This window comes from Bubalus kerabau, chromosome 11 (genome assembly GCF_029407905.1).
Source record: "Bubalus kerabau isolate K-KA32 ecotype Philippines breed swamp buffalo chromosome 11, PCC_UOA_SB_1v2, whole genome shotgun sequence".
Taxonomy (NCBI): domain Eukaryota; kingdom Metazoa; phylum Chordata; class Mammalia; order Artiodactyla; family Bovidae; genus Bubalus; species Bubalus kerabau.
The window spans coordinates 104,431,256-104,717,083 of NC_073634.1; the positions used below are offsets into that span (position 1 = coordinate 104,431,256).

At 51.2% G+C, this 285,828-nt stretch overlaps 2 protein-coding genes and 2 long non-coding RNA genes across 8 annotated transcripts; 1 reads left to right on the plus strand and 3 right to left on the minus strand.

The window, feature by feature from the left end:
* Positions 1–7,232: 7,232 nt before the first annotated feature.
* On the plus strand, positions 7,233–33,233 carry PRRT1B (proline rich transmembrane protein 1B). The gene is made up of 4 exons (XM_055541455.1): positions 7,233–7,381; positions 30,397–30,860; positions 31,537–31,680; positions 32,991–33,233. Exons 1-4 carry the CDS (start codon positions 7,267–7,269, stop codon positions 33,138–33,140), a joined length of 873 nt encoding a protein of 290 aa, XP_055397430.1. The 5' UTR covers positions 7,233–7,266; the 3' UTR covers positions 33,141–33,233.
* Positions 33,234–51,287: 18,054 nt separating this feature from the next.
* Positions 51,288–188,789, minus strand: RAPGEF1 (Rap guanine nucleotide exchange factor 1). Of its 5 annotated transcripts, XM_055541456.1 has the most exons (27): positions 188,511–188,789; positions 116,382–116,521; positions 115,719–115,832; positions 111,160–111,338; positions 106,219–106,375; positions 94,044–94,132; positions 93,223–93,375; positions 92,646–92,769; positions 92,054–92,237; positions 90,450–90,950; positions 86,466–86,668; positions 84,283–84,438; positions 72,594–72,866; positions 70,928–71,008; positions 69,217–69,305; positions 65,635–65,743; positions 64,036–64,111; positions 61,110–61,194; positions 59,099–59,191; positions 58,086–58,271; positions 57,440–57,524; positions 57,204–57,298; positions 55,874–55,952; positions 55,692–55,793; positions 54,786–54,883; positions 53,653–53,781; positions 51,288–53,490 (listed from the first exon to the last, which is right to left on the minus strand). In XM_055541456.1, the coding sequence occupies exons 1-27, from the start codon at positions 188,569–188,571 to the stop codon at positions 53,340–53,342; spliced, it is 3,792 nt and encodes a 1,263-aa protein (XP_055397431.1). In that variant the 5' UTR covers positions 188,572–188,789; the 3' UTR covers positions 51,288–53,339. The 5 variants fall into 5 exon arrangements, with proteins under 5 accessions (XP_055397431.1, XP_055397432.1, XP_055397434.1 ...); XM_055541457.1 differs by lacking the exon at positions 115,719–115,832 and having other exon boundaries at positions 84,283–84,441; XM_055541459.1 differs by lacking the exons at positions 70,928–71,008; positions 72,594–72,866; positions 84,283–84,438 and having other exon boundaries at positions 188,511–188,787.
* On the minus strand, positions 76,844–84,270 carry LOC129623675 (uncharacterized). The gene is made up of 3 exons (XR_008700618.1): positions 80,995–84,270; positions 78,613–78,635; positions 76,844–76,961 (listed from the first exon to the last, which is right to left on the minus strand). It is a non-coding gene; the product is annotated as an uncharacterized LOC129623675 (long non-coding RNA).
* A 3,962-nt stretch (positions 188,790–192,751) lies between the features above and the next one.
* On the minus strand, positions 192,752–204,785 carry LOC129623674 (uncharacterized). Its single transcript, XR_008700617.1, has 3 exons — positions 204,656–204,785; positions 197,186–197,255; positions 192,752–193,380 (listed from the first exon to the last, which is right to left on the minus strand). It is a non-coding gene; the product is annotated as an uncharacterized LOC129623674 (long non-coding RNA).
* Between the last annotated feature and the right edge of the window lie 81,043 nt (positions 204,786–285,828).

Genomic DNA, 285,828 nt, shown 5'->3' on the forward strand with positions numbered 1-285,828 from the left:
ACGTTATCAACCTCCTTCCTCGAGTTTCTTAACACAACCCTGAGCCTTCAGTGTCCCCCACTGCCTCTGGCCAGCAAGTTCCCGGCCTCCTCAACCTGCCCCTTACATGGTGGGCAGAAGTCCTGGGATGACTTTTTGACCGAGCCCTAGATAAGCTGGGAAGAAGGGACCCTGTCTGCTGGATTCCACCTGTGCCCCTGTGGAAGGCAGATACCGACCCATTCCTGTTGTACAATGTCCTCAAAGCATCAAGTCTCTCTGCAAGCCTAGCGCCTGCTGCACTGTGAGCCCTCCATGAATATTTGATGAAACTGAAATATGCAGGAGAGACTAACATGGAGACGTCAGGCGAAGTCACTGTTTATGTCACTTCGGAAGCATTAACCCATTTCAGCAAGGGTTACAGGATGGTTCTGATGCGGGGTGGAGGGGGGTGGTTGGGCCTCCTGAGTCCTGAGGACCTGGGCAGAGGGAAGCGGATGAAGGGCGGCTGGGTCAGCATGAAAGCCCGCCCCCCCAACTGAGAGGCACTTACAGGAAAGCTCAAAGTAGGGCATTCACACGTTCACAGACAAGGTTGGGGACCAAGCCCCAGGGCGAGAGTTAACAGTGACTGACCGCCGTGTTTTCTTACTCCCCAGCTGTTAGGGGGGATGTTGTGATTTTGTGAAATTAATGTATGTGAGTGAAGACAGGGCAACTGATGGCCGGCAGAGGTTCAACAACAGAAACGGAAACAGAGAAATGTATTACTCACAGGTTCTGGAGGAGGTACAGCGTATGCCTGGAGGGGTCACGCAGGAGGTCTATGCAGAGTGCAGAGAAGCAGAGAGAGGCAGGCCCTGGGGCATAGTCCTTTATCAGGATCCCTTGGTGGAGTGCTTTGGGGTTCCCAGACTAGGACTGGATTGGTTAATTCAAGCCAAAAGAGTAGGGTTTTGCTTGAAAGTTAGACTGTGAAGAAAGCTGAGTGCCGAAGAATTGATGCTTTTGAACCATGGTGTTGGAGAAGACTCCTGAAAGTCCCTTGGACTGCAAGGAGATCAGCCCTGGGTGTTCTTCGGAAGGAATGATGCTAAAGCTGAAACTCCAGTACTTTGGCCACCTCATGCGAAGAGTTGACTCATTGGAAAAGACTCTGATGCTGGGAGGGATTGGGAGCAGGAGGAGAAGGGGACAACAGAGGCTGAGATGGCTGGATGGCATCACCGAGTCTATGGACACGAGTTTGGGTAAACTCCGGGAGTTGGTGATGGATAGGGAGGCCTGGTGTGCTGCGATTCATGGGGTCGCAAAGAGTCAGACACAGCTGAGCGACTGAACTGAACTGGGGTCTTATCTCTAGGGCACTTAAGACATAGAGGCGCTAGAAGGCAGGGGGGAGACTCTTGATCACAAGAGCATGTGTTTGCTGGTGAACAGGCTGCTATCTAGGGTGTGTGGGTGTGTGAAGGGGCTCGAGTCAGTTTGAGGTCTCTGCAGGCAGTTGGCCAAACACAGTGGATACCAGGCAGCAGAATGATGGAGTATCTTAGTGAACCGTCAACAGGGAAATCCCACGGTGAGGCTGCCGTGCTCAAGGCACACAGAGGGCCTGGCATAAGGCCCCGCTCTGAGGAGGTGCCTGTTCTGTCTTCGTCTCTGCATTTGCCTATTTGGCATCTGTTCCTCACGGGGCCAGTTATATTAACTATATTTTTTATATGTGCATGTGTGCTCAGTCATGTCCGACTCTTTGTGACCCCATGGACTGTAGGCCACCAGGCTCCCCTGTCTGTGGAATTTTTCAGGCAAGAATACTGGAGTGGGTTGCCATTTCCTCCTGAAGGAGATCTTCCCCACCCAGGGATCAAACCCACGTCTCCTGCATTGGCAGGCGGATTTTTACTGCTAGTGCCACCTGGGAAGCCTATTTTTTTGTGTGTATATTTATATATATTTAATACTGACACTTTTTGGGGGAGAGGGGCATGATGTACAGGTTGTAGGATCTTAGTTCCCTGACCAGGGATTGAACCCTGGCCCTTGGCTGTGAAAGCGCAGAGTCTTAAGCACTGGCCTGCCAGGGAATTTCCGTTATTTTTTGTATTCTTCTTTTTAAAAAATTATTATTATTATCTTTTGGCCATGCTGCATGGCATGTGGGATCCTAGTTCCCCAACCAGGGATCAAAGCCGAAGCCCCTCTGTTGGCTGCTCAGAGTTGGAACCACTGGAAGTCCCTTCTTTTTTTTAATATTTATTTGGCTGTGCCAGTCTTAGTTGTGGCACTCAGGATCTTTGACCTTTTTTGTGGCATGTGGGATCTAGTTCCCTGACCAGGGATCAAACCTGGGCCCCCTGCATTGAGAACTCAAGAGTCTTAGCCACTGGACCACCAGGAAGTCCTCATTTTTGGTATTCTTGTTGCTCCAGCACAAGGCTAGCCAGTGGTGAGGGACAGCAAAGGAAGCCCATCTTTCACAAGCAAACCAGCCCACCCCCAACCAGCTCTCATCTAACCCTACATGCTCCCACCAAGCCCCAGGCCCGCACGCCGTTCCAGATCTCCCACCCCGCCCTCTGCCGGCTGACTCCTCCCAGCATGCCCTGGTCCTCTCCCACAGCTGGACCGGGCCAGCTCCTCAGTGTTCTCTGTGGAAAGCACGGACCGCAACTGCAAGTATGGAGCGGGTTTTGCAATCACCTGCTTGATGTTTGTCTCTGGAGCTGAGCCTTGAGCCCGGTGAGGGCAGGGCCGTGGCTGCTTGTTTGGCCGACTCTGCCATGTGCAGGAAGCATCTGTCGTTGCTGAATGAGTAGTGGGGTTGAGACTCAGCCTTGATTTTCTCAGAACCAGGTGAGGCAGAACTCTGGGATTCTTGCCCCCATCTTCACCATTGCCCCACCGGGTCAAGTTCACAGGAACACAGGAAACCTGGCTTTCCAACGTGGCCCTCCTCCGCCATCCCCTTAGCCAGCCCCACTGCCTGCAAAAATTGTCGGTTCATCCCCCTCAGGTCTTTAAGGTTTTGTTGAACACAAGTTGATGCTCCGCACTTGGGTTGACCAGGTGCCTGACATTTTAAGAGAATTGCTAGTTTCCCAATCCCAGGTGTAACTCATCCTCATTGCAGAAAATATATACAGACAAACATGCACACGAAACTAAAATCAACCCTAACCCCTCACCCGAGGAGAACCGTGGTGTTGTATTCTGGTATTTGCTCTTCTGGTCTGATACGGCTGTGGCTAGATAGTGCAAAGTTAAACAAGGTCTGGTTATATATCCTGAATAGGAGTAAAGCCTTACACAACCTGTCAAAACTGCAGAAATAGCAGGAATAAACCCACGAATCATTACAAGTGTGTGTGTGTGTGTGTGTGCACACGCTCGGTGTGTCCAACTCTTCACGACCCCATGGACTGTAGCCCTCCAGGCCCCTCTGTCCATGGGATTTCCCAGGCAAGACTGGAGTGGGCTGCCATTTCCTACTCCAGGGAATCTTCCTGACCAGGGATCAAACCTGTGTCTCTTGCATCTCCTGCATTGGCAGGTGGATTCTTTATCATTGCACCACCTGGGAGCCCGTGAATAGTTGAAGTGGTAACTGTTAATAGTAAAAGTTGATTGTGCAAAAGACAGTTTTTGAACAAAGAACTTGCAAAGCAAAACACAGAATAAGGCTCACAGTACGTTATTATCAAGCAGCTTGGACAGTGAAAGGCAGTTGACTGTATTCTTCTCTGTGATTGGCTATATTAATAATGCTGGGATTTTCTTAAGTGATAGGGAATTGGTTCCCTACACCAATTCTGGGAAACAGTTTCAGCTGTGCGTATGATTTCCCGAGGCAGAAGGAAGGAATGACCCCAGTCAAGTTACTCTTGCAGAATAAGCTACATTAAATTTTGTTTGTATGGCTGAACTGTCATGAAATCAAACATGAGTCTGTTTGTCTGAACGTAACAAAGCCAATCTACTCACACCAGGTTGTGGTGAAGGAAAATGGAGCGTTTATTGCAGGCACCAAGCAAGAAGTCCAGGACAAGCAGTGCTTAAAAGTCCTGAACTCCCCAAAGGCTTTCAGGGAAGGTTTTTAAAGACAGGGTGAGGGAGGTGGTCTTGCGATGCATGATCAGCACTCCGACGTTCTTCTGATTGGTTGGTAGTGAGGTAATCAGGAGTCAGCATCATCAACCTGCTAATTCTAACTGGCCTGGAGTCTGTGTGCCTATGGGCAGCAGACAGTTAACTTCTTCCACCTGGTAGGGATTTGGGTATGTGCAAAACAGCTCAAAGGACAAAGCTCAGAATATTAACTATAGCCCTGGAGGAGGAACTAAAGGTCCTTGGCTTTAATAGCTAAACTATTATTATTTTGTCTTGCTTGACTATTTTTGTTTCTGCATTTTCACACTTCTCTGATTTAATGCACTCTTTAGAACTTGGGCTTCCCTGGTGGCTCAGCTGGTAAAGAATCCGCCTGCAATTGGAAGACCTGGGTTTGCTCCCTGGGTTGGGAAGATCCCCTGGAAAAGGAAAAGGCTACCTACTCCAGTATTCTGGCCTGGAGAATTCCATGGGTTTTACAGTCCATGGGGTAGCAAAGAGTTGGACACAACTGAGTGACTTTCATTCACATAGGACTTGGGGAAGACCTAGGACACTCGTGGTTTTTCTACAGACAAGAGGCAGGTGGAGGATATGGCAGGGGTTGGGGTCTGTTCTGGGAAGGCCCCATAGGGTCCTGCTTGGTTACAAAACTGGTTTTGTCTACCCAGGGAACGTTCAAGGCTGGTCTTCGTTTGTTTTTTATTTTAACAAACCCATTTTCCTGATGGGGAAATTGAGAAGCAGAGCGATTACATGGTTCACCCAAGGCTTGTGGCTGCAAATGGACCTCCAGTCAAGAGCCAGGCCAGCACGCTCGCACACATACATGCTCCAGATGTGGAGGAGGGCATCGTCCGCCCAGGATAAGAAAGAGAAATACGGTATCCAGGCCTTGCAAGAAGGCTCTCGTTGCCAATGGTTGAAGCCCAGTTGCCCATGATGGGGCCAGAACCCGATTGTGCCTTGGGGGCTGGGAGTCAGAGTCACAGCCCCACGCACAGTAGCAGGTTCTAGAATTGGCCCTCTGCATATGGCTGGAGACTGAAAGGGACGGTGCTTTTGTGAGACTGAAGCAAGCCGCTACCGCAGTGGCTCTGGGCAGAGTCCTCCCGCAGAAGTGGAACGGGCCCTCCACGTGGTGCAGAAACCCCAAGTGGAGAAACAAGATGGTTCACCCGAGGAGCCACCCGACTCGTGTTGCAGGCGCACGTGTGGCTCACGCAGGGCACCTTTAGAAGTTTACTTCTGCTGACCGTGAACTCATGATGATGCCGAAGCCCGTGAGACCTGCCTCTTGTGCAACAGCAGGTGCAGCAAATGGGCCCATTCATATCTGAGAAACTAGACATATTACAGCAATTTGAAAAGAATTTAAAACCAGGTCTATACAAGTGTTTGCAAACATGGCAACCAAAGGCTACATGTAATTCTGGCCTAGATTCTGTCCTGGCCAAAAAACACACCAGAGAAGACAGGGAAGTCTGGTGTGCTGCAGTCCCTGGGGTCTCTTGAGTTTGAAATTACTTTCCAATAAAAAGTTTTTAAAACCATTTGAAGAGAAAGCACATGGACTAGAGTGTTGTTGTCCAGTCGCTCAGTCGTGTCCAACTTTGTGACCCCCTGGACGGCAGCACACCAGGCTTCTCTGTCCTTCACTATCTCCCAGAGTGTGCTCAAACTCATGTCCCTTGAGTCATGGACATGGTGATACTAGCTAAACATCTCATCTTTTGCTGACCCCTTCTTTTGCCTTCGATCTTTCCCTGCATCAGGGTCTTTCCCAGTGAGTCGACTCATCACATCAGGTGGCCAAAGTATTGGAGCTTCAGCATCAACCCTTCCAATGTATATTCAGGGTTGATTTCCTTTAGGATTGACTGGTTTAATCTTGCAGTCCAAGGGACTCTCAAGAGTCTTCTCTAGCACCACAATTCGAAAGCATCAGTTCTTCAGTGCTCAGCCTTCCTTATGGTCCAACTCTCACATCTGTATATGACTACTGGAAAAACCATAGCTTTGACTATACGGACCTTTGTCAGCAAAGTGATGTCTCTATTTTTTTTTTTTTGTATCACCACAGAAAAGACATTATGAAAAACATACAGATTTTAAAAGGACTAGATGAAAATTCTAACCGTGAAAAGTAAAGACTGACACGTTTTGCAGGGACTCTCCTGGTGATCCTGTGGTTAAGACTCCACACTGCCAACGCAGGGAGTGCACCTGTGTGTAAAACTCAAGCCCTAGACCACTTCCCTGCTGGTTCAGCTGGTAAAGAATCCACCTGCAATCCAGGAGACCCTGGTTCAATTCCTGGGTTGGGAAGATCCCCTGGAGAAGGGATAGGCTACCCACTCTAGTATTCTTGGGCTTCCCTTGTGGCTCAGCTGGTAAAGAATCTGCTTGCAATGCAGGAGACCTGGGTTCTAACCTGGGTTGGGAAGATACCCTGGAGAAGGGAATGACTACCCATTCCAGTAGTCTGGCCTGGAGAATTCCATGGACTGTATAGTCCATGGGGTCACAAAGAGTCATACACGACTGAGTGACTTTCACTAATAATGCTAGATCTCCACTGAGACCACTAGTCTACTACAGACAGAACCGTCCCCCACCCCCCAAACCCTGGTCCCCTCCTCCAGGGTTTGCCTCCTCTTCCTTGGTCCCAGGGATCTCTCTTCCCATCTTGGGAGCTCAGCTATGAATTGAAATTGCTGTCTGGCTTGTGGGTGTAGTTTATCTAGCATTTCTGGATGTTGGAGTAGACCTGCTTTGAGTTCTCCAATCTGGCAAGTCTCAGGGAACAGAAGTGTCACACACATTGTTTTAAACCCCAGAAGATTTCATATGAAAATCTGCACTGCTGGCTTCCCTTGCTGGGAGACACAGAAGGGGAGACTGGACACTCTTTGGATCCGCAAGGCCCTCGTTGGCCACCAATGCATCCAGCTGGGCTCTCCGGCCGGCCGGTCTCCCGCACTCCTTCACCGCCGCCCCGCTCCGCCCTTTCCTAGCTGGGCCTGGGCTGCGCCCCTCCGACTCGGCCCCCTTCCTCGGGGCCGGCCGGGCGCGGGTCTTGCGGAGGCGGCCAGGCCGCACGGGTTCGGGCCCCAGCGGCCCGGGCGCGCGAGGAGCCACCTGTTGACCCAGCCGCGAGCAGTCCTGCGGTCAATGATTAACCGGCCGCGCAGCGCGCACCAGGAAACCCGAGCTGTCCGCGAGAGCGGGAGCCGGGCCCGACGGCGGCGGGAGGCGTGCAGCCTGGCTGGTCGCACCATGGACGCAGGTAAGGGCCGTGGGCCCGGTGCGCGCCCCCACCCCAGCCCGGCTCCCGGGAAAGGCGTGGGCGACCCCCACCCCGGGCCCCGAGGCTGGCTCCGCGGGGTCCCAACCTGGCCCTGCCCTGGACGCCTCTCCCTGCTGCCCGGGACTGGGGGAACCGGCGGCTGCCAGCGGCAAGTTTCGGGGACTTTGGCTGTGCCCCTCTCTGCAGGACAGGCGCCCCTGCGGGAGAGCTGGCGGCGGGCAACCCTCAGCTCGGCCCCCGGGCGGGCAGCAGGTGCCCCTGCAGTGGCGATCGGGGGGGGGCCGTGTCCCCCGCACCCCACGCCCGGTACTTCCTCTAGTAACTTTCTTCGCCCCTCTGGTCAGGCTGAAGTCCTTGGAGCGGGGGAGGGGCGACCCTGGCGGGGTTGGGGGGCAGAGACGGGGAGAGATGGGGAGAGCCCCTGCAGACTGAAACAGGGACCGAGGGAAGTGGGACGGGGGCGCGAGATACAGAGATGGACGGACTGGGTAGGGGGAGCGGGAAGGCCCCGCAACTTTGGCGTCCGCGGGGCAGCCAGCACTGGGGGCGGGGCGCGCTGATCCGAGAATTCCCTGGCCCCGGCCCTAACCTCGGGCGGGCCAGGGGCTGCTGGTGACGGCGGGGGGACGGAGCCGCGGACGGTGCGGTCTGCCTAACAACCCCCGCCTCCACCACCAACCTGGGGCGGGGGCGCCCCTAGGTCTCTTCTGCAAGGGGCTCCCAGGGGGTTGCTGTTGCCAAGAGGGACCGGGCCCCGCCTGGCTTTATCTGCCTCCGCCGCCCCAGACCTCCAGGAAGCGCCCCCTCTTCCCCACCCTCGAGCACCTCCCACCCGGCTCCCGGCCCCCCTTTTCTGGCTGGAATGTCCCGGCGAGGCTCAGGTGTCAAGAACTCGAGAACCCGAGGCCGCGGCGCGGCAGCCCGGCCAGCAAATGTATTTACTCTGCGGCCCTATCTCCGCGCCATCGGGCCAGGTATTTGTCCAGGCCGCCCGGGACAGCTGCGGTTTTTGTTATGATAACTGGGGCAGGGGCTGGCGTCTCCGCGGGGCGCTCGGTGCCCGAACTGGGGGGAGGGTGGGGAGGTTCAGGTTACAGCTGTGAACCTCAGCGAATAAGGCCCACCTGGGGCTCCCCTGGGACACTCCTGTAGGAGGCTCTCAAAGCAGAGCCTGGCCATGTGTCCACTAGTGTTATCTTTAAAGGATCCTTTTCTTGTCCCCATTTACACGTGAGAGAAGGGAGGATGGGGAGTTTAAATCTCTCAAATTCGCACAGATGACAAAGCTGGCTCTGTTTTTTTTTTTTTAAGACAACTGAGACACTCAACTTTAAAATAATTTTTTTGGCTGCGCTGGGTCTTCCTCCTGCTGGGGCTTTTCCTTGCAGGTGCCTGGGAGCTCTCATTGTGGCTGGGGGAGGAGGGGGTGCTACGCCTTTCTAGTTGTGGGGTGCCAGCTCTCTCTAGCTCTGGTGGCAGGCTCAGTTAGTTGCCCCGAGGTGGCATGCGGGATCTAGTTCCCTGACCAGGGATTGAATGCACAAGCCCTGCATTGCAAGGCAGATTCTTAACCGCTGGATCACCCTGGCTCAGGGTCATTGCAGACATAATTATTCTCAGGGCCTGGCACCTGATAAATGCTTCAAAACAGTAGCTGCTCACTTGAACATCTTCGTGGCAAAGCTTCATCCACTTAGCAGCCGTACAGGCACCTAACCTTGCTGAAATGATGGTATTTTGGTAGGATTTGTGGTACAGAATTGTATTTTTTCTGAAATATGGTCGATTTCCCGTGTTGTGTTAGTTTCGGTGTGATTCAGGTATATATCCGCTCTTTTTCAGATTTGTTTCCATTACAGTTTATTACAAAATACTGACTCTAGTTCCCTGTGCTATAGGTCCTTGTTGTTTATCTGTTTTATATATTAGGAGTTCATATGTTAATCCCAAACTCCTAATTTATCCCTCCCCCCCAATTCCTCTTTGGTAACCATAAGTTTGTTTTCTACGTCTGTGAGTCCATTTGTTTGTTGTCTGTTTTTGTAAATAAGTCCATTTGTATCATTTCTTAGATTCCACATGTAACTGATATATGATATTCGTCTCTGTCTGACTTACCCACTGAGTGTGATCATCTCTCCATCCATCCCGAATTGTATTTCTGAGGCTAGAACACTAGTCCACTGGAGTTGCCCAATGACAATGTGTGGGACTGAATGTCTGGCTGGCTGGGTGCCTCCACCTGGTTGCGTATTCAGAGGGTGATCTGGGGGCTTTGTGTACCAGGGGAGGTGGATTTTGGCTGAGAGCTTCCTAACTCATCTGCCCCACAGTGGCCCTTTTGTTGTTGTTGCCTTGATTATTTAAAACCTGCAGCCCTGGGTGGCTGGGTGGGTGAGGTTGAGAGCTGCCCTGGTGCCTCCCCCAGGAATATTTAGGCTAGCCCAGCCCTCCAACAGATCAACAACCCTGAAGCGCCCCCCCGCCCCGCACCCTCAGATCCTTCTGGAAGAGCCCAGCTCTCTGGGTCAAGCTTAGAAGTCACAGGTCTTGCTGATGTTGTGTGACCTCATTTCTCAATGGTTTTCATTTCCCCTGCCTCTTGCAGATTCCTCAGACTGGCCAGAACACCCTTCCAGTTTCTTCCAGCCACTTCCTAACCTCAGATCACGGACCCCGTCTTAGCTGAGGGTCCAAGCACTGTACAGCCACACACTCATCTCATTCCCACGATGACCCCGAGAGGTGGTGGTGTCCCCATTTTAAGGATGAGGAAACCGAGGAGGTGCTGGGTGGGGAAGCAGCCCAGGCAGTCTGGCTGCTGAGCCCGAGCTCCTGGTTGTGACCCAGACCCTCATCCCAGGGACCTCCCTGGCGGTCCAGTGGTTAGGACTCAGCATTTTCATGGCTGGGGCCTGGGTTCAATCCCTGGCCGGGGAACTGAGATCCTGTAAGTTGAGTGGCACCGCTAGGGGGGAAAAAAAAGACCCTCATCCCATATCCACCAGTCCAGCTCTGCCCCGGGCACTGAGGGAGGAGGGAAAAGAGGCGTGCGTGATTCACCCTGCCGCTCTTGCCAGCTCATTTCCCCTCCTCCCCTCCGGATGGGGTTGGGCTGGGTGCACCCCACTGCACCCACCAGTCCCCCCGCTTGTCTGTATCCATCTGGCGCTCTGCCTCCCTTCTGGCCCGGCCACTGCGGCCTCTCCCTTTATTCAGCCTCTGCCTGCTCCCCACTCTACTGCCCCCATCCCAGTCCTTCCTGCTCCCAGAGGAAACCTTCTGTATCAGTGATCAGTTGGCTTTTGTTGCGGAACAAACCAGCTCAGAACTTAGTGGTCTAATACAGCAGGCATGTGTTGTCAGGATCGTGTGGGTCTGCAGCGTGGGGCCGACTCCCTGGGGCTGAGTGGTCTGGGGACTGGCAAGACATTGCCTGTGGGTGCCCCCATTCTCCTCCTTGAGGCCGGTCCAGTGGGTGGCAGAAGGATTCCCAGGGGTGAGAGAGAGCAAGCCCCAGTGTGCAAGTGTTCAAAAGCATGTCTTTTTCTTTAAAGAATGTCATCACTTTATTTGGGGTATAATTGAAGTATACCAAGCTGCCTCTATTTAAAATCTGCGTTTTGATCAGTTTTGACATATTGTGCATCTCTCTTCAGCAATCAGTACATCAAAATAACAATCTTTTTTTTTTTTTTAATATTTATTTAACTGTACCAGGTCTTCACTGTGGCATGTGGGGTCTAGTTCCCTGACCAGGGATCGAACCTGCACACTCTGCATTGGGAGTTCAGAGTCTTAACCACTAGACCATAAGTCCCAAAATAACAGTCTTTACCCCCAAAAGTTTCCTTGTGCCCCTGGTAATCCCTTCCTGCGGCTATGGGTGGCTTTCTGTCCATCTCAATGGTACATTATTCTAGGATTTTATATACATGGAATCATATAGCCTGGACACTCTTCAATTGGCTGCCTGTCCGTGGCTTAATGATTTAGCGATCCATCCATGTGGGCTTCTGTGCATATACAGAGTTCATTCCTTTTTACTGCTGAGGAGTTGTAACTGTTAAACAAATTACAGGTGGTCCCCAACTACAAATTACAGATGGTTCAGTGGTCTGGTTTCCAACTTGACAGTTGTGTGAAGGTGACATGCATTTGGTAGAAACCGGACTTTGCTTTTTGAGTTCCGGTCGCCGCCGCCCTGGCAGCCTGCAGTCTGCTTCTGTCACAACGCTGGGGGTGGCAGGGCCGTGGCGCCCCGTCACCCACTGAACCACAAAGGTACATTGTAGCCATTCTGTACCCACTCAGCCATTCTATTTTTCACTTTCATTCCAGTGTTCAGTGACAGGAGATACTCACGCGCTTGATTGTCAAGTAGGCTTTGTGTTGGACAGTTTTGCCCGACTGTTGGCTGTTGTAAGTGTTCTGAGCAGATTTAAAGCAGGCTGGTCTAAGACTATGATGTTCTGGAGGTCAGTGTATTAGATACATTTTTTTTCCCCAACTGCATGGCTCGTGGGATCTTAGTTCCTCAACCAGGGATAGAACCCATGTCCTTGGGAGTGAAAGTGCAGAATCCGAATCACTGGACCACCGGGGAATTTCCCTAAATGCATTTTTGACTTAACAATATTTTCAACTTTTGATGGGTTTATCAGGGTACAAACCCCATTGTGAGTCGAGGAAGATCTGTACTCTCAACACTTAGGTGTTTTTTTTTTTTTAATATAATTTTATTTTGTGTTTGTTTATTTTTTGGCTTCATGGGATCATCTTGCAGGAGGGCTTTTCCCTAGTTGCAGAGAGCAAGGGCTGCTCTTCACTGCGGTGGACAGGCTTCTCATTGCAGCGCCTTCCGTTGCCGAGCAGCGGCTCTAGGGTGTGTGGGCTTCAGGAGTGGTGGCTCCCGGGCTCTAGAGCACAGGCCGGCTCAGTAGTTTTGGTGCACGGGCGGCACGTGGCATCTTCCCAGACAAGGGATTGAACCTGTGTCCTCTGCATTGGCAGGTGGATTCCTATCCACTGTGCCACCAGGGAAGTGCCCAGCACTTAAAGAAGCCACATTTTAAAGAACCCATATTTATTACCGTGCAGTCTGGGGTGGCTGGGTGGGGTGCCTGTGTCTTGAGTGTCTCCTGAGGTTGTAGTCAAGTCATCAGCTAGGATACAGTAACCCCAAGACTCAGCAGAGGCTGAAGCACTGCCTGCAAACTCACTGACCTGGTTGTCCTCAAATTTTGGTGCCTCATGGGTGGTTGGCTGTTGGACGAGGGCCTCAGCATCCTGCCATGTCACGTGGGCCTCTCCTATCACGGCTCATTTCCTTCTGGAGTCACCAGAGACACACGGCAACTGAGAAGAAGGCAGGAGCTTTTTAAAACCTAATCTCAGAAGCAGCCGCACACCTGCTGCCTTAGTCTCTTCACTGGAAGTCATGCGGGGGCTTCCCAGGTGGCGCTAGTGGTAAAGAACCCACCTGCCCCTGCAGGAGACGGAAGAGAGGGTGGGTTCGATCCCTGGGTCAGGAAGAGCCCTTGGAGAAGGAAATGGCAACCCACTCCAGGATTCTTGCCTGGAGAATCCCCATGGACAGAGGAGCCTGGTGGGCTACAGTCCATGGGGTCGCAAAGAGTCGGACACGACCGAAGGGACTGAGCATGCATTCGGGAACTTCCGTGATGGTCCAGTGGTGAAGAGTCTGCCTTGCAATGTGGGAGACACGGGTTCGATCCCTGGTGGGGAAACTAAGCTCTCACACGCGACTCCCAAGCCTTCATGCTCTGGAGCCAGCGCACCGCAGAGCTGTGAGCCCCAACAGAAGAGCTCGCACGAGGCGACTGTGACCCAGTGCAGCAGATAAATACATCGGGGTGTGTGTGTGTGTGTGTGTGTGTGTGTATTTTAAGTCACTCAGTGTGGTGGACACTCAAGGGGAGAGAATTATGTGTTTGGGGTCAGTGCTCCTAGAGGGTGCCTCCTGCAGGTGTAGTCCAGCGTATGGACATGGCACAATTGCTTTATCCATTAATTGGTTGTGGGCTCTTGGTTGTTTCCAGTTTGGGTCTATTGCAAACAGAGTTTTCTGTAAGCATTTGTGTGGTCATGTGTTGTTTATATTTCTCCAGTAAATGCCTAGGAGTGGAATAGCTGAATCTTGATGGCGTATGTAAGTTCAACTTTTTAAGAAATTGTCAAACTATTTCCCAAACTGGTTGTTACTGTTTTATTTTCCTATTTGCAGTGTTTGAAAGTTTCCATTGCTCTACATATTTGCTACAGCTTGCTAAGGTCAAGTTGGTTGGTTCTGTTTTTTTAATTTTAGCTATCCTAATGGGTGGTGATAGCTCGTGGCTTTAATTGGCATTTCTAATTTTTAAAATAATTTTACTTATTTGGCTGTGCTGGGTCTTCATTGCTGCGGGGGCTTTCTCTAGTTGCGACGCGCGGAGGCTGCTCTCTAGTCATGGCGTGCAGGCTTCTCATTGTGGTGGCTTCTCGTCGCAGAGCACAGGCTCCAGGGTGCTCGGACTTCAGTATTTGTGGCTCGTGGGCTCAGCAGTTGCAGCTCCCAGGCTCTGAAGCACAGACTCAATAGTTGTAGCTTAGTTGCTCCATGGCATTTGGGATCTTCCCAGATCAGGGATTGAACCTTTGTCTCCTGCATTCTTAACCCGTGAGCCACCAGGGAAAGCTGGCGTTTCTAATTTTGATGGCATTTCTGATAAGTAAGGACATGGAGCATCTTTTACATGCTTATTGGGCATTTGAATGTCTGCTTGGAAGTGTTTGCAAGTATTTTGTCCACTTTCTTATCGGGATATTTGCCTTATTATTGAGTTTGAGTTCTTTATACAGTGTTGATAGAACCCTTTGTCTGATAGATGTGATAAATTTTCTTCCACTCAATGACTTGCCTTTGTAATTCTTCAGTTCAGTCGCTCAGTCGTGTCCGACTCTTTGTGACCCCATGGACTGCAGCATGCCAGGCATCCCTGTCCATCACCAGCTCCCAGAGTTTGTTCAAACTCATGTCCATTGAATCGGTAATGCCATCCAACCATCTCATCCTCTGTCGTCCCCTTCTCCTCCCGCCTTCAATCTTTCCCACCATCAGGGTCTTTTCAAATGAGTCAGCTCTTCGCATCAGGTGGCCAAAGTATTGGAGTTCTTAGTAATGTCTTTAAAAAAAATATTTATTTGGCTGCGTGTGGTCTTGGTTGGGGCCTGCGGGATCTTGCGCTGTGGCACCCAGACTTTCTAGCTGTCGTGCGTGGGCTTCGTTGCTCCGTGGCTCGTGGGATCTTAGTTCCCCCACCAGGGATGGAATCTGTATCCCCCGCGTTGCAGGGCAGATTCTTAACCATCGGACCCCCCAGGGACATCTCTACAGCTCACACCTTGATGGGTTCTTTCTTCATGGTCGCCCAGTTCAGAATCACTTTTCCGTTTACCTCGTGACTTTATTTTTGGTCCGTGAATTCTTTAAGGTGTATTATTTAATTTTCAGATAGTTGATGTTTTCCTAGATACATCATTAGTATTCGTTTCTAATTCTCCTGTGGTCAGTTGGGATGCAGTTGGGATGATTTCAGTTCCTTTAACGTTGATTTGCTTTATGGCCCAGTATGTCTGTCTGTATGTCTGGTCTGTCTTGGTAAATATACGTTGTGTTCTCGAGAAGAATGGTATTTGCAGTTGCTGGGTACAGTATTCTATAAACATCTGCTGGATCAAGATGCTTCATAGTATTGTTCAGATTGTCCATGTGCTTACTGATGGTTTGTCTGGTTCTGTCAACTGATGGATGCAGGTATTAACATCTTCTGTAACTGTACATCTTGCACGTTTCTCTCTAACTCTTCCAACTTCTGTTTCGTGTAAATTGAAGCTCTGCTATTAGGTACATGTGTATTTATAATTGTTAACGTCCTCCTGGTAAATTATTCTTTTTATTATTAGTGTTTCTCTTTATTGCTGGTAATATGTTTTTTGTTTGTTTTGGCCACACCTTGCAGCTTGTGAGATTTAACCAGGGATTGAACCCAGGCGCATGGCAGTGAAAACACCGAGTCCTAACCATGGGACCACCAGAGAGCTACCTGGTGGTGGTCTTAGTCTGTTTAATGTGATCAAAAGAGCCCATTCCAGCCTTTTTTGCTGAGTTTGTGTGGCCTATCGTTTCCTACCCATTTATCACTTCTGAGTATTTTAAGTGTTGTCTCTTGTCATTTGCTTTGTAGGTCTTGGTTTTTATTTGTTATGTCAATCTCCGATTTTTAATTGGAAAGTTGAGATCAGCATTTATTGTAATCATTGATATGTTTTTAAATTATTGATATGATGTGTGTTAGTTGCTCAGTTGTGCCCAACTCTTTGAGACCCCGTGGACTGTAGCCCCCCAGGCTCCTCTGTCCGTGGAATTCTCCAGGCCAAAATACTGGAGTGGGTTGCCATGCCCTTCTCCAGGGGATCTTCCTGACCCAGGGATCAAACTCAGGTCTCCTGCATTGCAGGTGGAGGCTTCCCCTCCTGAGCCAGCAGGGGAGCCCATTGATACGATATTTAAGCTACTTTTATTGTTTCCACTTTGTGGCCTCTACTTTGTTCCTCTGGTTTCTACCCCCTTCACTCCTGTGCTGTGCCCGCTTCCCAGCTTTGTGGGTATTAATTTGAATATTTTTCTAGTATTCCACTGTAATTTATCTCTTGGTGTTTTGCTGCATAGTTTCCGGTTATCTTTTTAGTGGTTGTGCTGCTCCAACCAGGGTTCTCGGCCTCCTTCATCAGTGAAGTTGATCAGAGGTCAGACACAAAATTCAGGCAAGGCTTTATTGAGGGCCCTGCGGCGGGGCTGGGGGAGTGAGAGCGAGTAACAGGTTCCCTTGCTTCCTCACTTGCTGAAGAGGTGGACCAAGCTGCTTCCTTATATGGGGTGAGGGTAGGGGTGTCCAGGGTCTGGCTGGAGGGATGGCTTACGTGGCTTGCCCACTTCTTGGGTGGTTGTGTGTGCAGACGGCATGCACAGAACCATGCATCTGCTCCCAACCCTGCTCCCCAGGCTCTTCGAAACTGGCAGTTGGGTTGTTTGTTTTTAATCTCTTTGTATCTTTTTGTCCAGAATTTGCCCTAACTGCACATGCATGCTGTTATTTTTAGTCCCATATGGACTCTCTGTATTTTGTGGTTGGAGGAGAGGTGTGTCCAGGTGCAAGCATTGAAGCAAAGGGTCCCAGGTTCCAGGCCTGTCTCAGGTCTAAGGATTAAAATACATACCCAACTTCTCACAGTCTCCTTAGAATTAGTATTGTATCACTTTCAGTAAGGTGTAGAATCTTGTAAATTTATAGATCTCTTTACCTTCATCCCCATCGTTAAGCTTTTATAACTTTAATAAGTGTTATAGTTTTCACGTGTACACGTTGCAAACTCATCATAATATGTTATAATTTTGGCTTTCAACAGTCATACATTAGAGGATTTAAGAGGAAAAAATTATCTTTTATATTCACCCCAATTATTATACGTCTATAGTTCTTCCTTTATTTCTCAAGTTCCAAGTTCACCTCTGGTATTATTTCTTTTCAACCCAAAGAACTTTTTTTAACCTCTCTTACGGAAAGGCTCTGGTAAGGAATCCTGAGTTTTCTTCCATCTGAGAATGCCTTACTTGCGTAGGCAGAACTCTAAAGATGGTGCCTGCGTTTCCCTTCCCTAGCTATTCTGCCAAACACCAGTACAGGTGCTGCTGTGAAGGGATTTTTGCAGACAGAATTCAAGTCCCAAGTCAGTTGATCTTAAAGTACAGATTTTTCTGGATGGGTCTGACCCAGTCAAATGAGTCCTTTAAATGCAGAGATCTCTCTCTACCCAGTAGCAGAAGGGAAGACAGGGAGTTTTGAAGCATGAGAAGGATCTGATGTGCATTCCTGGCTTTAAAGATCGAGATGGTCATCTGGGAAGGGTGGTGAGCAGCCTGCAGGAACAGAGCCTCAGAGCCACGGAGCTAGAATTTGCCAACAACCCGAATGAACTTGGAGGTAGATTCTTCCTTTGAGGCCCATTCCACTTTACACCTGGATGAAGACCCTGAGTTGAGTCAGCTGGCTCTTCTGACCTACGGAACTATGAGCCAGGACATGAGTGTTTGGTAGTCTTTCCCCATTTAAAAAAGCTGTAAAACGCACATATCATAAAATGTACCATCTTAACAATTTTTCAGTGTACAGTTCGTGGCACTAAACGCATTTGCATTGTCGTGTAACCATCACCACCGTCCACCCCTGTATTTTCTTTCATCTTTCCAAACTGAAACTCTGTCCCCAATAAATAACAACTCTCCTCCTCACCCCTCATCCCCGGTTCCTGGTAACCACCATCCCCCTTTCTGAGTCTGGTCAGAAAACGAAGATCATGGCATCTGGTCCCATCACTTCATGGGAAATAGATGGGGAAACAGTGGAAACAGTGTCAGACTTTATTTTTCTGGGCTCCAAAATCACTGCAGATGGTGACTGCAGCCATGAAATTAAAAGACGCTTACTCCTTGGAAGGAAAGTTATGACCAACCTAGATAGCATATTCAAAAGCAGAGACATTACTTTGCCAACAAAGGTCCATCTAGTCAAGGCTATGGTTTTTCCTGTGGTCATGTATGGATGTGAGAGTTGGACTGTGAAGAAAGCTGAGCGCCAAAGAATTGATGCTTTTGAACTGTGGTGTTGATGAAGACTCTTGAGAGTCCCTTGGACTGCAAGGAGATCCAATCAGTCCATTCTGAAGGAGATCAGTCCTGGGTGTTCTTTGGAAGGAATGATGCTAAAGCTGAAACTTCAGTACTTTGGCCACCTCATGCGAAGAGTTGACTCATTGGAAAAGACTCGGATGCTGGGAGGGATTGGGGGCAGGAGGAGAAGGGGACGACAGAGGATGAGATGGCTGGATGGCATCACTGACTCGATGGACATGAGTTTGGGTGAACTCCAGGAGTTGGTGATGGACAGGGAGGCCTGGTGTGCTGCGATTCATGAAGTCGCGAAGAGTCGGACACAACTGAGCGACTGAACCAAACTGAAGGACCTCAGACAGTGGAGTCTTTTTGTGACTGGCTTATTGTACTTAGAATAATGTCTTTAAGTCTCTTCTGTGTTGTCAGAATTTCCTTCCTTTTAAAGGCCGAGTGATACGCAGTTGTGGGGGTAAGCCCCACTTTGCCCATTCATCGGTCGGTAGACCCTTGGGCTCCGCCTTTCAGTCTCGTGACCGGCGCTGCTGTGAACGTGGGTGCATAAGCATCTCTCCCCTGCTCTCAGTTCTTCTGGATGTGTCCCCAGAAGTGGAATTATTGGCTCCTGTGGAAATTACTTATTTTCTTTTTGGTTGCATTGCATGGGTTGTGGGATCTTAGTTTCCCAACCAGGGATTGGACCAGGGTCACAGCAGTGAAAAGTGCCAAGTCCCAACAACTGGACCACCAGGGAATTCTTTGGAAATGTGTACTTTTTTGAGGAATTGGCTTGTTTTCCACAGTGTCTGCACCATTTTACCTTCCCACTAACCGTGCACAAGGGTTCCAATTTCTCTACATCCTCGCCTCTGGGCTTTTGCTTCTTACAAATGTAGTCATTTTCACAGCTGTGAGGTGGATGGGCGTTGTATGCCCCTGCGTTTACGATAATTTGTGTACAGCAATAGAAGAGGCACATGTGCCTCCATCCTGAAGGACTTTTCCTTTAGATGTTGATTTCTGAGTTGAAGGTTTTCTCCATCAGCTGTTTAAGATGCTGATCCTCAGCTGTCTCTTGACTGTCTATGGAATTCAAATTGCTGTTCCCCTGTGTGTGTATGTGTGTGTATATATATAATGGGTCATTTTTCGCCGCCAGTTTTCAAGGCTTTGATGTTAAATCTTTTGGTTTTGAGAGTTTGGTGGTGGTGTTTTGGCTGCGCTGTGTGGCATGCGGGGATCTTTAGTTCCCTGACCAGGGGTCAGACCCGCAGTGCCTGTAATGGAAGCTCAGAGTCCCACCGCTGGACCGCCAGGGAGGTCCCCGAGAAGTTCGATGATGCTGTGTCTAGGGGGCTTTCTCCCGCAGAGTACCTGTTGTGGATATTTAGAGTTTTATGAATTTGTCTTTTACCACATGTGTAGTTAGCTGTTATTACTGCAAATGTATTTTCCCCAAAATCTGTCCTGGGACTTGACATGGAGTTAAGACCTTTTCCTGTTACCATAGGCCCCTGAAGCTCTATTCTTTTTTTCCTTAATCTCTGTCTGTAGGATTGGTGCTTCTTCAAACTCACTATTTTTTTCCCTGTCACCTCCATTTTAATATTGACATCAGTGAATTAAAAAAAATTCAGATATTATGTGTTGAAAATTTCTTGTTTCTTTTTTTAAATCCATGTCAAACATTCTAATTCTTTATTGAGAATGTTTTTCAAGTCTGTTTATCTTTGCTCATGGAGTTTGTTATAACAGTTGCCTTTTCTGATAACTCCAACACCTCGGGTAGACATATGTTGATTCTCTTTTCCCTTGAGGACTGGCCACATTTGCCTCATTCTTGGTATGGCGAATGATTTTTGGATTGGGTCCTGCACGCTGCATATATTATGTTGTATAAATTCTCAGTCCTAAAGGAAATCAACCCTGAGTATTCATTGGAAGAACTGATGCTGAAGCTCCAATATTTTGGTCTCCTGATGGGAAGAGCCAACTCATTGGAAGAGACCCTTCAATCTGGGAAAGATTGACAACAGAGGATGAGATGGTTGGAGGGCGCCACCGACTCAGTGGACATGAGTTTGAGCAAACTCTGGGAGATGATGAAGGACAGGGAAGCCTGGAGTGCTGCAGTCCATGGGGTTGCAAAGAGTCAGACACGACTTAGCGACTGAACAACAACAAATCCTAAGTCCTGTTATAGTTCCCTGGAAAGTCTTGAATTATTTTATTTGATGAAGCAATCAACCTAGGTGGTTTCAGATCGCTAGTTGGTGTGCCTTCTATAAGTAGCATTTCCAATCTTGGTCCAGTTTTCTGGGTTTTTTATTTGAGGTGCAATTGGCATTACATTACTGTAGTATCAGGCGTACAATGTAATGATTCAATATCTGTATACAGTGTATAATGATCACCGTACGAAGAAAATTGTTTTCTTGTGATGAGAACTTTTAAGAATCAGTCCCCTAGCTACGTTCAAATATGTTGTTGGTTCAGTTGCTAAGTCATGTCTGACTCTGATCCCATGGACTGCAGTACCCCAGGCTTCCCTGTCCTTCACTGTCTCCTGGAGTTTGCTAAAACTTGGGTCCATTGAGTCCATGATGCCATTCAACTGTCTCATTCTCTGTCGCCCCTTTCTCCTGCCCTCAATCTTTTCGAGCATCAGGGTCTTTTCCAATGAAAGAGACAGCTCTTTGCATCAGGTGGCCAAAGTATTGGCGTTTCGGCTTGAGCATCAGTGCTTCCAATGAATATTCAGGGTTGATTTCCTTTAGGATTGACTGGTTTGATCTCCTTGCTGTCCAAGGGGTTCTCAAGTCTTCTCCAGCATCATATTTCAAAAGCATCAATTCTTTGGTGCTCTGCCTTCTTTATGGTCCAGCTCTCACATTCATACATGACTACTGGAAAAACCATGGCTTTGACTATCCAGACCTTTGTGGGCAAAGCAACATCTCTGCTTTTTAATACGCTAAGTTTGTCATAGCTTCTTTTCCAAGGATTGAGTGTCTTTTAATTTCATGGCTGCAGTCACCGTCCACCATGATTTTGAAGCCCAAGAAAATAAAGTCTGTCACTGTTTCAATTTTTTCCTCATCTATTTGCCATGAACTGACGGGACCAGATGGCATGATCTTAGTTTTTTGAATGTTGAGTTTTAAGCCAGCTTTTCCACTCTTTTCTTTCACCCTCCTTAAGAGGCTCTTTAGTTCTTCTTTGCTTTCAGCCATAAGGGTGGTATCATCTGCATATATGAAGTTGTTGATATTTCTCCCGGCAATCTTGATTCTAGCTTGTGCTTCATCCTGCCTGGCATTTCTCATGATGTACTCTGCATATATAAGTTAAATTAGCAGGGTGACAGTATATAGCCTTGAGATACACCTTTCCCAGTTTTGAACCAGTCTATTATTCCATGTCTGGTTCTAACTGTTGCTTCTTGACCTGCATACAGGTTTCTCAGGAAGCAGGTAAGGTGGTCTGGTATTCCCATCTCTTTCAGAATTTCCCCCAGTTTGTCATGATCCACACAGTCAAAGGCTTTAGCCTAGTCAATGAAGCAGAAGTAGATGTTTTTCTGGAATTCGCTTGCTTTCTCTATGATCCAGTGGATATTGACAATTTGATCTCTGGTTCCTCTGCCTTTTCTAAATCCCAGTTATACATCTGGAAGTTCTCGGTTCACGTACTGTTGAAGCCTAGCTTGAAGGATTTTGAGCATTACCTTGCTAGATGTGAAATGAGCTCAATTGTGCAGTACTTTGAATATTCTTTGGCATTTCCCTTCTTTGGGGTTGGAATGAAAACTGACTGTTTGCAGTCTTGTGGCCATTGCTGAGTTCCAAATTTGCTGGCATATTGAGTGCAGCACTTCAACAGCAGCATCTTTTATGATTTGAAATAGCTCAGCTGTAATCCCATCACCCTCACTAAAGCTTCTAAGGCCCACTTGACTTTGCATTCCAGGATGTCTGGCTGTAGGTGAGTGGCCACACCATGGTGGTTATCTGGGTCATGAAGATGTTTTTCGTATAGTTCTTCTGTGTATTCTTGCCACCTCTTCTTTATCTCTTCTGCTTCTGTTAGATCCTTGCCATTTCTGTCCTTTATTGAGCCAATCTTTGTATGAAATGTTCCCTTGGTATCTCCAATTTCCTTGCAAAGATCTCTAGTCTTTCCCATTCTATTGTTTTCTTCTATTTCTTTGCACTGTTCACTTAAGAAGGCTTTCTTATCTCTCCCGGCTGTTCTCTGGAACTCTGCATTCAGTTGGGTATATCTTTCCCTTTCTCCTTTATAGTATTATTAGAGATTCACCATGCTATACACTACATCTCCAGGACTTATTTGTTTTATAACTGAATTTATACCTTTTGACCCCCTCCGCTGATTTTGCTCACCCCCATCCCCATTTCAGACAACCACCGATCTGTTCTCTGTATCCATGAACTCGGCTTTGTTTTTTTCCGATTCCACATGTGAGTGAGATCGTGCACTATTTCTCTTTCTCTGTCTGACTTATTTCACTTGACATAATACTTTCAAGGTCCATCCACATTATTGCACATGGTAAGATTTCATTCTTTCTTAGTGGCTGAATAATATTGTAAGTGTGTATAACATATTTCAAGGCAAGATTTTTGTTAATATATTTACACACATACACACACACACATCATTTTCTTTATCTGTTCATCCATCAGTGGATACTTAGCTTGTCTTAACTACTGAAAATAATGCTGCAATGAACATGTTGAATGCATATAGCTTTTTGAGTTAGTGGATTTTTTTTTTTTTTTCCTTCAAAGACCCAGATCGGAATTTCTGAGTCATACAGTAGTTCTTGGCTTCCTTGGTGGCTCAGTTGCTAAAGAGTCTGCCTGCAGTGTGGGAGACCTGGGTTTGATCCCTGGGTTGTGAAGATCCCCTGGAGAAGAGAAAGGCTACCCACTCTAGTATTCTTGCTTGGAGAATCCCATGGACAGAGAAGCCCGGTGGGCTACAGTCCATGGGGTCACAAAGAGTCTGACATGACTGCGTGACTAACTTTTTTTTTTTTTTTTACAGTAGTTCTATTTTTAATTTTTTTCAGGACTCTCTATACTGTTTTCCCTAGTGGTCACACCAATTTACACTCCCACCAATAGTGCATGCACATGGGTTTTCTTTTTTCTACTTCTTCGCCAACACTTGTTATTTCTCTGCTTTTCGATGACAGCCATTCTGACAGGGGTGAGGTTTGATTTGCATTTCCCTGATCAAGCATCTTTTCAAGGTACCTTTCAGGCCCTCTGTATGTCTTTGGAAAATGTCTGCTCAGATCCTCTGCTCGATTTTTAATTGTAGGTTTATTTTTTGCTATTGAATTATATGTGTTTTTATAAATACACTTTGGATATCAACCCATATAAAACACATGATTTGCAAATATTTTCTCCTATTCAGCAGGTTGCCAGTTCATTTTGTTGCTGGTTTTCCTTGACCTGCAGAAACTTGTTAGTTTGATGTTGTTCCAGCTTGTGTGTTCTGGCTTTAGTTGCCTTTGCTTCTGGCTTCAAGGGGACTTCCCTGGTGGCTCAGATGGTAAAGCATCTGCCTACAATGTGGGAGACCCGGGTTCAATCCCTGGGCCAGGAAGGTCTCCTGGAGAAGGAAACGGCAACCCACTCCAGTATTCTTGCCTGGAAAATCCCATGGACAGAGGAGTCTGGTAGGCTATAGTCCGTGGGGTCACAAAGAGTCGGACATGACTGAGTGACTTCACTCACTTGGCTTCAAATGTAAAAAAAAAAAATGTCATTGTCAAGACTAATATCAAGAAGCTTACTGCCTGTGTTTTCTTTTGGGAATTTTATGGTTTCAGGTCTTACATTCAAGTCTTTAATCCATTTTGAGTTAAATTTGGGGTATTGTGTTGGTTTATGGGTATGGTGTGGTGTAGTAGGCAGAATGTACTGTTGAATCTTGTTTGTTAATATTTCCTTGTTGAGGATTTTTACATCGTATTTATCAGGGATACTGGTTTGTATTTTCCTTGTGGCATCCTTTTCTGATTTTGGTATCAAGGTAACGTTGGCTTCATAAAATGAGTTTGGAAGTGTTTTCTCCTCTCTTAGTTTTTCATATAGTTTGAGGATTGGTATTGATTCTTAGGGTGCTTGGTAGCCATCTGGTCTTAGAGTTCTATTTGTTGCAAGGGTCTTGATTACTGATTCTCCTTCGTTCAGTAAGCAGTCTGTTCAGGTTTTTTTCTTTATGATTCAGGGGGTTGAGCTGTGTGTCTAGGAATTTGCTTGTCCTCTGGGTTGTCGGATTTGTTGGCGTGTAATTGTTCGTGGTCTGCAGGAACCACTGGATTTCTGTGGTATTGGTGGTAAATGTGTCCTCTTTCGTTTTTAATTTTATTTGAATCTTTTTTTTCCTTAGTCTAGCTAAATATTTGTCCATTTTGTTTATCTTTTCAAAGAAGCAGCTTTTAGTTTTATTAATATTTTCTATTGTCTTTTTAGTCTCTATTTCTACTCTGGTCTTTGTTATTTCCTAACTTCTAGCTTTGGGCGTCATTGTTCTAGTTCCCTGAGGTGTAAATTTAGAATATTTATGAGACTTCTGATGTTGTATAGGCATTTATTTTTATGAGCTTTGCTGCAGCTCAAGTGTTGGTCTGTTCTATCCATTTTCATTTGTCTGAAGGTATTTTTGATTTCTACTTTGACCCATTGGTTGCTCAACAGCATGTTGTTTCATCTCTGTGAATCTTCCAGTTTTCTTCCTATAATTGATTTCTTGTTGGCAAAGATGCTTGGTGGGATTTCAATCTTCTGAAGTTTAGACAGGCTTACTTTGTAGCCTACTATGAACTATCCTGAAGGATGTTCCATATACACTTGATAAGAATATGTATTCTGTTTATTTGGATATACATTCTGGATATGTGTGTTTGAGTTTATCTGGTCTAACATGTCCTTTAAGGTTGCTGTTTCCTTATATATTTTTTTAATCTGGGTGATTTATCCATTGACGTAAGGTGGATATCAAGGTTCCCTATTATTGTATTGCTATCAATTTCTTTCTTTAGGTCTGTTATTATTTGCTTTTATACTTAGGCACTCCTATGTTGTGTTCAAGGCAAATTGGAAGTGGTCAAACAGGAGATGGCAAGAGTGAACATTGACATTCTAGGAATCAGTGAACTAAAATGGACTGGAATGGGTGAATTTAACTCAGATGGCCATTATGTCTACTAGTGAGGGCAGGAATCCCTTAGAAGAAATGGAGTAGCCATCATGGTCAACAAGAGTCCAAAATGCAGTACTTGGATGAGATCTCAAAAAACGACAGAATGATCTCTGTTCGTTTCCAAGGCAAACCATTCAATATCACAGTAATCCAAGTCTATGCCCCAACCAGTAACGCTGAAGAAGCTGAAGTTGAACGGTTCTATGAAGACCTACAAGACCTTTTAGAACTAACACCCAAAAAAGAAGTCCTTTTCATTATAGGGGACTGGAATGCAAAAGTAGGAAGTCAAGAAACACCTGGAGTAACAGGCAAATTTGGCCTTGGAATACGGAATGAAGCAGGGCAAAGACTAATAGAGTTTTGCCAAGAGAACGCACTGGTCATAGCAAACACCCTCTTCCAACAACACAAGAGAAGACTCTATACATGGACATCACCAGATGGTCAACACTGAAATCAGATTGATTCTATTCTTTGCAGCCAAAGATGGAGAAGCTCTATACAGTCAGCAAAAACAAGACCAGGAGCTGACTGTGGCTCAGACCATGAACTCCTTATTGCCAAATTCAGACTTAAATTGAAGAAAGTAGGGAAAACCACTAGACCATTCAGGTATGACCTAAATCAAATCCCTTATGATTATACAGTGGAAGTGAGAAATAGATTTAAGGGCCTAGATCTGATAGATAGAGTGCCTGATGAACTATGGAATGAGGTTCGTGACATTGTACAGAAGACAGGGATCAAGACCATCCCCATGGAAAAGAAATGCAAAAAAGCAAAATGGCTGTCTGGGGAGGCCTTACAAATAGCTGTGAAAAGAAGAGAAGCGAAAAGCAAAGGAGAAAAGGAAAGATATAAGCATCTGAATGCAGAGTTCCAAAGAATAGCAAGGAGAGATAAGAAAGCCTTCTTCAGCGATCAATGCAAAGAAATAGAGGAAAACAACAGAATGGGAAAGACTAGAGATCTCTTCAAGAATATTAGAGATACCAAGGGAACATTTCATGCAAAGATGGGCTCGATAAAGGACAGAAATGGTATGGACCTAACAGAAGCAGAAAATATTAAGAAGAGGTGGCAAGAATACACAGGAGAACTGTACAAAAAAGATCTTCAGGACCCAGATAATCACGATGGTGTGATCACTGACCTAGAGCAAGACATCCTGGAATGTGAAGTCAAGTGGGCCTTAGAAAGCATCACTATGAACAAAGCTAGTGGAGGTGATGGAATTCCAGTGGAGCTATTTCAAATCCTGAAAGATGATGCTGTGAAAGTGCTGCACTCAATATGCCAGCAAATCTGGAAAACTCAGCAGTGCCCACAGGAGTGGAAAAGGTCAGTTTTCATTCCAATCCCAACAAAAGGCAATGCCAAAGAATGCTCAAACTACCACACAACTGCACTCATTTCACACGCTAGTAAAGTAATGCTCAAAATTCTCCAAGCCAGGCTTCAGCAATACGTGAACCGTGAACTTCCAGATGTTCAAGCTGGTTTTAGAAAAGGCAGAGGAACCAGAGATCCAATTGCCAACATCTACTGGATCATCGAAAAAGCAAGAGAGTTCCAAAAAAACGCCTATTTCTGCTTTATTGACTATGCCAAAGCCTTTGACTGTGTGGATCACAATAAACTGTGGAAAATTCTGAAAGAGATGGGAATACCAGACCACCTGACCTGCCTCTTGAGAAACCTATATGCAGGTCAGAAAGCAACAGTTAAAATTGGACATGGAACAACAGACTGGTTCCAAATAGGAAAGGGAGTGCGTCAAGGCTGTATATTGTCACCCTGCTTATTTAACTTCTATGCAGAGTACATCATGAGAAACGCTGGGCTGGAAGAAGCACAAGCTGGAATCAAGATTGCCCGGAGAAATATCAATAACCTCAGATATGCAGATGACACCACCCTTATGGTAGAAAGTGAAGAGGAACTAAAAAGCCTCTTGATGAAAGTGAAAGTGGAGAGTGAAAAAGTTGGCTTGAAGCTCAACATTCAGAAAATGAAGATCATGGCATCCGGTCCCATCACTTCATGGGAAATAGATGGGGAAACGTGTCAGACTTTATTTTTTTGGGCTCCAAAATATCTGCAGATGGTGACTGCAGCCATGAAATTAAAAGACACTTACTCTTTGGAAGGAAAGTTATGACCAACCTAGATAGCATATTCAAAAGCAGAGACATTACTTTGCCAGCAAAGGTCCGTCTAGTCAAGGCTATGGTTTTTCCAGTGGTCATGTATGGATGTGAGAGTTGGACTGTGAAGAAGGCTGAGTGCCGAAGAATTGATGCTTTTGAACTGTGGTGTTGGAGAAGACTCTTGAGAGTCCTTGGACTGCAAGGAGATTCAACCAGTCCATTCTGAAGGAGATCAGCCCTGGGATTTCTTTGGAAGGAATGATGCTAAAGCTGAAACTCCAGTACTTTGGCCACCTCATGCGAAGAGTTGACTCATTGGAAAAGACTCTGATGCTGGGAGGGATTGAGGGCAGGAGGAGAAGGGGACGACAGAGGATGAGATAGCTGGATGGCATCACCGACTCGATAGACGTGAGTCTGAGTGAACTTTGGGAGTTGGTGATGGACAGGGAGGCCTGACGTGCTGCGATTCATGGGGTCGCAAAGAGTCGGACACGACTGAGCGACTGAACTGAACTGATGTTGTGTGATATAAATTCACAGATGTCATATCTTGTTGGATTTGAGCCCTTTGTCATTTTGTAATACCTTTTTTGTTTCTTATTACAGTTTTTATTTTATAGTCTCTTTTTGTTATATAAGTATAGCTACCTCAGGCTTTTAGGTTCCTATTCTTTTTTGGTCTGTGTGTGTGGTCTGCAGACTTAACATCTGCAGTGAGTCTCTTATAGACAGAATATCTTGTCTTTTTATCCATTCAGCCACTCCATGTCTTTTGGAAAATTTAAGTAGCAGCAGCAGCAAAGTAATTGCTAGGTATGCACCAATCTGTGATTTTGTTCATTGTTTTCTGGCTGTTTTTCTGGTCCAGTTTTTAAAGTCTTCCTTATGCAGGTCTAGGTCTGTACCCTACACATGCATCTTGAGGGTAAGTCTAGGACTGGTGTGGATCCATTCTAAGATGACTGACTTCCTGGATGTGAGATTTTCAGGAGTAAAGCCCAGGACGTCCTGGGCAAGCTGATATACATTGGTCACCCCAGTTCACACACAGAACTAGGGGACTCAGAACCCCTCTGAAGGTACTTCTCTAGGGTTTCCCTACCCTCTCCCTTCTGCAGGGGCCGTCTCCTGGTTCCTCTGGTCAGAATGACAGAGTTTATCGTGGAGTTTTAGCTGCCTGGTCATGTAGTTCTGGGGCTGGAGCTTTGAGCTTTGAAGGAAATGAGAGGGGAAAACAGGCAGTTCACCCCCTTTATAGTCACTTCTGTGTTTTGAATACACTCCATAGTCTGCCTACTTTTGTCCACTCTTCAGGGTCTCCTTTTATATTTTGTCTAGCATTTTTAGATCAGCAGGAGAGAGAGGCTTTTAAAAACTGGTAAAATGTGTAAGATTTACCATCTGAGCCATTTATAAGTTCAGGGGCATTTAGTGCGTTCACGTTATTGGGCAGCCATCATTATCACCTCCCTCCAGAAGGCGTTCATCCTCCCAGATGGAACTATCCCCACTGATACCCGAACTTCTCATCCCTCCCAGCCCCTGGTAATGTTGGAAGATGCAGGTTTTTAAAGCCGGTGTTCGCAAGATGTTTATTAATGTTTCGTTGGCCAAAGCAAGTCACATGGCCAAGTCCAGCCTGAAGGGGATAGAGAAACAGGAGGAGCGGCCCGGGTGGCCGTGTGGACTGGAAGCGCGAGCACCTGTGTGGGTCTCAGGAGAAGCTGTGAGTGAGACCCTGGCCGCTGGGAGGAGGTGGGTGGGAATTCTCAGGGGCTCAGTACTCCTGCTGTTGGGATCCCTCCCCTAGGGAATCCTGACCTCTGATTTCACCCACCTGCTGTATGGGCAGTGGGAGTGGGAGGGATGGGGGCGAGGCTGGGGGTGGGAGTGGGATTTCAGCAAGGCTCCCCCACCCTCAGCAGCGCTGTGCAGTTATGCCTGTTTTCTTTTTCTCTCTGCCTTCTATGACCCCTAAAGACACTCAGGAAATGAACTTCAAAGCCACACCCTGGGATGCCCACCCAGGTCCAGACCGGGGGTGGGGGGTGGGGTCCTGCCCCAGCCCCCTTCCAGCCTGTTCCTCCAGGACCGGAGGCCTGGAGGGGCTCAGCTGGTCAGGACGCTCTCAGGGGGTGCAGGGGGGCACCTTCAGGACTTGTTGGGACCGGCTGGGGCGCCCGCAGTTTATTGAGTGGATGCTGGAGGTCAGGGCCAGGCCTGGAAGGCAACTGAAAGCCCCTCTTCGGGCTCCTGGGTGGCCTTCTCTCCACCCAATGTTCCTTGGCTGCTCCGTTCCCCTCCCCGACCCCGTTCAGGTCTCTGTTCCTTCTCCGCCTCAGTAGGCTCTTGGCCCTTAATGACCTCCTGTCTCTCCCTGGTCCTTGGGTAGCCAGGTCCAGTGACTCCAGAGCGGAGAATCTGATTGGCTCAGCCCATCCTCTCAGACCAGCTCCCATTGGACGGTGTCTCAGCCTATGAGGGGGCTGCCCTGGGCTGAAGCATCTGCCTTGGTTCCATCCGCCAGGGCATCAGGGCCCTGGGGGCAGGACCACGACCCTGCAGGTGCAATCAAGGGGGGCACGGCCTGCCTTCCATCCCGCTGGCCATTTGTACTGGCTGTGTGGCCGCCAGGAAGGCGCGTCCCCTTTCTGAGCCCTGGTTATCGTGTCCCCTTGTTGCACTTTGGATAGAGCTTCAAGGGTGCAGGGTTGGGGAGGCCTGAGTGCGGGGTTCGGGGCAGTCAGGGTCGGCACGGTCACTGTGACTCTCTCCTTGGAGGGGCTGTGTTCTGGGGTCTGTGAGGAGGACTCCCTCCTAGCCCGGCAGCCTTTTGGAGGCTCACTGCCTCTGCCGTTTCTTCCCAGGAGCGGACGCGAAAGGGGGCGGCGGCCCCGTGGTCCCTGAGGACCCTGCGCGCCCCGGGCTCCCGCAGCTCCCGCGCCGCCCGCAGCTCCTGGAGGAGGACCAAGCGCCCAGCGAGGAAGCGGCCGCCGCGGATGGAGGGGACGCCACGGCACCAGAGGGACCCCCGGGCGACCCCCCGGCTGAGGCGTCCGCGGCGCCCCCAGCCCAGGCCCAGGCCGTGGCCGCGGGCGAGGCCCTGCAGATACCCAAGGCAGCGGCCGGTGGGGTCCCCAACATCGGCTTCGTGGGCGAGCCGCCGCCCTACGCGCCGCCAGACCCCAAGGCCGCGCACCTGCTCTACCCGCCGCCCTTCCCGCCGCCGGTGCTCTTCCCGCCTGCGCCGGCCGCCCCGGCCCTGTACCCGCCGCCCGCACCGCTCTTCCCTGCGCCTACTGCGCAGCCGCTCTTCGCGACCTTCCCGGTGGTGAGTCAGCCCGTGGGGACCCCGTCTCCCCCAGCCACCGTTACAGAGCACATGGCTGTGCCCCGGAGGCGCAACAGAAAGGGGCTTCCTCCGCCTAGGGAGTGGGCGAGCCTGGGCGGCCTTGCAGGAGCCGGGGGTCATTTGAGCTGGGTTCTGCGGGTTGAATAGGAATGTTCAGGGAGAGGCTAGGAGAGCCCAGCACAGGCATTGCAGGGTGGCCAAGGCTGGTGCATCCTGCGAGTGAGGGTGGTTGGTCCAACTTATTGAGGAGTAGATAGGAAGAGGTGGGGGTTCCATTGTGAGGGACCCCAGGGCCTTTGGTAGGGGATGAGTTGATATAGATTTTTAGAAAAACCCTGGCTGCCTGTGGAGGAGAGCTTTGAGGTCTCCCCACCCCCTTGGGAACAGTGGAGGACATGGAGACCCTGGTGGCTGCAGCCTGGACTGAGCAATCTGTAGAGGCAGAACCTGGAGGATTCCGGGGGCTGCGTGACAGGTGGGGGTGCTTAGTGGGCAGGAATGGGGCCTTGCTCCCCAGGCTGCCTGCAGCCTGGCTGGGTGAGGCTGGGAGGTGGCTGGAGTGACAGGTCCATGGCTGTCGCTGACCATGTCCTCATCATGGTGTCTGGAGGCTATGGCCCGCTCTCTTACCACGCCGTGGCCTCTTCCCCTGTAGTACAACAGCCCCGTGGCAGGCGTGCCAGCCCCGGCTCCGGCGGAACACAGGCCCCTGCCCAAGGACTACATGATGGAGTCTGTGCTGGTGACCCTCTTCTGCTGCCTGCTCACCGGGCTCATCGCCATTGTCTACTCCCATGAGGTAGGAGGGCGTGGGGGGTACCCTGGTGCAGCCTCTAGGCCTGCTGTGCCCAGGTCCCCAGTGTTCCCCCCACCCCCGAGAAGGCTGGCAGAATTGGGAGATCAGTGCCCAGTTCTCTGGGGTCCTGGCCCCCTCCTCTGCTGTCTCTTCCACTTACCACTCAAGATCTGCTCTAGAAACAGTTCACATTGGGGGTGTGAATGATTAAGGTCCAGGGGACTGCCCATCCCGTGGGGCTTGTGTTTCAACTTAGATTTTTTAAAACATAATTTTATTTAATTTGGGCTCTGGTGGGTCTTTGTTGTTGCAGGGGCTCCTCTCGTTATGGAGTGCCCAGGCTCTAGAGCACACGCCAGTAGTGTGGCACATGGGCCCACTTGCTCCATGGCATGTGGGATCTTCCCAGATCGGGATCGAACCCACGTCTTCTGCATTGGAAGGCGGATTCTATACCATGGAGCCACCAGGGAAGCAGCAGGGGCTTGTGTTTAATCTGTCCATCTGCTCGTTTATTCTACCCACCCACCTCTGTCTGTCCTTCCCAGCTACCCATCTCTCCGTTCACCCGCTACCCACCTTTCCATCCACCATCTGTCTAGTCTCCATCTATTCATCCACCCACCCCATTCATCTGTTAACCCGTCTGTCCACTCAGCCATCCGCCTGTCTGTCCATCCACCATCCGCCCACCTGCCTTCTTGATAACACCCTTTCTTCTTCCTCCCTTCCCACCATTCCTGACCTTGACTCGGCCCTGGGGACTCGACATGAGGCTGTCCTAATAGTAGGAAGGCCCTGGGGCTTCTGCTCAAGGCTGACCTGATAAGAGCCCTGATGTCCCCCGGAGGTCAGACTTCCCGGTTGTAAGCAAGATGGGACCGGGGCAGGGGGGCTGAGTGAGGACCGGGCCCCTCGGAGGTGCGATTCTAGAGGCTGCTGCCTGCTGGTCAGTTCTGGCTCCGCGACCAGCTGCGGGGCCCTGGGGTGGGTCACTTAACCTCTCTGAGCCTTTGTTTGCTCATCTTCAAAGAGGGGCCAACAATGATACTGAACTCTGGGTTGTTGTGCGGATGGTGAGGGATGGAGCCTGGAGTGCGGATGTGGGTCAGGCCTGCGGCCAGTGCCTGGGAGCTGGCCACTACCGCCTCGATTGCTGCTGCTCCCGCGTGAGCCATGGCCTGGACAAGCCCCCAACCGCCTCGCAGGGTCAGCTGTCCAGTCTGTGCGCTGGGGCCGGGTGGGCTCTGGGGTGTCGCCGGGAGGGACCACGGGGTCTGGGCCCACTGACTGCTCCTCTGGTCTCGTTGCAGACCCGCGCAGCCCTGGCCCGGGGGGACCTGGCCCAGGCTCAGGAGGCCTCTCGCAAGGCCCGCTCGCTGGTGCTCTTCAGCCTGCTCTTCGGGGTCTTCGTGTCCACCAGCTGGGTTATCTACGTGGTGGTCGCGCTCTACCTGCCTTGAGGGCTGCTGGCTCCCTCGGGGACTCTGGGTCCTCAGCCAGGCTCCTCCTGTGGACTTGAATTCCCGCCAGCGGCCACCTGTCACCTAGAGGGGACCCAGGTGGGGGGCTGGAAGACGGTGGGCTCTGCAGTCCATGGGACCCCTATGGCTGGGCCTCGGCGTCCTGGCCTGAGGGGGCCCCAGTGCCCCGGTGGCTCCAGCTGGGGGACAGGGGCCAGTGCCCCCATGCCCAGGCCTTCTCCTGACCCTGAGGGACCAGCGCCCTCCTCTCCTCAGAGCCACTGGCAAGGACGTTGCCACCTCTGGCCGCCCGTGCCTCCAGGGCCAAGCTGCCCGGCTCTCGCCCTCCCTGTGGGAGCTGAGAAGAGCAGCCTCCCCTCTCCTGGGTCGCTCCTGCCCGACCCGGGAAGCAGCCTCTCTCTCTCCTGCTGACCCCTCGCCCCAAAGCCCAGGCCACAGTGTCCAGTCAGTGAACTTACAGCAACACGCCGGGCGGGGCGTCTTGTGGCTGCTTTGGGGGTGTTGCTGGTCCTGGTCCCTTCGGGGGCTTTGGGGTTCCCCCCTCCTGTCCCTCCGGGATGCTGTTCTCTGCCCATGCTGCCGTGGTGTCTGACTCGTGCACATGGGCTGGAGCAGGGCGGGAATTTCTGTCGGGTCTTCCCTGGCCAAAGGTGACAGGAGAGCGGGGACGTCCACCCACATGGAGAAGAGGAGGGGACCTCGGCAGAGTCACGAAGGTGGACAGCTCCGGGGGGCTCTCTGAGCGCCCACTGGGTGCTAGTCACCTCCCTGGCACCCGCCAGGACCAGGAGCTGAAGCAGGAGCACATCCCGTCTCAATCCTTGGGATGCTTCCGGAGCCCGGGAGATGTGGATGCAGAAGAGAGGCAGGACACTGCATGGAGCTTGAGAGGTGGCCTCATGGTCCAGGCCGCGGGGCTGGCCCAGATTAAGGCTCTCAAACCCTAAAATGCATGATTGTCATGAAAGACGAGGAAACGGGATTTAGGGGTCCATGGACGCCGGACGGCCACAGTGACTCCTGTCACTAAACTCTTTTAAGTAAAATCAAAATAGAAATCATGCAGACCAGTGTGCCGCTAGCCTGGAAGCCTACAGGAAACACCTGGGAACCTTGTTAAACTGCGGATCCTCATTCCGTAAGCGGGGCCGAGATCCTGCAGTCCTCATTCCTGCTCCCAGGTGCCGCTGAAGCTGGTGACTGGACCAACTTGATGTGGGGAAAACCGTTAAACCAGGACCAAGCCAAGGGCGCCCCGTAGAGTCTGTGCTCAGCACTGTTGTGAGGTTCTAGCTAATGAAACAAACAGCAAAAAATGAAATGTGTAGTATGAAATCTAGAAGAGAAAAAATGACGCTCTGGCTAGAATATGCAAGAGCCCATGAAAAATTAGAATAAGAGGACTCAGAAAAGTGATTATAGTAATCAGTAGCAATATTCAGTTAAAAGTGGAAAAAATGTAAAATTCCTCTCTATAGTGATTGAAAAAACAGTAAAACTTAGGCATAAATTTAACAGGAAACAAAAGAACAATTTTTTTAGAAGTAAAGTACGTGTGTTATAAGGCGCCATACAAGGAGTCTGGGACAGCTAGTGTTTGGAGGAAAAAAAAAAAAAAAACCCAATGCCTCTAAAAAGAGCAAAGAACAAAATGCTATGCTATGCTATGCTATGCTAAGTCCTTCAGTCATGTCCGACTCTGTGTGACCCCATAGACAGCAGCCCACCAGGCTCCCCCGTCCCTGGGATTCTCCAGGCAAGAACACTGGAGTGGGTTGCCATTTCCTTCTCCAATACATGAAAGTGAAAAGTGAAAGTGAAGTCGCTCAGTCGTGTCCAACTCTTCATGACCCCATGGACTGCAGCCTACCAGGCTCCTCCGTCCATGGGATTTTCCAGGCAAGAGTACTGGAGTGGGGTGCCATTGCCTTCTCCAAAAGAACAAAATATCTGCATAGAAAGATGTAATATAAAATATCTAGCTTTCTTAAACAGACTTAATGAAATTCCAACAAGAAAGCCAAGCTTTTAAAACTGACAAAGATGTTTAAAAAATTAATATGGAAGGAAAATGTGCAAAAATTGCTAATTTTTTCAGTTTAATGAGGGAAAACTATCTTCACCAGATTTTGAAACTTACGATGAAGCTGAAGTAAACGCAGAGCGCAGCATGGCTTTGCCACAGAACTGGAATGGTAAAACACAGAAAGCCCCGAAAGCATTCCAAGTGTGTGTGTGACATTAATTTTTGGCCCAGATAGCATTTTAGTTGAGTCAGGGCAGACCGTAAGCAGAGTTGGGTAACTGGTTAGAAAAAAAAAAGATTCTCCTCCTGTTGTATAAATAAAGTCTAGATGGGTTACAGAGCTAAGTAGTATGAAATAAAGGTGTACTAATCTTATATGAAGCTTAGGGGAGTATTTTTATAACTTCAGGGTGTTAGGCAGCGTGGAAGGGGCAGCCTCCCAGAATCTGGAATACTGTCGAGGAAAAGACTGGTAGCTTTGAGTTCTGTGTGTTAAGGAAGAACTTACTTAAACCGTCGGATGATTTTTACTTATCAGATTGGAAAACATTAGATTGATTCCGGAGCTGGTGAAACCTTGACCCTCTCATTTGTCGCTAGGGCGGTGTGCATTGCTACCCTCTTTGTAGAAAACGGACTATGGTATCTATTAGTGATATGTGTACTGGGTATTAATGTGCATGTATGTGCAAAGACCAGAGTCTGGGAGGATGTGCTCCAAACTGCTGAGGGTGACTGCCTTTGGGGAGGGACTGGCACTTGTGCAACACATGGCTGAAGTTTAAAATGCGGGAGTATTCATGGGTTGTGCAATTAAAAAACAAGGAAAAAATGTGTGTGCCTTTTGACCCAGTCATTCCAGTTTTGGGATCCTCCAGGGTCGAAGAAGCCATCCGTCTGGACAGACGTTTGTCAGTGTTGTTACTGAAGGGCCCCGAAGGAGAGCTGGCTGGGGCAACTCTGGAATGAAAGCTCTGATGATGTTGGGGCGCGTCCTGATTTGGGGGATGTTAAAATACACGTCTTAGCGTCGCAGCGGGGTGGCGTCGAGGTGTTTGACTTGGAGAGTGGTAGAGAAAGGCCTTTCTGAGAAGGCTGAGTGTGGGTGCGGCCGTCCCCAGGTGGTTCCATCATTTTGCATTCCCACCAGCACCTGTTGGGGGTCCCAGTTGCTCCACAAACTCATCAGTCCCTGGTTTTTGTCAATCTTTTACATTTTAGGGCTTCTGGTTGTTAAAACTATGGTGATATTTCAGTGTGGCTTTAATTTGCATTTTGCTGACTAATGGATGATATTGGGCTTTTTATCATGCTCATAAGCTGTGATGATGATCTGATGATCTCTTTTAAAATTTTATTTATTTTTGGCTGCTCCGGGTCTTTGCTGCTCTTGAGGGGGTTTTCTCTAGTTGTGGCGAGTGGGGGCTCCTCCTCTGTGCTGCAGGGGCTCCTCACTGTGGTGGCGTCCCTGGTTGCAGGGCACAGGCTTTGGTAGTCGCAGCTTGTGGGCTCAGTTGCTGCAGTGCGTGGGGCTAGGTGCTCTGCGGCATGTGGGATATTCCCAGATCAGGGATGGAGCCGTGTTTCCTGAGTTGGCAGGCGGATTCTTCCCCACTCCACCACCAGGGAAGTCCTGGATCGCTTGTGCTTGTTCAAGTCTCATGCCTGTTTCTGGGCTGGATTGTCTTTCTCTTATCAGTTCAGAGGAGTTCTTGGGTGCTTTCTAGGTATGAGTCCGGTGTGAGATTCAGGGATTGCAAATACCTTCTACTTTTGTAGCTTCCCTCTTTACTCCCTTAATGGTGTTGTCGGATGAAAAGAAGTTCTCAACTGTAATTATGCAGATTTATCTTTTCCTTTATGGATTTTGTTCTTTTGGCTTTAGAAAAATTTCCCTGCTCCTGGGTCATGATCAGATATTCTCTTTTGTTGTTTTCGAGAGCTAGAAGCATTATTGGTCTCTTTTTATATTGTTTTCAGATTTCCACCCAGCTGGACTAGATCCTAGAGGTCCGTTTGTCTGTTTTGGTTACCACAGTCATACTTCATTTCTAAGACTTGATAGTAAGTCTTGCCATTGAGTGGGTCAGGTCCTGGCACCATCTTTGAGGGTCTGGATCATTTACAATCATTTGTATGCACAGTAAATTTTGGAATTAACAATTCACCTCCTAAAAGCACTGGGATGTTGGCTATGACCGCTTTAAATCTATAGATTCATATGGGGACAACAGACATCTTCATAACACTGTTTTCCCAACAAACGTGGAGAATCTCATGTTTAACAGGTTGTTTAAACAGTTCCCTTGATTTCTTGTGTGTGTGTGTGTGTGTGAAATTCCGCACATCTTTTGTTAGTATCCACAGGGTATTTGCTTTTTTTCATGCTATTATAAATGTGATCGCTTTTTTGCTACTTGCTAGTGCACAAAAATGCAATTGATTCTTGGCTTTGAATCCAGCACCTCTTTCTAAATTCACTTATTCTGGTAACTTATCTGGAGATTCTGTTGGATTTTCAATTTGCACGGTCTCTTCTATGTATAGTATTATAATCTATATATATAATGAGTTTTTGGTTTTCCTTTCCAGTCCTTACTCTCCTTACACTGTCTGGGACCCCAAGTACAATGCCAGGTAGCAGAGCTGACAAGGGCCACCTTCTTTTTCCTTGTTTCAAAAGGAAGGCTTCCACATACCCTGTTATCAAGGAAGTACTCTTCTGTTCCTGTTTTGCTAAGAGTTTGTGTGTTTGTGTTTAATTACACTTTTTAATCATGCACGGGGGAATTCTCTGTGGCCCTGTGGTTGGGACGTGAGCCTCCATTGCAGGCAGGATCCCTGGTCAGGAACTAAGTTCCTGTGAGCCACTCAGCTTGGTGCAAAAAAAAAAAAACAAAAAAAAAAACCCATGCACAGATACTGAATTTCATTACTTTTACGTGTCTGCTGAGAAGGTTATCTCACTTATTCTCTTAATATGGCAACTTCATGTTGATTTTCAAATGTTAAGGTAACTTTTCACTCCTGGAACAAGCCATCCTGATCATGACGTGTTATCCTTTTTAATACACGATGGACTGTTTCTGGATATTTTCTTTATGATTTTTGGTACCTGTGTTCATAAGTGAAGTTGATCTGTAATTTCATTCTTACTTGTGGCTTTGATAGCAGGGTTGTTACACGAGTTGGGGGGCACTTTCCTTTTGGAAGTGTTGTGTAACATCAGTCATTTCTTACTGTTCTTGAGAAGAGCATGTAAAGCTCCTCTCTAGCGTCACAGATTTGTTCATTTCTCCATGTCGGCTCTCGCCTTAGATATTTTGAGGCTATGTACTTAGATGCAATGCGAAGAGGCATATATATTTAGAAATAGTTAAATCTTTCTGTTGCGTGTACCTTACAGCTTTCCAGGGATCACTTTAACTCCAGTAGTGTCTTTTGCCTTTTTTTTTATATTAATATAGCTACATTAATTTTTGGGTGGCTGTATTTGAAAATAAAAGTATGGAAAAAGACATACTCTGCTTTCTGTCTGAACCTTTATATTTTAGGTAGATACATCTTGTTAACAGCACACAGATTTTGGTCTGACAGTCTGCCTTCCAATAGAGAATGTAGTCCATTTATTGTGGTTAAAAAAGACAAGGGTTTGAAGCCACCACCTCACTGTGTGCTTTTTCTACTGGTCCCACCGGTGCTATTCTTCTGTCTCCTTCCTCCCTTGCCTTTTATTTATTTATTTTTCAGTTCAGTTCAGTTTCTCTCAGTCGTGTCCGGCTCTTTGCAACCCCACAGACTGCAGCACACCACGCTCCTCTGTCCATCACCAACTCCCAGAGCTTGCTCAAACTCATGTCCATTGAGTTGGTGATGCCATCCAACCATCTCATCCTCTGTCGTCCCCTTCTCCACCTGCCTTCAATCTTTCCCAGCATCAGGGTCTTTTCCAGTGAGTCAGTTCTTTGCATCAAGTGGCCTAAGTATTGGAGTTTCAGCTTCAGCATCAGTCCTTCCAATGAATATTCAGGACTGATTTCCTTTAGGATGGACTGGTTGGCTCTCCTTGCAGTCCAAGGGACTCTCAAGAGTTCTGCAACACAGCTCTCACATCCATACATGACTACTGGAAAAACCATAGCTTTGACTAGACAGACCTTTGTTGGAAAAGTAATGTCTCTGCATTTTAATATGCTATCTAGGTTGGTTGTAACTTTTTTTCCAAGGATCAAGCGTCTTTTAATTTCATGGCTGCAGTCATCATCTGCAGTGATTTGGGCACCCCAAAATAGTCTGTCACTGTTTCCACTGTTTCCCCATCGATTTACCATGAAGTAATGGGACCAGATGCCATGATCTTGGTTTTCTGAATGTTGAGTTTTAAGCCAACTTTTTCACTCTCCTCTTTCACTTTCATCAAGAGGCTTAGTTCTTCGCTTTTTGCCATAACGGTGGTGTCATCTGCATATCTGAGGTTATTGATATTTCTCCCAGCAATCTTGATTCCAGGTTGTGCTTCATCCAGTCCAGCATTTCACATGATGTACTCTGCATATAAGTTAAATAAGCAGGGTGACAATATACAGCCTTGACGTACTCCTTTCCCAATTTGGAACTGGTCTGTTCCATGTCCAGTTCTAACTGTTGCTTCTTGACCTGCATACAGATTTCTCAGGAGGCAGTTCATGTGGTCAGGTATTCCCATCTCTTGAAGAATTTTCCACAGTTTGTTGTGATCCACACAGTCATAGGCTTTTTGGCATAGTCAATAAAGCAGAAGTAGATGTTTTTCTGGACTCTCTTGCTTTTTCTATGATCCAGCGGATGTTGGCAATTTGATCTCTGGTTCCTCTGCCTTTTCTAAAACCAGCTTGAACATCTGGAAGTTCACGGTTCACGTATTGCTTAAGCCTGGCTTGGAGAATTTTGAGCATTACTTTGCTAGCGTGTGAGATGAGTGCAATTGTGCGGTAGTTTGAGCATTCTTTGGCATTGCCTTTTGTTGGGATTGGAATGAAAATTGACCTTTTCCAGTCCTGTGGCCACTGCTGAGTTTTCCAGATTTGCTGGCATATTGAATGCAGCACTTTCACAGCATCATCTTTCAGGATTTGAAATAGCTCATCTGGAATTCCATCACCTCCACTAGCTTTGTTCGTAGTGATGCTTCTTAAGGCCCACTTGACTTCACATTCCAGGATGTCTTGCTCTAGGTCAGTGATCACACCATCGTGATTATCTGGGTCCTAAAGATCTTTTTTGTACAGTTCTCCTGTGTATTCTTGCCACCTCTTCTTAATATCTTCTGCTTCTGATAGGTCCACACCATTTCTGTCCTTTATTGTGCCCATCTTTAAGTTGCCATCTGAAAAGTTCCCTTGGTATCTCTAATTTTCTTGAAGAGATTTCTAGTCTTTTCCATTCTATTGTTTTCCTCTGTTTCTTTGCATTGATCACTAAGGAAGGCTTTATCTCTCCTTGCTATTCTTTGGAACTCTGCATTCAGGTGGGTATATCTTTCCTTTTCTCCTTTGCCTTTTGCTTCTCTTCTTTTCATAGCTATTTGTAAGGCCTCCTCAGACAACCATTTTGCCTCTTTGCATTTCTTTTTCTTGGGGATGGTCTTGATCACTGCCTCCTGTACAATGTCACGAACCTCCATCCATAGTTCTTTAGGCACTCCCTTGAATCTATTTGTCACTTCCACTGTATAGTCATAAGGGATTTGATTTAGGTCATACCTGAATGGTCTAGTGGTTTTCCCTACTTTCTTCAATTTAAGTCTGAATTTGGCAATCAGGAGTTCATGATCTGAGCCACAGTCAGCTCCTGGTCTTGTTTTTGCTGACGGTATAGAGCTTCTCCATCTTTGGCTGCAAAGAATATAATCAGTCTGATATTGGTGTTGACCATGTGGTGATGTCCATGTGTAGAGTCTTGAGTTGTTGGAGGGTGTTTGCTATGATCAGTGTGTTCTCTTGGCAAAACTCTATTAGCCTTTGCCCTGCTTCATTCTATGCTCCAAGGTCAAATTTACCCATTATTCCACGTATCTCTTGACTTCCTACTTTTGCATTCCAGTTCCCTATGATAAAAAGGACATGTTTTTTGGGTGTTAGCTCTAGAAAGTCTTGTAAGTCTTCCTAGAACCATTCAACTTCAGCTTCTTCAGCATTGCTGGTTGGGGCACAGACTTGGATTACTGTGATAATGAATGGTTTGCCTTGGAAATGAACAGAGATCATTCTGTCATTTTTGAAAATGCTTCCAAGTACTGCATTTCAGACTCTTTTGTTGATTATGGTGGCTACTCCATTTCTTCTAAGGGATTCTTGCCCACAGTAGTAGATATAATGGTCATCTGACGTAAATTCACCCATTCCTGTCTATTTTAGTTCACTGATTCCTAAAATGTCGGTGTTCACTCTTGCCATCTCCTGTTTGATCACTTCCAATTTACCTTGATTCATGGACCTAACTTTCCAGGTTCCTGTGCAGTATTGTTCTTTACAGCATCAGGCTTTACTTCCATCACCAGTCACATCCACAACTGAGTGTCGTTTTTGCTTTGACTCCATCTCTTCATTCTTTCTGGAGTTATTTTTAAACATTATTTATAACTATTTATTTTTACACTTTATTTTAAACATCACTTTTGGCTGTGCTGGCCTTGATCGCTGCGCAGGCTCTTCTCCAGTTGCAGTGAGCTGGGGCTCCTCTCTCGTCACGTGTGTGTCCTTCTCACTGTGGTGTCTTCTCGTTGTGGAGCATGCGCCCCAGGGAGAGCGGGCTCAGTTGCCGTGGCTCCTGGGCTCTACTGCACAGGCTCAGTAGTTGTGGAACACAGGCTTTATGGCTCTGGCACGTGGGATCTTCCTGGGGCAGGGATTGAACCCGTGTCTCCTGCGTTGCAGGCAGATTCTTCACCACTGAGCCACCAGGAGTGCCCCCTTGCCTTCTTTTAAATCAATTTTTTTTTCCTTAACTCCATTTCATCCTCTCTGCTGGCTTGGCAGTAATGCGTTCTTTCCCTCTATAGTGGTTCCCTAGGGAGAACACACTTGCATTCTTCCGAAAGCGTGGTACTTTTTTTCCTTTTCTAAACAATTGAAGAGTCAACTTGAGAATCCTCTGCTTGTGTCTTCTTCCTGTGTCACACGCTGTCGATATGGATTTTATTTTCCATATCTGAAACCCCATAAGACATGCTTATTGTTTGGTATAGTCCATGCTCATTTAGGTTTACTACATGTTGACTTTTTTTTACAGCTCTATCCCTCTCTCCTGCATGTCTGATTTTCCATTTGGGATGATTTCTGTTCGGCCTGAAAACACTGTTCCGTCTTGTCTTGATGTAGGTCTGCTGGCGATGAACTGGTTTTGTTCTTCTGACAGTATCTTGATTTTTTGCCTTCATCCTTGAAAGGGATTTAGAGTGAACACAGAAGTGTGACTGGTGATTTTCTTTTCAGTACTGAAGATACACCATTGACTTTCATCCCCAGGCACTTCTGTTGGGGAGTCTGATTCACTGTACCTTTGATGGTAATGTGGTTTTTTTTTCCCTCCCTTGTCTACCTAAAGATATTGTTTTCGTTTTTGTCTTTCAGAAGGTTAGGACCATGCCGTGCCTGGACGTGTACACTCGCTCTCCCTGTCCGTGGGTCCAGCAAGCCTCGGGTCACGTACTGTGTGTCAGATTTGGGGTCCTGACCCCCGGGGGCAGAGGGCTGACTCTGGGACTGGAGTTTGGTATCCACAGCGGGTCTTGAATCCAGTCCCCTGTAGGTACTAAGGGACCACTGTATTTCTTTTTAATTATCCCACTTGGCATTCATAAGGCTTCTTGAATTTAGGGCTTGATGTTTTCCAGTCAAGACCAATCAGAAGGCACAAACTATGGAGTAATTTGAACAGAGAAAGATTTTAATGGAAAGAATTATTAACTGTAAAGGGAATGCTAATAGGCCCTCAGGTAGGTGCTTAGGAGGGCCACGAACCCAGGGTCAGGATTCAGAGCTCGTCGTTGGAGAAGCTGTGGTCACAGCTCTCTGTGGGGCGGAGAAACACCGGCTCATGCCGGCCAGAGCTGGTTCAGTGCTGAGGCTGAGGGTGGGCACAAAGGGTGGCACCCGGCCTGGGGACCACAGCGAGGTGACCAGGTCGGGACCGCAGGCTTGCCGAGAGACGGCCAGGTTCGGGGGAGGGTATGGCTGGGGAAGAAGGTGCTGGACGTCTGCAGACACGTGCCTCTAGTTTCCCTGAGGTCACAGAAGGAGGAAGCGGTCTCCACTCCCGGGGCCGCCACCACCACAGTCTCCCTGCAGTGACAAGACCCTGTGCTTCTCTGCACACGAGAAGCGCTCACGGCCGCGCCGCAAGCGTGAGGAACAAGAAATTGGCCACCGGCACAATCGATTTTGGAAAACTTTTTAAAAAACAGCGTTATTGAGGTATGATCTGCATGTCCTTTGGAGTGTAACGGCGCATGCAGGACGTTTGCAGAGCTGTGTGAGCACTGCCGCTCAGCAGTTTTCAGACAGTCCATCATGCCGACGGGCCCTGTCGTCTGCTGCAGCCCGCGCCCACTCCCAGGCGCTGCAGCGTCGCCCTGTCTCAGGTTTGCTGTTTGTGCACATTTCGTTTAAACAGAAGCAGGAAGTGTTTTTGAGGCTCATGTGTGTTGCGGGTCAGTTCATTCCCTTTTTTTTTGAATCACTGAATGCCGTCCCGTTGTACGGAAGCACGCTGGCTCCTCCTTTTACCAGCTGATGGCCGTCTGCGTTCCTTCCACTTTGGTGCTGCTGTGAACATCGCTTCCGCTCTGCGGCTTTTCCTTTTGCCGCTGGTACTGCAGTTACACAGATGACCTCTCACCCCCACGTCTCTTCCCATCTTGGCTTTTGTCCTTGTGTCTCTTCACGCTTCATCCGGCCCGTAGCCCCTGAACTACCTCCGGCTCACTAATGCTGTCCAACATGTTCACTGAGTTCCTTGCATCAGCTGATGCGGAGTTTTTTGGTTTTAGAATTTCCATGTGTCCTCTGTTTCTGTTTTCCGACTAGTTGCCTCCACTCTCGATTCTGGCCTACACCGAGATCAGAGCAAGCATCGTGCTTTCGCGTCTGCGCCTGCTAACTGTGGAATCCCCGCCCCTGCAGGTATGACTCTGTCCATTGCTTCTGGCCTGGATTTGTCCGCGTCTCTTGCCCTCTGTGTTCCTGGTTATTGTTCTATCAGTTCAGTGCAGTCGCTCAGTCATGTCCGACTCTTTGCGACCCCACGGACTGCAGCACGCCAGGCCTCGCCTCCCTGTCCATCACCGACTCCGGAGCCTGCTGTATATGACGCGGGAAATACCTGGAGGCAGAGGATGGCGCCCGCCGCCTCCAGTGAGGCTCTGCATTTATCCCGGCAGGTGCGCAGGTGCTGGCGTTCCACTTCCAGGGACCGAGATGGTCTGAAGCCAGCTTGGCCCCGCGAGGGCTGGGTACTCATCGTCATGGTCATGCTTTTATGTCTGGACGGCTCCCTTGAGGGCTCTCAAGGTGTAGCCAGTTCTGGACTATCTTCTGTTGTTTTACATCTTCCTCTTGTCAGAAGCGCTGCTGAGCCTCTTGGACACCTCTTCTGGAATTGGCAGGAATGTGGCCCCAGTGTCAGCAGCATGGGTTTCTGCCCAGTGATTCTTCCTTCTCTTGCTAGCTCTCAGATGGATTCAGGCCTGGATTTAAAAATACTTGGTTCAGCTTTCTTAGCAGGGGAGCTGGTCTGAATTACCTAGCATGCCATTCCCAGAAGTGGGAATTCCTTCTTAAATATTTTTAGAATAAGTTTGTCAAGAACCATATAGAATTCTGGCAACTATTAAAGTCTTTATTATTTTTAAAAATAATTTGTCTCCTTACTTTTGGCTGTCCTGGGTTTCACTGCTGTGTGGGCTTTTTTCTCTAGTTGCAGCGAGCGGGGCCTACTCTCGAGTTGTGGTCCACGGGTTTCTCACTGCAGTGGCTTCTCTCGTTGTGGAATCATCCAGGACCAGGGATCGAACCCATGTCTCCTGCATTGGCAGGTGGATTCTTTACCAGTGAGCCACGAGGGAGGCCCCAACTATTAAGGTCTTCATTATTTTTATTTTTAAATCTTATAAAATATATAATTTTATTGAAGCCTAGTTGACATATAGCATTAGTTCCAGGTGTACAGTGTGATGCTTGATATTGGTATATATTGTAAAATGATCCAGTTAACATGTATCACCACACAGGTAAACTTTTTTTGTTTTTTCTTGTGATGACAACTTTTAAGATCTACCCTATTGGCAACTTTAAAATATGCAATATGGTATTACTAACCACAGTCACCAGGCTGTACAGGACACCCCCATGACTTACTATGTAACTGCAAATCTATTACCTTTTGACCCTCTTCACCCACTTCACTCACCTCTCCTGCCTCCAGTGACCACCAGTCTGTTCTACCTGTGAACTAGGTTGGTTTTCTAGTTTTTTTCCAAATCCTCACCTATAAGTGAGGTCCTATGATAATTGTCTTTCTTTGGCTTATTTCACTTAGCATAATGCCCTCAAGATCATCTATGTTGTTGCAGATGGCTAAATTTTTAAACATTTCTTTCTTTTTGGCTGCAGTGGGTGTTCACTGCTGCACACAGGCGCTCTCACTGTAGTAAGTGGGGGCTACTCTTTGTTGCCGCATGGAGGCTTTTCAGTACGGTGGCTTCCCTTGTTGCAGAGCACGGGCATGCGGGCTTCCGTGGTTGTGGCTCACAGGCTCAGCTGCCTGCGGCATCTGGAGTCTTCCTAGACCAAGGATCAAACCTGTGTCCCTGCGTTGGCAGACAGATTCTCAACCACTGGACCACCAGGGAATTCTAAAATCTCATTTTTTATGGCTGAATAATATTCCCCTGTGTGTATATACACCACATCTTCTTTATCCATTCATCCTTTGGCAGACACTTAGGTTGCTTCCCTGTCTTGATTGTGATAAATAATGCTGCAGTGAACACCGAGGGTGCTTACAGGTGTTTGTTTTTAACAGATAAAGGTTTATCCATTCTCATAACTCCTGCACCCACATACAGCTTTTGGAGTTTGTGTTTTTGTTTGCTTTGGATAAATACCTAGAAGTAGAATTGCTGGGTCATACAGTAGTTCTGTCTTTACTTTTTTCAGGAGTCTCCATACTGTGTGTCTTCCACAGTAGTCGCACCAATTTACATTCCCACCAACAGAGCCTTTGTTATGGTGGTTCAGTTGCTAAGTCGTGTCTGGTTCTGCGATCCCATGGACTGCAGCACTCCAAGCTTCCCTGTCCTTCATTGTCTCCTGGAGTTTGCTCAGATTCATGTCCTTTGAGGTGGTGATGCGATCCAACCATCTCATCCTCTGTGGCCCCCTTCTCCTCCTGCCTTCAATCTTTTCCCAGCATCAGGATCTTCCCCAGTGATGGATTTCCTTTTTTCCACCTCCTCACTGATGCTTGCTTTTTCTTTTCATTTTGATGATAGCCATTCTAATAGGTGTGGTGTGGTATCTCATTGTGGTTTTGATTTGTATTTCCCTGCTGGTAAGTGGTGTATCTTTTCACGTATTTGTTGGCCATCTGTATGTCTTCATTAGAAAAATGTTCAGGTCTTCTGCCCATTTTTTAAAAGTACTTTTTGCTGTTGAGTTGTATGAGTTCTCTCATATATTGTGGATATCAACCCCTCTTAGATATGACTTGTAGGTATTTTCTCCCATTCAACAGGTTACCAATTGGTTTTGTTGATGGTTTCCAGTGGAGAAAGAGTAATTTGATGTAGTCCCCCAATTTGTATGTTTTTTCTTTTGTTTTCTTTGCTTTTGGTTTCAGATTTACAAAATCATTGTCGTGATGTCAAGAGGCTTACTGCCAATGTTTTCTTTTGGGAATTCTGCAGTTTCAGGTCTTACAGTCTTTAACCCATTTTGAGTTAGTTTTTGGGTATGGTGTAACATGTTTCCCAATACCACTGGTTGAAGAGACTGTCCTTTCCTCGTTGTGTGTTTTGGCTCCTCTGTCATAAATTGACAGTATATGTGCTGGTCTGCTTCTGGGCTCTCTCCTGGTGATCTGTGTGTCTGTTTTTATGTCAGTTCCATACTGTTTTGATTACCATAGTTCTGTAATATAGTTTGAAGTTGGAGAGCATGATGCCTCCAGCTTTTTTCTTTCTCAAGGTTGCTTTGGCTGTTCAAGGTCTTTTATGATTCCACACAGACCTTAGGATTATTTCTCCTATTTCTATGAAAAATGCCATTGGAATTTTGATAGGAATTGCATTGAATCTGTACATTGGTTTGGGCAGTATGGATATTTTAACATTAATTCTTCTAATCCATAGGCACAGATTTTCTTTCCATTTATTTGTCTTCTTTGATTTCTTTCACTAATATCTTAGAGGTTTCAGTGTACAGGTCTTTCACCTCCTTGGTTAAATTTATCCCTAGATACTTTGTGTGGGTTTGTTTTTTTTTGTTTTTTTTTTTTGATGCAGTCATGAATCATATTGTACATGAGATTGTTTTCCTAATTTCTTTCTGATAATTCACTATCAGTCTATAGAAACAATACATTGATTTTGCATTCTGTAACTTTATTGAATTTATTAGTACTGAATTCATTTCTTAGTTCTAACAGTTTTTTGGTGGAGTTGGAGGTTGTCCATATATAATATCATTCATCTGCAAATAGTTTTCTATCTTCCTTTTCAGTTTGAATGCCTTTCTTTCTTGCCTAATTGCTCTGGCTGGAGCTTCTAATACTTACGTTGAATAAACATGGTGAGAGTGGGCACCCTTGTCCTGATCTTTTTTCTGGTTGTGCTGCACGACTTGAAGGATCTTAGTTCTTCAGGGATTGAACCGCCACCTTGGTGGTGAAAGCGCTGAGTCCTAACCACTGGATCTCCAGAGAATCTGCTTTCATGTATGAGTGTGTGTCTTGTCCTGATCTTTTATCTTTTCGCCACTATGATGTTAGCTATGGGCCTGTCACATGTGACATTTATGTTTAGGTATGTTCCCTCTATACCGTGTACCTTTTGTTGAGAGATTTAATCATAAATGATGTTGAATTTTGTCAAATACTTTTTCAATATCTGTTGAGATGGTCTTTTGGGTTTTATCCTTCATTTTGTTAATCTGGTGAATCATTGATTTACAGATGTTGAACCACCCTTGTGTCTCTGGAATAAATCCAACTTGATAATGATGTATGATCCTCTTCCTGCATTGTTGAATTTTGTTTCTAAAATTTTTTTTTGAGGATTTTTGCATTTATGCTCCTTAGGGATATTGGCCTGTAATTTTCTTGTGGCAGTCTCATCTGGTTTTCATATCAAGGTAATTGCTGGCTTTGTAAAAAAAAAAAAAAAAAAAACAAAACCCAAACAATTTGTGGAAAAGTTTGAGAACTCGTATTATTATTTCTTCTTTGAATGTTTGGTAGAATTCATCAACGAGGCCACCTGGTCTCAGGCTTTCATTGAAAAGTTATTGATTGTTGATTCAATTTCTTTACTAGTAATCAGTTCAGATTCTCTTCAATTCAGCATTGATAGGTTGTATGTGTCTAGGAATTTGTCTTCTAGGTGTCACATTTGTTAATTTGTTGGCATGTAATTGTTCACAGCCGTCTCTTTTGAGCCTTTGTACTTTCGTGGCATCAGCTGTAATAGCTCCTCTTTCATTTGGTTTTGTGTCCTCCGTTTTTTTTCTTGGTGAGTTTAGCTAAAGGTTTATCCATTTTATCTTTTCAAAGAGCCAGTTCTTAGTTTTATTAATCTTTTCCATTGTCTTTTTGTGTGCGTGTTAGGTTGGCTTCAACTAAAGTGTCCAACTCTTTGTGACCCTGTGGACCATATCCCACCAGGCTCTGTCTGTCCATGGGATTTTCCTGGCAAGAACACTGGAGTGGGTTGCCATGCCCTCTCCAGGGGATCTTCCTGACCCAGGGATCAAACCAGTGTCTCTTGCACATCCTGCATTGGCAGGCGAGTTCTTTACCATTAGTGCCACATTAATTTGTTATTTCCACTCTGATCTTTATTTCCTTCCCTCTACTAACTTTAGGTTTCATTCGTTCTAATTCCTTGAAATTTAGTGTTTGAGCTTTTTGTTTCTTAATTTAGGTGTTTATTATTATGGATTTTCCTTTTAAAACTGCTCTTGCTGCATCCGGTAAATTTTGATATGTTGTATTTTCATTCTCCTCAATGTTATCTTTTACTCTGACCTCGTAGTTGTTCAGCAGTATACTATTTAGTTTCCAAATATTTTTGGATTTTCCAATTTTCTTGTAATCTTTAGTTTCATACCCTTGCAACTGGCAAAAATGCTTGATATGATTTCCATCTTCGTTAAGAAGATTGTGGCCTAACGTGTTATTTACTCTGGAGAATGTCCCGTGTGCCCTTAGAAAAGTGTGTTCTGTTTTTGGGTGGAATGCTCTGTATGGATCTCTAAGTCCATCTGATTGAATATGTTTAAGGCTGGTGTTTTTCCTCATTGACTTTGTCTGGATGGTCTACCCACTGATATAAGTGTGGGTTGTTAAAGTTCCCCACCGTTATTGTTAACTCTCTTTAGGGCTATTAACATTTACTTTGTATATTTAGGTGTTATTTGGGTGAGTAAATACTTACAAATCTCTTTTCCCTATAAGGTCTTGCACATCTTTTATTGGGTTTATTCCTAGTATTTTAAGAAGTGTGATGTTAGTATAAATTGCATATTTTTAGGATGTTTTCTAGTGTGTGTGTGCATGCTCAGCTGCTGTAGTGGTGTCTGACTGCAACCTTATGCACTGTTGCCCACCAGGCTCCTTAGTCCATGCGGTTCACTATAGATAGGGACATGTTTAGTTTTTTGACTATAGTTAACTGCCTTGATTTTCTTAGTAATCTCTTAAATTAGCTAGGATATGCAGTATAAGGATGAAAGACAAGGTGATGGTGGGGTCCTTACCTTGGTCTACTTTAAAGGAACTTGTTTGAATATTTCATCATTAAGTATAATGTTTGCTTAGGATTTTCGAAAGTAACCTTTATCAGACTAAGGAAGTTTCTGATTTCTACTTAAAAATTATGAGTGGGTGTTTTTTTTTTTTTAAAACAGGTCTTTCTGAGTACTGAAGTGATTATGTGATGTTCCTTCAATCTGTTAATGTATTTATTCAGGAGAGGCTAGGCCATGTTGTGAAAATTTATAAACCCTAAAATCTCAGCAGCTTAATGATTAGCACAAGTTCATTTTTCGATTCATGTAAAGCCCGGTATGGAACAGTGGAAGTGGCTCCTGCCATCTCCACACTGGGAATCTTTAGGTATGCCATGGTAGAGAAAGTACACGTGGAGAAGGCATGCCTGGTCTTACTTCCCCAGAAGGAAAGGTGTCCCAGGTGGGACTGCCCGGGTAAGGGGTTAAGTGCATTGACCGATTTCCGATCACTCCATCCTTGCATCTGAGATGAGCCCGACAGGGAGTACTGATTCGCGCATCCTGCTGGTGTGGGTTGCTTCTGCATCAGCAACTGCACCTGCAGCTGTGCAGCCCTTGTCTGGTTTGATGTCCAGGTGGTGCTCCACTCATACCAGGCTGTTTCCCCTTCTTCTGTTCTCAAGGGCGTTTGCTTAAGATCGACGCTACCTGTTCAGTATAAATTACCTGTTAAGCCTGCCTGGACCTGATGTTTGTGAGTGGATTTCCTTACTGTCATGCACCTCTCTGTAGTGCTTCTCTGGGTTGTAGTGTTTTACTTGTATGATTTTCACATTGAGAGGCTCTATGAGGTAAAGCTGACTGCAGAGTGCTCGGTATGTGATACAGGCTAAGGAGTAACTGTTCCAGGTGTAACTTGCGGAGCATTCACAGACCTTGTAAGGTAGAGCTGTCCTTGCTGCCACTTCCAGGTGGAGAAACTGCAAACGCTGAGAAGGGAGCACAGCGACAGGGACAGAAGGCCCCTAACCCCTCCTGCCCTCAGGGTGATCAAAGAAAGGAGACAGCTCAGATGGTCGCTTTGACACGCGGCATGCGGTGCACACACAGGCGGCCGCGGCTTTCATCTGTGTTTATTTTCCTTTCATATAAAAGTTACAGGTTTGAAATGTCTGCGGGAAGATGCCACGATCAGCCGGTTAGTCTAGTCGGGGATATATTACAATGTAATAACACTGGGAGGTGGTGGGGGGAGGCGCTGCTCAGAATCGGGGTTTAATTCGGACCTGGCACATGCCTGCCTTTGCCCTGACCCACTCACACCCGCAGGTGTGAAGGGACCCCCATAGGGGACCGAATCCTCCCAAGGGCGTCCTTGTCACACAGGCTGGCTCGTACACCTGACTTGGCCCCTAAGCCAGACAAACCACACAGCCAGGCTGGCAGCACCTAGAGCCAGGGATGGGTCTCCAGGAGGTGGATGTGGGGAACCCTGAGCCCAATAAGTTAAAACACACACTGCACCTGCTGTCCTCACGCAGAGGGGTCACCTGGCCAGGCCGGCCCCTGGCCCACCTGCACGGTGTGCCCGGTCTGCTCTGAAGTGAGGGGTGGCAAAGCCCCCCCGCACCCCAGGTCACCGCTGTGGGAACCACAGTCCACATGGTCCTGGGCCCTGAGCCACGGAGGCCCGGCTCCGCACATGCAGCAGCATCAGCAGAGCCGGCCAGGCCGGGAGGGAGGTGGGAGGGAGGCTGAAATGAGAGGACTCAAAAAAGCGGGAACAAACTAAAACCCAACCCCACACACAGTACTGTTCATAAACAGCGACTCTACACACACACACACTCCTTAAATAATAAAGTGACGCGTTCCGCCCAAGGATCGCTGCTGAGGGGTTGTAGCTGACATTTCAGACTCCTCCCCTCTGTGTACAGGACAGATGGCTTCTCAGTAAAAACTGTTTAGAAGCCCATGAAGGACTCAGAGTGACAGGGTTGTTTCTTTAAATAGTCAACAGAGATTGCTTCCACTCTTTTCGTTCTGTTGAAACTGGGCTAAGCCTGGATCGAGCCTGCTGTTTGCCTGCCCGAGTCCCAAACCCAGTAACAGTGGGCACTCAGTGATGTGAAACTAATCAGGAGGGGGGTGGCCTGCCCGCACGCCTAGGCCTGGCTGGCATGGAGTCCGGTGGGCACTTCTGTGTGCGGAGCCCCCACTGACCTTGCCTCGGATTGTCAGCCTCAGCAGCGAGAATGGCTTAGGGGAAAGCGCAGGGTGAAAGAGCACCTGCCCCTGAAGACGCCATGGCGGGCGGGTCTCTGCAGCCGAGACCCTGTCCTCCCACGGGAGAGCCGGCAGAAAGGGCTGAAGAGCAGCCCGTCTGGCCCCAGCAGGCTGGGGACAAGGCGGGAGGGGAGCCCGCAGGAGCTGGAGTTTAAGGCACATGGCAAGCGACAGAGGCGGGGCCACTGGCCCACCCTCCCCTCTCTGAAGGGACTCACCAAGAGCGCCGGCCCCACTTAGCTGGAGTGATCCTTGGGGGGGGGTCACGGCCTGCCTGCCCAGCTCCCGCAGTGCCCGGGTCGGGGGGTGAGGGCGGGGGGAGACGAAAGGGCGAAACAGGACCAACACGGCTGCTGCTCAGGCCTGGCGAGGGCAGGCCGGTACCGTGAGCGGAGCCCCAGCTCCGGGCTGCTGAGGGGCCCCCTGTCGTACCTTTCCAGGCCAGGTGAGCAATGCCCCCCTCCTCCGCTGAAAAAGCAGTGCGTGGGAAGTGAGAGGAGTCTGCCCATTTCCCCGCCCACCTGCAGGTCCTGTCATCCATGGTCACCGGGCGGGCAGCCCCGGCCCGCGGGCCCCTGTCCCTCAGTCTGCTGACCACGTGCTCTGCGGCTCCCGGGCTCAGGGAGGGGACACAGGCAGAGCGGAAGACGGTGCGAAAGAAGAACCCCAACCAAACCCACACCGCCGGGTCATGGCTCGGCTGTGAGAGCTGCTTGTGGCTCCGCCATGGCTGGGGGTCTGTTCCTGTGCAGGATGGAGCTGGCCACGGGCTGCGGACGCCTGCCTGGCGGGCCACCGCCACCGCACAGGTCCAAAGTCCCTTCAGCCTCGGAGCAGCCCTGCGCCTCTCTTGGGCGTTCTCCTCACCCGCGGCAGCCACCCCTAGGTCTTCTCTTCTCTATCTGTCTTCCTCCTCGTTATATTCCTGGGTTTGATTTTCAGAGAGAGTTCCCATAGGGCCTCCTCGGCCAGGTGGTCACTGAAGTCGTTGAAGAAGTTAATGATGTCGTCGTTTCTCCGGATGTCGTAGTGCCTGGGGGAGGAGGGGGCGGCCATGAGGGCCACCAGCCCTGGGACCCCCACCACCCAAGCGAACGCAGGGGGCAAGCGTGCCCCCACTGGCCCTCAGAGCTAGGGGCTCCCCTCTGCTTGGGCCCCAGGGAGACCCGCCAGCCCCCAGGACGGCCACACTCACGCCTGCTGGAAGCACCGCATGCTGTCCAGGATGTTGAACTGCTGCCAGCGTTTGGAGAAGTTCACCTTCCCGTCAATGTAGTCTGGGTTCCCCAGGTGGACGAAGGTGAGGTCCTGCAGGATGAGCCCCCTGGGAGACAGACAAGCTGGTGAGCACCCTGGGGGCGGCTCAGAAGGCAGCGGGTTTACGGGCCGGTGCCCCAGCGCGTGTCTGGATGCTTGTGCTGCTGCTGGCGGGAACTCCTGGCTCCCAGGCTCTGGGGCTCCGGAAAGGCAGGCTCAGGCCTGCCTGCTATATAGGGAACCCCGCAACCCCTGTGCTGGCCTGGCAGAGCCACAGTCCACCACGTACAAGCAACAGGGACAGGAGAACAGAACCCCAAACTCGGTGGTGGTGGGGGTCAATCCCCTGGGTTATCGGGTGCAGTCACGTGCTTTCACACAGAGGGCATGAAACCACCTGACGAGGGGCGGGGCGGTTCCCCCAGCGGGGAAGACGCAGCTGCCATGGAGCCAGGGTGGGACGGAGGCAAGGAGGGGGCTGTGAGCTATAAAAGCCGTGTTTCTGAGGGTGCAGGCCTGAGGGACGTGCCCCCGGACACTCAGCCTCAGGTCACTGCGGAGTCTCCCGTCCCTCTCCTGGAAGTCCCCGCTGTCCACTACCATACTAAGGGATCTGACATGCACAAGAAACCCACTTAGCTCTGATTTTTCCTGCTGTTTCCCAAGCATACGTGCCATGGATTCTTTTTGGTGAAAACGCCTACCCTCATCCCGGCCCACAGGGGGACCCATCCAGAGCTGCCTCAGCCAGGTACTCCCAGGGTCCCTGGGGAGACTGGAGGGACCTTGGGCTGCTGTGAGGTGCGGCCAGGCCTGGGGCAGCTGAGCAGAGCACGGTGCCACAGGCCTGTCCACACGTGTGCCTGCACACGCTCAGGGACGGGACAGGGGGAGGAGCAGCGGGACGGGGAGGTGGGCAGACTGAGCCTTGTTGCTGGATCCTCGCTCGTCTCCGCCGTCTAACAAGGAGCATGTTTTAAGTACAAGCACAGCGTCCAGGTTGGACACCTTTCCCCACGGGTTTGTCCACGGGGCAGCGAGCGAGGGGACCCCGAGGGAGGCTGTACTCACAGGTACGGGATGCAGGGCGGCTCCACCTCCGAGAGGGCGGCCCGGTAGGCGCGGAAGGATGACGAGCTGTCGATCAGCGTGCAGTACTCGGCCAGGCCCTGGCGGGAGGACGCGTCGTCCGTGAGCGCGGCAACACCGAGCACCGACCCAGAGCCAGGGCCCCCTGCCCCGGGCGCAGGCAGGCCAGGCCTGCTGTGGACACAGGGCCGCTGCAGAACCATGTCTCCGAGCGGCCAGTGCCCATGTGAGAGCTGGGTCTGGAGCTCGGGCTGCTGCTTGGCTGTGCTCAGTGCCGCAGGCCGGGCTGTGCTGCTCCCTGCCCCCCAAGCCTGCCTTCCCGCCTCTCTACACTCAAGGCAGGAGGGCGGTGACATTGCCGCTCTGCACGCTGGCTGGGCTGTGCCCCCTCACCTGTCACGTGCCTCCTCCTCCAGGAAGCCTTCCCTGCCTTCTCAGGCCCTCTGATGTGTTCCTAGAGCAGCTGGGGGTAATGTCCCACTTTTCCAGACACCACTGTTTCATAACTGTCCCTTTATATTTCGGGAGACGACTCCCAGGGAGCCCGGCCAACACCCCAGCCCTGTGGGCTTTGCCTTGCTTCCCTAGGAACAGCTCCCACGCCAGGATGAAGGTGCCCCAGGACGCGCCTACTCAGATCTCAGGGTGACCCAGCACCTCCTCGGGCCTCCCGGATCCCAGACTGGGCCGGGCCACTCGGTCACATGTTTGCTCAGCACCCCGTCCTTCTCCCTGAAGCGCTCCACCCAACAACAGATCTGGCCTGGTCACAGGGCACCCCGTGCCTCACATGGCCCACCCGTAGCAGCCCCTGGGGAAGCTAGGCCTGGGCACTGCCTCCCACACCCACAGGGCCCAGTGACTGGAGACTAGGCGGCACCCGCCCACCTCTGAGGTCTGTTTCTGCCACTCCAGCCTGCGAATGGGGGCCGAGTCCAGCGCCGAGAGGATGGCCAAGTAGGAGTTGAAGTTGTTCAGCTTCCGTAAGTGCTGCAGGGAGGGGGAGGCAGCCGTGAGGGAGGGCGGGGACGGGTGGGGGGGTCGCCTCTGGGGAGGGGGCCCCAAGTTACCTTCATGATCTTGATGAACTTCAGGAGCAGCCGCTCCCTGTCTTGGGCCTTTTCCTGCAACATGATTATCGACCGGACCCTGCGTAGACCGAGGGGAGAAGGACAGCTGAGTGACTGGTCTCCCTCCAGGCCCCTGGCTGGCCCTAAGAGTTGGGCATTGGAGGTGGGTGCCTGCACCCACTGGCCACGAGCCCCTGCCCACCAAGGGGCCAGTGCTGAACTCCAGGATGGGGACCTCTGACCCCATGGATGTGGGTGTTCCTGGTGAGCGCTGACCCCGAGCACCAGGGCGGCTGGAAACACCCTGTGACCAGCCTCAGGATCAGCTCGGGAGAGGAGGGAGCGTGTGGGTTAAGAGGCCACCATGCAGGCCACGAGGGAGGCCACCTCTCAGAACCTCAGCCGCAGCCTAAGGCCAGGCTTGCATGAGGACCTCACGGTGGCCTCAACCCCGTGCTAGCCAGAGGAAGTGTCCCCCTCGTCTGACCCGTCGGGGCACTGGCACTGAGTCTGCCTTAAGAAGCGTGGCTCTGAAGGGTCCCACCTACCCTCCTAGGAAGGACCCAGGATGTGTCTGGAGCCCCCAGTGCCCAGCAAGGGGCAGCTGGTGGCGGCACTCAGGGCTGCGTGAACCGGAAACCTCCTGGGCCTCTGTGGGGCAGCTACACCAAGCACATGCTGAGGAGCGAGAGGCTTCTGGGGGAGCGGAGGGGAGCAGGCCAAGGGGGAGAGGCCCTGCTTTCCCCACACACTATCTTCAGAGTGCTTGAAAAGTCCCACACGCTCCCTGGTGCTGGCGATGGGCTGTGTGTGGGTCAGGACAAGCCTGCCTGGCCGCCACGCCCTGATATCCTTTTTCGGGGCCGAGAGGCTGTGGGCACCCCAAATCCACCGTGGAGCCAGTGGCTCTGCTGCGTTACATCGTAAACGCTCTGTGGGGTTTCACCCTGCTCTAAGAGGTTAAGGCTGAATAAAGTATTAACAGAGCCGCTCCTTCGCTGTTCTTCATGCAGGCAGTGTGCCGGCTCAGCCCTGGGGCTGTGGGGCCCTAAGCAGTGCAGGCTGGCAAAGCTGAGACCCTCCCCTGCCACCACGGACGGCAGACATTACTAATCAGTCCTGGCCGAGCCCGCCTCAACTGGTCCTCAGGGGGCCCTTCTCGACACGCAGAACACGCTCTGTCCTGCCCTGCCTCTGGGTCACAGTGAATGCTCACAGGTCTCCAGAAGGAGCAGGGAGGGGACAAAAGGGCAGCCCTTTCTCCCAGCCATGGGCACGCTGCGAAGGCACCACAGCCCGGCAGGAGGGTCCGCGCCGAGGCCCGTCTCACCAGTAGGACATGTTGTTGAAGTGCTCCGTGAACTGGGTCAGGTTCGGGCTCTTCTCCTCGTTCTGCTCTTTAGCCCAAAGCAAAACCTCAGGAATCTGGAAAAGCAGGGGGACCAGCTAGAACCCAGGCCCTCCGGCTCTGCTGGGAGCGGCGGCTCCTCTCACTCGGGAACGAGCAGCAGTGCTCACCCGGGCCAGGGACAGCCCCCACCCCGCCAGCCCCACGTATGGCTGTACCTCTATTTTATAAAAGAGCTCGGCGTCTAGCAGAGTCAGCTGCTCGGCTATTTCATGGCTGTGGAAGTCGTGCAAGGTCCCGGGCCTGGAAGACAGAGGCACTAGATGAGCGGTGGGTGGACGGTATGGTGGGGGCCTCCCTGCAGGCCTCAGGAACACGACTTGTTTCACGGCCACACAGAGACCGAGACGCCAACGAGGAGGTGATACACCAACGCACCCCCACAGCCATGGGAGAGGGGCAGGCGGCAGACTGGAACCTGTACACAGATTCTCAGAATGGCCAGGGTGGCACGGGGGCTTTTGAGAATTACCGATAACAGTTGCTGTATTAGCACCAGAAAGAACTCAGTGCTGCCCACAGCCTGAAAGGCACTCCTGCCCCTTGTCCTGGGACACCCACACATGCCCTGCCACCCCACTTCCTGTTAAAATGGGATGGCCCACACATCACCACCCTGGAAGACAGGCCCAGCCTGGGGGACCCCGGGGGCTGGCCCTGAGGCACCCCGTCACAGCCCGGTCAGAACTGGACATGGGGCCACGGGGCTGGGGAAGGGGTGCGCCGAGTGAAAAGGGAGCGGCGGCTGCTAGCACCTCTCTGCTGGGGGGGCCTGGAGCACCCGGGCGCACAGTCGGGGCTCACCTGGCTGCCACTCCCCGGGCCGCCAGGGGCTGGTCGGAGTTGGCGCACCGGAGCAGCTTCTTCTGGTCGACCTTGTCCAGAATGTTCTTGCGGAGCACGCGCGCCAGGCTGAGCTCCCCGCTGCGCACCAGGCGGAAGACCAGCTCCATTAGCAGCTTCAGGATCTCTTCCGTCAGCTCCACCAGGCTAGAGGCCCAAGGGCCACGCAGGGCGGCACAGGAGGCAAGCACAAGAAGAGGGCTGCTGGCACCAGTCCTGAAACCCCGAAGACCCTGAGGGCCATGGGACACCCCGCAGCAGAGCTGGGAAACCGCTGGTGGGAAGGTGGCAGAGGGGCTTGGGGTGGCTGCCTGTACCCTGCACCCTGCCGGCAGAGCCCCCATGGTGGCAGGTAACTGCTGTCCTCTCGGGGGATGCTCGGAGGCACTGGACAAGCACGAGGGGCCATGCTGGGCCTGGACTTGGAGACAAATGCTGCCCCAGAGGAGCTCCGGGCCCTGTCGGGGTGATGGGTCAGGAGCCGTCTGGGCTTTGCGGACCGGACCCCCAGGACCCCCCTGCACGTCCTCCTCACAGTGTGCCCCAGCCCCACCCCGCGGTCACTGAGGTCACTCCCCAGCAGAAGGTCACCTCCCTGAGGGCAAGGCTGGGGGTGCTCTCTGGACCCAGGAAAGGAACCTCGTGCTCTGTGTTTGTTAAACGAAGGGAAATGGCCAAGTGCCACTCAGTGGAGCAGGGACAGCTGCGGAGGGCGCAAGAAGGTCCCTCCCGACGCTGGTGGCTGAGGGCACTGCCCCCACGAGGAAGTCAGGGCCGACTAGGTCTGAGGGGCCAGGTCATCCTCCTGGGGCTCACGTTGAAGCTGGCAGGAGCGAGCCATCCAGGACCCCGGGTGGGGCAGTGGGCAGGTGACCCAGGAGACGCAGGTGGAAATGTGACGGGAGGCTCACGTCTCTGGGGAAGCCTGCACCCCGACACCTGCAGCCTGCCCTCCCGCGGGCAGAAGGACTCACCAGAGCTCGTCCACCACCCGCACCAGCACGAAGAATGTGTTCTTGCTCACACGCTTCTTGAATGTGTCGGCGAAAGGAGAGAACTTCTCGTACGTGGAGCCCGAGTTAAAGAAACAGCCATCCTCGCGGGCAGGGGTGGGGACGTGAAGGGAAGGCCGCCCTCCTCCTCCTCCCTTCCTGAGCGAACCCTGGGAACATGGGGAGGGCAGAGGCCTGTGCGGGGCGGCAGGGCTGGGAGGGGGGTCAGCCCGCACCTATTTGACCCTGAGGATTGCTCTTGACTGCCAGCCTCTCCTGCCGGCAGAGCCGTCCCCTGCATGCCCAGGCCTGCCTCTCTGCCAGGGTGGAGCCCAGGTCCCGTGACGCACTGGCACGACTGCCTCCTGAGCTCAGGCAGAGGAAAGCGGTTCCCTGGGGGAGGCGCACAGCCTGGCGGGGCAGGTCACGCACGTCATCCATCCCCAGGTCCTTCCCCAGCTCTGGAGACCCACCGCCCTGGGGTGTCATGGCTTCTCGCTGCCTTCCTGGGTTCGCCGTCTCCGGACCCTTCTCGGCTCCCTTCCACCCACTCTCTAGAAATGCACTCGGGAGGGAGTCACAGACCAGGGACCGCGCTGGTGCCTGCCGCACCAAGGCTCGCCAGCCAGCTGTGCCCAGGGTCTTGGTGCTGCGACTTGTCCACTGAAACGCCTGAAGTGGCCACACAGGGTATATGCTGAGAAGCCAGGTCTGGGAAGCCTGGGCGTGGGTGCATTTCCTCCACACTGCCGTACGGGCCCCATGACCCTCTCTGAAGCTCGCTTTCCCTAATTATACGTGGTGTGAAACAGTATCAGGGCACTGCCTTACAGTGACGATAAGTACATAAAACGCTATCGGAGCCGAGCGAGGCCACCCGTGCAGCGCTGCGCCACAGCCGACAGCAGGAGGGGCCCGGCAGGTGCGAGGCTGTCATCGCTGAGCCAGGACTGCGGCCACTGCAGGTGTGAGGCTGCAGGCCAGGAAGTCTCTGTGTGGGCCGTCCGGTTCTGAGGGCCCGGGGCCCCGAGGCGGGTCACAGAGGAGACGGAGACCGGGCGGGGGACGCCTGGGCACAGGGGAGGGCGGGGAGAGCTGAAGGACTCAGGCCTGCCCGCCTAGGGCTGGGCTGTCCAGCAGGTGGCAGCCACAGGCTGCGACACAGGACGAGGCTGGGAGGGGACCCACTTCTGGGACAGGAGCTGCAGGTCAGCCTTGGCAGGAGGGGCAAGACTGCATCTGAGAAAGAGGCGACAGAGCAGGTCCCTGCCGGCCTCGGGTCTTCCTTGGCCACTGCTGGGGGGCGTCGTCTCTGAAAGGGCGAGCCTGTGGGGCGGGCGCTGACTGCAGCACGGATGCCGAGCTTCGGTCCACTGCGGGGCCTGCCGGCAGGTGGACGGGCCGGGCCTGCCCTGGGGTTGTTCCCTGGAGTCCAAATGCCCTCACGTCCCGTGCACTTTGTACCTGTCACCCCTGGCACCCAAGGCTCAGCTCCCAGAGGCCGCACATGCCAGCGACCTGGATCCCCGGGACCCACACACTCCCTGCCTCAGGATGCATTGTTCTCGTCATGTCTGACTGTAAGGGCTGCAGCCCTCCAGGCTCCTCTGTCCATGGGATTCTCCAGGCCAGAACACTGGAGTGGGTTGCCATTCCCTTCTCCAGGGGATCTTCCGGACCCAGGGATAGAACCTGTGTCTCCTGCATTGGCAGGTGGGTTCTTTACCGCTAGCACCACCTGGGAAACCCCTCAGGGCATATCAGGTCCTTCCGTCTCAGAATCACCCAGTGATCACAATGGCCACCAGGCAGCACTCTCTGTTCCAAGCACATCACGTAATGTCACTTGGCCCTCTCAAGACAGAATGAGGCTCAAAGGAGCCTGGCCTGAGACCCCAAGCCGGGACATGCAGAGCTGGGCTGGGCACTGCCCCTCATCGCTGCCCCCATCCTGCAGAAGGCTCTGTGAAGGAGGGTGGGGCGGCAAGGATATCTGTACTGCAGCTTCTGGATGAGCTCCTCGGGAGTGATGAAGGTCCTGTAGGTGGTCAGGAAGGCCTCGCAGTACAACACCAGATCTGGAGGGAGGAGCAAGGAACGAATCAGCCAGCCTGCTGCTGGTGCGGGCATCGATGGGCAGCATGCCCGCTGCAGGCCACGCTCCCCACTCTGACCAGACGCTGAGGGCCTCTTGTTTGCCCAAAGACTTGATGATTCGAGTCTTAACCATCACGGGCAAAGAGAACACAATTCAGACCTGTCAGCAGGGCTCTGAAGCTAAGTGACAGGTAACGCTGAGGGGCAGCAGGGCCCAGGAACAACCGCCTTGGGAGTCCCCACACAGTGAGAGGCTGAGGGAAAGGCCTGGGGCTCTGCCTGGCACACCACTGGACACTCCCGGGTGCAGGCTCTGGTGCCAGGGGAGGGAGGGGCCCCCTAGGAGGAGCCTGGCCTGGAGGCCGGGTGGGACTCGGGCTGGCCGCTCCCACTCAACACCTCTCCTTCCCTTTAGGGAGCTTCTCGTCGGGGATTCCCAAACTTGCCAGATTCACAACGGTCCCTTTATTCACAGCTGTGACACACCCTCCTAACCAGGCAGTCTCTGACACTGAGGAAAAAATCGGGGAGTTTTAAATGAAGGTTCCTCCTGGAGACACAGGACCTGGTCAAGCTAGTGAACTTTAGGTTATCCTGTGCTGGAGCTAAGGTTTGAGTCTGGATTTGGCTCCCAAGCCTGTGATCATCCCCATGAGGCTGACCTGTAGTCCTCCCTGTGAGGCTGACCTGTGGCCCTCCCCATGAGGCTATAGCCCTCCCCATGAGGCTGACCTTCAGTCCTCCCTGTGAGGCTGACCTGTGGTCCTCCCCATGAGGCTATGGCCCTCCCCGTGAGGCTGACCTGCGATCCTCCCCAGGAGGCTGATCTGCAGTCCTCCCTGTGAGGCTAAGCGCACACTTGCTAGACACAGACCACTGTCTGTTGTCTTCTCTCATCCCTCCCCCAACTCGTTGGGGGGAGGCCCCGAGAACCCCTTCTCCAGCTGAGCAGCCCCACCTGGTTGAGCCCTGGCTCCTGTCCCCTGCCCTCCCTGATCACCCTCAGGACAACGAGGAGAGAAGCCCCCCCTGCACCCATGTCTGGGGCATGCTGGCGGGGCCCGGCCAGCAGAGTGGTGACCTGAGCGGGGCTCAGGGCCGGGGCCACAGTGGGGTCAGCGGCACTGGGCTCGGGCTCCCTCCTGGACTCCAAGCACTGCCCCCCGACACCACCCAACTCCTGTCAAGACTGGGCTTCTGTTCAAAGAGGGATGAGGAAGCAGAGATGGGTCGAGCACCAGCCAAGGCTTGCTTCTGAAAGAAGGGGTCTGGGGCTGCGCCCTGAGCCTGGGGCCTCCAGCCAGTGGTGTGGTCTCTGGTCTGCAGGCGGCCCCTGCCTGAGGAGTTTGCTATGGCCCAGGGCCTTTAACTCAACGTCCATCCCGGGGACAAATGCCTGGAGCCTCAAAACCCCTCCACGGAGAAGAGAGAGTGGAAGCTCCCAGGGGCAGCAGGGCCGCCTCCCCAGGCACAGTCAGTACTGGCTGGAAGGTCTCGGGGCCGCCCTGCCCGCCGGGCTCCCTCTGGCCTGGGCCACAGCCCGCGGCACCTGGCAGGTCAGCAGCTTCCTGCTAAAAGCCGAGGTCTGAAGCTGGCCCTCATTCAGCCTCTCTCTCTCCAGGTTGAGGGCGGAGCTCCGGCCGGTGCAGCAGGCGTGGGGGAGGGGGCACTGCAGGGGCTGTCCCAGGGATGCAGAGACCCCCGAGCACTTCCTATGTGCCAGGTGTGTTTCATCTCAGCTCATGCAACCTTCACACCCACAGGGCGCCTAACTGCTTCACAAAGCTGAGTCAGCTGAGGCTGGGCAGGGGCTAGAGGCCGCCTGCCAGGGTTCAAACCCAGGGTCTCAGGAACTGTGCAGTGCTCGGGTCAGAAGAAACCCGCAGGGCAACAGCGTGGCTGCGAAGAGTCTGCAGGAGCCATTTCTTTTTCTCTATTTTTCAAATTTTCAGCAATGCAAACAATTACTCTGGTACTGATTTCCTAATTTAAAATTTTCCATCTGGGCGACATACTTGGGGAAACCTGCTGTCAAGACGCGAGGACCAGGTCGAGTACAGACATGAAATTGGGGGGTTAGGGCTTCAAGACTGAGGTGTTTCAATTCCTCCACTCCCTACTTCAACACTGCTGTTCCGTCATCTGACAATTTAAAAAATGTAAAAAGGAAATGGATGTGGGGGGAGGTGGGCCCAGCTGTGGGCGTGTGTGCGTGGCCCCTCCCGCCTGACCAAGGTCACGGGCGCAGGCTTCACAGCTCCCCTCCCCCTCCCCCCAGAACACAACCTGGAAAGACTGCGCCTTCACCAGCAGACAGACAGGCCCTGCTTCTCCAGCCCTCCCGAAGGACCGGGGCGGGAATGCGGTGTCTCTGTGCCGAGGGCGGGGAGCCCCGCTCGGTGCTGGTACCGCTGCTATGGGACTGGACAGAGTGTCTGCCCACAAAGCTCCCAGAGGAAAAGAGATGCAGCCCAGTGTGGCCATCAGGGCCAAACATCAGGAAAAGTAGAAAACGCTCCCCGTACGTCAACATGACTTCACTGCCGTGGCAGGCGTGTTGTTGCTCAGGCCCTGTCTGTGCAGTGCCCGCAGGTGCTGAGCTCTGTCCCGGAAACTCACCCCGACAAGGCACACAAAGCACCCACGCAGAGAGAGAGCTGGGGCGTACAGGCGCTGGCTTTGCATGTGGGTCACCTATCCCCCAGTGGCGCTCACTGTAGGACCGCAGCTCCGACCCGCTCAGTGCTAGAGGGGAGGGGGGCAGAGCCAAGGCTTCAGCGGGACCCCCCGCCTCCGCCGAGCTCTGCACAGGGCAGCCGTACCTTTCCTGTCCGTCTCTGTGGCGTGGACGAGGAGGATGTCGCCTGACCCTCCACGGACGTCTGGCCCGTCATCGCCCTGCAGGAGCACAGCAGAGGAGGGCATGGGGCAGAGTACAGCCGTCAGAGTCGGTTTAGGGACGAGCTGACAGACCCCCCAGGTCCTCGCGGCACCCCCACGCTCCGGGAGCGGCCCGGCCCAGCTGCAGAGGCTGGGGTGCTCATCCGACCCGCACACTCCATAGACGGCACCGGGCAGCAAGGACACTGCCGGGTCGGGGACCTGGCTCCTAACAGTCCTCCAGCCCACGGGTCAGAGAGGGGAGGAGGGGACGGGGGAGCCCACGGGGAGGCAGGCAGGACCGGAGGGTGCAGGACAAGGGTGCAGACGGCAGGCTGCTTCCAGGAGAGCTGCAGCAAGCTGCCGAACCCACACCTGCTCTCTGGGGGAGGGACACACGTTCTTCCCAGGAGCCCTTAGAGGAGTGATATGTCACAAAGATGCAGAGTTATAGCCAGTGTGGCTTATACTGACCGCAGCCTGTCTATTAAGGGAAAAGTCTTATTTTCCTAGGAGCAAACGGAGGCGTTCACCCACAAACCTGGCCTGGAGCCAAGAAAGAGCTGTCACAGGACCAGAAGGCCCAGGCTACTCCCTGTAATCCTGAAGGAGACCGCCCAGCGCGCGCCTCCGCATGTCTCCAGCACTTGCTCTCAGAGACGCGGCTTCCTCTCTAGGGCAGGCTTTATCCCTGGAAACCCAGGGTCCTGGGAGCATCCTGGATTTCTAGCTAAGGCAGGGCAGTGATGCCCAGGACCTGCTTTTTCTGAAGAAACTTCTGGCAAGAGTCACATCATTCTCTCTGCAGAGGAGCCAGCCCCCGCCTTTTGGTTCCTCCAGGCCATGACAAGGCCATGTCTGTCACGTAGAACACGTGTGTAGAACACGTGTGTAGAACACGGCTACCTCCCCGGGGAGGGGTCAAGGCCGTCACTGGGAGCTGCTCCCCTGAGTCCCCAGGGTTGCTGGGCAGCAGGGAGCGGAAGGCCCTCTCAGCTTAGCTCCTCAGGTGGTGACGGGTTTGGGCGCCATGTTCACCAGTGAGGCTCTTCTGATAAGACACCGGCTGGAGGCAGCCGTGTGGCCAGGCCTGAAATCCCTTCATCGGCGTGTGCCTCCCCCGCAGAGCCACGTGGACGGTTCTGTCACTAACATGAAAACACCCTGCACTAAGGAGGGCCCAGCACACAGGGCTCCACGCTGAGCACCCACGTGGGCCTCGTTCTCACCACAGCCTCCAGAGTCCTATCGTCCGGGGCTTATGGAGGACAGGCCACTTGCCCAAGCTCACTCTCCAAGTGTTGGAGAAGGGACAGCACAGTTCCTCTGGGCAGTCGCCATGCGCCCAGGGTCCTGGAGCTCCTACAGTGGCCCAGGCACGGGGCCAGGACAAGAGGGTGCAGAGCCCACAGCCCAGGGCCACTGGGGGTCAGCACTTGGCTGCGGCCTTTGTGTGTGGGTCACTTCCAGGTTCCCTTCTCAACGCCCCTTCACCCTCTCTCTGGGCCAGACGCTGCATGTATGGCCTGTGAGGAACCCACCTCTTGCTTGAGGGTCAGCCTCGCCATGATCTCGTTGTGGTCAATGAGGGAGAGCTCGTCCACCTCCTCCTCTGACTGAGCCTCTGGAGCATCTGGCGACTTCCGGGCCCTGGAAAGAGATGTGGTTTGTGTTGTGTCAACAGGCCTGGGGCTTCATGCACCTGCGGCCAAGGCAGCATGACCCCGTGCGTGGGGTCTGGGTGGTACTGATGCTCCTCAAGCAAGTCTTCCCTGGACCGCAGCTCCATGAGAAGACCAGACCTGCTCCCACCCCTCCACAGGGGGTGGATGGATGCCGGGACGCAGACTGGGTTTCTAACTCTGCTCCTGATGAGCTGTGTGACCTCAGGACAGTCCCTGCTCTCTGCGTGCTCCATCGGTTAAGTGGAAGGGATTAAGCACACAGATCAAGAAGGTTCCACTGAGAGCTTTGATGAAGTAACGGTCTCAGTCATCTGCGTCAAGGCCCACCGCACGGACAGTCAGTACTCCAGGAGAGGACAGCACAGGGCCAGCGGGCTAGGGGACAGGCCAGCACCCATCTCAGTGCCATTCCAGGTCTTTGCCCGGGGCCACTTCTCTGGGGGACTGAAGAGCGGGAACCAGGCCCTTGTCCTTGGAGTGCTGGTGGGGACAAGGGCCAGGAGGGCCTGAGGGTAGGAGGAGCAAGCTGGGACTGAAGCACTGAGCAGGAGTGTGGGGAGGAGAGAACCCCCAGAGGAAGCACATGGGGAGTGGTGGGGGGACGCAGCAGGCAGACAGCCGTGGGATCTGTAGGCACCTTGCTTTCCCCCAGCGTTTTCTCCGTGATTCCCATCATTCTCATGAAGGACCCCGTGAGCCACTGACTGGCCTTGTGGTCAGAGGCCTCATTTTTAATACTCAGTATCTAAGACATAAGGTGTCTTGGCAAGACACCTCTGCCGCTGGGTGTTAGAGTAGAACACCCACCACCCCTTAACACTCGGGGAGACCTGAGGCGCCGCGTCACACAGATGGACCCCATGGGCACGACTCTGAGGAGCGGCCAGAGCAGGCTGGGTGGGCAGCCCTCGTCAACCGGCCCCTGGGGAAAGCTTTCCATTTTTTCCCCTATCTCTTGCTGTTTTCACCATATCTTTAACTATTTATGTTTAGGCTTGACAAAACAATGGGTATTGCTTAGCTCTGCACCCAGGACCCCCAGCCAAACCTTAGCCAAAAGAGTGAGGAAAAACTGAATGTGTGGAACATCTCACAAAGAAGGGGATGTCAGCATGAAGTCGCAGGTGGCAGAGCTGATAGGCGGGTCCTGCAATTACCCTTTCTACGTGCAGGTGGGAGAGTTACTACGTATTTCCACAGCTGGTCAGATTTGACTCAGGCCAACACTGAGAATGTTACCAAAGATTACAGAGACATATGGCTAAATGCAAACATGAATCCTGATTGACCTGGTTCCAAAAAAATTAGTCTTATGAGCTATATGCTGTCTAGGTTTCTCACAGCTTTTCTTTCAAGGAGCAAGTGTATTTTTAATTTCATGGCTGCATTCATTGTCTGCAGTGATTTGGAGCCTGGGAAGATAAAATTTGCCACTGCTTCTGCTTTTCTCCCATCTATTTGCCATGAAGTGATGGGACCGGATGCCACGATCTTAGTTTTTTTAGTGTTGAGTTTCAAGCCAGCTTTTTCACTCTCTTCTTTCACCCTCATCAGGAGGATCTTTACTTCCTCTTCACTTTCTATCATTTGCATATCAGAAGGAAGTTAATATTACTCTTCTTGGGTGTGATAATCATACTGTAATCAGGTTGGCACTTTTGAGGCATGCTGAAATATCTGGGGACTGAGGGTCATTTTCATAACAGTTTCGAATACACACGACATACAACATACACACTACCTCTAGAAACTCACAATAAAAAATTTGGGGGTAGGAATTTTTTATACTCCTTCATTACACTTGAACTCATAAGAGGTGGAGGAGAGGTTGGCTTAGGATTTGAAGAAGAAAACACTGTTATGGGTAGTTGTAAGGTGAACAGTGCGTGTGCAGATACTCAAGAAGCAGTGGCTGTCTGGGGCTGGCATGGAGGCCTGTGAGGGGTGGGATTATGTTACATCAGCAAGCACGGAAACAACGCTGATTTCATCGCCCATCGACATCACCATCAGAGCTCGCGGGTGACCGGGTCCATTTTCCACGGGCAGTGCTACTTTGAAAGGCATCTTTTCTTCTGAGCAGCGGGTCTCAACAGTGGGCTTAAAATATTCAGCGAACCATGCTGTGAACAGATGTTCTGTCGCCCAGGCTTTGCTATTTCACGTACAGAGCACAGGCAGAATAGAGTCAGCATCACTCTTAACGGGCCCTAGGATTTTCAGATGGTGAATGAGCACTGGCTTCAGCTTCAAGCCACCAGCTGTGTTAGCCCCCAAGAGAGTCAGCCTGTCCTTTGAAGTTTTGAAGCCAGGCACTGACTTCTCCTCTCTGGCTATGAAAGGCCTGGATGGCATCTTCTTCCAGTGGAGGTTGTTTCCTCTACACTGAGCATCTGCCGTCTAGTGTGGCCTCTCCCATGGATGATCTGAGCTAGGACTTCTCGATGACCTGCTGCAGCTCCTGCATCAGCATCTGCTGCTTCGCCTGCACTTGCGTGTTATGAGACGGCTTCTCTCCCGAACCCTCATGAGCCACTCCTGCCAGGTTCAGAATTTTCTTCTGCAGCCTCTTCACCTCACTCAGCCTTCACAGAATTGAAGAGATTAGGGTCTTTCTCTGGATGAGGCTTAAGGGAGTGTTGGGCTGGTTTGTTTGATCTTCTATCCAGACCACCCAAACATTCTCCGTACCAGCAGGAAGGCTGTTTCTCTGTCTTACCATTCGTGTGATCTCTGGAGCAGCCCTTTTAATTTCTTTCAAGGACTTTCTTTGCCTTCACAACATGCCTAACTGTTTGGTTGGTGCAAGAGGCCTAGCTCTAGGCCTGTCCTGGCTTTCAAAATGCCTTCCTCGCTGAACCCCATCATTTTTAGCTTTTGATTTAAACTGACACAGGAGCGATTCTTCTTTTCACTTGAACACTTAGGGGCCAATGTGGGGTTATTAACTAGCCTAACTTCAATACTGTGTATCTGGGGACAGGGAGGCCTGAGAGGGAGGGAGACGGGGGCGGCTGGGGGTGCGGGGGATAGCTATTCGGAGAGTGTGGAGCAGTCCGAACGCACACCGTGTTTATTGATTCAGTCTGCCATCTTACATGGACACAGTCTGTGATGCCCCAAAGCAATTACCATAGTAACCTCAAAGACCACAGATTGTCATAATGAATACAGTAATAGTGAAAAAGTTTGAACTCCTGGGAGAATTAGCAAACTGCGATGCAGAAACACTAAGCGAGCAGATGCTGTTGGAAAGACGGTGCCCACAGACTGGCTTGACGCACGGCTGCTACAAACTTTCTATTTGTAAAAAGCACAGCATCTGCGCAGCCCAGGTGTGAACACAAACCCCCGGAGGCCTTGCGGGCAGGGGCAGTGGTCACCGGATGGCAGACACGCTGTTCTCAGGGTGCCTGCCCCACGAGGGGCTTTTCCTACCTGTCCCCGCTGTCCCTGCCCTCCTTTCCGGGCACACAGCTGGCCGACGTGGCGTCTCTGGAGTGTCCGTCCTTCGCCGCGGGTGACTCCTGGAAAGAGAAGGCAGAGCTGGGTGTGTGACAGCTGCCCCTGTTGGGCCGCTCTCTGCAGAGCACCTGCCTGCGGCTTCGGAGCGCGAATTCCCAGGGAGTGGCCTGAGATATAAACGCGTCCACCGCGACCGGCACACAGGAAGCACGGCCTCTTCCGACTAGTACCCTGCCTTCAGGTAGAGTGAAGGCTCCGCTACCCAGAGCCCCCGTCAGCTGCCGGCCTAGACGGAGCCATCCCATCACCTCCCGGCAGAAGGGGCCGCCCCGGGGGCTACCTATCACACAGCCAAGCTCAGCCAGTGCATGCCCTTCCTCTGTGGCCCTGACCAACACCTTACCTGCTGGCGGGCATCCACGTGCCCGGGCACACAGAGAAACAGAGGCTGTGGGGAGGGACGGGGCCTGCCCTGACCCCAGAGCTGAAAGCTGCAGCCCTGCCCACTGTGCCCCGGGGTGTGCAGCACACCTCTGCTGATCTCCTAGTCACCGACGCCCTCAGCACCGCAGTGCTCACCTGGCCCCATCACGCTTCCCAAGGGCCTCGCTGCTCAGGAGCACAAGGCAGCCCTTCCCCTCCTCCAGCACCCTGGCTTCTTCCCAGGAACCTGGCCCACCCCTCTCAGTGACCACACGGCCCTGGCACCCCTGGTCTGCCGCCCGGGCCGCAACAGAGAAGGGGGGACCCGGGGGGCGGGACACAAAGATGCAGAAACGTCCTCATGGAGGGTCACAGGGGGAGGGGAGCCCTGGAAGGTCAGCCTGGGACGGGCTCCATGTACAGAGGCTGACCTGGAAGATGCAGGGGACACCTGGGGAAAAACAGCTCCTGGGGACCAGGCTGGATTCCACCAGAGTGGGAACTCCACCTCATTCTACAGCTTTGCTAATGCCTGAAGTGGGGCCTACTTGTGTAGATATCTGAGGTGCTATGGGGTCATCATAATGAGAGTGACCATGCTTTCAACGGCTGGGCCCTTTGAGCTGACCCCAGAGGAGGACGGAGTACCCTCAGGGTACCTCCTCTAGAGACTGGGCCTGGCTCAGGGTGGGAGAGTTATTCTGGAAGGTTCTGCACTTGCTCATGTTTTGCTGCAGCAAAACCTGGACAGCTGACTGCTCAGCTGAATCACAGACCCTTGACTGCCTGGCACTGGGACAGCAGAAGACCAGGGCGACCACGAGGGTGTGAGGCCTGGGACTCTCACCAGCTGCCCTGGGAGCAGGGGGCGTGGTCGTGGAGCATGCTGGGAGAGGGGTGTTGGTTTGGAGAGCTCAGTGCAGGAGAGAGAGAATTCCCCGTCTCAGAGGACGACAGGAGACAGGCCTCAACACCGGAAGATGGGGTGGGAAGAAATCCCTGAGAGTAGCCAACCAGGGCTGAGCCAGCTGCTCTGTGATTCCTAGCAGGCCAGCCGGCCAGGCTGCAGGGGACCCATACGCGGAAGCGAAAGCAAAGAAGGCTCCGCCGGAAGCCCCGTCCTCTCCTTGCAGAGCCAGGTCGGCCCCGGGCCAGGCAGCTCTTGAGTAGGAGGCTCAGGCCGATGGGAGCCTCAGGCCGATGGGAGCAGAGCCTAGCCGCAGGCCTGGCCGCATGCACTAGGCAGCCCGAGGTTACTTACTCCTCGAGGGCGGGCCAGCTCCTCGCTGCTCTGGCCAGAGCAATACAGACTGACGTAGTCCCCCTCACAGGCGTGCTCGCTCTGGGGGAGACAGGATGAGAGATACCCACCTGTGATGGCCCCGCCAGGCTGGCCCTGACTGGGACGCTCTTTCTCAAGGAGGGGAAAACGGTGCCCTCCATTCCCTGGGGATCTTCCCAGGGTCAGGGGACAAAGCTGTTTTGCCACTCCCTGCCTCTGTCAGACGGGACTCAGGTTTCCTGCTGGAGCTTCTCCAAAGATGTCAAGGGCACTTTAGCCCTCAAAGTGCCCTGGAGGAGGCGTACTCCTCCGTCTCTGCTGTAGCAGGGACAGCAGGGGCCGCAGCATGGCACAGGGGGCAGTCACAGAGGGCAGGAGAATGTGGGACGGGGGGCAGTCATGGAGGGCGGGAGACGGGGGGCAGTCACAGAGAACAGGGGGCAATCACGGAGGGCGGGGGATAGGGGACGGGGGGCAATCACGGAGGGCGGAGGATGGGTGCAATCATGGAGGGCGGGAGACGGGGGGCAGTCACAGAGGGCAGGAGAATGTGGGATGGTGCGCAGTCATGGAGGGCGGGAGACGGGGGGCAGTCACAGAGGGCAGGAGAATGTGGGACGGTGCGCAGTCATGGAGGGCGGGAGACGGGGGGCAGTCACAGAGGGCAGGAGAATGTGGGACGGTGGGCAGTCATGGAGGGCGGGAGACGGGGGGCAGTCACAGAGAATGGGGGGCAATCACGGAGGGCGGGGGATAGGGGACGGGGGGCAATCACAGGGAATGGGGGGGCAATCACGGAGGGTGGGGGATGGGTGCAATCATGGAGGACGGGGGACGGGGGGCAGTCACAGAGGACGGGGGGCAATCACGGAGGGCGGGGGATGGGGGACGGGGGCAATCATGGAGGATGGGGGGCAATCACAGAGGATGAGGGATGAGGGACGGGAGGCAATCATGGAGGGCAGGGGATAGGGGACGGGGGGCAATCATGGAGGTTGGGGGGCAGTCACAGAGGATGGGGCAATCACGGGGGACGGGGGGCAATCACAGGGGTGGGGGATAGGGTACAGGGGACAGTCATGGAGGACGGGGAGCAATCATGGGGGACAGGGCACGCAGGATGGGGGGCAGTCACGGAGGGAAGGAGACGCTGGAGGGCCGGCTGCAGGTGCCTGCACTTGTCCTGCCCCGTCCCCGTCCCCGGGCACAGCAGCCTTGCCCTGAGCCCTGAAGAGGCACTGCAGGCCGCCTGGCCACACGCAAGCAGGCCCCCAGCCCAGTGCCGCAGCAACTCTACACGCAGTTACCTCTGGGCTGTCAGAGGCCTCTTTGCCCTTCTCTAGAATCCCCCAACCGCACGGAAGACCAGCAGGATTTACACCTCACGATTAGGACAACAGATTGTCTCTAAGTAGCCACTGACCCATCTGTGGAAAATCAGATCCTAGTTTGCTGGGAATCCCCAGGGAATTCATTTCTGTTCTGGAAGCGGATGGGCTACCATCTCACCAGGGGGACCTGTGCACCCCTCAGCCCAGCCACACCGCGACGGGGCCCATGTCAGCAACAGCCTCGACGTGAGGGTGGGTGGAGGCTTTCTCGGAATGTGCAGCCCCGCGTGGAGATGTGTGTGTTGAGTTCTCACCGAAGGCGTCTGGGGCGAGTCAGTGAAAGAGGTTTCGGAAGGAAGGCAGACAGTGTTCCCGTGAAAGCTGCTCTCCTGAGAAGATGAGAGAGGCCCGTCCAGGGTGCTGGGAGGCAGACTGGCCACGGGCGGCACGGCTAAGTCAGAGCTCTGAGACTGGTGGACAGGTGGGAAGTGTGGAGAGGAAGAGGAGGTAGACGGAAGGAAAGGCTGGACGGAAGCTTGGCTGTGAGGCACGAAATCCTGCGAGTAGGACCTAAACACGGACTTGTACTACAGAGTCAGAGTGGAACACAGACACGAACACGAGAGGAGGGAAGAAGAAAACAGACAAGAGAAAAAGTTGTTAGATTAACTCGGCTGAGTCGTGACAGGCCGATCACGGTCTTTCGAACGAGGACACCACTCAGGCCAAACCACCCCTGCGGCCCTCTGGTTGGAGGTCCCCCAACCCTCGCTCGGCAGCCCCTTGAGAAGAGCCTGAAGACCACCCAGAGCCGTCCTCAGCGTCTACACGGCGGGACGCGGAGCCCCCCCAAGGAGAGCAAGCCCCCACCCCACACTGTGGAGTGGAGGGGTCCCATCCTCTGTCAGAAAATTGAACCTATGCAGCCCCGTTTATGCCGACTGTCCTTCCAGTAACCTCATGACTGAACCAAGCGTGTGCAGATACCTGGTCATATTTACTCATTTTGACTCTTTTTTTGATGAAGCTCTCTGATTTTAGTTCTTGAAAGTCAAATACTGCAAGCCTTTTCAATATTGTAGTCACTTCAAATCCTTTTGGAAGGGAAGTGATAAGCCTTAAACATGGCTGAAAGAATTGTGCTCCCAAAACACTAAAAATTTCTGAGTACATTTCCCTTTCTGCCCATCTTTTTTCTTTCTTTCTTTAACAGACGAAGTGCAATGCCTCTGACGCCCCATTTAGGACCGCAAGGCTCCATTCTCCGAGGGTCCCATCATGAAAGAAAAGCCTGAGGTCAGGCTGGGCAGAGAGCAGAGCCCGTGAGCACAGACTCGGGCCTGGGCTGTGATGTGGAAGGAGGGTCGGAGACCACCAGCTAACAGTCCTGGGGTGGCCAGGCCTGCCCGCCGTCCTGGAGAAACGGGGACGAATGTGCAGCAGGGGCTGAGTTTAGAGCCCCCGCCAGGCTCACTTCCCACCATGAGGGGCTGGAACTTGACAAAAGCCCGCCCCCAAAAACAAACAGGCACACCGCTCGCTCAGCTGTCCTCTCTACATGTTGGCATAGGATTTTTTTTGTGTGTGAGGCGTGTGGGATCTTAGTTCCCTGATCAGGGGTTAAACCTGGACCCCTGGCAGTGAAAGCAAGGAGTACTAACCACTGGACTGCCAGGGAATACCCGGCACAGGATTTTTGAAATCCATGAAGCAAGAGGAAATGAAGACTTAAACTAATGAGAGGCTCAAGCCATTCATCCCTTTAGCGTTTCTCTAAAGCTACACTTCAACCTGGGGGGGGAGCTGCTGTCACACGAGGGACAGTCACACTCCCCTCTGCCCCCCACCAGCCTCCTCAGGCTGTGGATCAGAGTTCAAAGCTCCCCCGCTCCTCGGTGAGGCCACGAGCCCCATGGCTGTTGATTTATATCCGACCCAGGGTACCTGCCTAGAAACTGACTGTCCCCACACATCTTACTCCCATCTAACTCAGAAGCTCAAGGCCAACCCAGACACACAGGGGAATGAGTGAAGAAGCACGGCACGACAATGAGGCCTGGGTTCCTGTCGGTCCCATCTGTCCACATGCCTTCTTTGGGGAGAAGCCCTCAGCGGCGGAGCCCTGGCTCAGCTGTCCTCCCCCCGGGGCCGTGAGGCCTGAGCGTCCACGGGGCACCCTCTCCAGGGCCGGCAGCCGACGCCTTCCATCTGACCTCTCAGAGCAGCCGTCCAAGCCAGGGCCTTGCTGTGGGTGGCGAGTCTGGCTTTGGGGGCTGTTTCACCTCTAGAGGATGCTCCCCCCACAGCCACAGGGAGGCGCTCTCACTAGCCGAGAAGGTGCCGGGAGGAGACCGCGAGTGAAGTGCATCAGCCGAGGGAGGGGACGGCCCGGCCAGTCCCGGGAGACTGTCTGAGGGACCCCTGCGCTGGCTGCACTGAGGCAGTGGCTGCAGACTCCCGCAGGAGTCCGGCCCCCAGGCCTGCCGGACACTCGTTCCCACACACAGGGGCCTTTCCCTTGGCCACGACTCTGCCTCACTCACAATTCACCTACAGTGCTTCTATGGTCGGAACATCGGTGCCCCTCCAAATTTGTATGTTGAAATCCTCACCCCCCCAGATGCTAGGGTCTGTGCTACAGAAAAGAGGCTCTACCCTCTGCCATGTGAGGACCAAGAAAAGTCCGTGACCAGGGAGAGGGCCTCGGCCAACCATGCTGGCCTCTGGAGCTGCGAGAAACACACTTGCTGTTATAAGCCACCCAGGCTGCAGTAATCTGTTACAGCGGCCACAACGAACCAGGCCAAATGCTGGCTCTGGGGTCCTGACGTGTGCTCACTGACACCCCCCATCCCTGAAGCATGAAAACGCATAGAGCACTGGAGTGGGCCCTGCAGTAACCAAGCCCTAACTTATACACGCACGCACACACACTCACACAGCGGGTGCCTTTTCTGGAAGCTGAGACAACTGCTGAGGGCACGTGCGCAAGTCATACAGACCTGCATTCGGGTCCTGAGCTCTACTTGTGTGACCTCAGGCAGGGGGTGTGAGTTCTGGAGCCTCAGTCTCCTCCTCTTTAAAGCGGGGATGGAAACAGCAGTTCTTCCCTCCCAGGGGCTCTGTGTGCGTTTACTGAGACGCCCTGTAAGTTTGACTGGGTGACAAGCAATCAGCGTCAGCTCTCCTCTCCTGCCTTCCAAAATACCCTCAGGAGCGCCTCGAAAAACAGAGCCAAGGCGTTTAATTAACTCAGTACATACTTACTGAATGAGGGAATGCTTAGGAATGGATCCTAACGCTGTTATTAACCAAGGTGCCCAGAACGTTGCCTGACTCAGCAGTGTCTCAACGGCAGGTGCGGGGGGTCGTGGACAAGCTGCCTGGGCTGTGCAGGTGCGGGTCCGCAGGGGAAGCCACCACGGGTGAGGACGGCAGAGGAGAGGGGCGGCCACCAGGGAGAAGGGAAGGAGGGTGCGTGTCTCTGGGACAGAGCGGCTGGCTGCCCTGCCCTCCTTCCCTCAGCAACAACCAGGCTGCCTGGGCTCAGCTCTGGTATTCTAGCTATGCGGTCCTATGGGACAGCAGCCAGGCTTGAACATCACCTTCAGGGGGCGGCGGTGGTGGTAGGGGGTGCGGGGGAGACACAGGGCTGCTCTCTAATCACCACCAGGCCGGCCCCTCCTTGGCCCTGCAGGCTCATGCCCGTACCGCAGTCAACAAATCCAGTATCCACCGCCTCCCCCGAGCAGTGTTTCCAGGCCCTTTAAGATCACATTTGTTTCACAAGGGCAGGGAGAACGCAGGGCTGGCCATGGAGCAGAAAACACGCCTTCACCACAGCCTGGAGTCTATTTTAGGATCTGGCTGGTGCCGGGCTTCGCTGCTGCGCTCCGCAGCAGGAATTTTTATTTATAGCTGGAGTAAGACTGTCTGGGCCCAGGAGTCTATAATGGGACGAGCCGCCTGTTGGGAGGTGGCATGTTTCTGCGGGAGATCTACAGGTGCTCGAGTGGCTTCTGGGGAGGAGAAGGGGCACCTGGCCCCTTGCGTCAGCCCTGATCTCACGGTCAAAAGTGCCAGCAAGAGCCATCTCGTGATGGTGGGGATGGCAGCTATTCTCACTGAAGGTGTCTTGCTGGGCAGATGAGGTGCTGAAGGTTTTATGTGAACCACCTCATTTACTCTGCACCAAATTATAATCCTCCTTACGAAGATGCAGAGACAGGCTGGAAGGGCAGCCATGGACCTAGAAAGCCACAGCTGGGCTCAGCTCGACAGAGATGCTGCTGGGACAGCCCCCTCACACTCAGGGAGCACTCTGGGCATGTGACAGGCCCTAAGCCTGCGATCCTGCAGCTCTGCAGGGTCCGGTCTGCTCACTTCGCTCAGAGACCTCCCGAGTGATGACCAGCCTGCAAGAGGCAGTGAGCCAAGGCCTGACATACACGTCAGATACGTAGAGCAAAGGTTTACCCTCGTGAGAGACACAGGAGCCACCAACCGACTCTTTGAACCACACACCTGAAAGAACCACCGAGAGTCTTCTGGGTGTAAAGGAGGAGGGAGACTGTCACGTGCTAGGTAGCAGAGCTTCCTGAAGCTGGCCAGGCACAAGTTTTCAGTGCCACTTCCTTTCCATTATATCCTGGCATGAAAGATGACTAGGGACAGGCCCTGCGCTGTTGGCAAGAAAGCAGGAAAGTAATCTTCATAAGAAAACCTCTGATTCCTCAACATGACAGACATTCCATCTAATCCCTGTGACTATCAGAAGGCCGGGGCCCAGAGAAGGCGGTCAGCGTGCCAACAGCCGAGGGCTGGAGCTGTAGGCCAGAGGACCTTGACTGTTACGGCTACTCCAGGGTGACTCGGGCAGGCCCCAAGCTCTGGAGAACATCCAGCCCTGCCAATCACAGCGACTCCATGGTGACTCAGGCTCCACGCTCTGGAGAACGTCCAGCCCTGCCAATCATGGGAAATGCGCTCATCTGAGTGAATGGACTGACTGTGGCCGCCAAGTGCTCGGGAAGTGAAGAAGTCGCCAGAGATCAGTCATTACTGTACACCCTTGGCTCCAGCAAGGCTCGTGACTTCAGGGTTTTTGAACACTACTTGGCGAAAACAGATAAGCTCTTGGACAGCTTGTTTGGGGGCTTAAAGTTTTATCCATCATTTGGGAGAAAACATATTCAAAGGAGCTGTAATTCGAGGGTGGTTTGGGCTTTCTTCTCCTATAGTGAGCCGGTGGGAACCATAGCCCAGGGCCAGTCCTGGGCTCAGCGGAAGTGTCCTTCAAACAGGGCCTGCGAGTATCCGCACAATATGGGCCTCAGTTATTTCTCTTGGAAGGAAGTAAAGCTTTTAGTCGACGCAAAACACACAGCCTCGATTTCCTGGGGAGGGATCTCCTGGAAACAACCACATCTTATTCAGTTCTCAGATGGGACATGACCCTTCTGAGGTCACCAGGAAGGACCCTTGATAACGGTTCTCACTCCATGGGGCAAATAGCCACAAGACTGCCTGTCTCCTCTCTCCTTCCTGGGCCCAGTTAACTACATGTTACAAAAGCTGTCTTAGGCCCAGAAAGAACTTCCCTCTTTGAGGTGCCTGTGTTAATTTATAACTATTACATGTTAGATAATGTCAGAAGCAGAGTTTCTGAAGCCAAGTGGCAGGGTCAGAGGCCGATGCTGAGAGCTCCTGTGCTCAAGGCGAGGAGAGACACTGCTGTGGGTCCCGTCATGGGAGCAAGGAGCCAGCGCTCAGCTCACCCAAGGAAGGCGACACTGATGTCACGTGTGTCCAAAACATGCCTTCTCTCTTTAAATTCATTTAAAATTCTAATTTGTAATTCTACAACAAAGGATGTAGTAGAACAAAAATGTTCTGCTCAGGAGAATTTTAGGACAAGTGAAAGCAGAAATTTACTACATTTCCTCTCATGTTTCATACTTTTGCATTTGAATCACAAGATATTCCTTGAAACACACTACGTTTTTGGCCAATGGTTTCATGGCTAATTACATTTTTGTGAGAACCTCCAATACATCTTGGGAGGCTCTATATATTCCTTAAATATTAGCCTTAGGGCTTCCCTGGTGGCTCAGTGATAAAGAATCTGCCTGCCAGTGCAGGAGACACAGGCTCTCTCCCTGCTCCAGGAAGATCCCACATGCTGCAGAGCAACTAAGCCCATGCTCTAGAGCCCGGGAACCACAACTACAGAGCCCACACGCCACCACTGCTGAAGCCCGTGCGTGCTGGAGCCCGCGCCATGCGACAAGCCACTGCAACAAGAAGCGTGAGCACAAGAGGGACCCCGCTCACCGCGCAGCCACGGAGACCCGGCACTGTCAAAAATAAATTAAAAAATCATTTTAAGAAATGCTTTTCTGCATTAAAGAAAGAAACATTAACCTCGATAACGTCAACTCTTCATAGGAAGATTTAGTACAGATTCCACAGAGATCTGAATTTAGTTCTAGAAATACAGGTCCACTATTTTTCACTCAGTGTGGCTTGACACAGCACAACAGGGACTCTAACTCACACCTACTCTTAGCGCTCTACAGAGAGCCTGCGGCTACACTCTGTCCTGCATCAGAACCCTGTCAGGACGAAGAAAGCGTGTCTCTTGATGTCCAGCCCGCGCACAGGCTTTTCTTTCTCCTGAACCTTCTCGGGTCTCAATGCTTACTGGCCATTGAACAATTCATAGACATCAACCTGACACTGTACTTTTCATGACGGGGATCTGATTCTAACCTGAGCTCTGACTTAAAACTCTTATCTAGTGGTTCAGCTCCTCTAGTCTGGTGTCTCCATCTCCAGAACATGGGTAAACATTCCATCACAGAACAGGAAGAAGAGCCCCTGACAAGTTGCCAAGCAGCCTGAAATCACAAGAGTAAAGGCAGCCGTCGGTGTGTAGCCAGCACCCCTTAGGGGTCACGTCACACAGGACCTTCCCAAGGACCCGGGGGCCTTGTGGTCCCTGACCAGTAGGACTGTCACGGACTACAGTAGGTCAGCCGTCATCAGTGAGGGGAGGCAGGGAAGTTCCTGTCTGAAGCTAGTCTGCAAGAGCTGTCCACAATGACATGAGGACCGACAAGAGTCAGGGAGTCTTTAGGAGGGACAGAAACAGCAGGGGCAGAGCAGCTGCTCTGGCGAGCCCCCAGGACAAGATCCCTAGGCCCCGGTCCTTGGCCCTTGGGTGTCCACCGCAGACAAGGCAGGCTCACCCTGGGCTCAGGGTGGGGGCCTGACACAGAGCCAGGCTTCTACCTCTACCTGAGAGGGTTAGGAACCCACAGGAGTGCTGGCCTGCCCATGCCTCCTTCTCACAAGGCCGTGTCTGGGCTCGGAGTGGCAGTGAACTCAGTCACACTTCAGGGATACGCTGGCTACCCGGGCACCTGGTTGTTGAGGAAGGGCAGAAAGGCACAGGGGGAACGTTTTGGAGGAGCCACATCGCATTTCAAGGGCCCAGCAGATTGGAAGAGCCTGCGAAGATCTCAGACCAGACTCAGAGGGGCCTGCAAAGACTCCCGTGCGGGTGGCAAAATAGCCCTGCTTTCCTCGCTGCTGACAGTGCTGGGGGCCGCTCTCTAGGAAACCCTGGGGGGTCGGGCAGGCCGACGGAACAAAGAGCCCAAGAGAGGTCAGCTCCGAGATGAACCTGCCTGCCCTGGGCCGCTGGTACTGCCCACGGACCCTCCCTCTTCTCTCAGAGTAAGTTTGCTCTGAGCAGGCGGGAAGCCAGTGAGGAAAAGATGTCAGGAAGACACAGGGGACGGCGGGGGCCTACTTAACCAGCAGGAGGGCACACCTGCTGTCGTCCACAATCTTCCTTCCTGTCTCCCTCTCCTTCTCTGTTTGGCCTTTCCACCTGTCAGATGCCTTTGTCTCAGTGATGGCTGGTGACAGGAGACGAGGAGGGGGCGGACAGAGTGAGCCTCTTCTGGGCAGGGTCCTAGAAGGGCCCGTGTGCTACAGCATGGAAGCCTGGCCCGGATCTTGGAGGATCACGGCCAGCAGCTCTACCCAGTGTCCCCATTTAAACTGAAGTCCTCAACAGGACACACACGACTTTCTTACCCGAGAGATTTTTAAAAACAGAAGACAGTCATTATGGGTATTTCTGAAGTTCTTCTTCTGGGTCTTCTAGAAGTTTTGATTCTCCAGAATCATTTTGGAAGCCAAGATAGTAAAGAAAATATTTCAACAGAGTCCTAGCATCCAGCTATATCTCTTGGTGACAGTTAATAGCAGTGAGCCAAGAAAGAATAGGCATAGAGGGAGGTGGCTTTTGTAACATCAGTGTTGTAATGTCCAGAGGACTGGAAACCCTAATGGTTATTAACAGGTTCCCAATAATATCTTGGTCAAGGGTAAAGTGAATATGGACCCAACTCAGAGCTTCCAAGATTTCGCACCACTAGGGTTCAGAATAGAGAAAATGTAAGCCCAAGAAGGGCCACAGTGGGAACAGCAGTGGGAATCCAGGGTGGTGGGGGAAGGACTGGGGCTGGAGGGACGGGAGTTCGGGGGGAGGTGGGAGTCAGGCAGTCAGCATGGGCAAGGCTGCAGCGAGGACAGGGCAGACGGCCAGGGGTACGAGTGATGGAGGAGAATCCAGGGGCGGGAGGAGGACACCAGCGCCACATCTGAGAGGTGTACTTCAGTGGGCCTCACTCAAACACTTACCCGTGCGCCAAGGGGCAGGCGTACTGCAAGGCCTGGCGGAATTGAAACAGGCACAAGGGGGCCGGCCGCCCATTCCCGGGGGTGGCTGCACCTAGCTCTCCACATCGTTCTGGCCTCACAGTAGCTCATCATTTCCCTGAACACCTTCTTCTACCAAACTGGTCTTAATGTTCCAGATGCCACATGTCTGAGCAGCTGTTCAAGTCTCCTAGAATCACAGCGCATGCTGGGAAGGAAAGGGGGTCTGTGGACCGGGGGCTAAGCAGACCCAGCCAAAGATTGTGAAGAGGAGGGTGGGCACCTCCCAGGAACGGGAGCAGGAACACGTCTGGGGACAAGCGGGGAAAGAGCGGTCAAGGCTGGACCCAAACCCAGAGGGCAGCATCCAGGAGAAAGCAGCAGGTTTCGACCAAGGGGCAGGGTGCGCGAAGGGCAGGCTGTTGTTACCCCTCCAGCCGCTCTCCCTGGACCTCAGTCCTGAGAGTTTATACTTGAGACAAGCTTCTACTCCCCATCTTCAGGCAGGTCCCTCACTGACCTTCATTTCCCTGAAAACTTAAGTGGCCATTAGACCACAACTCAGGCGCCCCCTCCTGACACCGTCCTGCCCCCATTGCCCACAGCCTTCCCCAGACGTCTGTGACTCTCACCCTGCTGCCCACGCCCTGCCTGAGCCGGAGTCTCCTCTCCGCTTGACTCACTCTGCCTACTCCCTTGCACGGGCTTCTCAAGGACGACGGGCCGTCCTGCTTGCACTGGATCCTTCTGGCTGCCTGACCCCCATCAGGAGTAGCTCCGTTCTTAGCAAATTAAATCTTCCATGGGATCCCGGAAAAGTGACTAGGAATGCTTCTGCAGCACCTCCTTCACATTAAGTCAACCAGTGCAGGCTCACTGCTCTGCAGTTCCCTTGGCAAGGTTTCCAAATTCCTGTTACAAGGCAGAAGCAATAGGCCACTGGGCAAAGAACTTCAGATTTGGCACCTGCTATTTGCCTATGAGGCAGCTCTTGGGAATTCCATGCTGGACTGATGACACAAGTCCAGGGATGAAGGAACAAAGACATTTGGCAATGAAGCGCTGCTCCAAGAGCACATCAAAGCCCTCTATCTGGGGCTCATCTCAAAATGTAAGCAGAGAATATACATGAAAAAAGTATGGTATTACAGCTAAATAATTTCTCTGGGGTTTCTGCATTTCAGATGTCAAGTATTCCATATATTTAGGCCATTACTAACATCTCTGGAGGCCTGGAGGGGCTTCGCTTCAAGTGAAATAAAGCACCCTTCTTAGCTCACTCCCCTCAGGCTCCTCTGTGGAGCTGGTGCTGAGATGCAGGACGCTGTAAGACTCCTCTGTGTGCTGAGGGGAAAACTATGACATACTCATACCCCAGCTTAAACTAAAATGTCCTCGAATTCTCCTTAATTCTATAGTATACAGTCCTGTTCATTCAGTCTTCTCCCCAAACTATTCAAAAGGGATGTTGTAGACATTCTCAGGAAAACTCACACTTACTTTCTGTTCGCAGAAGGGAGGGGGAAAAAAAAACATATCAAGACCTAGGATTGTCTCAAGGCCAAGTTTTGCAAGATTTGTGAAAAGAGCTGCCAGAGGTGGCTGCTGAGGAAACAGAGGGCGTCTGTGCACCACAGCCAGGGAGGGGTGGGGAGTGGTCCTGCCTTGCCCGGCGAGGTCTGGGAGCTGAAGGGAAGACTGCATCCCAAGGTCCCCTCAATGGGGAGGACCAGCTTCACCTGGGCGCTGGTGGCTCCCAAATATGGAGAATGGACAAAACCACACTGGGAACCCAAGCTTGGAGAGGGCTCTGATGTCACCAGGTCAACCCAGTCATTCAAGAGGGCAAAGGAAGTCCAAGCAAGTGAAGACATCTGCCCAGGCACTCATGCACAGGATCAGAACAAGCCAAGACTAGAACCCAGAACTCTAAGACAAGAGCAATAATGACAGATGTTCCAAGCTTACTACCTGCCTGGCAGTTTCTTGTGATTTTACTTAATCCTCCCATTCACAGAAGAGGAGGCAAGGAAAAGTGCCACCCCAGAGGACTGAACTTGAGGCCTGGGAGGATGTGAGTCACCTTGGGACAGGTCCACTGAGCTCCCTTGGAGAGTCCTTTCCTGAGCCCTGACACCCAGGGTGTCACTAGACAGAGTCAGCAGGAGGTGGGGGTGGTCAGGTTCTCGAACAGATGCAGATCCCAGAGGAAGACAGCAGACCTGCGCGGCCTCCGAGGTGTCAGCGCGTGTGTATCTGCAGACAGCAGGCCAGCCCTCCTCCTGCCGCCCCACCTCCACAGGGTGACCTGCGGAAGGGCCCGCCCAGTGGAGGTCGAGTCCACTCTCCTCCCCAGGCTGCGCCGTCTGGGGCCTGACCCAGAGGACGCATGCCAGCCCTACGATGAGGCCTTATGATGCCTGCAAGTATCCATCTGTCTTCCTGGAGCCCAGCCGACTGCCCTGTGAACAAGCCCAGGCTGGCTTGATGCGGCAGACAGGTCAGGAGGGCCACTGCCAGACCAGCCCCCGCTGGGGTGCCAGGGATGTGGGCAAGTCCAGCCCTTGGCAGCCAGGCCTGTCCCGATCAGCACAGCTGTGCTGCTAAACTGTGTCCTAGGCAAGGCTTCCCTGGTGGCTCACCTGGTAAAGAATCCACCTGCAAAGCGGGAGACCTGGGTTTGATCCCTGGGTTAGGAAGGTCCCCTGGAGAAGGGAAAGGCTACCCATTCCAGTATTCTGGCCTGAAGAATTCCATGGACTGTATAGTCCATGGGGTCACAAAGAGTCGGACACAACTGAGCGACTTTCACTTTCTGGCAAGGACAAACGGTTACTGCTCTTTAAGCCACAGGTTTTGGGGCGATTTGTTACATTAGCAGCAGGTAGTGAAAGCTAACTGACGCAGCTCTCTTGACTTCAGCTCCGTCATGCTGGGCGCAGCCTGCGCTGCTTCCTGCGTGAGCACTGTCCTTCTTAAACACAGGACACTGCAGGGCTGACCCAATGCCCAGTGGGAGAACAGGACAAAAAGGCCAAAACATCTCTGCCAGTTTACGTCTGAGTGATGATGCTCTGAGCGTGGCCGCTAAGAGTCCCACCCCAATCCGCCCCAGCCACTCACACCGACCTTCGGGCCACCTTTCCTGTCTGGGGTCTGTGGAGGGCTGGAGCCGGCGACGGGCAGCAGCATGCATGTCGGGAGGCATAGGCCATGAGGGAAAGGTCTCGCTCCCCAGGTTCCCGGTAGCGAGTGCAGGGAGCAACTCACCGAGGGCACAGGTAAGCTGCCGTGCCGGCTGAGAAAGGAGTTAGAGACGGACACACTGATGCCCTGAGCGGCACTGCCGTCCTCGGGGGTGAAGGCCACTTTAGTTTGCTGGACACAGTAGGAGACAGAGGAGAAGGAAGAAGCAGCACAGGAGGCCTGCTGGACAGAGGAGCAAGGGAGGAGACGGGGCAGGAGGGAGAGAAGCAGAGAGCAGTCAGGCATGTGCGCATGGACGGGGCAGGCTGCCACCCGACCTGCCGGGACCTTCTGGAGAGGGATGGCTTCTCGGCCCAGCCAGGGGTCAAGGACGCCCGTCGAAGGCGAGCTGGGGGGCGGGTGCCCTCTTCACTCCTGTGAAGAAGTGGCGGTAAGATGGAAGGAGCCACGCGGATTTGTGTGGGCACCCCAGCTCCTCCGCTTCCTTAGGGCCCCAGTGCTCCTCTGTGGGAGCGACCGCGCTTCAGGGTGCAGAGCAGGAGCCAGGCGGGCTGGGCCCTAACCTTGGCCTTGCCATGTGGGACAGGCTTGGCGTCGGGCGTCACATGACGCTCTCTGCACCTCAGGTTTCCGGCAGATGGCTGTGTGTGCGTGAAGTACCTAGAACCAGGCCGCCTTCAGAGCACGTGGGCCCACAGGTGTACCTGTCATGCTCACTTCTGTCTGGAAAACAGGGTCACACTTCTCACACTGGCACTGGAGAAGGGGTGCCCAGCAGTCACACACGGGGTGTCTCACGTGTCTGGGCTTCCACTTCTGCTGTGGGCTTTGAGCCCGTCTCTCCAGCTCTCTCAGCCTCACTTTACTTAAAGTGGGGGTGACAGGGGCCACGGGGAGGGGATGTTCACAGGATGTTTGCCCATCCTCCAGGGCTCCCTGGCAGCCTTTCCCCAGAGAGCCCTTTGGACCGCCGCCCCACCTCAAGGTGAGGTGATGTGACTCTCACGGGGCTGGGACTCAAGCGTGTCCCTCAGGGGCTCTCTCCCCAGGGCTCGGCTCCTGTGGGCACCACGGGACACAGAGGACACCCAGGGCTGGGCAATGGACACCTGTGTACCCAGCAGGAGGGGCTGAGAAAACCAGATCTCAATGAAACTGGCCTAGCTGTTTAACTAAACATTTTAGGTCAGGGGTCCCTGAGGCAGGCATCTACGTGTCTGTGGTGAACAACAGAGACTCACATTCGGGCATATTCAGCTGTCTGTGGGGAGAGCAGGGCAGGCGAAGAGCTGAGACCTGAGCACAGCTGGTCAGTGCAGGACTGGGACCCAGACCCCCGGCCTGAGCCTGGCCCACCTTCCATGAGACAGGCTGCCCCCACTCCAGAGCCCCCTGTGCAGGGGCAGGCTTGGGGACTCTGGGACCGGGCATGGGCTCAAGGCCCAGTCGCAGGACTGCTGAGGCCCAGGCAGCTTCCAGGAGTGACCTGAGGACCTTCACCGTCCGGCCATCTGCCTCCCAGAACAGCTGGGGCAGCGTCCCCTCGCAGAGGATGAAGGCGGCCCTCTCTGGTTAAGACGAGCAGACCGGCCAGCACGAGAGCAAGACAGCACGTGCAGCTCTGACGGACTGCCCTTCTGGGTGTACTCTTCCTAGAGAGCTCGGCCGGACGGGGCGCTTCGATTCTAGAGCCTGACCCCAGGCCCCAAGGTTAGTAAACTGGTGGCAGAGAGAAGAGGGTTGAGAGGTGCACCCGAGTGCCCCACACTGGTCCCAGCGTCTCTCCAGCCTGCCCACGGCCGGACGGCCCCTCTGTGCTGCCTACATGGCGTCCTGACACAGGAGGGGTTTTAAAGGAGGAAGGGTGTGCCGGCCTGAAACACAAAGCGGCTCTGTGTCAGCCACCCCGCTTCCACAGAGCTGGTCCTCACTGGGCCAGCCCCGGCAGAGGGGTGCAACTGGTTGGGCAGTGAGGCCCACTATGTAAATCGAGGCCACAGATGGCCCCACACAGACCCTGCCCTGTGCTCTGATTGACTCCCTCCTTTCGGGGAGGTCTATATTAGAGCCACAAAAGAGAGAGAGAAAAAAAAAAGACTGTCTACAAAGAAAGCAAACATTCTGAGTACAAGCCAGTCCCAGCTGCAGGGGCCTGCTCTGGAGGAGCAGCCACTCCTGCGGGGGGAGATGCGAGCAGGAGAGCAGGCCCAGCATCCCGGGCCACTCGTGGGGGGCCCCCCACTTACCAGCTGCCGCTGCTTGGGGGGCAGGGCGGGGGGCGGGGCGAGATCGTGTGCGGCCTCGCTGGCACTGAAGGAGTCGTTGAAGCCGTACACCTCCATGAGCAGCTTGTTCTTCTGCTGGTACACGTGTTCCTTCTGCGGCGTCTGGTAGAACATGGAGGGCTGTGGCTCCGAGTAGTCCTCGAGCAGCTGCATGTAGGCCAGCACTGCGCACACAGAGGGACCGGGCTGGGTGGGCCGCACACAGACCCCCGCCCGCCCCGCAGCGGCCAGGGAGAGGGCCCGGGGCAGTCTGCGTGACCACCACGTGGACCTGGGCACCGCCCGCGTGTCACACGGCCTCTGGAGGAGAGGGTGGCATGGGTGTGGGGCGGGGGGCAGGCTCTGCGGGAACTCCCTTCCTTTCCCCTCCTTCCCGTGAACCAGGAACCACGCTGGGAAACAGCCTGTGTTTAGAGAAGCGCAGGGGCGCACCCACTCCTGGCCGAGAAGCCCTTGGGGTTTTCCAGCCTCTAGAGGACAGGGCCGTGGCTGGGGTGCAGGCTGCTGGGCCCCCTGCCCATGCCTCCATTCTCAGCTCCTGGACCGTCCCTGGGGCTTTCCGCACGTCTGTTGCGGCCGCTCTTCCTGCAGCCCTGCGAGCCTGACGCTCCCTCCTGAGCGACTCAGGTCACCGAGGCCCCTCACCCGCATCCCCGGCCCAGGAGCCCCTCTCAGCCCCGCGCTCCGTCCCTTCTCGGCCCTTCTTGTGGCTCCTCACGAGCTATGGGTTTCTCCTTCACGAGGATGGGTTTCTCACATTCATCTGATGGTCACTGAGCACCTGCGACGCGTCAGGAGCTGACTGAGGTGCTGGCGCTCCGCAGGGGCCAGCAATGGCTCTTTCACCCGTGGGGGCTGACCCCCTCCCCAGGGAGAGAGAAAACAGGCCGAGGTGGGGGGGTCCCACAGAGGACGGTGAAACAGGGAGGCGAGGGGGCTTCTCCAGAACATGGTGAGGACACGTGGAAGAGTCTTCCAGGAGGCACAGAGCCCCGGACCGGGACCAGGGTCCGCAGGGCAGTGCTCCGCGGTGAGTGGGGGCCCACGCGGTGCGGGGCCGTGTGAACCGGGCAAGGAAGAGGCTTGAAGCACGGAAGGGCCCCCACCTCAGGAGCTGCCTGTCTCGAGAAGCCGGGAGAAGACAGTTTCAGTGGGCTGAGGCTGTTCAGGTGAAAGACCCCATGGGCGTGGGGACAGCCAGCGGTCTGACTCAGGAAGAATCGTCAAATCGGGGGCAAGAGGATTTACTGCTTCTCGCTTGAGGGCGGAAGCTGCTGCCTGAGGGCAGGGACCCTGTGCCTCCCGGCGGCTGCTCTATCACCGGAGTCTCGCACACCGGTTCACAGAACGAGTGAGCAGAACCCACGGCCCAGCATCTGCCCTGCCGTGCTGAAGCGGGCTGCAGCCCCCGCGGGTCTTGAGGAGGTCCTGCAGGTAGGCAAGCCGCTCCGGCCACCAAACGTCGCTCTCCCGTCCTGACAGAGGCTGTCGGGAAGCTCCTCCTCCAGAGGGCCGCACGCTGAGGGCAGAAGCGCTCAGGCGGGGCGAACAGACCCTCTCCTCTCTAGGAGCCCCTCAGGCAGCCGAGACCTGGCCCCTGAGCTCCGACTCGAAGCTGCAGCCTCGCCGTGGAGCAGCCGGCTCCTTCCTGCTGGGCCCACGTGGTGCCACCGGTGGAGCCCTCTCCTCACGCGGGATGTCTGAGTGGACCACACTTCTTCTCACGCGGGGCATCCGTGTGGACCGCACTCCCTCAGTCACAGGCGGGGCGTCCATGTGGACCGCACTCTCTCCTCATGCGGGGCGTCCGTGTGGACCCCACTCCCTCAGTCACACACGGGGCATCCGTGTGGACCGCACTCTCTCCTCATGTGGGGCATCCGTGTGGACCGCATTCCCTCAGTCTCACGCGGGGCGTCCGTGTGGACCACACTCCCTCTCCTCAAGCGGGGCGTCCATGTGGACCGCACTCCCTCAGTCACAGGCGGGGCGTCCATGTGGACCGCATTCTCTCCTCATGCGGGGCGTCCGTGTGGACCCCACTCCCTCAGTCACACATGGGACATCCGTGTGGACCGCACTCTCTCCTCACGTGGGGCGTCCGTGTGGACCGCATTCCCTCAGTCTCACGCAGGGTGTCTGTGTGGACCACACTCCCTCTCCTCACGCAGGGTGTCCGTGTGGACCCCACTCCCTCAGTCTCACACGGGGCGTCCTTATGGACCGCACTCTCTCCTCACGCGGGGGCGTCCATGTGGACCGCACTCCCTCACCCCACGTGGGGGCATCAGAATAGACTTTACTTCTCACTTCCAGTGGTGAGGGATCAGCCCCATCTTCAGAGCCAGACCTTCCTGAAGACCCTAGAGGGTTCTGATGAAGTGACTGCTGGAGCTGACTGAACCTGGGGGCCTTACGAAGCAGGGAGAGCTGGCCAGGAGAAGCCCTCTCAGTAACCCCGATCTACCCGTGTGGACCCACCCCACCCCGCCCTCCCCTCCTCCGGATGGTGGCGGGAGCTCTGGGGTGTCAGCGGCCTCTGTACACATGTGTGCTCGGTGGGTAAGGTGCTTTCGTCAGGAGTAAGTACTGGCCTACTCAGTGTGACTGTGCATGCCCCAGGAGGGAGCAAAGGGGTGATGGGGCCAGAGAGGAAAGGACACCGGCTCCGAGGCTGAGGAGCCCCGGGCCCTGGGGCGAGGGCGCAGGGTACACAGCCGTCAGTCTGGAGCGGGTGTGTCCCCCTTGGTCACAGCTCGGCGCCACAAGCACCCTGGGTTCCAACATTAAGACCATGGCAATGACAAGTTTGCAGGGCGGTCTTCTGTGCTTTCAAATGACCAGAAAGTTGCCTTAACTGGAGAGTTAAACCAGTCAGACTTTCAGGCCAGCTAGAGAGGCACAGAAGGAAATGCCCCTGGCGCCTCTGTCTGCAGGTCCCTCCACGCCCTGGCTTCCCATGAGGGAACTTCCATGACAGACGGGAATGATACCCTCAGCCCCGCGGAGCTAGCTCTGCATTCACACTGAGGCCACTACCCAAGCTGGGGGCATCCAGGGCGGTCACTAGGCAGGCACTCTTCTGGGCACGGGCAGAGCACACACACTTGTCTGGGGTTGGAGCGTGGGTTCCACATACAGGTCACAGCAGTCTCCTGCCAGACACTCCCACCAAGGCCAGGGCATCCTGGGTGGTGGGCTGACGTGGTCGCACACAGAGAGACAGTGGCAGCCAGTCTGCCCATGGAAAACAAGGCAGAACCCTGTAGGTGACGTGGGGAGAAGGTGGGCAGAGACCCGGGCCACGTGCAGCAGTCGGGGAGCGAGCAGAAAAGCAAATTCCACACAATGCTCCTTGGGAACTGGATGGCCAACTCACACTTGGGAAACACTCAGAATACAAAACCCCCTAAGTTTGGCTCTACCCCCAGGCCCTGATCACATGAGGTATCAGAGCCTCTGGTCCAAGCAGCAACCCCAGACTCGAGTCATCGCATGGTACTTCAGGGTCTGTGAGCAGAAGACAGAGTGGGACCAGGGGCTTCTCTCTAACAGCTCCCATGCACTGCCAGGAGCCTGAGAGAGGCCCTGGGGTGGGGTCTGCCCTGCTTTGCTCCGATGCTGCTCTGAGGCTGCGGTCCCTGTTTTTCTTGGTCACCACATGTTCAGGCCAGGTCAGCTGACTGCCATACGAGAAGCCAAACACTCTGTGAAGACCAGGCCTGAAGTTCTGCTGAGACCACGAGGAGAGGTCAGCTCACCAGGCTTTTAAGAACAACCCCCAGGACTGACAACACAAGGCTCCCTTAGTGTCCCTGTACGTGTGGGTCTGCCTTTCAGAAACGATGAGGCCACTGGTTTGACTCTGATCTACCGTTTCAATAAACGCAACACCACTTTAGGGCACAAAAGGCACGACCCCACAATAGCGTAACAAAAGCTTACTGTGTTTGTTTTTCTTCTCGGGGAGAGGTGGCGGTTTTTCTGGGTCACCCGTTGATTCAGAAACAGTGAAATCACCCATGAAGTCAACAGAGGCTGAGGAACCTCCTTGCTGAAAGGGAAGAATAGCAGCAAAGGGCGTGAAGGGGACGGACTGGACGGAGGCTGGGTTCTGCAGGTCGTCCTCGGAGATGTTGTCGTACTGTGAGGGGTGTCGCTCGTAGGACGCCCGGCAGCCAGAGCTGTCCAAGGTCTGGGAGGCCGCACTCCTGCGCTTCTTCTCGGGCAGGGCTGGCGGCACGTCCGTCTGCTGCCCGGGGGCTGAGGACCCATCTGGCTGGGGACAGCTGCCCAGGGGCAACTGGAGAGGATGGCCAAGAAAGGGAGACCCAGACTCCCCCAAGGACTCTGGCAGCGGGCTGAGGTTACAGGCCACTTGCTGAGGTATCTGGTCTGCGTTGGAGAGGTCTTGCTGAAGGAACTCGTAGTCAGGATCGTAATGATCTGCATCCACACAACAGGGGAAGCACACCGTGAGCCCCCGGTCCCCACAGGAAGGAAAGACCCCCTCCTCTTCCCTGACCTGTCCTGCTCAAGGGACACGTCCCCGTCTCATCCACAAAGACTCCTGCTTTACTTTACAGGATACGCTTTTCTACTGCTTATAAAAGTAAAACCGGATGGGAGTATGACTGGTACGTAGCCTATTCTTCACATTTTACCAGATTTTTAAAAGTTTTACCTAAAAGAGAAAAACATGCATGGCTACTGTAGAAAACATGGCCAAAAACACTATGCCTAAACCAAAAATCACCCACAGTCCCATAACCTAACTATAATCTCTGCTGACCACTAGATGTATTACCTGCAAAGTTTTTTCCCCCTGGATTCTGTTTTTTGAACTCTGAGAAAACACCATATAAGCAGTCTTGGCTTGGTCCACTGGTCGTTAACTCAGGACTGGTTTTTAGCACAGCTGCATACTATTCCTCCAAGGGGGCGTGTCACGAGTCTGCTGATTTCCTACACTGAGTGGTCAGGTTGTTCCCAGTCTACCAGGGCTCTTCATGATGCTGAGATTAAAGTCTCTACATGGAAATCCTCCTATAAACCTCTGACTGTGTTCCTAAGATAAAAACTCTCAGAAGTGAAATGTCTAGTTCACAGGACATGAACAGTTCAATGCCTTGTACGCCTTCTGCCAAGCTGCCGCAGACCCTCCTCCGGCCCCACCACCCGAGGTCAGCATGTGCTGCTCACTCGCCTTCGTCCTCTGTCAGAAGCTGCCTGGGGCCCTCCCCTCCATTTACAGTTCTTAGCACGTGGGCTCCCCTTGGGCAAAGGGAGTCTCGAGACACACTGGCGGACCAACTGTAATAACAGTGACCGTTGCCATGTCTCTGTGGTCTCACAGTGTTACTGCAATAAACTTTCAACCCCCTTCGGAGACAGACTCTAGTATCCTCATTCTGCAGAAGAGGACACCGTGGCTCAGATCCTGATGGACTTAAGGTCGACAGAGCCAGTGACTGGCCTCGCTGTTGACCTCACAGGAGCCACCGGGAGGCGCGAAGCTGGCGGTGGTGATGTGCATGCCTGTGGCTCACCTAGTGTTTCACAGCTTGTGTTCCGGGAGCACTGCCCGCTGTCCCTGTCCAGAGAGGACAGCTGCTCGTCCGACTTGCTGAGCTTGCCAATGCTGCTGCAGGGCGACAGGCGGGGAGACTCACCGCTGTACGAGTGGCTGCCTCCCGACAGCCGTCTCTGTGCGTAACAGTCCACGTCAAAGTCCTCGTGTGCAAAGTGAGAACAGGCCCAAGTCACTGCTGGGGGGTGGCGGCTGAGCCCAGGGGAGGGAGCAGGTGCGTGTACTTGGCGAAGGAAATACTGGGATGTGCAGAAACTGGCTGCAGGCAGTAAACACCACGCACGCGGCGCCTCTGAGAAAAGGCCTCTACAGGCGCTCAGAGTGCTCTGACCAAGGGAGGCCCTGGGCTGGGCCCCGTCTCCCCACCCTGGGAGGGAACCCCACCACGGCCTGCAGAGGGAAAGACCACTCAGGAACGGTGGCTGCCCAGGTAGAGAGCTCCTCCCTGTGACCAAAGACAGGGACTTAAGACCACTGGGCTTCTTTCAGTTTTAGGAACCAATGTACCAGACCTGAAGTCAACCTCTGCCTTTCTGGATGGGACTAATTACCTGCCTATTAATTCCAACAGGCAAACTGGAGCCACTGGTGGCTCGACTCATGGGGGCCACGACGGCCACACGGGTGGGGGATGGAGCCGACTGTCTCTTCTTCGGGGGCAGTGCTGGTGGAGGACTGAAACAGAGCAAGGAACCCCATCAAACCAGACAACCTGAACAAAAATCCTTTATACAGATGCTAGGGTGTGGGATGTGAGATTCTTACATTATTAGACACTGATCCTACTTTCCACCCTTTCAACTTCCACCCCACTCCCCTTCTGCCAAAAGCCTAGCATCTGAAAGTCCCTGCTTTTTCCTTTCATGACAAATGGTACCAGGTTCCGCTTGGCTAGGGCTAAAAGGCAGCAGCTAGGAGTTCTCAGGGCGAGGGGGCAGGGGAGGGCGAGGGGCCGGCACCGGGCCGGACTCTTGTCCTCTGGAGACAGTGTCTTGAGGAAGGTCAAACCACCAATGTGCCTGAAGAGCAAGTTCTTCCCCTAATGGCACCATCTTCTTTTTGGCTGGCACCATCCGTTTGTGAAATTACAACAGAAATAGATGAGAGAGCTAGGAAAATAGAAAGTACCTGTTATCAACCACCCTAATGCCAGGTAAGGGGGGCTTGGGGGGTGCAACCTCTTCGTCCATAGAGTCTTGGAGCCCCTCGGTTGACTGTGACAGGCTGGTCGTCTTGTTTAGTATCTCCATCTCTCGATCCGTCAGGGGGAGCTCAGACTGGCTGGAGGGTTGAGGAGAACTCGGGGTTACAGAAGGCCCCAGGGCAAGCGCAGACCCTGAGAGTGTCAGGATGTGACCGGGGCAGGGAAGTGTCCAAGGGGCCCAGGACACAGAGCTGACACTATGCCCTGGGCTCCATGGCAGAGATGGGGTTTCAAGTCCAGTTCGATCACCCACGGAAGCTTGGCCACGGCCCCTGAGTCTGCACCTTTGTCTCCTTATCTGTGAGAGGGATCTCTGGACTGCACGATGCTCGAAAATGCCCCCAAATGAAGGTGTTATTTTTTTCACTAGGGGCTGCGAGTAGAAATTATTGCAAGGCCTTCAACTGTCCACATCACCCTCAGTAATGCTCTCAAGCCAAACCCCTAAAAACCTAATCTGTCAAAGTTGTTTCTCATCATGGGAGGAAGCAGGTCAAGAAGAGTGTAGGTGGGGTCACTCTGCACATCACACGGTGTCCTGAGAGAAGACCATGTTGAGACCAGGCAATCATTCAAGATAGGTGTGAGCTACACACACTTCATGGTAATCTGGGCTCTTACCCAGAGGTCACTGAAAAGGGACCACGGGCCTCACAGGACACGGTCTGCCTGGCGGGGGCTCCCTTCTTTGTCAAGTGTCCACCGACCAAGACCGCAACCCCTGGAGGGCTTAGTCAGCACTCACCTGTCAGGTTTGCAAGCTGGGGAGCTGGGTTTCACAGGGCTTGTTGGAGACGGATGCCCCTGCTTCTCGATGGTGAGTCTGACCAGCTCCTACCCCCACACAAGAGAAACGAGGTGAGACACGAGGAGAGCTCCTCACGCTGAATGTCCTGACAAGGTGGGCCAGCTGTCTGCCCTCCACCGCCCGGAGTCCCCACTCACCCTATGGGTGAGTATTGTTTGACTCAGGTAATGTTCATGACTTCCCAAAACATGTCCTACCCGCCCAAAACACCTCCACAGCATGCAGAGAAGTTTTGCATGCATAAAGACACTTCCTCTTGGAAGGGGGAAATGACCAGCCCATTGTCTCAGAATGACTAAATTCATCACACAAACTCCTGGCAGTGACTCCCAGTTGGTTTGTGGAGAAGACCTGCTCTGAATTCTCTGAAGCCAGGATGCTGCCTACTAACAATCAAGCTTGTGGTCTGGGGTAAGGTGGTTTCCCAGAGTGAGCTATCTGTGGGTGCAGCATCTGTGGGTACCCAGAGATGATGAGTGGGGATCTTTGTCACTCGACAGAAAGTTCAGGGCTTATCACCTATCAGAGAAATGACTTCAGAAAATAAGTTTTTTTAATAGGAGAAAAAAAAAGGCAATTAGGGTTTACTTGGTTTTCTTTCAATGAGAATGCATTTCCCCTGACTTTGATGAGTTTTGATGGCTGCATATTCCATATAAGACCCACTCAAAAAATACAGAATGAGAGACTTCCCTGGTGGTCTAGTGGCTAAGACTCTGTGCTCCCAATGCAGGGGACCAGGGTCTGATCACTGGTCAGGGAACTGGATCCCACATGCCACAACTAAGACCCAGCACAGCCAAATAAATAATTAAAAACAAAAAAAAAAAAAACAAAAAAAACAAAACCCAAAATGTTTCCACCATTCTCTCTAGTCTATCTGCCCCACCTCAACTGACTACTTTCTCACTTCTGTTTCTTGGATCACTTCTGCCTAGAACTTGATGTAAGTGGAACCGCACAATATGTACTTTTGCGTCTACCTTCTTTTTCTGAACAGCTTTATGCCATAAAATCCAGCCATTGAAAGCGTGCAATCCAGCGGGTTTCAGTCTGTCCACAATGTTGGGCACCATCAGCACAATCAACCTCGGGGCTCATCATTACTTCCAAGAGAAACTCGGCACCTTTAGGGGGCCCCTCATAGCCACCAACCCACTCTCTGTCTCTATTCGCCCGTCCTCTTTTGCTCAGTGTAAATGGCCGTGTCTCTGTGTGATCCTTCTGTTGCTGAGTTATATTCCAGTGTATGGATAAACCAATTCCTTCATCCATTCTCCTGTTGATGCACTCCTGGGCAGGACCTTCTTGTGTCTCAGGAGAAGTTCAGGCTTTCATCATGAACAACTATTTCTAAAATTACAGAGGAGGCAGCAATGGAAGAAAGTGGGGGCAACATGGCAGTGTGCCCCTAGATCAGATTGCAAAGCTTCTCCAACTAAAAACGCCCTGCCCAGCAACCTCAACAAGTATGCGAAGGCCAAGAGTTAATACCCTTCATGCTATTAATTTCCTTCATGGAACAAGCATTCTTTGAAAAAACACAAAAACTAGAAAAAAGGTGAACACACCAAAAAAAATACCAAAGAAATTCACAAATGTAAAAACCAATGGTCAATAATCATTAGAAGTTCTCCAGTTCTGATGGTAATAAAAGCAGAAACTTCCAGACTTCCATGATAGAGGGAAGCAATGATTTGGGGAGTCTTTCTAAAAGATGACTACTTGTCAGTTCACATCAAAAGCCTTAAATATCTGCATATATTTTATAACAATTTAACCCAAGGAAAATAACATAGATATGTAAAACAATTAAGCCACAAAGAATGGTCACTGCAGCATTCTATGTCACAGATAAAATCAGACTAGTCAATATTCCAGAATTAAATATTCACTACTAGGTACTGATGCAGGTCAGGAAGCAACAGTTAGAACTGGACATGGAACAACAGACTGGTTCCAAATAGGAAAAGGAGTACATCAAGGCTGTATATTGTCACCCTGCTTATTTAACTTATATGCAGAGTACGTCATGAGAAACACTGGGCTGGAGGAAGCACAAGCTGGAATCAAGATTGCTGGGAGAAATATCAATAACCTCAGATATGCAGATGACACCATCCTTACGGCAGAAAGTAAAGAAGAACTAAAGAGCCTCTTGATGAAAGAGTGAAAGAAGAGAGTGAAAAAGTTGGCTTAAAGCTCAACATTCAGAAAACTAAGATCGTGGCATCCGGTCCCACCACTTCATGGCAAATAGATGGGGAAACAGTGGGTGACTTTATTTTTTTGGGCTCCCAAATCACTGCAGATGGTGATGGCAGCCATGAAATTAAAAGACGCTTACTCCTTGGAAGGAAAGTTATGACCAACCTAGACAACATATTAAAAAGCAGAGACATTACTTTGTCAACAAAGGTCCATCTAGTCAAGGCTATGGTTTTTCCAGTGGTCATGTATGGATGTGAGAGTTGGACTATAAAGAAAGCTGAGCGCAGAAGAATTGATGCTTTTGAACTGTGGTGTTGAAGACTCTTGAGAGTCCTTTGGACAGCAAGGAGATCCAACCAGTCCATCCTAAGGGAGATCAGATGTTGAAGCTGAAGCTCCAATACTTTGGCCACCTGATGCGAAGAGCTGACTCATTTGAAAAGACCCTGATGCTGGGGAAGATTGAGGGCAGGAGGAGAAGGGGACGACAGAGGATGAGATAGTTGGATGGCATCACCAACTCAATGGACATGAGTTTGGGTAAACTCCAGGAGTTGGTGACGGACAGGGAGGCCTGGGGGTCTGAAAGTCGGACACAACTGAGTGACTGAACTGGACTAGGTACTGATTACATAAATTATGATAGAATCAAACAATGGACCATTATACTACTATTAAGAAAACTCAGAACAAGAATGTATGATAGTGTGGAAAAACAATACAATGTTAAGTGGAAAAGAAGCCACCAGATGGTACACTGGTGGATACACAGTATGTTTTGGAAACAAAACACAACCAAGAACACATGTATGGAAAAAAAGATGGCTGTGAAACACCCCTTATTCTCTTGCTTTTGCCTGCTTTTTCTTAATTTGCTACAGTGAACATACAGTAATTCTGAAATACCAATTAAAAGAGAAAACAGGCATACTCCATGTAATTGGAGTCCGTGTCATCCAACTCTGCCACAGCCGATGCCTGTTCCTGGAGAGGTGGGGAGGGTGGCGGCTGCCCACAGCCAAGGACTGGGAGGAGAGAGGAGAAGGTCTGCCTTGGCCGTTTACCACCATCTACAAGTGAGACATGGCCCCCGCACGCTGAAGGAGCAGCTACCTGGCTGGTGGTTACAGACGAGGTGCAGAGCCAAGAGCTGACGCGATCAGAAGAGGGAGGCAGCCCCCCGCATCCCGTCGCCTGCAGAGGGATGGGGGAGGCAGTTTACCCTGGGGGTGCAGCATCAGGGGGAGTCCTTGGAAGCCCCACACTCACGCTCATGCTCTTTACGAGCAGGGCAAGGGAAGACAGAAGTGTGTACACTCGCATCTGCCGAGGCAGGAAAACATTCCACTAATTCTTGAGTGACTATAATTAGAAGGCCATCTTTCTGGAGAAGCAGCTGTGCGAAGCCAACTAATGAACGACGGCAACAGAATCACTGAAGACAGCACACGTGCGCAAGTGTGCACCCGCATTCCAGACCAAGGCAGAGCCTGGCGCCCCCGGCCCCCACCCCGCCAGGCCCAGGCCCAGAGCTGCAGGCGAGGGGCATGGTAACCATGCCCTCCAGCCCAGACAGGCTGGCCAGTAGGCCTTCACGCTCACAGGTAGTAAGAGTGCCCTTAGAATGGGTGTGTCCTCGGCGACCGTGCCAATACCCTCAACCCCACTGAAAGCCCTACGCCCTCCATTGAAGCCAGATTTCTGGGAGGACGTCAGACTTTCTGGTCCTCCTACGCACAGGTTAGAAGAGACTGAGAGACAACTGAGACTGGGTCCAGAGCTGGCGGCTGTGCATCAGACAACTGCCGGTTCTCGGAAAAGCAGTTTCCAAAAGCCAGAAGGTATTTGGAAAAGTTCCTTTCTAAATACATAATGCTTCATTTCTAGGTTCATTTTATTCATACTGAGTGATCACAGAGATGCTTCCATCTGAAATGACCCTCGGTTCAGGGCTCAGGTAAGACACACTCCTATCTGTTCTCACTTTCTTGGTCCCTGCCTGGCAGAGGGTACGTGGGCTGTGCGTGGGGAGGCCAAGTCCTCCGGGCTCACATGGGGAGAACACATGCTGTAGCTGGCAAGCGCCCTCCTCTGCAGCCGGGGGCCTGCTGCTCTGCTCAGGTCATGTCCCGACCTGTCAACGTCTATCCTCTGTCTCTGCCGGGCCCTGAGCTTACGGCCACAACACAGCCCCTCTACTGGCGAGCTGTCCACTGGACGCAGGCCACTGGGGAGCTTCCTGTAACTACAGAGGTATAACGCCATCACAGGGCACCCCAGACCCTGTGTGACTTTCATGGTGACAAAAAGGGACTTTCCTTGCCCCCAACCTAAGTGGGGGCGTGGCAGCAACAGAACAGAGGAAGCGTCTTCCTTCCCGTCCGTGCTCAGGACAAGGCAGGCTGCTGAGCAGGCAAGGTGCCCGCGGGCAGTGGGCTGGCAGGGGACTTCTGAAGGCTGCTTCTGGAGTTCATAGCAGCTTCAACACAAGGCAGGCAGCGGAGAGCTCAGATTCCATCAGCCCAGAGGCGGGGCCAGGCCGGCATGGGGAAGGGGTGTAACTGAGAAACTGAGCGCTTGTGTCTTCAATAAAGCTTTCAGGAGTCACCCCAAAAAGGCCCTGAACAAGCTTACTCTATCACTGAAAGCCCTTCCCCTGACTGTAACTAAGCAGAGCATATCACGGCCCCAAAGGAGCTGCTGCTGCTACAACTTCTAGCTGGATAGGAAGTCCTTCCACACCCAACACCCGTGAGAAGGAAAAAGCAGTAAATGTTCAGTGCAGTGCTTCATGTCAGCAGGTCTACTAGAGAAAATACTTGGTGAACTGCTCAGAAAGTGGACTGGGGAGGGCTTATCTTACTTTAAGATACCCTATAATTTAAAAAACATACCCACAAAACACCCCCAAACGCGGAGTGTATGAACCTGAAATGAACCTGAAATAGCAGCATGATGCCTTTTCTGACTTATGAAAGTACATCACACAGTTCCTACACAGCAGTTGCCTTCTATACATACCTTGTCGTCTTCCTCTTTCCCCTTCCCTCTCTTTCTCCGCTTCCGTAAAGCAATGAATACTAAGAATACTGCACACAGGAAGTACGCAAATAGAAGGTACATAGGACAGACCATGTAGCCATATGGCCACACAAAGAAGAACTATTTCAAATAACTGCAAAATGATGGATAACCTGAAGGTAAAAATAACTCTGACACATCTTTAATAATTTCTAATACTCATGCTGATGGAGGAGGTTGCTGTTATTCTGAGACTACTGTGTTTGCGTTCTGAAAAAGACAAATGAGTCATTACGTTGATATTTTTGAAAACTCGGATTTTTCAGAGTGGGAGGTAGGAAATTAAGATATAAGCTTGATGAGGCTAAGTTAAAACTCCAGTGGTCCTGGAAGTGAACTGGAACTACCAGAATAAACTCAGGACATGTTTTCTCTTAAAGAAACTAGCACGTGGTCAGTTAGGAGCAACGAGGAACTGTGGAATGAGGTCTCTGAACACCATTCCCTGAGAAAGGGGACCAGAGCTCCCTAAAGGAATCTGGCTGATGCCAGGTTGGCGGGAAGAAATGTACTAGGTGATTACAACTCAATAATAATGATAATAAAAAAAAGATAAATAACACAATTTAAAAATAAGCAAAAGATCTTAATAAACGTTTCTCTAAAGGCCAGTAAGCACAGGAAAACATGTTCATCACCATCAGCCATCAGGGAAATGAAAAGCAAAAGCACAGTGAGGTACTGCTGCAAGCCCACCAGGCAGTTGTGTCAAAGAAGCCCACGGTGACACATGCTGGTGAGGATGTGGAGAAACTGGAACCCTCGTATATCGCTGGTGGTGACGTACAATGGTAGATCTGCTTTAGAGATCAGTATGGTGGTCTGTTACGAGATCAAACACAGAGTTACGATATGGCCCAGCCCCTGCAGTCTTAGGCATATACCCAAGAGAGATGAAAACATATATCCAGACAGACAGTCAGACACGACTGAGCAACAACAACCCACACAAAAACTTATACCTGAGTGTTTGCCGCAGCAGCATTACCCCAAACTGCCAAAAGGTAGAAACAACTGAGATGTCCATATGTCCATGAATAAATAATATGTGGTATATCCATGCAATGGAGTACAGTTTGGCAATAAAGAGATCAAGTACTGATACACGCCACAGCATGGATGAACTTCAAAAGTATGATGCTGTGACAGGACCAACCACAAAAGGCCAAACGGTATAGTACATGAGTCTATTTATACGTGTAAAGTGTTCAGAAGAGGCAAATGAACAGAGACAGAAAGTAGACTAGCAGTTACCAAAGGCTGGGGGGATGGAGAGAACAAGGGCAGGGTCTGGGGACAGTATAAAGGGTATGAGGTTCCTTTCTGAAGCTATGAAAATGGTCTAAAATCAACTGTGGAGTTGGCTGCACGATGCAGAGAAGATCCTAAAAATCACTACATTGTCCGTTCGAAATGGGTGAAGTGTACGGTGGAGGCATTATGTCTCAATATAGTTATTACCATTCACACACAAGTCTACAAGATGAACCCAGAACATCTTTTCATACCCCAAAGTGAGAAAACTATCAAAGACTTCTGGGATCACGTCACAATGAACTCAGAAAACAATCTGAAGACGCTGTCACTGCTCAAAGACAGGACGGGAACACCACTACAGGTCCTATGTGCAGTGGACTGGACACAGTGTGCTTATACACCTGCGTTCAGAATGTTCCAATAAAAATCTCAATCCACGGGTCATGTTAGAGGAAGCTAAGAAACACTCTTTCTGATAACCTGTAAGTAAAGAAAGGAACTGAGCGTTGATTCTGCCTCTTCCCTGGGAATTATAACACAGGGTAACCATGACTGACAAGGAGAGGTCTCTCTCAAAGTATTCCCACTAAGGAATGAGGAAGGGAAGGCAGGAAGAATTAGAATGCTGCCATTTAGCAACCCCAAGGAATGAACCATTTAAGCAATAACCATCAACGGCTATTAGCATCAAAAGGGGAAAGATGCTTCTAGAAGGAACTGCAGGGCAGCACCCAAGAAACATTCTTCTAAATACACAAACTTGAATCTGATTCAGCCTAGTTTTCCAGGAAATTCAAGGGACAGAAAGAAAAGTGAAAGTGTTAGTCGCCCAATTGTGTCTGACTCTGCGACCCTATGGACTGTAGCTCTTCAGGCTCCCCTGTCCATGGGATTCTCCAGGCAAGAATACAGGAGTGGTTAGCCATTCCCTTCTCCAGGGGATCTGTCTGATCTAGGGATCGAACCCAAGTCTCCTGCACTGCAGGCAGATTCTTTACCATCTGAGCCACCAGGGAAGCCCTCGAGAGACAGAGGAACATGTTAAATAATACTGTAAAGATGCAATCAGCAAAGCCAGAGTATGGGACTCTCAGGAGAAACAACCCTTCCTTAAACACACACACACACACACACACACACACACACACACACACAAATAAGCTCCAAAAACAAACTGTTTAGAAACAGCAAGTTACTCCCTGCAGGCCAAATCCAGCCAAGGGCTTGCTTCTGTTAGGTAGTTAGCATAGGACAAAGGAGTCCAGAATGGCAGTGGCTAAAAGACAATGAAGGGAAAAGCCCGCGAAAATAGAACAAAGGGAGGTCCAACTGACGAGTGAGGACCTCAGGTAGAACAGCGCTCCTGGCTAGCCCAATTTACATAGGGCAGACCCGGGGGAGGGAAAAAACATATAAAAAGAGGAGCCAAAGGGTGTGTGGGGGGGTTGTCTTTCTCCTCTGCATGCACACTCTTTTTCTCTTCTCTTGGCGTCTTTTGGGTCCGCATGCCATCACGTCTCGAGGATGTATTTTCCTTTATTTTCTAAATAAAACTGCGCTGTAACGCAGAGCTGTAACACTGTCCGAGAGCTGTGACGTGCTGAGGGCTTTAACGTCTGTCGCGTCAAATTTTTGTTGTGATGAGACAGAACCGAGGAAATGACACACCCTGACACTTCTGTAAGGCTCTCAAGGTAAAAATGCTTTTTTTAAAAAAATGAAATTAAAACAAAAAACAAAGACTATGCAACAGGCCAATATGCAGCAGAGACCAAGCACAGCCCAGAGCCTGAAACATCCATTTGGCCCTTCGCAGAGAAGTGCCTTGCTTGGAAGCTATGTGCTAAGGTGTTTACAGAGGAACGGATGTTAGGATGTCTAAAATTTGCTTCCAAATAAACCAGAGGAGCAGGAAGAGGTCTGGAAGGAACAAGACTGGCCAACCATGGAAGCTCTGAGATCAGGCTTCATTACACTGTTCTCTTTTTGCAAATGTCTAAACTTTGTCATAATAAAAAATTTTAAAATAGGCTGAACAGGGAATAAAAGTAATGGCTGATCTTAAATGTCAGTGTGGCAGAGACAGCCAGGTGCCCCACAGTATCTGCTCTTCTTTGTTAACAGAATTTCACTCAGGCAGAACATGACTAAGTTCTGGCCAATAAAATGTGAGAGTTTGTGAGGCCTTGGCGTAAGTACCAGCAAATGGAGAAGGCACAACTTCCTATTCTCTTTTCCTCCTTGCCAGTAGTTGTAATTGATGGAGACTGAACAGCCGTTCTGCACCATGAAGTGGAATCTGTGTGTTACGACGATGAGAAAGCAGGACAGGAGACCACATCCTGGCCAGTCTGTGAAAACGCCACACTGGCCTTGGAGTGCCTATCGCTAGGCGTCTTACACATGACGGAGAAATAAAGTTCTACCTCTTGAAGGCAGGATTATTTTGGATTTACTTGTAGTCAAATCTACCCCTAGCTCATACAGTCAGGAAAATATTTCTTTCAAAATATTCACCTTACTCAAGGTGAGTCTGGTACAGAAGAACAGTTTTGGTTGGTGACTGTCAAAGGACAGAACTGTGGGTATTCCAAAGTTTTTCCCCCAGGTCAGTGCAAGAAGGTGGCTTTTTTCTTTCCCTCAATCAAAAAACTAAATGTGTGTGTGTGTGCTGTTGGAGAAGCTGGAGGACTCAGCAGGGAGATCCAAGAGGATCTGAAAAGAGGTAGAGCAGAGTCTAGAGAGACAGGTAAGAAGCTGTACACCTGAGAGGAGAAGGAGCGCTGGAAAGGCAAAACAAGGAAGAGGTGGGGTCTTGGTTTTGAAAGGACCAACTTGCATATCTGTTTGACCTCGAGAAACTCAGTCCTCCAACAGCCAAGTCCTGGGCTGGAGGTGGTTTCTACAGCAAATGGGAAGAGAGGGCCTTTGAGTTAAGTGGGGAGTCAATTTTCAGTGTTATGACGACTTAGACCTTAACAACAAATGCCAGCACCACAGGTTCCAGATTGTCCCTGCTGTCTTGACTTACTCCAACCACAGACATCCCTTGGTGTCGCAGGCCAGCTCCTGCTCATCCTATAGGCTTCAGCCTACCTGGGAGCATCCCTGGGGAAGCATCTCTGATCACCCTGAAAAATGAAGGTCCCCAAGACCCAAGACAGACCTCACGCCCGTTTTCCTCTATAGCCCCAGTCCTATTATAATTAATTATACAATTACGGGTCTTTGGCTGTTGCCCTTTCCACCTTTAGATTGTAAACTCCATCAGGTCAGGGACTCTGCCAGTTTTATCACTATCTTCCTAATTCCACCACACTGCCCAGCACACAGGAGATTCTCACTAATGGTTTCCTGAATAAAAGAAACAAATCTAAATTTCCCGAGCTCGTCACTGAGAGAATCTCTGTTCTGCTTAAAATATTTTAGGGACAATTGTGGAAAAGTTCAGACACTGACAGGTTCATAAACAACAGGTGTCTCCTTCTTGCTCCCTCTCCTCTCTCATCCTGATCAATCTGAAAAAACCCGATATATTTTCTTTTAGACAACTTTTCAACTGACAGTGGCGTGTTCATGATCCCATAAAGAAAATCCACTTGGGAATGTCACAAAGCTTCATGCCTGGAAACTCTTCTATTTGTGATGTTCTGACTTGTTTTAAACATCTTTATTATAATCATGCAGTAGAAGGAAACCTTAACAATGTCACCTGAGAAATAACACTTGTCAATAACAGCATTTCCAGAAGCCTGAACAGGAAGAGGCGAGGCGAGGCAGAGGTGCACACACCCCGATGGCGAATCGTGGCCCTGGTCACGTCTCACTTGTCCTGCTGACCTCAGAGAGTGACCAGGAGGCCTGCACGGGAGAATGTGTGACCAGGTGCCAAGTCTGGAAAGCGACACCAGGCCCTACACAGCAGCGACCGCGGTCTGCCTCTGTAGGTGTCATGGCCAAAGCTGGTGGTGTAGGGCCTAACTGTTCTGGGGATGAAGAGACTGGGAACTCTCAGAGGATGCTGTGATGGCGTCCAGTCCCGCCTGCCTCTGAGTAAGCTCCAGGAAGTCCCCGAAGACAGAGCAGCCCTGCTCATACAGAGCAGGGAGCCACCCAGATCACCCCAGTCCACATGGTTCATTCCAGCTGCTGCTGCTAAGTCGCTTCAGTCGTGTCCGACTCTGTGCGACCCCATAGACGGCAGCCCACCAGGCTCCCCCGTCCCTGGGATTCTCTAGGCAAGAACACTGGAGTGGGTTGCCATTTCCTTCTCCAATATTCATTCCAGAGCAGTGTGGAATGTTAAGCAACACTTTCTCAGCCTTCTGTTTGTAATTTCTACCCATCAGGGGGTCCTTACTCTACTCTCCAGAGCTTCTGGGGAATACCTGTCCAAGGAGGCAGCCTTTAGGAGTCTAGTAGCATGGCTGAATGGGGAAGGAAGTCTTTGGACCTAGGGTAAGTAGCCCGGCTGCCATTTTGGACAGGAGGGTCTAGAGAGGAGAACACCCCAGTTTTTCAAGCCAAGAGGTCTATTTGCAAAGAGCACCTCTAGCACCACATAATTAATGATAAACAGCAGCTAAGATCTGAGTGCTTCGTGTGCAGACGTAGTTCTAAAAGCTTCACATGCATTAAATAATTTAATCCTTCCTACAGCCCCACGATATAGGGTGCCATAACTACACGTGTTTTATAGATGAGTTAACTAAGGTTCAGAGCACTTGAGGAAATTGCTCCAGTTCACAGACTGGTAAGTTGAGGTGAACGCGGGTGTGAAATCTAACTGGGCTCCAGCCTAGCCCTCCTTCCACGATATCACACAGCCTCGTCTAACAGCAGGGTCCACACCTGCTCACCGCTCACAGCCTGCGTCCTGACCTGCAGGCTCCCACCTGTTTCCTGCCCTACATTCTGCCTTGCTCCTTATTCACTGAAACTTATTTTCTCAATTAGGGTTTGTCCCTTGGACCCCAATTCCAGAACCATAGAACCTTCCTTAGAAGGACTTTGCTTCCCACCTTAACAATGATTCATAATTTTCTATTATGCCATTTCTGACTTCCCTGGGTAGTAAATTCACAAACTACATCATAGATTTCAGTTTTACTTCTAAGTTGTCTCAATCCTGCTTTTCTACTAATCCTGCTTTCATATTCTAAGAAGTTCTTAGAATATGAAACGGTAGCAGTTGACATGCTGGGAGTTTTGCTAAGAGTCAACGCAAAAACAGTTTCCACCAGCCTTTGTCGAGCTGGCAGGTGTGCACAGCCAGAGCTGTAGTATAAAGACTCAGTGCAGATTTAACACAAGGCCCAGGACAGGCTGACTGCCTCTGGCAGCTTTTCTAACCATGGGCCCAGTCCACCAAAGGTGATACGGCCGTAAGAGCATGTGTACCAGAGAGACAGAAACAGCTGTGAGATAGAGTGGCACCCAACAGCAGACACCGGAAGACGTTCACTCCGACGTTCAGGAGTTTAGGAACGAGTTCTTGTGAGACCAACAGCCGGCAGTGAGGCAGCTGCAAGTCCCCGCTGAGGCCACCGGGGCCTGCACGTACCTTCACTCCATCCAGCACGGCCTTGATGACCCCCCTCACAGCTGTCAGCATCTCCTTATCTTCTGAGTTCACGCCTTCCAGCATCACCTGGTCAGACCAACGGATGAGGTTGGCGAGACTTTGGTACACTCGGCTGTAGCAGGAGGAGAGGGCTGAGCTGGAGGCAGGAGGAGATTTTCAAGAGAATATTAAAACTCCAAAGCACGGCCATCACTTTAAGTCTTCTGTTTAGCATAGACCTAGTTTCTCAGTGACTCGGGTTTCTCAGTCCTTTCTATAAAATCAGCACCTCTTTTTAATAAATACACTTTTCCTCCCTGAACCTATTTTCTTACATCAGATGAAGATTTTGTGGAGCTTTATATTCTGGTCTAAGTTTTTTTTTTTTATTTCTCAACTATAACGTATAAAAATTCCACCACGAGAGTTTATGTGCTTTTTCAAACTTCACATCCTCCACGAGATTCTGATAACGTCTCTCAAGGAATGGCCCACCTTCCTCTCCTCCGAGTAGGTCAGAGTGTTGTACACGTCTTATTCTGAATTAGATAAAAACTCACAGGCTGCTCTCACCTTCCGAGATGGCCCACACTCTATGGAGTGTGTTTCTCTCTAAATAAATCCACTTCTTACCTATCACTTGGGCTTCCCTGGTAGCTCAGATGGTCAAGTGTCTGCCTGCAATGAGGGAGACCTGGGTTGATCCCTGGGTCGGGAAGAATCCCTGGAGAAGGAAATGGCAACCCACTCCTGTACTCTTGCCGGGAAGATGGAGGAGCCTGGTAGCCTACAGTCCATGGGATCACAAAGAGTAGGACACGACTGAGCAACTTCACTTTTCACCTCTCACTTTGTCTCTCACTGAATTCTTTCTGTAATGACACACTGAGAACCTAAGCTTCAGCCAGGATGGGAGGGGGTTTGGGGAAGAATGCATACATGTATATGTATGGCTGAGTGCCTTCCTTGTTCACCTGAAACTATCACAAATAATTGGGTGCACTCCAATACAAAGCGTTTCTGGTGTTAAGAAAGTAAAAACCCATATGTGTCATGAAGAACCAACAGGTTTGTGGGCTTTTAGCAGGCAGGGTCTTTTAGAGAACAGCTTTTTTTTGTATCTTAGTTCCAAGACCAGGGATCAAACCTGTGCCCTCTGCAGTAGAAGACTGAAGTCTTAACCACTGGACCACCATTTCCAACAAGGGAAGTCTCAAGGAATAACCCTTAAATATGAGTTCAGAGAGACCTGAAATGTACTAGAATTCCTTCTAATATTGGCTGGGCTTTGTCATCCCCTGCAATAAACCATGGTTGAGAAGTCCGAGGAACGCACTAATGAAGGGTACTTTAAGAAGGATAAGTCAGAGGCGAGGTGACCTGTGGTGGTGGCAGAGGTATCAACTTCGCAACAACACAAAACAAGCCCCAAGTACTTTCGGAGGCCCTAACAATTGTAGAGTAGAGGCCAAAATGAAGATGTTTTATACCTTACACATATTTCTAAAATAACTAAAGATAATTATCCTGAGGATTTATGGAAGGAATTATTTTTCTATCTTTTAATATTATGTATTACAATAGAAGAAGACCAAAAGTGTAGAAAATTTGTGGACTGCTACCTCCCCCATTAAAAAAAAAAAAAAAAGAAGCTGATATTTAGCAGCCAAAAGTATGCTTTTTCTCCACAGATATAATTGTAAAAAAAATACATAATATTGTAAGATGATTAAAACAGCTTCTAAAAATAAAGCCATTAAAAAAAAAACACACCTGAACCAAACAAGGCTCAAACAAGAAGCTCTTCAGAATCAGATAAGGAGGAAGAGAATTTCCAGGAGACTGGTCTCCTACTCTCCTGTTCACTCTACCCCGTGCGTGTTCCAACAGGGAGAAAAGAAGAGTCAGAAAGACTGAAAGCAAACTCCTCAAGTCCCATTACAAAAAAGAAAAATGTGAAAAAGGAGCCGCAAGAAAGCCAGGGTTTGGCTGCTTTAGAGGATAATATAAATGCAGAGTATTCAATGTAACACCTATTCTCTTAGGAAGGACGACTAGGAGAATAAAACAAAACTTTTAGACTTTCCTGGGGGCTGGATCATAGGTGATGTGGTCTTGAAAGGGAAGGTGCTCCTAGCAGTTCTGCCTCTCCTCCCAGATGAGGCCTTTTTAAACAAAGACTGGCCTCCCACCCCGCCTGAGCCGATGCCACCAAAGCACCTGGCGATAATTAGATGAAAGAGCTGGGAGGGGTCACTTTTATGTGATGCTCAATTCCTACCTGCACTGGATGTTAACGTTTTCCTGAGAGCACCTAAAAATATTGGTAATTGTGTCCACCCTTCACATCGTTAGCTTGGAGGAAGAATAGTCCTGTGTCTAAATGTAACAGGAAGGACATTAAAAAAGGAAGGAGGTTCCTGTACCATAAAAATGTCCAGAGGACCAGTTCATCTGCTTCCAAAATGGAGCAAAGCCGTCTACATGGAGGGCGAGCAGGGATCCTGCTCTCACACTTCCGTTCATTGCCCACAAGCAGCAGCCAGCTGCTTGTTCACAGGCCTGTCACCACTGCCCTGGGAACAGGGGAGAAGGGGAGCCAACAGTCTGCCTGCTGGAACCCCACCCACAGAGCAGGCAGGATAACACCCTCCCAGCCAACAAACGGGCTTCCCGGGGGGCTCAGCAGTCAAGAATCCACCTGCCAATGCAGGAAAGGCAGGTTTGATCCCTGGGTCAGGAAGATCCCCTGGAGGAGGGCATGGCAACCCACTCCAGTATTCTTGCCTGGAGAATCCCATGGACAGAGGAGCCTGGTGGGCTACAGTCCACAGGGTTGCAAAGAATTGGACACGACTGAGCAACTAACACACATGTAACCAACAACTGTGCCAAGAGGAATGAGATGGTGGAAGGAAGCTGACAGAAACATTTGAGGGAGTATATTCGATCATGTCAGGGAAAGCAATAAAAATATCATAAATTGGCTTTTGAAAAATTTCAGGAGGAAAAATATCCCTTAAATGGTATTAACCGAAGGACTACCAGGAAAAAAAGAAAGGGAAAAAACCATTGTTTCTTGTGGCCACACCCAGGCATTTCTCTTTTCCCCTCAAGGAAATGGTTATAGATGTTAAGTAATTATAAAACCTCCCCACGGACAGAAACACACCCCAGACCACTGTCATATCACTTGATCAAGTCTCCCAGAGCTTGCATGTCTAGAAAGTAGCTTCCCCAGCAGAGCTGTTGGCTGACATTTGGGGGCGCGAGGCTGGGCAGCAGCACGGGGCCAGCGTGCTCACAGGACTCAGTGAAGGTGGCCATGCTGACTCTCCCAGGGAGAGGGGCACATGAGGTGGTGGGCGCGGGGCTCCAGCAGTCAGCACCCATGTGGTCACACTCGCTCACCTGACTGTGAGTCTCTTCCCTCCTGGGACACACCTGCCTGCTGCCCTGGCTCCTCTGGTTGTCTTCTCCTGCCCCCAGTGCCCATCCAGCACCCGCCTTACTTCAGGTCTGGCCCCAGCGTCTCCTCCCCCAGGAAGTTTAGTAAGTGTGACTCTCTTGCAACTCGCCCTCCATAAAATTGGCACCTGGTTAGACAGTGGGGGAGTTGGTGTTTTCAACCAGATCTGAACTCTCCCATGGTGGGCCCAGCCCATGAAAAGTCTATCAGAGCATTTCGTAGAAAGCTGTCTGTGCACCTGAAACCAGCTTACTGTTAGGCACATTCCCCCCAAGGAGAGCCGCACCGGGCCGTCCACAAGCCGGGCACTGGGGACCCACTGGGAAAGCACAGCACTTGTCTCACAGAGGCCTCCATGGGCCTCTGAACAAGGCACTGAAGCAACTGGCTGCCCCTGAGGCTTGGGTACATGACGGCAGCCTGCTGTGGAAAGTGAAGACAGAACCCGGCAAAGCCCTATCAACACTGTATCCTTCCCCACCAACTGGCTCCAGTGAGCTTCCAGCCAGAAGACCACCAGCAGAAGCCAGAAGACAGGGCTCAGCAGAATCTACAGGGCTCAGCAGAAACCCCAGGGCAGGTAGCTTCTTGGAAATGAAGATACTGCTTGCTTTATCTCCCAAAAGAAGAAAACTATGCCCTTCATTGCCAAGGTCCGAAAGCGGTTCATGAATGCTTAGCCCCGTGGGGCTACAAGGACACTAAACCATCCTGAGGAACTGAAACAGAGAGATGTTTATCCCCAACAGGCACCAGGGAAGGAAAACAGAGCCAGCAGGCATCTGACAGCCTCTCGTGAGAAAGCTCCTGCAAGGCTCTCACTGAAGATTACATTCAATACTGCTTTTCTTTCTGTGGTTAACAACAAACACAGAGGCAAGCCGCTGACTAACCTTTCAGAGGAAAATGAACTCTAGCAAAAAAAAGAAGCATGACCCAACAAAAGCTGACTCCATCCCCGTACCTGGCTTTCAATGAATCCAGCCGCCGTCTGGGAGGACCTGGCTTGATACAACTCAAGGTTTCACTAGTCCATGCTCTACTGGGATTCCTCTCTGCCTCTTTTGGCTTAATAATGTAAGCAGTCAAGATCTCTAAGCAGCTAAATACTGGTAGGATTTGGTGTCACAATAAACTATGGTTAACACAGGGAACTGGGGAAAATGTGTCCAAATCAATGGGATGATTGCCAGTGAGCCAGCCAGTATGAAAAAGGAACCACAGGCTTACCCAGAGGCCACCCCCAGCACTGGCGGTGCGCTTCCTCAGCGTCGAGGCTTCATGAGTAACAGTGACCTCGACCTTGGGAGAAAGCCAGGTGGCGACCACGGGGCAAGGCTGGGGGCAGGGGCAGGAGGGCTCCTTTTTCTCCCGGCACTCCTCGCTGTTCGCAGCAACGTCGGGTGTGAATGGCCCCCAAACCAAGGTGCCGCCATGCCTCCACAGCTGTAACACACCTCGGAGCGACTCACCTGTGCTGAATTCGAGGGTCGCTCTGCACCAGGGGTAAGATGGCCTCCAGCACCTTGCTGGCGGACCCCGGGAGCATCTCCAGGACCTTCTTATCAATAGCCATTTTGTCCACAATGGTCTTAAAGTAGCGCAAGGCACTGACAACTTCCTTCTCTTTCTCCTCCAGCCAGCTCAGGTTCTGAAAGGAAATGTTAAGCATAAGGAGGGAGGAGAGAGATTAAAGGGAGTGACTTTTAAAAGAAATAAATAAAATTTCCTGTAGACCACTTTGAGATTGATGCCACTGGAAAGGGCTTCTTGCTGCAGAAACTAAGTCAAATTGTTTCCCTAAGGACTGCAATCAGGATACAGAGGCCAGACTTGGGGCAGAAGAAGGGGCTGGATGGAGAAAAGCAGTTTAGGTATTCTTAAGTCCCTTCCTAGACAGAGACAGACTCGCCCGGGGTCTCCTCCTCCACTACACGGAACTATCACTGCTAATCTCAGCAAGTATAGTGAAGACTGATTTGCTGATGGCTGTAGGATGCTTGGGTACTGTGCACGTCTATCCAGGAAATCAAACTGAGAAACCCCAGGCCTTTCAAGGTCCTGGGGGCTGTGTGAGATTGGTCAGAGGCATTAGTGCTCAAAGCCCATTCTCCAGGACTCCTTGTTGGATTTCCACATTTGACCTGCAGACGCAGTGCCCTCTCAATGAGATGAGATGGCTCTCCCAAAGGACCTGGAAGCCCTGGCGTGAAAGGGTGAGGAACTGGACAGACGGCAGAAATTCAGGCACTGCTCCTGCCACAACCGCTAACAGCATCCAGAGTATCTCTGCTCCTGAGGAAAGCTCACCAAGGAAGAAAATAAAAGCACAGAGCCCTGGGCCTCCCAGCGTTCACATTCCCACACCCAAGTCTTTCCTCTTTGACTGGGGAGTCCCTTGAGTCCACGGTCAGTGGGTAAACACACTCCTTACACTGACCCTGAGGTCAATAACCCAGGTCCCAGCTGGCTGGCAGGGAGAGGGAAACCAAGAATAATCATTAAAATAGATAAATCCCAAAATGGATAATCCATTCAAGTAGAATCAATTGCTTGCCCAGGGCAAATAAAGGGTAGTATATGTGAGGAAAACTCCCACCTATGGGCTCTTTGCGCTCCAGGGACTATATAAACAAAATCCACCAAGAAGAAGAAGATAATTTCTTAAAAAAGGAGATTTAAAACTATACATTAAAAAGTGATACATAATAAAGTGATTATGATTCTGAACACTAGTTCTTTTAAAATAATGAGAAACGTCATTTTAAATTAAATTTTTAAATAGTGGATTTCATGGGACTATCAAAGAAAAACCATAAAGATGGAATTAAGAAGTCATTAGTCCCTTTAGTGGGACGACTTTCAGAGACTTGATTTAGCTCCTCTCAGTGGGTGCACTACCCCAAAGGTGCCCTGTAGAGCACCAGGATACCATGCTCCCATTCCCAGCATGGGGGTCTCTGCCCTCACTTTACTTTTCTCTTTTTACCAACTGACACCTTTATTTACTGTCCGTTTCCAAGAGCCAGGCACTTGCTTCTCTAGCTCAAGGCAAGAGCGTTCTGCTTTGCCTAGGCCTACACGGGGCTCAGAGGAACCTCAGTCTGAAGGAATCATGGCGCCGTGCAGACATCAAACGTGACTAAAACCACACTGGCTGGCTGGGCAAGAGGACGATGGCCGCAACACTGCCACCTCAGCACCTCAGGACTCCTCAGGCGCCAGCATGACGAAACGGGGAGGAGGCCGGCAATGTTTTAAGAAAATGTGTCCCCAGGTTTGCTAGGGAGAAAGGGGCTGACCTGAAGATGGGAGGCCTCCAAAGTAGCAGGTATTTCACAACAGATAATTCTCCTGTCATTTGCAGAGAGATCAAACCGGGCTGCCCTGGGCTCCTAACAGAGGCGTGACACCCCGCAGAGTCGGGTTTCATCCATTAACGCTCCAGCAGATTCTACTCCCTGACTCAGTGCCCTCTGAATGCTGTGCATTCCCCACCTCTCTCCAGCTGTTAAAACCATGGCTTCTCACAAAACGCAGCCAGCAGTCGAGAGTTTACAATGAGACACCCAGAAGAAGCACGCCCAGGAACCAGGAGCCTGAGGCCAGGGCCTTTATAGGCAGGGGCACCCACCTGCACACTTCCTTGTGTGTCAGGGGGTTAGGGGCCACCATGGCGCAGACAGGCCTGGAAGCCACCCGAGGCCAGCAGTGCTGGGGGAGGCCGCGATCCCAAGGCACCGCTGGGCTTCAGGCTCCTCGTGTGCAAAATGGGAAGACTAATGCCTGCGCTGGGTGGGCTAAGGAGGCTTGTGGGGCGTGCTCGGGGAGAATATTTGTGGAAGCATTTCATAAAATTAAGGGAACAGCAGATTCTGATTAAGCAACCTTGGCCCGGAGCCCACACTTTCTGTGTACCAGCAACAGTGAAAGCTTGTGTGCACAGTCAAGGTGAGAAGGAAGACAGCGTGATGCCACCCAGGACAGGGCCTGGCACAGGGAGACCTGCGGTAAGTTGTGGGTGAATCTGAATCTATTCCTGTCTACCTGAGCTGCAGCTTCCCAGGTAACATCCTGGGAACAATGAGACTATACACAGAAACATTAAGTTGTAAGACAGTAAGTAATAGTTAAGGATGACAGCAGATGACAGGCTATGGTAAGATGTCTCCGACAGAGTCAGCGACGCTCACACCCTGGCAGGCAGACCCCCAACACTTCCAGTCCTGACTGTGAGCCTCCAAGTGGGTTTGAACTCACTCTGGATCATGCAGGTGACAGGGCACGGAAACTCCACCCTTCTTAAAGGGTGATGACCTGGAACCAGGGGATGCTCTTCCTTGGGGGAGGATCTATACAGCTCCTTCCTAGAGAACAGTTTCTCAGCCACGGCATGTGCATTTTAGGACAGATGATTCTTTGTTGTGGGGGAGTGGGGGACGTGCTGTCCTGAGCATTGCCCAACGCCTACCAGCATCCCTGGCCTCTACCCACCAGATGCCAGTAGCACCTGCTTCAGTCTCCTGGTTTTGACAACCAAAAATGTCTCCAGACATTGCCAGCTGTGCCCTGGAGTCTGCAGGAGCCCCCACTAACGAAAGGGTACTTGAACATCAAGTTGCCTCTATCATTTCTCTAGGAATAAAGAAGAAAGGGGCGGGGAACGCCAAGAAGTGAGAGGCTGGAACAGTTCCCTATCAGAGTTCACTAGCAAAACACAGTGCTTAGTGCGCCATTTTGCTCTGGGCTCCCTGGACAGTGTCAGATGACAACTGACACTCTTCTTGCTGTTCCATATAAAAGCCAGCTCCAAGGGGTTGCTAAACAGATTGTGATTTAAAAAAATAATAATTGTGGTACAGACCAAATCTTGCACTTTATTCCTCTCTTCAATCTGGAATTCAGACCAGTCTGGTAAACAACGTACAGTTCATTCTTGCTCTCTAGCTTCTTTTTGTTAACAGATGGGGCAGGAAAAATGATTCAGTGAAAGACTCTGGACTGAAAACCTTTATTTTCCCTACTTTTAACTAGTATTTTAAGATATTCTGCTGGTCAACACAAAAACAAGAGGAAGCACACTGCAAAATTCAACAACTATGTGTTTATGCAACAGGGCAGTGTTTGCTAGTGGCGTTAAATCGACAGCTGAGCTATAACAACAGTTCTACAGACTACACTGTGGACAGTTACTAAAGAATTGAGTTTCTACTTATCTGACAGGCTTGTCTTTATTTTACCTGGCTGAGTTTAATTTTGTTTTTATGTTCAGTTATGTGTGGGGATTAGCATTAGGTTTTTTAGGTATTAAAAAATAAACTTTCATAAAGAATAAACGTAACATGGTTAGAGTTTCGACGTGATGTCTGGTGGCTGTGTTTCCATCTCTGGGTCACCGCTCTTTGTATGGCTCTTTGTATGGCTTTGCTCCATAGCCCTAGTTTCCTTGTCTGCAAAGTTTAAGTTTCCACCTCCCAGGGATATAATGAGAATTAAGTAAGGGAACGAGTGAAAGCACTGAGCGTGGGGCTAAGAACAGGCTTGGTAAATGTTAGCAGCACAAAAGGAGTCCCTGGCTATGAGACACTGGTTCTGTGCTATCTCATCACGCTCAGGAGTCTCGCGAGACATTTAAAGAGACCTTACACTTTACACGCCCTTCTTCTTCTCAACTGTCCAGAGCATCTTAGCAGCTCAAGGAAAGAACAGCTGGTCTTAAGAGATGAGACTCACCCGTTCCCCCCGAACCCGTTGGACCCAAGCAGCACACCCAAACCAATCCCCGAATCCCCAAGCTTTCACCGTGAGCACTGGGCTTGCTTTGCTCTGAAGACCATGGAGGCCTGGATAAACTTTGACTTTTATCCATGGCTCCTTGGACTGTTTCCTGAACAATTAAGCCCACAGTTGCCACCCAACTGAACACAACGATATTGCAACAGAATTTTTTTTTTTCCATCCCCAAAACCATGGGCCAGGATTCTGCAGTAGAAGGCAAGGCAAACCCAATTGTTCTTAGCATCACACTGACCTTCTGCCTTTGAGACCTGGAAGCCACAGCACTGGTGGACATAAACTCTACTGCCTGCTGCTCCAGATCCAAGGGGATAGGGTAGCCCTCTGGTAGAAATCTGTCTGTTGCCTCCTGGAAGAGAGGAAACCTGGATTCCTACAGAGCTTGAAATGGCCGTTTTAAGCTGAAGGGAAGGGGTTGACGAAAATCAACAGCTGTTGCAACACATCTGGCTTGACTGGCCCTGCTGAGGTTCCTGGTGTTTGAGGGCATCTTCAGCTGGGTTTCAAGGGTTTAGCAAGTTTCAGAGCATGGACCCTGGAACCAAATGATGGATGTTCTGGACATCACAAATCTACATGTGTGTGTCAGGGGGCAACATGGGCCTCTCCTGGGGTGTGAATGTGATGTTCTGAGCTGTGTTAAATGCCCAGAGGATGACATCTGGAAAAGAACTGTTCTAGCCAACCAATCTGGACTCTTATTAACGGGAGAAACACTCACCCATCCTAAAGGTTTCTATTTCACAAGGACACAGAAGACCCCACCTGGAACTGTGGAGCGCTACAGGAAAGGTGCTCTGTACTGAAAGCTCAGTCCCCAGGGCATGAACTCAGAAACAGCACAAACACATTGTTCAAAGCAGGTGCAGGCCAGGAGAAACACCTGGAGTCAGCTTACTTTGTTCACGGGCTTCTCTGGAATCTTCACAGACACCTCGGCTGGTTTTCCCTTCTTTGATGGCGTCCTCTTGATTTTGGGTGAGTGGAATTTGTCCTTCAGCTTCATGGTGAAGGAGGAGAGATGAGAACGCTGAGAGTCTGAAAACAGAGGAGGTACTGACTGTTAGAGGCAGAGTGGGAAGAAGCTGTGGTTCATTCGCCTTCTGTGAAAATGAGTGTTGTCCTCAGGCAAATCTTTCCCTTTCACTGTTTGAGGTTACAAAGAAAAGGAAACACGGATCCATTCGAACTCTTTTGCTTGCACCTTTCAATTTTTGCAATTTCCTTCTAAGTTAGGGTGAAAGCAGTCAAAATGAGTGTGGAAAACGAACACGCAAATACTTCCATGCGTCCCTATAGAGTTCATCTGATTATCTAACCAACGTCCAAGGGAACTGGCTAAGATGAAAAGACACCACAGTGGGACCACAGAAGGGCTGGACATGAGAACTGGGAATGAAGGCCCTTTTGAGTGGACCTTCTCATTGTTTGGTTAGGGAACTGCAACAAGTGACATGCGTCAGGCCTCAGAGCTGGCCGTGGAGACTGAAGTAGACCTAAGGTGTTCAAAACCCTCAGGGACACAGTGAAAGACAACTTGGTTCCTCAACAAAATCAGGAACAAGACGAGGGTGTCCGTTTTGATCCCTGTTACTCAATTTTGTACTCCAACACAAGCCATCCAGATTGGAAAGGGACATATAAAACTGTTGCTAGATGACATAATTTTGTATATGAAAAATCTGAAGCAATCCACTAAGAAACTAGTACTAACAAACAAATTTGGTAGGCTCACAGGATACAAGATGATATACATCATAAACAAGGTCACAGACAAGAATCAATTCTATTTCTACACAATAGCAAGGAACATTCAAAACAAATGTAAGAAGCATCCATTCACAATCATCAAAACAAACAAAACACACAGGCCTAAAACTACATTTAAGTGACGTACTGATATGCTACACCATGGATAAATCTCAAAAACATGATGCTAAGTGAAAGAAGTTAGTCACAAAAGACCACATATTGTATAATTCCGTTTATCTGCAATGTCCAGAACTGGCAAATCTCTAGAGACAGAAAGTATTAATAGATGAGAGGTTGCCTAAGACTAAAGGGAGCGGAGAGGGATGGAGAGCGGCTGCTGGTGACTAAGAGGTTTCTTTTGGTGGGGGAGAAGTGTTCTAAAATTAGAATCTGGTGATCGTTACACAACCCAGTGAATTACTATAAAAAAAAAAAAATTTGAATTCTACACTTTAAAAGAGTCGTGTAGTCAGATATGTGAATTCTATCTCAATGAAGCTGTTGGGGGAAAAAAACAAACAAACAAACCCAAACAGCAGCCTTCCTTCATTTACCACAGCACTTTCCAGGGTTTGAAACCATCTTATTATTTATGTGTTTATCTCCTAACAAGAACGCACTCACTGAAGACTGTACCTGTCCTGCTCAAGCCTGTGTCTCCAGTGCTAACACTGTACGTAGCCCAGAGAAGATGCTCGGGAAACATTAATTCAACAAATGAACAAATTGGCCAAAGAGAAAATACCCCATGGAAAGCACTGCTTCTTTGGCTAATGTCAGAAATTTATAGAAAATACTTGAAAATGGTTGACAATTAGGGAGAACATGATTCTATGCAATGGGAAAAAAAAAGTAAGTGTATTTAAAAAATAAAAAAAATACACTCCCTTTCAATTTTCTCAGCAATTTAGTACTAAACAAACAAACAAACCCAAAAAACCCTTCCAAATAAACGACATAGCACCTCTATTACAGGCGTGTCACTGTGTCTACTAGTGCTGGCTTATCAGGGGCCAAGGCTCAATCCTCTTGTCAAAGACCTTCAGGCTGCAGGCAGGATCAGATACACAATTCACCCTTTGCAATTATCTAGGAGCCCCCTGCACTCTGGACTAGAGAGAGAAGCCAGGCCTGACCTTCGTTCACAAGGGCAGTCAAACCAAACCCAGCCTCACAGCTGTCTGTCCACCAGCCAGAGCTGCAGGAAGCTCTTCTTAGAGCCCAGCAAGGACACAAATCCACAGAGGGCTGGTGCGCCTCTCTCCTCAGCTGGAGCTGCTCGATGTGGAGCTCCGGGGTTCTCGGTTCCAGTCCTCGCGGGCGGCGCCGGCCCTGGGATTCGCAGCATGCCAGCAGATGGTGTGATTGCTCCGGCTCCCCTCCTCTTCCCCACCCAAGCAGGGGGGGCCCACACACAGTTTATACTTGCTTCTTTACAACAACTTCGGTAATTCACAGGGTAGTTAAAAGGCTGGGCAGTTGTAGTCAGACTGTTTTGAGTCAACAGACTTCAGCAGCACCTCTTAAGTCTCAAGTTTTGTCTGAGAACATTGCTCTACTTGAGATGTCTGATGTGGCGTAGGTTAAATTACTGGCTGCAGTAATGCAGGAAGGTGCTCGTCCATGTGCGGGGCACGTGGCACCTGCTCAGTGCCAGGAGCTTAACCTAAGTCTGTGATGTGGACTGGCTGCGGGTCGGACCAGGACACTCGGCAGCACTGAAGGTGTTTCTCAGGACCCCGGGGAACGGCGGGCCTCACGCACGCCCCTCTCTTCTCCCATTAGTGCTGAGTGGAAGTCTCAACCTGGCTGGAGCCCGCTGGTCTCTTCCTCTCTTTCAGGCTGCTCTTCTTCCTGCCCCCACCTGCTCCTTAGAACGCTGGCCTCAGCATCCCCAATGTCACAGCATATCCTTCTCCAGACAGGTTCCCAAGTCAGATGCTAGGGTGTGACTTCTACCCCGGTGAGTAAGACCGAAAGCAGGACAAGAGAAGCAGACACAAATGGGGAAGTATAGGCAGGATGCGTGGTTTCTTTGGTGGTCAAAGATCTTCAGAGACACAGACTGGGCAAACCAGCTTCCTCCTCCTCCTCCTCCAGCCTGCTGCCCTGCATAGCTATTACACACGGGTAGGCATGGGGCTGAGGGATGGCCAGTTTCACTCTCTGCCATCAGGACCAGGGCAGAAACAGGGTAGGCAAACAGGGTGTGGAGGCCCCCCCCCAACCCCCGATTATGACCGAGTGGCCAGGTAAGGACACCTTCGCCAGAGAGCAGCCAGAGCTGCCCAGGAACTACACGGCAACAGGCTCTGGCTGTCCCAGGGCAGCTGGGAGTCCACATCAGCACATAAAGAAAGCGCGTATCTACCAATAAATCTCCCTCCTTGGAGTACTTAACAGCCGCAGACAGCCACCTCTAGCACAAGATGCGATAAATCAAGCGGAAAGAGCAGGTTGTTTGTCATGACAACCAACCTCCTCAAGTTTGGAAATCAAGGGCAGCACAAACGAGGACAGGCTTCGACTTGGAGGCTGCTTGTCGTCTCTGCCTTGAAACAACAGCTTAGCGACAAAGCCTTTCGCACAGGTTTCAGGAGGTTTGGAAGGGCACTCCAACTATGCACCTGAGAGCAGATAAAGCACCATGACGACCAGTGACGGCAGAGTGGGCGGACACAGGGGTGGCGGCTATGTTAGGGTGATCCTACCTACATGCCGCACACTAACGTGTGCGGCACATGCACACCTGCCACACACTTCCGGACCCCTGCTCACATCCCTCGTGTGTGTCACTCATCTCAGTGGGGGGCAGCCAAAGAGATGGTCACACGACTGCAGAGCTTCAGGTAACTTCACCGACCACTCTTCAACTTCTCACTTGGGAAGTTACACTTCAGGTTTGGTAAATGTGTGTGCTTAGAGATTTTCTAGCACTGAAATTAAAACAAAATTTTGAAAGATTTCATACACGAGTCTATACAACTTACAGAGAAGGAATGAAATCCATGCATCCAGTGGCCTCACCCACCACATGGAACTTCCGGCAATGACGGACACGTTCCCTGTCCACACCATCCAACGTTGACGGCCGCTCGAGGTTGCCAAGCGCTTGGAATGTGCCTCGTGCGACCAAGAAACTGAGTTTCTATTGGAATGCAGAGAAACAGCAAGAGAGGCTGGCGGCTGCCCCACTGGACAGCGGGGCTCAAGAAGCAGAACACTGGCAACCCCACCACCCCCTCCACACGCCCCGTCATGATGGTGTCTTCCTGCCCAACGGCGGGTAGCTGATTCTGAATTTTGTGCTCATCACACCTTACTTTTTATGCTAGTTTAGATCTGTAAGTAGAGTTTAATGAGTAGGTTTGTGAAGCTAACTTAAGTGATATTATACTGCAAATACTCCTCTGTTCTTGCTTTTTCACTCAATGATAGGTCTGACATTTGCCCAGGTGACGTGTACAGAAGTGCTTTCGCTTTCAGTCCTGTGCAATTCCACGTCTTCTGTCATGCCGCTTTTGTTTATCCACTCTTCTGTCAGTGAACGCTGGGTCATTTTTGGCGTGTTTGCTTCTATAAACAGCACTGCTCTGACCTTTCTTGTACATGCCTCCTGGAACACACTCGACAGCCTCCGTGACAAGAGCCCCTGGACTAGAGTACACACCACATCTCATCGGAGGGCTGCTGCCAAGTGAGCTCCGGAGGGTCTGGGCCTCTCTGCGGCCCCCACAGCGCCACACCCACCAGGACCTGGCTTGCCAGACCTGCACACCTTGTGACAGGGCCACACCTAACCAAAGAGACAAAAGCCCTCCTGCACGTGGAGGCGCCACAGCTGGTGTGTCTCACTGTGGTCTATCAGATTTGCTGGAACGACCTCAAAGGTCACGGACAGAACTCAACAAACCCTCAACCACTGCTTGTGTACACGTGTGCTTAGTCGTGTCTGACTCTTGCGACCCTGTGGACTGTAGCCCGCCAGGCTCCTCTCCATGGGATTTTCCGGCAAGAACACTGGAGGGGGTTGCCATTCCCTCCTCCAGGGGATCTTCCTGACCCCGGGATCAAACCTGCCTCCCCTGCACTGCAGGCGGATCCTTGACTGCTGAGCCACTGGGGAAGCCCAACCACTACTCGGTATGGCATTTGCACCAAGGAGGGTCAAGAACCCCCAATGACCAACCTGCGAGTCATTTCTTTCAGGCGAAGAACGCTTACATGACCTCACAGTCAATTTCCGCAGATATGGCGTGACATGACCAAGAGCAGCGCTGCCCTGAGGGGCTGCCACAAGCTGTAGGCGGGCTGCAAGAAAGACACCCTTCTCCATCCAGAGGGAGGCTTAAGGAGAGGCACGCAGCCTGTTCCCGGAATCACATCTCAACCCAAACCAAAAGCACACCAGAGCCAAACCAGCTTCTTCCAAGCAGTCTGCCAGGCGTCACTGTATCATCCTTGAACTTTCAATGTGCCCCTCGGCCATGCTGAACAGCCGTCTCTCCTTGCTGCTGACAAATGCACTTGCCCAGTGGCCTTTCAGACGTCATCTGTAGCAGCAGCTGGGATCCCAACTTAGCAGCGTCCCTGTCAGGGCTTAAGTCCGCCTTGGATGGGGGAGTCTACATAGCAACCATAGAGGACCACACAAGGTCTAACCTGCGCCATGCGAGGTCCACCCAGGACCACAAAGTCAGGGTCAGTGTGGATGACACTTTGAGGCGGCTCCAAGATCATACAGCCAACTCTGAGAGACACGGCGGTGGCTCCCCCTCGCATGATGGCGCAGGGCGCAGAGCTGGGCCCCGGGCAGCACCCCCGCTTGTCCCACACACAAGCCCGGGCGGCGCGTGTGTGCTCCCAGCACCCACACCCCCGGCTCCCAGATGGGCTGAATGGACAACCAGAGGGGAGAAGTACACGCGGATATTAGGAAGAACCATTTTAAACGTGAGGATTTCACATTTTTAAGAGGTCTGCCTGCTTATCTAGAATCATACAGACTGACTGCACAGGCAAAGACACACGTGAGAGCGGGCGGGTCATGGGCGTGGCCGGCAGGATGGGGGCTCTGGAGTCAGGCAGCTGGTGCTTTAACTCGCGCTCGGCCTCTCTGCGCTGAGGGCTCCTCGCCTGTAGAGCCAGGATAACCGCAGGACCCAGCTGCCCGGGTTGCTGTGAGGGTTAAATGTGATCCTGCATGTCAAGCATTTCGCAGAGGACCTGATACACAGCAGACACTGAGTCCACAGCACCCGCTGCTGTTATGTGATAACACCGCCAATGCTCTGCCAACATGCAGTATGGCAAAGGCTAAAAATAATCCTAGCCTGGCAGAGCGCAAAGTAACCTGATGTTTTATTTTTTCCAACAATTTCATAGTAAAAGATCCTCTTTCTTACGTAACATAGGATTATTCACATTCAAACACAGGGAAAACAATTTCTGGAGTGCTGCAATACCATAGGCTCTTATGACATGAGAATCTGTTCATATTACCCTCTGGTTTAGGAAGTCAACGGATAGCTATGATGTTGCTGGGGGTACTAATGGAAATAGCAAGCATCTCCTTTTTCCTTTTATCAGCGACAAAACTAAAACAACCTCATTATAAAAATATGAGCACTGCAAAAATATATAACACAGAAGGTGAAAATCCCTCATAACTCCCCGTCTCTGTCATACAGAGCTTAAGTATTTTTGTGACTGGCTTTTTTAGCTGGGTGATATGCTGTGGGCATTCTTCCACATGAGCACAGTTAATGCGTGACTAATGTCCTAATGGAAGGCAAACCACAACACGGTCAAACGGTCTCCTGACCAAAGGTTCCCAACTCCTGCTCTTCCAAAAACAGCACAGGAATAAACACCCTCCCGCTGAGCCCCTGCCTGAAACTGGCTCCTAGAAAAAGTGCTGCCAGGCCAAAGGGCATAAGCACTGGACACCTGTCAAGATACTGCCGAGCTGCCCTGAGCTGGGTACAGGCCTGCGGGGGCTACGCCGAGGAGCGAGACCGGGGGTGCAGGCAGGAGACCGGGCCTGGGGACCCACCCCTGCAGGCTTCACTGCAGATCTGACAGAGCTACCGGTTTTGCTTTACTTGTGTAACTGTCAGGATTAAAAACAGATTTGGAAATGAACAGACACTTCACAAGAGAGGAAATCCAAATGGCCAACAGACAGATGATAAGGTGCTCAGTCCCTCTGGTTATCAGGAAACAATAAATTAAAACCATATAGCAAGGCTACGACATACACACCAGGATGGATACAAAGAAAAAGGTGCAAACACTCCATGCCGGGGGGCTGGAGAGCACGGGGCTCCCCCTCCCTCCACGGCTGCAGGGATGAGGCAGGACGGGCACCAGATGCTCGCTTCCCTGAGGCCAAAGGCTAAGTCTTCCTCACTTTGGAACCTGGCACTTAGCCCCAAGACTGGCACACAGTGCAAGTGAATAAACGATTGTTAGTGAACACAAAGACACAAGAATCAACGACTGACTCTGCAACAGCTAACAACTACAGCATTCAACCGGCACCAGACAACAGGATCTGATTAGTGATGTCAATGGGATGCTTACACTGATTTGTAACGTGATTGTCTGAGGAACACCGACACACGAGTCAGACACAACTGACTCGTGTCAGCTGAGTCAGAGACAACCAAGAACTTTCTCTGCTGTGCTGGTTCGGCTTGGGTCACCCGGGTTGAGAGAATCCTGTTCAAGCTACTTCCAGGGAAAAGATGAGAGGAAAACCAGACATTTCGCTCTCCCTCTTGAGGTCTCCAGAGGACAACAGACTCTCCAACAGAAACACAAGAGCCACATGTGGTTTCAAATTAAATTATCCACAATGTTATAATTTCAATATACAACTAAATAAAAATTATCAGGCGAGACTTCTTCTCTTTCTTCCATACTGAGTCTTCAGAACGTGGTCTCTTGCTGGACCAGACACTTTTCCAGCACCCTCTGCAGCTCGAGGCCCTAGTAATGGCTGGCCCTCCCCGTCCCTGCGAGGAGGGCTGATCCACTGGCCTCCTGACAGGAGGCACCTTGGGCAGGCTGGATTCAAGGGCTTCTGGAATGTGCCCTGAGGTGCACTTGCTGAAGGACTGACCGCGGGGGGCCCTCTCACCCCCAGGCTGGGTGTTCCAGACTCTGAGGCCCTCTGCCCCCATGGAGGGACTACAGGATCTCACTGAAGCCCCCACCTGGCACAGGGCCAGAGAGCCTGCGGAAACTCGCTGTGCAAGGTGAGAGGAGCAGGGTGGAGGAGGGAGACTTTCAACAGAGGACATTTCTGACAATCGCAGCTTCCCAGCAACGCAGGCAGCAGGGAGCAAGGACAGACACACGTGGTGGCAGTGACATCATGTCCTCTGCTTTGAAATGTGGGCAAAACGAGTGACATGGACCACACCCAGCCGAGGGCAGCTCTGTGAACTTACTCCCACACCACCAGCAGCTCCGACATAAATGAAACCCCCTCAATGCGTGCAGCTGTGAGTAAGCTGCCCATTGGGGCCTCACTGTTCTCATCTGTGAAATGAGAATAACGGTCCTTGTCTCACCTCTCGAGGCTGTTATGGATGTGATAAGTACTCCATGTAAGGTTCCTTAGCACAGTACTGACACCTAGTAAACATCAGATAAATGCCATCTGCTGTTACCCAAATGTTCTGAGATAAATGCCACCACTCTGAATGGGCAATTACTATTTTTTCAACACAGCAGATTTTACAAAATTAATTAATGCCCGTACTGCTGTGGCATGTGGAACTACCCCAACCAGGGATCAAACCGATTCCCCCTGTGGTGGAAGTGTGAAGTCTTAACCGCTGGCCCACCAGGGAAGTCTGTTTTAACACAGCAGAATTTTTAAATGGAGGAGATAACTCACTGAGCCAGGGCTCTTATGACTGAGTATTTTTCTACATGTGTGTTTTACTTTAATTTTAAAAAGCTGTATTCAAAGAAAAAAAGTACAGCTGAGATGAAAAGAGGAGCTGGACTCTTGGTGACATCATCTGAGCTGTTAGTTTTATTTGTCTGAGGCTCAACTTCCAGCAACTTGGGGGTGGGGTGGGGAAAGAGGTGAATTCAGTAACTAAGTGTCCTTCAGGATTTAAACAGAAACCACAGCCTCCACCAGGTAAACTTGTGCATGTGAACATAGCCTGGAGAGGACATTCTGGGGTGGGTGGGGGGCCTCCTGCCAGCAATCTGTCAGAAAGGGCACTGAACAGTTTCCCCCATACCTACTCCAATTATTAAAAAATGGTCAAATAATGGACGATATCCCACGAGATGAAAAGGGACCCTCTGGGATTTATAGCTGCTTCCCTCCCCGGAGCCCAACATCAGCAGCTAGTGCATTTAAACACCCTACTGGAAGCTGGGTGATCATCACGTTAACTCAGGGAGGGACAGGTTCTCAGCACCATTTGGCAGACGCGGAGACCAGGTCCCAGGGGCCTGACCCCCTGCCCCCTACCCCCAGAACATGCACACACACATCACAGACAAGGCGACTGGAGAACCACTCAAGGTCAGCCTGTCCCCAGGGTCGCCAAGTACCAAGGAAGGATTTCTTTGGAATTGACTCTGAGATTCTCAAAGCCACAGACTTCAGAGACTTCCAGAGACATAAATGAGTCATTTCTCCAGAGTGTGTTGCTTTTAGAGAAGACAGAAGGGAGAGGGAGAGCAAGCATGTGAGCACGCCAGGCTGAGAGCAGGAGGCCAAAGCCCATCGTCATCGGGATTCTGGCTGCACCGGGATGCGGGTCCACCCTCACCTTTGTCCTTCAGGTGGAGCTGTTTGGAGCAGCCTCTGTCCCTCAGAGGAACTTGCATGTTAGGACTGGTGCCAGCTCAGAATTCAACAACGCTCCTCAAGGGCCGCAGAGCCTACCGTGCGGCTCTGTGTGGCCCGCCTGGCCGCCTGAGCAGGGGTCAGCAGTGGGGGGACGGGAGCACCCACAGGCGGCCAGCGGCTCCCGCACCAGCTGCTCCAGGCCCTGCTCAGGGACCCCCAGGAACACACGACGTGTCAGGCCGCCCTCTGGGCTTCCAGAGGAAACACACCTTCACTTGTCAGTGAGCACACGTTCCTCTTTTGTTTTTACTTCACAGACAACGAGAGAAGGAGCTGGGAGTCACAAGCGCCCGTGGTTTGGGACTCTACAGGAATCGCTTGCTGGCAAATATGGAATAAAGCAAAGGGACAGGGTCCCCTGGACCACCACCTTCCGTCCCCATCACCACAGAGAGACAGGGCGCATCAGAGGGCGTGGGGCGGGCCCACAGGCCTCCTCCTTCAGCCGCTCACCCACTTGTTCCACACACATTTACACACTGAGGAGCAGGACCCCCTTGTCCCCTCCAGAGAGCCCCCAGCCTTGTGGGGGGAGCCAGAAGAGTCCTCAGTGTGGTCAGCGAGCAGCCCTGGGATGGAGACATGCCCAGTACAGGCAGGGCCCTTCGGGCCGCTCAGAGCCCGCTCAGGAGGAGGGCAGCTCTTGGTGCCAGCAGGAGCGCCTTGGCACCCGGGGCCCCTGCGTAACAACCCAGCGGGCTCCTCAGGGCAGGAGAAAGGGGTGCACCTACAGGCTTCGGACATTTGACATGGGAACCGACGGAAGACATCAGAGGCAGCAAACAGGGGGCTGGTTTGGAAGAGGCCTCAGAGACCTGTGAGGGACGCCGAGGGGCCTGAACACGCCCACGTCTCCAAAGGCGCACTTCCGGCTGCCCGGGCGTGAAGCGGAGGAGAAGGTCGTCACCCTCACCCCTGGCGGCAGCGCCTTTTCTCTGGAACCAAAGGGGCACTGGGACGAGCACCTCGTGACAGACCCGCCCCCTGCTCCTGTCCCCCAGGCTGTGTCCAGGGCTCTGTTCCCACAAGAAGGTCGATCATGTCCGTTCATATACACATAGGGAAAAAAGCCAGACCCTACTCTGCTCCACACGTTCCAAATCAAGCTGGGATCAACCCCAGCCTCTGGGGGTGGGGACCAAGGTGGTCCCGGCTGCCCCGCCTCATAGGCCCCGCTCCCCACCCGCTGCCAAGTGAGGGATGAGAAGCGTGGGCGCCAGCAAGGGTCCCAGTCCTGACAGGGGCTGCCGAGGCCTGGGAACTGCTCTCCCGCCAGCCTAGGGCCCAGGCCTCCCAAACAAAGGTGGTCCAGGGTCCCTCCTCAGCAGCGGCTGGAAAAGTATTAACTGCTTCCAGTCGTTTCTCTTCCTCAGGGGACAACTTCAGCACAGCAGGTAAAAATGCAAAGAAGCCTAGAATGGAAGACAGTTCCAGTGCTTGGGACACGCCCCCACCCTCTGCTTGTGAGCCTCCGCAGCTGCAGATGGTCTAACAGCCCACGGGAGGCTCCGAGCGGCCTTGATAATCTGAAGTCAGGCTGGTCTAGTCAAAGCCAGAATTTCATCATCTCAGAGCCTGAAATCCAGCCCAATCGGTATCTGGTCCAATGTACGGGTGCCCATGCACAGGGACTGCAGACACCAGGGAGGGTGGCAGCTGCAGCCCCCGGGACCATTTCCCGCAGCCGGAGTGTGCGCACGACCGAAGCGCTCCACGGAGGACCCTCCAGGGTGGGAGACAGAGGCTGAGGAACAAGGGACAGACTAGATGCGATCCTAGTGCAGCTTCACAGCCCCCAAACTCAGAGAGAAAGAAGAACCCTCAGTACAGCCCGGATGAAGCAGAGCCTGGGTTCAGAGGCAGGAGGGCGCATGTGCCCCACGGGGAACAAGCCGGTGCCCACGGGTGCAGGGCCCCGTGCTCGCCGGTGCGCACCGCTCTCCACCACACCCTCCCCACCCCGCCCCCAGCCCGGCTTCCGACTCAGATGGCACGTCTCAGCATGGGCTCCTCTTCCTCCTTTTTTAAGCCAGAGCCTAGCAAATATGCTGTTTATTAGATGTGTTCACAGCTTTGATCACCAGGGAAGCAAGTCACCACAAGAGCAGAAGAAAAGACTTTCAGGCCAGCCAGTTCTGCTTGTAAAAGTGATTCACACCCTCTGGAAGAGACCAGGACCCAGGCAGCTCACTCGGAGCATTGCATCAAAGAGCTGGCCATGCCAGCTCTTGAGTAAGATGCCCTCGGTGAGGAGGTCTTGGTCATGGTCTCTTAGCCCAAGTCATACACACTGACTCTTTCCTCTTGGGAGGTGGGATTATGGGTGGAAGTTTTTAACCAACAGCTACTGAAGAACTCGTATTTCCATGATTGCTGGAGTTGCCAACATTTGGCTAGAAAGCGCTGCAAGGGGATTTTCTGAAATCAAGAAGGCTTCCCAGTTCTCACAGAAGTTATACCTTTACGGCCTGTGATAAATAACAGATGGCCTCACAATATGTACTTTTAAAGACAGCTCTTCAGTGGTGCTGGCCCCTTCCCTGGATCTTGGATACAGCCAAATGACATTCCTCTCTTTCCAAATTCTCTCTCTTACTCAGAAGTCTACCAAACCTACCCCACCCTAGTGAGTGCCTTTAGGAAAAATCCAGTTGTCTCATTCTAGAATCCTCAGGGCAGGAGACGGTGTGCATTTTTTGAGAAGGAATCTCACTTTCCCCTGTTCTCCCTCAGCAGCCGTATCCTTGAAGTCTCCTAGAATTGAAGCTCTTTTTAAAGGACCAAATCTATGCATAAGAGGCGGCTTCCTGCCAGTTGTCTGCAGGCCTCTATCCTGGCAGCCTGGGGGGAAGAGCACACACAGGCCGTATGGGGAGAAGGCAGAGACTTGTGGTCTCAAAGTCAGCTGTTCGCAAGTAACACTCACTTTTCTGCCGAAACCAGGCTGAACACCGAGTCCAGGCCCTGGCCCTGCGCACAGCGCGCTCCTCCCACAGCCAGATGCTGGGCATTTGGTCCCACAGCAGGTCTGTGGTTTAACAGGAATGGAGGCCCTGCCCTTGAGTAGTTTACAAGTGAACAAGGAAGTAAAGCCATACACCCAGGGCTCCACCACACAGCAGAGCGAGACAACTGCTAAAGAAACAAGGGGTTTACTTCCTAAGAGACCCACAAAACTCTTAGAAGGAAGCCCTAGAGCTGTAAGCCTAGAAGACACGCAGACTTCAGCTGTGAAAAGTGCAAAGGGATGAGGGCTGATCTGGGTGAGAGATGAACTGAGTAAGCCCTGGCCACATGGGGTGGGAGGGCAGACACGTGGCCGATCCCTCCTGCTGATGATTACTCAGGTCACAACCCACTGAGAGGTCCCAAAACCAATTTCCTGGATGAAAGCATAAAATGTGATACAAACCATCTGAGGCCACTGCAGACAGTAAGGCTAAATGCTTCTTGAGACTTATTTCAGTTACGACCATCTTGAGATGCTGAAGATCCCACTCCCTGGGGAGCATGGGGGGCGGGGGAACTCTCTAACTGGGACAAAGAGGAGCTACGGCTCGGGGTCCTGTACGGGCCATCGAGACCACAAAGCTAGTCTTGACCAGAAGTGGCCTGGACCGTGGCTGAGCTCCCCGACCTAGGTCTGGAACTAAGAATCAGGCACAGGGGCAGTGCCAACAGGTGCGTCGCTTCTGAGGCAGAGGGGTCAGCAGTGCGCAGGCTTTTCTGACCACCTAGCATGGTAAGAAACGTTTTACTTTGTGATCAAGTACACAGAGTATATTACAAATCCTGAACGTGTTCAAGTCTTTCTCACTTTTCAATCCCTTAAGGTGATTCTCAGTCTTCCATGAGAGCGAAGGATTGAGGGGAGGACAGTGGGGCAGACAGTGGCACCGCCCTGACCTGGAGCTGCTCAGAAGGCGGGCTCTGCACCCAGCCCTGACCTTGTGGGGCAGGGTCTCTAGGGAAGGGACCCAGGGACTAGGGCTCAGCCAGTCCTCCAGGCAACTCTGCAGCATGATCAAGTTTGAGAAGCACGGTGTTTGAGGATGAAGGTCTGGGGGAAAACAGTGAAGCTGTTAAGAAACTCCAAATAGTGGGCCAAAGAACGGGAGGGGTGGACAGCAAGCCTAGCAAGGCCAAGTGCACACAGGAAGTGACAGAGGCAGGTGGACCCTTGACTCTGACAGAAGGGGAGGGTCTCATCTCAGAACATGCCTCAGGACAAGCCCCTCCGGATGGGGAGAAAGACTGATAAACTCGAGGCCTGCGGGCGGGGCCCAACCTCCAACCAGCGCCCCCAGGCAAGAAACTCGGGCTAAGCCAGGTCTCCTTGGCTACACTGTGAGTCAGAGCAGGAGTAAGACAATGAAAAAAAACGGAACCAACCACATGCAGAGTTCTTGGGATACCGTACTCCACCCAGAACTGGTGGACCAAAGTGATCCATCATTGCTCTTCCTTCCGTTAATAATGCCGTGCTTCCTTACAGGAGGCATCTACTTTGGTGATGTCTCTGCCCTCAAGTAAACTGTTCTGACAGTGATTCTCAAGAGGGTAGAGAGGTGGGCTGAAGACAGGGCACTGGTCTAAAAAGGTATAAACAAGACACCTATACACATCTGCACTTGCAGCCAGAAGCAAGCTGAAAGGAGACAGGCCGAGGTGTCTGAGTGACAGTTAGGGCTGCGGGTGACAGGCCCCCACGCTGCTTGGCCCTCGAGGCTGGAGGTCACACTGCCCCCAGCCCGTGAATGCATTGTTTCTTTCATGGAAAGGGAAGAATCTTTATTCTATTTAAAGTGCTGGCACATACGAAGACGAAAGGCGCATTTAAGATGGGAAACCTCCTATTTCCCGGAGAGCGAGCAAAGGGACTGCCCAGGACCAGCCTCCCCAAATACAGATCCTCCCAATGTGACAGCGAGCGGGGTGCTCCCATCACCCAGGCTCTGTGTCTCCAAAAACCCGTGCCTCGGAGTGAAGGGGACGAAAGAAAGTCTGGTGGTGTTCAACTGAAGCTCCTGAGAGCCACCAAGTGACTGCAAAGGAACACATGTCACTTCATTTCTTGCAGGACGTGTGGGTCCATCTTTTACCCATCGTGACTTAAATCTCCTAAAAGACAGCTTTTGTTCTCCAACTTGTGTCTGCCAGCCACAACGTCCTCAGAACTAAGCACTGTAGTACAAATACACAGCTTCCAAAAAACTCGTGGATATGTTTGCAAACTGTGCAAAAATCAGTGGACTGAATCTGTAAATGGGTCTACACGCTGCAGAAAGTTTGGCACATTTTTAAGGCCACCTTTTCAAATGTTTTTGGTTCCAACTTTCTTTACAAACTGAACCACCACCACAGAGAAGGGATCAAAATAGATTTAGTTTCTTTGCAATAACAGTATTTTTGTATTCTTTGTGGTAGAGGCTGAGAATAGTGTTTTTAAATTTCTCATCAAAACAAAAATACTAGCATGGAACTGTGTGTCCTGCAGCTCAGCTGAAGGCCGAGCAGTACGGGGCTCGCACGTTATCTCCAACATTCATTTCTGAGGCGGTGAGCCAAAGCCAACCACGCAGAGGCCAGTTCTGGAATGCTGAACCAGGCAGCCTCTTGCATCCAATCTCACGGCGCACTGTTCAGCTTTAAAACTGATCTCCTACTTAGAGAAGCCCACCTCGTAGAGCTCAGCTCACACCTCTGTGCAGTACAGCTGGCCCTGTGCCAGCTCCCCACAGCCTGAGAGGCCACCCTCTGGGCCTCTGCCCAGGGACAAAGACTCTGGAGCTCCACATGCGGGTCAGGAAACACTTCTCTTCTGCGTCATGTCCCCCTTCTAGGGCCCGAGCCACGCAGGGCCCATGGCACTAATGCGGCTCTGCTGGCTCGGGGGTGGCCGGAGCCTAGGGAGGTGCAAACTGACGGCAGCCATCTGATGAGGGTCAACAACCCGCGACACGGCCCCTCCTGCTCCTACCTTAAGGCCACAAGTCAAAGAGAGTGCCCTTGAAGTGAGGTCCAGCCTGGGCTGGCTGCCAGCAGACCCCCGGCCCACCCCCTCACTCCTCTTCAGAGGGAGAGGAGCCCCGTGGAGATGACGACCGCACGAGGGGAACATGGCACAGAGAGCTTTTCAAACCCCTGACTCCTCGAGGCCTGGGGTGCAGCGGTGTCAGACAGACAGGGTACCAGTGCCGAAGGGTGACGGGGATGGGAAGTCCGAGACATCGCTACAAGGGTGACAAGTTCTACAAAAGCCAGGCCCAAGTCCCAAGTCACTCAGCATAGGGCGATGAATGATGGGACCTCGGCCTGGGTCTCCCAGAGGTGGACTGAGGCAGGGTTCAGGTGCGAGCAGTTTCTGTGGGGGGACCGCCAGTGGGAGGTGCAGGGGACGAGGGTGGGAGACAGGGAAGCAGAGGGCGTCATGGAAAGGTGCGCATCAAAGCCCGCTTTCATGGTGGGCAGCCACGCTCAATGGACACGAACTCCAGCAAACTCCGGGAGGTAGTGGAGGACAGTGGAGCGGGGCGTGCTGCAGTCCATGGGGTGGCAAAGCGTCGGACACAACTTAATGACCAAACAACACTCACAACCACGTTCAATCCTGCAAGGCATCCGGTTTACACTGAAGCCTGAAAGATTCACTGCAGTTGGCCAGATTTTCCTTTTCTTTCTGGGGAGCAGTGCTCCTGGGAGAGGGCAGGGCATGTTTAGAAGGCCAGGGTCGGCAGGGTCAAGGTGAATCAGGAGACTTGACAGAAGGTCAATATGGAGAGGTGGGTCCTCCCGGATCAGGGAGCCTGAAGCCCCCGAGGCTGCTGGGAAATGCGTTTCCCAGCAGGTAATGCAGCAGAGGGCTCAGCGCGGGCTTTCTTCACTTGCTACAGAAGCTAAACACGGTCCCCAACAGGGTGAGACGCCAGCCACCCTGAGGCCACCTTCCTTTCCATGAAGAGATTCATTACCAAGGGACTGGTGGTCTTGCTGTCTAGACAAAGTGAATTCCCCCAACCCTGTCTTAACACAAATTGCAACCAGGCAAAATCCAAGTCTGCAGCACGGCCGACCTGTCTTTAGGCCGCGAAGACCACAGGAAGTGGGAGCAAACAGGAACTGAAGGCAGCTGTTAACCCAACCTGTTTCACACCACATTTGCTTAAAATAGCCCAGAGTTTATTGAGTGCTCACTATGCCAGAAAGTAATGTAAAAACCACTTTATAGATGAAGAAACTAAGGCTCAGAGAAAATAACTAGGCCCAAAGTCACTCAGCGACTGGGGAAGTGGCCTGAACTCAGACTCTGCTCACTTTGCGGCCAGCTGACTCAACCACGACACCAAAGTGTTGTCCTTAAGCATTATCAGTGACTGAGTCTTTCTGAGTGGGAAGCTACTAGGGAGGAGGAGGCAGGGTGATGGAAAGTGAAACAGTGTGCACGGGAAACACCTTCCATAACCTCTTTCTGCCCAAACTGAATAGCTTCTGCTCCAAGCCTGGCTGCCTGTCAGACATCCTTACCTATCCCAGCCAGAGAAGGCAGAGAAGGGCTGTGTGTCAGAAAGCCCCGGAGCTCCGAGGTCCATCCAGAGTGCTCCACCAGAAAAGGGAGCCTTCCCACACTGTTGACGGGAATGTAAGTCGGCACAGCCACTGTGGAAAATAGTCTGGAGGGCCCTCAAAAAAACTGAAAAAGAGAGTTGTTGTATGATCCAGGAATCCCACTCCTGGACATACGTCTGAACAAAACTATTTGAGACGATACATGCACTCCTATGTTCACAGCAGCAATATTTAATATCCTATTAAATCCTGTACATGACTCATTCACAATAGCCAAGGCCCGGAAACAACCTAAACGCCCATTGACCAGTGAACAGGCAAGGAAGATGCGGTGCACACACAACAGAACATCACTTGGCCATAAAGAGAGTAAAATAATGCCATTTGCAGCAACAAAGATGGTTCTAGAGATTATCACACTGAGTCCAGAAAGAGAAAGACAAATACCGTATTTGTCTACATCTTTGTGGAATCTAAAATATGACACCAATGAACTTACCTATGAAACAGAAACAGATTCCCAAGCACAGAGAAGAGAAAGAGACTTGTGGCTGCCAAGGAGGAGGGTGTGGGGGAGGGATGGATTGAGAGCTTGAAATTACCAGATGCAAACTACCATATATAGGATGGATACACAACAAGGTCCTCCTGCACAGCACAGAGAACGACACTCAACATCCTGTGATAAACCATAAGAGCAAAGAATATGAAAAAGGAGGTACAGAAAAAGATACAGGTACAACTGCATCACTTCAGCAGAAATCAACACAACACTGTAAATCAACTTTAAATTATAATTTAAAATTTACAAAGTTATTCTTAAAATAATTCAAATTTTTGTAATTTAATAAATTACAAAAAAAGTGCCCCACTATTCCAAGTTCAGTACCAACCACACAGTGTGGAGATCACCTGTGTGGGTGGCCAACTTTCCTGGGAGGCAGGGTCCCATCCACAGCTGACCAGGCACCAGGGCTGTGCTAACTTCTCTCAGACGCTCAAGAGACATCAAGGACACACCCGGCAATGACGCGAGGCCTCTCCTCAGCTCCCAGACAAACCACCCCTTTGATGGGCAGCAGATACTGTCACAAACGGGCACTGGCCACAGGCACTTTTGCAAGAGTAACTAACAAATATCTGGAACAACATCTCTCAGCCTCTGGTTCTGCCCAGAGTTGTCTTTCTTCCTAAGAAAGAAACTGGGGAATGTGGTCACCAGAGCAGTCCGCTGATTTAGAGACATCGGAGTACATTTCTCTTTCCTGCAAGTCAGAAAGTGGGAGGAAAGGTTTGGCTTTTAATGTCAGTTCTGCCACTAATTAGTTTTGTCAGTGAGGTAAGGTGCAGCTTCTTCAAATCTCTTGTCTCATCTGGAAAACAAGGGCAATCCGCCTAGATGATGGTTCTCAAAAGCGGGCCCTGACCCACCAGGCGCAGCAGCCCCACCCAGGATCTCCTGGGCCCCATGAATGCGGGCTCTGGGGGTGGGCCCAGCAATGTGCTTTAGCTGCCTTCCACGGGATCCTGATGCACACCAAGTCTGAGACCCACAGGCCAGCTGATTCCCCTTCTTTCTTCATTGGTTTATAAGACCACTCTTCTTTATCCTTTTCCCACCTGCCATGCTACAGACTTCATGGATCCAAAGAAACACTCACAGAGCATCTACTGTGTGCTAGGGGCCGCCTGGGGAACAAGACCAGGTGTGCTCTGGGGCAGGCAGGCAGGTGAGCAGGCTCTACAACGTGCACGGTGGACATGCACAGGGCTTCTTCCCGGTACTTTGCTGGATCAGCAGCACAACCCTATTTTCCAGCAACTTTCCTCTTTAACCACAATCTTCCTCCAAAACTTACTACACTTTAAAAACTAAAGTGTGCATACAAGCAGAGATGCAAGGTGCCAGCAAATAAAATATTATTATATGGCTATTGATGAAAGAACTGGATTATGTAATGTCCAATTACAAAATAAGCACGGGAAATCCACTGGAAAATTTCTTGAAGGATAGAAAAGAATAACAGTGATAACATTTCTTCCCTCCTAAAACTATTTTAGTGACTCACAGTGTTTACAAGTCTTTATTTTATTTTAGGCACAAATAAACACCAAGTGACATTTTTAGCAGTCCATTTTGCTTCAGGAGGTATACGCAGGAAATGAAAAAGCAAAAACAAAAGCTAAAATGCTCTACCCTAAGGGGAAAGACGAAACCCAACTACCATAACATTAAAAACAACTAAAATAAGCTTCTTCCCTTATGTCTAGTCAAAGTCGCTCAGTCGCATCTGACTCTTTGTGACCCCGTGGACTATACAATCCATGGAATTCTTGAGGCCAGGATACTGGAGTGGGTAGCTGTTCCCTTCTCCAGGGATCTTCCCAACCAAGGGATCAAACCCAGGTCTCCCGCATTGCCTCCAGGGATCTTCCCAACCAAGGGATCAAACCCAGGTCTCCCGCATTGCAGGCGGATTCTTCACCAGCTGAGCCACAAGGGAAGCCCCCACCTTAAGCCTAAGGGTCCTGCTAAAAGCACGTGCCAGGAGCTTTTTTTTCCTTCCCGCTTGGTCCAAGGGACCAGGGAGGTGGAATGAAACCTGGTCAGAAGGCAGACAAACAGCCCAGATGCTGCTGCTAAGTCGCTTCAGTCGTGTCCGACTCTGTGCGACCCCATAGACGGCAGCCCACCAGGCTCCCCGCCCCTGGGATTCTCCAGGCAAGATCATTGGAGTGGGTTGCCATTTCCTTCTCCAATGCATGAAAGTGAAAAGTGAAAGTGAAGTCGCTCAGCCGTGTCTGACTCCTAGCGACCCCATGGACCGCAGCCTATCAGGCTCCTCCATCCATGGGATTCTCCAGGCAAGAGCACTGGAGTGGGGTGCCATCGCCTTCTCCCAGATGCTGCAGAGCTCATCTTCAACACTGGCTGCACCAAGCCCACAGACACTCTCCAGGAGGGCTCCTCAATCAAAATTACATCACAGGATTTGATCCCAGAGCAGAAGCAGAAATCAGAGATCTCATGCAGAGTGTGCCACGGGTCAACAAGCTCTCCTCTCCATTAGTTAAAACCTGTACCTAATAATTAACACCCACAGCTGCTTCTACTCAGAAGTAGGACCAAAGCAACTCTTCCCAGGCAGGTATTTATTTAGGCAACACTAAACATGTAACTAATAAGACAGTTTAAAAGAGAACATGCTCAAAAGCTTGGAGCACAGTATTTTCTGTGACTGAGCCAAGATCATCTGGTTCTTAAATCTCCTAGCAGCAAAAGTAAAAAGGTAAAAAAGCTGGGTTAACTTTGGACTATCCAGACAAAATGAACCAACTCAACAGACGAGAGGTTCTTTTCCTGGTACAACATTCTAGAAAGAATTTTAAAGGGGATGTAAAAGAACACCGTGAATTGAGTCTTCAATCTTGGATTTACAAGATCTACAATGCTCTTCAAACAACCACTTAATATCTGCTATCTATTAAAAAATCAATAACCCAATAACTTTCTATTGGTGAAGACACTTCTGAGGAATGTAAGCTACTAACACAGCCTGGTGTATTGCTTCCAGGAGCTCCAGCTTAATATAGAAATAACCTTAAAAAACTTAATGGAAATGGGGTATTTCCTCACCTATTTTTGGCAGAAATGAGATGGCAGTCCGAGGCCTACCCTCAGCGTGGTCCCAGTCCTGATGACTAAGGCCTGCCCCAGGACTCTCAGCACTCCCGGGGCGAGCTGGGACTTTGGGTGAAAAGAAACCCAATCAGATGGTGCACCTGCAGGCCGGCCCCCACGGAGGCTTCGGGAGGAGAACCAGCCACCCACTTCCTCCTCCGAGAAGCTCTCTTCAAAGCGCCCCACATTCAGGCAGGCAGCCAAGATGACACAGGGGGGCTGGAGGTTTGGCTTTACCATTGTCCCTCATTTTTGGTAGGTGAAGTGGACAGGTCTGGAAGGGCAGGAGCAGGGCAAAGAGGGCAGCAGGCATAAGACGGGTCCAGACGTCTGGGGTCCTTCAGATGGGGGAACGGCACTGATAGAAAGGAGTGGACACGAACATGGCCCAAGTGTGGGGAGTGGGAACCCCACTGAGGCTCAAGGGAGAAGTCGGGCCCAAACCTCAGCCCTGGACAAGAAGGGGGCATGCAGGCAGCAGTATGAAGGATGGATGGGTCATGGCGCCCTGGAAGCTGAGGCGGACTGCAGAGAGGACATGCATGAGGTCAGCCCGTGCGAAGTGTCCATCCCTTCCACTGTGACCACAGCAACATCCTGAGCAGGACGTCTCTTATCGGGGTCCTGCCAGAAATACCTTGTTAGACCACAGAAATGACTTCAGGACCACTTTTGGATTTGCCGGGTGAGGCAAGAAGGGAACTGGAGACAAAGCTAACGGGGCTGAGCTCAGACGCGCCCTCAGGAGGTGAGCTGCTGCTGGGTTGTGTGATCGCCCCGAGATCGCCCCGCTTTCCGGGACCACCTGAGGAGCAGAGCAGCAGGAGGAGCCCTCAGGCTGAAGTCTGGCGGTAACCAGGCAGGGACAAGGCTGCGGTCAAGCCTGGCTCCACCACTAAGTAGATCTGAAAACCTGGACGTTAGTTTAACATCCCTGCTAGCAAAAGGGAGACAAGCAGTAGCACCCCCTGCAAAGGGTTACTGTTATAAAGGAAAGAATATGTATTTATGTATAAGAGAATTAAACTCTCTTACACAAGTGACCACATCCCTACAGGTCTGACAACTTCTGGCCTCTTTGGCTTGGGCAAAACAATGGCAAACACAGAGCGACATTTTTAGCGTCTATTTTGCCTCGGGAGGTATTACACACAGGAAATGCAAAAGCAAAAACAAACGGTAAAATGCTGTACCCTAAGAGGGAAGGCCTTCTAGAGCTTCTCTGACTTTATATTTAAAAAAGAGGGGAGAGGGGCTCCCCTGGTGACTCAGTGGTCAAGAATCTGCCTGCCAACGCAGGGGACACCAATTTGATCCCTGAGCCAGGAAGATCCCATGTGCCACGTGGCAACTGACCCCCTTGAACCGCAACTACTGAGCCAGTGCTCTGGAGCCCGGGAGCTGTGACTACTGGGCCCTCGAGCCCATGCTCCACCGCTCCACAGTGGACAGCAGCTGTGCTCACCGTAACTAAAGCAAGCCTGCATAGCGGCGAAGACTCAGCACAGCCATAAACAAACCTTAAAAAAAGCAAGCAGGCAAGCAGGGGGAAATACTACACAAACACATCTATGTACTTGACACATATGCAAACCTTTCTGAACCATCTGAGTGTCACGCATCAGTGGGTCCCTTAAATACTTCAGTGAGTAGCTCCTGAGAACAGGGATATATTCCACATCACCGCAGTGCAGGGCCTGGCTTCGTACAATGTAACACAGATACAACACCCTTATCTAAGTCACCATTCCCAATTCTGTCAAGTGACCGAACTAAGGACAACTTCTGAGAAGGAAACAACCCACTGCAGACTCCCAGGATTCGCCTGGATTTTTATAATGCTAAGTATGAACCAATAAAAAGTGGTGTAAACGCCTATGTTTTGTAGTGTAATAGTTTTCTGTTGCTGAGTAACCAGAAGCATGCACATATATTAGTGTGCAGTTTCTGTTGGTCAGGGTCCAGGCACAGCTCAGATGGGTCCTCTGCCAAGGCTGCAGTTGAGGTGTGGGCAGGGCTGATGTCTCATCTGGAGGCCTGACCAGGGAAGCGTCTGTGTCCGGTCTCCCTCAGGCAGCGGGCAGAAGTCGTTTCCCGGCAGCCACGGACTAAGGGCCGCTGCTTCTGGCTGAGTGCAGGCTGGAGGCCACCCTCAGCTCCTTGACACACACGGCCTCTGACTTCTCCAAAGCTCGCAAGGGAAGATGTCTCTAGTCTGTCTTAGAAAGACAGTCTCCTGTAACAGAGGGACACCCCACCACCTCTGCTACATTCTCTCGGTTAGAAGTGAGTTAGGGTTAGGGTTAGAAGTGAGTCGCAGGGCCATTCACACTTAAGGATTAGACAAAATGTGTGAACACCAGGAGACAATCATGAGGGCCACCTGAGGGTCTGTCTGCCACATGCTTATAGCCCCTGTACAATTATAAAATCAAATTAAATTTATAATTCACAACATTTATGTTAACAACACTGGTTTAACACCTGGGCAATGGTTTCTTAACGCATCACCAGCTACAATGTGAACACGGTATGGAAAGGCGGGGTGGTGTTCTGGGTTCAAGACACTTAACCAGGTCAAGACGACGATGCATGCTTACCACTGTTCTCCACTGAAATCAAGATGACATCATTTTAGGGCTTCCCTGGGGGCTCAGTGGTAAAGAATCCACCTGCCAAGGCAGGAGACACAGATTCGATCCTGGGAGACGCAGCCGCTGAGCTTGTGTGCTGTGACTGCTGAGGCCCGTGAGCCCTAGAGCCCATGCTCTGCACCAGGGGATGCCACGGCAATGCGAAGCCGGCACACCACGAGAGGGGAGCCCCTGCTCTCTGCAGCTAGAGAAAAGCCCGCACAGCAACGGAGACCCAGCACACCAAAAATGAATAAACAGATAAAGAGCTTTGAAAAAGATGACATCATTTCAGCTTTGCAGGTAGTGCAATGCATCGTCTGCACGTCAAGTCGACCTGTTCTCTAATCGGCCCACCACAGCTGAAGCACAAAGAGCAAACGAGGGGCGCCATTAAGCGCAGATGAATTCAATTACGTGCACTTGAAAAACAGAAAGGGGGAGGGAGGAAGGGAAAAGGAGAGGATAAATACTTCAGGCAAACCACTCTCCATTTCTGTCAAGAGCGTAAGACCCCAGGTACAAGTTAAGACACGAGAGGTCAAACGATGGTCTCCGAAGCTCCTTCACGCCTTCTGTGGTGTGAACGCCTCACCTCACCAGCGGGATTCTGGTATTTAAGGATGACAATGTTCTTTTTACCACATGGTGCCCAAACACAAAATGAACCTCTCCATTTGCTCTAAAGCAGGAGTCAGCAAACTTTCTTTAAAGGGCAAAAGAGTTAAGTATTTCCCACTTTGTGGGGCATAAGGTCCGTTACACTACTAGACTCTGCCATCTTCACGGGAAAGCAGTACAGATGACGTGAAAAAGAACAGGCGTGGCTGTGCCCACGAAACTGTTCACACAAACAAGGAGCCACGAGGACCAGACCCCGGAGTGCTGGTTTGCACACCTCTGGTCTAAAGAGACAGCAGTCTGTATCCACGCTGCAAGTTCAGCTCGCTTTGCTGGCCTCCTACAGGGATTCTCCAGGGTAACTTGGCTATGCACGATTGCTGTTTTCTGTTCTTTTGTTCAAATGCAACTCCTCGGTCTGTAGAAGATGCAGCCCCACTGCATAACAGCCCAGCACACAGAACCATCACGTGGGCCCTGAAATCAAAGGCAAGCCACCACCCGGACTATTGACACACAATAGCTCGGCTCCTGCTGGCAGAGCAATTGTTTCCTGACCTCCCTAGACCTCCAGAACAGGTGACTGAGTTAGAGCTCCTCTGCACTGCAGGGTAAGTTGACCTCCCCTCTCCTCCTCTAGGCAGCAAGAGGGGCCTTTGCTCCCAGGGCTCTGCTCAGTGCTGGACACACTCGAAGTTCTCAGTAACATTTGCTGAATGAAGTAAAACGTCAGAGCCCACGATATGCCTCCTCAGCCCCAGATACTTCTCATTCATGGCCCTTGAACGTAATGACACAGTTGTACTAGAATTATTTAGTCGAATTATGAATGGGGTATGAATGGGGGTGAAAAGGAAGATACAAAATTGAAAACATTTCGACTGCTGAGGTTCAAAATTGTACCAAGATAATAAAATCGCCAATAGTATCAGTTATGTTAAAACAAACTGCTGGCCTCTGGCTTCTTAAAAATACTGGAAAATTTGAGAACCATCAATTAATAACCAATTATTATTATTTTTTTTTTCCCCTCTGATTTTATTTTTATTTTATTTTTTATTTTTTTTTAATTTTATTTTATTTTTAAACTTAACATAACTGTATTAGATTTGCCAAATGGCCAACTGAATGTCTTGCAGAGGGAATTCTATTCACCTCCTCCCCACCCCCAACCACCAAAAGACTGTTCTCAACTATGTTCCCTTTAGAATTCATGTTTTGAAACGTTGTGAGTGAAGTGATACTCAGATTTTTCTTTTCTTTTCTTTCTTTTTACAATTTTTTGCCTGTGTTGTGTGGCATACAGTATCTGAATTCCCCAACCAGAGATGGAACCCATACCTCCTGCAGTGGAAGCATGGTGTCTTAACCAAGGACTGCCAGGGAAGTTCTGGCTTTTTTTTAACTGGCAGGAAAGACGACACACAGAGGGGCTTCAATTGGCTACACTCCAGTATAAAACAAAAAGTAAAAAAGAAAAAAAAAAAAAAAGACGCATTTTAGCCATTTGTACAACCACCTTCCTATTTAGAACTCAGAGCCTGCCCAACCCCCAGGTTGGTGCCAAGGACAGCCAGCTTAAACGTAGATGGTAAACACTTAATGGCAAGTAGGAGACCCTCTCTCCTCTCCCTCCGTGCCATCCATCCCAGGACCTCTCCACCCCAAGCCTTAAAAGGTGCTGGTTTTTTTTAATATTTATCTGGTGATGCCAGGTTTTAGTTGTGGCATGTGGGATCTAGGGGTTCCCCTAGTAGCTCAGCTGGTAAAGAATCTGCCTGCAATGCAGGGGACCCCGGTTCAATTCTAGTTCTCTGGCCAGGTACTGAAGCGGGGCCCCCTGCACTGGGAGTGCAGAGTCTTAGCCACTGGCCCACAATACCCTTTCAGCTGCCTGTACCAGCGTCAGCCACCCACATGAGCACACTCGACACAGCAGTTCCCCAAGAATCACGCGAGGCCCTCGTGGACGGAGGCTTCCTGGGACCTCCGAATGGAAAACACTCTCACTAGGAGCCCAACTGCCCATGAAAAGAAGTAAAAATGACCCACAGCCAGGTCTCTTCTCCCCTCTGAAGGTCAGGACGTGTGCGGTTACATCCCGGGACAGAGCTACCTTGAGGAGACAGTGCTGGCGACGCCACGCCAGGCAAAAGGCAGGCCCTTCAAGATGGACGTGGAACACTGCCTCTCCAAGTCAGTCCCTTTAAAAGCTCCCAAATCCCATAAGTCAAGAACTTTGGGGAGAACTGAGTCAATCAGTCTGAGTTTGCAAACACCTGCAATCAGTGGTTTTGACTCCTATGGTAATAAAAATAGAGAAAGCCCTGAAAGAAGCACAGTTCACTGTTTGTATGTAAACCGAGTAAACAACAGCAGGATTCCCCCCGTGCTCATCTCAGTGAGCGGCGGCCACTCGTGGACATGAGCCCAGAACCTGGCCGTCTTCCAGCTGCTTCCACCCTGCCACCCCACGCCCGCCGCCGCCAGGGCCTGTGTACCTGCCTTTCTGAGTAGCCAGGGGCTCTGTCCCGCTGCCACCGCCTGCGGGGACAACTCACTCAGCCTCCGAGTCCACTCCCGCCCATTCCAGTACATTCTTGCACCAAAGTCAGGGTCATCTTCAAGCACGAATCCAATCTCTCGCTATCTCTTTCACAGACAGACCCACACACACCACTTGACACGACGATGTCTTTTCAGCTTGTCAGTGCTCTTCAACCCAAGGCTTTGGCTGGAGAGGTACATGTGAGTGGCCCCCTCACCACCCCCGGACCGTGGCCTCGGGGCCTTTTCATGGGGCTCCCTCATCTACAGGGTCATGTCCCCACCCACCCCCACCCACAGGCCCTGCTTTTTTCAGCTGGCTAACTCTGACTTAACCCTCCAGACCTCAGCTCTGCTCCTTCATAGCATTTGTCAGCCTGCCATTTGAATTCTGTCAAATCAGAATTCAGGCTGGGAAACATTTGTGCCTCACAGCATCTCACATAGCAGGTGCTCAAACACCTGAGAGAAAGTGAAAAGAGAAATTAATCAACAAACTATCCACTCAATGCTTCAATTCCTTTCACTGCATTGGGACTCCTGAGATTTAAAACTCAAGCCAATTTCAGTCTCAGCCCGGGGTAGGGGTGGGGGGATTCACCCCACCTCCTGATTTGCAAGAGACAATTTAAATCATTCAAATCACACCAATCAATGCCCACAGTGCAGTAGCCATCAGCGGTAGCCCAGGAATGACAAGGGGATCCCACACACTTTGCACACATTGGAGCCAGAGGGATGTAGACACCAATCCCAGTTAGGCCACTGGGTAAAACCTGGAGTAAGTTTAACTTCTGGGTCTGTTTCCTTCCTGTAAAGGGGGCTGACGCTGCCTTCAGCCCTGACTCTTTTGGTAGCAAGGGACAGAAAGCACATGAAACACGTTCAAATAAAAAGAAAGGTTTAAGGGAAATAAAAGCTTCCCAGGTGGTGCTAGTGGTAAAGAACCCACCTGCCAATGCAGCTGAGATGTAAGAGACAAGGGTTCCATCCCTGGGTCAGGAAGAGCCCCTGGAGGAGGGCGCAGCAACCCACTCCAGTATTCTTGCCTGGAGAATCCCCATGAACAGGAGCCTGGCAAGCTGCAGTCTATAGGGTCGCACAGACTCGGAAGCGACTGAAGCAACTTAGCACGCAAGGTAAATAAGAGTAAGGGGCCTCCTGGGAATCCAAGGCAAGCTCACCCAACTGTCAGGAAGAGTGAGAACCAAGAAGGCGGCCCTGAGGACCAGCGTCCTCCACCTCTGCCTCTGCCCTGGTTCCATGTCCCATCGAGGCTCACTCCCTTAGGGAGCTCGCCCGGCGGCTCTAGATACCATCTTTATGTCAAAACTCCAAGTTCATACCTCTAATCCAGCCCTCTCTCCTTTTGAGACTTGCATACTTCACTCTCCTCTCAGTATCTCCATTTGGAGATCTAAAAGGCACTTCTGCTTGAACTCCTGACCACCCCCCACAGCAGCTCCATTCTCAAAGTTAGGGGTTCAGGCCAGAAACCGTGAAGTCCCTCTTGACTCCCCATCTTCTCTTACAACTCTTATCCAAGCAGTCAGGAAACCCTGTTAGTCCCAATCTTTCAAATCCCTCAGACCCACCTGCCCTCCATCGCCGCGCGGCAGCTCTCCCGACCCTGCTCCAGCTTCCAGCAGGGCTTCTCTATTCCCCTACACGCACAATGGAGTGATCCTGTGTGTGCGCTCAGCAACATCCGACTCTTCTGTGACCCCGTGGGCTGGAGCCCACCACGCTCCTCTGTCCATGGGATTTTTCAGGCAAGAACACTAGAATGGGTTGCCATTTCCTCCTCCAGGGGATCTTCCCAACCCAGTGATTGAACCCACATCTGTGTGTCCTGCGTTGCGGGTGGATTCTTTACCTGATGAGCCATTGGGAAAGCCTAGGAAAACTGAAGTCAGATGGTTTCACTGCTCAGCTCAGAACTCTGCAACACCTGCCGTTGCCCTCAGGATGATAGTCCAAGTCCTCACAATGGTCCTCAAAGCCCAAGAGGATCTTCCCTCTCTGGCCAGTCATCCCAGCCTCTCACACCTCTGTGAACACACCTACCTACCATTCTGCCTCCTGGAATGTCTGTCCCCCAGGTACATGCTGAGCCAACTCCCTTTCTCCAAGTCCTGATGCAAACCTCACCGTCCCAACAAGGCCACCCTGCCCGCCCGCTTTAACTCTGCAACCTGACCCTTCGGAGCTGGAACTCCTGGTCCCCTTCCTCTGCCTCCCACAGCACTTCTCACATGCTCTGCAATTCACTAGTGTGCGCATGGTTCCTCTGAGCCACAACTCATAAAGTGGGAGCACATCATAGCTGCCTACCTCCAACTCTTTAGGACTCTTTAGCTCAAATGCCCACCAGTGATTAGACTGTCACTGAGTCCTGGTTCAAATTCCTGAGCCAAAACCAACTGGCCCAGCTCATCCTTCCAAGGCAGGTCACAAGACACAGGTCAACGGTCAGCTGCTTGTGGAAGAGCCGTTAAGGGCAGAAGGTCCTCCGGGCAAAGCTGAAACAGAGCAGAGCCAGCCGGAGCTATCTGGTGGGGAGCACAAGGTCCCTGCAGACCACAAGTGCAACGCTGTGTGATAGCAGGGCGCAGCACCAATGCTGGAGGACGCCAAGAAGAGGCCTTCTAGAGGCCGAGGAGAAGGCCTCGGTTAGAGAAGGTGCCAGATCCGAGGAGATGTCTGGCTCCCCGTACTCACCTCAGTGAGAGCTGTTGTGAATTAAGTGGTCCCTTCAGGGTCTGGTCCACCGGCAAGAGCTTCATCATACTCTCAGGTAACTTAGGCATCCTAGCCATAAACAGATTTTGTTGACATGGATAATTGGTAAAAACACTAAATATTAAAAGGAATGATTAAACTCTGCAGGCAAGCAGCCTTTCTTTTTTTTAAACCTCTCATTGTTCCCCCTTTCACTGCTGAGGATTTTATAATCATCAAAAGACAGAACGATCTGAGCGAGCCGGGTGGTTCTGGTTCACCGTCTCAGGTGCGGCCAGAGCTGCGTCACCTGGGGCTTGACCAGGGCCGTCTCTGAGCTCACCCCCGTGCTTCGAGCAGGAGGGGCCTCAGCTCCTCACCCGGGAGCCTCTCCTCACGACAGGGCAGCTCGTCTCTCCCAGAGCAGCAGATCCGAGAGAGAGAACACACTGACCTTCAGAGGTGACAGCCATCTAGCGCTTGTGCCATAGTCTACTGGTCACGTGACCAGCCCTGATGCAAGACGGGATGGACTGCACCTGGGCTTGTGAGCGCCAAGAGACAGGGTCCCTGGGGCTGCCTTGGAGGCTGCTAACCACAGGTGACTCGTGCAGACCAAGGCCTGTTTTCAAAGGGCCCAAAGCTGAGATGCCTTTTTACATTATTGCTGTTGTTCAGTCACTAAGTCGAGTCCAACTCTTTGTGACCCCGTGGGCTGCAGTACGCCAGGCTTCCCTATCCTTCACTATCTCCCAGAGTTTTGTGTTTAAAAAAAAAAAACAACACTATAAAGGACTGTAAAAAAATAAAAAAACCAAAATGAAGAAGAATATGTGACAGAGACCATACACAGCCTGCAAAGCCCATATTATTGATTATACGGCTCTTTATAGAAAACATTTGATGACTCCCCTAATGTAGACTGCTTATTATAGATGATTAGGGGATTTCAAGGGTAATTTTGACTACAGGCAATGTTTCCCTTATGACCTGACTTCAGAAACTAGCCCCCAGGTAAGCAACTTCACTGAAATACAAACTCAGCAAACTACAGCTCTGAATATGGTGATGCCACTGGGAAATGAACAGGTCATCATAACCCGAGCAGAGAGAAAATAGCATGCTGTGCCCCTATGTAGGAAGTAGAGAAATACCAACTCAGTGAATGAACGAGTAAGAAATATTACAAGCACACATCTTGGAAGTACAGAGTGACCATAAAGTATGAAAAATCTTCACTCAATGATTTATAACATAAGACAAAGGGGAATTTTACACAGTCATTATCGTAGCTAACTCCATCCTTTGTTCACGCCTCCTTGTACTCTATGAGGTAGGGGTTATTAGCTGTCTTCATTTTTACAGATGAGCAAATTGAGGCTGACAGCAATTACATAATTTCCCCAAGGTTTCATGATAAGTAGCAGGATGATTTCCTCCTACAGCAAAGCACATGAGAGTACAGAGCAGCTCTGCATCGGGGCCTCTGGGCTGACAGGCGGGTCCCCCGCTGCCCCAGGCCCCCCTTCAGGGAGGCTCTCCCTCTCGCTCCACTGGAGGAACCCCAGCCCGGGGACTTCACGGGAGAGCGAAGCTCCTGGGCTCCCTGTACGCAAGGTTACTGAGATCTGCAGTGCTCAGTTTAACCTAATTACTCATTGAGGTGCTCCCTTTATCCAAAGAGAGCTTTAAAAAAGTATTTTCCCGAAGATACTTTAAAAAAGTATCTTGGTCTTTGCTTTCCAACCAAGTATCTTCTGAGACTGTGGAACCAGCACCCAGACCAACTCCAGCTGTCTCCCCAGTGAGCTAAGTGAAGGGCAGCTGCTGGAGCCCCGGGGCCCACAGAGTCCAGGCACTGGAGTGATGGCAGGGCTGAGAGAAGGCTCCTGCTCTTGCAGCAGACAGAGGGCTGTCATACACAGGACCCAGGACGCCCTGACAGCCACTGCGCCAGGAGCTGATTGCATTTGAGCCCTACGCCAAGGGCTTCCTCCGTGAATGCAAGCAGACCTCACTCTGTCTGAGAGGTCTCTGAGATGCCTTTGCTTGTCCACTCAGGTCTCAGGTTCAGGAACCTCAGGGGAAATGACTTGTTGGAGGCTACCCAACCAGCGGCAGAGCCGAAGTTCCCTGATGCTAAGGCTAATTTTTCTACCTTCTGGAAAGCGTGAAGTCCAGCTGGGTGAGGAGACAAATGTTAACCACAACAGGTTCTGGAGGGAGGCAGACTTTGGCAGAGGCAGTTGACCTTGGACCAGAAGCAGGGTGTCTGTGTCAGGGACAGAGGGGAGAGGCAGGGATAACAGTACACACGGGAGGCCAGAAAGCCTGGAGGCACAGGGGCTGTGAAGCGGGTCCTGAGGACCGGGGCAACTACGTGGACAAGTGCTACAAGGAGCAGGACAGCCAGCTGAGAAATGGCACGCACAGTCTGTCAAAGCGCACTGAGGGTCCGGCTGACAGTGGACACATGCGTTTTGTGTCAATCAAGGTCCTAATTACATACACCACTGTGACCTCAATAGGATTCTAATAAACACAGCTGGCCAATCCCCACAGTAAACATGCAAACCACAACAATATAACTGCCTCCCTCAGTCCATCTTAATTATGAGATAATCATCATCTTCAAAAATGTCATTCCCTTGCCCAACAAAGAGAGGAAGCAGCACTCCAGTCTGCTTGTGCACCCACAGTCTCAGGACAGGGAGGGCAGAGGGAAGATCAGAGAAAGCAAGGTTTGGGCCCCAACTCTGCCCCCGACCAGCTGTGTGATCCTGAACAAGTCACCAGACACTCACTGACCCTGTTTCCCCATCTGTGAAATGAAGATAAAATACTATACCCATCACACAAAACTCTTGGGAGGCTCAAATGCAATACACTTGGCTCCCAGACCTGTTTGCAAAGATGGCCACAATAATCCCCTTCGACTTCAAGGGCCTTCCATCCAGAGGTGGGTCTCTCTCTTACCTTGAATCTGGGCTGTCCTGGGACATGCTTTTACCAACAAGATGAAGCAGAGGCAACACCGTGCCAGTTCTGACCCTAGGGGCCTCAGGAGGCCGTGTGCACCTTGCTCTCCAGGAAGCCTACAGCTGCCAGGTGAGTGACCTCGGGCCCCGGCTGGGACAGAGGTGAGCCTCCCAGCAGCTGACCACAGACACAAGAGGGACCCCAGCTGAGCCCAGGACTCTAGCCTAAATCACCCCTTTCAGAAGCATGAACTAAATTAAGGCATCGCTGGGTCACTAAACACTGGGGCCACTTGTTAGCACTCACTGAGCGCTAGAGTGGTACTCAAAACACACAGCTGCTATAGCGTCTCTCTCTGCCAGGAATTCCCCAGTCCTCAATTTTTCGTTCTCTACTGGATTATCCTCAAAGACGGTGGAGTAGAAGGAGGTGCACTCATCTTCTCCTGCGAGAACTCCAAAATTACAACTTGCTGCTGAACAACCATTGACAGCAGAATGTTGGATCCCACCAAAAAAACATACCCCATGTCCGAGGGCAAAGGAGAAGCCCCAGCAAGACAGTAGGAGGGGTGAAATCATGTTTAGAATCAAACCCCATACCCGCCAGAGATGCTTGGAGGGCTCAAACAAAACCTTGTGCCCACCAGAACCCAAAGACCCCAGAGACTGAGCCAGATCTGTGTTTGAATCTCCTGTGGATCAGCACTGGCCTGCCACTGGGGCATGGGCTCTGGGTGCCCCTACCTGGGTTAAACAGGCTGTGGCTTAAGTTCTCTTGGAGGAGGTCGCCATTAACCCCACCATGGAGCCTCTGAGCAGATGACCCACAAACTAGAAACAATTATACTGAAGAAATTCTCACACTGTTAAGAAATTTCTAAGACCCACAACAGATTTCCCAACCTGGGGATCTGGCAAAGGGACCGAGAACCCCCATAGAATTTAACTTTGGAGGCCAGTGGGATTTGATTACAGAACTTACACAGGACTAGGGAAACAGGCTCTGGGAGGGCACAAACAGAACCCTGTGTGCACCAGGACCCAGGAGAAAGGAGCCATGACCCCACAAGAGACTGCCCCAGACTTGCCCGGGAGTGCCCGGGAGTCTCCGGGGGAGGCGTGGGTCGGCGGTGGCCTGCTGCAGGGTCGGGGGCACTGAGTGCAGCAGTGCGTGCAGGACCTGCTGAAGGAGGTCGCCATTATCCTCACCACCTCCACCTCCACCTCCACCTCCACCTCATATCCTCCACCTCCACCTCCACCTGGCCTCAGGTCAAACAACAGGGAGGGAACACAGCCCTGCCCATCAACAGAAAATTGGACTAAAGATTTACTGAACATGGCCCTGCCCATCAGGACAAGACCCAGTCTCCCCCACAGTGAGTCTCTCCCATCAGGAAGCTTCCGTAAGCCTCTTATCCTTCTCCAACAGAGGGCAGACAGAATGAAAAACACAATCACAGAAAACTAATCAAGCTTATCACATGGGCCACAGCCTTGTCTAACTCAGTGAAACAATGAGCCATGCCATGTAGGGCCACCAGAGACAGACGGGTCATGGTGGAGAGGTCTGACAAAATGTGGTCCACTGCAGAAGAGAATGGCAAACCACTTCAGTATTCTTGCCTTGAGAACCCCATGAACAGGATGAAAAGGCAAAATAATAAGACACTGAAGATGAACTCCCCACGTAGGTAGGTGCCCAATATGCTACTGGAGAAAAGTGGAGAAATAACTCCAGAAAGAATGAAGAGACAGAGCCAAAGCGAAAACAACACCCAGTTGTGGATGTGACTGGTGACGGAAGTAAAGTCTGATGCTGTAAACAGCAATATTGCGTAGGAACCAAGAATATCAGGTCCATGAATCAGGGTAAATTAGAAGTGGTCAAACAGGAGATGGCAAGAGTGAACATCGACATTTTAGAAATCAATGAACTAAAATGGACTGGAATGGGTTAACTGAATTCAGATGACCATTATATCTACTACTGTGGGCAGGAATCCCTTAGAAGAAATGGAGTAGCCATCATGGTCAACAAGAGAGTCCAAAATGCAACTTGGACTTGGGTTCAATCTCAAAAATGACAGAATGAGCTCTATTCATTTCCAAGGCAAACCATTCAATATCACAATAATCCAAGTCTATGCCCCAACCAGTAATGCTGAAGAAGCTGAAATTGAATGGCTCTATAAGATCTACAAGACCTTCTAGAGCTAACATCCCCTAAAAATGTCCTTTTCATCATAGGGGACTGGAACGCAAAAGGAGGAAATCAAGAATACTTGGATTAACAAGAAAATTTGGCCTTGGAGTACAAAATGAAGCAGGGCAAAGGCTAACAGAGTTTTGCCAAGAGAACGCACTGGTCATAGCAAACACCCTCTTGCAACAACATAAAAGAAGACTCTACACGTGGACATCACCAGATGGTCAACACCGAAATCAGAATGATTATATTCTTTGCAGCCAAAGATGGCAAAGCTCTATACAGTCAGCAAAAACAAGACCAGGAGCTGACTGTGGCTCAGATCATGAACTCCTTATAGCCAAATTCAGGCTTAAATTGAAGACAGTAGGGAAAACCACTAGACCATTCAGGTATGACCTAAATCAAATCCCTTACAAGTGTTGGAGAAGACTCTTGAGAGTCTCTTGGACTGCAAGGAGATCCAACCAGTCCATTCTGAAGATCAGCCCTGGGATTTCTTTGGAAGGAATGATGCTAAAGCTGAAACTCCAGTACTTTGGCCACCTCATGTGAAGAGTTGACTCATTGGAAAAGACTCTGATGCTGGGAGGGATTGGGGGCAGGAGGAGAAGGGGACGACAGAGGATGAGATGGCTGGATGGCATCACTGACTCGATGGACGTGAGTCTGGGTGAACTCCGGGAGTTGGTGATGGACAGCGAGGCCTGGCGTGCTGTGATTCATGGGGTCGCAAAGAGTCGGACACGACTGAGTGACTGAACTGAAACGAACTGAGTGACAAATAGATTCAAGGGATTAGATCTGATAGAGTACCTGAAGAACTATGGATGGAGGTTGATGACATTGTACAGAAGGCAGTGATCAAGATCATCCCCAAGAAAAAGAAATGCAAAAAAAGGCAAAATGGTTGTCTGAGGAGCCCTTACAAATAGCTGAAAAGAAAACAGAAGCTAAAGGCAAAGGAGAAAAGGAAAGATATACCCATTTGAATGCAGAGTTCCAAAGAATAACAAGGAGAGATAAGAAAGCCTTCCTCAGGGATCAATGCAAAGAAATAGAGGAAAACAATAGAATGGGAAAGACTAGAGATCTCTTCAAGAAAATTAGAGATACCAAGGGAACATTTCATGCAAAGATGGGCACAATAAAGGACAGAAATGGTATGGGCCTAACAGAAGCAGAAGATATTAAGAAGAGGTGGCAACAATATACAGAAGAATGTACAAAAAAGATCTTCATGACCCAGATAATCACGATAGTGTGATCACTCACCTAGAGCCAGATACCCTGAAATGAGAAGTCAAGTGGACCTTAGGGAGCATTACTATGAACAAAGCTAGTGGAGGTGACGGAATTCCAGTGGAGCTATTTCAAATCCTGAAAGATGATGCTGTGAAAGTGCTGCACTCAACATGCCAGCAAATTTGGAAAACTCAGCAGTGGCCACAGGACTGGAAAAGGTCAGTTTTCATTTCAATCCCAAAGAAGGGCAATGCCAAAGAATGTTCAAACTATTGCACAGTTGCACTCATCTCACACGCTAGCTAAGTAATGCTCAAAATTCTCCGAGCCAGGCTTCAACAGTACGTGAACCATGAACTTCCAGATGTTCAAGCTGGATTTAGAAAAGGCAGAGGAACCAGAAGAGATCAAATTGCCAACATCTGCTGGATCATAGAAAAAGCAATAGAATACACAAGAAAACAATAGAAAAACATCTACTTCTGTGTTATTGACTATGCCAAAGCCTTTGACTGTGTGGATCACAACAAACTGTGGAAAATTCTTCAAGAGATGGGAATACCAGACCACCTGACCTGCCTCCTGAGAAATCTGTATGCAGGTCAAGAAGCTACAGTTAGAACCGGACATGGAACAACAGACTGGTTCCAAATTGGGAAAGGAGTACGTCAAGGCTGTATATTGTCACCCTGCTTATTTAACTTATATGAAGAGCACATCATGGAAAATGCCGGGCTGGATGAAGCACAAGTTGGAATCAAGATTGCTGGGAGAAATATCAATAATCTCAGATACACAGATGATACCACTCTTACGGTAGGAAGTGAAGAGGAACTAAAGAGCCTCTTGATGAACGTGAAAGAGCAGAGTGAAAAAGCTGGCTTAAAACTCAACATTCAAAAAACTAAGATCATGGCATCTGGTCTCATCACTTCATGGCAAATAGATGTGGAAACAGTGAGAGACTTTATTTTCTTGGGCTCCAAAGTCACTGCAGATAGTGACTGCAGCTATGAAATGAAAAGATGCTTGCTCCTTGGTAGAAAAGCTATGACTAACCTAGACAGCATATTAAAAGCAGGGACATCATTTTGCCAACAAAGGTCCATCTAGTCCAGGTTTTTCCAGTAGTCATGTATGGATGTGAGAGTTGGACTATAAAGAAAGCTGAGCACCGAAGAGTTGATGCTTTTGAATTGTGGTGTTGGACAAGACTCTTGAGAGTCCCTTGGACTGCAAGGAGATCCAACCAGTCCATCCTGAAGCAAATCAGTCCTGAATATTCATTGGAAGGACTGATGCTGAAGCTGAAACTCTAATACTTAGGCCACCTCATTTGAAGAGCTGACTCATTGGAAAAGACCCTGATGCTGGGAAAGATTGAGGGCAGAAGGAGAAGGGGACGACAGAGGATGAGATGGTTGGATGGCATCACAGACTCGATGGACATGAGTCTGAGCAAGCACTGGGAGTTGGTGATGGACAGGGAAGCCTGGTGTGCTACAGTCCACAGGGTTGCAAAGAGTTGGACACGACTGAGCGTCTGAACTGAACTGAATTATTCACATCTGCATTCATCATGCCTTTATTTCTCCCTTTAAAAAAGTTCTCCCTTGGGACTTCCCTGGTGGTCCAGTAGATAAGAACCTGCCTGCCAATTCAGGGGACACAGGGTCAATCCCTGGTCTAGGAAGATCCCATATGATGCAGAGCTAAGCCTAGGCACTACAACTATTGAGCCCATGCTCCTCAACAAGAGAAGCCTCCACAGTGAGAAGCTCCACACATCGCAGCTATAGAGTAGCTCCCACCCTCTAACTAGAGCCTTTTCACAGCAACGAAGACCCAGTGCAACCAAAAATAAAATAATGAAAAAAAAAGCTCTCCCTTGGCCCCGCTACCCTCAACAACTATCAACCTGTCTTTGCTCTGTGTTGCAGCAAAAGCCCTCAGGGAGCTGCTCGTGCCCACTGCGTCTACTTCCTCTCTGGCCCTTCTCTCTCACATCCCCTTTCACTTCCAGCGCCGCCCTGAAACTGGTCCAGGTCTCCAGTGAACGCCACAGCCCTAAGGCCAGTGCTCAAGTCTCGGTCCTTACGTGACTTGCCCCGATCAGCATCGTCTGTCAGCTCTCGTCCTATGCCCCTGACACTGCACCCGGTTCCCAGGACAACACAGTCTCCGAGCTGCCTCCTGCCTCACCGCAGGGCCTTGCTCATCACCCCAAACTCCTGATTCTGGGGTGCCCCAGGGCTCAGTCTCTGGTTTCCTCTCTAACTCACTTCGTCAGTAATCTCTCTCATCCAGTCTCAAAAGTCAAAGACCCTAAAAGGCCAAGATTTCTTCCCTGAAATCCAGACTCCAACACTCATCCTGCCTAGTGACCACCTCTTTTAGGTCTCTAATAGGCACCCCAAACTCAACCTGTGCCAAACGCAACTCCTGACCCCCTCCCCCAACCCCCGGGTCCCCATCTGCTCCTCTGCACTCTTCCGTTTATAAGACAAAATGCCCAGACCAAAACACCTCTTCTTCTCTCACACCCCACACGTCACCCCTGAGCAAATCCCACTGGTCCTCCCTTCAAACCCCATCACCCACAAGGCTCTGCTTCGTCCTGACCTCAGTCTCGCTGGTCCCTCCCAAGTCTGCTCCAGCCACGCGGGCCTCGCAGCGTCCTGTCGGCCCCGGCCCTCTGCACCAGCTTCCCGTTCTCCAGAGCGCACGTGCCCACATGGCACGGCCCTCCCACTCGACTCCTCAGAGCTGAGCCCTCTCCCCTCTCCAGCCTCTGCAACACTACCAGCCCCTTTCCCAGTCTGACATCCCCTCCCTGCCTTCTTTCTGTGATGCCTGTCATCTAACAGATTATATATTTTACTGTTCATATTAAACTATACACTTCAGAAGCCAATGATGTCTTAATTTTTCATTAGATATCTCTTGTGCCTAGAACAGTGCCTGACACAGGAGCCATTCAATGAATGTTGTTGAATGGATGAAAGTCTGTCAATCATTGAATTAGTATAGAAACGGTGGAATGTTTTTGCTATAGTGCCCCATTTAATGGTAAAGGAAAACCATTTAAGGCCTCCATATTCAAAGTACCAGGTTCTTCAAACCTTCCACGATCTCTTTCTCATTGTATTTTTACAGATAAAGACCTGAATGGTGTGATAGGCTAGAAAACAGAAGGTTCAGCTTAAGTAATCTCAATTTTAAAAATGAGGCTGTTAGAGGGTGATATTTAAGTCCTTTCTCTGGCTTGAAATGTGAATAGTTCTGGTGACTGACAAGTGACCTGCTTCTGAGTTCCCCGGTAATAATGACAGCTGCTGCTGCTGCTAAGTCGCTTCAGTCGTGTCCCACTCGGTGCGACTCCACAGACGGCAGCCCGCCAGGCTTCCCCGTCCCCGGGACTCTCCAGGCAAGAGCACTGGAGTGCGGTTCCATCGCCTTCTCCGAATGATGACAGCAGAGAGCACCAAACCAAAAGGACCCCGCAGATCAGGGTGAGCACACGCCTGCCGGCAGCCCGAATCCTGTCAGCCTCTCGGTTGCACGTTCCTTGTACATAGCCTGCAAGGGAAGAATGGTTTTCCCATCTGCCATAAAATGGTTTCACCTTAGCTGGTCATTTAAGTACCTACATAACAGGCTTGATTTTGCCTCTTGCCCTGCAAAGCCTACAAGATTCACTACGTGGCTCTTTAAATTTACCCACTCCTGACAAAGATGAGCCATCCTAAAGCAAATTCCTCAGATGTAGACTACAAAAATCCCCAGACACAAGGACCTAGGTATTTCAGCAAGATGTGACTTCCAAAACTAAGTGCCCTAACGTAACTGCCCAAAGGTAATTAGAGAAAAAGCGGCCAGTGGCCACTGCTATTCCTAAATACTGGTAACACCCTCCATGCGGCTGGAAAAGAAATAGCCAAGCACGGAAATGTATTTTACGCATGTTCCCAGGGTAAAGCATATCCTAAAACCAATGGCTAGGGGTAGATATTGTTCTAAATTTGGAAATATTTGGTGACAAAGCGAAGTTTCCTTCCCTTTTCTTATCCACGCCCAAAACAACACCCCATGTTTCTCATGAGAAAAATTCCATCACACTTACAGCTTCCATTTCCTACATTTGATCTTTCACTTAACAACAACAAAAAAAGATTAATGGAAGCCCATAAAGTATCCAGATCTCTTAGTACCAAATCTGGCATACAAGAAGCTACCAGCGTTATTGTACTATTATACCCAATATGTTATTACTCTATTATTAGTACATCTGTCATTGTATCACATTATATACTTTGCATATGGTAGATACAATATATAACATATTATAAACACAATGTATTGAACATATATTCTGTAACATGTAAATATATCTATAAATAGAAAATATATAATCATCATATATACAATATGCTGTATCATTATATATCTTTATTACATACATTATATCACTGTTATATTACTATCCTAACACTAAGCCACGAAGTGGCTGGAGATACTAAGTCACAAAGTAGTTGCAAGACTTCAGACAAGTTATTTCACTTTTTTCCCCTCTGTTTTTTGGCTGCACCTTGCAGCTTGGGGAATCTCAGTTCCCCAACCAGAGACTGAACCTGTGCCCCTGCCCTGGGAGCGCTGCATCTTAACCACTGGACTGCCAGGGGAAGTCCCACTTCACTTCTAAGCCTCGATTTCTTCACTGGCAAAATGAGGGAATCATTTTAGAGTTTTACCACTCTTTTCTAGCCCAAGACTAATTCCAAAAGCATGCTAAATAACCTTTGCTTTGAAAACTTCTCCTGCCCGGAAGCCTGTGCATGGTCACACCCAATCACGACTTGGAACCCCACAATGAACGGGTGTGGACATCATCTTTGTCCATCACAGTAATATCCTGATGTTCTGTACTTGTTGACCCAAACTGCCCTTGCAGCAAGGTTTGGAGCAAGCAGTCTAACAGCATATCTATTTTAATAACAATTGGGTTGGTGCCCAATCACGTAGGAGCATTTGGGGAAATGGTAACGAATCGTCCCCCAACAGGAACAGGAAAGAGGAAGGGTCGGTCCTCCGTCACCCTGCTGAACAGCGAGTGTCACGCTGATGACGCTACTGTATCATTTCTGGGCTCACTCTGTCCCTTTCACGTGAGGAAATCAAAAGTGTTTAATAATCACTGCTCCCTGGAAGGCAAAAGACAAAAAGTTGTGATGGTAAATGAGAATCCCTGAAATCTTATCATGCCTTTTCTCTGTGAAACTCAACACTTGAATGAGACTGAGCCAAGTCCAATGCAAAAGTCCATGGGAAAACAGAAATGTGAAACAAAAATAGATTCTTAGCCCTGACAATGGCTCCTGAACTTCCCATCCCCTTCTCTGAGCCCCATGCCTGCATCATGGTGGCATTAACAAAACCAGTTTAAGTTTTACAAGGAAAACAATCTCAAAATGACAACACTCAACGCGGATGTGCTTGTGGCTACCTGATAAATTTATGCATCGCTCGTGAAAATGTTAACACATACATGCCTTTAGGAAAAACAACGCAGCAATAGCCCACGGCAGGTTCCTGGACTGGGAACTTTACCTTGAGAACTCGTGCTAAGGAGATCATCGAGCAAATCACAAACATATGAATACAGCTGCTTATTGTTACCTTATCTCTTACAGCAGAAAGAGGAAAACAATGTCAATATCCAGCAGCGGGTGCACGATCTACCAAGTTACGGAAGAGCAACGTGATAGAATGTCACAGTCCTTACAGGAGCGCTAAAGACCACACATGGAAAATACGCATGTGAGTGCAGCAGCTCTGGGAAAGATGGCCAGTAAGATGGCCAGTAAGCAGCTCGTCCTTCGGCTCACCTACCAGGTTTCAGACATGCAAGATGCATTCTCCTCTTGGCATTTTGTCAATTTTTTTCCAATTTCTTCTTTCATTACATCTTTTCACCTAAGATAAAAAGTAAATTCCCTGTACTTAACCTAAAAATAACAATAATAAACTCTTACTGATTGTATACTACTTGTCTGGTACTGTCCTAAGTATTTTACATGCATAAACCCCTTGATCCTCGCATCACCCCGTGAGGTAGGTACTATCTACAAAGGAGAAAACTGAGGCCCAAGAGTTAAGGAACTTGCCGACCATCAGCCAGCTCGAAGTGGGAGACCAAGGCATCAACCCTGGCACCTGGGCTCCAGTGTACAGGCTCTTAACCACTTTGCAATTAGGAAAGAGACATTTCAACATTATTCAGGATGGGAAAATGGATTCTCCTGGTTAGTAACATATTCCAGTTAACTAGGAACAGCTCAACTATGCCCAGTCCTGCAGTAACTACTTTCAAAGAAATTCAGCACCATACAAAGCACCCCGGGGACCACGGTGCCCAGCAGCACCCATGCCTTCTGCAGGCACTGAACAACAGGGAGCTCGCACACGCCAACAGCCGTGATCGGTGTGGATGGCCACGGATTCACAGCTCACCAGGCACCTCTGAGACCATCTGGCATGTGATCCCTTCAACTGAGGGAAGGAAGTGGGTAGTTAGCCAAGCTCCCACTGCTAGCTGGCCTGTGTAAAACCAGGGTTCGTTCTATTACGCAACGTGTGATAACACGAATGACTATGATTCATCAAGTGCCTGAGTATGCTAAGGGCTATGACCCTTTACATATATTATCTCATTTAATTGTGCACAACAGTCCTTCGAGGTATGCATTATTATTAATGTCACACAGAAATCAGGAAACAGGTTGGGATATGTAAAGTCGTGTGGCTGGCCTCTCTCAGTGGGAAGGCCCTGAGTGGGGTGCCGGGAGCGCAGCACCCAGCCCTGCATGTTCTGGAGCACGTTCCGGAGCATGGCAGCCCCCCAGAGCGATGGAGTGAGGGCAGACAACAGATAGGGGTGGTGGTGTGGGGGGAAAGGAGGCCAGCTCCAGCTGCGGCCAGAAAAGCCATCAATGGTAATGATCTGGCACACTAGCCAGCTTGGGACAAGCTTGTAGAGGCAAGTCTAAACACTGCTGCTGACTGGAATTCAGACAATTATAAATCTGCCCCTGTGGCAGAGGAACCAGAGAGCGTGCTGAATTTATGCAAATCCGTGACTCCCCACCCCCACCCTGGCCAGGCACCTCCTTCTCGGGGCTGCAAAGCCCACAGGCACCCTAGCCTGGGAAGGACACTTTTTACAGTCAGCGCTTCCACTGAGGGTGTTTGTTTCACTCACTCACACCCAGCTGTGTACAAATATGCAAATCATTAATATTTCCATTTGCCATGCCAGCGTGGCCTCACACTGGGGGGTTTTCTGAGGGAGATAATTCAGTGTGCAACTACAGCCACGACGTTTAATTCCCAAGGAAACGTCTGCTCATGTTGTATTCCCCAAAGCCAGGATAACCACCATCAGCCACCCTTCAAGTTATTCCTGGCGGGGGGGGAAGGACCAGAAGAAACAAGGAAGTCTTCTGAGAGCAGGGGATAACAGGTATATTTCACAGAAGTTCAGTGCAGCTCTAGGCTGAAGGCTTCCCCGGATGTCTGGGTCAAGCATCAACAACCAAACGCTGACTAAATGATTTAAGTACCTTTAGTGAAGCAATTTTTTGCACTGTGAACAACTGTTGATAAATTTAGTCTTTGTGAATTCAGAACTGCTGTGGGACACAGGAGGTTGTACCCGTTTTCATCCCCCGATGTCTCTACTTTGGGCAGAGAACCGCAAAGCCGGAAGGCCAGCACCAGTAGCACCTACCACGCACCAGGAACCACGCAGCGCCTTTCATACCCCAGGCACACCTGTGCTAGACCCGGGAGCCAGGCAGCACTCAGCTTGGCCACCGAGGGCCATGTGCTGGGCGGGTGTGGAGGGCAGAACCACAACCCCGACAGACAGCCCTCGGGTTTTGATCAGGTCATGCAGTAACCAGAATTCACTTGTTCAAAGTCAGACAGCAAGACAGGGCAGAGCTCTGGCTGGCTGGACTATGGAGGATCATAGAAGCTACTGCCTTATCCCATCTCCCATCCTATATTTTTGGGCAGGGACCTGCTAGAACTCAGCATGGTAATACAAATGATTCCAATTTATCAACTATGGCAACTATTCATTAGTGTAAAAACCAAAAAAAGGCTGTACTGTCTCTTTCTTAAGTCTTGGGTTTTGAGAGCTGTTAAGAAAAACTAGGATTGTAAGAGTCAGAGAGTGTAACGTTGGTCCCTTCAAAGGGTCTACGGCTCACACTGTTTAAAATCATTAGAGAGACATTACTGCGTGTAAAATGCTCTTTTAGGGGGACAGCAAGCAGAGACAGTGAGAGTCATCTTTCTCAAACTAGTATTTTGTCACCTCAGTTTCTTAACTGCCCAGATCACACAACATGGGAGCAGAAACATAAATGGTCTAAAAAGCAGATAATGATTTCCTTTAAATGTCCCTTCAGAATTTATTCTGGATCTGACCTTCCTAATCACGACTGTCTGGCTCAGGTTAAAGTCTGCCATGGCAGGCCAACAGACAGGCTGGACAGCAGTCAGAGGGAGCCGGGGCCGTTGCAGCAGCCTGCAGCCACCACACACGAGGCCAAGACCCCGTTTCACTTGCCCCTAAAGCAAGGCACTGATTCTACGCCGCGTGCCCTCCAGCCTGAAGCCATCAAGTCAGTCCCTGTGATTTCATGTTTGTGCTGAGCCTGGACTTCACATCAGGCTCAGGGTGGTGACGAGAATTCACAAAATCACTCCTGAACACTGTTCTGAAATTACTGTATCAAAACATCAATAGCCTTTACTGACAAAGACAAACTGGGAAGAACAGATAAACTCCACACCCCTGTTATTGTGGGTCCTTGGCAGAGCATCCACAGATGTTGGATCGGAGAATAAACTGCAGGTACGGGATCTCCCATGCACAAACCAAATCCCTACACTGGCAGAAACGTGCTCCTGGTCCAAAGGATCTGTGAAGACCCAGAAATCAGCAGCAATTAATTGCTCTTTCTACCCCCAGTTCGCTGTGGATTCTGAAATCCCTGCCATCAGTCCCTCTCACTTACATTTCTGAACACAAGTAAACAACACAACACAACAGCTTTCATTTTTGTCTGTAAACCCAGCTGCTTCCAGTGGAAATGTCAAGACGCTTTCATTCATACATTTTCCTAAGGAAAACCAGAGACAACTTGAAAGTAAGTAAAATGTTAAATTCCTGTTCTAACACTGGTGATTTGTGTTATTGGATCATGCGGCTTTTCTTCTCGGTAACTGGAAATACCAGCCCACATGGCAGTAAGAGACAGTGTTGCATCCCAGCCCACATGTAAACACCCGTGTCTGCTAAGAGTCATTCTTTTGAAGGACAAAGTATTATGACATAAAAAGCAACTGCTTTTTTTTTTTTTTAATGTTTTTCTCCCCCAAGTGGGTAAAGTACATTAAAGAAAATATAACAAATCTCATATATTCATTACCTGTTTTTCTTACCTATATGCAAGTGTTCACTCACTCACCTGAACCATTTTAGAGTAAAATTATAGCCAGTATAACCCTTTCCTCCTAAATACTTCAGCATGACGATACCAAAATGGACATTCTCCTACATGACTCATTACCACCAACACACAATGATTTTAGCAACAGTTTCCAAATACCATCTACCACCCAGTTCATATTCAAATTTCCTGGTCTGTCCCTCAAATGTCTTTCATCGTTTTTTTATTCAAAGCAGGATTTGATAAAGGACCAGAAAGGAGTACCTTTTCCAAACTAGCTCGTTGACTGATGGAAACTTAGAAGGGTAATGGTAAGTTCACACCCCACTGACTTTTTTTCAAGAAGAAAAAAAAATTATCCATAACCTGACCACAAAAGACAACTATTACTGACATTCCCATGCGTTTCTCCCAGTTTATTTTTTCTGTTCGTAAATGCACACTTGTGCACACACTTGCGATCAAACTGTCTTGCTACAGGTCAGGTGCTACCTCCCTTCTTTTTTGGCAAGTGGGCATCAAAGAGTCCATACCTGATGAAGCCCTGTGGGCACTATCTTTGGTATCTTGGTGCCTACTGGGTCTGCGAACTGCTGGCCTGCTAGGTTAATAACAGTGAGAAAGGGCAGCGAGTGCCCTGGGACCCTGCTCAAGGGTCCTCCAGTTCAGGCACACCGCAGCACACTGCTGTGGCCCCTCTGGCTTCTTCCTTCTCAGAGCTAACGCTAGCACAAGCCCGAGTGACACGGAGGAGGTAGCAATAGGCGCTGCTGTCCTGTATCATGGACGTCGAGGATAGACAAACACAAGGTTGTTCTTCAAGGTTGTTCTTTTTTTTCTTTAATAGGAGATACTTTGAACTCTTTGGAAGAAAGATGCTATATATTTAAAAGCTATTATTAACATTCTCTAAACCAAACTGTCACTAAAAATGCAAACTCCTGGATATCAAAATTTTTCTTTGGGATATTTTTTAAAACTGAAAAATTTCAACCCAGCGACATGTGCTGCACTAAATAAAAAAATCTCAAACTGAACTAAAGTTTTCAGCCAAGTCAGGCCATCACAGAGATGCAAACCATTTCATTCCTTAGCAGAACTGTCTGTTCATTGTCTCCAGACCATGCTGAACTGGAAGCACGGTCTGACCTGCAGGCTCAGGTCTGGTTTTACACCGAAGCATCCCAACAGATGGCAGCCAAAGCCCTTCTTCCTGGGTACAAAGTGCGGGGTCTTCTTACCTTGTTTCCAGGGACACAGGTGGCTTCGTTTCAGGGGCTTCTGTTTTTCAACAGCATTGCCCATTCTAAATTAAGCCAGAGGATCACAGAGCCCTTCCAAGCCCAAGTGTCTTTGCTGAAGAGCAAATACAGACCAAGTCACCAGCTGGACAGGGATTCATCTCTCAGACATCCCCATCACCCAGCGGCAAGCCCGTGCAAGAAAGACTTGAACTCTGCTCTGAAAGGTCTTTGCCTCCTGCCTCTCCAACTCTCTTCACTTCCAGGGAGGATATCAGAATACAAGCCTTGTTACCGCCCTGGTGGTGGGTCTCCGGACCGGTCTATTCTAGGAGCACCTCCTCGGCTTTCCTGACACTCCAATACTCATCACCACAGCAGCAGCCTTGGAGACTGAACTTCATTTCCAAACCCCATCAAAGCTGCTTTTCCTTGGGGGAGGAGTGGGAAATCACATGATCAAGAAGCTGAAAGCTAAAAATAGACCAGTTTGGGGGTGTGCCACAAGAAACATTGTCACAGAGACCCCAGGGTCACACCTTCTTTTTAAGGTTCTAGCCCTTAGACCAGTGTGCATCACGGGACAAGTTCCATCGGCGAAAACAAACTGACTTCATTAAGACTGTGTTTCCAAGGGGAAAAGTAAACAAACATCAAAATGCAAGCTGCACTTCAGTTTCCAAAGAAGAAGAGCTCAGAGGACAAACAGGAATTTGCAACCTCAAGCTCCAGTCATACAGTCTACGTTGGAATTAACATTTCTGGAGAAAATGCTGGACCACCTAAATTCTGAACAACAGATTTCCTGGAAGAAAAGGCATGAAATCATACACTTTTTTGTGGGGGAAAAAATTAAAGAAAAGAAAATGTCAAGGTACACGGAAAGATTTCACTGACTGAGATCCCAGAGCCTGAGGGCAGAAAAGCTCTCCAGGAATCTCTGGAGCGCAGGCGGTGGGGAGACTGAGGCCCCACCCCGGGCCCGATTCTGGCCTGCCCGCAGAGCACGGCGGCGGCGGTTGCCTCATCTGTTAGCTGCGCAGAATGCCCAAGTCCCACCTCCTTGGCTGCGATGAGGACCAAATAAGACAGACACTTAGGAGTCCCCTCAGGACATCGTTACTACCATCAGGTCACACAGTTTTGACTGTGAAACTACAGTAGCTCGGAAGGCAGATACCTGGCTTCAGCCAATTTGGCCAAAGGCACGCAATCAAAGTGACTGGAGGGTAGGATGGGGGAGCCAGAGTAAAATTTAAAGACAAAAAAAGGCCCATGGAGCCAGAGAGATGGCATCTAAAAGGCACTCAGTGCGCCAGGGCTTCCACTGCTCAGCGTGCTGCACCACGGCCGGGGCGCCACACCGGCCACGGCCCCTTCCAAGGGAGCAAGAGAATCCTGCCGGCGTATGCAGGACCAAAGAAGCCACATCCAGATCTCTACAGGAGCCTGAGGTTTCTGATTCCCATCTACCAATACAGACGTCATTTTCACACGATCATGGCCCGAGAATCCAGACTTCTCAAAGCCAATAGCATGTGTCTGTTCCACTTTCCCAGTGACCAGGCGAGAAGGAGAGCGGGTGCTTCAGGGAGGGCACTGCCACCCGCCACCCTCACACTGTGCATGGAACGCTCCTTCCAGTCAAACCACAACCACGAACTGGCAAAGAGCACAGACCCGAGCCTCAGCCACCTGGAGGGGCCGCCGACACCCAGCCGCAGCTCAAACACCCACAGCACACCCAGCGCCCCATCCGCATCGCCATCAGTGACGGCCCCACCCTTCTGACACATTCTGAAGGGCCCTCAGTTTCCTTCCCCAAACCGTAATAATTTTCCTTAGGCAAGCGTTCAGTGCCAGATATGTCTGACCTCATTTCTTCCACAAGAAATTTAGTTCAATTTATCTATAGAAGCACAATAGATCAAAGAAGTTCTACTTTAGAACCTGCATCCTAATGTCTCTTTTCACCTAAAGAACGTTTTAACATATCAAATGCTCTGCACACAATGCCGCCCAGCGCCACCAGAGTACCCGGACACACAGATGCCTAATGACGGATGAACAGACAGGCAGACAGGAGGACTAAACAAATGAAGACGTCTCTGCCCGCCCCAACAGATACAGCCTACAGTGGGTGAGCCAGAGCTTCTAGTCCGCAAACAAACTCTCCTTGTGGCAAGAGCCAGGGCACAGGCCACCAGAGCACTGTTCCGTCCGCCTTCGCCACTCCTCAGCTCAGGCCGAGTCCCCAATGGGGAGCGTCACCCGCATCTTTCTCAACCCCGTTGGTCTGCAGAGCCCCTGACGTTAGGGGGTGGCCGGGTCTGGGTCAGCTCCCCATGTGCCAGAGCGCGCACGACAGCGGTTCACTGCTGGAAGCCGGGCTTGAGGCCGACTCCGCCACTGCTGAGCTAGAGGCTGCCACGTTCGACCCCTGAGGAAAAGATCCCCAGCTCCAGACAGCTGGGTTACTGCCGAACCTTCCAAACCACCTGGAGATGTCCCTGAGAGCAGCTCTGAAGGGAGGACCCTGTGGGTCAGCTGTGTCTCAGGGGACCGCGGCCTCCCAAAAGGATTCCCTGTGAACTGCAGGGGGCTGGGGACAGGGAAAGATGAATCCGACGGCCTTTTCTTAGATAGCGTCTCCGGGTTTGTCCCCGAAGGGCAAGTGACCATCTAACCCACAGCTCAGGGGGGACACGGGGCTCTCGGGTGAGAGCGGTCAGAAGGGAAGCGCCTCCCGAATGGCAAGCACACGGCCAGCATCCTGGCCTCCATGTCCTGCGCAACCACCCCGAGGACGCCGCGAGGTAAGGCTGCTGTCAGTCAGAGCCCCCGGGAGCGGGAGCATGACTACCACAGGCCCCAAGTCACCGACTCACAGAACAGCAGGGCCTAAAGGACACAGACGGACAAAACCATCTTCCCTAAGAGCTTGGGGGGGTCAGGGGGCGGGCAGAGCCGGGGTCAAGGCGCCACCCTCAGTGACACAGCCAGATCCAGACCCCAGAATCTTAACTCTTGGCTGGGCAACCTGCCACCTCTCCCTCCTGACCAGACAGGGGAAGGAGCGGGAAACGCTGGCTTTGGAGGAGAGCTGGCCCAATCTGGAACTCTAGCTGGGCACCTCCCAGCTGAGTGACTTTGAGAAAGGAACTTGACCTCCCTGGACCTGATTTTTTCATATGGAAAATACGTACTAGCAGGTTGCCTACTTCATAGGGCAGTCTAAAGCTTTAGATGATATTTTAAAGGTGCCTGGCACACTTAAATAGTTACTGGGTTTCTTTAATATTCTTTTATCATCTATGAATATCCAACTTTAGAGACAATACATTAAAGATCAATTATTTGCCATCATGAGGGATATTTTCCTTCTGTATCAGTAAGATTCACTGTAACATTCTGGTAAACAACCTACTCCCTTAGTGCAAATAAAGTTTCACTTACAAACATTTGTTTCATCAGAATAATACAAGCAACATAAGCTGGGGAGGTAACACTGCGTCTATTGATGTCTCAAGTGTTTACAGAGTCCTATTCTCAATGCAGGGATTCCCTGGTGACTCAGTGGTAAAGAACCTGTCTGCCAAGCAGGAGGCATGGCTTCGATCCCTGGATTTGTAAGACCCCCTGGAGAAAGGAATAGCAACTAGCTCCAATATTCTTGTCTGGGAAATCGCATGGACAGAGAAGCCTGGCTACAGCCCATGGGGTGGCAAAAAGAGTTGGACATGACTTAGGGACTAAACAACAACAATAACAACACCCTCAATGCAAGCCGCAACTGGATTCAGAAGAGACCTGCGTCAGGGAGTCCTGCAAGGCACTGCCCACTGCTCAAAAAAGAAAGGTCTGCGATGGCTGTCATGCACAACTTCAACCCCCACCCCCGCGGGCAGGAGATGGAAGCTGGGCTCGCCAGCGGGCGCCCAGAAGCTGACGTGTAGCTTTGCGCACGGAATTTGTCTGCTGGGAGGAAAGGCTGATGTTGGTCACTTCCCCTCCAGAGGAAAACACAACAATACAAGGAAGCACCAAGCACGGTGGGAATGTTCCAAACCAGGAGCTGCAGCTCCGTCCAGAGCGCAAACAAAGGGGAGGGCCGGCCCGGAGGCCAGACCGGCCAGACCGAGGCACAAAGTCTGGGAGCCAGTCTGCTCGGTGCCCTCGGCCCTGCTTTGAAGTGATGTTTCTGCCCAGCGCCACGGAAATTGCTGATGGCGAAGGCGCGTCTCGAGCAGTGCGTCACAGGAAACGCAGACCGGGGCTCTCTTACGACACACGCATGCACACTCACAGGTCAGTCTGACTGTTACGGCCTGAGTGGCCTGAGACTCACCCCACAAATGGGGAGACTCAGACAAGGCAAGCAAAGAATCACTTAATTACCACTGTAATCAGCGCTGAGAAGCTCAGGGCAGGGGAAGCAAGGCTAGCAGGGTCACCTAATCTAATCTGGGTGGTCAGGGAAGGGTGAGACTTGGAGGAGGAGCTGCCCAAGCACACGGGGAAGCACGTCCTGGGCCAGAACAGCATGTGCAAAGGCCCTGTGCAACTGGAGGTATGCGAATGGGGGAGGCGGATGGGGGTCAGGTGGGGCAGAGCCTTTGAGGTCCAGGGTTTCATCTCACGGGCTTCAGGGGATGTCCAAAGGGTTGACCAACGCACGTGCATTCATTTTCCTGGGAAGAGAAGTCCCTGGCATTCATTAAAGTCCCAAAGACTTCCAAAAGGTTGAAATCCACAGAGCTAGTCCAATCCTCTCATTCCAAAACAAGGAAACTCAGGTCCTCTTTTGAAGGAAAGACATCTTCCCAAGGGTTCACAGACAACCGGAGAACCCTCCTCACTGGATCTCAGGCTGGTGTTTTTCCACAGCTAGCCAGCTGCCTTCCTCCGGCAGGGGAACGTCAACAACAATAAAGCGCCAATCCTCACTGAACACGGATACTGCGTCCCACGCAAGACGGCTTTGTTTCTGTCCAGGCAGGCCCAGAAGCCACACTTGACAGAACGACCCGTAAAGCCCTCCAGTCCATCGCTCCTGGGGTCTGACCCAACCTGCAAAATACCAAGGGCAGGACCCCCGATTCCAAGGCACCCCACAGCAGACCGTGGCAGATGGTGCTGGCTCATGAAGGAAGGGCAACAGCGGCAGAGTCTCACTGCTCAGTCAGCATCTAGCCCTTTAAAGAAGCATCTGCTCGCTCGCTGTTCTTTCTGAAGTCACGACGGGCCAGGAACAAAACTGCAGGACACAGAAGGGAGGAAGCCCACACCCTCAACTTTATCAAATCCACCTGAAACTGAGAGAAATGAACTATTTTTTCAAGTGAACAAAAACAGTCATTTTCTCCTTGCAACTTACTTCACAATTACATGGACTACTCAAGGGAAAGTAAGTATGTGTGGAGAACACCTCCTGAGCTTTGATGCTTCCTGGAAGACCCAAAAGAGGAAGTCACCTCCCGGAGGGACAGGCATTTGAGGCCTTTGGGAGTCTAGTCCCCCAACTTCCTCTCTCACCTTCCTCTCCCACATCCCCTCTCAGGAGCCTTTTCTTTAGCCACAGGGGCAGTGCCTGGTGAGAACCTTCTCCTGTGAGCCCGCCTGTGCTGCGTCCCACCTCCTTCCTCTCCAGTAAAGCAGATGAAACCCAATGGTCAACATCTGGCAGACTGTCAATGGGTATCCATCAAGGGGACCCACAATCTCTGCTTCAGTTGGAATGTGACAGGTTCAGAAGAGGCAACACCCTCACTGGGGAAAGGTTCCCATCACCTTCCTCCCACCCTCAAAGCCCCCAGGATCTGTGGGCTCCTGCCCTTTACAGCGGAGAAGGCAATGGCACCCCACTCCAGTACTCTTGCCTGGAAAATCCCATGGATGGAGGAGCCTGGTAAGCTGCAGTCCATGGGGTCGCAGAGTCAGACATGACTGAGCGACTTCACTTTCACGTTTCACTTTCATGCCTTGGAGAAGGAAATGGCAACCCACTCCAGTGTTCTTGCCTGGAGAATCCCAGGGACGGCGGGGCCTGGTGGGCTGTCATCTATGGGGCTGCACAGAGTTGGACACAACTGAGGTGACTTAGGAGCAGCAGCAGCAGCCCTTTACAGCAGCCCACTCAGAGATGTCACCCATCGTGACCAGGCAGCCTCAGCACGGGCGGGGCTGGGGGGAGCCTCAGCAGCACTCTCCAGGGAACACATTCCTGGGTAAAGATGCACAGCCTTCCCCACTCTGAGGCTGAGCCCACCCCAACATGTGCTTTTGTCCTCTCATTCAACGAGAATCCGTGAGCTTCCCGTGTGCCTCCTGAGCTCCGGTGACAAGGCAGCCGACAAGGAGCTCACCTCCTTACGAGAGAGGAGAGCACACAAGCAGCAGCAAAGGAACATCACATTAGACACCAACAACGAAACAGAGGAAGGGCTAGGGGACAGTGAGGAGACAGCTTGACGGGGTGCTACCTCAGGCCCCGGGGGACCTGGGAGCAGAGGCCTGCGGGGCGGGAGGGGGCACCCGTCACAGTCACCCAGGGCAGCTCTGACTCAGGAGCTGCGCGCTCCCTGTGCGAAGCTCACCACCCCCACCCCGGGGCCATGCACTCCCTGAGCGAGAGGGTCAGCAACCCCCCAGGTCACAGGACAGCACACAGCGGAGGCAGCTCCTGAAACCAGGCTCCAGAGCCCCTCTTGGCTCCCTCTGGGGGCGGGAGGCGTCACCTCCATACCTGGGGCAGGCGCGCGCCAGGCCGAGGGAGGAGCAAGGGCACGGCCTGAGGCAGGAGTGTGCACAGGAGCCTCCAAAAACACCCAGGGGACAAGCTCAGGCAGCCGAGCCGCGGGGCAGAACGGCCAGGGACAGGACTGCGGGCGGGCCAGGCAGGGCTCTGGCTTTCGGTCACGGTGTAGAGCCACGGATGGCCTGGATCGGCCCGGTTTGATCTAATTCACGCTCTGGCTGCTGAACGAAGACTGGACAGCTGTGAGGGGGAGTGGGGACCCAGAAGCCAGTCGGGAGGGCACCAAGGCAGCACAGGGAGGGGCAGCACTGGCTGGAGCGCAAGTCAGCAGAGAGGGGTGAGAGACGGGAGGCCGGACACACCCGGGGTAAGCCCAGGGGACCCGCGGGTGGTCAGGTGTGGGCAACAAGAGAAGAGTCTGAGAGGACTCCCAGATTTTATGGGCCTGATCAGTTAGGCCAAAAATGTCATTATTCAGTGACTTCCCTGATAGTCCAGCAGCTAAGACTCCATGCTCCCAATGCACGGGGCCTGGGTTCAACCCCTGGTCAGGGAACTAGATCCCGCATGCCAGAACTAAAGCTCCTGCCTGCTGCAATGAAGACTCAAGATCCCACATGTGGCGACTAAGACCTGGCGAAGCCAAATAAACATTTAAACAAACAAAAAAACCTCTTTTAAAAAATGGTATTATTCACTGTCATGGACACCCTGGGAGGAGCCAGTGAGGCATGAAGTAAGGTGGTGAAGCAGGAGTCCTGGTTTAGTTTAGACACATCAAGTCTGATGCTGACAAGACAGCTGAGTGGAGATGTAAGCGGGCAGTCTGCAGTTCAGGGGACAGTTGGAGGCTGGACACGCCCATTTGGGGATGACCAGTATTTAGATGGCATTTAAAGACACGGGACTAGCACAGACGTAGAGAGCAAACTTATGGTTACCAAGAAGGGGAGAGGAGATAGGATGAATTGGGATATAAGGAGCGACATATACACAATACTATGTGTGAACAGGTAACTAATGATGAACTGCTGTATGTATAGCTCAGGGAACTCTACTCCACGATCTCTGGTGACCTAAAAGAGAATGAAATCTAAAAAAAGGAGTGGGTACATGTATCAGATCAGATCAGATCAGTCGCTCAGTCGTGTCCGACTCTTTGCGACCCCATGAATCGCAGCACGCCAGGCCTCCCTGTCCATCACCAACTCCCGGAGTTCACTGAGACTCACGTCCATCGAGTCAGTGATGCCATCCAGCCGTCTCATCCTCTGTCATCCCCTTCTCCTCTTGCCCCCAATCCCTCCCAGCATCAGAGTCTTTTCCAATGAGTCAACTCTTTGCATGCAGTGGCCAAAGTACCGGAGTTTCAGCTTTAGCCATCATTCCTTCCAAAGAAATCTCAGGGCTGATCTCCTTCAGAATGGACTGGTTGGATCTCCTTGCAGTCCAAGGGACTCAAGAGTCTTCTCCAATACCACAGTTGAAAAGCATCAATTCTTCGGCGCTCAGCCTTCTTCACAGTCCAACTCTCACATCCATACATGACCACAGGAAAAACCATAGCCTTGACTAGACGAACCTTTGTTGGCAAAGTAATGTCTCTGCTTTTGAATATGCTATCTAGGTTGGTCATAACTTTCAGCTTCCCTTGTGGCTCAGCTGGTAAAGAATCTGCCTGCAAAGCGGGGAGACTTGGGTTCGATCCCTGGGCTGGGAAGATCCCCTGGAGAAGGGAAAGGCTACCCACTCCAGTACTCTGGCCTGGAGAATTCCATGGATCATATAATCCATGGGATCGAAAAGAGTCAGACATGACTGAGCGACTTTCACTTCATGACTGATTCATTCTGCTGTCAGCAATAAACTAACAACATTATAGATTATACGCCAATAAAAATTTAAAAAAGAAAAAAAAAGACATGGGACTAGATTGCTGAGGAAGAAACTGGAGGACTCAGCCCTGCTGCTGCTAAGTCACTTCAGTCATGTCCGACTCTGTGCGACCCCATAGACAGCAGCCCACCAGGCTCCCCCGTCTCTGGGATTCTCCAGGCAAGAACACTGGAGTGGGTTGCCATTTCCTTCTCCAAGGCATGAAAGTGAAACGTGAAAGTGAAGTCGCTCAGTCGTGTCCAACTCTAGCGACCCCATGGACTGCAGCCTACCAGGTTCCTCTGTCAATGTTCCAAAACTGAGAGTCTGGAAGAGCAGAGAATCCAGAAAAGGAGGGCTGAGATGGATGTGTCTATGTGTAACCACAACACTTACACATTAAGACAAGTCAGAAGCTTGTTTAAAAAAAAAAAAAATACCATGATGTTTTTAAAGTACTAAATTTTAAACAAAATTTCAGTTTTAGAGTCTGGTTCTCAGGTCCTAGGTGCTTAGTTTTAAACTGTCTTGCTAATCATGGTGACAAATCAAACTAATCAATTAGCTAATGTCCCAGGGCACAATATACACTGAGTGTGAGATTCATCAGAGTTTTCCTCATAGCTGCCAACCTTCTGGGCATCTTCTTGTCAGAGCTAATTAGAGCACTGCCTTTCACCTCGAGAGCTGCTGACAAGAACACACGCTGGAAGAGGAGCTGTGAACGTCGTCCTTCTCCTGCTGGTCCCCTGTGCCAATCTTCTTCACTCTGAGGTGTCTGTGCTGCTCATCCATTTAAAAATGATTCGTGTCAGTACCGGGCAATGGTTTACCCTCATTCCTCCACATGCCAACCGGCTAAGTCACGTACACCTCAGCTTTCTCATCTGTAAAATGAAGTCACTCTCAGCTCCCCACGGTGCTGCTAATGGGATTAAATACACACAGTACAGCTCCTGGCATCAACGCTTATAAACTGTTTTCTACATCCCTCCTCACCCTCCAGGAGCCACTTTTCAGGTTAGATCCCGAGGAGTCTTTTCATTCCTCTCCACACTTAACTTTAAGCAGTGATTCCCAAGTGCCCCCATCCCAAGACCTATCCTACCAGCAGCACCTGGGCTGTCGTTCTGTCTCTCAGTCATGTCTGACTCTTTGTAACCCATGGACTGGAGCACGCCAGGCTTCCCTGCCTTTCACCATCTCCTGGAGCTTGCTCAAACTCAGGTCCATTGAATCGGTGATGCCATCCAACCATCTCATCCTCTATTGTCCCCTTCTCCTCCTGCCTTCAACCTTGCCCAGCATCAGGGTCTTTTCCAATGAGTCAGCTCTTTGCATCAGGTGGCCAAAGGACTGGAGCTTCAGTGTCAGCCCTTCCGATGAATATTCAGGGTTGATTTCCTTTAGGATTCATTGGTTTGATCTCCTTGCTGTCCAAGAGACTTTTGAGAGTTTTCTCCAATACCACAGTTCTAAAGCATCAATGCGTCAGTGCTCAGCCTTCTTTATGGTCCAACTCTCACATCTGTACATGACTACCGGAAAAACCATAGCTTTGACTATATTGACTTTTGTCGGCAAAGTAATGTCTCTGCTTTGTAATACACTTGTCTATGATCACCTGGGTACTTGCTAGAAATGCCAGCTCTCAGCTCAACTCCAGAACTGCTCAAGCAGAAACCAGGGGCTGGAGCGAGCACAGCAACCTCCAGGTGCTAAAGCCTGAGACGTACTGGAGAAGGTGGGTCGCATTCTGGGGCACCCAGCAGGTCCTCAGGACAGGGGCCCCCGACCTGTCCTGCCATCAGCACCTGCTAACATAACAGGCCAATCTGTCGTGAACACAAACTTCCTACCTTTCTGGTTGTTTTCTTTAAACATCAACTGTAGCACTTGAATAAAAAGTCTTCAAAAATTCAACCTCCATCCTTCTTTCTACAGCAACAGGGAAAAGAAAATCTCTAACTTAACCCGAGATTACTGGCCCCATATAATTATTTTTCCAATTCTCTCTGTAAGACTTGACACAAACACTAAGATCCTTCCCATCCGTTCCAAAGAATATGAATTTAAGATCTGGTTAATCTAACTTTTCTCACAAGGAAAATACATTCTGGTTGTTGTATGTACATGTTTATTGTTGCTGTTGTTGAAAAACCAAATCATCCTAGGTTTTGAGGCTTCCATGAATTCAGCGACCGGAATGTAAGAAGTGGCAGATGCCCACAGGGAGAATGGGGCCAAAACCGAACTCAGCTGACCCTCTAGGGACTCTACAGCCCTGATCCCGCCCTGGAACAGGCTGTATTTCTGAAACAGCTGTCTCACTGCAAAAACAAGACCCTCTCCAGCACAAACGTGTGGCACTCAGGAGCTGTAAATGATTCCTCCCCCAGTGTCTTCCAGATCAGGACACTTCTGAGAGTGACAGGGAGGGTGCTATTAATAATCCTGCCAGGACAGCAGGTGGGGCCGGGAGGTGAGAGCGTCACCCCATCTGTCGCGTCTGCCTGAGCCCAGTGATCTTCAAGCTCTTTTTCATGAGGTGTCCAGACGTCTAACTGCGAGGCGAGGCAAGAGTGATGTTTATAAGCAGAACTCTAGAGTCTGATTCTTCAACCAAAGGCTAGACCTCACATGGAGGGGAGCCCTGGACAGGCTCAGTGCAGACCCAGAGAGCAGGTGCCTGGCTCGGTTGCCACTGTGCCCCAGCATCTCTCGTCAGGAACTAAAGACAGCAGGTGCTCAAGAAAGCAGCTCAGAGCCTGAATCAAGGCTTCCTGCTCTATTTCCTTGACTCTAAAAGGTAAATGCCTTCATAGTTTCACATTTGAAATCAGAGTGTGTTGTTTTATAATCAACCCTGCTAAGGTAATTTCCTGAGAAGTGTTACTGTATCACTAGTATGTCTTACATGTGTTGGTGCCACAGGATTGAAAGACGCAGTGACTGCCTATCACCCCAGATTCATAGACATGCTCACGATACTCGTGGGATAGAGACTTGTGACAATCTCGAGGCGACAACTCCCAAAGGGAGGCACTGTTTCATCTAACACTACCAGCGCTTTCCTGGCCTTAAAACTCTTAAGAGAAAGACTGGACCTTGCTTCCGTAGGCCATCCTCTCTCGGCCCCTCCCCCAAGTCAATGATACTTTCTTATGAATGTGGCCAAGAGCCTGGAATCCAATCAAGCAGAGCTAGTGCAAATCCCATCTGTGCGGTCCAACTCAGTGGGTGCCGACGAGGACGGTCTCCAGGCAGAAGACTGGACGGAAGTCCCCGACAGGCTTGTGAGGATCTTACTAAGAGCCCTCAGCGTGTGCCAGACTACTGCACCCACTGAGCTCTGGGCTCACCTCGACCTCTACACCTGCAGGACTTCTCTCCCACTCACAGCACTGCCCTCCTCAGACCAAGGATGAAGGACGGGAACCAAAGGCTACCACAGGGCAGCAGTGGGTAACCCCCACTAGGACGGCCCTTAAGGAGCTGAGCGCAGCTGAGGAGTGTCGTGTAAGGTGGGGGGGGGGGGGGGTCGGGGGGTCCATCCTGGCTGAGAAGTTTCCGGTTCCATGGAAGCCCACATCTCATGATCACACAGGCTCGCCCAGTTATAAAAGTCGCTGCTCTCAGGGAACCCAGAGTATCATGTCCCATGGGTGCCTGTAGTTCACCTAGAGGTCCTCCCAGCCCAGATGTAATTCATTAAACCAGAGGTCATTTCTAACATGAGCACTGCTCCCTAGTAATATATAGGCATATTCCACCATTTAAAAAATGTTTTAATATAACTTACCATATTTAAGACTGAATAACTATAATACAAATAAATACTAAAAAATAATTGGTATCCACAGTACTTTTTTAAACGTATTGTCATAAAACTTACTGTCTTCACTATCTTTAAGTGTACAGGTCAGTGGTGAGAAGTGCATTCACACTGCTGGGCTACTCTCACCACCATCCACTCACAGGACTCTCTTTGTCCTGTAAAACTGGACTTAAACACTAATTACATGTTAAACAGTAATTCCCCATTCTCCCTTCTCCTAGCCCCTGGCAACCGCTATTCCACTCATTTTCTGTCTCAACGATCTGATTACTCTAGGTGCGTCACACAAGTGGGACTGTACAGTCGTTGTCCTGTGTCTAACATTTCACTTAGCACAAAGTCCTCAAGGTTCATCCATGCTGACAGGATGTCCCTCCTTTCTAAGGCTGGATAATGTCTCACTGTGTGCACACGTATCACACTTAGCTTGTCCATCATCTGCTGACGGGCACCTTTTGGCTATTGTGTGACTAATACTGCTATGAAATCGGGTACACAAATACCTTTTTGAGTCCCTGCCTTCATTTCTTTTGGGTCTATTACTCAGAAGCAGAATTCTTGAATCATACAGTTATTCTATTTTTAATTTTTTGAGAAATTGCCAGTTTTCCATAATGGGCGCACCATTTTACATTCTCACCAAGAGTGCAGAGGGTTCCGATTTCTACATGTCCTGCCCAACGCTTGTTATTTTCTCATGTTTTAAAGCAGACATCCTGATGGGCCTGAGGTGGTGTCTCACTGTGGTTGTGGGATACACGTGACTACTAATGCTTAGCGATGCTGAGTATTTTTTCATGTGTTTATTGGCCATCTGCATATCTTTTTTGGAGATGTCTACTCAAGTTTTTTAATTAGGTTGTTTGATATTTTCTGTTTGTCAAATGCAAGGAAACAGAGCTAGTTAACCAAAGTCAAATTCTATGCAGATAAACAATAATGATGTCCATACAATGGAATACTACTCAGCTATAAAAAGGAGTACACTAAATAGAAGCAGTAACTTCATGCACCTCAAAGGCAGTATGCTAAGTGAAAGAAGCCAATTTCCAAAATTGCATGCTGTATGGCATTCCGGAAAAGACAAAAGTGTAAGGACAGAAAACAGGCCAGTGGCACCAGCAGCCGGAAGTGGAGAAAGGGTTTGGCAGCAAAAGGACAGTGGGGAGCCTTTGTCTTCTTCCCTCCTGGGGCGATGGGACTGTTCTCAATCTTGATTGTGCTGTGTGTGTATTCAGCCACTCAGTTGTGTCCTTCTCTTTACGACCCCATGGACTGTAGCCCACCAGGCTCCTCTGGCTATGGGATTTCCCAGGTAAGATTACTGGAGTGGGTTGCCATTTCCTCCCCTAGGGGATCTTCCAGACCCAGGGATCAGACCTGCGTTTCCTGTGTCTCCTGCACTGCAGGTGGACTCTTTACCGCTGACTCACTGAGGCTACACAAATTTACAGATAAGTTAAAACCCAAAGAACCAGAAACTCAAAAAAGGGTCAGTTTTACTATAGGTAAAACTTTAAGAAATTCACATGCAGAAGGGGAAAGGGGTCTCCTTTTATCCACAGAGGCACTGTGCTAACCAGTTTACAAGCATCATCTCATGGAATCCTTACAAAACTTCAGCAATGTATAAATACTGTCACTCGAGCCCAGGTCTGACTAAACTAGGAGAAACTAAGTCCTGATTATTCAGACACCCAAGATTCCATTTGATCGTTCCAAGATCAGGGGTGTTTGCAAATTATTATTTATCAGACACGACTGGAGCGACTTAGCAGCAGCAGCAGCTTTCATGCATTGGAGAAGGAAATGGCAACCCACTCCAGTGTTCTTGCCTGGAGAATATCAGGGACTGGGGGAGCCTGGTGGGCTGCCCCCTATGGGGTCGCACAGAGTCGAACACGACTGAAGCGACTTAGCAGCAGCAGCAGCAAGAACTCAGGGTTGGCAGGACCACGTCCACACATCATCTTTCTCTCCAGGGACTGGGTCCACAGGGTGCCTGTCAGATCCTTAGCAGCACTTAATGACCTTAAAAAGCTCAAGAACCACCGCTCCCTATCGAGGTCCAGGGAGGGTCTGAGGCCTGCCCCAGAGGACATGGCTCTGGGTGACAGCGTCAGGCTGGGAGGGAAGTCTCCTGACACTCAGGCTGGCTCTCTCTCCGTGGTCCTCAAACGCCACAGTTCCAACCAGCGCTGGGGACAGTGACTCATGTTCTCATGATGATCTGAGTCTACAGGACTCTCCCAGCAGGAGGTGCACTGCACGACCAGGCTGGAACCAGGCTACACAGGCCTGAAATGGAGCCCAGGTTCGCAGTCCAAGTCCCAGCTCGGTCAAATATAAAAACTGCATTCTACAAGTCTGCACATTTAGGGTAATTAATAGACAGCTCCCCCGAAACAGACAAGGAAAAAAAAAGCAAGGATAGCTCATATAGGAAAGTGTACTTCTGATCTGCACCTTTGGGTTTCTGATGAGCTCAGAGAATTAGTATTTGTAAGGTACCCTCTGACAAGCTGAGGCAGAAGCACAAATTAGTGTGGTGACGATAATTAAATGAGAGGTTCTTTAGCTCCTGGACCGAACGGTTGGAGAAAATGAAACAGGTTGACTGGGCTTTGATCTCTCTGCAAATAGCCCTGTACCCTGCGCGAGCTGGACTGACACACGTCCACCCTTGCTTATCAGAAAGGACCGGGAGAGCACAGGTAGGAAACCAAGCCTCAGAACAATACTTCCGAATTTCTAAATCTATTTTAAACTGTGAAAATTAATCAAGGAGGAGAAATAAGGGGTATGAAACCAACCCACTTGCCGATTCAAAGTAATTTGTAAGTTACCTGCACACAAGGCCCTTGGAGGGCTTCTGGGGTTTCGGCTATCACAAAACGAAGGCAACAGCTTATGATCACGTTCAGTGTTGAACAAAGACGGCCGAGTTAACCCCGAGAGTCTCCCCGACAAGGAGAAACTGAGGTGGTGTCTCTGGGATGGAGCAAAAATGCACCTGTGGGTGACCAGCCCTGCTCTGGCTCTGAGATGAGCCGATGCCCACAAGCACAGGCCCATCCCTTTTAGACAGACTTGCAGACAGAAGCAGGACTTCCCTCCCCGCGCTGCACGTGACAGGGCACTGGTGTAGCTGAAATGACACGCCTCTTCCCATACGTTATCTCTTTGGAGGTCTATTACTCAGTTGTAAAAACCTATTTCCTGGAATTCAACTTTGACGGAGACAGACAGACACAGACACACCCTGTAAGGAAATACCTGAGGAGCCAGAGACCCTCCCTCCTGTGAGTGCTGAGGTCTGAGCTTCACTTGCCGCATGACCACTAAAGGAAATGGTCGTTTTAGAGCAGAAGGGGACATGGGGTAGGGACAAAAGCTAATGTTTATTGTGTCAAGACTCTGCTACATGCTTCACGGGCATCATCTCATTTAATCTTCTCTCAACACCATAAGGTAGACCCTGTTAGAATTTTCTTTCCCTTTTACAAATAAAGCACTGAGGCTTAGACAGGCAAAGCCACCTGCCCACAATCCCACTGTTCCTTGGAGAGCTGGGCGGAACTGCAGCTGGAGGACTCAGCCGAAGGCCACGCCCCCCCCCCCCCCCCCCCCCCCGTTCCGGGAGTCCATCCTCTCATCTTCTGGGGGGGGACCAAGGGCTCAGAGGGCACTGGTCCAGGCCACGGTGCAGACCCAGGGGCCACAAAGCATGTCTCCTAAGCTCTAGTCCCAGGCTCATGCTGCCTCTAACATGCATGAGTATTAAGAGAAGTATGAAAGCCTAGATCAAGTCTCCTGCACAGAGTGCAGGCCAGATCATCAGCTTCCTGAGGGCGCAGATGCCCCCAAACTTCTCAGTACCCCCGGTGCCGTGGCAGGCAGCTGGATGCTGGGCGAAGAGTCGGCTAGTGCTGTATGGATGGAGACGTGCTGAACGGATGAAGGGGTGGGTGCGGGGGTGGACGGACGGGTGACTGAGTGGGTGAGTGAGAGGGGTGGCTGAGTCTGTAGGTGGGTGGATAGAGCTACGCTGACTAAGGCCCACTTCCCACTGTTTACATCCAAAGTAGATTCCCCTGCAGTATTTTTGGCAAACCAAGCTGCCTCTATACCCCAGAGACCAGAAGCTGCTTCATAAATCTGTAGGCAGATGTGACGCCACCTTGACAGTCCTGCAGAGGAGCTGGAAAGCCCCAGGGGGAATCCCAGAGCAGGTTCCAACCAAAGACGAGGACAGCGCCCTCGAGCCAGCCACCCTGCAGCCCTGCGGAGGAGGAGCAGAGAGGGCAGCTCTAGGCTCTGTTGGGCGGGGGGGGGGGGGGGGGGGCGGCGCAGGGGAGCACATGCCCTGCAGCAAAGGGAAGGATGACTAACCCAAGTTCCCCAGTGAGCCCCACCTCTCCCTCAGCTCACGACCCGCCTCCCTCTCAACTGTCACGTGGCATAAAACTCGCCACTTCTCTCTTTATAGCAACAGACCCAATTAAATCATACAAGGATCAGAAGGTAAAACTCCAGAGCACACAGGAAGTACTCAACAACTGTGAGCGGTGACCCTTCTCACCTGGGAGAAAGGCTGTGTTACTCTGACACCATTTAATAAAAAAACAGACAGACAAAACCTAAAACAACAGCCAAAAAAGCCACTAATGCCTATCAAAGGGTTCTGAAAGCTATAAAGGAGTATGTTTTATCGTGATGATGAATGGCTACAGTGCCCTGCAACACCAGTGTCATTAAAAACCAACAACCCTAATTCACACCCTCTTTGATACTGCAGACTAGACTCACAAAGAATCAGCGTAAGAAAGGGTGTGGAGATGGGTCTGTCCTCCCCATCAGGTGACAACAGAGGCACAAGAGGCTCAGAAAGATTAAGCCACCTGCCCAAGGTCGCTCAGCAAGAAGGAGGGATTCCTGCCCGCCCCCGCCCAGAGCTGGAGCAGGAGAGCCAGGGGAGCAGTGCCATCTCAAGTGCCCCAAAACTGTCAGGTGGCCCTTTAAGTGCAGCAGCCTCCTCACTGGTGGAAAAGTCCCTGGAAATGTGGACGTTCATTTTGACCCAAGTCACAACAGCCGAGAGAACAATGCCATCACAGCCAATGGAAATATGGGAAAAATAAGATGTAGTCAACTGAGCTTTAGTCCTATCTTGGCCCCAGAGCAGTACGACCACAGGCAAATCTGAGCTATTCTGGGACCTCAGGATCCCGCGCACAAAGAGAAGCTCCTCGTGGAGTTTTGTCCTCAACAGCGCCTCGCTCCTGCTATGAGGACTGGCGGAGACCACATGTGTAGAGTACACAGAATGGAGTCTGGTCTCTGCACGTGGGAAGAGCTCCAATGCCAGCTACTACCACTACTTGTATTTATCACTGAAAGGAGGAGTTGAGAGCAGCCAATTCCAAGACCATGCACAAGCACCCATCTATTTATTCACAGTCACTCAAAGAGAGAGGGCACACGTGATTATCCACAACCAGAAAATAAATACAACCTCTATCTCCAAGCCAGAGGTTTTGTTTGTTTTTCTGTTTGCTTGTTTGGGGCCAACTAAGTGGCTACTTGGCACCAACTCATCCTCCTGTTCCCTCATCCCACGTCCACGCTTTCCTTCTCTCAAGGGCTGTAAGCCCTTCTGCTCGGGGGGCCGGGGGCTGGCTCCCAGCGTAACAGTAAGTGTGTCACTGGGAGCACCCCTGTCGAGTCCACACCAACTCCTGCACCCTGTCCGCTGTCCCCAGCCCAAGAAGCACCACATACCATCCTGGGCCTCACAGCTCCGTTTCTTCTAGGCTTGAAAAGGAGGGCAGAGGGTCCTGATCACGAAAGTTAACCTGCAGTAAAATGACCGTCTGAAGCCAGCCAGCCAATGAAAAGCAAGCAAGGAGAAAGGGCATCTTTAAGGGACCAACAGGAACCAGGGATCTGAGCTGCTATGACACAGGAACTGTATTTTAGGAAGACGGGATCCAGACTGTAGCCCAGGACAGAGTCAGAGAACCATCATCTATCTTCCAAACCGCAGCCTGGAAGAAACAAGTGGGGAGAAAGAGGAATTGAGACCATCTGAGGCCCCTGCATCTTCGCTCACAAAAGAAGTGGCAGGAGAGACTCTGCTTAAACCCCTGACCCAGAAGAAAGGGGAGCCGGCAGAAGCCCAGCAGCCCAGGTCTTCAGCCACTCAAAGATGGCAGGAACTGTACAACCACTCCATACAGAGTCAGCAGAGCACGCAGCGAGTCCAAAATCCTGCTTAGAGGCCGAAGGAAAGAAATGACAAGTGCAGACAGGGCCTCCCATCATGGCGCTCGTCACGGAGGCGGGCTGGGCAGAGCAGGCATGTGCTGCCTGCGGGTTGCAAATGAAAGGTGAAACCCTAACTGCCCGACACGAAGGAGCACGGCCTAAGAGTGCCTGGCTCCTGCCGCCCCAGAACCATGCACAGCCACGGTCGCTGGCGGCCCCGGAGTCTCAGGCTGCACAAGCCTCAGCCTCCACCATGCCCTCGCGCTCTCCCAGCAGGGCCTCCGGGCACCTGAGCTCAGTCTCCTCACCCATTTCTGGAAGGATACACTGAAACACTGATCCATGCATGTGGTTAACCCAGAACCCCAACTATCTGCACACCCTTATCAGAGTACTGGTCCAACTAATACACCAAGGAACATCCTAACTGGCGATTCAAAGCCCAAAAAGAGCTCATTTAAAGAGGATTTTGAGACTTGGAATCAGAAACCTGAGTTCATCCTTTGACAACATTAAACGAGATTCACAGTGACGAGTTCTTGAGCACCTGCTGTCTTCTAGGCACGGTGCTGCCAACACCACGGTGGACCCGGCAGACGCTCTGCCTCAAGAGGCTAGCCGTCTACTTAGGACTGTATCTGCTGAGTTTTAACTTGAGGAAAGAAACTGGGGCTTTGGTTTCTGAATGAGCTGAACCGTATCCTTCTATCCAGAAGGTTCCTCTGGGGCCCTCCCAGGGAATGCACTGTCTCTGCTAGAGGAAGAGGAGGCACAAAGAGCCTAAAGGCAGTCAGCTCTGGCAAAGGTGGCTGAGTGCATCCGGGAAGCGGGTTTTCACACCGAGCTGGCGGAGGACCCACGGGGGTGCCTCGCGGTGCCCAACAGTCAGCGAGCAGCCTTCCTAGGAACTAAAGAGGGCCTGCTGCTTGGAGAACCCTGCTCAACGTTACGTGGCAGCCTGGACGGGAGGGGAGTGGGGGCAGAAAGGACACACGTATGGAGTATGTACGGCTGAGTCCCTGTGCTGTCTACCTGAAGCCGTCACAACACTGTTAATCGACTGGACTCCAGTATCAAATAAAAAGTTAAAAAAAAAAAAACCCTCATAAATAAACTTAAAAAAAAAAATACAGGCCTTCTGCTTTAAAACAAAAGAAGGACACGCTAATTTTAGATTCCCCCTTCTCCCCCTTCATGGCACAGATGGAGAAAATGAGACCCAAAACGAGAGACTCTCCCAAGGTCACAACGGTCCAAACAGTCCAACGGCCTAAGACAGATGACCACAAACTCAGATGACAGATCCCTCAGTAATTCACAAACTGGTTTTTTTGTTTGTTTGGTTTTAAATCCTAAAGCAGCCTCCAGGCAAGGTGGGAGCCGAGTCCAAGGAACACCTGCCGGGCGGCAGGGCGCCGGGGGCCACGGGGGTGCGGAGCGGAGGCCCTGCCAGGCCGCTCTTCTGTCCAGCGCGTCATCTTGTTATGGCAACGGGAACGCATTCAGCTGGCCGGAGGTAAGACCCAGCCCTGTGCTCCAGGCGTGCTCCAATCCGGGCCGGCCTGGGACGTGACTTTTCTGCAAGCTCATACATGACTCATCTTTACAGGCCTCCTATCAGGTCTGCTGGCTGCAAGGAATCCCATTCAAACCACCTCTGCCCACAGCTGCTCAGGAGCCCAGGCAACAGGGGGTTGCTGCGGTTGACTTTGTAAAACATGGTTAGCCTGCGTCTGTGCTATTTCTTACCTCCTTACGATACAGCTGCTGATATTAACGTTATTAGTATCTAGGCAGCCTAAAGACTGCATTGTGTGCTGAGTCCTGCCTGACTCCTTCCTTCCCCATGGACTGCGGCCTGCCAGGCTCCTCTGTCCATGGGGATTCTCCAGGCAAGAATACTGGAGTGGGTTGCCATGCCTTCCAGGGGATCTTCCCAACCCAGGGATCAAACCCGGGTCTCCTGCACTGCAGGTGGATTCATGGCAGGTGGATTCTTTACTGACTCAGCCACCAGGGAAGCCCAAAGACTGCATTGGGCCTACCCTAATGTAACAGGATTAAAAAAAAAAAAAAACAAACAAACAGAAAAGAAACTTAGAAACACAAACAATCAGATTAAGTTACTGTGTCTCCAGCAAGTTAGGAAGCCCTAAGCAATGCTCCCTAAAGGGGCCGGGGGAGCCGGGGCGCAGGCGCACCATGACCCTGAGCAAATCACCAGCCTTCCCGGGCCTCAGCTGCCCTCAGGGGAGAGGCAGGGCTCACTGGGCCAGCCCTGGCCCCCAGGACTCGTGGGGATCGCTGAAATGAGGTCGTCAGTCGATGCACTCTGGACAGAGACTATAGAAACTGTACACCTGTTCAAGACCGTTTTGATGTTATCCCCGGCCCAGAAACCAGGAAGGCCAGGCCCAGCGGGGTCCGGGTGGCTGCAAGGGGTACACGGTGTCTCCCATCAGGAGGGCCGCGGGAGGGAGGGAGTCGATGACCGAACCTGCCCTGAAAGTGTTGCTATTTATCGACTGGATACATTTTGAGTACATGGATACTTGTCCGTGTAAAGGAAGTATTAAGATTTAAGAGTTTTAAAACTGATCTAGGAGGACTCTCTCTGGGCCAAAAGTGTGCAGCCTCCTGTGAGAGCCTGGGCTTGTACTTTTCATCTGTTCTGAGAAAATACAGTGACAAAAAGTTACTATGACTGCAAACAAGGTAAGTTTTTCTTTTTAAAGAAAGCATCTTCACACATCTGAAAAACACAGCACCTGAGTCTGAGACATTATTCTGTCCTGAGGCAGGGTGCTGGCCGAGTCCATAGCCGCTCCAGTCAGGGCCCCACAGAGCAGCCTGAGGCCACAAGGAGCCGAAAGAGCAGCCAGAGGGTTTGGTGATGGATGAAGGTCCTGGACAGACCCCCGTGGTCCGCTAGGAGTACACGGCAGGGAAAGAACCACTCCTCTCAAAAAAAAAAGAAAAAAAACTGAGAAACCCCTGCATAATTTACATCTCCTCCAGAGGATCGTGTGGCTCTGAGACAAGAATCCTTCTTGCATCATGAACACTAGAACAACGCCAGGCCCCTAGGAGGTTCTGGATAAACTACCGACCTGGAACTGAGGAACGAGCCCCGGAGATTCTGAGGAGTACAGTCGGTGAAACAGAAGCCCCCTTTTTCCTACCCCCTCGGCTGGGCCCACTTAACTGCTCACCCCTCACAGTTCCACCAAAAGTCTGATGCCATCCCTGGTAACCCCCCAGCACCCCCGACCCTGCCAGAGCTAAGGCCTGTGTGACCGCAACGTGCCCCCTGAGATCACTGCCATTCCCCAGAGCCCAGCACAGCGCCAGACCCCAGGCGCCGACCCCTTGATCAGTGCCGAGCGAAGGGATGGAGGAACGGATCCGTGAAGGAATGGAGCAAAGATTTCAAAGTCCAGATAAAAAGCAACAAACACAAGCGGTGGCTTCTGCGAGGAAAGGGACACATGCTGGAATGCTGCCAGTCTGAGTGGGGAGCAGGCGTGGGTGCTGGGGTGGCAGCGAGGGTAGGTGGCCCTGCCAGAGTGGCTCACAGCAGCAGGGCTCAGGGTTACCAGGGCTGCCTGCTTTTCAAAAGAACCAGAAACCCAAGATTGGGGAGTGATCTCCTGATTTTTAAACGCGGACCATCAAGAACACACGTGGCTCACACATAACACATCTATGGCCTGAATCCAGCCCACAGCCGCTGGTCAGTTGCCTCCGCTCATCAGGCGAAAGGGGTGTCCGGCTTCAGAAAGGTCAAGGTTTCAGTTCCCTGCACGCAGTGTGTCTGCCGGGAGGAAGCATGAGCGCACTGACCCCAGAGCTGCGGACACAACCAGAATCAGGCTCACCGGCCCCCAAGCGGCCCCAGACTGCGCACACCCCTACCGTGTGGGTCCTCAGAACAGTCCTCTCAGTCCCCCTGGAGAGCCTCTTCTCCAAGCCTGCCCTGCCCACAAGCACACCCCGGGAGCTCCCTGACCCGTCAGGCTCTGCTTGCTCCCTGCCTTCCCATTACATCTGGAAGACACCGGGGAGCCTCCCCCCTCCCACTCCAGCAGCCTTCCTGGCCTTCCAGGTTCAACCCTTCTCCACCGAGCCTCAGTGGACAGGCCCCAAGCAGCCAGCAAGCTGACCCTGCGCCCGCCTCTGGAACCCAGACTGTGCTGAACCCCCATTGGGCCTGGAGCAGATGACTGCAGACAGCCTGATCTGGTCCCTGTGGAAGGGTCTACCCTCAGAGGAGGGGATACCTATGACCCCGACGCCAGGCAGGCTCTGCTGAGGAAGTAAACAGGTTGAAAGGCAGCACGACAGACTCAGAAAGATCTCCCTGGCAGCTGAAGGGGCTGCGGCTCCGGAGGGAGATGGGGTGGGAAGGGCGGCAGGGGTCCTGGGCTGCATCAAGCTTCTCTCACACTCAGAAAACCCCGGATGCCTTAAGTCCCGAGAAGTCAGAGCACTGGTCCTATTTTCTGAGTCGAGATTACGAACACGTGGAAGCAACTCTCCTGCTCAAGTCAACAGAAAACAGCAAAACCTGACAACAGTGACCATTGGCTGGGTGTCAAGCTCTATAGCTCACCAGAGCCCGTTTCCCTGCTAACAAGTGGCGCCCTTCACCTGAGGACCTCTCCTTTACACAAAACACCCTGCTGGTGGCCTCAGGGTAGGTCTATTTAGAAGAAGAACGCCAACAGAAACCCGAATGGAAATCTCGCTGAAATGCAAAGTTGACGGCCACCTACGACGACCAACAGAAAGCGCCCGGAAGGTGTGCCCTTCATTGCGGAGTGTCCCAGTCTCCTTGACAGCTGTGTGCGAATCACAGCAAAGGACCTGAGGCAGGACTGACCTCCCGCCTGCTCCACGTGAGGGCCAACCTCAGCATTTCCTGCTCAGCCACCTCCCACCACAGGCACCTTCCTCTAGAGCTTTCCACATCCCCGGTCAGCCTCGGCCCCCCATCTCCACGGGGGGCACCCTCACCTTCTTTTCAGAGCCTTCCCCTCATCTGTGCCCACAGGCCAGCCATCTGGTGGCCCGGGGTAATGCTGGGGCCGGCTCGCCCACCCTCAGACGAGCTTCTCTGAAGGCAGGCACCGCCGGCTTCTGCATCTACTACAGCTCCTGGCAGAGGGGAAGGCCCAGGGGTAATCTGTGCGGAGAAGACCTGGCCTCGGGCCCCCTTTCTCCCCGGGAGCAGTGCGATGCAAGAGGGCTGAGCCTGGAAAGCAGCCTGTGGGGCTGGGGGGCAGGGGAGGGGGGGAGGTGCTTTTCGTTGTGTTCTTTTGACTTTTCCATGACTTTCAAATTTTTCAATTATCCTCATAATGAGAGAAAACCCTGTTGATGCTGTTTTTTAAAATGAAGCAGCCAAGTTTTCCCCAGCACTGTCCAAGAGACATGGCGCATCCTGAGAAACGCTGCAAAGATTAATCAGAGGTGCTTCTGAAACAGCATGAGTGCTGGCAGGGAACTCGTGGTCAGCGGACTCAGCCCTGGGGCTGGAGAACAATAAGAAGGACACCCAAGAAACAGCACCTGAGGCCAAGGGCGCTGCCCCGAAGGAAAGCTCTGGGGCCTCGGCTCCCAGAGCAGGGCATGGGGGCGGGGGCACGGCCGGCCTGCAAGACACTACCGAGCCTGTCACAGCGGGACCACATTTGCTCTTACAGATAATCGGTAAGGATTTACTAAGCCCGCTGTTTAAGGTGCTCGGCACAGAGCCGGATAGGTAGAAAACCCTCAAGAAAGGCGGTGAAAACGTCCTTCCTGTACTCAAGCCACAGCCTGCAAGTTACGCGGCCTTCTGGGTCCACTTCCGAGGCGCTTCTCAGAAAAGTATTCTGGTTCAACCTGGGAAACCAGCAACGTCCAAAATCAGTGTAACCTGCCGTATTTCCAGTCCCCGAAGAGCCCACCTTCCAGAGCTCAGCTGCCAAGGGGATGACAAGGTATCCGGTTATGACAACCAGTGGCGTCCCCGCTCCGGGAGCCCTGGACCCAGGGATGTGTCCTGCAAGGCGTCTCCGGCTTAATTAAGCCCTGCGTCCCAGGTGCACCGCCCCCGAGTTGCGTCTTTGGAGACTACGATTTCCCAGCCCGGGGAAAACCCAGGTAACCGGAAGGCGAGGCTCTGAGATCTCTAGGAAGACACAAAGAGATGAGGCTGGCAACGAGATTTCTAACCGAACCCCAGACCCAACCGGCTCCCCATACGCCCGCGCTTCCAAGGGCTCAGCCTGAAACCGGAGGAAAGCTCGCCCGCGCCCTGAAAACGCCCAGAGACACATCCTGCCCCGCTGCCTTTGAAGCCTCCGAACTGGAGACCTCTGGTTCAATTTAAACTCGAAGCTCCTCAGAAATGACACATACATTGTGGCTAGGCTCCGTTCACCGCCTGAAGGACGACCGCCCGCCCCCCGGCCACTGGACACGCGGTCGCTGCCCGGGTCCCCTGCCCCTTGTCTCAAAGTTCACGCCGCGGACCGAGCGGCGCGCACCGGCCCGGCCCGGCCGCCCGGCCCCCGGCCCCCTCCCCGGCCCCGCCGGCCTGTGGCCCCGGGAGCGCCGCGCGGCCCGGCCCCGCCGCCCGAGACGCGCCCCGCAGGCCCGGGGTCGCTTTCGCCCCCGGAGCCCGGCCGCGCGCCTCACCTGCTTTCTCGATCTTGCCGGACATTTCCGGGCTGCGCCGGAGGCCGAGGCCGCCGCTCATCGGGCCCGGGCCGGGCCGCTGCGGGCGCCACAGGCCGGCGCGGCCGCCGCTCGCCTCGGCCCTGGCTCGCCGCGCCTCAGGCCCGCGCCGGCATGGCGGGCTCCGCGGGCCGCGGCCTGTGCGCTCGGCCAGCGGCGCCCCAGCCCGCCCGGGGGTGCCCGCCGCCGCTCCGCCTCCTCCGGTCCCGCCGCCGCCGCCGCCGCCGCTTCCCCGGGCCCGCGAGCCGGCCGCAGCGCCGCGCCGCCGCCCGCCCGCCGGCCTCGGCCGCGGCCAGAGCGCCACCTGCCGGGCGCGGCCTCCGTGCCGCCGAGAAAGCAGCGCCCCCTACCGACCCGGAGCCGGCCGGAACTTCCCGCCCGGGACGCAGCGCCCCCTGCCGACCCGGAGTATCCACGCCAGGGCGAGGGACCTCGCCCTGGCCACCAACCCACACCTGGGCCTCCGCGTTCGCTGCCCGCACGCATGGACCCTCGACGCCAGGGCGAGGGGAGTGGCATGGACCACCCTGGACTCAGCCTCCTCTGCTGTATAATCAGGCTCTCCAGCTCAAGGCCTGAGTCTGATCCCAACCAGGACTCAGCTTGCCCTGCTGACTTGCCCCCCCTCACTTGGAACACAGAGCTCCCACCCAAACTCTTGTCTCCACGCCAGGGCCCGTGACTGACCCCACCCGCATCCAGAGCCCCCTGCTGGCCCATAGCCCATAGGGACACAGTGACCCCCTGCCTGCTCTATTCACTTGACCCCCAAATGTGGACCAGGGTCCCTTCCAGCCTGGACTTCTGCTGGGCCTTTTCTAAGCACAGTGATGACTTCAGTAAAAGTCATTGATTTAAGAATCAAAGATCATATTAAGCCTACAAAAATGTGCACAATCACTTATTCCCTCCAAAGAGTTTATAACTTGGAGAAGCAAAGTTAAATCAGATAATGCAAGTATAAAATAACAGATTTCAGTAACACAAAGACACCCTTGGAAAAATCTCCAGCACCTCACTCACTGTCCTTAGCCCAAGATGGAGTACAAAGGATGAATTCAGCTTCCCCCATTTCCCTCAGGTACACTGAATAATCGAGATGGGGACAGATTCTGGAAGGGGAGCACAGAGAAGAAATGGCATTAATAATCGACACTGCCGAGTCTTGCTCACCGCTCCCTGCACCCTCTGGCGGGCTTGCTGATTCTGTAACTGAGAGCCGGCCTTAGGTAGCAGCCAAATTTCCAGAGTCATCAGTGCCAGTTCTCTAGGGGTCAAAGGCAAAGCCAAAGATGAACACATTCATCTCTCTTTTCCAGCTGATGAATGGCTGCTCTGAGCCAGGGTGGGACGGCTCTACTCTCTTGGCAGCTGCAACACCGAGCAAAACTGACCCTTGGCCCCAGACCTCCTCCCCCATGCTCCCAAAGCTGTCCCCAGCCCTCCTAGGTTTCTGAGTCAGTCTTTTAGGTCCAAAAGTCTGTGTGCAAAGCAGGAAATTAGTCTGAATAGCTGGCCTGGTCAGGGTTCATGAGAGTGGAACCAAATATTAATATAGTTAATAAATTGACACATCAAACAACAAAAGGTTTTCAAACAATAAAGTGCTTTATAAATGGACATGACTGTAAATAAGGGTCATGGAGTTTATTTAATAAAGGTTATTCATCAAAGGTGTTTATAGGGACTTCCCTGCTGTCCAGTGGCTAAGACTCCGTGCTCCCAGTGCAGCTATCCCGGGTTCCGTTCCTGGTCAGGGAGCTAGACCCCACACGCTGCAACAAAGATCCGGGATTCTGTGTGCCACAACTATGACCCGTCACAGCCAAATAAATAAAACACATTTACAGCTGAGCCACCAAGGAAGCCCCCAAAATTTAAAAAAGGTGTTTGTAATAGAACATATGCAAGGTGATGAAGCAAACACATTCCTACAGCTTTGTTCTTCCTACCTTAAGGCCTTCTCTCCTGCCGCTCTTTCTGCCTGGAATATTCCCTCTTCCTCTTCTCCACCTGGTTGACCCCTAGTCATCCTTCACTTCTTGACTTAACTGCCACTTCTACAGGAAATCCTCCCAGTGGGGGCAGCTCCCTGTACTGGTCAGGATGCTTGATTTCACTGTCAGAAACCCAGCTCAGCTTGGTTAGGGCAAAAAGGGGATTTGTTGGACATTGTAACTAGCAAACCAAGGATACAGCCAGAACCAACAGCTACCTCTAGGCTCTGAACCTGCAACATCACTCCTCTAGGTTGGCTCTATTTCCAAGTGATCTCTCTCTACCCAGTGGCTGTGTTGGGTACCAGCTGACTCTCCTTAGCCTAGTTTAAGTCACACACCTGCCCCCAAGCCAATGACTTGCAGGTGGGGGGATGGGAGGAGAAGGATGCATAAACTGGCCAGGCTTGAGAACTGCACTGATTACAAGAAAGCTTGGGAGTGGATGCCATGGAACCAGCAACTGGGAACAGGGAAGGGTGATGCTCAAACAGTACCTGGGTTGGCAGTGGGGAGACTTCCCTGGTGGTCCAGTGGCTAAACTCCATGCTCCCAATGCAGGGGGCCTGGGTTTGATCCCTGGTCAGGGAACTAGATCCCACATGCTGCAACTAAAAAAGACACCACATGCCACAAGAAAGATAGAAAATCCCATGTCCTGCAAGACCCAGTGCAGCCGAATTAATTATTTTAAAAAAGCATTTAAAATTATTTTAATGCTTCATTGCTGCTGCTGCTGCTAAGTCGCTTCAGTCGTGTCCGACTGTATGCAACCCCAGAGACAGCAGCCCGCCAGGCTCCGCCATCCCTGGGATTCTCCAGGCAAGAACACTGGAGTGGGTTGCCATTTCCTTCTCCAATGCATGAAAGTGAAAGGTGAAAGTAGCATCTGTCTTGGGAACAGATACTAATGAAGCAAAATCCATGGACATCCATCTCAGCATCTCAGAGGGTTAAGACCCTTGCAGCTTCCTATATGTCTCCTTGATAGCACACACCTCCACATATTCAATTTCTCGTTATCTGTTTAATGTCTGTCCCCTTCAGGACACTGTGAGCTCCTATAGGCAGGGACTGTCTCATCTGTACCCTTGGGATTTTAATTTATGGAGGTGACTGAGTGACAAGGAGAGACCAATGCCATTGAGAGAAGGATTTAGTACTTAGACTTCTTGAGAGGAGGCACACCGTACCATGCAGAGCCATGTGGGGAGCATCAGGGTGGTCAGGAGGCAGAAGTGGGGGTGAGAGGAATACTCAGGATAGGGTTTGTTTTTTTTTTCCAGGAAAGGCTAGGAAGGGTAGGGTAAACAGTTTAGGATTGACTAGTGTGAGCAATTCCAATGGGTTCTGGGCAAAAGGGCTGGGCTCTAGTTGCCTCGCCATGTGTGCTCAGCCATGTCCGACTCTTTACAACCTCATGGACTGTAGCCTGCCAGGCTCCTCTGTCCATGAAACGGTCCAGGCAAGAATACTGGAGTGGGCTGCCATTTCCCACTCTACAGAATCTTCTCGACCCAGGGATCGAACCTGAGTCTCTTGTGTCTCCTGCACTGGCAGGTAGATTCTTCACCACTGTGCTGCCTAGGTAGCGCAGGTGCCTAAGGGCAGAGGAAATACTGGCGTGGTGTGTGAGAGTTATGTAACAGATAAGTGAAATTAGAGAACCATATGGAAGCAGGCGTGTCTTCTTATAAAGTGGTTGGGGCCGAAGATTCAGATGGGGTGGTTTGTGTACGAAAGGTGTTCTCCCTTCTGCATCTCTAAGAATTGGCTAGCCTCTCCCAGGTCAGCAAAACTTTGAAGATGTCGAAATATCATGAGATAGACATGGAAAACAAATTTATGTTTACCAAAAGGGATGGGGGGTGGGGGTGGGGAGGGATAAATCAGGAGTTTGGGATTAACATATATACATGACTATATATAAAATACTCAACGAAGACCTACCATATAGCACAGGGAACTGTACTCAATAACCTATAATAATCTATTAGGGAAAGGAATCTGAAAAGGAATATATACATGTATATAATATATGTGTGTGGGTGAATCACTTTGCTGTATGCCTGAAACTAACACAACATTATAGTATGGATGTGAGAGCTGGACCATAAAGAAAGCTGAGTGCAAAAGAATTGATGCTTTTGAACTGTGGTGTTGGAGAAGACTCTTGAAAGTGGAGATCCAACCAGTCCATTCTAAAGGAAATCAGTCCTGGGTGTTCATTGGAAGGTCTGATGTTGAAGCTGAAACTCCAGTCCTTTGGCCACCTGATGCAAAGAGCTGACTCATTTGAAAAGACCCTGATGCTGGGGAAGATTGAGGGCAGGAGGAGAAGGGGATGACAGAGGATGAGATGGCTGGATGGCATCACCGACTCAATGAACATGAGTTTGGGTAAACTCGGGGAGTTGGTGATGGACAGGGAGGCCTGGCATGCTGTGGTCCATGGGGTCGCAAAGAGTTGGACGTGACTGAGTGACTGAACTGAACTGATACTTCAATTAGAAAATATAAAAATATAATTTCAATGTAAAAAAACAGCATGAGATACAGAAAATGAAAATCATTATTGGTGCCAAGCCCACGTCTGGCTTGTACTCGCGGCAGCAGCCCAGGGAAGGGGCTCAGTCAGTACCTGCACGGGTGCGGCTGGGCCCTCTCCCAACAGTCCAGGGGGGGTGGACCAGATGACCACTACATAGCTCTGCAGACTCCACCGTGGAAGGGACAGCGAGGTGGCCAGGAGCTTCCTGAGAGAGCCTTCTTAAGACTGGGGCCTTTTCCAAAAGGGTAACATCCCCTTCTTGGCACTTGCAGACAACAGTCACCTACGGGAACAGCAGAAGTTCATGAGCCCAGGGTGGAAAACAACCAAAGAGTCTGGTGCTCCAGAGCTTGTGGCATCTTGGCTTGTTGACAGGCACTTCACAGGTGCCTGCCTGAACTCCCAACTGCGTCGTCAGTTCAGGGATGATCTCATCACGGTATCTGATTGCAGATCAGAGGGGAGGTGGATTCCATACTATTTAATAGTATGCAACAGTATGAGGGCTGCCTGGGGCTCGCGTGAGTTCAGTCGCTGCTTCAGCCCTCACGGCAATCCTAGGAGGACGGGGTTTAGATCAGGAAGTATTTATTTGATCGTGTTTGTGTTGCTGTCGTTCCGTCGCTAAGTCCTGTTTGACTGTTTGGGACCTCATGGACTGCAGCATGCCAGTTTTCTCTGTCTTCCACCATCTTCCAGAGTTTGCTCAGATTCATGTCCATTGAGTCGGTGATGCACTCTAACCATCTATCTCATCCTCTGTCCTCCCCTTCTCCTCCTGCCCTCAATCTTTCCCAGCAGCAGGGTCTTTTCCAGTCGGTAGGCTCTTCCCATCAGGTGGCCAAAGTATTGGAGCTTCAGCTTCAGCAACAGTCCTTTCAATGAATATTCAGGGCTGGCTTCCTTTAGGATTGACAGGTTTGCGGTCCAATAGATACCAGTTTCATAACGGCTTGGCAAAAAGAATTTATTAGAAAGCATGGCGGGGGGGTTGTCTCACAGATAGAACTGAAGGGCAAGGAGTGCAATGCCTCCCTGGCACCTGACCTGCACATGTGGCCCCTTATCCACCCACCACCAGGTCCCCTCCTCTCCCACCTCAGCAGGCAGGCGGGACCCCTGAAGCATGCTTATTCCCAAACCTGAGTTCCAAGACAAATGATCTGATTGGCCCAGCTCCAGTCAGAGGCCGGCTTCTGGTCCAGTTGGCCAGGTGGGCGGGGTTACACCTTCCAAACATCAGCTAGGGTCCAACTTGCTGGTTGGGTAAAGGTAGGCATATGCATCTTCTACAGTGAAAGTTAGCCCCCTTGGCTGAGTTGGTTTCACAAAGACACATTTCTAGTACATGGTCAGCCTGCTCCAGGCTCATGTCTTAACCTCTGCTACTATAATAGGGAAGAGCCTTGGTATTCTATTACAAGTTAATCACTAAAGGGATATTGCCTATAAGCTTAAATTACACATAATGGCTCATATCTGGGAACTATGCCTCCCAGGTAATGAGCATTGAGCTAAAATACTCCCCTTTTTTTTTTTTAGTTTACAGGAAACCTCCTGACCAGACCCAGTTGGTAAATGACTGCAGAAAGTAAGAAATGAACACATCCCCTTGGGAGGCTGACTGGCAGGAACCAGGAAATGTTTTTTACGCCCTCCCCCTCTAGTATAAAAGAAGCCTGAATTCTAACTCACGCAAGATGGTTCTTTGGGGCACACATCCATCATCTTCTCGGTTTGCTGGCTTTCCAAATAAAATTGCTATTCCTTGCCCCACCAACTTGTGTCTCAGTTTACTGGCCTGTCATGTGGCAAGCAGTATGAGCGTGGACTCGGTAACACTTAAACTTCCCTAACCCAGACTTCTCCTCCAGTGTCTCCCAGTACATTCCATGACGCTCCAACTGTGTTCAGTTCAATTCAGCTCAGTTCCACTCTATTCACAGAGATGGCATGTCTTTGGTGTACTGGCCTCATGAGAAAAACAAAGACGAACAAGACCTGGGTCCAGGTCTCCAGGAGCTCCAAGGGAGTTGGGGGTGGAACTCTCAGTCCCTCCAAAACTCCTCTATGAGACTGGCCGTGATGCACATTTCAGCGGGGCTGGGGTGTGGGGTGTGTGCGCCCACCATGATGTCGGGCTGTGAGGGTATTTATCTCAACTCAGAGCATCAGGGCAGTCCGAATAGAGGAGACAAATGCTTTCGTGACTTTGAAGGGCACTGGGGATCTGTTTTCACTGAGATTTTGCTCATCATTCATGAGTGTGAGTGTGAGTCCCCCACAGCCCCCTTCCACCCAGGTGGCTTCATTCCCCATCTGGTTGCAGGGCTCAGGAAACCGGGGAAATGTCCTCAGACATCCTCCAAAAGGTGGGGACAGATGTCTGGGTCAACTCTGCCCTATCTAAATGTGGCACCGCCCAGAGACTTCCCTGGTGGTCCAGGGGACAAGAATCTGCCTGCCAATGCAGGGGACACATGTTCGATCCCTGGTCTAGGAAGATTCTACATGGCGAGTAGCAACTAAGCCCGTGTAGAGCCTGTGCTCCACAACAAGAGAAGCCACCACAATGAGAAATCTGTGCACTGCAATGAAAAATAGCCCCTGTTTGCTTCAACTAGAGACAGCCCATGCAAAAGTAATGAAGACCCAGAGCAGGCATAAAAAAAAGTGGCATCTCCCAGACCCCTGCAGAGCAGCAGGACACTGGCTTCATGGTACTTTGGCTTTTTCTCAGCCAAGCTGGGGCTTCCCTGATATCTCAGTTGGTGAAGAATCTGCCTGCGATGCAGGAGACCCTGTTTCGATTCCTGGGCTGGGAAGATGTCCTGGAGAAAGGAATGGCTACCCATTCAGTATTCTTGGGCTTCCCTTGTGGCTCAGCTGGTGAAGAATCCACCCACAATGCGGGAGACCTGGGTGGGATCCCTGGGTTGGGAAGATCCCCTGGAGAAGGGAATGACTATCCGCTCACAGTATTCTGGCCTGGAGTTTTCCACAGACTATAGTCCATGGGTCACAAACAGTCAGACATGACTGAGCGACTTTCACTTTCGGGTAAGTTACCAGACTTCTTGTTCTGGGTACTCAAAAGCTGATATGAAACATGGGATTTCCCTGGTGGTTCAGTGCTTAAGACTTCGTGCTCCTGATGCAGGGGGCCTGGGTTTGATCCCTGGTCAGGGAACTAGAGCCTGAATGCTGCAATTAAGACCCGGCACAGCCAAAACAAAAAAAGCTGGGTATGAAACAGACACATTTTTCAGTCCTGACACATTAGGTGACTACAGCCTTGACAACTGATTAAAATGGGGTGGTTGAGCCCACAGCTGAAGCCCGCCAGTGTGAGAGGCCTGGGTGCCGTCTTCTCCTCAAGCAGCTCAGTGAACCTGCCAGAGACTGCTGAAGGAGGAAGTTATGCAAGAGATGCAGTAACCGGTGATCAGCAAATAGCAGCACAGGAACGCACATCTCTCCTGCCCCCTAGTGAGTATTTAGAATTCTAAACTCCATTGGCTCAAAGCCATTTTTAGAAAAGCACTGTACTGTCATTTTGCAAATCTTTAAGAAAATATGTGCCATCATTGTGCAAAATAACAGACATCCAGAAGTGAGGGTCTCCCTTTCACTCATGAGAGGGAACAACTTCATGTATATCTTTCAGATTTCTCTATATTAAAAATAGTGGGTTGGCCAAAAAGTTTGTTCAGGTTTTTCCACACCATTCCATCTTATGGAAACTCCTGAATGAACTTTTTGGCCAATCCAGTATATCCATTCCATCATCTGGAACTCCATCACCTGGTCCCATCACTTTATGGTAAATAGATGGGTAAACAATGGAAACAGTGACAGACTATTTTGGGGGGCTCCAAAATCACTGCAGATGGTGACTGCAGCCATGAAATTAAAAGACGCTTGCTCCTTGGAAGAAAAGTTATGACCAACCTAGACAGCATATTCAAAAGCAGAGACATTACATTGCCAACAAAGGTCTGTCTAGTCAAAGCTACAGTTTTTCCAGTGGTCATGTATGGATGTGGGAGTTGGACTATAAAGAAAGCTGAGCGCTGAAGAATTGATACCTTTGAACTGTGGTGTTGGAGAAGACTCTTGAGAATCCCTTGGACAGCACAGAGCTCCAACCAGTCCATCCTAAAGGAAATAAGTCGTGAATATTCATTTGGAAGGACTGATGCTGAAGCTGAAACTTCAATAGTTTGGCCACCTGATGCGAAAAACTGACTCATTGGGAAAGACCCTGATGCTGGGAAAGATTGAGGGCAAGAGGAGAAGGGGGTGACAGAGGATGAGATGGTTGGATGGCATCACCGACTCGATGGACATCGAGTAAACTCTGGGAGTTGGTGATGGACAGGAAGGCCTGGCGTGCTGCAGTTCATGGGGTCGCAAAGAGTAGGACACGACTTAGCAACTGAACTGAACTGAACTGAATATACCCATGCACACACTTAAGGGTTTTTTTTTTTTTAATGAATTGGTTTAAAAGGTACAAATCATTTGGCGTGACCAAAGCTGGCTAGATGCTCACCAAGACCACTGCTGCCACATGGCCAGCCTCCTCTTGCTGTGAGGAGTGGCCATGTATGTTCAAGGTCAGAAAATGACATGTGGTTAAAGTAATGATTGTCATTTCCTGGCCCAGCCCATAAAAACCTCCCACACCTGATTCTCTGCTCTCTTTCTCTCTTCTCTTTCTGCTGTGGTGAAGGTGGAAGATTGAAGAAGGCTGTCCTTGAATGGTTGCCTGGAGCAGAGCATTGCTCCTTCTCATGGACCTGCATGGGACTGAGGATATCGATAGATAGATAGATAGATAGATATTTTAAAGCAATGTGCTATCATTTACATATATATGTATGTATAATACATACATCGGAGAAGGCAATGGCACCCCACTCCAGTACTCTTGCCTGGAAAATCCCATGGACGGAGGAGCCTGGTGGGCTGCAGTCTATGGGGTCGCGAAGAGTCAGACACGACTGAAGTGACTTAGCAGCAGCAGCATAATACATACATATGGGCTTCCCGGGTGGCTCAGTGATAAAGAAACTGCTTGCGAATGCAGAACACACAGGAGATGGGGGTTCTATCCCTGGGTCGGGAAGATCCCCTGGAAGAGGGAATGGCAATCCACTCCAGTATTCTTGCCTGGGAAATCCCACGGACAGAGGAGCCTGGTGGGCTATAGTCCAAAAGGTCCCGGAGAGTCTGACACAGCTCAGCACACCCGCACACTAAAAAAGAGCTAGAAATAGCTTTTCTCGACGAGGAGGCTAGAGAACTCACATATACCATCAAGTAAATCACTAATGAAAATAAAGATGTACATCAAGTCCCCCATGAAGTCCATGGGACCGCAAAGAGTAGGACAGGACTGAGCGATTGAGTATGCACGCATACATACGTAGAAAGACTGAACATCTTTCTTGCTAATGCATATAAATCTTCCTGATACTTTGTAAAAGCTGTGTAGCATTCCACTGTATGAATGTATAAGAATGTATTTAAGCATCTTCTTCTTGATGAACACTTATGTTTCCAATATCTTAAAACTATAAACAAAGCAGCAATAAATACCAAGGTCAGTACATCTTGTGTGTGTGCGTGCTGCCGCTTCAGTCCTGTCCGACTCTTTGTGGCCCTATGGACTGCAGCCTTGGAGTAGAAGAGGTACATCATTGAGTCCAATGTGTCACTGAGCAGATGGGGAAACTGAGGCCCAGGGCGGGGCAGGATTGCCCCAGCCTCCTTGAAGGTGGGAGGGGTTGGAGGGTGAGCCCTCTTCTGTCCTGAATCACGCCAGGGGTGTCCTGGAGCTCTGGTGACCTCACACACAACACGGCAGGGAGAGGGGCCTGGCTCGGCTCACGGGGTCCGAGCTTCCTCACGCTCCAGTTGGTGATCCTGCGATGTTGCCCTGAATGGGGAGGGGCTGAGAGCCCCATGGGGCTGGCTCAGGGGCCCGCAGCGGCCAGGCCTGGTGATGAGAGAGGGGCAGTCCACTGGGGCTTGAGGATGCAGCCCTGCCTGGGGGGACACACCCGGCCCAGGCCCCAGGCCGCCCGCAGCAGAATGGGCTTTGGTTGTGACAGGATGGGTAGGGAGGGGTGGGCAGATGGCCCCGAGCTCACAGCTGGACACTGGGGACTGGAGGACACAGTCTGCACCTGGCAGGGGGTGTTCCTCCCTTCCCCCCGACCCAGCCGTCACCCTCTTTCCACAGCCCCCCTTCTTCTGCCACCCCCGGCACCTCATTATGGACTAAGCTGTGTCTCCTCTCAAATTCATATGTTGAAGCCTTAGCCCCAAGGACCTCCAAATTTGTATTTTTGACTGTAATTAGGAGCAGTGGCTGCGAGGGCGCAGGAGGGCCTAGAGGAGCTATCCCACGCTGAAGCTCAGGAAGGGCGGCGGTGAGGAGATACCCCTCGTCCAAGGTAAGGAGAAATGGCTGCGCTTTGCTGGAGCAGCCGTGAAGAGATACCCCACGCCCAAGGTAAGAGAAACCCAAGTAAGACGATAGGTGTTGCAAGAGGGCATCAGAGGGCAGACACACTGAAACCATACTCACAGAAAACTAGTCAATCTAATCACACTAGGACCACAGCCTTGTCTAACTCAATAAAACTAAGCCATGCCCGTGGGGCAACCCAAGATGGGTGGGTCACGGTGGAGAGATCTGACAGAATGTGGTCCACTGGAGAAGGGAATGGCAAACCACTTCAGTATTCTTGCCTTGAGAACCCCATGAACAGTATGAAAAGGCAAAATGATAGGATACTGAAAGAGGAACTCCCCAGGTCAGTAGGTGCCCAATACGCTACTGGAGATCAGTGGAGAAATAACTCCAGAAAGAATGAAGGGATGGAGCAAAGTAAAACAATACCCAGCTGTGGATGTGACTGGTGATAGAAGCAAGGTCCGATGCGGTAAAGAGCAATATTGCATACGAACCTGGAATGTCAGGTTCATGAATCAAGGCAAATTGGAAGTGGTCAAACAAGAGATGGCAAGAGTGAATGTCGACATTCTAGGAATCAACAAACTCAAATGGACTGGAATTTAACTCAGATGACCATTATATCTACTACTGCAGGCAGGAATCCCTCAGAAGAAATGGAGTAGCCATCATGGTCAATAAAAGAGTCCGAAATGCAGTACTCGGGTGCAATCTCAAAAACGACAGAATGATCTCTGTTCGTTTCCAAGGCAAACCATTCAATATCACAGTAATCCAAGTCTATGCCCCAACCAGTAACGCTGAAGAAGCTGAAGTTGAACGGTTCTATGAAGACCTACAAGACCTTTTAGAACTAACACCCAAAAATGATGTCCTTTTCATTATAGGGGACTGGAATGCAAAAGTAGGAAGTCAAGAAACACCTGGAGTAACAGGCAAATTTGGCCTTGGAATAGGGAATGAAGCAGGGCAAAGACTAATAGAGTTTTGCCAAGAAAATGCACTGGTCATAACAAACACCCTCTTCCAACAACACAAGAGAAGACTCTATACATGGACATCACCAGATGGTCAACACCGAAATCAGATTGATTCTATTCTTTGCAGCCAAAGATGGAGAAGCTCTATACAGTCAGCAAAAACAAGACCGGGAGCTGACTGTGGCTCAGATCATGAACTCCTGATTGCCAAATTCAGACTGAAATTGAAGAAAGTAGGGAAAACCACTAGACCATTCAGGTATGACCTAAATCAAATCCCTTATGATTATACAGTGGAAGTGAGAAATAGATTTAAGGGCCTAGATCTGATAGATAGAGTGCCTGATGAACTATGGAATGAGGTTCGTGACATTGTACAGGAGACAGGGATCGAGACCATCCCCATGGAAAAGAAATGCAAAAAAGCAAAATGGCTGTCTGGGGAGGCCTTACAAATAGCTGTGAAAAGAAGAGAAGCGAAAAGCAAAGGAGAAAAGGAAAGATATAAGCATCTGAATGCAGAGTTCCAAAGAATAGCAAGGAGAGATAAGAAAGCCTTCTTCAGCGATCAATGCAAAGAAATAGAGGAAAACAACAGAATGGGAAAGACTAGAGATCTCTTCAAGAAAATCAGAGATACCAAAGGAACATTTCATGCAAAGATGGGCTCGATAAAGGACAGAAATGGTATGGACCTAACAGAAGCAGAAGATATTAAGAAGAGATGGCAAGAATACACAGGAGAACTGTACAAAAAAGATCTTCAGGACCCAGATAATCACGATGGTGTGATCACTGACCTAGAGCAAGACATCCTGGAATGTGAAGTCAAGCGGGCCTTAGAAAGCATCACTACGAACAAAGCTAGTGGAGGTGATGGAATTCCAGTGGAGCTATTTCAAATCCTGAAAGATGATGCTGTGAAAGTGCTGCACTCAATATGCCAGCAAATCTGGAAAACTCAGCAGTGGCCACAGGACTGGAAAAGGTCAGTTTTCATTCCAATCCCAAAGAAAGGCAATGCCAAAGAATGCTCAAACTATGGCACAATTGCACTCATCTCACATGCTAGTAAAGTAATGCTCAAAATTCTCCAAGCCAGGCTTCAGCAACATGTGAACTGTGAACTTCCTGATGTTCAAGCTGGTTTTAGAAAAGGCAGAGGAACCAGAAATCAAATTGCCAACATCCGCTGGATCATGGAAAAAGCAAGAGAGTTCCAGAAAAACATCTATTTCTGCTTTATTGACTATGCCAAAGCCTTTGACTGTGTGGATCACAATAAACTGTGGAAAATTCTTCAAGAGATGGGAATACCAGACCACCTGATCTGCCTCTTGAGAAATTTGTATGCAGGTCAGGAAGCAACAGTTAGAACTGGACATGGAACAACAGACTGGTTCCAAATAGGAAAAAGAGTTCGTCAAGGCTGTATATTGTCACCCTGTTTATTTAACTTATACGCAGAGTGCATCATGAGAAACGCTGGACTGGAAGAAGCACAAGCCGGAATCAAGATTGCCGGGAGAAATATCAATAACCTCAGATATGCAGATGATACCACCCTTATGGCAGAAAGTGAAGAGGAACTAAAAAGCCTCTTGATGAAAGTGAAAGTGGAGAGTGAAAAAGTTGGCTTAAAGCTCAACATTCAGAAAACGAAGATCATGGCATCCGGTCCCATCACCTCATGGGAAACAGATGGGGAAACAGTGGAAACAGTGTCAGACTTTATTTTTCTGGGCTCCAAAATCACTGTAGATGGTGACTGCAGCCATGAAATTAAAAGACGCTTACTCCTTGGAAGGAAAGTTATGACCAACCTGGATAGCATATTCAAAAGCAGAGACATTACTTTGCCAACAAAGGTTCATCTAGTCAAGCCTATGGTGTTTCCCGTGGTCATGTATGGATGTGAGAGTTGGACTGTGAAGAAGGCTGAGCGCCAAAGAATTGATGCTTTTGAACTGTGGTGTTGGAGAAGACTCTTGAGAGTCTCTTGGACTGCAAGGAGATTCAACCAGTCCATTCTGAAGGAGATCAGCCCTGAGATTTCTTTGGAAGGAATGATGCTAAAGCTGAAACTCCAGTACTTTGGCCACCTCATGGGAAGAGTTGACTCATTGGAAAAGACTCTGATGCTTGGAGGGATTGGGGGCAGGAGGAGAAGGGGACGACAGAGGATGAGATGGCTGGATGGCATCACTGACTCGATGGCCATGAGTCTGGGTGAATTCCGGGAGTTGGTGATGGACAGGGAGGCCTGGCGTGCTGCAATTCATGGGGTCGCAAAGAGTCGGACACGACTGAGCGACTGAACTGAACTGAACTGAATTGACTGTATTAATTTGACTGTATTTGGAGACACAGGGCCTTGAAAGGTGATGACATCAAAATGAGGCCGTTAGGGTGGCCCCTCATCCAATTCTGTTGCTCTTTAGTTGTTAAGTCGTGTCCGACTCTTTGTGACACTATGGACTGTAGCCCACCAGACTCCTGTCCGTGGGGATTCTCCAGGCAAGAATACTGGAGTGGGTTGCCGTGCCATCCTCCCAACCTAGGGCTCGAACTCAGATCTCTTCCGTCTCCTGCATTGGCAGGCGAGTTCTTTACCACTAGTGCCACCTGGGAAGCCCATATCTTGCACACTGATGTTATTATTCCTGCAGGGCAGGTTCTTATTCCCTATTGTTTTAGATAAGGACACAGATACACAAGAGCCTGGGCAGTGGAGAACAACATGGAATAGTTATACTTGGTTATGGGATGCACTTGCAGAGGTAGTAGAAATGCAGTGTTTAAGATCCTTGAAGTAAGAAAGAACCAGGTCCCAGTTCTGGTCCTGCTCCTTGCTAAGCAACCCTGTACAAGTGACTTAACCTCTTTAAGCCACAGTTTACTCATCTGTGACATGAGGGTAATGCTCATGGCTGCCTCATATTGACGCATCTGTAAAATGGGAATAACAAATTAGGGTCATGAGTATCTATCTCACAAACTGACCAAGGTTCAGTGATGAAGAAAGGAAGGAAGGACAGTGATCCCTGAAGCATGGAAACAAGCAAGGTAGCCTTATGACTGTCCCAGCTTAATGCCCGGAAAGCATAGAGTTTCCAGGCCATAGAGCAGGGAGAGGGACCCAGGCAGAGCCTCAGGGACCCCCTGAGTTGAGATGACAATGCTGAGAGTCTGTGAAGAGCAAGGCAGACAGAGTTCACAAGACAGAGGGGAGATGAACAGGGAACTACAGGGCGACCTTATAAAACTGGGCATGGGGGAGACAGGGCAGCCTGTGTTTCCTGCTCCGGAGGAGGACAGAGGAAGGGGCTGAGTCTCATGGGTCGATTTTCTCCTTCTAAATTCACCAACCAGGGGGCTTCCCTGGTGGGCCAACGGTTGAGTCTGCCTTGCAATACAGGGGACGCTGGTTCCATCTCTGGTCCAGGAGGATCCCACGTGCCTCGGGGCAACTGAGCTGGAGCCTCACAACTACTGAACCTGAGCACCCTAGAGCCTGTGCTTTGCAACAAGAGATGACACCACAGTTAGAAGCCCGGCCATCACAACTAGAGAGGAGCCCGGATTGGCCGGAACTAGAGAAAGCCCGTAGGCAGCAACGAAGACCCAGGGCAGCCTAAATAAACAAATGAACAAACAAAACTCTCACCAAGCAGATTGAGCAACTCCTCCCCAGGGGTGGGGTGGGGGGAGTGCAGGCAGGGGCAGAGAGGTGCTAGGCGTTTATGCAATCTGAGCTCTATCTAGAAGGAAGAGTGTGGAAGAATACAGGAGAAGCACCAGTACTGTAGACCACTGATCCCTCAACACGCTCTCCTCCCGGCTCTGGGATTATTCTGATATCTGGGTCTGGATCCTCGGTTCCTTTACCCATCTGCGGGTCACAGGATCTGCTCAGTGGACCCATTTGCTGTTGTCTTGGTTGATTATTTATCTTGCTGGATAACAAAGTGTCTCTGCATTTCGTGGCCTAAACCAGTGCAGCTCTCGGGTACCAGTAAGAGTTCACCTGGGTGGCCAGCATCTGATCTTGATGGCATCCGCCAGGGGCTGGATTTGGAGGATTCACTTACCAAGGGGCTTCTCCAGGAACCTGCTGGGCCTCTCTCTCTGTCTCCACAAGGCTTGGGTTTCTCACAGAACAGGGGGCTTGGGAAAGATGCACTTGGAACATGGTGGCTGACCCCAGAGAGGCTGGAAGCAGAAGCTCCTAGGACTATTAAAAGCCACTCTGGGACCTGACTGGGCATGGCTTCCACCCCTGCGTTTCTATTGGTCAAGCCTTCCATCCCTGTGGTCTATTGGTCAAGCCTTCCATCCTTGATGTTCTATTGGTCAAGCCTTCCATCCTTGTGTTGTATTGGTCAAGCTTTCCATCCCTGACATTCTATTGGTCAAGTGTCCATCTCTGTGTTCTATTGGTCAAGCCTTCCACCCCTGCCATTCTATTGGACAAGCCTTCCATCCTTGCTGTTCTATTGGTCAAGCCTTTCACCCTTGTGTTCTATTGGTCAAGCCTTCCTTCACTGATATTCTATTGGTCAAGTCTCCATCCTTGTGTTCTATTGGTCAAGCCTTCCATCCCTGTGTTCTATTGGTGAAGTCTCCCATCGGCCATTCTACTGGCCATCTTCCATCCCTATGTCCCATTGGTCAAAGCTGTCCCAGGATCTGCCCAGATTCAAGAGGGTGGAGGAACGGACTGCACCTCCTGATGGGGGTTGGCAACGTCACTAAAAATGACCATGTGGGACAGAAGATGATGTCCTGATCATCTTGGGGAGGTTCATCTGCCACAGCCCCTGCTTCCAACCCCGAGTGGACTCCACCTCCAGCTCAGATTTCCTCCTGAGCCCTCCATGGACTGCTGAACATCTGCCCGAGGCTGTCTTGTAGGCAGCTCAGTCTCAAAATGTCCAAACCTGGACCCAGCCTTTCAGCCCCTGAACCTGCTTCTCCTCCAGGGGTTTCCTATTCAGAAAGTGCCGTCTTGCTCCACGGGTTGCCAAATTCAGAAGCCTGGGCATTCATTTCGCCTCTGCCTTCTTTCAGCCCCCCACCCCACAATTACAAATGCCCGGAGGCTCTCCTTTCCCCTGTCATCCCACCTTGCCATTCTCCTTGCTCCTCATCTGGGCCTTCATCTCACACCAGTGTTATTCCAACAGCGCCCTAGTGCGCCCCCTTCATTCTCGTCCTTCTCACAATTGTTCTCTACGCTGAGGCCAGAAAAATCTTCCTGCTAAAGCTGAGGGTGTCAACCTCTCCGTTAAAAAGCCTCAGCCCATCACCCTTAGCACAAAGTACCAATGCCTGCTCTCATCTTCAACCTCAACTGTCTTTGACCAGACCCACCAGGCACACCCGGGACCCCCCTGGCCACCCTCAACCACTTGAGCTTTCCAGGTGTGCTGGGCTCCTGCTGTCTGGACCTCGGCAACTTCTGTCCCCTTCACTGAGGACTCTGCCCCCCACCCATCCCTCCATCCTCGTTGAGATGGCTCCATCTCTTCCTTCCAGTCCCACTTGAAATGTGACCTTTGAGAAATCCACTACTTTGGAGCTTATCAGTCAACTAAAACAATATTTTACCAGGCAAGATAGGATGTATGCACAGTAAACAGCATACATTTAAAGTGTATGAGTTTTGACAGATGTACACACCTGTGAAATCACCATCAATAATCAAGATACAGAACATGGCCACCACTCCCAGAGCTTTCCTCATGCCCTTGGCATTGACCCCCTTCATCCACCACCATCCCCAGGCAATCGCCGACCTGCTTCCCGTCACTCTAGATTCTTCTCCATTTTCTAGAATGTGATGTAATGGAATCATTCGTGTGTGTCCTTTCTGGTCATATCTCAGTTTTATACTTTCTTGTTTGCTTTGGGGGCATTTCCCCCTAAAAGGGTGCAATATGTGTTTACACTGTGCACAAGGCCTGGCACACAGTAGGTGCCCATGAATATTTGCTGACTCAATCAACAGACACCAAGACCTCAGGTAGCCTCTCTGGGGCAGGAGCTATTTTGGCCAGGGAGATCTTGAGTCTCTCTAGCCAACCAAGAGAGCAGGGAGCATGCTAACACAAAATTGTCTTCTTGGGGGCTTCCCTGGTGGCACAGTGGAGAAGAATACGCCTGCCAATGCAGGGGACGTGGGCTCGATCTCTGGTTCAGGAAGATTCCACACGCCGTGGAGCAACTAAGCCTGTGGGCCACAACTACTGAGCCTGAGCTCTAGAGCCTGCGAGCTGCAACTACCGAAGCCAGAGCGCCTTAGGGCCCGTGCTCTGCAACGAGAGGAGGCAGCATAGTGAGAAGCCCTCGCACCGCAGTGAAGAGTGGCACCCGCTCGCCACAACTAGAGAAAAGCCCAGGCAACAGTGAAGTCCCAGTGCAACCAAATACATACATACAGTAAAAAAAACAGTCCTAGCTCTCTGTTGTAAAAACAGAGGATTGTCTTCTTGGAAATCCCCAGCCTGTTCTGGCAACCCACACCCCCCACCGCACCCCCAAAACCCCCAACATGACATCTGGTAGACCCACAGTTCTCAGCTCACAGCTTCCTTTGGGAAGTCACCTTCTTTTAACTGTTTTTTTTTTTTTTGTGGTCAAATATACAGAACATGACATTTACCACTGTAACCATTTTCAAGTGCAGAGTTCAGGGCCAGGAAGTACATTCACCTTGTGTGCGACCATCCCCACCGCCCATTTCCAGAACTCTTTCATCTCGCCAAACTGAAACTCTGTCCCCATTAAAACTAACTCTCCATTCTACCTGTCACCCCTACCCCCAGCCCTGGCGAACACCGTTCTACTTCCCGTCTCCATGAACTTGACTACTCCACGTATCTAAGTAGATCGTACAGTATTTGTCCTTTTGCGTCTGGCTTCTTTCACTTAGCATGAGGTCCTCAAGGTTAGTTCATCCATGTTGTGGCATGTGTAATGTCTCATGAATTTCCTTTTTAAGGCTGAATAATAATAATATAGTTATTTATTATATAATTAAATGTATAATCATATATTAAATTGTATAATAATAAATATAAACAGAAAATAATATGCAATAAATAAATGTAATATAATTAATATATAGTTGTATGATAAATATAATTAACAAATACAATATTTTATAGAATATAATTGCAATATTATGTATAATTTAATACTTATACATTATATATAATGGGCTTCCCTGGTGGCTCAGATGATAGTCTGCCTGCAATGCAGGAGACCCAGGTTTGACCCCTGGGTCAGGAAGATGCTCTGGAGAAGTGAATGGCTACCTACTCCAGTATTTTTGACTGGAGAATTCCATGGACAGAGGAGCCTGGCATTAATATATAATTATATAATAAATAGATGTTATCATATCAGATCAGATCAGTCGCTCAGTCGTATCCGACTCTTTGCGACCCCATGAATCGAAGCATGCCAGGCCTCCCTGTCCATCACCAACTCCTGGAGTTCACTGAGACTCACGATCATCGAGTCAGTGATGCCATCCAGCCATCTCATCCTCTGTCATCTTTCAGGACTTGGAATAGCTCAACTGAAATTCCATCACCTCCACTAGCTTTGTTGGTAGTGATGCTTTCTAAGGCCCGCTTGACTTCACATTCCAGGATATCTGGCTCTAGGTCAGTGATCACACCATCGTGATTATCTGGGTCGTGAAGATCTTTTTTGTACAGTTCTCCTGTGTATTCTTGCCATCTCTTCTTAATATCTTCTGCTTCTGTTAGGTCCATACCATTTCTGTCCTTTATCGAGCCCATCTTTGCATGAAATGTTCCTTTGGTATCTCTGATTTTCTTGAAGAGATCTCTAGTCTTTCCCATTCTGTTGTTTTCCTCTATTTCTTTGCATTGATCGCTGAAGAAGGCTTTCTTATCTCTCCTTGCTATTCTTTGGAACTCTGCATTCAGATGCTTATATCTTTCCTTTTCTCCTTTGCTTTTCGCTTCTCTTCTTTTCACAGCTATTTGTAAGGCCTCCCCAGACAGCCATTTTGCTTTTTTGCATTTCTTTTCCATGGGGATGGTCTTGATCCCTGTCTTCTGTACAATGTCACGAACCTCATTCCATAGTTCATCAGGCACTCTATCTATCAGATCTAGGCCCTTAAATCTATTTCTCACTTCCACTGTATAATCATAAGGGATTTGATTTAGGTCATACCTGAATGGTCTAGTGGTTTTCCCTACTTTCTTCAATTTCAGTCTGAATTTGGCAATCAGGAGTTCATGATCTGAGCCACAGTCAGCTCCCGGTCTTGTTTTTGCTGACTGTATAGAGCTTCTCCATCTTTGGCTGCAAAGAATAGAATCAATCTGATTTCGGTGTTGACCATCTGGTGATGTCCATGTATAGAGTCTTCTCTTGTGTTGTTGGAAGAGGGTGTTTGTTATGACCAGTGCATTTTCTTGGCAAAACTCTATTAGTCTTTGCCCTGCTTCATTCCCTATTCCAAGGCCAAATTTGCCTGTTACTCCAGGTGTTTCTTGACTTCCTACTTTTGCATTCCAGTCCCCTATAATGAAAAGGACATCATTTTTGGGTGTTAGTTCTAAAAGGTCTTGTAGGTCTTCATAGAACCGTTCAACTTCAGCTTCTTCAGCGTTACTGGTTGGGGCATAGACTTGGATTACTGTGATATTGAATGGTTTGCCTTGGAAACGAACAGAGATCATTCTGTCGTTTTTGAGATTGCACCCGAGTACTGCATTTCGGACTCTTTTATTGACCATGATGGCTACTCCATTTCTTCTGAGGGATTCCTGCCTGCAGTAGTAGATATAATGGTCATCTGAGTTAAATTCCAGTCCATTTGAGTTTGTTGATTCCTAGAATGTCGACATTCACTCTTGCCATCTCTTGTTTGACCACTTCCAATTTGCCTTGATTCATGAACCTGACATTCCAGGTTCGTATGCAATATTGCTCTTTACCGCATCGGACCTTGCTTCTATCACCAGTCACATCCACAGCTGGGTATTGTTTTACTTTGCTCCATCCCTTCATTCTTTCTGGAGTTATTTCTCCACTGATCTCCAGTAGCGTATTGGGCACCTACTGACCTGGGGAGTTCCTCTTTCAGTATCCTATCATTTTGCCTTTTCATACTGTTCATGGGGTTCTCAAGGCAAGAATACTGAAGTGGTTTGCCATTCCCTTCTCCAGTGGACCACATTCTGTCAGATCTCTCCACCGTGACCCACCCATCTTGGGTTGCCCCACGGACATGGCTTAGTTTCACTGAGTTAGACAAGGCTGTGGTCCTAGTGTGATTAGATTGACTAGTTTTCTGTGAGTATGGTTTCAGTGTGTCTGCCCTCTGATGCCCTCTTGCAACACCTATCGTCTTACTTGGGTTTCTCTTACCTTGGGCGTGGGGTATCTCTTCACGGCTGCTCCAGCAAAGCGCAGCCATTTCTCCTTACCTTGGACGAGGGGTATCTCCTCACCGCCACCCTTCCTGAGCTTCAGCGTGGGATAGCTCCTCTAGGACGGGTGGCTCAAGCCCCCCAAAACTCCAAACTCCTTAAGAAGTCTCAGCAAAGCCTTTTCTTACTTCCACCTGATGATCACCACTCTGCCAATCATTAGTGAGCTGGACCCCTAACAGTTGTTCACTGACAGTTGCTCAGTTGGGGGAGGGGCCCACTCCAGCATGGACCAATGGCTGAGCCGGACCACTAACAGTTGCTCAGATGTTATACTTAATATTAATTTGGTCTTCCCTGGTGGCTTAGAGGATAAAGCATCTGCCCACAATGCGGGAGACCTGGGTTCGATCCCTGGGTAGGGAAGATCCCCTGCAGAAGGCAATGGCACCCCACTCCAGTACTCTTGCCTGGAAAATCCCATGGACAGAGAAGCCTGGTAGGCTATAGTCCATGGGGTGGTAAAGAGTTGGACACGACTGAGCAACTTCACTTCTTCTTAATATTAACTATATTTATTATTATGTATTATATTTATAATTATTTATTATAATGTATTTCACTTAATAGCAGTATATTTAACATATTTAATGTATTTGCTATATTAATGTTTAATATGTTTAATTATATATTTATTATGATGATTATACATTTTTGTTTCTTTGTTTTTTGCTTATGCATTCATCCATTGATGGACACTTGGGTTGCTTCCACCTTTTGGTATTGTGCATAATGCTTCTATGAACACGAGTACACAAATATGTCTCAGACGCTCTGCTTTCGACTCTTTTGGGTATAACCCAGAAGGAGAATTGCTGGATCATATCGTAATTCTATTTTTAATTTTTTGAGGAACAGCTATACTGTTTTCCAGAGTGGCTGGACCATGTGACATTCTCACCGTCAGTGCACGGGGTTCCAATTCTTTCACATCTTCACCAACACTTGTTATTTTCTGTTTTGTTGGTTTTTTCTTTTCATAATGGCTGTGAGGGAAAGTCAGCTTCTGAGAGCTGCCTTGTTCCTTGTCAAGGTCGTCTCCCAAGAGAACCTTGATCTCTGAGCCACACAGATCTCAGTCCTGGGAAATCTGTGTGATCCCACAACTTGAGAGTCACCAGTGGAAACCTGAGGCAGTTTTGACTTTTCGGTGTCAAATGGGTCTTTGCTCAACAAACATGTATTATGAGCATAACTCAGACAGGGCCTGGGCCCATGGTGGGACCTGGCACCCCAGCTCAGGTTGGCCCTCCCCTTGCCTGCACCGTAAGGAATTCCACGGAGACATCTTGTTCCTGGACAAGGAGGACTGGACCAAGAATAAACCTCCTTGCTGGCTCCTCTTGGCACTCATCCTTGTTCTCCTCTCTGCCTCCATCTGCTTTTCACTCTACACTATCTTGTCTTATTTTATGAACCCTGTAAGCCAGTTTTAATTAGGTTTCCCTCCCAGCACAAGGCAGAACGTAAATATAAATAAATGAGAAATTGAAACAAGAGTGGCCTGTGGATATAATTAGCAGGAGTCTAATTTTAAGCTGACTTAATCAAAATACTCTGTTAGGAAGTCTTGGAGATATAATAGTCCCAAGCATCACACCAGCTTCATGCTCATGACCCCGTGAGTGGCGTCAGGACCAGCTCTTCGCAGCGGCCCCCTGCAAGGTCTTCCACGGGCACGCTGGGATTGTCCACGGATGACGACGGTGCCCCATCCCCACGCGGCACTGCTGCCGTCTGTGCGGATCCTGACCCCCATCTTGCCCTCTTTCCCTCCTGTAGGCGAACTGGCAGTGTGCTATGTGTTTCCTGCTTCCCCCATCCTCCCAGGGACCCTTGCCAGCCAGGCTTTCCTGCTTCTGCCAACCAGCTCTTATCTGCCTCCCTGTTCCTGTCCTCTGGCGCCTGGTTGCTCCCCCAGGACCCCCAAACATCTTTATTACTTTCCTGGTTTATAGAATGAACACGTGTTTGTTGTAATATTTTTCAGCTAACAGAACTTAGGGGACTGGGAAAAGGAGAAAATCATCCTAAACTCCACAATTCTGTGACCATCACTATTAATATTTTGGCAGGGAACCTTTCAGACCTGTTTTCCAAAGTGTGTTCCTTTGACCAGTAGCCCTGAGAAATGCTCCTTAGGGAATAAAAGGGATTCCATAGTCAAAAGTTCCTAGGAAAGGGACTTCCCTGGTGGCCAAGTGGTTAAGACTTCACCTTCCAATCAGGGGGTGTGGGTTTGATCCCTGCGGGGAGCCGAGATCCCGCATGCCTCTCGGCTGAAAAAGCAAAACATAGAAAGGAAACACTATTGCAGCAAATTCAGTAAAGACTTAAAAAATGATGGATTAAAAACAAAAACCTCCCCAGGAAGAGCTACACTGTATTCACAGAGCATCACAGTTCATGAGCAAGGTAAAGACACTGAATTCAGCTTCCTTAAAATCTTTCAGCATAACCCCAGGAACCCAGATTGGAAAACATTATTTCAGGGTCTTTCCTAAGCGCTGACTCCATATACAGGCATAAAAGCACTCTTTTTAAGAAAGCTTTACAAAAAATCAGAATATACTAAATAGCCCTTTTGTAAGTAAGATTTTATCATTCATTTTCCTAGGTTAATAATTATATATCATCAGTGCAATTTTAAAATGAAATTTGATAGATAATAAATGCACATGAATTGAGAACCCATAGATCCCACAAGCATGCCCACCCGAGTTTTGACAAAGGTGCAAAAAAGAATTCAGTGGAAGAAATATAGCCTTTTAAACAATTGGTCCTGGAGCAAGCGACCATTCATATGCAAAAATATGAACATCAACTTAAATCTCATACCTGGTACAATATTGGCTCAAAATGGATCAAAGAGTTAAACAAAAACTGTGGAAATATAGAACTTTTAGAGGAAATAAAGGGAAAACCATTTGGATATAAAGGCCATTTTAAAGGAATGAAAATACAAGCCATAAACTGAGAGAAAACATTTGCAAACCATATATCTGATGAAGGACGAGTATGCAGAATACATAACACTCTCTTAGGAAAAAGGAACAGTCCAGTTAGAAAAATGGGCAAAAGGCATGAAAAGAGGATATGCTAATGACAAGAAAGCAAATGAAAAGATGTTCAACGTCATTAGCCATTAGGGGAATGCAAATTAAAACTACAATTCAGTCTCACTACATGCCTACCAGAATGGCAAAAATGAAAACACGGAGAGCCCCCAATTCTGGTGAGCATGCAGATAAACCAGCTCACTTACACACTGCCCGTGGGAATGGAGTGTGGCACAGCCCTCTAGAAGACAGCTGGGCAGTTTCTTACAAGACTAAACAGGCAACCATCGTATCACTGGGCAGTTACACCCCTGGGCACACACCCCAGAGAAATGAAAACGAGTGTTGACGCAAAGACCTGTGCACTGTGGAACAGGACTCGGCAATAAAAAGGAATGACCTCGATACGCACAACAGCTGGATGGATCTCCAGAGAACTATGCTGAATTTTCAAGAGCCAGTCCCCCAAAGCTATGTATTGTCTGATTCCATGTATATGAAGTTTGTGGAATACAATTCTTGCAAGGGTGAAGAACAGATGAGAGGTTGCCAGCAGTTAAAGAGGGGGCGGGAGGGAAGTGGGTGTAACTGTGAAAGGAAAGCAGGTAGGATCTTCATGGCGACGAGATGAGAACGTTGACGAGAACCCTGTGCATCCCGTCTGTGCGACTGTCAGGGTTGCGCTTGATGCACTGCATTAGAGTTGACCATTTGGTAAAGGATACTCGGGCTCTTTCTGTATTATTTCTTATGATTACAGGTGAATCTAGTTATGTCTAAATAAAAGATTAAAAAGAAACCAATGTATTTAGACAATGAAAAGTGGGTTTCCCCCCTTCCCCAGGAGCACCACTGATCAGTGTTTGCACCTCTGTATTTCGCTGACTGGACGTGCCATATTTTATTGCAGTGGTCCCCGACCTTTTTGGCACCAGGAACCAATTTCATGGGAGACAGTTTTCCCCTGGACTGCCAGGGGGGTGGTTTCAGGATGACTCAAGCGCTTTAGGTTTACTGTGTCCTTTATTTCTAAAGGGCTTCCCTGGTGCTCAGATGGTGAAGAATCTGCCTGGAAGGCAGGCGACCCGGGTTCGATCCCTGGGTCAGGAAGATCCCCTGGAGAAGGAAATGGCTACCCACTCCGGTATTCTTGCCTGGAGAATTCCATGGACACAGGAGCCTGGCGGGCTACAGTCCATGGGTCAACAGAGTCAGACACAACTGAGCGACTCTCACTTTCCCTTCACTCATTTCCAACCTAACGCTGCCCCTGATCTGACAGGAGATACCAGTCCGTGGCCCAGAGGTTGGGGACCCCTGCTTATTGGGCCGATTCCACGCTGTTGGAGCTTACATTGTTTCTAAATTTGCCATTACAAGCCATGTTACTATGAGCCTCCTTGTGTATATGTCTTTGCTAGAAGTGACATTTCTGGGTCAGGAAATACCCACATGTGAAATGTTGATACACGTTGCCAAACTGTCCTCTAGAAAGATTGTATCAGTTTACACTCTCCCTTGATGTGTTCATCCTCTGACTGCACAATACCTCTCTCTCCTCATTAAGCCACACTTTGATAAAGGGCATTGCCAATAAAAATTCCAGATAAACTTTATTTCTACGTTACATACAATCCAGGATGTCAGAATGAAAAACAAAGGCACATCTTCCTTATTTACAAATTCCTATGAGGCAAATGCATCAACTCATCACCTGGCTGTTTTTTTTTTTTTTTTTAATGAAAAGACAATGCTCTAGATTTTAGAAAGATCAACCATTCCTAGCGTTGATACGACATTTCCTTTAGTCTTCACCTGAGAAGTCTTCTTGAAATCCTGTCTACCCTCACTTTTGCTGTTCTGAAAAGCAAACCGTGTAGCCTCTCATTTGCTAGAGGGGGAAAAATTAGTTGTCACAGTTGTGTATGCCCCGAAAGTTTGAATAAGACAACCCGAAGGTCAGTGCCAAAGGGAACATCATTTTGGCTTGATAGAGTCGGTCCTGGGCTAGAGAGAGCTCGCTGGCGACTCCCTGTGTTGTCACTTATGGGTTGGGAGGGCTTGGTCAAGTTACTTATCAATAAATGTGTCCTTGAGAGTAAAATGGGTGCAAAAATAGTGACCATGCTTGTGAGGCAGGGAGTGATGCCTACCATAGCTTGATGCCTTCACAGGAAGGATGGAGAAAGGAAGTTCCAAGTAAGAGAGTTGATTCATAGAGCATCAGCTGATCAAGGGAGAGGGCAGGGCCGGAAGACAGTGCTCCTGACTCCCACCCAGCTGTCGGGACTCCCCTGCTGGTCTAGTGGCTAAAGAATCCGCCTTGCGATGCAAGGGATGTGGGTTCGATCCCTGGTGGGGGAACTAAGATTCCACATGCCAAGAGTGACTAAGCCTGAGCACTGCAACTACTGAAGCCCATGCACCCTCAAGCCGTGATCCTCAACTAGAGAGCCCATGTGCCGCAACGAGCGATCCCGCACAATGCAATCAAGACCCAAGGCAGGAGAAAAAAAGTTTTCTAAAAAAAGCCAACTGTCCCTAAAGCAACTCTGAGTCTTTCGACTTGTAAAGTTAAGGGAGGGAAAGTAAATTGCTGAGTAAGTGCTCAAGAAAAGACACAGCATGGTGATTCACAGGCGTGCCACGCTTTCACCTTTGTATGCATAAGCAGCCTGCTGTGTTGTAGACAGAAGGCTCAAAACCCCGAATCCTTTTCCCAACCCATGGGACTTTGGTGCTCTTAGTGTCTGACCCCGCTACCAAATGTGCCTTCGTGCAAAATCTGCAAACCAGAATCTGCACTCACAGCTTTTTTTCTTTAATTAAAATAGCTTTTATTGCCTTTTTTTCCATACTGCAAAAACTATAACACTTTTATTATAGGAGGAAAATGATGAAAATTACATAGAAGCAAAAAGAAAGGGGCAAAAAAGCCACCATCCTATTCTGCAGCTTTGAACTAGGAAATCAATTAAGTACATTTCAGGAAAGGAAGCCATCTAGGAGGATCCTTTGGGGTTTTCAAAACAGTGAATAAAGGCCAGCCTCCCTGGGATCCTGTCTGTGCTTCACACGAGTGGTCTCTGCAGGGCCCCACACCGTCCCCAGGCCCTTCTGGCCTCAGAGTCCCACCCACCACTGCCCCGCACTGCCCACCACTCCTCTCCTCCCTCCATGTCTCTTGGCTTTCACTAATGAAGCAGGATAATCTTAAGTGTACAGCTTGATGACTTTTTACATGTGTGTACACCGGTATAGCCACCATTCAGAACAAAATCTAGAGTGCACACAGCCCCCCCACCCACAGGCTCCCCCAACTTCTTGGAGGCAACCCCTATTCTGACCCCTACCATCATAGATTCACTTAGCCTGGTTTTGAATTTCATATGAATGGGAAGTCTGGGTCTTTCCATTGCTCAACATTATGCCTATGAGATTCACTTATGCTGTACATGTAGCCCCTTTTCATTGCTGCTTAACATTCCATCACAGGAACTGTTTAAGACTGCCACAATGTAACTCATCCATTTTACTGCTGATGGACATCTGGGTTGTTTCCAGGGTTGAGCTATTATAGCTAAAGCAGTTGTGGACATGGGGCTTGTCTGTCTGTGGACAGAGGGTGTGTGTTTCCTGAGTCCAGGTACTGACACAGGAATGGACATGCTGGGTGTATGCATGTATTCCGAGCTTTGGCAGGCATTGTCAAACACTGTCCCTAGGTGGGGCATCAGTTAACACTCCTGCCTGTCTCTCCGCTTTTAGAATGCGCCGTGATGATGTAGGAAATCATGAAGCATACACTGTAGAGTCCCACTGCTACTCTAAACTCCATTTAAGGGACAGAGACACCATATGCCCTGCAATTCTATTTTCCTTCTTACCTATTTATGCCACCTCCACAGGGTCCATACACACACGCACACGCACACACACACACACACACACACCCCTGAGCCAGGCACCTGAACAAGGATTCCCTGGTGCCTGTGATCCAGCCTGATTTCTAGCCACGCCCTCTCTCCAGTGCCTGTGAGGTCTTGCAGGCTTCTCCCACTTATGTCCTGGATTGGGGGGGAGGGGGGCGGTCACTGTGTGGTCGCGCCCCCATAGCACCAGGCAAGGGAACGTCTCTGCAGCTCTAGGATGTGAAAGGCAAGGGCGAGCGTCTCTCTGGAGCGCAGGGCTGTGGTCGGAGTCCTGCATGGCGCCACTAGAGGGCGACACAGCCCCGCAGAAGCACCACATGCCCAGCTCCACTCTGAACAGGGAGAGGGGCTGAGCCGGCAGGGGCTGACCTTGCTTCTCACTCCTCAGGGACCCATCTGTCTCCCTCCTTCACACCCTGGAGTGGAGCGCTGGGGCCCTCGGATGGGCGGTGGGGGGTGGGCGGGGATCCAGGGCCCACTTGGTTCTTGTTCCTCCCCAGCTTTGGTTTTTGGGAGAATCATTGAATCCCTCTGTGCCTCAGTTTCCACACCTGTAAAATGGCAACAGTAGTACCTCGCTTACTCCATGGGTCTGTTGTGAGGTTTCGTTCAGGTAACAAGTATTAGTGACAATCGTAATAACAGTTGTCGCGGGCGTACTCTCTGCTGGAGTCTGTGAGGCACTCGGGGCTGGTGCTTTAAAGCATTCTCTCCTAGAATCCTCACCTCTGCCGTCTGAGGACCGGGGAGGGGAGGGAGGGGAGGGAGGAGGAGCCGCGTCTACGCCCTCCCCACCCCCACCCCGGCAGGTGCCCTGCTTCTGGCTGGACTGCACACTTAGCTCCTTCCTTTCTGCCACAACCCACCCGGATCGGTGCTGCAATTATTCCTGCTGCGTGCAAGACTGAGGGGCCAGCTGACCCGGCCGAGTCGCAGGAGCCAGGTTGCGGTCCCCCGACTCCACGACACAGTGTATCCACAGAGCGCCTAATGAGAGTCGCAGGACAACACTGGGTGGGCGTCTGTGAGCCCGGGGGCATCGTGTGCACATGTGGCTGTCCCTGCCCCGGTGACATCTGTTCTGCTGTTATCTGAGGCTACAAGCCCACAGGTGGCTCCCCGGGGCTCACTGTACCCCCCACCAACCTTGCTTCTCTCCCCATAGTGCGAGGAGGGGAGGGAAATCTGTGCCCCTGGGAGGCGCCCCAAAAGTCCTGGGGCTCAAGGGACAGTGGAGTAGGGACTCCCGTGGTGTCAAACCCTCCTCCCTACTTCCTGCCAGAGCGGCTCTTACAATCTTTGTATATTTTATTCTGGAAAAAGAGTTCTGATGCTAAAATTAACTGCCCCCCCCCAAATGTTCAAAACCACTAGACTAGGTTATTCTGGAGGTCCCTCAGAGTTCTAAATATTTTATGAAAATCTTTCTTGAACCTACTTCTATTTTTAGCTGAAAGTTCAATTTACCTTTGCCCTACTGAGTGCAGACTTCTTCTTCTTTTTTTTTTTTAATTTTAAAATTTACCTTCTTGCGTTGCAGGCATTCCCCACCCCCATATCTAGTCCTGGCGTCCCCAGCTTTTCTATGAAGCCTCTATTCTCCCCTGTTTCTGGCTTTATTTTTGTGACTTCACCGGCCCCAGCCCTATGCCTCCTGTTTTCTCATTCTGAGTTGGCAGCCTAACCTTACTCTCTAGGGTTCGTCACAAGACCACCATTTAACATTATCGATCTGGCCCTTTCCTAGCCCAAACTTGCAGCGTTTCTCACAGAACAGCAACCAGAAGCCCACAGGGCATTCCAGGGATGGGGCACCAAGGCCCAGTGGGAGAGAGTGAGACCGGAAAGAGGAAAAAGAGGCTCACATATACGTGCGCATTTGTTTCATCAACATTTACTGATGGATGCTTCCTACCTTCTCTTTTGAATGCAGAGGTGAATCCATTCTACTTGAATAAATTCCACAATTGAGCAGATTCCCTATCTCACCAGGGAATAAAGTCATGTGGCAAGAACGCCCACTTGCTCTGTAAATAAACTCTATTCCAGCCTCATCCGCAGCCCAGCTCTGAACGAGCACCTCACTCTTTCAGCGGGGACTCCTTCAGATGTCGCTGTCCTCTGAAGGACACAGTGTCCTTCACCACAGAGCCCCACCCTCCTCAGCCAGCATAAGAATGAGATGATCAATTGCATCAGCCAGTGATCAATCCAGAAGTGCCCATCGTCTGCCTCGAGAGGACCTTGTAGTGTTAGAAGCATTGTGGATGGGGAAGGCAGAAGAAAACAGAGTCTCCACACACAGAATGGAACTGTGCTTGAAACTGACATGGCCTTGGCTTTGGGCGCTGCTGGGAAATGCAGCGTGGCTGCCAAGGGAGGAGGCGGTTTAGAACAGCACCCGCATCTTTGCCCTGACCCTCACGGCCTTGCCCGAGCTCCTGTCCTCCCTGGGGCTCCCTTGCCTGGCTCACTCGCCATTGTTGTCATTGTTCAGTCACTCGGTCGTGTCTGACTCTTTGCGACCCCATGGACTACAGCATTCCAGGCTTCCCTGTCCTTCACTATCTCCCAGTTTGTTCAAACTCATGTTCATTGAGTCCATGGTGCCATCCAACCATCCCATCCTCTGGCCATATGGACCCTTCTTCAGCGGCGGCACTGGGCCAACCTCTTCCCCGTCCCCAACCCTGCACACGTCCTTCTCTTCATGCGTGAACCCCATACCCTCTCTCCCCTCAGCCCTTGTTGGCTTGACCGTCACACAACAGACAGCCCCCTAAAGGAGATTAAGCTCCTCCATCACCATCCCTCCCCCCAAGACCGTCACCCTTCCTGGCACAGGACAGCAGATCTAAGAGGTGATTATATGTTATTCATGAATCTTGGCTTCCAGACTGGACTGTGAGCTCGGTGTCTACCTGCCCTGGCCTCCAGCCCATTCAGGTGCCCCCTGAATGTTTGTTGAATAAAGGAGAACATCAGCTGATGCTCACTGAGCAGCTGGACCACAGAGGCAGAGAATGTGTCACAGGGGGCATCCTCGTGGGCAGGAGCTGATGGGAAAGCGTCCCAGGTGGTATACCCTGGGTATAACCCAGGACTAGGCTCCTGGGGGGTGGGAGGGGGTGATGGTGGGCAGGCAGGAGATGAGATGAACCTTCCATCTAGGGCATGTGGACATGGGCAAGAGACGGAGCAAGGCAGCCAGAGATGGCTCAGACTGGTGAGCTGGTGTGGATCAAGGGAGAGAGGGGTCAGCCCGGCTTCAGGGGTGGGGTCAGGGCATGTCCTCTCCATAGCAACAAGCTTTTAAGTAATTAATGCAATTGCTACTTATTGAGGGCCTACTATGTGCCGGCATGGGTTCCTGGGTGCTGTGGGTATATTGTTGTTCAGTCGCTCAGCTGTGTCCGACTCTTTGTGACCCCATGAACTGCAGCACACCAGGCTTCCCTGTCCATCACTGTCTCCCAGAGTTTGCTCAAACTCATGTCCATTGAGTTGGTGATGCCATCCAGCCATCTCATCCTCTGTCGTCCCCTTCTCCTCCTGCCTTCAATCTTTCCCAGCATCAGGGTCTTTTCCAATGAGTCAGCTCTTTGCATCAGGTGGCCAAAGTATTGGAGCTTCAGCATCAGTCCTTCCAATGAATATTCAGGGTACAGCCATAAACAAAGTCCCTGCTGTTATGGAGGGTCCAGTCCAAGCAGAGAAAGAGATTAAAGCAAATACACATCCATTCATCTGTTAATGGACATTTGGATTCCTTCCCGTTTTTGGCTATCAAAAATTTAAAAGTGGTGGCATATGAGAACTTCCCCAGAGGTCCAGCGGCTAAGACTGCGCTCCCAGTGCAGGGGGCCCAGGTTTGATCCCTGCTCAGGGAACTAGATCCCACAACCTCAACTTAAGACGAGAGCAGCCAAATAAATAAATCAGTTCAGTTCAGTTCAGTCGCTTAGTCGCGTCCGACTCTTTGCAACCCCATGGACTGCAGCATGCCAGGCTTCCCTGTCCATCACCAACTCTCGGAGCCTAAATAAAATCAGTAAATAAATATAAACTCACCAGACCAGTGCTCAGCCAATAAAGAGAAGAAACTACCAATACACAAAACCACATGATGCTGCTGAGTGAAAGAAGCTAGATTTCAAAAAAAAAGTATGTGTTAGAGGATTTCATTATATACAAAATCTAGAAAATGCAAACTAGTCAACAGTGGCAGAGAGTAGGTCAGTGGTTGTTGGGGGCGGGTTTCAGGGGCCTGGGAGGGAGCACACAGGGGCACAAGAGAACTTTTGGGGGGTGAGGGGGATATCATAGGAGCTTCCTGGGCTGCTATAGTAAAGCACCATGGACCGGGTGGCTAAAACGACAGCAGTCTATTTTCCGTCTTTGGGGAAGATCTCTGAGATCAAGGCATCGGCAGGGCTGGTTCCTTCTGAGGCCTCGCTCCTTGGCCTGCAGGCGGCCCTTCTCTCCCTGCATCTTCATGTGCTCTTCCCTCTGTGCATGTCTGTGTCCTGATCTCCTCTTCTTATAAGGACACCAGTCAAGGACTTCCCCGGGGGTCTGTGGTTAAGACTCCGAGCTTCCACTACAGGGTCATGGGTTTGATCCCTGGTCAGGGAAATAGATCCTGCATGCTGTGTGGTGCGGCCAAAACATTAAAAAAAATAAATTAAAAAAAAAAAGGGAGGGGGAAGGGGTAAGCCACAGGGCATCCTGGCAGGGGTGTAGATTTCCCAAAATGCCAGGAGACTTCGGTAATTAGTCAGATGGAGCAAGTGTTCTTACCGTCATTCCAATTTTGGCCAGAAAACAAGAATAAGAACTGAATTTTTTTAAAAATAGACTTTTTTTTTAGAGCTATTTTCGGTTGACAGTAAAACTGAGCAGAAAGTACAGAGATTTCCTGTATAACTCCTCCCCACCATCAAATTCTCTGCCATCAACACCCCCACCATCAACACCCCTACCAGACTGTACATTGCTCTGGTCAATGAACCTACGCTACACTGGCATGTCGTTATCACCCAGAGTCCACACGTGGGTCACACGAGGGTTCACTCTCGGCGTGTGCTTTCTGTGCTTTGGACACATGTATGACGACCTGCGTGTATTACAGAGTCATAGAGTATTTTCACTGCCCTAAAAATCCTTTGTCTTCCTGTTCATCCCTTCCACTGCACAATCCCTGGCAATCACTGATCTTTTTACTGTCTGCATAGTTTTGCCTTTTCCAGAATGTCATACAGCTGGAGTCGTGTACTATGCAGCCTTTTCAGATTAGTGATATGCACCTCATTTTCCTGGCTGGACAGGTCAGCGTAATATTCCACTGCATTGATGTACCACAGTTTGTTCATCCATTCATCTACTGAAGGACATCTTGGTGACGAAGGATTTTTGCAAACATCAGGTTTCATGAATAAATTCCAATGTACATGTAGGAGAACTCAAAATGAAGAAATACAGAGTTTATTAGAGGTAATGATGATTTTCTTAAGGCAACTTTTAATTTTAAAATTTATTTACTTTGGCTTCACTGGGTCTTCGTTGTGGCTCTCGAGCTTTCTCTCTAGTTGCATCACATGGGCTTAGTTGCCCCACAGCATGTGGGATCTCAATTCCCTGACCAGGGATTGAACTGGGGTCCCCTGCATTGGAAAGCAGAGTCTTAACCACTGGACCACCAGGGAGGTCCCAGGTAATGATGATTTTAAAGCAGAAGCCACCACTGTTTGCAGCAGGCTCAGCAAAGGGCTTCATCTTACCTTGATTTGGTCACTTATTCCACATGCGTTTACTGAGCACTGACCGTGTTGAAGGGCTTCCCAGGTGGCTCAGTGATAAAGAATCTGCCTCCCAATGCAGGAGACGCAGGTTCAATCCCTGGGTTGGAAAGATCCCCCGGAGGAGGAGGAAGTTCCATTTCCTCCTCCAGTGTCCTTGCCTGGATAATTCCATGGACAGAGGAGCCTGGCGGGCTACAGTCCATGTGTTGAGAAGAGTTGACCATGCATAACCACGCCTTCGTACTGTTCCAGGTCACGTTATGGGGATACGCTTTGAATAAAGTGGACATAAATGCTGACTTCATGGAACATGCCTTCTGCTGCTTTGGAAGGTGGATTGAGACAGGCAGCCAGGCTGGGAGGGGATTCTGAGGCTGGTGGGGACTCCCTGGGGAGGAGGCTGTGCCTCCTTAGTGATGACTGCTGTCAAGAGGGGGACCCGAGCTTTGTTTGCCACAGCTGTCCTGGCTCATGACTGTCATCCCAGTGTAAGCACTAATATCCCTTTTCCTGGCTGGGCTTTCTGGTCGTGAGGTTGGGTTGGGGGGAAAGGGGCCGGGGAAAGGCAGGTTGCCTGTCCTCCTTAACCCGGGAGAATCACAAAAGATACGCAGAGCCTGGAAGATCCCCACATCTTCCCGTTAGTTCACACCCCTGAGATCAGTCACTAAATTTAGATTTTTCTAGATTTAAATATTAATATCGTTGATTGTATTCTTTAGATCAAAACTTGAAGACACCCGCCTCAGTGGGTGGGTGGGGGGAAGCCAATACATTATAAATTGAAAACATTTTGAAGACGATGCCAGGGGGAAGGAATTATGAACTAGAGGGAGAAGATGTAAAACAGGCTTTTGATTTATGGCGTCTTTTAAAAAATTCACATTTGTTGCTTTTAAAAAATTGATCACCTGCTCCACACGAGACTCTGCGTGAGGTGCTCCCACATCGCATTCAGTTCTCTCCAAGTCCTCTTTGGTATGTGCTTTTCACCAAAGGGGAGCCTGACGGCCTCGGAGGAGGAAGTGGGAGAGTGGATTGGAAGCCAGGCCTCGTCTTTCCCAAGTGCGAGGCGGCTCTTGAGCCTTGTGGGGGAATGACTCTGTTTCCTAGGAAGCATCTCACCTAGAAGCTGGGTAAAAAGAGCAGGAGCAGAGTGTCCCACACGCACGAGCCAGGAGTGAGAGAGCATGGAAGCTTCCAGAAGAGAAGAGCAGAGCAGTCTGGCTAGAGGGTGGACTAGGGGAGCAACAGCAGAGCCAGAGGAATTATTGCCATGGGAATGACTGATACCTGGGCCCTCACAGGCAGTCTGGTATATTCATTTCGTTCCTTCCTCCTGCAGCCTGTGAGGAAGCACTGCGATTATCCGCATTTTACAGATACGGTAAACAACGGACCCTGATGCTGGGAAAGATTCGAGACAGGAGGAGGAGGGGGCGGCCGAGAATGAGATGGTTGGATGGCATCACCCACTCAATGGACATGAGTTTGAGCAAACTCCGGGAGATGGTGAAGGACAGGGAGGCCTGGTCGGCTGCAGTCCATGGGGTCGCCAATAGTCGGACATGACTGAGAGACTGAACGACAACAGATGTGGTATCTGAGACTCAGGGGTGGAGTAGCTCGCCCAGGGCTCTAGCCTAGGCCTGCCTGACTCCAGAGCAGACTTTATCCAGAGGCTGCACGCTCAGCCTTCAGACCCCTGGTCCGGGCTTGTTACCCACTCCAGCTTGGCCTGTGTTGAACTTCTGAGGCCCTGGGAGCCCTGCCCAGACTCTCAACGATGGCCCGGTTCCTCTGCAGGGTCCAGCCCTCCTCCTCCATGAGCAGAGCCAGAGCGTATACAGGCAACCTGGACACTGGGCACTGCTGGGCCGCCGCTGCACTGGAAGAAAAACTCCCATCGATTGGGGTGTCCCCAGGGTCTTCCCTTTCTTCCCTGCCTTTCTCCGTGGCCAGGAGCCCCTCTGGTGGGGGCTGGCAGGATGTGAAGGTGACCCAGGCTGCCTCCAGGAGGCTGCGCCTGAACAAAAGCCCAACCGACAAACGGGGGAGTCAGCAGGGAGTGCAGTCAATATTTCAAAGTCAGAGCACAGAAACGGTTTGGAAGGCAGGACGGCCACAGGGCCAGCATGAGCGGTGGTGGAAGGCCCTGCTCAAACCTTCTGTGGTGCCAGGACCCAGCAGTGGCCCCAGGCGCTGGCGGACAAGGCTGGTGTCCCTTTTGGTGGGTGAAGCTGGGAAGCTGGTGCCACCGCTGGGGATCCTGGCACAGGAAACCTGCTCCCCAGGATTCAGGGCACAAGAGAGCTCTTCAGCCTTGGCTGGTCTTTGCTTCTCTTGGCTGCAAAGAGGAGGAGAATGGAAAGGTTGGATCAAATACCCTTTATAGCTTTGCACTCTAATTCTTGGCCCATCCAGTCTGGCTTAGGAGAAAAAGCCCGCTTCTACCCTGCCTACCTCTGACTCCACTCGTGCCAGCAACAAGTGTTTACTGAGCACCAACAACATGCCAGGCACTGTGATGATAAGCACTGGCAGTCCAGCAGTGAACTAGGCATGAGGTCCGTTGAAAAAAAATGGCCCCCAAAGATATAGTCACTTCTCAATCTCCGGGATCTGTGAGTATTGCCTTATATGGCAAAAGAACAAACGTTATTTTGGTGGGAGGGGAGGGTCTTTGTAGATGTGATTAAGGACCATAAAATAAGGAGACCATCCTGGACTCTCTGGTGGGCCCTAAATATATCACATGTTCCATTTTTTTCTGTTTTGTTTATATTCATTTATTTTTTGGATTCCACATATAAGTGATGATATACAGTATTTCTCTTTCTGTGTCTGATTTATTTCACTACTCATGATACCCTCCAGGCCCGTTCATGTTGTTGCACATGGCAATATTTCATCCTTTTTATGGCTGAGTAGTATTCTACTTTCTTTATCCATTCATCTGTTGATGGAGACTTAATTTGCTTCCCTGTCTTTCCTATTGTAGATACTGCTGCAAACATTGGGTTGCACGTATGCTTATGAGTTAGTGTTTTTATTTTCTTTGGATATTTAGTCAGGAATGTGGAACTGTTGGATCATATGATAGTTGTATTTTTAGTTTTTTTTTTTAGGAAACTCCATACTGTTTTCCATAGCAGCTGCACCAATTTACATCCCCACCAATAGTCCAGGGTGAGGAGGTTCCCTTTCCTCCACATGCTCACCAACATTTGTTATTTGTGGTCTTTCTGATGATGACCATTCTGACAAGTGTGAGGTGATAGCTTAATGTGGTTTTGATTTGCATTTCTCTGATGATTCATGATGTTATGCCGCCTTTACATGTGCCTGTTGGTCATCTCTGGTATGTCTTTGGAAAAAAATCTATTCAGTTTCTCTGCCCTGTGTTTGATATTTAGTTGAACAAACTGTTTATATAGCTATTAACCCCTTGTCAGTCATAACATTTGCAAAAATATTCTCCCATTCAGTAAGTTGGGTTTTTGTTTTATCAATGATTACCTTTGCTGTACAAAAGTTTTGAAGTTTAATTAGATCTCATTTATTTATTTTTGCTTTCGTTTCCTTTTAGAAGACAGATCCAAAAAAATATTGCTATGATTTATGTTAAAGAGTGTTTTGCCTACAATTTCTTCAGGAAGTCTTATACTTCCATAGTTGTAAGTTTAAAGACCTTGCATTCAGGTCTTCAATCCATGTTGAGTTTATTTTTGTATGTGGTGTGGAAAACTGTTTCAGTTTCCCTCTTTTGCATTCACTGTCTGGTTTTCCCACCACTCTTTACTGAAGATGCCGTCTTCTCCCCGTCGTATATTCCTGCCTCCTCTGCTGTGATCCATTGACTGTAAGTGCATGGATCTACTTCTGGGTCCTCTATTCTGTTTCACTGATTTATGTGTCTGTTTTTTGGCCTGTACTATATGGTTTTATTTGCTGCAGCTTTGTGGTGTAGTCTGACGTTAGAGAGAATGATACCACAGCTCTGCTATTCTTTCTCAATTGTCTTGGCTTTGTTTTCATACAAATTTTAGAATTATCTGTTCTAGTTCTATGAAAAATGCCATTGGATTCAATTTTGATAAGGATTGCATTGAGTCTGTAGATTTTCCTGGATGGTATGGCCATGGAAACTACGAATTATTCCAATCCATGAGCATGGTCTATCTTCTCATCTAGCTTTGCCGCCTCCATATTTCTCATCAGTGTCTGATAGTTCTCTCAATACAGGGCTTTGATCTCCTTCAGTAGGTTTATTCTGAGGAATTTCATCCCTCTTGATGTGATGGTAAATGGGATTGCTTTCTTAATTGCTCTCTTTTTAAAAGTGTGTTTATTTGTCTTTGGCTGTGCTGGGTCTTTGTGGGTGCACGGGCTTTTCTCTAGTTGAGAGCAAGTGGGGCCCCTCTCAGGGTGTGATGCGTGGGCTTCTCACTGCACAGTTTCTCTTGTCGGGGCTCCCGGGCTCTAGAGAGCAGGCTCAGTAGCTGTGGCGCATGCGGCTTAGTTGCTGCGCAGCGTGTAGGATCTTACCCGATCAGGGATGGAGGATGGAACCCATGTCTCCTCCACTGGCAGGCGGATTCTTTACCACTGAGCCACCAGGGAAGCCTTAATTTCTCTTTTTGATACTTCGCTGAACAGCCATATATATTAATTCTGTATCCTTCAACTTTACCAAATTCATAGACAAGCTGTAGTAATGTTTTGGTGGCATCTTTGGATTTTCTATGTATTGTATCATATCTGCAGTGACCGTTTTACTTCTTCTTTTCCGATGTGGATTAATTTTATTCATTTTTTTGTCTGATTGCTAAGTCTAGGACTTCCAATACTGTGTTGAATAAAAGTGGCTAACGTGGGCATCCTTGTCTTGTTCCTGATCTTAGAGAAGATGCTTTCAGGTGTGCCAACATCCAATGTGCCCGAGGGTTCCTGCTCTTCCCACGTGATGTCCTCCCAGTACCCTGGGCCTCGCTGTCTCTTGCTGTGGCCCCGTGAAAGCCCCCCTTTTACAGATGACTCCATCCCAAGACACAGAGAGGTCTAATAACCCATCCTGGGGTTTGGGGGCTCCAGCACAGCCACAGTGGCTGGGTGAAAGGGGGCTGCAGTGAGTCAGGGCCTTGCTGAGCCAGCACTCTGGCTTGGCTGAGGGAAGCTGGGGCCATCCGTGAGGTCTCGGGAGACTCCGCACTGGAGAAATCTCGCCTCCCCCACTGCAGCCACTCCTCAGCTCCTCCTGGGGAGAGAGGGCAGACAGAATGGCTGCCAGGAGAAGTCAAGCGGGCCGGCCGGGCCCTGGTGGGTGATGGGGATGTTTCCAGCCCTCTCTGAACCCAGAATCATCTATTCAGGAGGCAGACCCCTCCTTGATGGCCGGCCTGGGCAGAGGGAGCCAGGCCTGTTGCCCATGCCGGTCACGCGGCCACCTCTCCCTCCCCTCGCCCTCACCTCCCCTGATGCTCTGTTGGAGCCAACACCTTTCAAAAGAGGATCAATGCAGGCAGAGGGATTTTTTCCAAAGTAACAATGAGGTTCTCTAATTAAACTTCTCATAAGCTCTTAAATCCAGGGAGCTTTTCTGGCTCATCTGAAAGTTGGGCTCTGACATTTAGAGAGGGATGACCTCTGACTGGGGAAAGGATGACCTCTGTTCTGGGGCTGGGGGACGGCCTCCCAGCTGCCCCTTCCCTTCACTGTGGGTGGCCTCGCCAGCCTCTCCCACCCTGGCTAACCCACTGCTCATTCCCAGGTGGCTCTGCTGGCTGCTGCCCACCAGTCCTTACTGGGCACTTACTGTTCGCCGGGCAGTCAGGGACAGGGGCTCTTGGCATGCTGGAAGACCACAATCGAGTTCTAGAGAGGAAGGACAGGGGCATGGCAGCTGGTACAGGTCACAGAATGTGAGCTTGAAAGGGACTGAGAGGGACGTCCTGGGGGTCCAGGGGCTAAGACCCTCATCCCCAAGGCAGGGACCCGGGTTTCCTTCCTTGTCAGGGAACTAGATCCTGCCTGCCATGGCTGGATCTTGCTTGCCGCAATGATGCTGAAGATCCCAAGGGTCCAAACTAAGACCCAGCGCCCCCTAAATAAATCAATATTCAAAGAAAAAAGGGGCTGAGAGACCCTTAGGAGTGCTGCCCTCCCCCATGCCTCAAGGGGAGGCGCTTCCCCGCATCAGCCAGGGAGTCGGTAGCAGCCTGGTCTGGAACCCAGTAGATGGTTCAGGTCAATAGTTTAATAGGCACCGTTTGCTTACTTGCATGTATGTGCATTCAGTCGTTTCTGTCGTGTCCGACTCCTTGCAACCCCATGAACTAGCCCGCCAGGGGCCTCTGTCCGTAGGCGTCTCCAGGCAAGATACTGGAGTGGGTTGCCATACCCTCCTCCAGGGGATCTTTCTGACCCAGGAATCGAACCTGTGCCTCCTGCATTGCAGGTGGATTCTTTACCGACGAGCCACCGAGGAAACCCACTGGGCGCTTACTGCATGCTTATAGGATCATCAAGAAAGCAAGAGAGTTCCAGAAAAACAGACACTTCTGCTTTATTGACTACACCAAAGCCTTTGACCATGTGGATCACAACAAACTGTGGAAAATTCTTAAAGAGATGGGAGTACCAGACCACCTGACCTATCTTCTGAGAAATCTGTATGCAGATCAAGAAGCAACAGTTAGAACCAGACATGGAACAATGGACTGGTTCACAATTGGGAAAGGCCTATGTTAAGGCTGGATATTGTCACCCTATGCAGAGTACATCATGCAAAATGCTGGGCTGGATGAAGCACAAGCTGGAATCAAGACTGCTAGGAGAAATATCAATAACCTCAGATATGCAGATGACACCACCCTTATGGTAGAAAGTGAAGAGGAACTAAAGAGCCTCTTGATGAAAGTGAAAGTGGAGAGTGAAAAAGCTGGCTTAACACTCAACATTCAAAAAACCAAGATCATGGCATCTGGTCCCATCACTTCATGGCAAATAGATGGGGAAACAATGAGTGAGAGATTTTATTTTCTTGGTCTCCAAAGTCACTGCAGATGGTGACTGCAGCCATGAAATTAAAAGACGCTTACTCCCTGGAAGAAAAGTTATGACCAACCTAGATAGCATATTAAAAAGCAGAGATATTACTTTGCCAACAAAGGTCCATCTAGTCAAAGCTATGGTTTTTCCAGTGGTCAGGTATGGATGTGAGAGTTGAACTATAAAGAAAGCTGAGTGCCAAAGAATTGATGCTTTTGAGCTGTGGTGTTGGAGAAGACTCTTGAGAGTCCCTTGGACTGCAAGAAGATCCAACCAGTCCATCCTAAAGGATATCAGTCCTGAGAGTCCATTGGAAGGACTGATGCTGAAGCTGAAGCGCCAATACTTTGGCCACCTCATGCGAAGAGCTTACTCATTGGAAAAGACCCTGCTGCTGGGAAAGATTGAGGGCAGGAGGAGAAGGGGACGACAGAGGCTGAGATGGCTGGATGGCATCACCGACTCAACGGACATGAGTTTGGGTAAACTCCGGGAGTTGGTGATGGACAGGAGGCCTGGTGTGCTGCGGTCCGTGGGGTCACAAAGAGTCAGACACGACTGTGTGACTGGACTGAAGCGAAACACTCTACCACACAGTATCTCACGTGGCCCCATTACAACCCTGCGAGGTGGCCGCGCAGATGAGAAGACGGAGGCTGTAAGAGGCTATGCCTTTTCCTGGGTTGCTCATCAGCAGGAGAGAGAGCAGGACTTGAACCCAGGGCCGTCAGGTTCCCAGGGGTGAGCTTTGAAGGCTGCCCCATGCAGCCCCCTCTCCTCCGGGTGGGAGGGATGAGAACATGCGTCCAGGTGGGGAGGCGTTTAGAAATTCAGGGAAAGCGCCAGCCCCGGAGTCCTAGGTTGGCCCCAGCTCCCTCCCTGCCCCGGAAAAGGACACGGTGTCTGCAGCTCCCCATGGAGTGGCAGGCTGGCACATCCCTGCGGGGCGCCCGCAGCCTTGGGCTGCAGCCACAGGGTTGGTACCAGCCCCACGGCGTCATCTGAGGACGTCGGGAGGCTGTGCTCCCTGCAGCAGCTGGCAGGCTGTTCACTCCAGTGCCCCCGTGGGGTTTCTGCTCTGTGCCCGGAGAGCCTGCAGTCCAGTCCAGGGAGACAGCCCGAGCCCCAGAAGCCCCCTTTACAATACACGAAAGGGCACTACAAGGTGGCCCAGCATGGCTGACATGCGCTGATCACGCGGCTGGCAGGTCCTGATCACGTGGCTAAGCAGGCGCGTTTTTCCCCATTTTCCAGATGGGGACCCTGGGGCTCGGAGATGGGGTGGGACTGCCCAGGGCTGCGGTCCACCACCAGGCAGACTTGGGACCTGGGGCTCAGGCTGCAAGTGACACGGGGCCTTCGTGAGTTCCTGGGGCCCTGGGTGCCTGGAGAAGCTTGGGCCTGTTGTACCCCGGCCAGGGACCCTTGCACACAGGTCCCCCTCCCGGTCCCCCAACACCAGCAGCAGAGCAGAGAAGGCGATGCTTCAAGAGCCAGGCCCCTTCCCCTGGGAGAAGGGAGGCCAACAGTCAGGGTAGGATGTAGAACCCCAAACTGCAGAGACCCACAAGAGACAGGAGTTAGCACCTCGCAGCCCAGAATAAGAGTGAATCAGAGGGACTTCCCGGGCAGTCCAGTTGGCTAAGACTCTACAGTCCACGCAGGGGGCCCTGGTTATATCCCTGGTCAGGGAACTAGATCCCGCATGTTACAACCAAGGTACTGTATACTGCAACGAAGATCCAAGATCCTGATCACTGCATCTCAGACCCGGCACAGCCAAATAAGTTTTTTTTTTTTAATAAAAAGAGTGAATCAGGGTTTCCCTCGTGGCTCAGTGGTAAAGAATCTGCCTGCCAATGTGGGAAACATAGGTTTCATCACTGATCCGGGAAGATCCCACATACTGCAGAGCAACTAAGCCCGTGGGCCACAACCACTGAGTCCAGGCGCCGCGACTACTGAAGCCTGAGCACCCTCGAGCCCAAGCTCCGCAACGAGAAGCCCCCTCGAGCAGAAGCTCTGCATCGAAGCTGGAGTAGCCCCCGCGCTCCGCAACTAGAGAAAAGCCCCCCCACGCAGCAACCAAGACCCAGCACAGCCAAAAGTAAGCAAGTAAATAAAATTACATACATATAAAAAGAGTGAATCAGAGGTTAAAAGCCAGACCACGATGCTGATGACCGCACTGGGCAGGGTGGGAGCTGTGGGGAGGGGGAGGGGAGGGGGCATTGCGGAGAGAGTTCACCTCTTTGCCTTCTCCTCCTCCTTCTCCTAGAATCGTTCCTTCAAGCAGGGGCCTCCAGTTCTCCCTAAAACGCACGAGGCCTCTCATTTCTCAAGTATTCCATGTTCCCAAAGCACGTTTTTATATCTACAGTTGAATGACTGCAGGCTTACTCCCCATCTCTCTGGCCACCGACAGCTCTCTGCAGGCCTGGGCCCTACCTGCTTCACTCCAGCTGCCTCCCTGGGTGAAATGACTTGGTGGCCTATGCCCAGCCTGGGGGTCCCGGAGCTCTCCAGGACAGGGAAGCTGAATTCGGATGAGTTGAGCCCAGGGAGGGCATTGGAACAGAGAATGTGGGACTCAGGTGCCAGCCCTTCTCCGCAGGGAGTGACGCATCAAAGCTGACGGGGGGAAAAGGGGATCAGGGTTTCACCTGGACGCTGGGTCACGCTCTGACCTGGCGAGTGTGGTTGAAGGACTGGAGGTGCCAGCCCCTCTCCCCCAGATTTCCCTGAGCTGCTCCTGGGGGTGGTCACTGGGGATTGGCCCCCCTGGACAGGTTCCCCGTGGCCTCTCGGGGGATCGGCATGCTCTTGACCTGAAGCCTGAGCTTTCTAAAGGAACCCTCTGCCGTGGGTCTCCTCCCCCACCCTCCACTGTGCAAGGGAGACAGCGGTGGGGGACAGAATGATGCTCCCCCAAGACGGACACGTGCTAGTCTCCGAACCTGTGAGTACGGAGCCTGACTCGGCAAGGGGACGTTGCATGTAGTGTTAAGTTACGGATTACCCTGGATCGTGTGGGTGGGCCCTATGTAATCATGTCCTTATAAGAGGGAGGCGGGAGGGTCAGAGAAGGAAACTGTGGTCATACAGGCAGAGGTCAGAGACAGAGGTTGACTCTAAATGTGGAGGAAGGGGCCGGGAGCCGAGGAAGTCTCTAGAAGCTGAAAGGGGCAAGGGACAGAGTTTCTCCTGCAGTCTCCAGGAGGAGCCAGCCCTGCTGACACCTTCGTATGGGGACTTCTGACCCCCAGAACTGGGGAACGACAAGCAGATGGTGTTTGTTCCAAGCCATTGAGGTCGTGGGAATTGGTTAGAGCAGCTCCAGGCAACTAATAGAACAACGCTGCCATTTTGTATTTGTCCCTCCCCACCCTGTTTAAAAAATCATTCCTTGATGATGAAATGTATACTTGCACTCTCCTTTTTAAAAAAAATAATTTATTTCACTGTGTCAGGTCCTAGTTGCATCGTTCGGGATCTTTCACTGCAGCACATAGCTGTGGCTTGTGGACTCTCCACCTGGGGCACGAGGACTCTCCACCTGGGGCACGAGGACTCTCTACCTGGGGCACGAGCACTCTCCACTTGGGGCACGTGGACTCTCTACCTGGGGCACGAGCACTCTCTACCTGGGGCACGAGGACTCTCCATCTGGGGCACGAGGACTCTCCACCTGGGGCTCGTGGACTCTCTACCTGGGGCACGTGGACTCTCTACCTGGGGCACATGGACTCTCTACCTGGGGCATGAGGACTCTCCATCTGGGGCACGAGCACTCTCTACCTGGGGCACGAGGACTCTCCATCTGGGGCACGAGCACTCTCTACCTGGAGCACGAGCACTCTCCACCTGGGGCACGAGGACTCTCCACCTGGGGCACGAGGACTCTCCACCTGGGGCACGAGGACTCTCTACCTGGGGCACGTGGACTCTCTACCTGGGGCACGAGCACTCTCTACCTGGGGCACGAGGACTCTCCATCTGGGGCACGAGCACTCTCTACCTGGAGCACGAGCACTCTCCACCTGGGGCACGAGGACTCTCCACCTGGGGCACGTGGACTCTACCTGGGGCACGAGGACTCTCTATCTGTGGCACGAGGACTCTCCACCTGGGGCTCGTGGACTCTCTACCTGGGGCACGTGGACTCTCTACCTGGGGCACGAGGACTCTCTATCTGTGGCACGAGGACTCTCCACCTGGGGCTCGTGGACTCTCCACCTGGGGCACGAGCACTCTCTACCTGGGGCACACAGGCTCAGTAGTTGTGCATGGGCTTAGCTGCCCTGCTGCATGTGGGATCTTAGTTCCCCAACCAGAGATTGAACCCATGTCCCCTGCATCAAAAGGTGGATTCTTAACCACTGGACCCCCACTTCACCCTGATTTCCATTTGATAGTGAAGTGTAATCACCTGTAGTTGTGTGACCTCAGGAAGCCACTTGACCCCTCTGGGACTGTCTTTCCTCATGGGTAAAAAGAGAGGAATAGTCCCTATTCCTCACAGCTTTTGTGGAGGTTTAGATCTTCACGACCCAGATAATTATGATGGTGTGGTCACTCACCTAGAGCCAGACATCCTGGAATGTGAAGTCAAGTGGGCCTTAGGAAGCATTACTACGAACAAAGCTAGTGGAGGTGATGGAATTCCAGCTGAGCTATTTCAAATGCTAAAAGATGATGCTGTTAAAGTGCTGCACTCAATATGCCAGCAAATTTGGAAAACTTAGCAGTGGCCCCAGGACTGAAAAAGGTCAGTGTTCATTCCATCTCAAAAGAAGGCAATGCCAAAGAATGCTCAAACTACCGCACAATTGCACTCATCTCACATGCTAGAAAAGTAATGCTCAAAATTCTTCAAGCCAGGCTTCAACAGTACGTGAACCATGCAATTCCAGATGTTCAAGCTGGATTTAGAAAAGGCAGAGGAACCAGAGGTCAAATTGCCACCATCTGCTGAATCATTGAAAGAGCAAGAGAGTTCCAGAAAAACATCTACTTCTGTTTTATTGACTATGCCAAAGCCTTTGACTGTGTGGATCACAACAAACCATGGAAAATTCTTAAAAAGATGGGAATACCAGACCACCTTACCTGCCTCCTGAGAAATCTGTATGCAGGTCAAGAAGCAACAGCTAGAACTGGACATGGAACAACAGACTGGTTCCAAATTGGGAAAGGAGTACGTCAAGGCTGTATATTGTCACCCTGCTTATTTAACTTCTATGCAGAGTACATCATGCGAAATGCTGGGCTGGATGAAGCACAAGCTGGAATCAAGATTGCTGGGAGAAACATCAATAACCTCAGATATGCAGATGATACCACCCTTATGGCAGAAAGTGAAGAGGAACTAAAGAGCCTCTTGATGAAAGTGAAAGAGGAGAGTGAAAAAGCTGGCTTAACACTCAACATTCAGAAAACTAAGATCATGGCATCTGTTCCCATCACTTCATGAAAAATAGATGGAGAAACAATGGAAACAGTGAGAGACTTTGTTTTGGGGGGCTCCAAAATCACTGCAGATGGTGACTGCAGCCATGAAATGAAAAGATGCTTGCTCCGTGGAAGAAAAGCTATGATGAACCTAGACAGCATACTAAAAAGCAGAGACATATACTTTGCTGACAAAGGTCCATCTAGTCAAAGCTATGGTTTTTCCAGTGGTCATGTATGGATATGAGAGTTGGACTATAAAGACCGCTGAGCACTGAAGAATTGATGCTTTTGGACTGTGGCGTTGGAGAAGACTCTTGAGAGTCCTTTGGACTGCAAGGAGATCCAATCAGTCCATCCTAAAAGAAATCAGTCTTGAATATTCATTGGAAGGACTGATGCTGAAGCTGAAGCTCCAATACGATGGCCACCTGATGTGAAGAACTGACTCATTGGAAAAGACCCTGATGCTGGGAAAGATTGAAGGTGGGAGGAGAAGGGGACGACAGAGGCTGAGATGGCTGGATGGCATCACCGACTCAATGGACATGAGTTTGAGTAAGCTCCAGGAGTTGGTGATGGACAGGGAGGCCTGGCCTGCTGCAGTCCTTGGGTCGCAAATAGTCAGACATGACTGAGCGACTGCACTGAACTGAACGCAAGATGCCCCGACTGCAGCCCACCCTGATGCTGGTGTTGGTGTGAGGTGCCCGGGCCCACACTCCTCTAGCTTGATTTGAAAAGGTGCCTGACTGTTGGAACGTCACCAAGGCACGCAGCCGGTCACGGACCTGTGTCATTACCCTCTCCAGGCCTCACTTGACCTGCCTGTGAAGATGGAACACCTGCAGACCCGGCTGTCAGGCTGGCCCAGCCCTCAGACAAGCTTTGTGAAGCCTGCTCACTGTTTAAAGAAAAAAAGTGAAGTCGCTCAGTCATGTCCGACTCTTTGCGACCCCATGGACTGTAGCTCACCAGGCTCCTCCATCCATGGGATTTTCCAGGCAAGAGTACTGGAGTGGAGTAGGTTGCCATTTCCTTTTCCGGATGATCTTCCTGACCCAGGGATCGAACCTGGGTCTCCCGCATTGCTGGCAGATGCTTTACCATCTGAGCCACCAGGGATCCCCGATAGCTCAGCTGGTGAAGAATCCTCACACAATGCAGGAGACCCAGGTCTGATCCCTGGGTCAGGAAGATCCGCTGGAGAAGGGACAGGCTACCCACTATTCTTGGGCTTCTCTTGTAACTCAGCTGGTAAAGAATCTGCCTGCAATACGGGAGACCTGGGTTTGATCCCTGGGTTGGGAAGATGCCCTGGAGAAGGGAAAGGCTACCCACTCCAGTATTCTGGCCTGGAGAATTCCATGAACTATACAGTCCATGCGGTCACAAAGAGTCGGACACAACTGAGGGACTTTCACTTTCACTCACCGTTTCAAAAATTAAAATAAGCTGTCCAGGTTTAAAAATTGTGAATTGCATCTTAAAATTCGATTTTGACCTTCTTTTGAAAAAGGGGGCCCGGTTCCTCCACTGCGGGGGTGACCATAGCTCAGGGAGAGCTGCCTTTTTGAGACCCGGCCCGTGGTCAGGGGGCTTGTGACAGTCCCCATTGCTGCCCGTGACCACACCCTGCCTGTTCCTTTCACTCGTGTGACCTGGCTGCTCCCACAAAGGCCTTCGAGTCTGTGAGTCTAGGATGATACGCTCTTAAGTTCTCCGCCTTTGCCCCCTGTGATACTCTGTTTTGAAAGAGCTATGCGCCTGTGAGCTCTCATTTCTGAGATGCCGCGTCTCTGGAGCCCTTCTTAGAACTGCTTTAAATTCAAGCCAGTCAGGCTTACTTAATATTTAACACCTTTGTGAAGCCGGAGCCCTCGCAAGGGCGCTCGCCCCGCTAACAGCCCTCTCACCCTGTCTTCCCCTCTCACCCTGTCACGCGCCCTTTCCCCTCCTTCCGGTCTGGCTGCCTCTGGTCAGGTTGTGCTATTCACAATGTCTGATCCTCCAATGGCCCCCTTCTCCCTTTCCAAGTATCACCACCTCAGACCTGCCAGAAGAGACGAGAAGAAAAATCCCCTGCTTTCGGAAATGAGTGATGGCGCCTGAGAAACTCTCGTGGGTCAAGGGCATGAACTTGAATTCTTGGGTGTGGCAACCTTGAGATGGCCCCTCTGTGGGATTTTTCAGCTTCCTTTCTGCATTCTCTTCAATATTCTAGACAATTTGAGTTGTTCTTCCAGTGATTTCTGGATGATGAAGGTATTTCTAATATTAAATTGAAGATCACCAGCTTTGGACTGACTCCATTTCGCAAAATGGACCTTAGGGTCCTTGGTCCTTAGAGGGAGATGCTGGTTCAATGCGGACAGTCCTCTGCCTCGGGGATGTCTGTCCTCCGATGCCCAAGGCAGGAGTCGGAGCTCCCTGACTTCATCTCCTGTCCCCCTGCAGCTCCCCCTCCTCAGCACCGCCCCACCACTGTCCCCAGGCCATGATATGAATTTCTGACCCTGGAAAATGCACAAAAAGGAAACTGAGGCACAGACGAGGGCACGTTTGTGAGAGGACAGAGCCTCTTCCCACCTGTTGCTCTCTCCAGATGCCCACCCCTTTCCTCCTCCCTGCCTGGCTGGGAGGGACCTAGGGGCTGCTGCGGGCCTGGGGAGGGGGAGAGGAGACATTCTCCTTTTAAACATGGATCAGCAGCTCTCTCCGCAGCGCGCCTTCCTTAAAAAGAGAACTTGTCAAGGTTTACATCAATAATAGATAATGGTGCATCGCTGTGGCAGGCTCCAGCCAGAGGCTGTTCTGATATTTCCTGGAGAATTTGTCAGCAATCGCACAGTCAAGGAGGAGTGGGGGCGGGGGGGAGGGGAGGCAGCACCTTCATTAATTTCTCCTCATTTGCATTCTCACCGTTAAATAATGTATTGATCATTTTCTGTGCCTGCAGTCCTCTCCCGCCCCCGAGCCATGCTGGGGTCCTCCCCACTATGAGCGATGAGATGATCGCTGACCTTTGACAGCTAGGGGAGTGTGGGGGGCAGGGCGGGGTGTTTTGGGGACACCCCACAGCCCCTCTGAGCCTGCCCCCAGGATCCTCACAGACAGGAACTCCCGATGTCCTGGGTATCCTTATCTTCCATTCATTAAGTCCTCACAGGAGCTGGTCCTGGACCAAGTGGTTTACAAGGGCAATGCTGTGAAATCCCTGCCACAGCCCCGTGAGGATGGCACTGTTGTTAAGCCCATTGTACAGATGAGATAAGTGAGGCTCAGGCAGGTGACAGAGCCAGGAAGCGGTGGAGCTGGGTTTGAACTCTGCTCTGCCTGGTTCTAAAGTCAGGCCTCTGGATCTCTCAACCTGCAAACCTCACACCCACCTGGGAGGCTTCCCAAGGGCAGTGGGGAAGCCACCCTACCCTGGAGCTGAGTGAGAGAAAAGGGCAGATGTGTGGTGAGCTGGGAAAAGGCCGGTCGGTTCTGGGGTGGGGAGGAGGAAAGCAAGGTTAGGTGGTGGACAGTCTGAGTCACTCCAATGCAGAGCTGACAATGGCTTGCAGAAGTTCTTGGGAGACAGATTTGAGGTCCCTGGGACCCATGATAACAGAACGAGGCTGCTTTGGGAGGGTGTTTCAGAGAAGGACATCCACCTGCCAGGGGCGCCTGCTTCCAGTGCTTATATCTGAAAACAAAAGACCGCCACTGAGGGATCTCTACCCCAGCTGGGGATTTACTGATTAAATGAGGCGCTGTCTACACACCGGAGTATTATGCAGCCAGTAATAATAACTCCAGTGGTGTTTTTATAGAGATGTGCACAATTATCTTTGTGTGAACAACGCTGGGCCTGAGGCCGGGGTGGAGCTTGACCCCGTGTATGGAAAATCGTGTCCACCAGGGCGCACCCGGACACGTGTGTGGAAGGGCAAGAAGGTGCACTGCGGTCTCACCCTACCTGGCTCGGGGTGGTGGGACTCGGGCAATTTTTCTTTTCTTTGTGTTTTCCTATATTTCCTAATTGCTCCTGGACATGTATTGCTTGCATGATCATCAGGCAGGTAGATAGAGGGCTGTGAGAGTACCCAGAAGAGGGAAGACACGACCATAGGGACTTGGCCTTCAGCGTCCAGGGTGACATCTGACATTGTACCTCTGTACTCCCCTGAAGTCACCCTGAGCAACCCCTCCATGCATCCGTTTCCTCCACGCTCGGAATGTCCTTCATTCTCTACCGAGTCTGTATCAGGCATCCCGCTTACGTCGGCCCTGCAGAGGGACCTGGGATTGAAACAGACGGACCCTTCAGAGAGATTCAGTGACTTACTCAAGGTCACAGCTTTGAGGAAGGGGTAGAGCCCGGGCAGCAACCCAGGTCCCCACATTCTGAGCTGATTACTCCGCCCGCCTCTCTGTCCTTCCCCAGGTAACGGACCAGGTGTGCCGGGGGCCAGGCTGGGGGCTGATGACGTAACAATGGCTTCCCCAGGAAAGAGAGCTGAGCTTTGCTACATTCAGGAAGGGTTCCCCTTTCTGCCCAGAGTTTCACATCAGCACATTACCACTATTTTTCAGAGTTTCATTTCTGCCTTATCTCTTGTGGTCAGATGGGGCTGGGGGAGTTTATGGTCTCTAATCTGCTTCCTTTTTTTTTTTTTGGCTGCTCCTTGTGGCTTGAGGGATCTTAGTTCCCCGACCAGGGATCAAACCCACGCCCCCTACAGTGGAAGCACAGAGTCTTAACCACCAGACCACCAGGAAGTCCTGATCTTTTTTTTTTTTAATATATACATCACTTTGTTAATTTTCTTTCAATTTAAATGATAGACATTTGAAACCTTTGTCCTTCTAATATTCTGGTACTTACATGTTCTTCCTCAGCTTAATTGAGATGTAACTGACATAAAACATTGTGTAAGTTTAAGATGAACAATGTGTTGCTTCAATACACTTGCATATTACAGACTGATCATCACCATGGCGCTAGCTAACACCTCCATCACGTCTCATAATTACCATTTCTTTTTGTGGTGAGAATATTGAAGGTTTATTCTCTTAGCAACCTTCCAGGATATAACACAGTATTATTAGCTGTAGTCACCAAGAGAGCCTTATTTTCAAATTAGCTTAGGGCTACTTGGCCTGAGCGGAAAACACTCTCTGTGCTGAGAATGCCACCAGAGGCTCCTGGGGTGTGGAGTAGGGGTGGGCGGGGAATTACTCTGTGTCTGGAGACTCCCTCAACTCTCACAATCCCTGGGGAGCACCCAGCCTGGCTGGTCAGTTGCCCTGATGCACCCAGCTCAGTGCTTTATAAGCGAGACCTCACCTGGTCCCCCGACATCCCTATGAGGCCGGTGCTGATAATGTCTTATTTCACAAATCAATAAACTGAGGCCTGGAGAATAAGTGACACGCTCAAGCTCACATTGCAGAGCCAGAAATCAGAACTCAGCTCTGCTCAGCTCAGAGCCTGACTCTGGAATCCCTGTTTGTTGCTGTTCAGTCACTCAGATGTGTCTGACTCTTTGTGACCCCTGGACTGCAGCATGCCAGACTTCCCTGTCCTTCGCTATCTCCCAGAGTTTGCTCAAACTCATGTCCATCCAGTCGGTGATGCCATCCAACCATCTCATCCTCTGTCATCCCCTTCTCCTCCTGCCTTCAATCTTTCCCAGCATTAGGGTCTTTTCCAGTGAATCGGCTCCTCACATCAGGTGGCCAAAGTACTGGAGCTTCAGCTTCAGCATTGGTCCTTCCAGTGAATATTCAGGACTGATTTCCTTTAGGATTGACGGGTTTGATTTTCTTGCTGTCGAAGGGACCCCCCCAAGAGTCTTCTCCAGCACCACAGTTCAAAAGCATCAATTCTTCAGCGCCCAGCCTTCTTTATGGTCCAACTCTCACATCCGCACATGACTACCAGAAAAACCATAGTTTTGACTAGATGGACTTTTGTCAGCAAAGTGATATCTCTGATTTTTAATACACTGTCTAGATTTGTTACAGCTTTCCTTCCAAGCAGCAAGCATCTTTTAATTTCATGGCTGCAGTCACTTTACACAGTGATTTTGGAGCTCAAGAAAATAAAATCTGTCACTGTTTCCAGTTTTCCCCTTCTATTTGCCATGAAGTGATGGGACCGGATGCCACGATCCTAGTTTTTTGAATGTTGAGTTTTAAACCAGCTTTCAGAATCCCTGAGCTCTGTGCAGTATTATAGAGAAGAGTGCCGTCATGAGGATGGGGAAGTGGCAGAGGGTCTCTGGAAAAGGGCAAGCTCAGGTGGGGGGTGGCAGAGCCTGTCGGTTTGCCTGCCCGTGGGGACCCTGAGGCCCCGTGGGCTGACTGGTGCCCGTACCTTCCCAGGAATTCAGTTTGGTTCACGGAGAGAGCTAGTGACAACAGACTTAATAGAGATCAATACAAACAGGAGGTGGGAGTGGAGGTTATGGATATAAACATATATCTAGACTGTAGCTAAGCCAGAAGTATAAAGACACAGCAATTATTTCCTCATTTGTGTGTTCAGTAAACACCTGCTGAGCCCCCAGGGGCCGCAGCCGGGATGCTGGGCTCAGGGGGACACGCAGGTGAAAATGGTGCAGTACCAACTATGTCCACAAGGGGCGCCCCGAGAGCTGGCACTGCTGAGCCGCAGGGCCCGTGGTTACTTCCCTCACCCACTGGGACCACCTCTGCGAGGATGGTGGGGACCCGAGACCTGGGAGACAGTGGGGGAAGCTCCAAGTCATGGATGGGGCTCCAGCCACAGGTCTCCAGTCTCCTTCCTGCACGGCCTTGGCTCTCATGAGTGTGGGGCTGATCTGCCTTTCACTGGGTCCCCAGTGCCCAGCCAGCACAACCCGCTCAGGGCTGCCATGTTGAACAACCCGGGGGGGCCCATCAGCTCAGGTTCTGTGGGAATGGCGCCCCTTGGGCTTGTGCACCTCGGAAGCCCTGGTCTCTGCAGGAGGTCTCTACCAGGAGCTCAATAAATGCGCCACGGAGGGGGGTTGCTCAGGAGGCCACACTCAGACTCACCAACCACGCTCTTGGCTGATCCGTGAACCCGAACACAAACTCTTCTCACCTCGGGGAACATCCAGGCCCCCTCAGGCTCAGCTCAAGTGCCGGTGAGCACGCTACCCTCCTTCTCCTCCCCGTCCATACTTCTACCCCCCGTCCACGCCCACCTCTGTGATGACCATAAACCTTAGCAAGGGGTTTACTGTGTGCTGGGCACTGAGCCGCGGTCCCGAACAAGCCACCTACCTCATCTCATTCTTACAACATCACAGGGGGTTGTTGCTACCTCCCCATTTTACAGATGACAAAACTGAGGTGCGGAGAGGTGAAGCAACTTGCCCAAGGTCACACAGCCTGGAAATGGCAGAGGTGAAGTGATAATGCCAGCCTCTCTGACCGAGAGCCCCCACTTTCATTGTGCTAAGCTCCACGTGCTACGTGGGCCCTGTAGCAGGTACGTGGTGACTCGTGTGTCTGCTTTGAGCTCCTTGAGGAAAAGGAGGGGAGCCAGGATCCTCTCCCCAAACTCTGAATGCTCCCCCCACCCCACCCCCAGCCAGTGGGCATTTCGGATTCACTACAGGAGACAGTGCTGGTTCAAGATGTCCCAGGGCTCAGGTCTGCAGTGGCTGGGGGTCAGGAGGGGAAGGGGAAGAGAGACAGGGAGGGCAAAGGGGGGTCGCCACTCAGGGGCACCCCGGGCTAATGAGCGCAGAGGCAGAGAACCACCGGTGACAGGGCAGAGCAGGAAGAGAAGCAGAGATGAACCGTGTAGAAGCACCGAGTTAATGGAACTACTAAGTGCTTCATATTTCCTAGCTAATGAGGCCCCCTCTGCAGGAAGGAGGGGCCGGGACAAAAAGGCACTGTGGCTCGGTGGTGACTCCAGGAACTGGAGCTAATGAAGTCACCGGAGACTCGGAATTCCTTGGGCTCATCTGACTCAGCTCCGGGGCGATGCTATTTTCATTCACCAAAGGACTTGACCAAAGAGGGCAAGTCCCCTGTTAAAACGATACGCGTGGGGGGCAGGAATTTGGAGTGGGGACAGGAACACGGTGAGGGGTCTAACACGGACGGAGGACCCAGGATGGATCCAGGGACTGGGAGGGCGCTCCCAGGAAACACGTCTGAAAGGGTGGAAGGAAGCCAGAGTCTGCTGAGCGGGGGCCAGGGCTCGGGGGCGGGTGCACACACTCTCCTGGGAAGCGGCACAGCGCGCACACTGCAGACACACTCGGACACTCGACGAAACCCATGAATTGATATTTATCCAGCACCTCATGTGTGCAAAGGGCAGAGACCAGCAAGGCTGGGATCCCAGGGGAGCAGAGATCTGTCAGCCTCCCAGCTGGGAGCAACATCCTGCCCGCTCTCTGGACACACCGCGCGTTTCCTCCTCCCTCCCTGGTGCCCCCACCCCGGTCCTCCCTGCAGCTCCTCCTCCCTGGCCCCGGGTCTTTGCACCTGTTCCTCCTCATGCCTGGTGTGCTCCCTGCTGTCGACCCCCTCACAGGTCTCTGCTCGGATGTCCCCTCCTCCAGGGACTGCCCCTGCCTCCCTAGGTGAGGACAGGGCCTTGGGTGTTATCTTGGTCTGCTGGCATTGCTATAACAAACTGAGTGGCTTAACAACAGAAACGTGTTCTCTCACAGTTCTGGGGCCAGGGTCCAAAGTCAAGGTATGGACAGGGCTGGTTCCCCCTGGGGGCTCTGACTTCATCTGTTCCACCCGTCTCTGTCAGCTTCCAGGGGCTTCTGGTAATCACTGGCGGTCCTTGGGTTTTGAGACTTCCCTGGTGGCTCAGATGGTAAAGTGTCTGCCTACAATGCAGGAGAGCCGGGTTCAATCCCTGGGTCAGGAAGATCCCCTGGAGAAGGAAGTGGCAACCCACTCCAGTACTCTTGCCTGGAAAATCCTATGGAAGGAGGAGCCTGGTAAGCTATAATCCATGGGGTTGCAAAGAGTTGGTCGCGATTGAGAGACTTCACTTTTCACTTTTCTTTCACTGCAATCTCTGCTTCCATCCTCACGTCACCCTTTCCTCTGTGTGACTGAGTCTTCTTTTTAGTCTCCTGTAGGGACACGATCATTGGATTTAGGATCCGCCAATCCAGGGTGATCTCAGTTCAAGATCTTTACCCTAATTATATCTGCAAAGACCCTTATTCCAAATAAGGAAATGCATTCTGAGGTTCCAGGTGGACATGAATTTTGGGGCGATCCCACTGAACCCACAGTCTGGCTGTACAAATCCACCACAATTGGAAATAATCCATTATTGGTATAATTACCTATTGGATGCTTATCTTTCCAGTTGGACTTTCGGGTTTATGAGAACAAGGACCCAAGTGCCTCCGCAGTGCCCAGCCAGGCACGCTGCGACTGTTTGCAGAATGAATGATGAGGCTGGCAGGCTCTTGGAAGGGAGGTGAGAAAGGGCACACCCAGGGCCACCCCTGCCTGGAGCTGTATCTTTTAATCCCAGAGTGAAGAAGAGCGTCCTCCAGACAGTAAGAGAGGAAGGGCTTCTATAGACCAGCTGACTGTTGGCAAGCGCTCAGGACAGGAGGGGAGGACATGGGTGGGGGACCCCGAGACACTCTCTGATGGGGGGGTGCCAAGGAGAGGGTACCAGGGCCCAGAGTCAGTCCCACACGCTTAGTCATCAGAGATCTGCACTGAGTGTCTTTAAAGAACTTCAGTTTTCCTTTAAGTCTTTCCATTTTGCTTCCCTGTCGTCCAGGCTAACAGTAAGTGAGGGGACACGGAGGATTAAAGAGGGCCAAGAGGAACCTGTAAGGGGGCTGTGAGCTGAAATGAGGATGCGGGGGTGCAGAGGCCAAGGAACATGGAAAGTCTGGACACATCACCAAACGTCTTGCTCCCTGCGTGAGGCAGCATGTCGGTGTGGCTAAGAGAGCAGGCTCTGGACTCAGGCTGGCCTGGGTTTGAAACCCAGATCAGTACTTGCTAACTGGGGGAATGTGGGTGAACTCCTTGTCCTCTTGGAGCCTTGTCCTCCCATCTGTAATGTCTGTTTCCAAAATGCATAGACAGGACTTCCCTGGTGGTCCAGTGGTTAAGACTCTGCACTCCCGATGCAGGGGGCATGCGTTCAATCCCTGGTCAGGAAACTGGATCTCACATGCCGCAATGAAGATCAAAGGTCCCACGTGCTGCAATTAAGACCTGGCACAGCCAAACAAATAAATATTAAAAAAAAAAACAAAGACAAAGCAGCGTCAGGATGTACTGAGAGCACGGCACTGTGCCTGGCACACAGTAGGAGCTCGTAATATATGTCACGGTCAGAGGACGTGGGGGGGAACTCAGGGAATTGCAAACAGGTTCAAAATCTCTGGGCTGAATTCCTCAAGGCTTTCCAATTCACTCTTGAATCCAGGCCTTGTCTGGACAGGCACCACTGTAACCATCCCAGCAACCAGCCAGCCTCCAGCTGCCAAGCACCTCCATCAATCCTGACTGGCTGAACAGAAGCTGAATGAATGAATGAATGACGGCATGCTGGTAACCCTTCTGTTCTCCGCATGCAGAGGTTATTCCCCACTTGCCTGGCCTTTCCTGCTTTCTGGTGTCCTTGACCAGCCTCCAGACTGCACTGGGACCACGGGTATTTACAGAATCCTTGCCAGTGTTGATCGCTGAGATGGACAGCACCTCCAGCCCTGCCACCTTGCTCGCCCCTCCCCAGCACTGTTGACTCCAGTGAATTTGATGATTAATTCCCCTCTAGAAATGTTCTGATGAAGCTGCACGCTTGCGCCAGACAGCCTCCCACATCAAGGATTGTTTCACACAGCTGCTTCCTCTGAGACTTGTGTCCATTAGCTTCTGCAAGGGTCATGCAGTTCGGCTGGTTCCAAGGGGCCACCTCTGAGCAGACAGTCCCTCTGGAGGGAAGCTGTCTCCAGCCTGCCCACAGTGGGGAAGGTCGCCACTGGCCAAACCCAGTGACCTGGAATCTGTAGGAGGAAGCAGATACCTGGCGGGGTGGGGTGTTTTCAAAGGAGAAGAGATTAAGATGAATCACGTGGTATTTCTGATGTTCAGCCATTTGTCTACCCAGGAAAATGGTGATTCAACCTAATGGGACCTTCTGAGATGCTCCTATAGAGAGGGAGGTGGGGAAGAGGAGAAAGGAGTCAGAAACAGGTCCAGTCCTGCTCTGCTCCCTGTCACCTGTGCAGTTTGGGGAGCGTGGCCTCATCTCTGTGAGTGAGTGCATGAGTGATCACAGCCCTGCTTCACAGGGAGGGCGTTCAGGGTGCCTGCATCACTGCCTGCCCAGGTGGCCGCTACAAAGCTCAACAGCACACTGGACTGCAGCTGTCTTAGCACTAATCAGTGAGCTGTGGGGGCAGGGGGAGGGTTTGGGGTTCTCCAGCTCACTTTCCTGGCATTCACTTCTTTAGAGTTGCTTCTCTAGCGAAGGCACCCAGGGGGCTCCAGAGACTTTGGGGAAAATGCACAGTAGCTGATACGAGAGAAGTGGGTCCTCTGGGGCCCACTTCCACTGGCAGGTAAGCCAAGGCCTCATGTCAGGATGCTGCCTGACATGGACAGGATGCTGGGCAAATGCTTGCGGAATGAATGAGGCAGATGTTCTGGTTGACCTCTTGAGAGACTGAGAACTAGGCTTTGTGAGCATGAGACACACACACACACACACACACACACACACATGCCAGGATGGAGGTCTGAGAGTGGGCAGAGTAGGAGAGCTGTAACCAGCAATCTGGGGTGGGGCAGGGAAATCACTGGCACTTTGACCCCAGTGTCCCCGCAGGGCTGCCCTGGGCGCTCTCCATGGTGCTGAACCACTGTCTCGGCCAGCGGGCCCAGCTGCCTCACCTCTGTCTGGGCTCAGCTGAAGCCTCTCCACCTTCTTTTAGAAATTCCGAGCCAGGGGAGACAAGTGGCAGGGTGGGAAAGGGAGGGTAGAGAGTGAGAGGTGACTCCAGACAAAGGCTGCTGGTCAGATACCACAAATGCCAGACTGCTGGAGGGGCGACTTTTGTTTCCCCATCACCGTAGTCCCTAAGCAGTAACTCCCCACTGTGTGAAACCTGGGCACCCCTCCCCCACTGACTGCATTTCGATGCCACCTTTATGGTGAAAAGCAAATCCATCCCATGTCTCCAGACCTAGGATCTGTGCTCACACCCCTTCCTCTTGGCCACCAGCTCTTTGAGGGCCAAAGCATTCACTCTGTTCCTTTTTGCCCAAGCCTTTTGCTCACCTTCCCCTTGTCTAATCTGCCCATCCTTTGCATCTTTCCAGGTCCATCCTCAGTGTCTCCTCCTCCAGGAAGCCTCTCTTGACCACTTCAGCCTACTTTGCCCTCTTGCGCTTCTGACCTCCTGCTGAAGTTAAAGAGCCAGGTTTAGCAAGCAATGCTTCTCAAGCTGTTCCCCGTGAGCTTTCTCTCTCTCACCACCTAGCCGAGGGCTCTCAGAGACTCAGATTCTTGTCCAGAATCGCCGAGCCTGGACTGTGTGTGAACGTCATCGTCACTGCCGTCAGTAGCAGAAGCCCATCAACCGCCGGGAATGAGCGCTAACACTGCTACAGCCGCTCTGGCTCTTCTCTCACCTCATCTCACTGAAAACTCCCAATAACTCCTTGAAGCAGGTCCAGTTATTATCACCATTATAACGGAAGGCTCAGAGGGATTGAGTAACTTGCCTGAAGCCATACATGCACCAGAGCCAGGGTTCAAGAGAAGGTCTGTCTGACCTCAGAGTCCAGCTCTTAACTGCCAGTCCATCAGACTCACAGCAATAACCCGTAACTGAAACACACACTGAAACCAGCTCTGTTCGGCTCTTTACTTGCGGCAAAACGCTAACCCCCAGAGAAGCAGTGCTGGAAGGAACAGACACAGTAAGGTTTTTCTACCTGGATGGAGCAGAGCACTGCAACCTTGCCCAGCCGCTAAGAGTTGCACTAATTTCTACAAACATTTATTGAGCACCGACTGCATGCCATGCCTTAGGCATTAGGATGGATGAGCACTGAGTTACATGGTCATAAATACAGTGCATGCTGACCCTGCCGGCCCGTGACACAAGCTTTCAGAGAATCAGAAGAAGAGTCAGCGGCCAGGCCTCACCTTTCTCCTGAAGGCCCAACCAATAGGTGGCACCAGCTTCTCTGGTTTCAGAAAGACCTTGGCACATTCTGAAAATTGCCTAGACTCCCGGAGAGATAGAGGGACATTTGGGACCGGGATTCTGGAGTTTTCAGGAGATGGCGAACCATAGATACTACTTGTCTTGATGGCTGCTCTGCTTTGTCAGGCTCTTGGATAACATCAAGCCACCCAGGGAAGCCACGCCGGGCCACCAGGATGGCGTTCTGCCTGTGCGTGTGGTGCTTGTGTGAGGGGTGCACGCATACACCTGTGCACTTCTGCATTTCTTTTCAATTAGAGACATATCAGTGCTGACAAGAAACAGGAGCAGGAACATGATGAAATCATAAGGTTATTGGAGCATGGGTGCACGACAGGGGAAATAAGATAAGTGAAAATCAATTCTCCCCTGTGCGTGTTTATGTGTGTGTGTGTGTAGAACTCCAGCCAATGAGAAAACGCTGCTTCTTCTGCTCTCAGAGCTGGTGCTGAGCAGAGCTAGGGCTCTCTGGGGAGCTCCTGGAGTTGCAGGGTTGGGGTGAACAGGGGCCCATGGGATGCTGGTGCAGGGGCCCGGTCACACTTCTCTCGCTCCACGCCCCCCACCCATCAAGCCCTTCTGGTCAGTTCTGTCCTGCTCAAAGCCTCCCCTGCCCCCACACCCTCCTCCCTGCTTCTCTCCCAAAGGGGCTGTCATCATGTCTAAAAGCCCAGAGCTTTAAAAAGAGCCTTTCTCTCCTCATGCTTTGATTCTGCCCCCGTTTCCCCCGGGTCTGCTGGAGAACAAAGTGCATGCGTGAGTGGGAACGTGTCCCTCGTGTTGGCCTTCATTTCAGGCTCCATCGACCAGGGGGGAGTTCTGATCGCTGGCTCAGTGGCTTCCTCCTCTCCCCGCTGTAGCAGAGTCAATGCCCCCATGTGCTCCCTGAGTGAGAGAAGGGCTTCTAGTTGCTACCACTCAAAAGGAGAACTCAACAAATATTAGTGCCTACTGTATGCCAGACACCATTACAGCTCATGGGATCAAGAGGATGTCAAATCTTTAGACAGCAGCTTTGGCTCTCATGGAGTGGCTTTGCCATCAACCAGCTGTCAGACCTTGAGCAAACAACCTCCCTTTTTCCATCTTCAAAATGGAGAGAACAAGAGTGTATCATGGGCTTCCCTGGATTGGTGCAGGGGATACGAGTCTGCCTGCTAATGCAGGGGACACAAGTTCAATCCCTGGTCTGGAAAGATTCCACATGCCACGGGACAACTAAGCTTGCACACCACAACTGAGCCCACGAGCCCAGGGCCTGTGGCGCACAGCAAGAGAGTCCACTGCAATGAGAAGCCTGGGCATCGCAATGAAGAACAGGCTTGGCTCACCTCAACTAGAGAAAGCCTGTTCACTGCAGTGCAGACCCAGCACAGCCAATAAATAAATAAGTAAAAGAGTGTACCATGTACCCATTACCACAATAATGCTGCATAACAAACAACCCCCAAATCACACTGGCATGCAACAATTAGCATTTATTTCTGTGGGTGGAAGCAATGTATGCCCCTTCCAGGCCTGGCCCCCAAAGCCTCCTGCATGGTCTCATCGATTTCTCTTTCCCTGCCTCTTCCTCAGACACAGAGGGTCCAGTGAAGGACTTCAAGACTTTAAGGCAAGGGTGGGAAAGCTATGGCCCTCCACTTGTTTTTTTTAAATAAAGCTTTATTGGAACATGGTTATGCACATTCCTTTCTGTGTTGTCAGTGTCTACTTTCACACCACAATGGCAATGTTGAGTAGCTGCCACTGTACAGCCTGCAAAGCCTAAAATATATTTACTATCTGGCCCTTTACAGAAAAAGCCTGCTGGCTCCTGCTCTCAGGGATGGTGGAGCCACTCCTTGGAAGGAGCCTGGGCCGCTGGGTGACTGCACGGAGCACAGTCTCCCAGTCTCCCCTTCTGCTGTTAGCCTCAGGGGACTGTGTCACAAATGAGAAAGAAACCGTCACTGTGACGCGGCACTGAGACTGGGAGCTGTTTGCTACAGTGGCCAGTCGGCCCTGCATACACACTGGCCCAGGAGCTGTGATTCTGGCAGCAGCAGAAACATGGCTGCCAGTCTGTCCACTCACTCTGTGCCCCGCACACCCGACGAAGCTGGCTTGTTTCCAGGCTGGTGCTCCTGCAGGACCACAGTCCCTCAGACGTGGTGACCTTGATCTGGGGGAGGTTACTTTTACAGAGTGGTGGGCACCCTTCTCTCTTCATGGGAGATAAAACAATGATACTAAAAAGACTTGAAAATGGGCAGAGGGAAGCCCCCGGGCAGCCCACACTGGTGCCAGCCCATTGGTCTTGGAGAGGCAGGACAACCATCTCAGGGAACATGACCTTGAGGGCTTGCCAATTACCGGCTGTGTGATGCTGGATACATGACTTAACTCTCCTCCCCCGAGCTTCAGTCTTCTTATCTGTACAACGTGATCAACAGCCTGTCTACGCTAGAGTTGCTGCTAACCTGGGATCTTCAGCAGCGGGGCACCCCTTCCTGCAGGGGCATTACGTTACAGGGTCACTTCTCGGTCACTCTTATTCGCAACGCTCTTACTCCTGGAGCCATACCCTCTTCTGAGGAAACCCTGCCCCCAGTCCTGACTTCCCAGACACTCTGGGCACCGCTGCCTGTCCCAGGGAGTCCGTGTTCATCGGACGGGGCCAAGCTACCCCTTTCTCTCCTGGGATTCTGACCTAAGAGGAACTGGGGTCAGCGGAGAGGGCATGATGAAATGCTGCCAGGGGCCGTGTCGGGCCACATACCAGAGGAGCCAACAGAGGAATCCAACGAGAGAGAAGCGTGCACACCCACGAAGGGGAAAGTCCACGTCTCTAGGAGACAGTCTGCTCTGTAGAACCCTCGGATGTTCTGTATCTGCACGGGACGGCTGGGCAGGCGGCAGCTAACAGGCTCAGTCTTAATTACAACCTGGCTCCTGACCACCTGAAGTGTAGCCGGCGAGGCTGAGGACATGGACAGTGAACCTCAGTTAACTGAGATAAATGTAAACTTGGCTTACGGTGATTCTGCTAAATTCCTTTTAATTCAGGTGTGGCCAGTGGCTGTCATCTCAGACAGTGAAATCCTAGCACCTCCTTGCCATCCTCCAGCCCCTGCCCCCTGATTAAGCTTCACTGGGTGGGGTGTCTCAGCGTGGGGGCAGGGCCCCCCAAGGCTATGGTGTGTGTGTGTGTGTGTGTGTTTGTGTGTGTGTGCGTGCGCGCGCGCATGTGTGCAGAGGTGGGGACATGACAGTCTGGAAAGCAGATGGCTGTAGATCACACCAGGAGGTCTGATGGAGAACCAAATGAGGCCCACCTGTTCCCTTCCCTGGGTGTGGCCTTGAACGTCGGTTTTTACAGCATTTCCCTGCATAGATCGCATCACAGCAGAACCTCCGAAGTGAGCTGCTCTGGGAATGTGTCTCCCAGGCCATGAATCCCTAACCAGCACCACTGACCCTGTGCCCTCTCTGTGTAGCCCTTGGTCTTGCTCCTCCCTCTGACAGCTCTGGGGGCAGCGAAGGGAAGAGGCGGGAGCAGGGTCTCAGATTTTCTGGGCACAGTGCTCAGTGCCTGTGCTGCCCTGGGTTTGCTGGGCAAGCTAGTTAACCTCTCTGAGTCTCAACTGACTCTGTCGAGACGGGGAGGGGAGGCACAGGGAAGGCCTTACAGGGGGCCAGGGGCTGGTTGCTGGGTCACACTACACGTTGCCTGCTGAGCCCAGAGACAGCCAACAACTTGCTTCTAATCACACAGCCCGTAGGAACAAAGCCTGAGTCCCAACTGCCATAGGTTGGAGCCTTACAATGTGATCTCAGTCCCAGGCTAACCTGTAAAAGGGGGAAAGCTGCAGCAGGTGGTGCGGGCTGAGGAGCTGCAGAGAATGGGGAAGCATGGCAGAGAGCCATGGCCCTAACAAGGACCTTGGAGCTGGAGCTGGGGGGCTCCCGGGAAGAGAATTTGGAGGCCAAGGGGGCTGTGTCCCCACCCTCCTACCTTGGCTGAAATGTCGGCAGATTTCCATGATCCTGACTGAACCTTGGTTTTCTCGTCTGCAAAATGGGATAACCTTAGCAACAAGGCTTCATGATGTGAGAATTTGTGAGAATTCAGGATGCTGTCATATTTAAAGCTGGTGCATAGTAGGTACACAATCCAGCGGGTGCTAAGAAAGAACTGGGAAACAGTCTCTTGGTACCTCTCTATGCTCCTAAAGCAAGGCTGGGATAGACCGCACCGGGGGAGCCCTGGGTAGGAGGGGACTGGTGCTGACCTTGGATGACCTTCCAACTCTGAAAGGCCGGAGGATATGGGAAGCTCCCGATCCTCCAGTCAAAAGTTTAAACACTCACCGCCCCTACCGGCCCCCACCCGCTGAAGGAGCGCAGGGAGGAGGAGGAAGTCTCTTGGCTCCTCTCCACCCAGACTTGCCCTGGGGTTCCCGAGAACCTTGAATTCATTAGTGGCTGCAGCTCTGAGCCTTGATTAAAAAGATGCCGTCTTTTTTCCCCCTCTTTCCTCCTCAGTTCTCTCCTGAGCAGTGATTTCAATGTGCAGCCGGCTCTCTGGGGTGGAGAGGAGGGCGGGGCTGGGATCGAGCCCCCCACCCCAAGCCTCCTCTCCCCCGCCAGCCCCCAGTCCCAGCTGCAGGCGGATCGGCCGCACCTGCGGGGCACACTGATTGCCTGATTAAGGGGGAGATTGATTGGTCCCTGCTGTCATTAGCATATCGTTAGCAGTGACCTCTCTGCTTGGCCTGCGGCTGGTGGCTCTGACCTGAACGGATCAGTGAGCCTGATGGGAAACGGAGCTTGATGAGAGGAGGGGCAAGGCGAGGGGGGCAGAGCTGAGGCTTCCCAGGGCCCGGGGTGAGTGGAGGGGGAGGCCCCTCACCTGGCCCGGCCCAGGACCTTCCACTGTGACCAGTGGACCTCAGATTTCCTCGCTTCTGTAATATGAATCTTTAAAAAATTTTTGATTTATTTTTGGCCGCGCTGCACAGCATGTGGGATCTTAGTATCTCCATCAGGGATTGAACTCGAGCCCCCTTGCATTGGAAGCGGGGAATCTTAACCACTGGACCGCCAGGGAAGCCTCTTTCCTGGCTTCTTAGTGGGGAAATTGAATGCAGCTCTTCCTAAGAAAGCTTCGTCTGAATCAGCAAAGAGCGGAGCCCCTCCTCCCAGACTTCCCGCCACCCCCCACCTCCCCAGACCCTCTGCCCATCTGGACTGAAGGTCCCTCCAGTGGAGCTCTCCTTCCTCTTGAAAAAGTCCTTTCGCGCCTGTTGTCCTGCAGAGAGAAGCCAGCTGCTGGGGCGGGGGTGGTGCAGAGAAGCCTGGTGTCTCTGGTCGGAAGGTCCCTGGGGCACCCACAGACCTTGATATGCACCCACACAGCACTTGGGATCTTTGTTTAATGGGTGTCTCCACGTAGGGTGCCGAGGGCGGGGTCCCTGGTTTACCCACAACTGTGGTCCAGCACAAATACCGAGGTGGGGGGAGCATACCGTGCCCCCCACCCCCACCCCCACCAACCACCAGAAGAGAAGGGTGTGAAGCCGTCGATATTTGCAAAACAGAAACAAAGACACAGACGCAGAGAACAAACATGGACACCAAGGGGGGAAATGGGAATAGGACGAATTGGGAGATTACGATTGACACATATACACCATTGACACCACATATAAAACACATAACTAACGAGAACCTGCTGTGGAGCACAGGGACCCTACTCAGTGAGCTGTGGTGACCTAAATGGGAAAGAAGTCCAGAAAAGCGGGGATATGCGTACACACGTAGCCGATTCCCTTTATTGTACAGCGGAAACTAACACAACATTGCAAAGCAGCTATAAAGCGAAAGCTGCTCAGTTGCGTCCAACTCTTTGCAACCCCATGGGATTCTCCAGGCCAGAACACTGGAGTGGGTAGCTGTTCCCTTCTCCATGGGATCTTCCCAACTCAGGGATCGAACCCAGGTCTCCCACGTTGCAGGTGGATTCTTTACCAGCTGAGCTTCCAGGGAAAAAAGCAGCTATACTCCAATAAAAATGTATATATTAAAAAAAAAAAAAGGATACAGAAAACAAGCTCCATACAGTGTAAAATGAAGCCACTGTTCTATCTGCTCAGTGGCTGTGGAATTTGAAACTTTTTCACGGGGCAAAAATTGTAAACACCGTGGGCTCAGGGAGAGGTTGGGGGTGGGGGTGACCCCAGCGCCCCAAGCCCGCCTGATGGAATTGCCCAGCCTCGGTGGGTCCCTCCCCCTGCTGGTCCTCAGAACTGCACCCTGGGCGGGGCCTGGAGAGGAAGCGCACGGTGCGGTCTCAGCACAAACTCTGGGCTCAAGTGTGAACCCCAGATGCCTCACTTAGAGACCCTGCCACCATGGCCTTCCCCATGCGTGACACAGGGTGGTGATGTCACTACCCTGAAAGGATCTCTGAGGCACTCAAGGGAGGTCACTGACTGCGGTGTGGAGTGAGCGCTCACAAATGACAAGCCGTAGAAGGGGACTGCCTGTGTTTTCCCCTGGCGATGTGCATACAATGCCATGTGACGTGCTTTGCTTATTGACCTCCTGCAAGCACACACTTCAGAAGCAAATATAAAGGATGGTATGAGCCCTGTAACCACGCGCAACGTGTCTCATCCGTCCTGGGGCTGGATGATGCCGCCAGTGCCCGGGGCCCTGCAGGCGCGCAGCTGGTGGGCAGGGTGAGGCGCCTGGGACTCAGGGGCTCTGGGGCTCCGTCCCTGGGGCCTGGCTCAGCCCTGTGGCTTGGGACACCTCTTCCAGGGCTCTCAGAGGCGACAGTGGGGGAATTCCCCAGTGGTCCAGGGCTTAGGACTCTGCATTTTCTCTGCAGAGGGCCCAGGTTCAATCCCTGGTCAGGGAACTAAGATCCCAAAAACCATGCAGGGGGGTGGTTGCAGGGGAAGCAAAAAAAGAAAATGAGGGCTTCCCTGGCGGCTCAGTGGTGAAGAGTCTGCCTGCCAATGCCGGAGACATAGGTTCGATCCCCCATCTGGGAAGATCCCACATGCCACAGAGCAACTAAGCCCGTGCACCACAACTACTGAGCCGGTGCTCTAGAGCCTGGGAGCCGTAACTACTGAGCCCAGGCACCGCAACTACTGAAGCCCGTGGGCCCTGAAGCCCGTGCTCTGCAACAAGAGAAGCCTCCACAATGAGAAGCCCGCATCACAGCTGGAGAATAGCCCCTGCTTGCTGCAACTAGAGAAAAAGCCCACGCAACAATGAAGACCCAGCACAGCCAAAAATAAATAAAACAGCACACACTTATTAAAAAGAAAAAAAGGGAAAGGAGACAATGATGACAATGAAGTCAGGCCCAGACACTCCTCCAGCTACAAAGACCTTGTCTCCAAACAAGGTCATATTCCCAGGTATGTGGGGTTAGGACCTCACTATATCAACTGTGGGGGGGCATGTTTCAACCTAGAACAGGTCACTTTGAGTGCAGAGTGAGGGGACAGTGAGGGGTGGCTGTGGAACGCCCCCAGCCTGCTCCAGCCCGCCGGGAAGCAGACAGAAGCCCCTGGGACTCAGGAAGCAGCAGCTCGTGGGGGCGAGATCGGGCTTGGCTGTTGGCCGCTGGCCCCCCGGCTGCGGTGCTAGGAGCTGGGAGCCTCCAGCGGGGGCCTGGCAGAGCTGGGTGGTGCCAGCCAGGGGGGCGGCCCCAGCTGGCTGGGCCGGAGAAGGCTTCCTGTGAAGCTGCAGGCTTTGCAACCTTGACTAATAAGGTTTTCTTCTCTTTCTAAGTTGAATGAGTCAGTAGCTTCATATAGGACCCCATCTGTCCACCCCATCGCTGCCAGTCGGATTCTAGGCCCTCGGCCAATTCAAAAACCAAACCAGCTTAGGAGGAATCTGTTCGACAACTCGTTTTGCGAGTGTTCTGTTTTCCCTGGTGGAAGGGAGGCCTCTTGACTGCCCTTCTGGGTCCTGCCTCCGGAATGAATCTAGAATCCCGCAGCCAAGCAGCCGGGGTGGCGTGTGAATTAGCACCAGGAGGTGGAGAGCGATCAGCAGACGTGTGTCAGCCAGAGAGACGGGAGGCGCTTTCCACCACGTCGTTCAAGGTTGGCAGGGAGGTCCATGGCGACCTGGGCCTGTCTCAGGTTTACCACTTGGTCCCTCGTCCTGTGAGCCTTTCTTTTCCGGGATGTCTCTCCCCCAGGGCTTCAGTCCCCCCGGGGAACAGTGCCCGACACACGTCACTAAGAACTGTGGGATGACGAACAAGTGTCTGGGGAAGGAGCCAGGGCGCCACCAGGACTGGTCACAGGTGGGCTTGCAGTGTCCTGGTGGGGTCCTGCCTCCACGCTGCAGCTGGCTGACGACAATGCCCTGGGACTCCCCAAAGCCAGATACACTGCTGGAGGGGAGTGTGTGTGAAGTAGGAGGCCCGCGAGGGTAGGTGCCACCCAGAGGCCAGGCTCCAGCAAAGAGTAAGCAAAATCTCCTGTGTGGGGTTTGGTGGAGGGGAGAGGGGGAGTCAGAAGAGTGGAACAGCAGGAACCATATGTGCAAAGGCCCACTGGGGAGGGGTCCCAGACATGAAGGGTTCAGGGGCCACAGGTCAGGGTGGCTGGAGGCAGGGCAGGGCCGGGGAGACGCCCGCAGGACAGTCTCGTGAACTCGTCAGATCTCCAATGAACGCCGCTGTTTTTAGGACCCTCACCGCGTTCGGTCAGAGCCTGGGCTCTCTCCTCCCCTCCTCCAGCTGCCGACCTCTGTCATTTGATGCTGATATGATCAGATCTCATCAGAGCCTTCCTCTCCTGTCTCCCCTGACTCCCGGCCGGCCCAAGGCCCGTCGTCCTGGGTGCTCATCAGACCTCACCAGCTTCCCTCGGAGCCTGACTTCCGGTCGATGCCACAGTCACTCCTGGGCGTGCCTGAATCCATGCCGCGTGCCCGCCTGGCTGTGGGATTCCCTGGACGGGGACCTCGTCTCACCGGGTCACTGTTTGTTTAGCTTGGCTCATGGAGATGCTCACAAACCCCTCCTCAGAGGAAAGAGTGATGCCACCAGACGGGGAACTGGTGCTCCATGGAGGGGCTGGAACTCCTGAAGAGGGCGGTCGATGGGCGGAGAGAGCTTCCAGGTTCCGCTCTGGGTTCAGAGTTCTATTCTGCCACGGACTGGCTTAGCGGTGGCCTCGAGTAAGTCCTGCAACCCTTCTGGGAGGTGTCACCTGTTTCCTGCACAGGGCAGTGGGAGGAGTCAGTCAGAAAATATGGACAAGGAACCCTGGGCACAGAGCCTGGCACGGGGCGGGCTTGGTAGGCAGTGGCGGTCCAGCCATCAGGGGAAACACGGACTGAAACCACCAGCCCTGGCCAGGCAAGACGGCGGCCTCCTGCGTGAGTGATCTGACAACAGGAGGCCCTGGTAAGGAACGTGGAACTAACAAGCTACCCTCAACGGGAAGAATTCCGGAAAGGTCAAAGGGAGACAGGAGACACCAGTCCACATGTCCTGCAGACCTCCCAGAGTCCTCCTCGCTGGCCTCCATCTGGGCTGAGCGATGTGTGCAGAACCAGGAAGGACGCTGAGTCAGAATGATTGGCCAGAGACAGCCCGCAAACTCACCCCTTTACTACAAACCCCGAGACTGTGAACCACGTGGAGAGCAGTCCTCCTGGGGCCCCTCACTCTTACCCCTCACCCCTCCACCCCAGCGCCCCTTCCCAATAAAGTCTGTTGCTCTGTTGGCACATGTGTCTCCTCGGACAATTCATCTCGCAGTGTTAGACAAGAGCCCGCTCTTGGGCTCTGGAAGGGGACCCCCTTCCTGCAACACAGCAATTCCACCAGGCCCCCCCACCCGCCTCAGGCCTGGCCGCTGCTCCCTCTCGCCCCAGGGTGGGAGGCGGGGACCTCTGATGGTGCCCCAGAGCCGTGCAAACCAGCAGTGGCCCCGAGCTGGTGGGCCCCGTAGAGACCTGGAAGGCTCCAGGCTGCAGGCTCCGCTGGTGGCAATGGCTCCAGCCCAGCGCAATGACCCTCTGGGTTCAGCGCCAGCGGAGCCTTCGGAAGAACCACGGGGCGGGGAGGGGTGAGGGGCGCCCTGCAGGAAGCGGGCTGCCCAGGCCTGCCCGGGCCCTGTGCTGGAGCTGCTCAGACCCCAGGAGATGCCCAGCTGCCACATACACCAGTCACACCGTCTCAAGGGGCTGACTTTACCTCCGGAGGCTCCGTCTCCTCATCTGTGTGCTGGGGGTAGAAAGCCCTACTGTGCACGATGAGAGGATGCTCACGACGGCCGGGCACCGAATAGGCCCTCAGAAGTCCTGGTTCCCAGCTCCGCCCACAGCCTCCCTGCACCGTCCTCCTTCCCCTGGGGTATTTGTCCCCATCACCTCCGACTTAGAAGTAAGGGCCTTCTCCCCGTCTTAGGAGAGGACCCCAAGTGCCTTCTGATGGCAGAGTGCAGGCACAGACCAGCTTCTCCCAAGCGGGAGGCAGTGTTGACGAGAGACTTTGCCGTTAGCCACAGGGCTATAGGAGTAGTATTTATTTTCAGTCGTGTCCGACTCTTTGCGACCCCATGGACTATACAGTCCATGGAATTCTCCACGCCAGAATACTGGAGTGGGGAGCCTTTCCCTTCTCCAGGGGATCTTCCCCACCCAGGGATCGAACCCAGGTCTCCCGCATTGCAGGCGGATTCTTTACCAGCTAGGCCACAAGGGAAGCCCTGGGAACTGGCTAGTAATTTTGACATTTCAGGACTGGGCTTGGGGCAAGAGATTTTCAGGCTGAACGTGAAGAAGGAGGTGGTGGGAGGAGGGAGAGCGAGGAGGGGGCCAGTGTCCCCCAAAGATAAGGTGTTAAATGCCAGCTTCTCCACTTCTTGGCTGTGTGACCTTGGACAAGCCTCTCTGAGCTTCCCCTTCTGTGCCATGTGGGTGGTAACCGGTGTTGACTCCTATGCTCACGGCCGCACTGGCTTCCCAGGAGGCCCTGGCTAGGCCGCGGGACTTAGCCAAGGTCACCGTGTCCTGGAACCTCTGCTTCTGCATAAGCCAGGCTGCCTTCCCCCAGGGCTGCCGGTGTTCCCGAGGGCCTTGCCGGGGAGAGTGCTGGGGAGCAGGCCAGATGAGGTGGAGCATGGGGGCGGGGGCCTCTGGACAGCCAGCCTCTTGAGGCCACAGGACAGCTGGAATTTTCCAGGACTGCCTGCAGGAGCAGGGATCCTGGACAGCCTGCCAGTGTGTGCAGAGCTCCTGGCTCTGACCCAGCGGCAGCTTCCAAATGCCCCGCGGTGGAGGGCTCTGGGAGGCAGCCCAGGCTCCCTGACATCCAGGGGGCAGGGAGCTGCTTGCCTCTCCCAGAGGGTGGAGCTGACTGAGGGGCATCTCTGCCCCCACCTCCCCCTCCAGGGACAAGCAGAAAGGCAGGATGAGGCGACACCCAGAGGGATGGAGACAGGAGGGGGAAAGAGAGACAGGGTATGGGGGCCACCTTGGCCATTAAGCAGGAGGGAGGGAGGTGGCCTGGCTGTATCCCCATGGATGTCACCACACTGTTATGGCCAGGTCACAGCGCTTTTCCCATGAAATGGCCAGGGTTTCCACACTCCGCCCCCCCCAACACTATTTCCCTGTGGGGGTTGCCACCATCCTGGTAGAAGAATTAGGTGACCAAGTGACCACTGTCACACTCCTATGACCATGTCCCAGGCAGGGTCCACCCCTCCTCCTCCAGGAAGCCTTCCTACATTGCCCTCCACCCCACTGAGCACCTTTACCCCTCTGGGCCATGCCACACTCCAGGCTGTTGCCATGAGGCATACGGAGGGGTCACTTCACATCCATGGAATAGGGGACCCTTCCCAGGGAACCATCCAGTTCTGAGGGCCTGATGAGGTCCAAGTAGCTTAAGCCAGCATCCTGAGATGGACCACCTTTCCTCCACGTGTATCCGACATGCTGGGGGCGGGGAAGGAGGGGTAGAGGAGGAAGAGGCGTTGACTCTTAGGCTAAGTGACATGAACAATACAGGATCGCTCTTCTGTACATTGAGTAAGAAAACAGCACAGGTGCCCACCAGTTTTTGAGTGCTTCTCACTTGCAGGGACCAAGCTCAGCGCCCTCTAGGTATGCACCTCTAAGACTGGCCCAACACTGTCCCCACAGTACAGACAGAGGCCTGGAAGCGTCCAGGGTCTCACCATCATGGCAGGCGCTGGTGCTCAGTCCATGCGGGGTGGTGGGGGCAGGGATTTGAGGTCAAATGAATGACCAGCCCCTCCCCTGCATCCACCCCCATTTTCAGATCAGATCAGATCAGTTGCTCAGTCATGTCCGACTCTTTGCGACCCCATGAATCGCAGCACGCCAGGCCTCCCTGCCCATCACCAACTCCCGGAGTTCACTCAAACTCATGTCCATTGAGTCAGTGATGCCATCCAGCCATCTCATCCTCTGTTGCCCCCTTCTCCTCTTGCCCCCAATCCCTCCCAGCATCAGTCTTTTCCAATGAGTCAACTCTTCTCATGAGGTGGCCAAAGTACTGGAGTTTCAGCTTTAGCATCATTCCTTCCAAAGAAATCCCAGGGCTGATCTCCTTCAGAATGGACTGGTTGGATCTCCTTGCAGTCCAAGGGACTCTCAAGAGTCTTCTCCAACACCACAGTTCAAAAGCATCAAGTCTTCGGTGCTCAGCCTTCTTCACAGTCCAACTCTCACATCCATACATAACCATAGGAAAAATCCCCATTTTAGAGACCAGAAAACAGTGGCCAGTGAATTCAGTGACCACCTGGAGGTTATCATGGGTAATCAGGCAGATCTAGAGCTTGGGGTTCTTCCTTCCAAGTGGGGATGGCAGACGTTTCACTGGACAGTTTCCATGAGTCCATCTGGCTGCCTGGAGCCCTGGGCTAAGAAGAATTCAGAAAAGGTTGGGCTCAGTGGGAAAGGGCTCTGGGATTGATTAGCAATGTCTGCCAAGGGTGCAGGCAGGAGAGCAGTAGCCTGCCAGCTGGTTTACACACCCCACTGGCCCTGAGCCGATGCACGCCCCCCATCCCAGTAGCCGAGAAGTCGATTTGATGTCCCCGGGGGCCTCATAGGCCCATCAGTCCTAGAGCTACAGGCTGGGGGCTTCATGGAGGACTCAGGGAACCGTGACAGCCTCTGAGGACCCAAGCTGGTGCATCCACCAGGCATTAGCGGTGATGCTCTGGTGTCCGAGGCTTTCTGCACTTTGGGTTTTAGCCTGAGCCACAGCAGGGGGCAGGCTGGGGGTTTTAATAAACCTTGCTGGAGAACATCATTAGGAGCTGGTCTATATTATCACAGAATGACTCCCCCGGGACGTGAAGACAAGGAGAGCCACTCAGAATCTACTGCCGTTTTCATCAGAGCCAAATGAAACGCAGGCTCCAGCTGCCTCTGGCTCCTCAACCACGACCTCGGGCTGCTCCTGCATCTCAGAGCTGCAATCATAAATCTTTGTCTGTGAAGCCTGCGGACCTCCTTCTCCCTGACCCGCTGTGGGTGCTGGGAGGCCGCCCAGGTCCTAGTGACAGCGAGTGTATATCATGCGTGTGTCACAGAAAGAAATGAATGAGTGTGCAAACATGGCACTGGACCTGCTTCACTGTGTGGACCACACTGACTAAAAAGCGTTCGTCTCAGAAGCCGGCTTCCTGCCTTTGTCCTACCTTCCAAGTCTCAGGCAAGGGAGCTCACGGTCCTCATCCATAGCGGTGGGATCTGGAAATGGAAACGAACAGGAGACTAAGAAAGGGAGTGATGATGGCCATCACAGGCACGGTGACCTCCTGCCAGGCTCTCTGCTAAGTGATTCCCGTCAATTTCTGCAACAGCCCCATCTGTTGGTGGTGTTACTAGTCACGGATGGGGCAGTGGGGGTCCAGAGAGGGTACATAGCTTGCTGAAGGTCACACAGTAAGAGACAGAGCTGGGATCGGCGCTGCTGGCTCCTATAGCCTCTGCTTCAGGAGCCTCTCTGCTGGGACTGGACTGCCCAGCTTTGGTGTCTGAGGCTACAGAGCCAGTCCTGGGTCAGGAGGGGAGGCCACGAGGGTGGGGCCTTCCCAGTTCCTTCCCGTGGCCCCTCTTGGACTTCTGGACTTGGAACTGGACACTGAGCCAGGGATGGTCCTCAGACTTTCTGAACCACCAGAACCTCTGTAATGGAGCAAAGGCGGGGCGACGCTCTGCTCCACCGGCTTGTCGGCAGGAGTCTGGATGGCTGTTGGGAACAAATATGTTCTATGGGGCGCCTCATGGGACAAGGTGAAGAAGGCGTCTCAGAGGTCACTGGGGCCAGAGATCACAATGTCAAATAAGGAGGAAGGCCCCTGCAGGGTACGTCTAAGTCAGAGCATGCCCCTTCTTTCTCCCCCTGGTTTTTGTTTGCTTTTAAGTGTAACACACATAGAAAAGCACCCAGAGTGTACATGAATATGGGAATGAGTGCCCACGAGTGCATGAATTTTTACACACTGGACATCCACGTAGCCAGCACCTCAGAAGGCCCCTCCTATCTATGTGCACTTCAAAATTTTTTTACTTTTTTGGCTATATTGGGTCTTGTTGAGGCACGCGGGATCTTTCATTGTGTCGCACGGGCTTACTTGCCCCGCAGCAAGTGGGATCTTAGTTCCCTTGACCAGGGATTGAACTGGCGTCCCCTGCATTGGAAGGTGAACTTCCCACCACTGGACCGCCAGGGAAGCCCCTACGTGTGCACTTCTTGTAAGTGGAACCATGCAGCGTGTTCGCTTTGCGCCTGGTTCGTATCACACAATACCACGATCACATCTGGGAGAGTCACCTTATTGTTGCCTGTCGGGGTAGGTGATTCCTTCTCCTTGCTGTGTAGTATTCCTTTGCTTTATCCATGCTGCGGTTGCTGGGCTTTGGGGTAATTAGTAACGTAGTGCCTCTCTGGATGCTCTGATGTGTGTCTTTTCCTGAACACACTTAGGCATTTCTGGTTGGTCACTGGGTACGCACACGTTCCATTTTATTAGACCGGCTGCACGGTTTTCCCAAGTGTTGTTCCAACCTACCTCCCACCAGTGCACGAGAGCTGTGGCTGCTCCACGGCCAGCTCTTGGTGTTCCCCACCTTCTCGTTTGAGCTCTTCTCAGGGGTACGTGTTGGGATCACACGATGGCTGGCCTTTGCATTTCCCTGATGGCCCATGAGCCTCATGTTACATGGTTATGGACCCATTCTTCTCCTGGGATGTTTGTCTTTTTCTTACTGGTTTCTAGCAATGTTTAAATCAAGTCGTTTTACTGCAAATAACTTTTGTGGATTACCTTTTCCTTCTCTTAGTAGGTTCTTCTAATGAATACTCTTAGAACATTTCAATCTATTAACTTTTCTTGTTTATGGTTAGTGCTTTTTGTGCCCTGTTTAAGACAACTTTCGATCCCTGGGTTGGGAAGATCCCCTGGAGAAGGGAAAGGCTACCCACTCCAGTATTCTGGCCTGGAGAATTCCATGGATTATACAGTCCATGGGGTTGCAAAGAGTTGGACACAACTGAGAGACTTCCACTTTCAAGACAACTTTGCCTACTCTGAGGTCACAAAGATGTATTCACTAAATGCTTTACTGCTTTGCTTTTCACATGTAGAGCTGTAATCCAGGTGGAGTAAGTTTTTTGTAATTTGCAACGCAAGTTTTTGAGATGACTTCCTTTCCCAACCACAGTGCAAGGTTGCCCCTGTTGACCATTTTGGGCAGGGCCAGGGGTGGGGGAGCTGTTTTTGGAATTTCTCTGTTCTATTGTTCAGAATGTCTTATCCCTGTGCCAATCCTGTGCTGTCCTAATTACTATGGCCTCATAGTAGTTCTGATATCTGTCTTTGTTTTCAAGATCTTCCTGTCTGTCCTTGGCTCCTTGCTTTTCCATAAAAAAAAATTGTACATCAGCTTGTCAATTTCTACCAAAAAGAAACCCACTGGGATTTTGGTTAGCCTTGCATTGATTTAAGGTATTAATTGGAAAAAATAATATATTTACAGTATTGCAGTTTTCCAAACCATTAATGTGATGTATTTCTCTATTTGTTGTTGTTGAGTTGTTAAATCATGTCTGTTTGGAATCCCATGGACTGTAGCATGTACTCCTCTGTCCTCCGCCATCTCCCAGAGTTGGCTCAAATTCATGTCCATTGAGTTGGTGGTGCTATCTAACCATCTCATCTTCTGTCACCCTTCTCTTTTGCCTTCAATCTTTGCTAGCATCAGATTCTTTTCCAATGAGTCAGCTCTTCATACCATGTGGCCAAAGTACTGGAGCTTCAGCTTCAGCATCAGTCCTTCCAATGAATATACAGGACTGATTTCCTTTAGGACTGACTGGTTTGATCTCCCTGCAGCCCAAGGGAGTCTCAAGAGTCTTCTCCAGCATCACAGTTCAACAGTATCAATTCTTCGGTGCTCTGCCTTCTTTATGGTCCAACTCTCACATCCATACATGACCACTGGAAAAATTATAGCTTTGACTATAGGGTCCTTTGTTGGCAAAGTAATGGCTCTGCTTTTTAATATGCTGTCTAGGTTTGTCATAGCTTTCCCTTCAAGGAATAAGAATCTTTTAATTTCATGGCTACAGTCACCGTCCACAGTGATTTTGGAGCCCAAGAAGATAAAGTCAGACACTGTTTGCACTGTTGCCCTGTCTATTTGCCATGAAGTGATGGGATCGGATGCCATGATCTTAGTTTTTTTTTTTAATATTGACTTTCAAGCCAGCTTTTTTTTTACTCTCCTCTTTCACCCTTATCAAGAGGCTCTTTCGTTTCTCTTCATTTTCTTCCATTAGCGTGGTTATCATCTGCATATCTGAGGTTGTTGATATTTCTCCCAGAAGTCTTGATTCCAGCTTGTGATTCATCCACCCCAGGCATTTTGCATGATGTGCTCTGCAAAGAAGCTAAATAAGAGGGTGACGATGTACAGCTTTGTTGTTCTCCTTTCCCAGTTTGGAACCAGTCAGTTATTCCACGTCCAGTTCTAACGGTTGCTTCTTGACCTGCATATTGACTCTTTGTATTAATAGTTTTCAGTGTAGAGGTCCTGTGTGTCTCCATTAGACTTCCAGCTTTCAAACTGACAGCTAATTCACAAGAACAGAATAATGACCAATCCCAGACCTTGCCCATCTGCCCTAAAGATAAGCCGTTCCACCCCAGCTAGCAGGCTTGTGGGAGAGGGGCCCATCGTGACCAGATGCTCTTCATTTACTTACGTATTTTTGGCTCAGTGGGGTCTTCGTGGCTGCATTGGCTTTCCCCCAGTTGCAGTGAGCAGGGGCCACTCTAAATTTGCAGTGGGCGTCTCACTGCAGTGGCCTCTCTTGCTGGGGAGGGCAGGCTCTTGGGTGCACAGACTTCAGTGGTTGCGGCTCTCGGGCTCCAGAGCACAGGCTCAATAGTTGTGGCGCATGGATTTAGCTGCTCCGAGGCATGTGGGATCTTCCTGGACCAGGGATGGCACTCATGTCTACTGCATTGGCAGGTGGGTTCCTCACTACTGAGCCACCAGGGAAGCCTGATGGTCTTCATTTCTGTTTTGAAACTTGGACTTCAACAATCCTAGACTTTGATGTGTGTGCAGAAAAGAGACAGTGGTGTCCTAGCAGGTCTGAGACAGACCTGCCTGCAAGGGGGGCCTTGGACTGGCGTCTGGGGGCCTGGATTTGGGGGGTGTGCCCACCACTCCTTCATGTATAAGCGGCTCACTGAGCCCAGACTGTCGGTGCAAACCATGCGCTCTATGCTGAACACCTGTGTTCCTTCTGGGAGTCTGGCTTTCTGGCACATGCTGGGCAGAAGGTGGCTACGTGACCAGCCTCCAATAAGATCCCTGGGCGCTGAGTGTCTAAGGAGCTTCCCTGGTGAACAGCACCTTGGGAGCGTCCCGCAGGACTCCACTGCTGAGGACTCTTGGGAGCGCACCCCAGCTTCCTCTGGACTTTGCCCTTCGCTCTCCCCTTTGCTGCTTTTGCTCCGTGTCCTTTGGCTGTAATAAGTCATAACTTAGCTACAACTCTATGCTGAGTCCTGCCAGGCTTTCAGTGAATCAGCCCAAGGGATTGATGTCTTGGGGGTGGTCTTGGGGCTTCTCTGACACAGAGGACCAGAGCTTCCTGCTCCAGGGCCAAGAATGCTTCCAAGAGGGTGTAACTGGTGGGAGAAGAAGTAGAAGGAAGCCAGTTGCATTTCACTTTCTGATGGGAAAATGTTTTTGATCTAACTTACGAAAAAGAAGTGGGTATGGAGCAGTTGGTACCACACAATATAATTTCACTTCATAAATAGGATGTCTCTCTCAGCATTAAAAATAAGGAAATTCTGACTCATGCTACAGCTTGAATGAACCTGGAGGGTATTATGCTAAGTGACACAAGTCAGACACAAAAGGACATATTCTGTGTGATTCCACGTGTGTGACGCCCTGGAGAAGTCAGGTCCACAGAGACGGGAAGCAGAATGGTGGTTGTCAGGGGCTGGAGGAGGGAAACGGAGAGTTAGTGTTGAATGGGGACAGAGTTTCAGTCTGGGAAGATGGAAAAGTTCTGGAAATGAAGGGTACTGATGCTGCTCAATGCCCCTGAACTGTACACTTATTAATAAAAATGGTTAGAAATTTTGTGTTATATATATTTTACCACGGGCTTCCCAGGTGGCGCTAGTGGTAAAGAACCCGCCTGCCAATGCAGGAGACGCAAGAGACGTGGGTTTGATCCCTGGGTCGGGAAGATCCTCTGGAGGAGGGCATGGCAACCCATCCAGTATTCTTACCTGGAGAATCCCATGGACAGAGGAGCCTGGTGGGCTACAGTTCATGCGGTCACAAAGAATCGGACATGACTGACGTGACGAAACAACAACCCATATTTTACCACAATAAAAAAATACAAAAAACAGGATCTCTCTGCGTTCACATGGCCACAGTCCTTGGAGGGGCACAGACCGACCCACTCCTTCGTGGCTGTCATCTCTGGGTGGAGGACTGTGGGGGACGGTCCTCTCTCTGCTTTTCTATTTCCTGCCTTTTTTTTGGCATGGGATATATATTGCTTTTTGAATGGGAAAAATTTCAAATACAGAAAGCATGAAGAGAAAGGAAACAAACATTTATGTATGTATTACTTACATCATTTGAAAAATCTTTTAATAATAAATACTATGCGGGGGTGGGGGGCGGGAATCAATGTCCTCCACCAAACAGGAAGACTGGAAAAACAAGGACAACCCCCTTGTTGAGCAAAACACCAAGCCATACTCCAGCTGGAAAACACCCTGTGGAAGGGGCCCGGGCCTCTTTTGGAACCAGCTTCTGGCTGGGCAGTGGCCACCTGGGTGACAACTGAGAGGGTCGCATGGATTCCTGGCCACTGAGACCTCCAACTCAGAAGCCTGGGGGGCCTGGGGGCTGGACTGTTACGATCCCAGGTGGTTCTGACAGTTCAGCGGGTTAGGGAACCCATCTCTCTCGGTTCCATGACACCGTGTTTGCACAGGCCTTCTCCTCCGGCTGTGGTTTTGTTCCTGTTTGGTTTGGATCCTGATCTAAGTGTGATCCAGGTCCTTTGAGCCTGCCTGTGGCCAGACCCCAGGAAGTGGAGCTGTGCCCCCCGTTCTGGGGAGCAGAGTGGGAAAGATAGGCTGTGCGAGAAGCATCCATCACCTCCAGCAGCAATGGCCCGAGGCGCTTGCCCGACCACCCCTCGCTGTGATTCCACAGGGGAGGGCGGGGCTTGGGCAGCCAAGTGACCTGCCGAAGGTCACCCTCTGGTCAGTCTGCAGGGTCTCTGGGGAGCTGCAGTCCCCCCACTCCATAAGCCCTCTGGAAGGGCGCGCTCAGGCTGACCACAGGGAGTGGCCCTTGTCTCTGACTCAAGTGGACCCAGGACCACTTTTCCAAGGGACCATGCTCTCCTGACTCTGGAACCTCGTATCAGCTCTTCTCTGCCTCCTGGGGAAACATCTGGGGGCTGGTTTCCAGCTGAGGGACATGTAGGGCCGGCACCCATCACCCCACCAATGCCCACTCCCCACACCCTTCGCTCCGGCCCCGTGTCGCCCCCACCACTGTGGAAGAGGCCCGCTCCAAATTCATGGCTGCTCGGGGGCTCATGAATTATGCACGGGCCCCAGATCAATCCGTCAGCACCCTGTCAGGGAGGGATCAAAGGCCCCAGCGGCCAGCTGACAGCTCTCTCTGTGCGAGGAGGAGCGGAGACGTGGCTTTCAAAGCCCATGGTGGGCCGTGCGAAAAGAGCCCTTCGCCGGTGCCGGGGGAGCCCTGGGCGCTCTGCTCCCCGCCCCTCCCCGGTGCCCTGGCTCTCTGTTTCTCTGCCAGGTGCGAATTTGACAAATGTCTTTAAAGGCGGGGAGGGGGTAACGTGTGTTTTGAGCGCGTTCCAAGATGCTCCTTGTGAATAATTGATGCCAGCGCCAGGTTTGTCATGAGAAGGTCACCTTGGGTGGGGACAGTTTTAGCCATATCACAGGCTTCCCACGGAGTTGACAAGACGGCCCCTCCCAGCCCAGGGCCCCGCGTCCAGCCCAGGGCTGGGGGTCTGGCTTCTGAACAGGAGATTCTGGGTTGTTCTGTCCAGGCCCCAACAGCTGGATGAATTGAGGAGGGCAGGGTGGAGCCAAAGTGAGAAAGTGGAGGCGGGTGGGTGGCCACAGGGCGCTCCTACTCTTGACAGAAGCTGGAGATGGACCTTGGAGGGTGATATATTCACAGCAAATGACCACAGACTGTGCGGCTCAAGACAACAGAAACATGGCCTCTCTCTGTTCAGGAGGCCAGTGTCCGCTGTCAGCAGAGGTGGTCCCTTCCGGAGGCCTTGGGGCAGAATCGGCTCCACCCAGCATCCAGAGGCTCCAGCATGCTCCGCCTTTCTTGGCTCGTGGATACATCACTTGGGCCTCTGCCTTCATCTTCACGTGGCCTGGTCTCCCATGTGTTTCTGTATCTGCGTCTCTCCTCGCTGGACTTAGGACCCACCCCAATGCAAGATGAGCTCGAGAGTCTTCTCTTAATTTCATCTGCAAAGACCCTTCTCTGAACAAGGCTGAGCTGAGGTTCTGGGCAGACACATCTCTGGCAGCCAACATTCACCCCAGTTCAGTGGGAGACACAGGCTCGAGCCCAACAGGGATGGAGCCGCCTGGGCCTGATGGCTGCTGTGACCGCCTCCTCTTGGGGCATAGCTGGGCCCACAGCCTCGGCCAGGATGGAGTCTCAGAACCCTGTAAAGGAAACCTCTGGGAGCTCCTGCTGGCCTAACCCCCTGCGGCAGCCCAGTGCACCCAGGTTCCAGCTGCTCTGCCTGGGATAGGATGCTGTGGTCCTGGGTAGCAGATGAAGACTGGGAAACTCAGGCAGAGGAAGCAACTCACCCAGAGAACCAGGCCAGGGAATGGCCGGCTGGGTCAAGGCTGGCGTTTGGGTGACTTGGGGACCACCTTCTCTGGAGTTGCACTGCCCAGCTGTGTTCTGGCCTCTCTGCTCCATCCACCCTGTGGGGCATTGTTGGTGATGCTGCTTTTAGTCGTGTCCGCCCCCAGCCTCCTGGCCCTCTCTCACCCGCCCCCTCTGGATCAGCCACACCAGCAGGGCGTGGGCAGTAAGGGCTGGGCTTCAGGCTTTCCACTTCCTCTCCATCAGGAGAATGTGCAGGGATGGATTAATAATGTCTGCTGTAGACACAGCATAGAGGAGGGACCACTGTGAGCCACTCACTTGCTACCTGGGGCTTATCCACCTCTCTGAGACACGTCTGGCCATGACTGGCAAACGCTGGGTGGGACTGAGGACCACTGGTGAGAACCTGTCCTCTGGGGAGAGGGCAACAGGTGACTAGCCTGATGGAGCAAGCAGTCGCAGTGGCCCTGGGTGGAGATTCTGTTCTGAATTGGATAGTTGCTTGAGTTTATTTCAGGCCCATACCCTCGAAGATTCATATGCACACTCAGAGGACAGGGAGGAAACATTTGAAAACGGAAAGATTCCACTGGGATCTCTGTAACAGAACATAACAAAAAGTGAGGGGATCCTGCTGAGTTTGGAGGATAGAAAACTCGGAGAAGTCCCACCAAGACGCTCACCCTGCTGATGCTTCTCCACCGGGTTTCAGGACTGTCTCCCTTTTGTTGGGAAGACAAGGATCATCAGCTTCCACCTGTTCCTCCTGATGACTGCTCCAAGGATGCCGGTTTCAGCATTCTGGCTCCTCCGAGGGACGAAGCAATGTTGGTTTCTAGACGTGATGTTCACTCCTGCCAGCAAGACCATCCATCATCGTGTGCAAACGGCTTGCCTCCTAAAGGCCACATTATGAGACGAGGCCAATAAGCACATTCACATTTGCCGTTGCTCCATCAGGGCAGCCATGTAGGAGCATCTGCTGAATCCGGACTTTCGTCCACATCCCCATCTGTTCCTCTATCCTGCTTCATTGATTGTAGATTGAGTCCGTCTTGGGTAACCAATGGCAAGTGGGTTGCTGGGCATTTTTTTTTTAATTTTCTGTATCAGGTTTAATTAAACCAAGGTGTGCCCGACCCTGTCAAATCATATCAAAACAGGTCTCCCTGTTGCAGGAGGAAAAACATCAGCATAAATTATTGATTAATCTTCATTCAAACTAATCTATCAATGACTTCCTCTGGCTCGGTGGACCTGGGGAGCCCTTAGATATTTCAATGCAAACAACATTTGAAAGCTTCATTTCAAAGAGGTCTGAGATGCATTCAATAGCAGTCGATTGCTTCAGCAGCCAGTGGGGGCTGCCCCTGAGATGCTGAAGTGCAATCATTCACTTTGGCCCCAGTTCAGCAATTGTCTATGGTATGTCCTGTCTTCCTGTTGAGTCAGTGAATTCCATCTGGCCCCTGCTCTAGAAAGAGGGGGCAGCTAACAGCTCAGTGAGGGAAGGTGAGGGACAAAGACAGACGCATGCACAGAAAACACGCAGATATAACTTTCCGACTGCTATAACAGAGGTATCACTGAGTAATATCGATAATCACACAGAGGCCCACTGTGATCATAGGAAGAGCTAATGTTTGAACTGTTTGGGAGAGGATATCAGGAGCAACTTCATGTAGATAAATTTGAAAGCTGGTTGAAATAGACAAATTATTTTAAAAACACAACTGATCAAGATTATCACAAGAAAAACACTTACCTATTAAAGAAATGAAATCTCAAATTATAACTATCTGACAAAGAAATTTCCACATGGCTTCACTGGTGAATTTGACTAAAAGTTTAAGGGAGAAGTAACCCCAATTTTACACAGACTCTCCCAGAGAGTACAGAAAGAAGAGATACTGCCAAGTCATTTTACGAGGCTAGCATAACCTTAATCCTGACAAGGACATGACAACAAAGGGATATTATAGATCAACCGTTTTCAAGAAAACAGATGGAAAAATACTTAGTGAAATATTATCAAATCAAACAAAGCGATATCACAACCAAGTGGCGTTTATTAACAGGAATGCAAGGTTGGCTTAACACTCAGAAATCAGTCATAATAAAGGAGAAAATACATGCTCATCTTCATTGATGGAATTCAATACCATCCATGAAAAGAAAGCTCTCAGCAAACTGGAAATAGAAGGGGACCATAAGTGATACACGGAGAAGGCAATGGCACCCCACTCCAGTACTCTTGCTTGGAAAATCCCATGGGCAGAGGAGCGTGCTAGGCTGCAGTCCATGGGGTCGCTAAGAGTCGGACACGACTGAGAGACTTCACTTTCACTTTTCACTTTCATGCGTTGGAGAAGGAAATGGCAACCCACTCCAGTGTTCTTGCCTGGAGAATCCCAGGGACGGGGAGCCTGGTGGGCTGCCGTCTATGGGGCTGCACAGAGTCGGACACGACGGAAGCGACTTAGTTGTAGTAGTAGCATAAATGATACGTATTAAAAATCTACTGCCAACATCATACTTAATGGTAGATTACAGAAACTTCCACTTCCCCTGACCCTAATCCTGAGACTGGAAGTGGAACAAGGGTTCCCCACTACGATCACTTTTATTCTACTTTCTACTGGTAATCCTAAACAATGCAGCAAAGCAAGGAAAAAAGTATAAGGATTGAAAGGGAAAAACCCTGCAAGCCTTTCATTAGCTATAGATGATATCATCATATACAGTGAAAGTCCAACAGAATCTTCAACAAACTACAGGATTAATAAGTCAATGTAGCACGATTCTGGAAAGAAGGTCAGCATATTCTTTCCTTATTCCACAAACAAGCAAGAAATGAAATAGAAAATAACATTTACAGTAGAATAAACAATAAAATGCTCAGGGTTCAATCTACATAAAGACATACAAGACCTACCACTATACTGAATAAAGCCGGCCATCCACTTAGCAGAGTTGTACTGATGCCGGTTGCCCAGTTTGGAAACTGTAGTATAATTATGCAAGATGTCACCACTGTGGGACCCTCAGGGGAAGGGTAAAACAGGGCTCTCTCTACTGTTGGGTTGGCCAGAAAATTTGTTCTGTAACATCTTATGGGAAAACTAGAATGAACTTTTTGGCCAACTCAGTATTTCTGCCACTTCCTATGAGTCTATCATGATTTCAAAACAAAAGGCTTTAAAAAGTACACACTCTTTGACTTCGGAATCCTGCTGCGGAACACATGTACACCCATGGCGGATGCATGTTGATATATGGCAAAACCAATACAATATTGTAAAGTAAAAACAAACAAACAAACAAACAAAAAAAAACCACACACACACACACAAAACAAGATTCCAGCCTAGGGAAAAATTAAAACGTACTCAAAGGGTTAGCTAAAAGGATACTGTAATTGTGTGCTGGGGCTGCCATAACAAAGGACCACGGACTGGGTGGCTTTAATAACACAAATTTATTGTCTCAGCGTTCTGGAGGCCAGAGGTCCCAGATCCTGGTGTGGGCAGGGCTGGTACCCTCTGAGGCCGCTCAGCTTGGCTGCAGATGGCCACGGTCTCGCTGCGTCCTCACGTGCGCCTCCATCGGGCTGTGTTGTGTCCCGGCCTCCCCTTTATAAGGACAACACTCACTCTGGATTAGAGCCCATCCTCACGACTTCCTTTTACCTCAACGACCTTGTTAAAGGCCCTATCACTAAACAAGCACATTCTGAGATACTGGCAGCAGGACTTTAACATACGAATCTGGGGAGGAGGGGCACAGTAGAGCTCACATTATTGTATCCAAGCACTGTCTCTAGTAACGAAGACCTGAAAATCCCCTCCATGTCCACTAACGGGGCACTGGTGGAGTGGACGGGGGGCATGCATTGTGATGGGACGCTAGGCGTTTATTTGAAAAGACAGAACTGTATGCTTATTAATGTTAAAAGCAGTTCACAAGGAGCTGGTGAGTAAGAGCCAGTTACAAGACAGCACATCATAGTACAACCTGATGCTTGTTAAGGAAAAACAAGTCTGTATCTCTATCTGGAAGGTTTGCATCCCCACAGTAATTGTGCTTCTTTCTGAGTGCTGTGATTATGAGGAATTTTTATTTCTTTTTTTGTGATACTTTCTATTTCTTGGCCTTTATATGAAATAATGAACATGTATTATTTATGTAATAACTTTTAAAAAACTTATTAAAAAAAGAACTTTATAGCACGTTTTATTGCCCTGGGAATTCACTAGAGAAAATCACAGAGAGAAATTCCAACAACTGACAGGGTTCTTATTTGTAAGCAATAGAAAGCGTTTCTAGCTGATTTAAGCAGAACATGAATTCATTAGAAGGCTGCGGGGCTCACAGATTCTCGGGAGGAGGCTGAGGACCCAGCTCAGAGCCTGCGAGGCTGGGAGGGAAGAATCAAAGCCAACAGGCTCAGTGCAGACACCACTGCCGCTGGGCACAGGACGCTGTGGGTGCCCCGTCACACCCGCTGGACGGTCATCGCCCGTCACCAAGACCGACTGCGTAGGGCCCTCACCGCTGGTCTCCGGCCCAGGTCAGAGAGCTGCTGCTGATGGGCTGTCTGGAACACACCCGCCAGGTTCCTTCCTTTGACCCAGAAAGGTGTTCCCGGTGTTGCGGACCAAACAAAACGGCACCCTCGGCCCCTGTGAACCAAGAACAGGGTCAGCAAACTATGGCCCGTGGGCTGAATCCAGCCCAAAGTTTTTTTGTACTGCCTATGAGCTGAGAATTGCTTTACATTTTAAAATACAGTAGTAAAAAACAACTAAAAGAAAAAAATATTTCTGGACATGTTAAAATGTAGAGGAAGGATCATTTCAATGTCTATAAGGTTTTATTGACACATAACCAAGTCACGTGTTTCAATATTGTCTGTGGTTGCTTTGCATGATGATGGCAACTTCGACAGGGATGTGCAGAGCAGTAAATATTCACGATCAGGCTCCTTACAGGAAGTCCGCTGACCCCTGACCGAGAACGATGACTCTCTCCAGCCACAACTGTACTCTGTTCATTGCTCTCGTTCGTAAGGACCGAGGGATCTTGTGGGGCTCGCAACCGGGAGGGGTGCTGGGTCTCAGAGACTCGAGCTGGTCTTCATGTTCAGCCAGTGTGAGTGGTGTCTGCTTCTCCTCCTGCATCTCAGCAGAGCTCCTGCTCCCTGCCAGCTCCTTCACCTCCTTCCCTGGAGCTTGGCTCTGTGGTTCTTGGTTCTGCTTTCTCACAGCTTCTGAATCCTCCTTGCTCCAGACTGTTGGTGTCCCTTCCCCAGCCCTTGCTTCGCCTCATGACGCCCTCTCTCTGTATCCTCTCAGCTCGCGTCTCGGGTTGGTCCAGCCTATCCAGGCAAAGTGTCGTATGCCAGGTCCCCTTGCGGGCCAGTGACCAGCAAAGGCCTGGCCACTCTTGGTCCCCTCAGCTGTGGCTGGAGGGGGAGCCATGAGATACACGGCACGGGCACTTAGAGCTGCCCACATGCAGGGAGACGTTCTCCTCTGAAGATGCTGGGGGGTTGGCAGATACCACCATGGGGATGGTTGGGTGGCATCACTGATTCAATGGACATGAGTTTCAGCAAACTCCGGGAGACAGTGAAGGACAGAGGAGCCTGACATGCTGCAGTTCATGAGGTCACAAAGTGCTGGACATGACTTAGCGACTAAACAAGAAGAAGCAGCACACCATGGAGTGATGCAGACCAGCGACGCAAACCCTGCACACGCTGCGCTGGACGCAGAGGTGCGGAGGAGGGCCACGCAGGGCTGCTGACTGTGCGCCCTCCCCATGGACTGAGCCATCTGCCCGCCATATAGCCTTGAGAGGAGAGCAGGGGGCTGGCCGAGCCTGTCCCGTTTCCTCCCAGGCATGCGGCTGGATGGCAGTTCCTTGCATCCCTCGCAGTTTGGTGGGACCATGTGCTGGGTGCAGGCCACTGGATTCAGCGTGGAAGTGAGAGAGGCCACTTCTAGGGCTGGCTCATAAAACCCTCCTGTGTGGACTCCCTGTTTTCTCCTTCCCAGCATCTGCCTGCTGGATGTTGAGACCAGGGTAACCTTGGGAAATGCTACATGTAGAAAATGACAGAGTTCCTTTGACCCTGGGTCCCTGAGTCGCTGTGTGGAGCAGAGCTCTTCCTGGCTGTTGACTGCACTCGTGAGTGAAGTAGTGACGTGAAAGTCGGTCAGTGGTGTCTGACTCTTTGTGACTCCACGGACTATACAGTCCATGGGATTCTCCAGGCCAGGATACTGGAGTGGGTAGCCTTTCCCTTCTCCAGGGGATCTTTCCAACCCAGGGATCGAACTCGGGTCTCCCACGTTGCAGGTGGAGCCGCAAGGGAAGCACTTATGAGTGTAGGAGATTAAAGACGGCTACAAATTCTGTGAACTTTTCCCACTGAAAGGAGGAGGCTCTATTTTCTCCGCTGAAATAAGCGGGCTTGCTAACTGTTTCAACCAATACAACACGGTGGAAATGACACCGTATCTATTGCTCGCCCCACTCCACTTCCTGTTTCTTGGAGCTGAGCTGCCATGTGAAGAGGGTCCACCCTGCTGGGGAGCCACATGGAGAGGCCCCAAGACCATAAGGAGAGGCCCAGAGACCACAGGGAGAGGGAGGGGACCAGCAGAGGCCCACCTTCCAGCCATCTATGCCAAGACGCCAGGCTGGCGGGTGAAGCCTTCTTGAACCCTCCAGACAAGCTCAGCGACCAGCTGAATGCCATGAGTGATCTCAGTGCCATGTGGAACACAAGACCGCCCAACCAAGCTCTGCCCAAATCCCTGACCCCCCAAATCATGAGGTTCAATAAAATGGTTGCTGTCATGAACCATTGTTTTCAGAGTAGTTTTTTGTTTTGTTTTTAAATAAAGGAGTATATAACTAGAATTTCTGTTCTGTTACATCATTGATATTTTTGGGGTTTGTGCGGGTGCTGGTGTTCCCCGAACTAACTTGGGAGATGCTATTATTAGGTCTGCATTACAGGTGAGGCTTCCCTTGTGTCTCAGCTGGTAGAGAATCCGCCTGCAATGTGGGAGACCTGGGTTTGATCCCTGGGTTGGGAAGATCCCCTGGAGAAGGGAAAGGCTACCCACTCCAGTATTCTGGCCTGGAGAATTCCATGGACTGTATAGACTATGGGGTCACAAAGATTTGGACACGACTGAGCGACTTTCACACACACACACACACAGGTGAGGCAGGGATGTCTTGCCCAGGTTGATGGATGGGTGGCAAGTGGTGCAGTGAGGAAGCAGCTCAGGCAGGTGGTCGGGGCTGGCTCAGGCGGCTGACTCTGCCCCTGGCTGACCGCTAGGGACATCCAGGTCTGCTCTACCCATGTTCATTCCAGGGTAGCTCCTTTTTAAAGATTTTTTTCAATGTGGACCATTTTAAAGTCTTTATTGAATTTGTTATAATGTTGCTTCTTTTATTTTTAAGTTTTGGTTCTGGCTTTTAGGCATGTGGGATCTCAGTTCCCTGACCGGGGATCGAACCTGCACCCCCTGTGCTGGAAGGTGAAGTCTGAACCACTGGCCCACCAGGGAAGACCCCAGGGGCAGCTCTTTGCAACTTGCATCGGTCACGTCAGCTCCAGAGGCCAGCCCCGCTGCCCAAGCACAATTTAAGCCTGTGCTCTGTGTGAGTCCGCTTAGCTCCAGGGGCCTAAGCCAGTCCCATGGCCACGCTCAAGGTCAAGAGGACAGCCACGCCACCCACTAGGAGGCCACAGTGAGGAGTGAGGGCGTGTAGGGAGGGGAGGAATCAGGACCAACCATTCAAGGCATCCAGGAAGTTGAAGGCGAGCTGGACAGGAAGATAAGTGGGTGACTTCAGACACACTGCCTGTGACGAGCACCTGGCCTTAAACCTTCAGCTCTTGTGTAGCAGCCTCGGCCCTCCTTGGGTATTTTGTCCTCTGTCCACATTAAAAAAATATTTATATTTATTAATGGTTGCTGGGCTAGGTCTTGTTGTGGCATGTGGGCGCTAGTTCCCTGACCAGGGATGGAACCTGGGCCCCTGCACTGGGAGTGTGAAGTCTTAGCCACTGGGCCTCGAGGGAAGTCCCCTTTGTTTACATTTTGACATTGAGCGTTCTCGTTGCACTGGGGGAGGCGGGCTATGGGTCTTCCGTCACAGGTCCCTGGGATTGTTCTGTGCCCCTCCAGGCCTGAGTAGCCTTGGTCGCCTGAAGATCTCAGTCCTGCCGGACTGACCCTCCCCTCGCAGGCCCGTGGCCTGGGCGCAGATGAACGGTGTCCCCTGTCCTCTCCCTGCACAAGAGCAGGATCCATATGAACTTCCCAGGCTGTGGACACACGTGTCAGAAGAAGCCTGGAGGGGACTCCGGGCTCTGCCGGGAGAGGCGGGCCTTAAACACGGAGGTGTTTTTAGCTGGAAACTTTACGAGAAGAAAGGCCGTGTGGGGCCTGAGAGGGCCTGTTGTCCATCACGACTGAGGCTCCTCCATCCAGAAAGAGGGGGAAGCCTCAGGCAGGTGAAAAGAAGCCCCATCCCTGGGGCTGGGGGGTGCATTCCCTCCCAGAGCTTCTGAAGATGCTGTGAAAGCCCGTGACTAATGGACTCGCAATTCCCCACCTTGAGCTTTCCGCAGTGGAAGAGCGGACCTTTCTGTTTCAACAGCTGTATCTTCCCTTTTGTGGGAGATGCTCCAAGGTGTCCGGGTCCCTTCTCTCATCCCAGGGGTGTGGAGCCTGCCGGGTTCTGGTCCCCCTGAGGCTGCAGACCTTCCACCATCTCATGCACATTTGCCAGTGAGGACCACTCATCTGTCACAGGGCCTGAGAGCTGGGAGAGACCCCAGAGTCCATGGATCCCCGATTCACATGGCTTCTCTACTCTACGGGGCACTGGACATGGGCTCCCCTGCTACCCTCCCCTCCCCGCCATCCTTCTCGTATATCCTGCCCTTTGCGAAAGGCAGGGCTTTTTGAATTCCAGCTGTGGGGCTCAGTGTCTGGGAGGTGGGCTCTCCCAGTGACGGCAGCTCTCTTCCAAGCTTTCTGTGCAGCCTGCAGCTTTCCCCAGATGCCCAGAACTCCAGCTCCTTTTGCTCAAAATCTACCTGTCAGGATTTCCCTGGTGATCCAGTGGCTAAAACTCCAGGCTGTCAATGCAGAGAACTGGATTTGATTCCTGGTCAGGGAATGAGATCCCACATGCCACAGCTAAAGATCCTGCATGTCCTAACTAGAAAACCCGCATGCTGCAACCAAGATCACAGATGCCGTGTGCCACACGCAAATAAATAAATATTAAAAAGAACCACCTGTCCTTCCAGGTTCATGGAAAATACCACGGCCTCTGGGAAGCCCTCTGTGATTCCTAAGATTATCTTCTGAATTCCCTGTAGTCTTTGTCTGTTCTTTCCTGAGGCCCTCAGGACTCCCCTGGACTGCATGTGTCCTGAGAAAAGGGCCTGAGCCCCAGAAGTGGCAATGCTTTGACACACACAGCTCCAGGTGAGATCCCACCTCCTCTACGTGACAGTTTGTGGCCTGGGCAAGTCCCTTATCTGTAGGCGGGCAGTGGGATTGTAGGCAGGGGAAGGGTACCCTAGCGAGGGAAGAGGGAGCTGGCAGACAGTCGAGCCTGGCATCCTGCCCCGACCCAGGCTGGAGCCAAGCTTCGGGAGGAAGGGCGGGTCCTGCTCTGGGATGCACACCGCCCACCGCTAGTCTCCCATGGGTGGTGCTTCCGCTGATGATGCCCCCTGGAAGTTGTCAGGCCCCTGCGTCTCTGTGCCTCACTTCCTGCACAGCCTCGACCTGTGACCTCACGGAGGTCATGTTGCTGCCCTGCCCCTTGCCATCCCCTCCCCATAGGAATCAGCTGAGGAATAGAAGGTGGTTCTGTTATGAATGCTGGCCTTGGAAGGAGAAACACATTCACAGTACACAAAAAAAAAATACACCTATGAAAAACTCCGGCTTTTATGACAACTAAATGACCCGGGGGCTAAAACAGATCTGGACTTCACTTCCTACTTCTCTCACTTTTTCTTCCTTAAGAAAACAACACATCCACACATCTCAGAAGCCCTGGTCCTCTGGAAGGGATGGAGCCAGCCGCAAACTCGCTGGGAGCCTCGTCCCACCTCACCGCATAAAATGAGGCTGATTCGGCCAAGGACAAACCCGCCCTTTTCTTTCCCTCTGAAAGACGTTCCATTTCAGACTGGAAGCCAGACATGGGGCTCGGCTAGAACGCGAGCACTTTGCTTTAAACTGATACCAAATTCTTGTCGCAGCCACGACCGACAGTGCCAACGAAACGACACAGAGGCTGACTTCTTACATTTTTATTGGAGTACAGTTGCTTTACAGTGCTGTGTTAATTTCTGCAGCGGCCGACTTTTATCTAACCTGTTTGTTGAATCCGCACAAAATCTAGGCATCATTCCTATCAAGGAGCCCTCCAGCCGGCATGTGTCTGCCTCTCTCGACAGGGAACTTACCACCTCAGGCCACTGACTGAGAGAATTCCAGGCAGGTGCACCCAGTGTCTTCCAGGGGTGCTGGCAGATACTGTACATTTTTTGCTTGGTGGCAACAGCCTAAATGAACTTTGGCATCTCATACAGGAGAAGATGGGGCTGGCGGGACTGCAGAAACTCCCAGAATTGACAGGAGAAGCAGAGAATGGCAGTGGGCTGTGGTCAGCTCAGCGGCTGCCTGGGAGCCTGGCTCAGCCGGGGCAGCTGGAACCACAGCTGGCCGCCCCAGAAACAGCTGGGCAGGCTGCTGCTGCCGGCACCTAGGCTGGCGCTGCGACCATCGGATGTGCACTTAGCTCTCCCTGAATCTTCGCTCTGTTTCCTGGAATCCGAAGCCTCTGATTGGCTGAGCCAGGCCCACGTCTGGTCTGGCTATGAGGATGGCAAGAGGCAGGGGAAGGGGTGACAGGAAGGGCTAGGATTCCTCTAGGACCCACATCCTGGGCCCGCCGGGCAGGGTGGGTGAACTCAGGCTCCCAGGCAACCCCTGAGCTGCCCACAGCCCAGGCCGGAGGGTCAAGTCGGTTCAGGTTTTATGCAACACCCTTCTCCCCAGGCACAGCCTGCCCCTTCATTGTAAGGACGCACATCCTGAAATAGCAGCGGGTTGTCTGCAGGGGCAGGAAAGAGCTTATCCGTGCGCTGCTCACCCCGAAGGGCGGCTGGCTGCCCCCGAGGGTCTCGTCTCGGGACTGTTCCTCATGGCTTGGGCCTCATGTTTCCCAGTGGGCACAGGAGATCCAATGTCTTGGCACCAAGGAGGGCCTGAACGACCGCCCCTTTCTCCTTCCCAAGGTCTGGAACCAACAGATGCAGCAAAGCCCCACGTGACATCCGTCCTAGACGTTGTCCAGCAGGATCCCAGCTCCACTGTAGAGGGAAGATGGGACGCAGGAAGGAAGGCGGGTCACCAGAGGGCCATTCTGTCGGAAGATGAACCCAGAACCTGATAACTCTCTCCCAGGAGGGAGTCGGGCGATCAGACAGAGCATCGTGTCTGCTCCTCAGCATAAGGGAGGGCCAGTGACTTCAGTTTCATCTGTAAAACCCTACTCTTCAGCCTGACAGGCCCCATGATGGTGGGTATGAACTTGGGCCCTGCACCAGGAAGGTGAGCGTCAGCAGGCGAGCTGTGTGGCCTCGGGTGAGTGCCTTAACCTCTCTGAGCCTGCTGCCTCGTCTGCAAAAGCATCTCAGGGTTCTGCTCTGAGGACAAAGCTGGATCATGCAGATGAATGGCTTATAGCAGACAGGGAGAGGTGTGGCCCACGTCATCTTCCAGAAGGACCTGCCGCCAGCTGCTGCAGTGTGGCCACTGGGAGGACCCCGGCTCCTTCAGAGGAGCTGGGCTGCAGAGACCCACCTCTCCACCCCAGGCTGTGTCCTCAGGGACAGCTGGCATCCAGAGGCAGGCATCCAGGTGGGTGTGCAGGACCAATGTGGGACCCTTGGAAGACTGATTGTCTGAGCTCCCTGCTGGGCTGGCTGAGGCCTCATGGGGTGTGGTGGGGGGGGTGTCACCATTCAGTCACTCCCTCTGCCCAATCCTGCTTCCGCCTCTCCCCTCTGCAGGTGCTGATCACAACAGACATTCTGCATTCCAGCTCAGATCCTCCTTCCAGAACCGAAGCTGCATTAGGGCTGTGCCATGTGTCATGCCAGGCACACGGTGAGGCTTCCTTGAGAGTCCCATTAATCCTGTTACGTCAGCGTCACCATCACCACCATCGCCATCACCATGCCCACCGCAACCCAAACATCAGGTTGGAAAACAAGTACAAAATTGGGTGGAAATGAAAAGCCAGAGGCCAAGACAGGTGAAAGGTTCAAAGAGCAGGTGAGAAGTCCTGTCTGGCAGGGGGGCCTGGAGCCCTGGCTCTCGAAGTGGCTGAGACTCTGTGGCCCAGGAGCCAGAATTTAGAAACGCATGTAAATCGAGGCAAGGAAAAGAAACTCCAAAAAGTGGTTGAAACAGGGGGTGCTGTCCCTGGTCACATGCGTGGCTTCTGATGGTGTAACTTGGGCACTGGCCATGTCTGCCGACTGAGTTGTTCTGAGCCCATGTGCCAGCCACTTGCTGGCACCCTCGCCGGTGTCACCGCCCATCAAAGTCCACGGGTGGCAGGTGACGATGTCTCACACTCCCTGGCACGCACAGCCGCGTGAATCAGGGCTTCGGGGAGTCAGAACTTGGACCAGAATATCGTGGTATTTAATAACAGAGCGAAAGGATGTGGCTGGGGAATCAAAGACGTTGCCGCTAAATGCCTGGAAGAGCTATTTTAAGTGGAGCTGATGTTTTAAGTAAATTCCACTCAGCTCTCCCATTAACCCCTTGAAATTGGTCGTGAAAGACTACGCTCGGTGACGGTCAGAGAACCTCTCGTGGTTCCTTGGGGAGCTGGAGGGCTGGGACGGCTCCAGGGGAGGGTTTTTTTTTAGCTCTAGGCAGAGATGCTGGCCCCCTGGGTCCCTCCAGGGAGCTGGGGAGCACCTGCAAGGGTCCACATGGACCACATCACTCCAGTCCACACTGAGGAACAAACTCTTTGTCCCTGTCCAAATCCCTCCACACCTGGCCCTTGTTCCCACCAGAGCAGTGAAGGCACACGTGGGGGATTTCACTGGGTGGACAGTCAGGCTGCAGCAAGAGGTGAGCTCGGGCCCCCTGAGTGAGCCAGTAAGTGCCCTGATGAGGTGCTGGGACGCACAGGCACTTGAGCCCCGCCTTTCACTCCAGGGGGCACACAGGACATTTCAAGGTTCCACAGGAGGTAGGTGGGAGGGTGGGGCTCATATACGTTATCTTTTTCTGAACTACTTGTAGGTAAGCTGAAGACATTCTAACACTTCTCCCCTCAGTATATCAGCCTGTGTCTCCTAAGAACAGGGTCTATTCCATCATCAACCCCTAGAAAGCGGATGTCGATGCTGTGTAATCTGTTTTAGCTCCTCCAGCATCTGGACTCAGCGCCTCCCCAGGCCCTGAGTGTTGACACCTCCATTCCTTCACTCTGCAAACACTTACTGAGTGCTGCTCTTTTCTGGGCTCTGTTCTAAGTACAGGAGACGCAGAGTGAACCAAGGACCCGGGGATCCTGCGCCTGGGGGCCCACCCACTAGTGCGGGAGAGGCAGTGGGAAGGAAGCTCACAGCTGTTTTGGGGATGGACACGGGCATAGCCGCACATGCCGAGTGACCGCGCTGGAGGTGACTTGGGGCCGGGGCTCGAATGACCAGCAGGAACGGCCACGCCTCTCTGCACCAGGCTCCCAGACTGGGCGTTCATTCATTTATTTGCTCAGTCACTGTCTGGGGGGTGAAGGCACCCCGGGTGCCCAGGGCTGTGCTGGGAGCTGAGGATGCAGCAGGTCTTCTCCGTGGTTCTCCCACACCTGACACATATCACGTGGCTCTTGGCTTGCGGTGGAGAGGAAGTGAACTCCCGGAGCTGCACATAAGCACCTCTCTATTGCACGGGGCTTCCTCCTACCTGGAGAATGAGATCAGGACTCGGAGTCGATCTGTGACGGCTTGAGGCTTTTGGGAGGAAGGTGATGTTTCGCATGTCTGTTATTGTCCAGAGGGCAGAGTGTGATAATCTGAATATGTCCACGAAGTCTGTGGCATGCCCTCTGATGGAGAAGCCTTATTCCCCTTCCCTTGACTTACTGCCTCACTTCTGACAAAGAGAAAAAAGAATGGAAGAGATGGGACGGGACACTAAATCATAAAAGGCATGGCGGGGCTTCCCTGGTGGTCCAGTGATACAGGTTCTACCTGCTAATGCAGGGAACATGGGTTTGATCCCTGGTCCAGGAAGATGCCACATGCCCTGGGACAACATGGCACAACTACATGAGTCTGTGCTCCAGAGCCTGTGCCCTGCAGAGAAGCCCCACAGTGAGAAGCCCACACGCTGCAACCAGAGAGCAGCCCCCACTTGCTGCAATGACAGAAAGCCTGGGTGCAGCGGTGAACACCCCGTGCAGCCAAAAATCAATCAGTAAAAGCCCCGTGGAGGTGCCCCTCTGGTGAGGAACTGGGGCTGGCTCTCAAAAAGCCTCCAGTTACTGTATTTAGATGACAGGTGAAGTGGCATCTAAATTGAGGATCTGGTTTCTTTTAAGTTCATCTTCTTGACTATCCAAAACACCGCAAAACAACAGAAGGGCCACATCAAGGTTAGTGACGGGCAACGGAAAAGTCCTCTGCCGGTTGTTACATGTGAGCGAGGAACTCAGTACCAGGCCAGGAAGAGAAGCGAGGGCCTGGAGTTAGAGAATTAAAGTTGTTTACTGTGACTTGATGGCTTAATCAGCCGATCGATACTGTTCACAGGGCAGAGGGAGTTGCAGGAGTAGTGAGTCGAGATGAAAGATGCATGAGGGGCCGGGGGGTGGGGGGCTGGGCGGAGGGAATGAAAGAGCCAGCCTGTTCTATTTGTCCAGTGTGGACCAAGAAATCAAACCGGCAAGGAGAAGATGGGGCGCCAGAGGGCTGGCTGCAACTTTGAACACATGTGTGCAGCTACCTTCTCTTCATGAGGCCAAAACATGCTCATTAAATGGCTTTTCTTGACCAAAGATGGATTCAATAACCTTTAGAAGTGTTAAACCCCGGCAGAAACTGAAATCATGCAGGTCTCCAAAGAGGCTGGTGGAATCGGGGTGTTAATGATCTTGGGGAAGGAAGCCATCATGCCACAGCAGAAGGAGAGCTCTCAGCACTGGTGGGGCCGGGGGTGTGCTGCGGCAAGCACTGCGCTCGGGAACAAGTAACGGCCGTTAATTGGAACTCTCAATTAGCTCCCCGGTAAGGTGAGAGAGAGAAAGCAAAACAGGCTCATACTGAGGTTGTTCTAAAAAGCCAGCTTCATCAGATGTCCTTGTGTTGATCAGGATCAAACTCAGCTGTAAGTGGAAGTATACTTGTGGCTTAAATAAAACGTCTTGGTTTTCTCCCACATAAAAGAAGAGCAGGGATGGCTGTCCAGGTTGCCAAAGAGCCAGGCTCCTTCTGTCCTGCTGCTGTGCCATCCTCAGTGCGTGGCTTCTACCTCATGGTCCAGGTTGGCTGCCTGAGGCCAGCCATCACATCTACACTTCCACCGGGAGGAAGGGGGAGGGGGAAGCAAAGACCTCCTTCCTCTCACCACTCCCTTAAGAACCCCTTCCAGCAGTTGGACACAATCCGAGGCACGTCTCAATGGCCGT

Coding starts and splice junctions, on each gene's coding strand:
- RAPGEF1 (XM_055541456.1), bottom strand. CDS start 188,571: ATGAGCGGCGGCCTCGGCCTCCGGCGCAGCCCGGAAATGTCCGGCAAG. Junction 94,133..106,218: donor CCGTGCTGGATGGAGTGAAG/GTACGTGCAGGC, acceptor GTGTGGGGGTAG/GAGCTGGTCAGACTCACCAT. Junction 72,867..84,282: donor GCAGCTTACCTGTGCCCTCG/GTGAGTTGCTCC, acceptor CTGACTCTGTAG/TACAAGTCCGTGTTTAGGTC.
- PRRT1B (XM_055541455.1), top strand. CDS start 7,267: ATGATTAACCGGCCGCGCAGCGCGCACCAGGAAACCCGAGCTGTCCGC. Junction 7,382..30,396: donor TGGTCGCACCATGGACGCAG/GTAAGGGCCGTG, acceptor GTTTCTTCCCAG/GAGCGGACGCGAAAGGGGGC. Junction 31,681..32,990: donor CCATTGTCTACTCCCATGAG/GTAGGAGGGCGT, acceptor GTCTCGTTGCAG/ACCCGCGCAGCCCTGGCCCG.